The sequence below is a fragment of the Oryctolagus cuniculus genome, chromosome X (genome assembly GCF_051225735.1).
Source record: "Oryctolagus cuniculus isolate XC-2025 breed Fujian yellow rabbit chromosome X, ASM5122573v1, whole genome shotgun sequence".
Lineage (NCBI taxonomy): Eukaryota > Metazoa > Chordata > Mammalia > Lagomorpha > Leporidae > Oryctolagus > Oryctolagus cuniculus.
In genome coordinates this window covers 85183139-85470662 of record NC_142888.1, presented here as the reverse complement: position 1 = coordinate 85470662, position 287524 = coordinate 85183139, and the positions used below count along the sequence as shown (strand labels likewise).

At 47.2% G+C, this 287524-nt stretch overlaps 2 protein-coding genes, 1 long non-coding RNA gene and 2 pseudogenes across 15 annotated transcripts; 4 read left to right on the top strand and 1 right to left on the bottom strand.

Moving 5' to 3' along the window:
- Positions 1-76043: 76043 nt before the first annotated feature.
- LOC149119691 (small ribosomal subunit protein uS10 pseudogene) lies at positions 76044-76175 on the top strand (annotated as a pseudogene).
- A 5691-nt stretch (positions 76176-81866) lies between these two features.
- FRMPD3 (FERM and PDZ domain containing 3) lies at positions 81867-189609 on the top strand. Of its 13 annotated transcripts, XM_070067468.2 has the most exons (17): positions 81868-82419; positions 90425-90612; positions 104756-104872; positions 122417-122571; positions 125584-125686; positions 128960-129005; positions 143449-143553; positions 147276-147383; positions 150069-150200; positions 151946-152065; positions 156119-156255; positions 156586-156712; positions 158798-158887; positions 161334-161513; positions 171993-172137; positions 183363-184184; positions 185699-189609. In XM_070067468.2, the coding sequence occupies exons 2-17, from the start codon at positions 90533-90535 to the stop codon at positions 188755-188757; spliced, it is 5526 nt and encodes a 1841-aa protein (XP_069923569.1). In that variant the 5' UTR covers positions 81868-82419; positions 90425-90532; the 3' UTR covers positions 188758-189609. The 13 variants fall into 13 exon arrangements, with proteins under 13 accessions (XP_069923575.1, XP_069923569.1, XP_089179864.1 ...); XM_070067474.2 differs by lacking the exon at positions 183363-184184 and having other exon boundaries at positions 81867-82419; XM_089323738.1 differs by lacking the exon at positions 90425-90612.
- Positions 189610-217514: 27905 nt separating this feature from the next.
- PRPS1 (phosphoribosyl pyrophosphate synthetase 1) lies at positions 217515-241125 on the top strand. Its single transcript, XM_002720170.6, has 7 exons — positions 217515-217753; positions 230515-230698; positions 231722-231820; positions 233281-233405; positions 235998-236171; positions 238831-238990; positions 240059-241125. Exons 1-7 carry the CDS (start codon positions 217632-217634, stop codon positions 240149-240151), a joined length of 957 nt encoding a protein of 318 aa, XP_002720216.1. The 5' UTR covers positions 217515-217631; the 3' UTR covers positions 240152-241125.
- Positions 241126-270807: 29682 nt separating this feature from the next.
- LOC100356140 (small ribosomal subunit protein uS15 pseudogene) lies at positions 270808-271412 on the bottom strand (annotated as a pseudogene).
- Positions 271413-273394: 1982 nt separating this feature from the next.
- LOC138847742 (uncharacterized) lies at positions 273395-275047 on the top strand. Its single transcript, XR_011385695.2, has 2 exons — positions 273395-273532; positions 274308-275047. It is a non-coding gene; the product is annotated as an uncharacterized LOC138847742 (long non-coding RNA).
- Positions 275048-287524: the final 12477 nt, after the last annotated feature.

Below are 287524 nucleotides of genomic sequence, written 5' to 3'. Positions count from 1 at the left end.
ACTAAGCTGATCTTCTGTATATTAAGATAATCGAAAATGAATCTTGATGTGAATGGAAGGGGAGAGGGAGTGGGAAAGGAGAGGGTTGTGGGTGGGAGGGACAGTATGGGGGGGAAGCCATTGTAATCCATAAATCGTACTTTGGAAATTTATATTCATTAAATAAAAGTAAAAAAAAAAAACAAAAACAAAGGTAATAAAGTAATATTTTGCCTTTTTTAAAAAAATTGTAAAAAAAATGAGGAAGTGGTCAGCAATATAAAATATTGCTGGGAAGTCAAGCAAGTTGAAGACATACAATTTTTCTTTAGATTTAACGACATGAGAGACAATTGATCATCTTTTTCAAAACTGTTCTGAGAAGTTTTGCAGGACAGAAGTCCATATTACAATGATTTGAAGAATGAGTGGAAAGTGAGCAAATACTGGCAGTGTGTATAGAAAATTCAAGAAGTTGACTGTGATTAAGGAGGAGTAAAGAGATATGGGGCAGTTAGATTAAAGTATATGCAAGGCTGTGGTATTTGTTTCTTTGCTTGTTTTTGCAAATTTTAATTGAAGTATGATATACATACAGAAATGCACAAATCAAGTTTATAACTTGTTGAACTTCTGTAAAATGAATATATCAGTGCAAACAGCCTCAAAAAAAAAACACCTCAGAAGTCTCCTGGTGATCCATTTCAGTAACTAGTCTCTGCAAAGGTAACTGCTATCCTAACTTCTAACACGATGGAGTAATTTTTCTTATTTTTGAACTCTCATGCAGTCATCTAGTACACACTGTTTTGTGTTTGGCTTCTATTACTCAGCATTGCTTGTGCACTCTACTCATATGTTGTAATAGGTGTGCATTCAGTCTCATTTCAATATATTACTCCATTGTTTTATCCATTCTACTGTTGAAGAAATTAGGGCAGTTTCCACTTTGGGACCATTACAGGTAATAGCATATTCTTGTATATTCTTGTATAGGTCCTTTTTAAAATTCTCAAATGAACTTCAATATGTTTCTAACAACTCACTTTTCAGAAGGCTCTTCAAACTTTTAAAACACAACTTTATAAAGCACACACACACAATTTTAAAAAAGAAAAGACCATCCTATGATCTGACTCTACAAAATTAACTTATGAATCTTGGAGAGATTTATTAAGATTCTAAACATCCATGAAATGTATCTCATTATTCTTCTGTAGATTTGAATGTCACAATGAGGAAGTTGCTCTAAAACTAATCCCGTCTGTAAATATTCAGATGATTTTCCAATTTTAAGTACTCCATGGGCCCATTTATGGCCACATTCCTTAAATGCTTGCTACAATATAAGCCAACAGTTAAGTACTGGACAGAAATTTTTATTTTCAGGGCCTATGTGGTTAGGTAACAAATCAAATTCAAATATTCTAAGATTTTTGTATTGAGTTAAATTTATGTAACAGAAAATTAACCATTTTAAAGTTAAATTCAGAGGTAAACATTTAGCCTACTGGGTAAGACACCTGTCTTCCACACCAGAGTGCCTGGGTTCAAGTCCCAGCTCCACTTCTTTTTTTTTTACTTAAAAACTTTTTACTTTAAGTGTACGAACTTCATGCTTTTCATATATACAAATTTAGGAACATAGTGATTCTTCTCACCCTTCTTCCTCCTCCCTCTCTTATTCCCATTCTTGTTTTTTACAAAGGTCTATTTTCAATTAACTTTACACACATAAAATTAACCCTACACTAAGTAAAGAGTTCAATAAATAGTATGAAAAAAACACTATTCCTCAACCATCAATACAAGGGCTGATCAAAATCCTCCCATCTCAAAGTGTCAATTTCACTTCTACAAATTACCTTTTGGGTACTCTACCACAGATCAGAGAGAACATATGGTATTTGTCTTTTTCGGACTGGCTTATTTCACTAAATGTAATAGTTTCCATTTGCATACATATTGTTGAAAATGACAACATTTCATTTTTACTGCTGTGTAGTATTCCATGGTGTACATATACCATAATTTCTTTATCCAGTCTTCAGTTGATGGACATCTGGGTTGATTCCATATCTTAGCTATTGTGAATTGAGCTGTAATAAACATGGGGTATCAATAACTCTTTCATAATTCTGGTTTCATTTCCTTTGGGTAAATTCCCAGGAGTGTGATGGCTGGGTCATATGGTAGGTCTATATTCAGATTTCTGTGGTATCTCCATACTGTCTTCCACAGTGGCTGTTCATTTTTGAAATATAGCTTAACATTTTTGAAATTCATACACACATTACAGCCTGTATCATACTTCATTCCTTTTATGGCTGAATAACATACCACTGTATGAATGTATCACAATTTGTTTATCCCATACATCCATTGACAGACATATGGGCTGTTTCCACTTTTTTGATATTGTGAATAGTGCTGCTCTGAACATGAGAGTACATGTATTTGTTTGAGTACTTTCTTTCAGTTCTTTTTGGTATATACCTAGGAACAGAACTGCAGGATCACATGGAAATTCTGTGTTCAAATTTTGGAGAGAGCACTGAAATGTTTTGTACATTGGCTGAACCACTTTTCATGTCCACTAGTACTGCACGGAATGTTCTGCAATTTAAGTGGGTTTTCCCACTACTCTCCAACATTAGTTTTCTGTTTTATAGCCTACAGTAGCCATCCTAGTGAGTGTAGAAACCTCATTGTAGTTTTTATTGGAGTTTCCTACTGACTAAAGATGTGGAGTATCTCTTCATGTCCTTGCTGGTCATTTGTATATCTTCTCTAGAAAAATGGAGCTTCAAATTCTTCTCTTATTTATAAATCAGGTTGTTGGTTTTTTGTATTGAGTTGTAAGAGCTCTTTGTATTTTTTGGACACTAGGCATCTTCACCACTGCTCCAAGTTTCCACCCTAGCACTTGACTTTCTAACCACTATGCCACTCCTTTATTATCAACCTTTAAGACTTTAGCCTCCGTACAAAACAAACAAACAAACAAACAAACAAAAAAAAAACTATATCACCAAAACTAAAAAAAAAAAAATTCTACAATTTAAGCCAGTTTATTCCCTGTATTCTCTTTGGTTAGGCTAGAAAACAAACCATTGGTTTTTATTATTAAAAAATTCACGTACTTGATGCACATTTAACCATGTTATCAGGTTATTTAATATTTTTTTTGGTTAGTGTTATTTCCCAAAGCCTTTTGTGCTACTCTGCCCTGAACTTGTACATGCACAGTAGATGTCTCAAGGCTATGAAGTCCAACATACTGTCCTAAATACAGGTGAAGTCACAGAAGAATCTGAGCAACTGTTGATTATGAAAGTGGATGCAATATTTTAAAGCTAGAAGTGACATGGAAATATCAAACCTATTTGAAATGTTCAAGTTGAAATGTTCAAATTAACAGTAGTGTTGAGAGACAAGAGAGTAAAAATGCATATAATAATGATTTAATCCACATGTATGAGTCAATCATATCTAGTAGGTAGGTGGCATTAGAAGTAGGTAGAAACAAGATGGTAAAAACTAGGAAGAAAAATCAACAATAAAAATGTGTGTCAATTCAAAGTTCAGATGAACTATAAGCAAATCAATTTGTGTTTCAAAATAATGAGATTTATGAAAAAGTTACAAAAATAGTACAGAGAATTCCTCCGTACTATTTGCCTAGCTTCCCCAATGTTAACATCTTATATACTTAATATGATACTATAGATATCAGGCCATTAATATTGAAAAAATACTAACGACTGATTTACAATCCTCATTTGAATTTTTCCAATTGTCCCTCTAATATTCTTTTCCAGTCCAGGATCCAATTGCTCCTTAGTCTCCTTCAATCCATGACCAGTTACTCAGTGTTTGTTTTTTATGACTGTAGAAGGTTGAATAATGACCCTCTCAGATGTCCATGTTCTAAACCCTGGAACTGGTGAGTAGCAACTTACATGGCAAAAGGAACTTTGAAACTATGAATACCTTAAGGGTCTTGAGATGAAGTGATCTCCCTGGAGTGCACAGGTGAGCCCAGTGGAATCACAAGGAACCTCAATGAGGGGGAGCTGGCAGGACAGGGAGGTAGTAGGAAGCAGGGTGATTGAGCAGTGTGGGGAAGGCGTCATGAACCAAGGAATGCAGACAGCCTTGATAACCTGAAAATTTTATTTTTTTACCTTTCAAATTTGTATTTGGCAAGCGGCCTGGAATTCATTTCTATGTATGGTATAAAGAAAGGTTGACAAATATTTCAGTCTGTATGGATAACCAAGTGATTTTTTATTGAAAAACTCCATTTATTGAAAAGACTGTCATTCCCTCCTCTGAACTACAATGTCACCTTTGACATAAATATATATGTGGATTTGTTTTTGTATTCTGTTTCATTGGTCTACTTGTTTATCCTTGGTGTCTAAACCACAGTATCTTAACAGTAATTAGATGAAGCTTGGTTTCTGGTACTGTGCTTTGTTTTGTCCTTCTTCAAGATTGTCTTAGCTACTCTTGGCTCTTTGTGTTTCCATATAAATTTTAGAAGTACTTTGTCAATTACCACAAATGGAAAAATCCTGCTGGGATTTGATTAAGATTGTATTTAATCTATAAATCAAATCAGCAAGAATTGACATTTTTACAATGAAATTTACAATCTATCCATTTATTTAAGTCTTGTTTACTTCTTGCAAAGTGTTTTAGAACTTTCTATTTAGAAACTTTGCATGCTTTTCCTAGTTTTACTCTTAGATATTGGTTGTTTTCCAATATTATTTTGTTTTTGTTTTGTAGCCTGCTTTTAGCTTTTAATAAATCCTCTCAAGAAAGCAGATATTTTGTAGATTTACCTCCCATAATGGAAAATAGAAGAAAAGTGACAAAGGAGAGTATTTTACAATTATTAGATGAATTAGAATGTGACTACAAAGATAATAGCACTCTAAACTCTGACAATAGTGAAACCGACTGTGTAAGAGAGATCTCAGACTATTAGTCGTCAGTGAAGATATACCCTAGGTGAATTTTGTCAAACTTGAAAGTTGATGAGTGGACAAAATATTTATAAAGACAAAAACAAAACAAAAGGTTCACTTGTGCACACACAAAAGAAATGACAGCCATTTAATAGGAAGAAAAATTTCAAGGAATGTTTTGTGACAAGGACCTAAACCATCCCTTTTTGCTAAAAGTCCATGCTGACTGCATTCTATATTGCTTACGGTGTCTTTGTGCCAAAATTTATTTCATACAAATTATTCATTATATTAAAATCTTTTCTAAAAATTGTATGAAGTTCTGTGTCACTGTGCCTTATTCTTACTTCCATAGATCATTTGTACAATAACTTAAAAATATAAACATTGAAAAGGATATATTAGATCCAGATGGTAAATAGCGATGAGTACTTTTGTGACATATTGAAGGTTATAAGGTGTGTTGTTATTGGCTGCTTAGTAATCATTTTCTCCTTAGTGTGGATGACACTGGAGATACACAAATTGTTTTTTGTTGTTGTTGTTGTTGTTGTTTTTGAGTAATTCTGTCACTAGATAGAAATTTAAGCCAATTTGTTTTATTTTGTTTTTGAGATTTAAAGATTGCTTTTTTAAAAAGTTAGCTTTCAGGAGTCAGCGTTGTGGCATAGTGAGTTAAGCCGCTGCCTGAGACCCCGGCATCCAATATGGGTGCCAGTTCAAGTCCCAGCTGCTCCATGTCCCATCCAGCTCTCTGCTATGGCCTCGGAAAGCACTGGAAGATTTCTCTTCCATGTGGGAGACCCAGAAGAAGCTCCTGTATCCTGGCTCTGGACTGGCCCAGCTCCGGCCATTGTGACCATTTGGGGAGTGAACCAACAGATAGATTCTCTCTCTCTCTCTCTCTCTGTGTGTGTGTGTGTGTGTAAAACTCTGCCTTTCAAATCAATCAAACTTCTTTTTTAAATAAAGGTTGACTTTCCGGGTGGGCATTTGGCCTGGCAGTCAAGGGTGTCTGCATAGCATATCGGAGTGCCTGACTTCAATACCTGGTTCAAGCTGCCTGCTTCTGAGGACCCTGAAAGGCAATGATAATGACCCAACTGATTGGTTTCTTGCCACCTATATGGGAGACCTGTATTGAGCTCTCAGCTCCTGGCTTCAACCCTGGCCCAGCTGGGACACTAGAGCCATTTGGAAAGTGGACTAGCAGATGAGAGCCCATGCTCCCTATCTACCTCTTCCTTAATCTGTCTCCCAAATGTATACACATGAATAGGTAATTTTTTAAAATTTTGGATTAAATTTAGAGGTACACAAAATATAGCGAATATAGTAGAGTTCTCATATACATCATATATGATTTCCTCTATTGATTATATCTTACATTTATGCTGTGACTTTGTCAAAACTAAGAAAGTGGCCTTTGGGAAGTATCTGTTCAAATTCTTCACCCATCTTCTCAATTGAGTGGTTTTATTATTGAGTTATAAGTGTTCTTTATATAGTCTGGATAAAAGTTCTTTATCTAACTTACATATTGCAAATATTTTCTCCTGGTCTATGGCTTGCTTTTTCATTCTTTTAATGGTTATCTAGAAGGGGAAGTTTGATGGGGTTGGCACTGTGGTACAGCAGGTTAAGCAGACTTTTGCAGTGCCGGCATCCCATATAGGTGATTATTCGAGTTCTGGCTGCTCCACTTCCGATCCAGCTCCTTGCTAATGTGCCTGGGAATGCAGCAAAAGATGGCCCAGTGCTTGGGCCTCTGCATTCACATAGGACACCTGGAGGAGGCTCCTGGCTCCTGGCTTCAGCCTGGCCAGTGCTGGCTATTGCAGCCATTTGGGGAGTGAACCAGTGGATAGGATTTCTCTCTCTAATCTCTCCCTCTCTCTGTAACTCTGACTTTCAAATAAATAAATCTTTTTTTTGCATTTTGATAGAATCCAACTTACTCATTTTTATTTTATTATTCATGTTTTTGTGTTCTAAGAAGCTTTTGGTTACAAGGTCAAAAAGATTTTCTTCTATTCTTTTTCTTCTAGAAGTTTTATAATATTAGATTTTGTTTAGATCTATGATCCATTTTTTTTGGACAGGCAGAGTGGACAGTGAGAGAGAGAGAGAAAGAGAGAGAGAGAAAGGTCTTCCTTTGCCATTGGTTCACCCTCCAATGGCCGCCGCGGCCCGCGCGCTGCAGCCGGCACACCGCGCTGATCCGATGGCAGGAGCCAGCTACTTATCCTGGTCTCCCATGGGGTGCAGGGCCCAAGCACTTGGGCTATCCTCCACTGCACTCCCGGGCCACAGCAGAGAGCTGGCCTGGAAGAGGGGCCACTGGGGCAGAATCCAGCACCCCGACCAGGACTAGAACCCGGTGTGCTGGCGCCGCAAGGCGGAGGATTAGACTAGTGAGCCACGGCGCCGGCTTCTATGATCCATTTTAACTTAATTTTTATATGGTTTGAAGTAATAGCGGAGGTTCAATTTTTTCATTAAGATATCTAGTTGTTACAGAATTTGTTAAAAAGAATATACTTTCCTTATTACACTACTGTTGTACATTTGTCAAAAATAAGTTGAACATTCATGTACATATATACATATCACTTACATATGTTGAAGTTACATATATCATATTTTGGTATGTATTGAACATATGTATGAACTATTCTGTTCTACTAATTTATATGTCTATCCATACCATGCTGTAAGATAGCATACTTTAAGAGTAAGGTTTAAAATCAGGTAATGTAAATACTCCAATTTTGCTCTTTTAAAAAATCATTATTTATATTCTAGGCCCTTAGAAATTTTATATAAATTTTAGAATGCCATCAATTTCTACAAAAAATAATCTAGGGATAAGATTGTGATTGTATTGAATTCATAGATCCATTTGCTGAGAATGCATATATTGTAGAATACAATTTATTTTTTAAGGATTTATTTATTTATTTGAAAGGCAGAGTTACAGAGAGGCAGAGGCAGCTGCAGAGAGAGAGAAAAAGAGAGACAGAGAGAGGGAGGTCTTCCATCCTCTGGTTCACTTCCCAAATTGCTGCAATGGCCGAAGCTGGGCCGATCCAAAGCCAGGAGCCTGGTGCTTCCTCTGATCTCCCATGCGGGTGCAGGGGCCCAAGAACCTGGGCCATCTTCCACTGCTTTCCCAGGCAAAAGCAGAGAGCTGGATTGGAAATGGAGCATCTGGGACTTGAATCAGCACACATATGGGATGCCAGCGCCACAGGTGGAGGCTTTACCCATTATGCCACAGTGCCAGCCCATACAACTGATTTTTATATACAGACTGTATGCCATGCAACATTGACAAAGTAATGTCTTTTGCAGAGGAAGTAGCTTTTTTTGCAGAAGAAATACAGGGAGTAAAGTAGAAGCTATTCCGTCAAGTGATTTGAAGAGAGATATACAACAGTTAGTTGAAGGTTGTGTGAGTCTGAGGTATTTTTTTATTAGCTAGACAGTTTTCTTTGTGTTTCATTTCATTAACAGGAAAGTTTTAAGCATGTTAAAAAGCTTAAAGACCTAGTAAAGAAGGAATATTTCAACACAGAGAAGACAAAATACCGTGCAAAAAATCTCAGTAGTTTAAGAAAGTTGCTAGGACTTCGCTCTATAAAACATCTCCCCCAATACCCACCCACGTATGTATGCACATCCTACTCCCCACAGTAGTTATGTTACAGCTATTGTTTTAATTGATACTCACTGTTTACATTATGACTATGTTAATATCTTTCACTTCTGAGTCAGTAAATATATATTATGATTATATTTCCTTTCTTCTTCATCCCTTTTTCTCACTACAATAAGTTTCTCACCCTGTTGGCAGATAACATGATCCTATATATAGGGGAACCAAAATATTCCACTAAGATACTATTGGAACTGATAAAAGATTTTGGTAAAGTTTCAGGATGTAAAATCAATGCCCCAAAATCAATAGCCTTTATATACACAAACAATGCCATGGCTGAGAAAGAACTTGTAAGATCATTCCTGTTCACAATAGCTACAAAAAAATTAAATATCTTGGAATAAATTTAACCAAGGTGATGAAAGATCTCTTCAATGAAAATTGTAAAAACATTAAAGAAATAAATAGAAAATACAAAAAAGGTAAAATCTTCCATGTTCGTGGGTTGGAGGAATTAATATCATCAAAATGTCTATACTACCAAAAGCAACTACAAATTCAATGTGATCACAAAATGCTAACAACATTGTTCTCAGATCTAGAAAAAATGATGCTAAGATTCATATGGAAACACAGGAGACCTCAAATAGCTAAAGCAATCATATATAACAAAAACAAAGCTGGAAGCATCACAATACCAGATTTCAAGACATACTATAGGGCAGTTATAATCAAAACTGCCTGGTTCTGTTACAAAAACAGATGGATAGGCCAATGGAACAGAATAGAAACACCAAAAATCAATCCAAGCATCTACAACCAACTTATCTTTGACAAACAAGCTAAAAACAATCCCTGGAGAAAGGACAGTCTCTTCAACAAATGGTACTGGAAAAATACGATCTCCATGTGCAGAAGTATGAAATATCTTATACAAAAATCAACTAAAAGTGAATCAAGGAACTAAATCTATGACCTGATACATCAAATTACTTAGAGGAAAACATTGGGAAAACTCTGCAAGACAATGGCATAGGAAAAGACTTGTTGGCAAAGACCCCAGAAGGACAGGCAATTAAAGCAAAAATAGAGAAATGGGATTACATCAAAATAAGAAGCTTCTGCAATGCAAAGGAAAGACTCAACAAAGTGAAAAGGCAACTGACAGAGTGCGATAAAATATTTTCAAACTATGCAACCGATGAAGGATTAATATCCAGAAAATATAAATAGCTCAAGGAACTCAACTACAAAACAAACAATACAGTCAAGAAATGGGCAAATGATGTGAACAGGCATTTTCAAAGGATGAAATTCAAATGGCTAACAGGCACATGAAAAAATGCTCAGGATCACTAGCCATCAGTGAAATGCAAATAAAAACCACAATGAGGCTTCACCTCACCCCAGTTAGAATGGCTATCATCCAAAAAATAAAAAAAAATACTGGTGAGAATGTGAGTAAAAAGGTACCCAGATCTGTTGATGGGAACAGAAGGTAGTACAACTATTATGGAAGACAGTGTGGCAATTATTCAGAGATCTGAAATAGATACATCATATGGCTCAGCCATCCCACTCCTGGGAATTTAATCAAAGGAAATGAAGTCAGCATACAAAAGAGTTACTTGTTTTTTTTTTTTAATTTTTTGACAGGCAGAGTTAAATAGTGAGAGACAGAGAGAAAGGTCTCCCTTTTTCCGTTGGTTCACCCCTAAAGTGGCCACCATGGCTGGCACATTGCAGCTGGCGTGCTGTGCTGATCTGAAGCCAGGAGCCAGGTGCTTCCTCCTGGTCTCCCATGCGGGTACAGGGCCCAAGGACCTGGGCCATCTTCCACTGCACTCCCGGGCCACAGCAGAGAGCTGGACTGGAAGAGGAGCAACCGGGACAGAATCCGGTGCCCTGACCAGGACTAGAACCCGGGGTACCAGTGCCGCCGGTGGAGGATTAGCCTATTGAGCCACAGCACCGGCCAACAAAAGAGTTATTTTTATCCCATGTTTATTACAGCTGAATTCACAATAGCTAAGATATGGATTCAACCCAGATGTTGATCAACTGATGACCAGATAAAGAAAATGTGGAATTAATATACTGTGATATACTACTCAGCCATAAAAAAGAATGAAATCCTGTCTTGCAACTAAATGGATACAGCTAGAAGCCATTATGCTTAGTGAAACCAGTGTCAAAAAGACAAATATTATATGTTTTCTCTCATATGTGGCAGTTAATATAGAATACACAAAAAGTGTATAGGAATGAAATTATCACTTTGGGATATGATTGTCATTTTTGGCCCATGTCTATACTCCTGTGAAACTGTGGTCTTCCTACTTTTTATTTGTTGAATATTGTGATTAGTGGTGAGGTGAATTAAACCTGTGAATATAGAGTTGGTTAAAACTGTGTCCTTCCAAAAACTTGTGAAGAGAAGGTAGGGGCGGGGGGAGGGAAGGGGACTGGGGGGAGCAGGGGAGTGAGGGAAGGGTGGTTGTCTTCTTGGAAATATACCTACAGAATGCATAAAATCTGTTCTCTTTTATATTAATAAAATTTTTAAGTGCTGCTTTTCTATCTATGTTCCTTAAATTCCTCTTTTCTCAAAATACTCTTTTTTACACAAAGACATCTGGCATTCTGTCAATTTCCTTTTTCAATGGAGACATCTATCCTACAAACCTCTCTCCATCTTCCTGCTCCACTGTGGACTAATGGCCCTCTGGGTCCACTGCACAGCTCTCATCTCAGCACTTCTTTCCTTCCCTTTTATGACAGAGCTCCTGTGTCCTGGGTCTCAAATGTTCCTGTATCTTTTTTTTTACTATTATTTATTTGACAGAGTTAGACAGTGAAAGAGACAGAGAGAAAGGTCTTCCTTCCATTGGTTCACCCCCCAAATGGCCGCTACGGCCGTCTCGCTGCGCCGATCCGAAGCCAGGAGCCAGGTGCTTCCTCCTGGTCTCCCATGCGGGTGCAGTGCCCAAGCACTTGGGCCATCCTCCTCTGCCTTCTCCGGCCACAGCAGAGAGCTGGACTGAAGAGGAGCAACTGGGACTAGAACCAGCACCCATATGGGATGCCAGCACTGCAGGCAGAGGATTAACCAAGTGAGCCATGGCACCAGCCTGTTCCTGTATCTTGAAGAAAGACACAGGAGGGAAGTTTTCTTTGTTTTTTTTTTAAAGATTTGTTTATTTTATTTGAAAGTCAGAGTTACACACACACACACACACACACAGAGAGAGAGAGACAGAGAGACAGAGAGACAGAGAGACAGAGAGGGAGGTCTTCCATCTGCTGGTTCACTTCCCAATTGACCACAATTGCCAGAGCTGCCCCAATCTGAAGCCAGGAGCCAGGAGCTTCCTCCGGGTCTCCCACATGGGTGCAGGGATCAAAGGACTTGGGCCATCTTCCACTGCTGGATTGGAAGTGGAGCAGCCGGGACTGCAACCAGTGCCCATATATGGGATGCCAGCACTGCAGGCAATGGCTTTACCCATTACACCACAGTACCAGCCTCAGGAAGTAAGTTTTCTTAGCCAATACATATTTCATTATTTATTTATTCTAGCTTAAATCTTGATTCATAGTTTGCTAGTTATAAAATTCTTATTTGTGTGTAATTTCCTTTAGAATTTTGAAAGCATTTTTCTATTGTTTTCTAACTTCCAGTGTGTCTGCTGAAAATTCTGATGACTTTCTAGTTCCCCAATACTTTGTATATAACATGGTAATTTTTTCTTTCTGAAAGCTTATAATATCTACTTTTAGCCCTAGTGTTCTGAATTTTCATGACAATTTGCCATAATCTCTTTTTGCTAATTGAGCTTAGCACTTGTTGGGCCCTCACAATCTCATGTTCTTTACTAATGGGAAATTTACACTATTTCCTTTATAATTTACCATCACCCATTCCATCCTCTCTCTTCCTAAAATTCCTAGTGATTGAATTTTGGCCTTCTGGATAGATTCTCTCATTTTTCTTACATTTTCTATTCAATTTTCCCTAACTATCTTTTTTGCTTTTCTCTCTGTGTAACAGTTTTTATCACACAACTCTTCCAGTGATTTTTAAAAACCCAGGTGTACTATTTTTAGTTGCCAATAGCTCTTTCTTGTTTTGTATTCCTTTTTTTTACCATGATCCCATTTCTATTTCCTGGATGAAATATCTTTCTAAGTATATTAATTATTGAATTTTTAATGTTTTCTGTTCTGTGCATTGTCTCTGTTTTCTTCGAGTTTACTTTGTATGTGGATGTGTGATTTCTTTCACATAAGGATTTCATATGTTGACATTGTCACTTCTCCAATAAGATGCCAGGAATCCTCCAGATCAGCCACAGAACTTCTATTTTAAAATATGCACAAATTTCAGTTGTCACCAGTCCCCAAACAGCACAGCTCAAATTTCAGTTACCATGGTATGTTAACTGTGAGCAATGGTGTGAAGTGCAAACTTTGATGCTAATTCTTCAACTTACAAATCACTATGGAAATATTAAATGTGCATCCACACCATGTCACTTCTTTCAAAGTCTGTTGGTGATTGGTCACTGTGCAGCTCTTATTTAGTTCATGCACAGATCACAAAGCATATGATAATGATGTCTTGCCTCCTTGTCTCCCAGTGATAAATTCACATGACATTTTAGCAAAAATGGTTAATCGAAAGAGGGAACTGGCTAACAATGATAAAAGGAAAGCAAGGAAATGAAAAGTTAAACATGCTGAAAGTGAAATTGGATTTGATTTGAAAATGGAGACAGCAAAGAAAGGTAGATGAGGCCTGCGTGAAGCCTTGGCATTAACAATATAGAAAAGTTCAAAGAATATGAAAAAACAACAAAGTAAAGTTGCATCAACATCTTTTAGTTTAAATTGCACTAGGAACATAAATCTGCTTATAGTTGAAATTGAATGTTTACTTCTAGTTTGGACTGAAGAGTAATAAAAAACAAAATCCCAATCAGTTTGGCTAGTGTTCAGGCCAAAGCATTAAAGTTATTTCCAGCAATGGCTGCTTTCATCATTTCAGAAGGCTTCATGCATTGACTAATATTCATCTACCTGTTGAGGCTCCTAGCACAGATGAGGATACTTCTGAAAAAGTTGCACTCAGAGTCTAAGGCTTAGTTAAGGCAGGTGACTTTGATTATCATCTCATGTTGATGAAACAGTCTTTTTTGAAAGGGATCCCCATCAATAACTTATATAACAAAAAATGCAGGGTCACCAGTTACCATAAAGGAGTGATTGCAGATATGTAGCTAGAGAAAGTCAGTGAAGATGAACGATCACCACAAATAAGGAAAGTGGTTGTGACAAAAAAAAAAATGAGGACATCCCAGAGGAGATGATGCTGAGAAAAAAAAAAAAACAATGTAACTCTCAGAGATATTTCACAAGATTCAAAGTACAAAAGATGAAATGTTGAAAACTGATGCAAACTTAGAAAGGTGTTTGACAGTTTCCATGAGAAGGTGTAGAAAAGATGCTGGCTTTGTATTGTAAATTATACTATAAGAAGAAGGGAAGCACTGTCCTAACTAACTCTTATATTTGAAAAGAAACATTTTAATCCTCAACACTCCTAATGTTTTAGGTTGCAGTGTACTAAATTAATATTAATTTTACTGTTTTATCATTGCCATATATATTTATATCTGTCAGTAAGAGAGTTTTTAATGTTTTGACAAAAACATTATAAATGTAATGGAACACTTACAATTTTCCCCATTGATTACTTTGTATGGTTCCAGTGTGCAATGGTCATTTTTATGGCCCTGCACTACTGTGAAAAAAAATGATTGCCAATATCTTGTAGATACTTTCATTGGGCCATTCAGTTTCTCTGGACAGTAAGACTTCAATTCTTTGCCTGGTGACTGTATATTTATCTGATAACATTCTTGGAGCTGAGAGGCACAAGAGCTACAGGGATCTCACTACTGGATATGTGGACTTTTGCTTAATTCCACTGTCCATTTTCTCATGGTACCAGTGTCTGGTTTGGTTTCTCCAAGGAATAAATCTGTCTCCAACCAGGATGGGAGAAGAGACTTGGATATACCTTCCTTATTGAGGCTTTCAGTCAAACACCCTCTTTTCAACTCCACTGTTTCTGCACTCCAATCTTACTCCAATTCCTGATTCTGGAATTCTGGAATTAAATGGGCTCGTTTCTCATTGTTGTTATCTCTTGTATAGAGTTGGTGTTCCACCTTTTCAGCTCTGCTAACTCCTGTATCTGCTTTCCATCTTTCAAAAATGTGTCCACATCTGCTGTCCTCAGTGGTTTCCTTTTCTGCTCTCCTTGTTCTGTTGGGTTTATACCTTTTTAAAAAATGACTTTATACCCATTTAAATGAGATTTATGAAGACATAGGTCTTTAATGGACTATAACTGACTGGAATGCTCTATTGTCATAAATTTATAGTAACCCTAGTCTACTTTACTTTGTAGACATTTTGGCAGTCCTTAGGTGCTTGAGTCAAGGCATCAAAAAAGTAGATAATTGAGTTCATCTAAAATTACAGTTTTACCAGACAGATACAGCAAAAATTCAGAGGAACAAGTAGTGTGGGACAGTGGAAAGATGTTGAAATGATGAATCATGTAATCTTGGATGAATAATAATGGAAGAAAGGAGAGAACTAACAGACAAAATTAAATTGAGGGATCAGTATACTGATATTCCTGAGTAAGTTCAAGAATGTCATAGTGGGAATGACTGAATAATCAAGGAAAGGAGGAACTCAAACACTGGTTGTTGAGACTGAGCTTTCATGTGTGACTGAGATGGTACTGAGAATGAAATAATTTGAGGGATCAAAAAACTGAGAGGCCACTTGAATGAGTTTTCCACGTAGATCCTGAAGTCGCATCGGAGAATGAGTGAAGTTCATCCAACTTGAAGGCAGTGGTCTTGTTGGAGAACAATGTTAATCAGAAGAAGAGGAAGAACAAGGAGGAGAGGAAGAATCTGTTTCAGTTAGGAATTGGCTCTACTTATCCTGAGACAAAAGCCAAAATAACCATGGTTTCAACAACATAGATTATTTCTCTCTCATGTAAACGTCAGTCTCATGGTGCTTCTGTCCCATGATGTCTTCATGGATCCAGACTACTTCCAGCTCAATGTTCTTCCATTTCTATGGTATAGACCTTGTCTTCGTGGTCCAAACGGCTGGTCTAGTGCATCAGGCAGCACATCTGCATTCTAAGCAGTAGGATGAATGGACTTTTTTTAATTTTTATTTTTAGACAGGCAGAGTTAGACAGTGAGAGAGAGAGACAGAGAGAAAGGTCTTCCTTCCGTTGGTTCACCCCCCAAATGGCTGCTACAGTCAGTATGCTGCGCCGATCCGAAGCCAGGAGCCAGGGGCTTCCTCCTGGTCTCCCATGCGGGTGCGGGGCCCAAGCACTTGGGCCATCCTCCACTGCACTCCCTGGGCCACAGCAGAGAGCTGGCCTGGAAGAGGGGCAACCGGGGCAGAATCCGGTGCCCCAACCGGGACTAGAACCCAGGGTGCTGGCGCCGCAGGTGGAGGATTGGCCTATTGAGCCATGGTGCCGGCCTGGATGAATGGACTTTTAAAGAAGAAAGAAAGGACATGGGCATCTTTCCTTTTTTTAAGATTTATTTTATTTGTTTGAAAGTCAGAGTTACACAGATAGAGGAGAGGCAGAGAGAGAGAGAGAGAGAGAGAGAGAGAGAGAGGTCTTCCATCCGCTGGTTCACTGCCCAGATGGCAGCAACAGTCAGAATTGAGCTGATCCGAAGCTTAAGCCAGGAGCCAGGAACTTCTGTTGGGTCTCCCACATGGGTGCAGGGGCACAAGGCCTTGGGCCATCTTCCACTGCTTTTCCATGCCATAGCAGAGAGCTGGATCAGAAGAGGAGCTTCTGGGACTAGAACCAGCGCCCATATGGGATGCTGGCACTTCAGGCCAGGGTGTTAACCTGCTGTGCCACAGCACTGGCCTCATGGGCAGCTTTCTTAAAGAAGATTCCTGCCAGGTGACACATCACTTCTGCTTCTATCCCTCTGGCCTGAATTTGATGTACCACTGGCTTACACCCCAGGGACACTTCTATCTAGAAATGAAGCCAGAGATTAGAGTGTTTGTTTTTCTGGAAAGCCACGTGCCCAGCTAAAATTTCTATTATGGTGGAAAAATAGGAGAACAGATATGGGGAGGGGAATGCAACCAACCAGCTCTGCCAGAGCCATAGAAATCAGGTCTTACGGGAAAGTTAGAATAAAGGGTTGTCAACTGAAGAACATTCCCACAATCAATATTTTGTTTCTTTTTGGTAAAAAGGATTTTATTTATTTATTTGACAGAGTGACACTGAGAGAGAGAGAGAGAGAGAGAGAGAGAGAGAGAGAGAGAGAGGTCTTCCATCCACTGGTTCACTCCCCAGTTGGCTGCAACGGCTGGAGCTGGGCCAGTCCGAAGCCAGGAGCCAGCAGCTTCTTCCGGGTCACTTGGGCCATCTTATGCTGCTTTCCCAGGCCACAGCAGAGAGCTGGATCAGAAGAGGAGCAGCTAGGACTAAAACCGACGCCCATATCAGATGTTGGAGCCGCAGACAGAGGATTAACCTACTGTGACAAAGCACTGCCCCTAATACTTTATGTTTCAATTTTGTCTCACTTCCTCTTAAAAAAAAGCTGAACAAGTCCTTGATATTCCTTAACAGAAACGTTAGCAGGAACTCAGATATGCTGAATTAAGTAATTAGCTCTTTAAATCTATCAAGAGGTTTGTGAGCTTTCGCTCTCTTAAATAATAAGGGCTACTGTGGTAGGCTATAAAGTGGCTCCCTGAGAGATATCCACATCCTAATCTCTGGAACATCTAAATGTTACCTTAGATGGCACCAAGGGAAGGTCTTTGTTCATGTGATCAAATTGAGAGTCTGGACATGGGAAGGTTATGCCGCCTCTTCATCATCCCTTTAGTGAAGGAGGGAGTGCTGCCCTAGGTTTCTGACACGGGACAGATGTGCTTGACGGCAGTTTATCAGTTAGTTCCATCAACAGCCCAGAGGAGGATACTGTGTGCCATGCAGGGTCACACAGGGGTTGCACTTGGGAATAGAGTAAACCAGAAGAGACGGTGGAAGGCAGGCTTTATAGTAACAGGATAATGGGGTGCTCCCTGGTTCTGGTGGGAGGATGCAGGGGGTTTTTAACTTCACAGGCAGGCAGGGAGAGGAAACCCATTAGTTTGAGGACAGGGTGGAGTGTAGCTGGTCCAGCTGATAGGGAGATTATCTGGGTGGAGAACTGTTCCCACAGGATGAGGGACACACCAGGGAAGAACAGAGGAAATCACAGTTAGGACTTTAAAGCCCTGTGAGGCTCAAAGATGTCAAAGCAATCCATGAAATTTTAGGTTTTACACTACAGGAGGTTGTACTAGGTTATCTGGGTAAACCCTGAATGTACTCACATGTATCCTTGTAAGGATAACAGAAGGTTAGACTTCTGGATAGAAGAGAAAGCAATATGATCACAGAGGCAGAGACTGAAGTGATGTATCCACAAACCAAGGAATGCTGGCAACCACCAGAAACTGGAAGAGACAAGAAATTGATTCACTTCCCCGGGAATGAGGCCCTGTGAACATCTTGATTTCAGCTCAGTGAAACTGATTTTGGACTTGCGGCCTCCATAACTGTAAAACAATACATTTGTGATGTTTTAAGCCACAAAGTTTGTGATAATTTATTGCAGAATCTGAATACAGCTACCAACCATGATGTATTTACTACACATCAGAGAGTGTGCTAATTCTTTTATATGCATTAGCTCATTTAATCTTCACACAAGCCCAAAGAGATATATCCTATTATTAATCTCATTTTACAGGTAGAGAAACTGAGGTTTGGAAATGATAAACAACTTGCCTAATGTCACACACTACTTGATGGTAGATTGGGGAAGCCACCCCAAATTTACATGGTCCTAGAGCTCATGTTCTTAACCACTACGCAATGTTGCAATTAGAATATCTAGTTTCAGAGCCTTTAGAAAGGCTCCCCAAAGAAATGGAGAACAGACCTGGAAATTATCAGAAGTAGAGGAGAGGGAAGTCATACAAAATACCAGGGTGTGCACAAGCTCTCCAGGGGCATAGACTGACAAAACAATGTTCACTTACCGAGTGTCTACCATGTGGTTGGCACTCTAATAGGTGTTGTGGAGACAGAGATAATCAATGACTGAACTTCGCTTTCTAGAAACCCTTTTATCATCTCTATCCCAGAATGAACCAAAAGCATCTTCCTTGGGTAACACTGGCCAGAGACACTGTCCCATCCCCCTTCTGAGGGCCAGCTCAAGCTTTATGCACCCCCAAAACCAGCCACCCAGCCAGTACCTCAAATTACTCAAGACTCCCAATCAAGCGGGGTCGGAATCAAATACTTATCACTCTCCAGCATCTACTAAAACTTTGAATGATCCCAGGCCTCCAGGAGGCCCTTTTCCATGGGCCCTGCTCTGTAGGATTGCTCCTGCTTTGGAAAGAAGTTTGGTGAACACAGTGTGCTTGGAAACTCTCTGATAGACAAGACATGTCAGCCATTTAGAGGAAAGTGCTGTTCTTCACAGCTCGTCCTGCAACACTGCTTTCTGAACGCCTATACTTCATCCCTTGCTGCCTTTGTCCACACATTCATTAGTTTTCACTGATGAAACCAATCAAGTTGGAATAGATGAATATAGCCATGGGTATGCATGAGCTTGGTCAATTTCCCAGTATGTAGACTGTCTTATGATAAAGCTTTCATGAATACATTGCACTGCAAAAGCAGGAACTGCATACAAATTGACCTTATACCATCTTCAAAGATCTTCCCTGAGGACTTTCTAAGCACAAATGCAATGGAAGCAATCACAAAGGGAAAACATAGATAGATGTGACAAAGTCGAAATCAAAAACGTTCGTGCATTAAAAAAGCATAGACATTACTTGTGGGCAAGTAAATTGCAACAACTTTCATGGAGGGCAATCTGGTATCTGTATTAAAAGCCTTTCAGACATGCTTACTGTGTCACCCAGGAATTCCACAGCTAAGAATTTATCCAAAGGAAATACACATATATGGGGACCAAAGATTTTGCTATGAGGATATTTATCTCAGCTTAATTATAACAGTAAAAGGTTGGAAGCAATATAAATTTCCCATAATAGTAGAGGGCTGATACATTGAAAGGGTAGAATACAAGGGGTCTTCAAAAAGTTGATGGAAAAATGTGTTATGAAAAAAATGCATGGATTTCAAAAATTACTTGTGCCTAAATAAACTTGTCATTAAATTCCATGTTTTCACAGACATTTTGAAGTACTCTCATAAAATGCAGCATTAAAAATCATGTTTTTAAACAACATTTAATGTCAGGAAATGCTCAAGACATAACTATATAAGTAAGTAAAGATAAAAATCCATAGTTTTTAATTTAAAATGTATGTATTTATTATCTTTGAAACACTGATTGAGTATCTACTATGTGCTGGGTAGAGTAATACATTCTGGAGTTATAGCAATGGGCAAAACAGACAGTCGTTGCCCTCATGGAGGAAAAGATACTGGAAGGAAATACACCAAAATCCAAATGACCAAAGCAACCTCTCTCTGAGTGAGATATAGGATAATTTTGATATTTTTCCTGATATCTCTCTACATTTTCCCAATTTATATAATGCTTTCTTAGACAGAAAGAGTTATTTAAAAAAATCTTCCTTCAAGGAGTGGGTGTTGTGGTGCAGAGGGTTAAGTTACCACTTGGGACACTCACAGCCCATATCAGAGTGCCTAGGATCAAATCCTCCCTCTGCTTCCAATCCAGCTTCCTGTTAATATGCCTGGGAGGTAGTAGATGATGGACCGACACACTTGAGTTCCTGCCATTCATTATCCATGTGGGAGATCCAGATGGAGTTCCTGGCTCCTGGTCTCAGCTTAGCCCAGCTCCAGATGTCTTGGGCATTTGGGAAGTGAACCAGTGGATGGAATATATCTCTGTCTACCTCTCTATCTACCTCTCTATCTATCTATGATCATCGTCATCTCTATATCTATCTCCCTCTATCACTCTGTCACTCTGCATTTCAAATAAATCCTTTTAAAAAATCTTTCTTCATCTTTCTTCAAATTGAAGCCAACTACTGGGCCCTTGTTGAAACCTAATATATAAAAAGCTTCTTAGATTTAATGAACTCTTGATGAGTTGGACCACTTCCATGACTGTCCATTCATTTGATTCTCCCAAAGATCCTGTGCAGATAGGTAGGGCAGGGATGATCATGTCCACTGTGTGAATAGAGAGACTGGGGTAGAGAAAGCAAGTATTGGTGCTAGACGATACAGTGGGTTTGGGATACAATATTGGCCCTAAAGCTAAGTTTGCGGGGCTCTCTTAGCTCTACTGAGTTATCCTGACGATGTTGGGAAAAAAAGAGATCTCCCAAGGCCTTGATACAAATTCTTTTCGAGACATTTCCCCTACCCCCTCTAGGCCCTGTTGTCTTTTCCTCTTTTTCCAAGTGACTGGACACTGTGGAACTCTCAAATAAGCAAGAAGAATAACTAAGTCATTTTGCCTTTAGCCTCCCCAAAATTTAGACTCCTAGAATCCCAGAAGGGAAAGCATCTTGGAAAGCATTCCGGACTCCTCTCCAAGTTGAGAGAATTGCCTTGAAGGCCTGCCTGATCCTGATCTGCCTGTCGGTCAGTTTCGGGTACCCCTCTTTTTCATCTCCTCCTACAGCTTTTGATAAACTTGCTAGATGGCTGTTTGATTGAATAAACAAATTAGACCTAATGTCTTCTGGCTGGTAATGGACTCAAGCCTGAATAGCAAATGCTCATGGTATTTGCATTTTAACTCTGAAGACACCAGACCCAAAGTGTCTGTGGGATTTTGGGAAGTACAGTGTGTGCTACCTAGGGACATATCTCTGGGTGGGATCACACTTTGGCAGCTCTGCTGAAGATTTTACCAAACCTAAGCAAGCTACCTACTCCGACCGCATACATGATCAGCTCCGTCCGGAGGGATTTGGCTCCACTGGAGGGGAGGACTGAGGAAAAAAGCATGCAGAGGCTGGTCCTTCTGACCCCTGTTGACGGGTTCTCTAGGTGCAGCTAAGCGCAATGTTCACTATTGCTCAGGGAGAAATGAGAAAGCTAAACGAATGAGAAAGGGAATGAGTTGCTAGTGGGAAGATCTCCAACCCTTCTGAAAGAAACACAAATCTAATTTGTATTCATTTGCCTCCTGGTTCCAGCCTCCATCCTCCCTTAGCTTCCTTGGGTCAGTGGCAAATCTGAACCAGCTTCAAGGCCAGCTTCCTGGCCTTGATTCTGATCTCTAAGCCTGCTGCTGCTGCTGCTGCTGCTGCTGCTGCTGCTCCTGCTGCTGCTGCTGCTGCTGCTCCTACTGCTGCTCCTACTGCTGCTGCTGCTGCTGCCGCCAGCGCCGCCACTGCTTGGGCTGCAGCTCCTGCAGACTTCCCTCTATCCATCAGCATGGCTGACTCCCCTGTTTGCTGCAAGGGAAAATTGAGATTTTGTTGCTGTGGTTCTGCTTCACTGCTTCCATGTCAGGGCTTGTCCCCGTGGGGAGTGCAACTCTTCCCCCCGCCCCCTTCCACCACCACCCCCATGGCTTTTCCCAAAACCTAAAGCTGTTTTCCTGCAACATCATTTCCCAAACAAACAAAAAAAAAATCTAAGACTCAGACCAGGCCTGACCTGATAACAGTTGCAGTTGTCAGCTGCCTGGCATGGTTTCCAATAATATCAGAAAAGATTCCCTTTCCAAATTTCTATTCCTCAGTTGCATGTCATGGTAACAGCAACAATAACAATAATAATATTTATGTATTAGCCCTTTGTTACTTTAAAATCACCAAGAGGAGCTTCTTGGGAAAGAAAAGGTTTATTTCAGCTTCTAGCTTGGAGTTTACAGTTCAGGGTTGGGTGTCCACATAGTCTAGCATCTGCAGTGCCTGATCATGGTAGGTGCAGAGGAACAACCACAGGGTAATCCAGGAAGGAGAGAGCAAATAGCTAGGCAGAACTTGAACTCTAATAAACCAACCCTTTGATGAGACCCACCCTCCAAGGGCACACGGCCAGACCCACCTCTCAGAAGCCACAATTAAATCAAGTCTCCACCCTTACCCCATCAACTGTTAAGACATCAGATTTTAAATATCCACGTGAGTTTTGGGGAGACAAATCCTTCTCAACCCATGGTAATAAATAAACAATCAAACATATACTGGGCACCAGGCTAAGCAATTTATGCACATACATCATTTAATCCTCAAAAAAAGCCTACATAATAGGCACCACTATTATCCCCATTGTACATATTTTCAGTTCACGATGGTAGACTGAGCATGAACGGTTAAGTCCTCTCCCTCCAGAGATCTTATTAAAATAATAGCACATGCATAAACCCACCACACCAAAGAGAACTGGAGGGGGCCATTAGTCGCTGAGAAATTTAAATAAATTTCTAAAGTCATACAGCATCTGGAGGAGTGCTAAGTGATAAAGCAGAGTGGAGCAAACAATCACAAACTCTGCTAAGGAGCTCGATATCGCTGCAACAGAAATAAGAGAAGTGGGGGTGACAGCAATGCAATTAAATAAAGGCTTATACAGAAAAGAATTCATCCCCATCCCCTACATGGAGACGACCCAGAAGCCAAATATTTACTGGCCAGCCTAAAACAAAGGGTTTCTTATTACAGAAATTGCATAAACTGTCTAGAGAGAATTCAGGCAGCTAGGTGTCTTAGAATTAGACCTTTGACAGTTTGGTGTTTAGGCCCTACCACCACCTTCTGCAAAAATATTAAGAAATAACTCCCCTCTCGTTGTCCTTAAGTAAAATCTGCCCATTGTCAAGGTCTGCTCAAATATACCCTGCTCCCTGTCGGATTCTCTATTTTAAAAGATGAACAGGAAACAAAAGAACATTATACATGTGAGGAAAGGCTGGAACATTAAAAAGAAATCACAAGGTACATGAGGCAAACAAAGTTAATCCAAAAAAAAAAAAAAAAAAAAAAAAAAAAAAAAAAATCCAAGGAACTCGAATCAGTGTTAACTAAAATTCCAAAGTAGAATCTATGGAAAAATTTGAGAATGTATTACATCTGGAAAACAAGCATGGAATGCTCTAAAAAATAAGAACGAAGAACACAATTGAGATTTTTGCTAGACTTCTCGATGCAAACATCTGCATATTGCTGATTTTTAAATCATGCAAAAATATTACTTCTTTGAAATAAGTTCTTTTAGTTGCTAAAAATTATGAACTCTTGGAAATAAAAAAATATGATTGACAGAGTATGAAAGTCATACAAGGTGCATAAATTTTTTAGTGTTAGCATAACAAATTACCACAAGCTTAGCGACTTAAACAACCCACATTTGTTACCTCACAGCTTCTGTAGGTCAGAAGTCTAAGCACAGGGTCCCTGCTCAGAGTCTCGCTGGCTGCAATGAAGTCATCCCCGAGATGCATTCTCATCTAAACCTCTAAGTCCTTTTCCAAGGTCATTCAGGTTGTTGGCAGAACTTAGTTCCTTAAAGTTATTAGAATGAGACCCTCGGCAAGTGCAAGCTGCCGCTGTCCTTAGGCAGTTCACAGCATGGATCATTTCTTATTCAAGGCCAGTAGGAGCATCTCTCTGCCTTCCGTATCGGACTCCTAGATTTCCTTTAAAGAGCTTACTGATTAAGTCAGTCCTACCTAAGATAATATCCCTTTCCCTTAACTTAAATTAATTTGGACCTTAATGACATTTACAAAAACCTTTTCTTCTTTGCTGTATAATTATGGGAGCAACATCCCATCATATTCACAAGTCCTACCCACACTCAAGGGGAAAGGACTTATACAGGCCAGGTCCAGGAGCAGGAATCTTGGGAACCATTTTATAATTCAACCTACTACAGAAGATAGGAAGATAAAGGTAAGAAAATCTCCCACAATGAAAAAAAAAGAAATAGAAATAAGGGAGGAAAGAAAATCAATAAAGAAGAGAAATTCAAGAGGCTGGTGTTGTGGCACAGTGGATTAAGCCTCTGCATGCAATGCTAGCATCCCATATCAGAATGCAGATTCTAGTCCCAGCTACTCTGCTTCCAATCCAGTTTCCTGTGATGCTCCTGGGAAGTCACTGGAAGATGGCACAAGTTCTTGGGCCCCTGCCACCTGCGTGGGAGACCCAGAAGAAATTCCAGGCTCCTGGTTTCAGCCTGGCCCAGTCCCTGGTCACTGTGGCTGTTTTGGGAGTGAACCCACAGGTGGAAGTTCTTTCTCTCTGTCTCTTCCTCTCTGTCATTCTGCCTTTCAAACAACTAAGAGTAAATCATAAGAGGAAGAAGAAGGGGAAGAAGGAGAAGGAGGAGGAGGAGGAGGAGGAGGAGGAGGAGGAGAAGAAGAAGAAGAAGAAGAAGAAGAAGAAGAAGAAGAAGAAGAAGAAGAAGAAGAAGAAGAAGAAGAAGAGAGGAGGAGAAGGAGAAGAAGAAGAAGAGAGGAGGAGGTGGAGGAGGAGAGGAGGAGGAGGAGGGAAGTCAAGAGGATCAATGCCTAATATCCAATATTAGCAATTCCAAAAAGAAGGAAGCAATAAGGTAAAATTTCCCAAACTGAATGAATTATTTTCCAAAGCCACATCTCCATCCATATGCAAGGTTTACGTGCTGAATATTACAGCACGCTGATGAAAAAAAATCAAATATAAACAAATGGAGAGACATATCGTATCCATAAACTAGAAGACTCAACATGGTTAAAATGTCAGTTCTCCAAAATTGGTCTATAGATTTAATACAATGTCTGTCAAAATCCTAGGAAATTTCTTATACATATATAGACAAGTTTATTCTAAAATTAATATAGAAAGACAGGGAATTAGAAAATCCAAGACAATATTTAAGCAAAAAGAATACAACTGGAGGAATCACACTGAATGATTTCAAGAGTCATAGAAAGCTAGTTAATGAAGACTCTGTAATATTGGTTAAGGAATAGGCACAGAGATATGCTGAAGAGATATGTAGAAGGAGATCTTCTGAGAAAGATATTTTGACAAAGGCACAACTGAGTGGAGAAAACATAGTCTTTTCAACAAATTATTGAAACAGTTGGACATTCACACTTAAAAAAAAAAGGAACCTTAACCTTAATCACATACCTCATATAAAAATAAATTCAGAGTGGGTATTAGATCTAAATGTAAAACCTAAAACTATAAAACATTTAGAAGAAGATATAAGAGAAAATCTTTGTGACCTTGGGTTAGGCAGTTTTTAGCACCAAAAACTTGGTCCATAAGAGAGAAAAAATGGTAAATTGGACTTCATAAAAGTGAGCAACTTTTTCTCTGTGAGAGAAACTGTTAAGAGAACTAAAAGACCAGCTGGGAGAAAAGACTATATCACATATCAGACAAAGGACTTGTATCCAGGATATATTAAAAGCTATAACAACTCGGGGCCAGCACTGTGGCATAGTGGGTAGACACCGCTTACAGGGCTGGCATCCTATATGGGTGCTGGTTCGAATCACGGCTGCTCCACTTTCAATCCAAGTCTCCACTGTGGCCTGGGAATGCAGTAGAAGATAGCCCAAGTGCTTGGGCCCCTGCACCCATGTGGGAGACCTAGAAGAAGCTCCTGGCTTCAGATTGGCCCGGCTCTAACCTTTGTGGTCAATTGCGGGTGAACCAGCAGATGGAAGACCTCTCTCTCCCTCTCTCTCTCTGCCTCTCCTTCTCTATGTAACTCTAACTTTCAAATAAAATAAATAAATCTTTTTTTAAAAAAAGCTGTACCCTTGTCCTGACTGTTGATGTACAATGTAATACTTTATCCCTTTTAGTAATTTTTTTTGTTCTAGTACTATTGGTTGAACTCTGTAATTAACACACAATTATTCTTAGGTGTTTAAATTTTAACTGAAAAGTGATCCCTGTTAAATATAAGAGTGGGAATAAGAGAGGGAGGAGATGTACAATTTGGGACATGCTCAATCGGACTTGCTCCAAATGGTGGAGTTAGAAATGTGCCAGGGGATTTCAATTCAATCCCATCAAGGTGGCATGTATCAACACCATCTCACTAGTCCAAGTGATCAATTTCAGTTCACAGTTGATCACACTGATAGGTCTAAGAGTCAAAGGGATCACACAAACAAGACTAGTGTCTGCTAATACTAACTGATAGAATCAAAAAGGAAGAGAACAATCCATCATGGGAAGCGGGATACACAGCAGACTCATAGAATGGCAGATGTCCTAAATAGCACTCTGGCCTCAGAATCAGCCCTTAAGGCATGCGGATCTGGCTGAAGAGCCCAGGAGAGTATTTTAGGCATGGAAAGCCAAGACACCCTGGAAAAAAAAAAAAAGAAGACCTAAATGGAAGATCTCTGCAAGTGAGATCCCAGTGGAAAGAACGGGGCCATCAAAGAAGGAGGTACCTTTCTCTGAAGGGAGTAGAGAACTTCCACTTTGACTATGACCCTGCTGGAATAAGATCGAAGTCGGCAAACTCAAAAGGCTTCCATAGCCTTGGCAACTCATGACTAGAGCCTAGGGAGATTACTGACGCCATAAACAAGAGTGTCAAATTGTTAAGTCAACAACAGGAGTCATTGTGTACTTACTTCTCATGTGGGATCTGTCCTTAATGTGTTGTCCAATGTGAAGTAATACTATAACTAGTACTGAAACAGTATTTTACACTTTGTGTTTCTGTGTGGGTGCAAACTGATGAAATCTCTACTTAATATATACTGAATTGATCTTCTGTATATAAAGATAATTGAAAATGAATCTTGATGTGAATGGAGTGGGAGAGGGAGCGGGAGATGGGAGGGGTTTGAGTGGGAGGGAGATTTTTGGGGGGGGGAAGACATTGTAATCCATTAACTGTACTTTGGAAATTTATATTTACTAAATAAAAGTTAAAAAAAATTTTAAAAAGCTGTAACAACCCAATCATAAAGCTTGTTGAAACAAATCAAGTTTTAAAAATGAGTAAAAAAACTTTGAACAGAGTTGCTTTACAAAATAAGATATAAAAATGGCTTCTAGACACATACAGTTAGTCATGCAGGAAATGAGAATGAAACTTCAATAATATTTCTCTACATAACCACTGGTAATTAAAATAAAAATATAATGTCAATATCAAATTTGGGCAAGGATATGGAGTAACTAGAACTCTGATTCACTGCTGGCGGGTTTTTAAAACGGGATGATCACTTTGGTGAGCACCTTGGCAGTGTCTTATCAAGCTAAACATATACCTCCCGTATGATTCAGGCTTTCTACTCTTAGAGACATAGGAAGAACTGGCGACACAGAAACTCAAACACGAATGTTCCTAAGCAGTTTTATTTACAATTGTCAAATATTGGAAACAACCCAAATGTCCCTTGTTCACTTTTATAGTGAACAAATAAACAAGCTGTGGTATATCCATGTCATGTAATCCTACTCAGAAATTTAAAGAATTGGCTATTGATCCATGCAACAATGTGGATGAATTTCACAAATAGTATGATGTGTGGAAGAAGTCAGACACAAAAGTGTCATGCCACATGATTCCAGTGGCACAAAATTCTGATCGATAGTGATGGAAAGCAGATCAGTGGTTGTCTGGGGATGGGATAGAGGAGAGGGTGATTTATGAAGGGGCTTGAGTAAACTGAATATGTCCAAAGTCTTCTTTCTGATGTACTATATATACTTTACAGAAACAGGAAGTAGAAGGGAAGAAGAAGTGGAGGGACAGTCATGGACTTGAACAGTCACAACGGATAAAAATAGGCAGTCAAAAGATACCATCCGGGGGCCGGCACCATGGCTCACTTGGTTAATCCTCTGCCTGCGGCACCAGAATCCCATATGGGCGCCAGGTTCTAGTCCCGGTTGCTCCTCTTTCAGTCCAGCTCTCTGCTGTGGCCCGGGAAGGCAGTGGAGGATGGCCCAAGTACTTGGACCCTGCACCTGTATGGGAGACCAGGAAGAAGAACCTGGCTCCTGGCTTTGGATCGGTGCAGCATGCCAGCTGTAGTGGCCATTTGGGGGGGTGAACCCATGGAGGGAAGACCTTTCTCTCTCTCTCTCTCTCATTGTCTGTAACTCTACCTGTCAAATAAATAAATAAAAAATCTTTTTTAAAAAAAGATACCATCCGTAGTTGATGTGATAATATATAAGGGTATAGTATATAAGTATATCTACAAGATATATTTTGGATATTATTCAATGTTGCAAATGTAATCCATAGGAGAACAGTAATACTTCCTAAGCATATTGGGGCATGAAGGAGTGGAAGTGGAGGAGGTAGGTGCAAGGTGAGAGGGCTCGTCTAGCACCTGCCTTCATAACTCTCTTGTTCTAGGGAGGCAATACTTTCAGGATTTCAGCCTGGTCTACTGGGTGCCTGAGCCTGCTTCTAGCACGTTCCTGGGGCCAGATGAGTTGTCCATAGGCAACTGAAGTCACTCTGAACCTTTCTGGAATGAGTAAGTAGGACAGCTTTGTTTGATCCTTTTTGAACACATGTTGTATGTAACTCAATTTTTGGCTCCTCCTCAGGGGACTTCCAGGTCAACTGAAAAATGGCAGGGGCTTCGGGGTTTTCTGGAAGAATTTACTGATCTTCTCCCTTCAAAATACCATTCTTTTGCTCTAGCCTTGAGTATAGTGGGCATGTCTACGCCAAATTATGAGGTTTGTATATGTTATAACTGGTCTTGGAGGCAGGTCCCTTTGGCCCAGAGTATAGCCAATAGGCTGTCACTCTAAAAGCAGATGAAAGACAGGCCCTCCTATTTTTGGTGGGAGGTCAGTAAAGGACAGTTAAAGAAAAAGAAAGGGTAGTCATAGGTCTCTGAGAGCCCTGGAAGGCAGAGGGTTGCTCAAGGAAAGTTCAGCGTGGACCAGACTAAAGGAACAGTCTTTTATGAGACTTGGATAGTGGCCAGGAACAGGCTGGTGTGAATCAACAATGCAGAATCAGGAAATCCCTGAGAAAGACAAAACTGGACTTTAGGTCTCGTTGTCAGCAATGATTTATAAAACGTGCTCGGTCCTTGGAAAATCGTTTTGTATTGACAAAGGCATGGTAGCAGTTGTTTGTTTTGACTGTGAGGAGGTGTCCAGGCAGAATAGAAGGTGCCATGCTCCTGAGCCTGTGTTTCCAGGAAGGAGGTTCAAGTGGCTCAGAGGGAGGCTTTGATGCCAATTTCCTTACCTTCAGCAAATTAGCAATGCCCCCAAGGCTGCCTTGGCCCGCTGAAACCTGCTGCAGCGCAGCCGTGACTGAAATCTCCCTTTGCAACTTGAGACTCGGAAATCATTCCAAAGCAAGTACTAACTAGGAAATAGTGAAAGTCTAGATCTGAACCCTTAGGTCATCTTCCATATGCTCTAACACAGAAGTGGACCTCAATGTATTTGAATGAATGGATGGCTGAAGGGAGTAGAGAATGAAAGAGAAAGGAATAGATGGGAAGGGAAGAGAAGGAGTAAAACAGGAAATCAGGGGCTGGTGCTGTGGCGTAGCAGGTAAAGCTGCCGCCTGCAGTGTCAGCATCCCATATGAACACTGGTTCGAGTCCCAGCTGCTCCACTTCCGATCCTGCTCTCTGCTATGGCCTGAGAAAGCAGTAGAAGATGGCCCAAGTCCTTGGGCCCCTGCACCCGCATGGGAGACCTGGAAGAAGCTCCTAGCTCCTGGCTTCAGATTAGCGCAGTTCTGGCCCTTGTGGCCATCTGGAGAGTGAACCAGGGGATAGGAGACTCTCTCTCTCTCTCTCTCTCTCTCTCTCTCTATCTATCTCTCTCTCTCTGCCTCTGCCTCTCTGTAACTCTGCATTTCAAATAAATACATATTTAAAAAAAAAAAACAGGAAATCATCCTTCCTTCCATTCAGCCTTGCTCATATCGGTATGGTTACATTTCTGTCCTCAGTGTACAGCCCTCTCGGCTAAACTGGGCACAGCTGACCGGAGACATTCTCCCTTCCAGACTCTTAATTGCACAGCTTCCTGGCTTGTCTCCTAACTTGTGCTTTCTCATTCTGCTTTGCTGACTCCTTTTCCTCCATTCATCTTCTAAATGTTTGAGGTGTTTTAGGCTCAATTCTTTTAAAAAAAAAAAAAAAGATTTGTTTATTTGAAAGGCAGAGTTACTGAGAGAGAGACAGAGAGAAAAATCTTCCATCCACTGGTTTATTCCCCAAATGGCTGCAATGGCTGGAGTTGGGTTGATTTGAAGCCAGGAGCCAGCAGTTTCCTCTGGGTCTCCCACGCGGGTGCAGGAGCCCAAGGACTTGGGCCATTTTCTGCTGTTTTTCCAGGCACATTAGCAGAGAGTTGGATTGGAAGTGGAGCAGCCAGGACTCAAAACGGTGCCCATATGGGATGCCAGCACTACAGGTGGCAGGGTTACCGTCTACGCCCCAGAACCGGCCTCCAGGCTCAATTCTAAGATGGTTTTTCACTCTCTTCCAAGGTAATTGTATCCATTCCATAGCTATAAATACCACTAATAAGATGAACACCCCTAAATTTACATTTCTAGCTCTCATCTCCTCTTTGAGCTCCAAACTTATGACATACCTGCATAAAGTGTACAGTTGGACTGAGTTTGAATCCTGGATCCATCATTACTTTGTGACCTTGAGTGATCTGTTTTGACTTTTTGCCTCAGTCTCTTCTTATATAAAGTGAACTGATTATAATACTTGGCCTCACAAGGTTATTGTGAGAATTAAATGATATGTGTGAAGCAGTTGGGGAAGTATTTTGGTACATAGGAAGCACTGATCAATATTAGATAATGATGATGATTATGACATGTGGCTATAGAGCATCGCCTCTTATTTTTTTTCCTTTATTTTCATTTTTGTTTGAAAGGCAAAGAGATATAGAAAGACAGAGCTCTTCCATCTGCTTGTTCACTGCCCAAATGCTGGCAACAGCCAGCACTGGGCTGGGTTGAACCCAGGCGACTGGAACTCCATCCAATTTCCCATGTAGGTGGCAGGGACCCAGGTGCATTTGTAAGAAGCTGGAATCAGGAGTGCAGCTGGGACTCAAATCTTCGCAACTCTGATATGGGATGACAGCATCCTAACCTCGCACCAAATGCCTTCCCCATGGCTTCTCCTCATGTATGTCTCATAAGCATCAGACTTAACGTGGTAAAAAACTCTTGATTTCTATGGCCCAAATCACTCTTCTCATACTTTTCCTGAGGAAGTAGCACCGCCAATCACCCAGTTGTTCAGGAAAACCCAAGTGTCATCATTTATGTCACCTTTTGACCTCACTGTCAGTACCCAATCCATCAGTAAGACTTGTTGAACTCCCAAATATATTGTCTTTTTTTTTTTTTTTGACAGGCAGAGTGGACAGTGAGAGAGAGAGAGAGAGAGAGAGAGAAAGGTCTTCCTTTTGCCGTTGGTTCACCCTCCAATGGCACCACGCTGATCCGATGGCAGGAGCCAGGTACTTATCCTGGTCTCCCATGGGGTACAGGGCCCAAGTACTTGGGCCATCCTCCACTGCACTCCCAGGCCACAGCAGAGAGCTGGCCTGGAAGAGGGGCAACCGGGACAGAATCCGGCGCCCCGACTGGGACTAGAACCAGGTGTGCCGGCGCCGCTAGGTGGAGGATTAGCCTATTGAACCGTGGCGCCGGCCAAATATATTGTCTTCTGTCTCCACTGCTGCCATCTTAGCCTAAGCCAGCATCATCTCTCACAAGATGATCTATTTAAACCAGTTATTCAGCTCAGCCAATAATCTATTTAAATCAGTTATTCAGATCACATCACTTCCCTGCTTCAAAGTGTTCAATGGCTTTTTGTGAATTTAGAGGAGAATTCAAACCCTCACAACAGCTGGTAAGGACCGCGAGGATCTGGCCAGATCTGGCCTCATTCTCCAAATTAATCGCTACCTTCACTGCCATTCTTTAGGTCCCGTAGTTCCACTCAGCTAGTTCAGGCCTCAGGGCATTTGCACTAGCTCTCTCTTCTACCTAGAATATCCTTCCCCTAGATTCTCACGCAACTGGCTCCTTTTATCATTCAGAATTCTGGCTAATATCACTTCCTTAGAGAAGTATTTCTTGACTACTTACTAATAACTTCCCCATCACTGTTTTATTTTCTTCATAGTGCTTATCACTATCTGAAAATATTTTATTCATCTGTTGATTATATTTTGCTTTTCCTTCTCTTCTAAAATGTAAGCTCCGTGACAGCAGGAATCTTGTTGATCTTTTTCACCTTTGCATCATCCCCAGTGCCTAAGAACATCACAGGGTTGAAGGATTGTCTTTCTTTAAATTGTGGTAAAATATACGTAATAGAAAAATCACAACTGTTACAGTTCAGGAGCATTAAGTACATCCAAGTTGTTCTGCAACAGTCACCATCACCCGCCTCCAGAACTCTTTTCTTGTGAAACTGAAATCCTGTACCCATTAAACAGCAACCCCCCATCCTCCCCCCACCCCACCTCCTCAGCCCTTGGCAGCCACCATTCTACTCTTTGTCCTGGAATTTGACTACTCTAGCTACCTCATATCAATGGAATCATACAATATTTGTCATCGTGTGACTGGCTTTCTGAATTAACATGTTTTAAGGTTCATGCAAGTCTCAGACTGTCCTTCCTTTTGAAGGCTGAAAAAATATTTCACGGTATAAATGAGATACTGGTTTTTTTCCACCTTTCCACTATTGGGAATAATGCTGCTACGAATATAGGTGTACAGATATCTGTTTGAAACCCTACTTTCTGTCTTTTAAGTATCCCAAAATGAAATCACTACCTCATATGTTAATTGTAAGTTTAGGTTTTTGAGGTCATGGGGTATACTGTGGTTTTTAAGACTGTGATGAAAAGATAAGTCACACATAGTCACTTGAAAGCATGCCTGAAGATTATGCAGAAAACCATCAAAGGTGATCCCTGTTTATTTGCTAAATGGTGAAATTTCTGGGCTTCGGCATCAGATGAGCCTGTGCTTGAATCCCGGCTTTGCCACTTACTTGCTGATGACCTTAAGGCAAGTAATTTTGCTTCTCTGTGCCCCGGCTTTCTCATCTGTAGTCAAGAATAGACACACTTCATTGAGTTGTTAAAAGTTATTTTAAATAAAGGTTTATCTCTTTTTATTTGAAAGGAAGAATTTCAGAGAGAGAGAGAGACAGAGACAGAGAGAGAGATATCTTCCATCCACTGAATCCCCAATGCCTGCAACTGCCTGATCTAGGCCAAGCTGAAGCCAAGAGCCAGGAGCCAGGAGCCTCTTCCGGGTCTCCCACGTGGGTGCAGGGGCCCAAGGACTTGGGCCATCTTCTACTGCTTTCCCAGGCCATAACAGGGAGCTGGATCAGAAGTGGAGCAGCCGGATCTCGAACCGGCATCCACATGGGTTGCTGGCACTGCAGGTGGTAGCTTTACCCACTACATCACAACACCAGCCCTTTTTAAAAAGTTTTTTTTAATATTTTATTCATTTATTTGAAAGGTAGAGTTACAGACAGAGAGAAGGAGAGACAGAGGGAAAGGTCTTCCATCCTCTGGTTCACTCCCCAAATGGCCACAATGGCTAGAGCTGTGCTGATCCGAAACCAGGAGCCAGGAGCTTCTTCTGGGTCTTGCACGCGTATGTAGGGGCCCAAGGGCTTGGGGCCATCTCCCATTGCTTTTCCAGACCATAGCAGAGAGCTGGATTGGAAGAGGAGCACTCGGGACTAGAACACAGCGCCCATACGGGATGCCGGCGCTGTAGGCGGAGGATTAACCTACTGCACCAGAGCGCCGGCCCCTTAAAGGGTTTTTGCTTTTTTAAAAAAAAGATTTATTTATTTATTTGAAAAGCATAGTTACAGGTAGGCAGAAGCAGAAAGAGAGAGAGAGAGAGAGAGAGAGAGGTCTTCCATCTGTTGGTTCACTGCCCAGATGGCCGTAACGACCAGAGCTGAGCTGATTCGAAGACAGGAGCCAGGAGCTTCGTCTGGGTCTCCCACGCAGGTGGCAAGGGCCCAAGGACTTGAACCATCTTCCACTGGTTTCCCAGGCCATAGCAGAGAGCCAGATTGGAAGTGTAGCAGTGGGGACTCGAACCGGTGCCCATATGGGATGCTGGTGCTGCAGGCGGCATCTTTACCCGCTATGCCACAGTGCCGGTCTCCCCTTAAAAGTTTTTAATGAGACCTTTGCTATAACTTACATGCTGCACAGTGCCTGGGACCTGGTAAAAACTCAATCAATATTAGCTTTCATTCCCCAACCAACCAATAGTGTGGGCCTTCTCCCGCTAGACCATCCCTACCTTCTGCTTACAGAGATTTTCGAGGTCAGGCTGAAGTGGTTGTATTTGAGAAAGTTTACGGGCCTTCAAGCCTCAAGAGTGAATAGATGCCTGAATGTGGTCCTTCTGGCACACAGAGAGGTTCTTCCTCCCCTAAGGACACCTTCCCACCCACCCACCCTCTTTGAACCCCAAAAATCTTTCTCTATCTTGGAACAATCACTTTGTTCTTGGCCCTGCTTCTACCCTTCCAGAGTTAAGGATCTCCTAATGTCTTGCTAGGCAAATGAGATGTTTTGGTAAATTATAAGAAAGGACATTTACACATGTTTTTCAGTGTCGTTTAATCTCAGAGAACAGGAAGTGAAAAGGACAGGTGTCTGGCTCAGCAGCAGACACTGAGCACCCAGAGGAGGGAGGGTCGTAGGAAAGACAAATTCCTCTGACATCCCAGTTTTCTCTTGGCCGCCTCCAAGTGATTAATTTCAGAAAGCCTGAAGAGGGTCCAAGCAAGAACCATCAAAATGATTAATAAAAGGAAGAAGCTACAGAAGGGTGCTAGCAGCTTCTAGGGATTGACAAGAAAGGGGAGTGGGGTGGGGCTGGAGTCGGGGAGCCCCTGGAGGCTGTAAACTAAGCCTCCACCAGAGTCCACAGAGCTGCACGTAGGCTGGGCCCAGCTCCCTCCATCCACCAAGCATCCAACGAGAGGCCCAGCCCTGGGCTAGGTATTGTGGGAGATGAAGATGCATAAGGCTTGGCCTATGCTCACAGACGTAGACAGTCAGGGCTATACCCACAAAAGGACGAATGACACCCCAAGCCAGGACTGCAAGCGCTGCGACAAGGCACTGTCAGTGATAGGTGCCAAATGACTGGTGCAGTGAGCAGTGTTTGGCCTTCCTAGGGGGAAGGGATCTTCCTAGCAAGTGACGGTGGGCATAGGGGGAGGCACAGAGGTGGCTGGGCTGAGTGGATGGAGGACAAAGCAGTCCCAGGGAAGCAGCAAGACCAAAATGCAAACATAGAATATGGACAAGGAAGACTGGGGAGCCGTGCCTAGCTGGAGTGAGAATTCTCAGAAAGAGTAGCACAAGAAGTGGACACCAGCAGAGCAGTCTGGATCGTGCGCTGCAGGTGGTAGACAGTCACTGAAGGCTTCTGAGCAGGAGACTACCAGGGTGCCAGCCATGCTTTGTCAAGGTCCACGTGTCTAAACAGCAGGCCTGGGGGAGGTAGGTAGACCAGGCCTAAGACTGCCACCCTTAAGAAACCTCCTTCTTGGGGCCAGCGCTGTGCTGGCAACCCATATGGGTGCCAGTTCAAGTCCCGGCTGCTGCTCTTCTGATCCAGCTCTCTGCGATGGCCTGGGATAGCAGTAGAAGATGGATCAAGTGCTTGGGGCCCTGCACCCATGTGGGAGACCCAGAAGAAACCCCTGGCTCCTGGTTTCGACCTGATCCAGCCCTGGCCATTGCAGCCATTTGGGGAGTGAACTAGCAGATTGAAGACTTCTATCTCTTTCTGCCTCTGCCTCTCTGTAACTTTGCCTTTTTAATTAATTAATTAATTTTTAAAGAAAGAAAGAAAAGAAACCTCCCTCCACTGCAGTCTCTGAATGGGCTCAAGCAGCCCCAGACAGAGGCCAAGCCTCAACTGGCAAAGCCACCTGGGGCCCAACCATGTCTCTCAAAGACACAGTCTGGACTCCCCAGCCAGAAACCACAGCCTCAGCTCCCCTGGACCTACCTAGACCACGGATCCGGTCATCATTCAGAGCACATCTCGGCAAGCTGAGGCCTGCACCAAGGACAGGTTCTGGGCAGATGATATCTTTGTTATAAATAGAGAATTTGACTCCAGGTGGGAAATTCAATTTGTGGGAGCAGATGAAATCTTCTGAAACCATGATCTGATTTCCCGAGCCAATGTCCTTTGGTCTTAATGAACAAGAGAAGGAGATAAAGAAAAGAAGAAGCTATAATTGGGCCTTCCTCCTAATTAGGAGGCTTCTTGGATTACCAGGAACTTGATTGCAGTGCTTTATGAATGATTCCCATTTCTGAGCCGTGGCTTTTGAGGCACAGAATGCCACTAAACATCAATGCCGCATTTCAGAATGGTTGCAAAGTGCTTTTCCACTCTTGTTATTCATTAGCAGTCTCTGCCTCCTACCTGCTCTCCCCTCCCTCTCCTTCCCTCCTGCCAATCCTGCCATGATCCTGGTGAGGCTGATGCACATTGAAAAGATGAGAATGTGCAGAGAGGAGGGCTAACCAACTGACTCCAGGTCAAGCAGCAAGTTACTGACAGTCCAGTGGTGAGACTGGTCTAGCCAGAACTTTCTGGAGCTTATTGCTTTAGCCCACTGAGACATACAAGCCAGCACTCACTTTTCCTAAGGCTGATTTTTGTTTCTTCACTGTCTAGTGAATGTCAGCCACAGGGAGAGAAACTGGGGTCCAGAAAAGACAAAGTGAAGAAGAGAAAATTAGTGACAGACAAAAAAAGTGAATGGGAGAAGCCAGTCTGATCCCTCTAGCTCTAGTGTTTCTGAGCGCTGGTGGAGCAGGTGATCCAGGAATCAGTCACCTCTTAGCCGTGTGAACCTGGGGAGAGTCTTCAGCCAATCTCAGCCTCAACTTCTTCATTTATGAAATGGAGATTATAGCTGCCCTACTTGCTTGACCGTGTTATTGTGAAGATTAAACTAAACTGTAAACTCGCGGACACAGGTAAGGGATTATCCAGGTGGACCAGGAATGGCTCCCATACCTTCAGACTCCTCTGATGCCTGCCTCCCCATGGAACATCCCCATTATTAATTGTGCTTTTGGAGAGAGAGAGAGGGAGAGAGGTTAGTTTTAGATAAAATGCAAACTGTGGAGATGAACTCATTGGCCCGTTAGCATTCCATCAAGAATTCATTCCTCAGATTGGTGGGAGATGCCCAGGGCTTTGGAGAGAAGTGGGTTTAACACCCTTGCTTCCTCAGTCTTTGAAGGGACATTTGTCTCTGCAAGGTGGCGTTTTCCCTCCCCAAAGCTCCAAGCACACCCCCTTTGGTTCTGCACCCCTTCGTAAAGCACTGCACAGCACTTGGATTCCCCTTCATGTTTCTCTCCAGGACATGAGGCACAGAGCAGCTAAGCAAAGTGTTCATAAGCACACAGTGGCCCACCCAAGAGTGGAACCCTACTGGAGCACCCCAGTCCTCTGCTCTCCAGCCTAGATACACATGCAGTTGTCATTCAGCCAGCTTCTCCTCTCCAAATTTCTCCCCTCCACCCACCCTGACCAGACGGAAGTGAGGAGGACCGTAGAATGCATTTGCTAGAGTGCTATCCTAAGCACACGCCCAGACTCCCTTGCAGTGAAGAGCTGCACGGGTGGCAACAGCAGCAGGCAAGCACTTGGCACCTGACAGGCTCCGGCAGCATCGATTTAAATTGGTGTTTTGCTTCCTAACTCCAGGAGGGCAAACATGCCTAAGATGCCAGCAGGAGGGAGAGCAGGAAGGCATACAAGGAAGTGATGGGCGATTCCCCAGAGTCTGTCAATTCAGCTTCCACTCCAAGGGCTTCCTGAGCCACTGGCCTCTCTGTGGGGCTCCCTCTGCGGGAGGGAAGTGGGTGGGAGGAGGCATGGGGAGGCGGCAGCTCAGAAGCTCTCTCTAGAGACAGACTTTGGAAAAAAGAAGCAGAAGACAAAAAGGAAGCTCCAGGATGGGGCCAGGGCTGGTGAGGAGATGGCCCCCACAAGGTCCTCTTAGTCCTGGCTCCCAAGGCTGGCAGAGAAGCATTCAGGGCTGCTTGGGCTGCAGGCACCATCCAGACCCAGGGGCCTTGGTAAATACAGAATCCAGGACCTTGGGGGGTGGGGGGCAGGAATCAAGCTGTTCACAGCTACGCAGGTGATTGTGATGCAACTGGGTCAAGGCCCATAGCTGGGGAAACACTGCAAGAGAGCTCTTGTACCCCATTCCACTGCACCCCAAGACAACATCCCTGGCCAGTGTCTCATTCCCTCACAGCTCTGCCCTCAGAGAGGTGACAGGCAATCTGATAGATTTATTCAGGCGAGTGCATTAATGGGCGCTAATGACTTAATGTGCTGTCCACTCCAGATAACATGTGCAATTTACCGGGACCTTCTGGAGACTGGGCCTTAACCCAAAGGAGAATTTCTGGCACACACAGCTGGAGGGCAGGTGAATCTGAGTAAGGGGAAGGCTGGCATCACACCAAGTACATGGCTGTCCACAACCTCTGCGACCTGGGGGCTGTGGCCGGCTTTGCTGTGAGTCCTACACGGGAAATGGAGCCTGGCAAGAAGACAGGCTTCCCCCATCACACCCCTGCACCCCAACTCTCCAAACTTTTCTGTTCATGCTTTGTGTTCCTCACTGTCTTCCACAGAGAGGGGCAGTGGAAAGGTGAGCGAGTTCTGGGATAACACCCTAATACAGCGTTTCACAAATGGGGTTCTGCACCCCCCATGGAATACACAAAACCACCGGATAAACACAATGCTTCTTTCTAGAGCTTCAACTTCTGCAAGGATTTTAAAGCCAGGCAGTACTTCCATGGTAAATCAAACTCCAGCATACTACGGTGTAGCATGTGAAAATCCACACGTGTTTTCAAAATGAAACGTGAGACTCTGGAGATATTTTATGCTTTTGTCCACTGGGGCCATGATCATCACATTCTCATTATTCTGTGGTTTAGAGATTCTGTTTTTGTGTGTTTGCTTGCTTGCTTGTTTGAAAGATTGAGAAGCTTTGCCAATTACCATCTGTATTTACCTGAGTATGGGGTGGTTTATCAGATTATCTAAGATTAGGACTAAGGATGGATACATTTTGAAGGGGGCAGGGTCTGACTTCCGAAAACAACAAAAGCCTGAGTAACTATCAAGGAGCGGGTGTTCCAAGAGGACCCAGGAAGAGAGGGGCTTACTGAGGGGATGTGTGCCTGACTGGATAGGAAGGAAATCCAGTACAGGTTGAGTATGCCTTATGTGAAACACTTGGGAGCAGAAGTATTTCAGGTTTCGAAGTTTCTTGGATTTTGGAATATTTGCATGAACTTTACCAGTTGAACACTCCCTAACTTGAACTTCTAAAATGTTCCAGATTTCAGATTTTCAGATTCTGAATGTTCAACCTCTGCTTAAAATGGGCAGAAGCAAGGAAGCTGAAGAATTGAAAAAGCCCTCTGCCAGCAGGACCAAAGGCACCAGGCTTTATCAATGCATCAGTACTTCAAAGAGTTAATGGAAAAATGGAATTAAAAGAAAAGTTTATTTGGGGACAAAAAAACATTTGAAATTCATGCATAGTTTTTTTTCCATAATAAGCATTTTTCATGAACTTTTTGAAGACCCTCTCCTACAAATAATGTCTGCCTGAGTTTAAGAGGAGCCAGGGACCAAAAGACCCCGTTCTGGTTTCTGGGGTGCCACAGTAGGAGGAAGCCTAGTTCTGATGCGAGGATCCCCCCTCCAATGATGGAGCACCTCCCCGGCAAGTTGTAGGGGTGGTGACTACTGACTGGGAAGCTGGGAGCCATGGAACTAGCAGGCTGTGGGCTCTGCTCAGCAGCTGCATTTGAAGGGGAGAGGATGCCTGGCCATTTGTAGTCCCTGAGCCCAGACTTGTACCATCCCTGGCTCTGTAGTTTCTCCCAGCCCTCAGCAGCTGGGAAGCTAGTTTGCAAAGAGCCACTAAAAAGCCCTCTTAGCATAATCGGCCTCCCTCTCCTTAGTGACAAACCTCTTGAAATGGTCCTTTCCTTGCCCATTTTCCTCTGGCATTCTCTCTGTTACCCAGCTCTCTTGCTAGCTCCCAGTCTCCCCAGCAGCTCTCTAGCTCAGAAGGTTCCTGTCCCTTTTTTCCTTCTACCTACCCACCCTGTCCCAAACACCAAGGCCCTGGTTGGCCCTCCATGCTCTAGGATGGGCATGTGTCTTGCTAAAAGACAAGATGGGGAATAAAGGGTTGAGGGGCTGAAAAACTAGCTAAGAGGTTTCCTCTTCGAGCTCTCTAATGACGTCATCAGTAGACTACCCCAGGTAGGAACTGCTTAGCCACCTAACGTGTCTCCTTGGTGCCTCAGAAAGAAGTGCTTCATGGTTGGTGACACCCTGTTCTTTCCATAGGTGCTAAGGGATGGGTGGGCGGCCCCAAACAGAAGCAGGCCACTTAGTAATGTTTCAGTGGAAAAGGCTAGCAGCCTGTCTCTGCTGTATACTCTCAATCGCAGGCTTGGAGTCACTATCACTCTGTAGTCAAACACACACGAGTTCAAATCCTGGATTAAGTCCTACTAGCTGTGAGACCGTGTGGAAACTAGGTAGCCTCTCTGAGCCTTTGGTTGCCTTTAAAACAAGGATAATGATAAGACCTAGCCTTTTGGGTTTATTGTGAGGATTAACGTGATAATGTATGCAAAATGCCAACCCAGCGCCTGGCCCATAATAAGTGCTCAATAAAAGTTAGCGAGAATAATGAGTATTACTATTCTTTGTGGTTAGAATTTAGGATACCACTACTTACCGCTACATGAATCTTGACTCTCTTGTGGTGATTATGAAATGAATGAATAGGCCGGTGCCGCGGCTCACTAGGCTGATCCTCTGCCTGTAGCGCTGGCACTCCAGGTTCTAGTCCCAGTTGGGGTGCCGGATTCTGTCCCGGTTGCTCCTCTTCCAGTCCAGCTCTCTGCTGTGGCCGGGGAAGGCAGTGGAGGATGGCCCAAGTGCTTGGGCCCTGTACCCGCATGGGAGACCAGGAGGAGGCACCTGGCTCCTGGCTTCAGATAGGTGCAGTGTGCTGGCCATAGCAGCCATTTGAGGGGTGAACCAACGGAAGGAAGACCTTTCTCTCTGTCTCTCTCTCTCACTGTCTTACTCTGCCTGTCAAAAAATATATATATATATAAACTCTCACGGCTGTCTGGAGGTCCTAAGAGGAGAATGGAACTCGTTGTATCTCCTGGGATGACAAACCATCCTCCTTTTGCTAGGAGCATTAGCAGAGGCCCTTGTTGGCAGTGAGTGACTACCAGCCCATAACTGGTAGTCAGTATTGCTGTTATTACTGCAAGCCAAGTGGGCTCTTTGTCCATTTATCCCCGGATTCTCAGCTAATGGTGCATTGGTTACTTGGTTGCTAAAGTGCTGATTACACACCAAGGTGCTGGTGAAGCTGAGCTGCCTCCATCCACTCTCAGTGTGCAGGGGAGAAAAATAGTGCCACTTATTAGCTTCGTCTCAATGTATTGATTCCAATAGGAAATAGACTTCTGGCTGGACTGTCTTCATTTGTCATCCCATTGTCATGCAATTTGAAGAGACTGAACTCTTGCCCTTCCTCAGTGAATTCCAGTGCACCTGGATCGAGGGCCCCAGCGCTCCCAGCAAGTGTTTATTTTGGCTGCCTTTAGCACAAGGTTAAGAATGTTTAGGAGCCTTCATCACACCTTCTCTGAATCCCACTTCTGACCTTTCCTCTTTCATTTCTGTTGGGCACACAGCTTGCCATCATCAACAACAAAACCCTGCCTACATGAATCACTCAGGGGACAATCTTCTCCTTGGAGGCAAAACCAACCGGTACGCACACAGGCTTGAGAACCTACTCTGACCAAAGATGGCAAACAGTGAGGTTGGAAATCAGCAGACTAAAACCACAATGGACAGCTGTTCAGCAGATGACTGGGAGCTAGACTGGTTTTGAGAAGGAACCATAGCTACCATTTGCTAGGACCTGGTACAACCACTACCTCATTTAACGCCCCCAATAATTCTAGGTGCTAGAATCTGCCATCACCCCACAGGTAAGGGGCGGAGAAGATAAGCGACTGGTAAGAAGCAGGTTCTAAAAGCCACACGAGTCATCATTATCCCAAACTGGATAGTGCCTCCCTGGGAACGCAGTAGCCCTCCTGCACACATCTGCCTGGTGGCAGAGTGCTTCCTCGTACTGTCTCTCTCCCTTCACCACCTGCCTTTACTTGTGTTTCCCATACAGCAGACCGGAGCCTGGGCATCTGCTGTGAGTCGAGCATCCTAGAACGCCCTTGTTTCGCTTGCTAACCTGTAAGTTTCATTGTAAGAACTGAAACAAATCCAACTTGTGGGTATGTGTGTTATTAATAAAGACTGAAGTGGGTCAGGATCAGGAGACCCTCAAGGAGATCCTATCTCCTGAGACCACCCCCTTGGAAAGCAGCAAGTAGTAGCATTCATACTGCTCAGCCGGTTCCTGGCTCTTGCTCTCTAGTCCCGGGGGACAGGAAGCCAACTCTTTCCTGCTCCCGTTCACCTCTCTCCTTTGCAAAGGTTGGAATTCAAGTCTGAGGCCATTGTCTGGCTAGACATATTTTTTTTTTGCACTAGCTCAGTGCGTGCGTGGCCCCACACGTGACTGTGTGTGCCCATACCTGCGTATGTTGGGCTCCTCCGAACATCTTTCTGTGTGTGGGTCTGCCTGGGTGTTTGCCAGCAATGTTGTGTGCTTCTCTCCCTGCATGTCTTGGCTTGCACTCGCCACCAGCTTTTAATAAGTCCATCTGCTTATTTTCCCGGCCTAAGCTACCTTCATCCAGATGCAGGGAATTTCCATCCTTTTTATTTTTTTTTTTGTTTGTTTTTCAAGGTATGGAGTGCCAAGAAGGAAGCAAAAAGTGTGCTCAGTGGATGGATGGCCAAATCTGCTCGTCAGCTACTCCGCTGCTGATCCCAGCTGCAGGAAGCCACAGAGCCCTGCACACGGCTCTCCTCTGTATCCTGGAAATCCCACACAGACTCTTGCCCCACAACTACCAGTAGCCCTCTAACCTCTTCTGAGGCTTTCCCCAATGCCTAAATAGAACTGGAGGGGAGGAGGAGAGCCCCACTGGAATGAGCTCCTTTTTGCAAAAAGCCTCCCTTCCGGAATCCAGGAGCTCATAGAGGGTAGAGGAGGGCCGACTTTTCACACGAGAACACGAGAGCTCCCAAGGACGCAACTACCTCTCCAACATGCATGGACACTGGGAAATTCACCGTGCAGTTGGCATCACATAAGCTCCGCTGCTCCCTCTGGCTTTTCTCTTCTCTGGCCTCGACATCTGCTTCCTAGATCCACTGGCCAGCTTCCGGCCCCTCTAGGTCCTTACTGAGGCTGCCCCTTGCTGGGGAGGAAGAGTGGCCCTCTTTCTTGATGCTCAAAACTCCTCCCCAGGGGTCTGGAGCCTGCTGGGAGACCAGGAGCCTCTCTTGGACCTCAGCTGCTACATGTTTAGTATTCAGAGAGTGTCTAAAAAACGTCCTGAGATCATTCATCAGGCACTGTGCTGTGTGCCTAGCTGCTCTCCTTCAGGGTGTGTGTGTATCTGAGCGTGCACGTGTATACGTATGTGGCCAGGACCCTCTCTCCGTCCATCTGCTGGTGAACACCCCCCACCCCCACACACAGACACCTTAACCTCCTTCCCTTCTCACCAAACCAACCTCTTGCTCTAAGCAGACTTCTGTCTGCTGCTGATCGCGCCCTCCCTGAGGTGGGCTCCTGGGCTGGGCCTGGGCTCTAAGCCGCTCACGCTCCACTGCTGGGGCGAGAGGCGCTGCGAGCAGGAGCCTGAGCTGAAACTCAAGGTGCCTGTGGATGTTGGCACTGGTGACCAGGAGGGGAGCTGCAGGGAGGGCATCCCCAGCAGCAAAGGAACAAACAAGGGGCAAGGGGCGGAAGGCAAGGTCAGGGGCCAATGAGGGGAGTTCCCGAAGCCAGCTTTCCCTATGCCCCTTCTTCTCCGCAGCTCACTCACCCACCCACCACCCCCACTTTCCCCGGTTCACTTTGGAAATTGCCTTGCCTTTTAGCTGCCAGCAGTTCCCGGCAGAGCCCAACTGGCACGGTCAGGTTCAAGAAGTGAGGCAGCGCCTGGCTGGGTGCTGGGTTGTTGGATTGTGTCTTGGGAGATTCTTTCCCCCAATTGTCAATTGCGTGTTTATTTTTAGTGTTGACCCCAGCCAGGAGCTGCGCCTTTAAGCCGCTTTCCCATTCGGGGAAACCGACGCCAGCACTCGAGGGTCGGGAGGCGCCGGAGAGGCCCCTCATTCTGCACTCCCCCCTTTCCTCCCCTCCCCTCCCCCGCCCCCTCTCCCCTCCCCTCCTCGCTGTCCGGCAGCCTCGCCGCCATCCGTCACCTCGCAGCCTGCCGCACTCCTGGAGCGAGAGAGCGACGAGCGAGCCACGGCGATGGTGCCGCCCGCGGCGCAGCCATGGAGCCCGCCCGAGGAGCCCGCGCGCGCCGCTGCCAGCCTGCCCGCAGCCCGCCGCCTGCGCGCCAGCTCCCCGCGTCCCGGGCCAGCTGCTGCCGCCCGGCCAACCTCTGCCCGCCCCGCCGCCCGGCGCCACTGAGCCCCACGCCCGTGCCGGGCTCGGGGGCACGAGTGCCCTAGTCCCGCCGCCGCCGCCGCCGCGCCGCCGAGAAAGAGAAGGAGGAGGAGGAGGAGGAGGAGGAGGAGGAAGGTAAGAAGCGCGCTGCTTTCAGGGGGGCGCGCCCGCAATCTCAGCCTGGCCAGGGGTGGCTCGAGGCGGGAGCGTGGGCGCCCCCGGGAGTCGGGGACAGGGTGGGGGCGCCGAGCGTCGGGCCGCCCGGAGTTTGGGCAGCCGGGAGAGTGGTCGGCTGCGAGCCCCCTGCCCCGGTGCGTCGCCGGCTTGGCGGGCTCCCCTTGGCTGCTGGGGGTGCAGGGTGAGGAGCCAAGCGCAGAGGAGTGCGGGGCGTTCATTATGGAGCCTTTGTGTGCGCGCCGGGGCTGTGGGCACAGTTGGGAGAGCCCAGGAGACGCGGGGCCTGGCTGCTGGGAGGTGGCTACTTAGCTGGGGTGTCCGACAAAGCCTGAGTCCCCGGGCTGCCAGAAACAGCCGTGTGAAGCATGTGCGTGGTTCCCGGGGCCATGTTCACAAGCGGACACGGACGCGCACACACACACACACACACACACACCGCCGCACCACATACCCCGCGCTCAGCCACAGTCACCCCCATCCAAAGACGAAACACGTACATACACACAGGGAAAGCTACATTTGCTCCCTAATAAAGCAGTCACCCAAACATATATACAGCTACATGCATCACCCCCCTCCCAGCACAGCTAAAAAACACGTACACACACACACACACACACACACACTTCTACTCCCTAGCCTGCTGCTTTGGAGCTTGGAGAGTGTGTATGTGAGTGTGTGTGTTTTCCCGTAGCATACCTGCGAAACTACATGAGAACTGCACATTACTGCAGATCCAGTACCTGCTGCTGCCCCTACCACACACACATGCAGCCCCCCGTCTCTCCCCCACCACAAGCTACTGTAGACGCCTCCACCAGGGCCTTAAGAACTCCATTCTGGCAAAAAGCGAGCCCAACTCTTGTAGTCGTGACCTCTCCACAGCCAAGCTCCTGCGCACACACGCACCGACACCACTGCAGGGGCAAATGCCTGCCACTTTCCCCCAGAAGCAGGTGGTACCCCCATCCTCGCAGCTACCGCTAAAACAAAACAAAACAAAAACCAAAAAATCCTTGATGGCCGCAAACGCTAATCCCACCCGGTCCGCTCCCTCCCCTTGGCATCTTGGTCCAGCTGCAGAGCAGGAGAGTCCACCGGGTGGTCTCGGCATCCTGCAGCTATTGCGGAGGGCGGGGCAGGCTCTGGACTGCCGCCCATTAGAGAAACTGCTATAAGAGCAAAGCTCCCTTGGGGGCGCCCTTCTCGCAATGGAGGGTAGGGGACTCTATGCTGACTCAGAGCAAAGCGCTGAGGGAGTTTTCCCAGCTGGAGACTAGGGCCCCGGGTAGTGTGGCAATTTAACCACCGGTGCCCTCAGCTGGGAGCTACTGCCTGTCCCTCCCCCTCCCTGCCCATCAAGCTCACCGCAGGAGAAGCAGGGGGAACCCGGTGCCTAGCTTGTTGGGAGCCCAGAGAGGTTTCCCGGGAAGCCTTTGCTGTTTTCACTGAGCAAAGGGCTCTCAGCTCTGCGCTGGGAGACCTCAAACGAGACTTGGCCATGCCCAGGCAGGCATCCTGCAGCTACCCAATTTCATGGCCTGTTTTTAATTTTTATTTATTTATATATTTAGTCGTGTAAGGGGATCAATTCAACCTGAGCAGCTTGGCGTGGTGAAACAAGACGTAACGTATGTGCGGAGGGGAAAGCAAAGGCTAGTGGATTTGACTAGTTTAAGTAGAGACAGACTGTAGCCTTTGGCAAAATCGTGACAGATATGGCTTCGAAGACGTCAGATCCCCTTCCCTCCTCCTGCCCCTCCCCTCAGCTGCTCAAGGCTCCTCTGGGTCCCCTCCCCCTCCCCCTTAGACATTAGGCAAGGCTTTGCTCCCAGCTTCCTTGAGTCTGATGACACAATCCCTGCCCAGGCCAAGGTGTTAATAGCTGGGGGTAGTTTACTGCCTGCACCTTGCAGGTAATATTTACATTCTTAAAGGAGGCAGAGAGTAGCTCTGTTGGTAGGCCCTTCAGGCACCTGTGGCAGCAGGCTCCCAACGGAGGTGCAGAGACAGCATCCTCTTTGTACTGACCCTGTCTGGCCCCAGTTGTGCCTGAAGTACCTGTGGAAGTGGGATGTGGGGAAGTGGGATGTAGTTGTGGAGGGCTTGGAGGCCCATAGAGAGAAAGTTGAAATTGATTTGAGAGGCAATTGGGAGCCACTGCAGGATTCTGAGAAGGGAGGGGGCTATGGTTTAAGCAGGAGAGAAACACTCATTGCTGCCTGTGGAGAGGTCCTCCCCTCTGTCTCACCAGCACCCACCACCACAATTGCCTTATGAGTACGGGCAGAAGCCCCCTCTCCGCCGAGAGGCAAGGCTGCCCAGAGTAGGGTGGTGAGCATTTCAGGCCCCTGGCTCTGAGCACCCCCAAACGGAGTCGTCCTCCAGAGTGACCGGGCTATCGGCCTGAAGCCAGCAAGTGCTCCATTAAACATAAGCCAGCAATGCTGTTGGTACTGTGCCTTTGGACAGTTCAATGGAGCTTCAGTCTCTGGTAAGTGCTACAGTCCGAGGCTTGCGAGATCTGAACTGTAGGGCTTTATTAGGGTTCTTTGCCACCAACCATATCTTTCAGGAGCGGGAGTAAGTTGAAAAAGTGCAGCCAGAAAGCCCTAGAATTGCAGATGACAGCCTCATGCTGGGCAAGAGGTTGGAGGTAGGGGTGGGGTAGGTTTAGGGGAGGCATTGGGCCAGCTCTGCCCCACTGCAGTAATCCTCACTTCAGCCCTTGGAGGGAGCCTGGGTGAATGGAAGTGCCTGGTACCCATCCACACCCCCCTCGCTTCATATAAGTGGGTGGGTTCCATGGCCAGCCTCTGGCAAGGAACCATGAGAAGAGGAGCCTCTGGGCTCATTGAAGCCATAAACATATATATCCATACACATACAAGCACAAATGACACAGACACACTACACACACACACACACACACACACACACCTGGAGAAAATTGTGGGAAGTGAGTCTCATGCTAATCAGCTTGGCTTCTGCCAGTTCACGCCTTCATATAACCTCTGGCAATCACTTCTAGGCGGGCTAGGATGTTACCCATTGATACTGGGCCCTGGGAGTGCGGGGTGGGGGTGGGGAGACCATTAGCTTGGATAGATCCCTGGGAGGAAGGCACAGCCAAGTCAGCTTCAGCTCCTGGGCCAGCCTTAAAGCCATTAGCATTCACAGCAGAAAACTCGGATCTGGCTCTTCTCTCAAGGACTTCTGTTTTCCTTCTTACCATAAATTCAAAAAGAAAACATTCTCTTGCGTTATCAGCAGCCTGCACGAAGGACTCTCAGACTGGGCTGGACCTTGAAGTCCTCTGAGAAATCCAAGGACTGGGGGCAAAGGGGTAGGGTAGGGAGAAAACAGGGAGAAACGCACCGGCTCCCCACCCTTCCAGTTTCCCCTCAGCTGAGCTGCTAAGGAAAGATCAGTGATCTTAGGGTTCTGTGATATTTCCCCACCCATGACAGGCAGTGCCCCCTTTTCCGAGACCAGGGACACCAGTCCTTACAAGGGGACGTTGACAGCCCAGTGGCACACTAACACCTAATCTCAGGTAATCAGGAAATGAGCCTGGCAGTCAGAGTACGTACAAGACATGGGAGTAGTGAGGGGGTGAACAGTAAGGGAGAGCGAGCCTACCTGGATATGAGTGGAGCAAGTGTGCCTGTTTGTGTGTTTGTGTGAATACACATGAGAATGAGCAAGCATGGACACATTAGCAGGTTTCCCTTTATGCATGTCATAGCTAATGACCTTCCTCTGAGCCTCAAAGCTCTCTTTGGCATTAGCCAGGCTAACTAGCCATCCCTAGCTTTTTGAAAAAAAATATTTTATTTATGTATTTGAAAGTCAGAGTTCAGAGAGGGAGAGAAAGACAGAGAGAGAGAGAGATATCTTCCATTCATTGGTTCACTCCCAAAATGGCTGCAATAGCAGGGACCAAAGCCAGGAGCCAGGAGCCTCATCTGGGTCACCCATGTTGGTGCAAGGGCCCAAGCCCTGGGGCCATCTTCCACTGGTTTCCCAGGCACATTAGCAGGGAGCTGGATTGGAAGTGGAGCAGCCGGGACATGACCTGGCACCCACATGGGATGCCAGCATCACAGGCAGGGGCCTTACCTGCTACGCCACAGCGCCGGCTCCCATCCCTAACTTTGGAAAGCACTGTCTGCCTGGTTGTATTATTTGGGTCTGCTTCCACTTAAGTGAGCCCTCTTTTTTCTCTTTTTCATTAGCCCCTCTTCCTACCCCTCAAATCTGGATACTGTCTGGCTCCTCTTGTTTTCTCCTTTTATTATGGGCAAGGGCACACAGCCGGGCATGGCTTTCCCTCTCACCTCCTTCCTGGTCTTTCCCACTTCTCTAGCCCAGACTCAACCCTGCAGGATCCGGAGCTTCAGGCCTCACTTTCCAGCCACTTGCTAAACATTTCCCCTTGGATGGTCTGCCGTCATTTTACACTCAACACTGACAAACTCATTTCATTATCTCAAAAAGATGGCTTGCTCTCCTGACCTCTCGGTTACCACAAGCCTCTAGTCTTTCACACTAGAAACCTCAGAACCAGCCCTGACACTTGCCCCAGCCCACCCTGCCCCTGCCAACACCCATGTCCACACTGCATTTGTCTCCTTCCTTTCCAACTCACAGTGCACATATTTGCCAGATTCATATTCTGAAATATCCTTTCTGGGGTAGACATTTGACCTAGAGCTGAAGACGCCAGTTGGGACACTTGCATCCCATATCAGAGTGCCTAGGCTTGACTTCCAGCTCCATTTCTGATTTCAGCCTCCTGAAAATGCACACCTGGGAGGCAGCAGGTAATGGCTCAAGTAGTTGGTCCCTGCCACCCACCCAAGTGGAAGACCTGGATTGCATTCCCAGCTCCAAATTTTGGCCCCCAGTACAATGCTGGCCATTGTGAGCATTTGAGGAGTGAACCAGTGAATGGGGGCTGTCTGCCTCTCTGTTGTTAACCTCTCAAAGATAAAGAAATAAATACCCATTTTTTCCCATTGTACAACTATTAAGTATCCTTGGAGAGTGACACCTGAATGCCTGTGGGATGAATTTCATCTTTCTTATCCTGGCATTCAAAGCCCTGCATAACTAGGGCTAGCCCTAATGTGTTATTCCAACCTTATTTCCCATTCTTTGTCCACATCATTGAGTCTCAAATTTTACTATGTTTCAGAATACTCGTGGGAACATGTTATAATGAAGATTCCTGGGTGCCAACTCCTAGGCTTCTGATTCAGTAGGTCTAGGAGCTGGAGTTCAGAAATAAGCATTTTTTTAAATTTTCATTTTATTTGAAAAACAAAGAGACAGACAGAGAGATCTTCCATCCACTAATTCACTCACCAATTGCCTGCAATAGCCAAGTCTGGGCTAAGATGAAGCCAGGAGCCAGAACTCAGTCTGGGTCTCCCACATGGTTGGCAGGGACTCAAGTAGGAGAGCCATGATCTGCTGCCTCCCAGGATGCACACTATCAGGAAACTGGAACAGAAGCAGAGTAGCTGGGATACCATCCAAGCACTCTGAATATATAAGATGTTGGTGTCCCAGGTGGTGATTTAACCACTGTACCAAACACCCACCCTTGGGAATAAGCATTTTAACAAGCTTTCCCTAGTGATTCTGATACACTTGGTGTACATGAGAAACAGCCCCACGCAGACCCGCAACTTTCCTCGAGAGCTCCTAAATGTGTCTTTTGTTTATGACACTCCACCCACCAGGAGTGCCCTCTCTTTCTTGCCTATGTTCCCCACCTGTCCAATACCACTATTCATATCTTTCAATTCTACGTTCAAGTTCACCTCTGTGAAGTCTTCTCTGTTCATTCTATGCTTAAGTGATCTCTGCCTCTGGCACTTGCTATCTCTAAAATGCATCTGGCAAATACATCACTGGGGCACTCCAGTAGTACTGCTCTAATCATTAATTCCTATATTCCTCACATACTAATATAATTTGTCAACATGAATACCTTACAGACACGATATATTCAAGGAAGGAAAGAATCTGGTGTTTTTCATCTTTTGTTTAAATCCCCATAGCACACAACACTTTACACATAGCAGGTGCTGAATAAATATTTGTGGAGTTGAACACATGTTGGTTCATATTAGACATGATCCTATCACACTTCCTCTTGCACATTAGCTTGGATACCTATTATGTGCAAGGCACTGTGCTAATCATTGTGAAGAATATAAAGTTCATGGAAAAATGGAATTCAAAGATAAATTTATTTTGGTGCAAAAATTTTTGAAATCCTTACATATTGTTCCGTTACATGCATTTTCTGTGAGCTTTTTGCAGACCCCTTGTAAATTCCTGCATCGGTCACACCATTTTGTCCCTAACACCTCCCCATGCTTCACTTAAAAATGGGCATTCCTCACAGAACCACAGTGCCATTAGGATATCTAATAAAAGTAACAATAATGCTTTGTGTTATCCATTACCCAGTCAGTAATCAAATGTCCTCAATTTTCTCAAAACATGTTTTACAGTTGGCTTGCTTGAATCAGGATTCAGAAAAGTTCCACCTATTACATTGGTTGTTCTGTCCCTTAAAAGCCCTTTTCGCCGGCGCCGCGGCTCACTAGGCTAATCCTCCGCCTAGCGGCGCCGGCACACCGGGTTCTAGTCCCGGTCGGGGCGCCGGATTCTGTCCCGGTTGCCCCTCTTCCAGGCCAGCTCTCTGCTGTGGCCAGGGAGTGCAGTGGAGGATGGCCCAGGTGCTTGGGCCCTGCACCCCATGGGAGACCAGGAAAAGCACCTGGCTCCTGGCTCCTGCCATCGGATCAGCGCAGTGCGCCAGCCGCAGCGCGCAGGCCGCGGCGGCCATTGGAGGGTGAACCAACGGCAAAGGAAGACCTTTCTCTCTCTCTCTCTCTCTCACTGTCCACTCTGCCTGTCAAAAAATTTAAAAAAAAAAAGCCCTTTTCAACAGCCTCCTCTTTTTGACTTATTAAGAGATATCAGCTGGTTGTTCTGCACAGTGCTCCACATTCTGGTTTGTGTTCGGTTATTCTGCTGTGTCCTCTTATTGTCATTTAGCTTGTTCTGCTATCCCTACTATTTCTTGTAAAGAGAAGTTAACTCTGGACTTGATTCAGTTCAAGCTCATTCCTTGCCACTACCACCACCTCCACCGCTCCCTGCCCCCGCTGGCAGATTGATTAAAAGCAGGTCAGTCTGGAGGCAGAAGACCGGATAGGAGGCTGTTATCATAGCTGGACGGGGATTGAAAGGAGTTGAGTGAGGTAGGAGAAACCTGACTTACTTACCCATTGGATGAGTGGGGTGAGGAAGGAGCAAGATCAAACATGATTGCGAGACTTTGAGCCTGCATCATGGGGAGCATAAAGATGCCATCATGTGTGAAGGATGGGTTTTTAATGAGAGCAGCAGGAATCAGGGTTAGATTAAAAGAGGAACTTTCTCACAGTAAGAAGCCATCTGCTCTGTTTTTTCCAGATAGCACTATCTTTCCCAGAAAGTTTTTGATTAGTGCTATAGCCAGATATTTGTGTCCACCAGAAAAAAAAAAAACAATTAGAAAGTGACTGCTTATTTTCCATCAGTTGTCCAATAATTAAATGTCCAAGCCAGAGCCTGGACAGGAAGGATAATATGTACACCTCCGGATGAACAGAAAGTGGTGCTGGTACCCTCCTTGCAGACCAGCCTATTGTCCCACATCACCATGGGTTTCTGTGGTCTTGGGCTTGAGTGAAGCAGTGGATGCCAGCGCTTAGGATTCCTGTAGACCGAGCCAGTGAACATAGCTCAAGACTCGAGGCTTCCCTTAGGGTCCTCTGACATCGCCCTTCCATATCCACTTTCCAAAATGAAGCTATGTGAATCTTCAGTGGACCATGGCAACAGTGTTGCTTTCAAGCTTCACACCTCCAGTAGCCCTGGGATATTTCCTGGGCTCTGAGAAAGTGTCTAAATTATTTAGGCACTGGAGCTGGCATTATGCCACAGTGGGTTAAGCTGCTGCCTGCGATGCCCACATGCCATATCAGAGTGCTGATTCGAGTTGGCTATTCTGCTTCCCATCCAACTTCCTGCTAATGCACCTGGGAAAGCAGTAGAAGATGGCCTATGTACTTGGACCCCTGCACCCATGTGGGAGACATGGATAGAGCTCCTGGTTCTGGCTTCAGCCTGACCCAGCCTTGGCTGTTGTGGCCATTTGAGGAATGAACCAGCAGACGGGTGATCTCTCTCTCTCTCTCTCTCTCATTCTGTCACATATTTTCAAACAAATAAAATAAATCTTTTTAAAAAATATTCTTCAGTCACCTTGGTAAGAACTTGCTTAGGCTGTTGAATTGGATCAGGTGAGAGCTGCTCTCAGCTCCATCCTATCATATCCTCATTCATAAAACCTTTTCTCCCTCTTCAGCTCCTCCCTCCCTGCTCTGTCTTTTATAGCATAGGTTTATATTCATTCTCTCTCTTTCTCTCTCTCTCTCTCCATCAAACGCTGGCCCCTGTAGCCCATTGTGTCTCAAATTGATCACTTAAGCAGCATTATTGATCACCCAGAAAATCTTAGGAGGTGGGAGTGTCCTGAAAGCTGGGATCTGACAGCAGATTGGCTGCCCTGGCCTCTCTGGACAGCCTCACCTTCTCTTCTGCCTGGCACATCTTTTGCGAAACGGGGGGAGGGGGGGTTGGACATGGGAGATCCTCAGAAAGTCTTAATTTTCAGCCTTCAGCCTTCTTTCGTTTTAGAGTTAAGGCGTGGGAACAGGAGCCCACTGTGCACTCCTGTACTCATATTGTGGTGAAAAAGAGAAAGCAAAGTCCCTGCTCTAAATAATTTAACAGAAGCACAATACTAATTTTTTAAGGATTTATTTTTATTTGAAGGTCAGAGTTACACACAGAGAGGAGAGGTAGAGATAGAGAGAGAGAGAGAGAGAGAGAGAGGGAGAGAGAGGTCTTCCATCCGATGGTTCACTCCCCAGTTTGCTGCGATGACCTAAGCTGAGCCGACCTGAATCCAAGAGCCAGGAGCTTCCTCCTGGTCTCCCACGCGGGTGCAGGGGCCCAGGGCCTTGGGCCATCTTCCACTGCTTTTCCAAGCCGTAGCAGAGAGCTGGATCGGAAGTGGAGGAGCCAGGACTGGAACCAGCACCCATATGGGATGCCGGCACCGCATACAGTGGCTTTACCCGCTACACCATAGCACCGGCCCCAGAAATATAGTACTTATGTGAAGCAGCTAAGAATAATGCAAAATGGCAAGCACTTAGATATCATTTGCTCTAAACTCTAAGCACCACTGAGGTTCATGGCACAGAGAGAATGAAGAGAATGGGCTGGATTGGAGGAAGATAACTTCTCAGAAGAGGTTAAACTCGAATTTGGTTTTGAATGATGTGTAATGTTGAGATTGTTGATTAGAAAAAGGGGCAGGCTCCCAATATAGGGAACAGGTAGAGGTGGAGATGGTCAGGGTGTGATCAAGAAAGGATGCCTACGTAGAGGAGATGGTGGATGTGGAGGCATTGTGGAGAAGAATGATTGGCTGGGTAAGGCGTAGCCAGATTTGGAGGCCCTTTGACGTTGGAATGTGGAGTTCGGGTTTGGAGAGATCCTGGAGGGCTGTTGGGCAACTATGCACAATGTTTATGATGGTTAGTCATGGAATAGGAAGCAAAATTGGAATTAGCAAAGACTTGAGACTAGCTTGTAGGATACTACAGCGATCCAAGTGAGAAGTGATTAGGGAGATGATAGTGGACATAGAAAGGAGAGTAAAATGCAATAGGCCCTTAAGGCATTGGCATGGCTGGTTAAAGCACCAAGTAACTTCTCTTAACTTGTTATTGTCTCACTCCCTATTCTTAGCTTCAATATTTCCAGACCCCAGGACCTTCAGGTGACAGTTTCACTAGAGCTAAGATGGCAGTGGGTTAATCTGTAAGTCATCCCAAGAAAAGTAGATTTGCACAGGAGCCTTCAGTATTCTGATTGGGAAGAGTGAACAATTAGTAAACCCGGCTGTAGAATCTAGTTGAAATGGCAGCTAAGCTGGGGTGTGGAGTACTACATCCCCCAGTAGAGAGGCTGGAGGCAGGAGCTGCCTGTGTCTGGTCTCTTGCAAACTCCCGAGACGTATGAGAGCTGCTGAGAGTGAGGAGACACCTTTCAACTTGCCTGGTAACATCAACTTGAAAACTCCTCTGAGCACCTGGAAATCATCCCAAAGGAGGTCACACCTGTGCCGGGGTAGAGCCAGCGCAACCACAGCACTTTGATGCCAGCTGGAGCCCTGGTGCACCAGCTGGTATGGAGAACTGAGTGCAGAGTCCACAGGTAGGTGGGAGGTGACAGTGGAGGCCTCTGCCTGCTCACTTGCTGCCCCAGTAGGTCTCCCTTCTGCTAGCCAGGTGTCTCGCCAAGTCCCCTAGCCCTCAGTCAGAGGCAAGAGAATTGCAGCTTAAGCAGTATTGTGAGATGTTTGCTGCCTTTTATTCGTTCTTCTTTTGGGTGGATGCCTGTGAAAAATGGATGAATGAAGCAGATCTGCCCAGACTGTGGGCTCCTAACCGCCAAGGGGGCTCTCCTCTGGGGGGGCAGACCACCCAAATAGACCTCTCTTTATTTCTGATCCATACCCACTGGGGAAACAGAAGAACAGATGGCTAGACTGGGAGATGTACACACACGTGCATGGGTGCACGTGCTCGCACGCGTGCGCTCGCACACATACACGCACACACACACACACACACACACACACTGCGTAAGTCTGTCAACCAGCAGCCTCTAGCTCTTCCCTGCTGAAGATTTCTGTTTTGATTTCCTTTCAGTATTCTGGTTGCTGATTTGCAGTAGGGGTGATGGTTGGGAGGAGGGTGGCTAAGAAGTGGGCAAGTGTCCAGCATGGAAAATGCTTAGGCAGGTGGGGGACTGGGAGGAGGGAATACAAGTCGCTGCCTCGGGTGGCTGTCATAGTCACTACTCATCTACTGGAAAAGTGCACTGAACATGGAGGGAAGAGGCCATGGCAGCAACAACTGGCTTAGAAGTCAAACAGGTAAGTGTCAAGGTCTCTCCGTCTGGAAATCCTGCTGCCATTTGCATTCACTGTTTCCCAGGTTTTGGCTGTGAGCTAGACATTTTTTTTTTCCTTCAGCAGTTGTCCTCTTTATTGTCCCACTTGTAACCTAGACCTGAGCAAGTCAGTTTTAGAGGCTTTGCCAGTTCACATAGGGGAAAACTAAGGGCCCCAGGTGATTTTTTTTTTTTTGCATGAAACTTGCCTCCAGTTCTGCAGCAAGATGGCCAAAAGTCAGGATCTTGCTCATCAGAGCTGAGACTCTGAAAAGCAGCCTGCTCATAGGGCTGGTGAGGGTGCTGTATGTCGCACTGGCTCCATTACTGCCATCAGGGAAATCGCAGAGAATGCAGATATGATTAATAAAGCGAGTGTTGTTCCATATTCATCTCATCACCTACAGTGGAGCTGTAATCTTTCTAATATGTAGGGAAATCGCTCACTGACAGAGAAAAAGGAGGGGGATCTTTAGACAGTCCCACCAGCCTGCGCCTGTCACACAGTTTAGACACCTGTCACCTACAAAGTCCTAATCAGAATTGGCTATTGGGGCTGCCTTTTTCCTCCCTCCGCTTCCCCCTCAGAGGTTTCCATAGTTAGTCTAAATATAGCTTGTCCTGCTTTGGAATTCTAGCTGATTGCTGGAAATGATCAAGCCTGCCCTTTGACCCGAGCTCCAGTTCCATTTTATCATTACCTGTAAGGGCATCTTCTCTTTGGAGTTTACCATCATTTGAAATGTGCCACGACGACGAAAACCAAACTCAGCATCTCCTCTAACCTCACTCTCCACGCTGTTCTCCAGCCTCTGCCCCTCTTCCCATATCTCTATCAATGACCCTATCGCTCTTGCCATAGCCCAGGGGGTGGGTCCTGCAATCAGTCACCCTCACCACGCTCCAGTTGGACACCAGCATGTCTTGGCTCGACTCTCACAGGTGCCTCATGAATCCACACCTTCTGGACCGTTCCCACTGGCGGCGGCATAAGCCAAGCTCTCATAACCCCATGCCTGGATTACTGCAGCAGCCTCCTAACTGGTCCCTCCGCGTTCTGCACTCAGCCTCCCCCTCCCTATCAAGTGATCCTTCAACGCTGCTGCCAAAGGAATCTCCTTAAAACATCTGTCATCGTGTCACTCCCTGCTCAAGAGCCTGTAACAGTGCTCTTTTGCTGACTGTATCAAATAGAAGCTTCTTTCCCAGGTATTTGAGACCTGTCTTCCACAACAGCTGGGATTCCACTATGTGTGGGTGTGTGTGTGTGTGTGTGTGTGTGTATAGTGTAAGAGGGGACTTTGAAAAGTTTGTGGAAGTGGATAAGCTTATTTGGGTACAATTTTTTTAAAATCTGCGAGCAGTTTTTTTTATACTATGCATTTCCATGAACTTTTTGAAGATGCCTCATATATACAAACACATATATATACAAACATATAAATCAAAATATATTAAAAATTACCTCTGCCCCACTTCTTGCTGACCGCATACCCCCAGTCTGCCTCCTCTCCCTGCTCCACGGTACTCAGCTTCTCCTACTCCTCTGTCTGCAGACATCTGCCTGCTGTTCCCCCAGCCTGCACTGGCCCCCTTTTCTCCACTTCTGCAAAAGCTTTTCCATTGCATCCTCTACCTAGAACACGAGTCCAGCCTCTGCTGTGAAGCTTTTCCTAATGACTCCAACCCGTACTGGCTACCCCTCCTTTCTTATTTTTAAGCTTTATTTATTTATTTGAAAGTCAGAGTTAGAAAAAGAGGAGAGAGAAAGAGAGAGAGAGAGAGAGAGAGAGAGATCTTCCATCCACTGATTGACTTCCCAGATGGCCACAATAGCTGGGGCTTGGCCAGGCCAAAGCCAGGGGCTTCTTCTGGGTCTCCCACGTGGGTACAGGGGCCCAAGCACTTGGGCCATCTTCCACTGCTTTCCCAGGTTATTAACAGGGAGCTGGATTGGAAGTGGAGCAGCCATATGGGATGCTGGCACTGCAGATAGACGTTTAACCTGCTGCACCAACAGTGCCAGGCCCTACCCCTCCTTTCTAAATTATATTTTCTCTGATTATGAAAGTAGTATCTATGCACGCTGGAATACTTCACTTATACCTAAAACGATAGATGGGGAGAAAAGAACTCCTGATTCCTCCTTCCTTTTGGGAACCTGAATGACCTTTCTACCACAGTTCAGCACTCGATTCCACCCTCACATTTCACCTTTGACTTTCTGCACATTCCCCTTCGTCCCCAGCTCGGGAGTCAGCCTTTCTGGGGCCACTTTCATTTATGTGTCTTCCAGGGCAGAGCCAGATACACATCACAGGAGCTCAACGAACACAAGTTAGTGGGTAGAGGGGGAGATGAACTGTACATCATTCAGGCTGTAGCTTCCCTCACCCTGTCCCCCCACCACCACAATACACACACCGTGGCCAAGGAGAGGGGGGCACATGCTTGAGTCTCTGTGTCCCACGCAGCCCTGGCTCTGCTGTTTCCTCTTCCAGGTGAGGAACGATGCACCTGCAGAGAGGAGCACGCACAATGAGAGAGGGCTGAGAGTCCCAAGATCCATGATGCCCTGGAAGTCTGCTGCCTAGAACAGGGCTCCTCTGTGGTGCTGGTCTTTTAAACTCTTTAGGAAGCCCCTGACTTTGGGGCTGAGAACTTTAATTAACCCTAGTGGTCACAATGAGCTTTTCCCAACACATGGGCATTCACTGGCAAAAATCTACAGTTGCCCCTTTGGTCCACCATAGTAAATGGTAAGCTTATCCTGAGCTGCAAGGCCCATGTACTGTCCTTCTCTTTTCCATCTTACTAAGGTATCTCTCATGGTTTCTGTAGTCAACCCCTTTATGCTTAGCCAAGCCAGCCAATGTGCCATGTCCTCAAAAACTCACTTGCAGAGTTCTTTGCTGCCTGCCCTCGCTGACCTCATCCCCAGGCTCAGCTCAGCCTCGTCATTGTACTGTAAGTACTGTCTCCTTCTCTCCACCACTGAGGTTCATGACTCCCATTAACAAGTTCCACCATTGACCTCAGACTCAGCCTGCAATCTTCTGGGTACCTGTGTAATCATTCTGTTTTAAAATATTAATATGTGCTTGCTATTGTATTATTATATCAAAGTATTCCCCGGCTATTTCCTATCTGGGTTCTATAAACAGCATTAGGCAAAGTGTACACTCTGGAATCAGCATTACCCCTTACTGTATTTCATGGGTTTGAAGACATATTTTTAACATTTCTGAAACTTAAATGCTTCTTAAAATGTAGGGTGCATTGTAGTTTAATTGGCAGCAGCTTTTTCATTCTTAGGGAAACGTGTAAAAATATTGCTTCTTAGCAGTTGAGGAAGTGAGTGAAATGCACTACTCAGTTGCTTAACCTCTGTGTGGCCCGGTCCCTTCATCTGCAGAATACTTGCGATAGAGGGTTGTTGTGAGGATTCAAAGATAATATTTATATCCCACTTAGCACAGATCCACACTTTGGTGGAGACTCAATAAATGTTAGCCATTGTAATTCTCCAACTGTATAAACTATAAACCCCTCAAGGGCAGGGACATGATTTTCCTCTTCTAGCAGATGGTCTGATGTGGAGGGTGGAAAAAGCTTCCCTTTCCAAAAATATCTCCTTTGCTAGTCTGCCAAACAGCTGAAATTTCGCCATTAATCACTCCTTGGAGTTAAGGCATTATCTCCAGAAGACCTCTGTTAAAATGCAAATATGTCACTTGGGAAGGTAGCACATTAATTCATTAGCATTCATGATCCCATTAGTTCAGATTAGTTTATCAGATTAACTAGCTGTTGCCAAGTGAACCCCCCAAGAGCCTGGTAAGGGGGCTGGTAAAATGTGATGACTTAAGGTGGGAGCAAAGTGAGGGGCCGCCTCCAATCTGCTCTTGCCTTTTGGGGCGTGTGTGTTGGTAAGGTTGTGCCTGTGGTCTGTGATAATCTAGGAGGGGTCTCAATGACATAGAAGCACAGGAGAAGTGAAGTTACAAAGGCTATAGACCTCAGAGATCATCTAGCTGTCCACTGCCTCCCTCCAAGTTTTAACTCCTATCAGTGGAACACAGCCTCCTCCACTAGTCCACTCTATTGTTGAGAAACTCAAATCAGAATACTTTTTGATGTCAAGCTGAAAGTAGTCTCCCTGCCCCCCCTCTGGAAGCCCCTTTAAAATATCTGGATATACCTATCACACCTCATTAAGTCTGTGTGTCTTTAAAGCATTTGGTCTATTTATTTGTTTGAAAGGCAGAGAGGCACAGAGTGAGTGAGAGAGAAAGAGAGAGAGAGAGAGGGAGGGAGGAAGAGAGTGAGAAAGAGAGGGAGAGAGAGAGAGAGAGGCAGAGAGAGCTCCCATCTCTTGGTTCACTCCCCCAAATGTATGCAACAGCCAGAGTGGGCCATACCAAAGCCACAAACTCAACCCCAGGTCTCCCACATGAGTGACAGGAATCCAAGTATTTGTGCCACCACCTGCTACCTCCCAAAGTCTGCATTAGCAGGAAGCTGGAATCAAGGATGGAGGCAGGACTTGAACCCAGGCACTCCCATATAGGATGCAGGCATCCCAGCTGGCATCTTAACCACTCATGTCAAGTGTCCACCCTGTTTGTCTTTTGACTTGTATTTCATTTAGAGCTAAATGTACCCAGTTTTTTTAGTGTTTCCTTTTGTGATATGGTGCCACAGCTGAGCTTCTTATCCTGGAGGCCCATGAACCTCCTGAAATTCGTTGTATAACGGTAGCTGTAGTACTTACGTGTCTTACCTCAAGGGTCATCGCTGTTAACAGTGGTCTATTACCTGGAAAAGTTTCTAGCCTATTGACTTGAGAGCATATTAATCACATTCTTTTGGCAAGCCTCCAGTTTGTGAGACTGTCTCTTAGGGATCCTTTCCAAAACTGGGCGCAGTGCTCCAGGCTGCTTGAACCAGCCCAGAGCACAATAGCCATGGTGCTTTTATTAGCAGCCCGATACTGCACACTGCTCACCTTTGGAGAGCTTTCAGTGTAATAGACGCGAACCTCTTATTGTCAGGTAGCCTGGCCTTCCCAGGATTGAGTCTCCTTCTTCCGGAGAGCGCCTCGTGCCCACCTCACTCGGCTCGCCAGGTTGAAGAGCACCTTTGCTATTTCGAGGGCAGCTAATAGAGGGCCTTCGTGAGGACCTGTTTGCTCAGGCCACTTGGTAGGCTAGCAGAGGAGCAGTGTGCCTGGACATAGCCCTCCAGTTCCCTCCAATTCCTCAGTTCTTTGTACTTTAAAGAAATGAATGATTCATGCCCCTATATGAGAGAAGCCAGAGAGGCAGCAGGCCCTGGGGGGCTTTTGAGAATGGAGCTGGGTAGGGGGAGGGGGACTGGTGGTGTCATTGGAGAACAAGGTCGCAAATGCCAAATGCATCAGCAAGGACTTGCTCTCAGACATGAGTGTGTCAACCTGAGAAAGAGACATTTCTCAGGGAGACAGGTTCCCCTCTATTCCCTCCGTACATCCCAGATGTAGCACAGAATAAAGTGAAGTATTAACGGTACATAGAACTGCATGGGTAAGAGCAAGCCAATTGGAAAGTGACAACTACCTATTGTGTGTGACATGAGACAGACAAAGCAGCAGGGTCATCTGGTCAATGCTGTGTCTCCTGTGGCCTGATGGCTGATCCAGTCTAAACATCACTGCCTTCCCTAACTGAAAGGGTGCCTGCTTTCCCAGCATTCCAGTTACTCCAGTTTAGGTATCAAGGACTGTTGTGAAAATGCAACTGATATCCAAGAGAGGAAATACATCAGCGGGAACACTATCCTGTGAGCTACTCTACCATAAAGAAATTTCTGTAGCCAAATACGTTTTAAAAATGCTGCTTAGGGCTGGTGCTGTAGCGCAGAGGGTTAAAGCACTGGCCTGCAGTGCCTGCATCCCATATGGGCGCCGGTTCGAGTCCCGGCTGCTCCACTTCTGATCCAACTCTCTGCTATGGCCTGGGATAGCAGTGGAAGATGGCCCAAGTCCTTGGGCCCCTGCACCCGTGTGGGAGACCCAGAAAAAGCTCCTGGCTTCGGATTGGCTCAGCTCTGGCCATTGCAGCCATTTGGGGAGTGAACCAACAGATGGAAGACTTCTCTATGTGTCTCTACCTCTCTCTGTAACTCTGCCTTTCAAATAAAATAAATCTTAAAAATAAAAAAAAATGCTGTGTATCCCTGTTAGAAGGTCACAGTGTATATTAGCCCATCCAAGGCTCTGAGAAGTCCTGCAGTAGAGAAAGGGGCTTACGTTGCTTAAGGCTTCCAGTATGCATTTGATCACAGATCACCATTGCTGTTTTATTCCTCCTCAGATAAGTCCTGTTAGCATCCACATAACAGCTTTGGAGAATGCAGCTTTCAGCCATGACCCATCATTTCAAGCCTGGATGCACAAATCAATACCCCCAAGATTCTGCACGAGCGAGACAGGGAGGGGTGGATTTTGTTGTGGGGAGGTTGTATAAGACTCTTGGGACACAGAGAAGCACTGAGAGTGTGGGAAAGGGGACCTCAAAATGGAGATGAGAACACGATGGGATGCTGAAGACCAGCTCCGCCCTCCTCCATTTTGCTCCTGGCCAGCCCTGGTCCAGGCGGTGATCTCAGCTCTGAACCAGCGGTGAACAGCGCATAGCAGCTTTGGCTGGGTATAGACCCTGCAGGACCATTTGTGGTCATTGGCTTCTCAGCTGGGACCTTTCCACTTTCATTCCTGGCCCTGCTGCTCTCCATTCCTCTCCCTGAGCCTCCGGCACATTTTCAATTTCCCCGGGTATGAGTCAATCCATTTCATCTGAGTCTTGTTCTTTCCTCTCCCCTTCCGTGGCGCCGAGGAAGCCTTTTGAGTTTGCTGCTGCCAAAGGGAAGAAGGAGAGGATGGGGTGGGAGAAAAGGCGAGGAAAAGAACACGGGGCATGAGGCAAGTCTGTATTTTCCCTGGGGCCTCGGAGAAGGAATGAGCCCTTCGGTAGCCATCCTTGGATCATGGGGGAGGTAGCATGGATGCGCCTGGAGGCAGGGAAAACCCCCACCTCTCACCCAGAGAGAATCAAGAAGGAGGTGATAGTTGGAAGGTCCGTGCGTGTCCATGCATACGCTTGTGTGTATGGAGGTACATGTGCAAGGTTGAATTTCTCCTCACTAGGAAAACCTCGGGGACACCTACACCTCTTCAGGGTTCTATCAGGATCATACAAGTGACTTGTCCTTCCGCGAGAAGGAATGCAGCCTCTGTAATGTACGAGGTTTCATCAATGAAACCCGTAAACCGCGGGAAGATGGGGCAGGGTCATTTCTTTCCACTCTTAGGTGCAGGAGTGTGAGTGTGTGTGGGGGGGGGGGGGGAGGCGAGGCACACAGTGCACACCTGCTGGGCTCTTGGGACTGAGCCCACCCCCTCTCCCCGCAGCCCGGAGCCGCAGCCAGGAAGGGTGTGCTGGTGCTGATAACCCCTCTAAGGTCTGATCACACCTAGTTTGAATGCCTCTAATACCAGTGACTCAACATCCGTCCACACTAGGCAGTTTATTCCACCGCCTAACTGCATTAAGGTTAGGAAATGGTTTCTGGTTTTTTTTTTCCCTTTTTTTCCCTCTCTCTCTCGATTCTATTTTTAGACGTGTAGAGTCCAGGCTTTTGCACATGCGCTCTCTTTCTCTCTCCCCTTTTCACTCTTCCACCCCAGGTGGAAGGTCACTGGGGCCTGCATGTTCTTAGCCAGACCCCCACAGTTTGCCTTGCAGCTCCTTAACGTCCTGACCACCTTGCAGTTTGGATACCCCGATGCCCTGCGCTGCTGCAGGATCAAGATTTCCTTTTCTGTGGCATGTATGGATCAGCTTTGGCTTTGGCCTGTCAGAGCGATTCTTCTGTTTTTCCTCTATCGACACTATGCCTTCTCTTCTGCTCTCTCTGCTCTCCAGAAAGCACATACAACCCGCGAGACTCCATCCCTCCCCCATCAGTCTTCCTCCAGATCACCCCTTTGGAAAGTTCAAGAATAGAACTGGGTGCAGTGAGAAAGGCTAACCTCCGTTCTACTTCTCCGTACCCTGGGCAACCGAGTAAGGCAGGGTAGTGTGGTGAAATGGATGAAGAAGCGGGCATGGGCAAGACATCCCACCGATTTTACTCCCCACGTACGGTCTCAGGATTTAGTAGATGCCATGTAAGACTGAAAACCATCACATGGGCTTGCCCTTGAGAAGCTTGGCCTCTAGTTAGGGAAAAACACACAAATGTACTTCCAGATGAAATTTTTTTTTCATTGAACTAGCAGATGTTTGTTGAGTTCCTCCTATGTGCCAGACAGTGTTCTAGGTGCTGAGAATACAGTGGTGAACTGGACAGACAAATCTTTGGCCTACTGAAGCATGCGTTTCCATGGGGACTCCTGTTAGAATGTCAACAATCAGAACCTGTACAGACAGGTGCTGGGAAGGAAGGAGACAGGGGGCTGTGGTGCAGAGAAACGGGGAGATACAGCAGCAAGGGCAGTCAGGAAAGGTTTCTCTGAAGAGATGGCATTTGAGCTAAGGATCAAATGGGCTGAGAACAGTCCATGTCATGTACTTTCGACTATGCGTGGCATCAGATTTCAGAGGCAAGAAGAATCATATGGGCAAAATGAATTGGGGAAGACTTTCAGGAAGAAATGAGGAGTGGCTGGGTGTGATGCACGGGATAGAGCCTTGCCAGCCCCCTTCACAGCATTGGCCTCGTTTTGGTGAACCTGGTAGACAGTTCCCTCCACGTGGTAGCTGAGTCGTAGTCGTCTCCTGGGAGTCTGAAATGGCCATTGCAAGAAGAAGGGTCTTCAGGATCTCTCCAGAGGATCTGACTATAAAACCATTTTGTGTGTCACATCTAGTGGTCTCTAAGAGACAGGTTTTCCAGATGGGACAAAACTCAGGAAGATGGTTTGTGGGGGTGGGGGTGGGGGTCAGAGGATTATTGCGGCTACAAGTAGAAGTTACAGGGTGGAGAATGGAGAAAGATTAGTAGGGAGGGTAGGGTTATAGTGAGGATCATGGAAAGGACTTTGGACTTTGAGAAACTGTTGTAGGTTTTTGAGCAAGGAAGGAAATAAAAAAGAAAGAAAGATCCTGATACTTCTTGGTAACCAAAATCTTTCTGATTCATGCCTCTGGACTCCCCTAAAGTAATTTTGTTAGTGACCGTGGGCACAAGTCCCAGCTCTGCCACTCTGAAACTGAACAAGTCTCTTAACTCCTGTGTGCCTCAGTGTCCTCCCTGTAGGATGCAGATATGAGGATTGAGTTATAATTGTAACCTTCTTGAAACAGTGTGTAATATTTATTAGTATTCTGTAAATTTAAGTTATCATTATCCAAGGAGGAAATTGGTATGGAGTGGGGGTGGGGTTACAGTCTAGATATTACCATGGCTTTTTTTTTTTGTCAAACTTTAATTAGTTGAAGATTCTAAGATGCTGTGAGCATTGCCTGAGCTCCAGACTCAGTGTAGACAAATTAAGTACGGACCCTCTGCCCCAATAATCATTTCCATTAGCCTTCCACCAGCATCTAAAATACCTACTTCTCTTTAGTGGCAAGCCGAAACCTTAAGCATTTTTAACTGAATTAAGGTATGCTTTTATCTGGAAGTAAAAAGAAACCGAACATTAGGTCACCATCGATTGTCACTTGGGAAAAAGCAGAACTTTGAAGAAATGGACCCAGGATGACATGAGTTATCTAACGCTGTGTAACAAATTATCCCCAAATTTTGCCATTTACAACAACAAACATTTGTCACCTTATAGTTCCTGTGCCTTAGGAGTCTGAGCGCAGCTTAGCTGGGTGATTCAAGGTCATTCACGAGGTTGCATTGAAGCTGTGGATCAGAGCTGTAGAGGCTGAAGATTCAATTGGGGCCAATGGATCTGCCTCCAAATGAACTCATTGTGATTGTTGGCAGGCTTTGGTTTCTCACAGGCCGTCGGACTGAGGGTTTCAATTCCTTGCTGTGCTATGTGGGCCTGTCTGTTAGGCGGCTTGCTTCCTTTCTTCCACCATGACGAGAGAGAGAGAGAGAGAGAGAGAGAGAGAGAGAGAAACTCCAGGCCATCCCAAGGCAGAAACCACAGTTTTTTTTATAACCTTATCTCAGCAATTACATCCCATCACTTCTGCTATATTCTGCTCATTAAGAGTGAATCAGGGGCCGGCGCTGTGGCGTTAATGCCCTGGCCTGAAGCACCAGCATCCCCTATTGGCACCGGTTCCAGTCCTGGCTGCTCCACTTCCCATCCAGCTCTCTGCTGTGGCCTGGGAAAGCAGTGGAAGATGGCCCAGGTCCTTGGGCCCCTGCACCCACATGGGAGACCCAGGGGAAGCTCCTGGCTCCTGGCTTCAGATCGGCACAGCTCTGGCAGTTGCGGCCAATGGTTATTGGATGGAAGACCTCTCTCTCTCTCTCCCTCTCTCTGCCTCTCCTCTCTCCGTGTAACTCTGACGTGCAAATAAATAAATAAATAACTCTTTTTTTAAAAAAAGAGTGGGCTGGTGCGGCGGCTCACTTGGCTAATCCTCCCCCTGCGGCGCCGGCACACCGGGTTCTAGTCCCGGTTGGGGCGCCGGATTCTGTCCCAGTTGCTCCTCTTCCAGTCCAGCTCTCTGCTGTGGCCCGGGAGTGCAGTGGAGGATGGCCCAGGTGCTTGGGCCCTGCATCCGCATGGGAGACCAGGAGGAGGCACCTGGCTCCTGGCTTCCGATTGGTGCAGTGTGCCGGCCGTGGTGGCCATTTGGGGAGTGAACCAACGGAATGGAAGACCTTTCTCTCTGTCTCTCTCTCTCTCTCTCTCACTGTCTAACTCTGCCTGTCAAAAAAAAGCGTGAATCACTAGGTGCAGGCCATGCTCAGGAGGAGGGGATATACAAGATGTGACTATCAGGAGCCAGGGATTATCAGGTCCATTTCAGGGGCTGCCTACCATAGAGAGCTAAGTGTTGATGGTAGGAGATTTTTATAAAGACCCTAGTGAAGTGGGAAATTGGAATCTCCTGGCTCCTGGGGGGCCAGCATGGTTACTGGACTTAGTGATAGCCAAAGATGTTGGGTGCCAATAGGGCAAAGAAAAGAACCAAAAAATATCTGGAAGGTGTTTGACCCACATTTGAAGTTACCAAAGGTCCTGGAACCCTCCTGGAATCCAAGCCCAAGTTTGTTGTGTGGAGCTATCACCTGCCCTTGTCCACAAAGGCCCAACCTTATGGGTGTAGCCAAGGGAAGAGGAGGGAACTGGGAGGAAGGCCCGGAAGCACAATGACAGGAGAAGCAGGAGAGGGAATGCAGGTTCAGCAACTGCATTTGTTTGCAGTTGGGAAAGTGGTTAATTTTAGCTTCACACAAGGGGCTGAAGCAGGAGGGTGTGTCATTTCTGCTGAGCTAGCCCTTGGCTGCCTCCCACAGGCCACTGCCTGGACGTCAGCTTCAAGCCGCTCCCGCTGCGTGCAGGGAGGTGAGCTTGGCTAATGGCAATGAAAGGCTGTGTGGGCACTGTTGGGCCTGATGGGTCTGAGGCCTTGGGAAAGGGGGCCCAGCCAGCTGTGGGGAGAACACTGTGGCAGGCCAGCAAGTGCCTCCTGGCACTTTCTTTTCCCCTTTCTCTCACACCTGCGCTCCCAATCCTGACTCTACCACTTGCTGCTTTTTGGGACCTAGGGCAAATCACTTCATTTCCTAGTGCCTCCACGTCCTCCTGTGCGAAACAGAGATAAATAGCCCCTAGCGCACAGGGCTGTCGTGATGAATCAGTAGGTAAAGCTGATAGCAGGAAGTGATAGCTGCTCTTTCTTACCCATGTCTGACTTGGTGCAGCCAACCCGAAAGAGGCAGATCTCTCCCAGTCCAGGTCCCCATTCCCAAACCAATCAGAAGAATCCCCAAGCCTAAGTCACCGAGTCTGAGTCCTCTCTTTCGATGAGGACTTCCCAAGGATTTACATGAGTTCAGCACTCGAATGATCTCGTTAGGTAAGAAGAAACTGAGACTCGGGGCACACTATAAATGGCCAAGCTGGGATGATAACTCAGATCTGTGATAGTCCCAAATCTGTCCTTTTCCTATCCAGTCCCGCAGCTGGTTGGTCCTGAACGTGATTTCAGGATGTTGATGAAGGGAGGTGGCGGTGTCAGAGGTTGGCTACAAAGGGAGAAGGCGTTCGGTCCAGATCATGCAACCTTTTGGCCTTGCAGTGCAGTCTGGAGTCCAGATTATATCCCAGATTTAGCCTTGCAATGAAGTTTCCGCTCCACATGACAGAGCCAGGAGTATGGGTTCTAGTTTGTGTATCAGCCCTCTCCCACCCTCACCCCCAACATACATACACACTTTTCTACCAAATGACCAATTCCTTCTGAGTCCAAGAAGCAGGGCAGGGAGTATGGGTGTGAGTCTTTGAGAGCTTATTCAAAATATGAGGCTGTGAGGGCACAGTCTTCCTTCCAGATTTACAAGTACCATGCCGTCTCATTACTATGGAGACCTGGGTCTCTCCATGCCTACCACAGTGCACCCTGACCTTACGGTTTAGGGAAGCCTCTCCTTTATCTCTCATAGTTGCTTGAAGCGAGGGGTTAAGGATGGAGAAGGTTCCAAAATTAGGGCTCGGTTTGGAGAGGGTGGTTAGGTGAGGAACATGCAGGTCTGAGAGGTGGACAGAGAATAAAGAAGAGGAAAACATACAAGGATTGATAACTAGGGTAAGAGAAAGGGAAGAGGGAGTGAAGGAAGGAGCAGTTTGAGTGACAAAGAATGGAGGAAATCTACGGAGGGCTAATCCATCAAGCATATTACAACTGTGGCTCCAGAACTATCACAGAGAAAGACCCTCAGGGCCATGATCTCATTGGTAGGCGGGTGTAGGAAACTTGTGTGGACGCTCCCTTGGCAGTGTCTGTCCCCTTGCAAGGGAGGGCAGATGATGCTAGGGATTAGTGGGGGAAGGTTGCTTCCTCTCTAAGCCACCCCTTGGCACCACTGTCACTAATGAATGACATTTACCATGTGCCTCCTCTGTGCCAGAGAAGATGAGCTTGAAGAAGACAAACAACAGAAAGTGAAGACGAGGAAACAAAGCCAAGGGGTCAAAGCTTGTAACAGGTTGAACTTCCCTGCCAGGGATGGCGACACAGGCTTTGTCTCCTGCTGCCCAAGGAGAACAGATTGTCTAACTGAAGGCCTGGTGAGAAGACAATGGCTGAATATTCCAGAATCTTATTTTACAGAACTGTCAGGCTCAGGCCCACCTCCGCCAACAGCATCGTGAGGTCTGAATTTAGAGGATACCACATATGTCTGAATATAAACACATGTATGTATGTATATGTGTATGTATCTATGGATGTGTGTGTGTGTGTGTGTGTTCATGGAAAGGAGCATTTTTCTCTGCTGGCATGCAGATGTATTATACATCCATGGCTAACACATATGATGTGTGTGAGAGAGATGGTGCTGTCCGTCTGGTGTCCAGGTGTGAGTGGGTCTTCCCTGGCCAGTGAAAGCCACCTTAACCACAGCTCTCTCCCCTCAATGAGCTACATTCAAGTGTCTGCTCTGCGCTGGGGAAGGGGGGCCCAGGCTGGGGATGTGTTTTTCTTTCCTGCGGTTCTTTTTTTCTCTGCCCAACCTTAGCCTGAGCTGCTATTTCCTCAACAACATCCAAAGAGGGAAGCAATCATTGGTTTGAAAAGAATCTCTGAGCCAATGAAATGTTAGCTCAGCTATTGTTTCCAGATGCCTAAAGGGGAATTATCCATTGATGGAGCAAAACCTGTGTTGACCAGAATATTTAAGAATGGGCAAATGATAACAGTTTTGTCCTGAATTGAGGGTTTTAATTTTGATTCTTTGTTGAAATTGTCTCTAGCGTACAGAATCTCTTTTTTGCCTCAGAATGTAAGGCCCAGAAATGGGTCCTGTGTTTGATGACTAGGGACCACCTGTTTTCTAAATATCAGCCCTAACGGCGGGGTGGGGGTGGGGGTGGGGCATTCAGCACAGTGGTTAAGCCATCTTTTGGTATGCCTGCATCCCATATTGGAGTGCCAGGCTCTGAATCCTGGCTCGCCTGTCCAGTCCAGCTTCCTTGTCTTGCCCTGGCAGGCATCAGGTGATGGCTGAAACAGACACTGCCACCTATGTGGGAGAACCAGGTTGAATTCCAGGCACCTGATTTCAGCCTAGCTCGGCCCTCCCTCTCTCTCTCTCTCTCTCTCTCTCCCCCCTTCAAATAAATAATAATCAAATAAATACAAATTACATAAATATAAGCCTTAATGTTTCGCTTCATAGAAAGGCAGTATGGTGTAGTGATCTGAACCTTGAGTGCCAGGAGTCAAACGATGTGGTGTCTACTTCCTGCCTTCCTGTGCAGTGCACACACATACTAGTAGGTGACTTGGGGCAGTAGCTCATCCTTGCTGAGCCAGCTGTCCTCATCTGTAAAATGGAGTAATGCTTTCTTTATAAGATAGTGAAAGAATTACTGAATGCAGACCATCCCTTGAAAATTATTTCAATTAGTTCCTCCTGCAGACTTACTTCATCATTTTGTGCCCCTTTCTCCAAACAGCTCAGTGAAGCCAAAAAAAAAAAAAAGTATATGAGTAGTTGATGGGTCCGAGAAATTGGATTTATTTTTTTGACTGACATTTTAGCATTTGTCCCATTTCTTCAACTAAAACATTAACCCCTGAGGAATACTCTGTCCACCCAAACCATTCTAGCCCCTTGGTCTCAGTTTTGTTGCAAGTACCTCACTGAGGCTTAGTCACGTTCGATAATCATGCCAGCGCCACTGCCTTTTGCCTTTGTCAGTCCACCCCGGGCCAAGCTGCCGGTTCAGAAAAGATCCTTGCTTTGCTATCTCTGGACCAGAACAGTGCCTGGCTTACAGTGAATGCTTAACAACTGGTAGCTGCTATTCCTGATGTCGTTATTCTTTGGGAGCTATCCAGAGACAGAGGAAGCCAGAAGAAATAAATACAGGGTTTCCAATTCCATTGTGATTGCAGAGTTGTAAGCAGAATCCTAGTGGGGGAATATTAGAGCTGGAGGAGACCTTACGGATGAGGAAACAAAGGTTGGACAGTCCTACACCAGGCCATGTGCGAGGGGCAAGTCTAACCACTCTCTCTTCTGAGTGAATAGAAGAAAAGAAGACAGAGAGGAAAAAGCTGAAGTTTGTGGGCTCAGCTCAATCATTACACCCGACCCTTTCGCACTAGCCCATGAATGGGGATTACTTCACTGGGTTATACTGAGGTTTTAGGATAGAGGAGGGCCTGGGGCCTTGCTAGAGCCAAAGCAGGGCTGAGTGAGGTTCCCCACCAGAGGCCATCTGGCCGGGGCTAGGACAGGTGGTGGTAAGTGGCAGTGGGTATCTCCTTAAAGATATCCAGCCTCCTCCCCAATTTTGCCCGAGGGTACTGGAGGTATAGGGTGCTGGCCTTGCCTCAGGAAATCTCTTTGTGGCCTCAAGAGCCAGCTGGGTGCCCCAGGGCTGTTGACATCCTGGCTCAATGATTCTGCAGGCAGTGTTGAGCTGGGAATGACCAGAAGTACCTACTGCAGAGAGGACTGTGTGGTGAGAGCCAGGCAACCGTCTCACCCAGGATAGGACTGTCTCATAGAAATATTCCCATCTGGATAGTTCTAGAGAAGCGTGTCTGGGTAATGATAAACTATGAATTTTATGCATGAGCTGAACGTTGAAAAACCTCAGCCCCAAGCTCCCGACTAGCATCTGAGCCAAATCCCACTCGCACAGCATTTAATCAGCTTCCTGACAGATCCCAGTAAAAGGGAGATGAATTTATGAGATTGATTAGCTAATACCCAAGCGCTGTGCTTACTCCATGATCCAAGAGCACCAGGCCGGGGCCTCTAGACTTTCGGCTACTAAGATTCTGCAGCCGCTCCAAGGGCAGGTGGGCCTGGGGGGCTGCCCCCTGGTGAGGGGGACTGAGTTAAGCTGTCACTGCTCTCAGGCACACTCCCTAGCCCTGTGGTCTCCCCAGCCGAGAATGCATGTGGGCCTTGGGAAAGTTATTCTCATCTTGGCCCTCCACTCCCCATTATGGCCTCAGCGAGTTTATTGCTCATCTCCACCTTATGCCGAGGATGCCCTCTCATTGTCTCTGCCAACTCAAAATGTGCCAATCCTTCAAGGCCTACCTGGAGTGTCACCTCCTCTAGGGAGCTTTCCCTGATAATCGGAGTGGATGGTGAGCTTTCCCTTCTCTGAACTCCCAAAGCTCAGTATTGCCCAACCCACAGTTAATCACAGACTATGGTTAGAGCTCAACAAGAATGTAGCCAGTGCCATTCATCCGTGTTTGTAAATGCTACATTTATGTAACCACAGAAGCACTACATGCTCATTACAACAAGTGAAAACAATACAGAGTGGTTTCCAGAAGAAAGTAATCTCCCTCTCAAGTCGCTTACATATCCTATCCCTTCAGAACACCAGTAGCGCCAGTCTCTGCATTCCATCTCTGTGCTCAGAAGGCATGCATCTGTGCACAGCTCTTCATCCCACCCACATGGAAACAGGCCCAGAGAGGTGAGGTGACTCTTTTTTTTTTTTTTTTTTTTTTGACAGGCAGAGTGGACAGTGAGAGAGAGAGACAGAGAGAAAGGTCTTCCTTTGCCGTTGGTTCACCCTCCAATGGCCGCCGCGGCCTGCGCGCTGCGGCCGGCGCACCGCGCTGATCCGATGGCAGGAGCCAGGAGCCAGGTGCTTTTCCTGGTCTCCCATGGGGTGCAGGGCCCAAGCACCTGGGCCATCCTCCACTGCACTCCCTGGCCACAGCAGAGAGCTGGCCTGGAAGAGGGGCAACCTGGACAGAATCCGGTACCCCGACCGGGACTAGAACCTGGTGTGCCGGCGCCGCTAGGCGGAGGATTAGCCTAGTGAGCCGCGGCGCCGGCCGAGGTGACTCTTCTAAGATCACACAGCTGGCTGGCGGGTGACTGAGCTAGCAGTAGGACCCGGGTGCCCAGGCTCCCAGGTCCCAAGCCAGTACACTTGTGATGTAGTCGCCTCCTAAGAGTCTTGTCTCCTTAAGTGAATTGTAAACTCATTTGAGGGAAAAAGAAAAACAGGGAAGGAAAAATGTTCTTACATTTCCCACAACACCTAGCACAGTTTTGAGCATCTGGTCCAGGGTGTTTACTAAATGTTTGTCTCCTTGTTTTAAATCCTTTCTGAAACAAGGCACAGTATAAATAAAGAAAAAAGAAAATGTTTGACTCAGTGCCTGCTTTCGCTAGACTGTAAAGCTGAGCTATGCAATCATACAGAAATTGATTGTTAAGATGGCTGGGAGAACAGCAGCTGAAGACTCGAGTGATTGGTGAGTGTGTGTAGATTTCTGGAGGCAGTGGCAAATGTGCAGACGAATGAGCTCAAATGCCTGAGGGGCCTAAGCAAACAGAACCGAGAGCCTGGTTTCAGGGTAGGGTAGGGCAGTGCTGGGAGTGGGTAGTGAGGCCCCCTGGCATCCCACTAATAAGTTCGTTGGCATCTGTTGCTCCTCGCACCTCCAACCAAGTTAACTGCTGTCATCCTCTTGGTGCTGCTGAAAGCTGCCCTTGGCTATGGGCAACTATTTAATGGTTCAAGTCTGGAGAACCTGTTCTATGGCCTTTATACTCCTTTGTGGAGGTACAGTGCTGGGACTGGATTTATTTGATAGGTTCATTTATTGCTAATCAGTTGTTGAGGATAGAGGAGACCGGGCTGGAATTAAGGTCATTGCTTCCACCCAGAGGGATTGCCCCCTGTCTTAGGGGGCTAGATGGGGGGGGGGTAGAAAGCAGCCTCTGGCAGAACCCTCTGGAAAATCATAGACACTAATTGGATTTTCCAGCTGAAACAAACTTTTAAGATCATCTAATAAGATTATTAGTGCCTCACACTTATATAGCACTTCATAGTTTATGAAGTGACTATGTATGAGTCATTCCCCTTATTTTAGATGTAGAAGTCTTTATTGAAAAAGACCCTGCCAACTGGCTGGTAGATTATTGTTCATTTCTTCGGTGTATGAATGGTTTTACGGTTATGTGGAAATGTTCTAATTTTTCGGAGATGAGCAGTGAAATACTTAAGGGATGAAATAAATGCGTGTTGTTTCAAAGCTTAAAAATGGTATATCATTTTAAAAGCTGCAACTAGGGGCTGGGGTATGGAGAGTTATTGTTTAATGGGTCTAGAACTTCTGTTGGGACTGATGAAAGAGTTCTGGAGATGGGTGGCGCCGAAGAGTGCACAACATTGTGAGGGACCTAATGCCACTGAACTGTACACTGAAAAATGGTTATTGTCTTCCGTGTATTTTACCAGTCATATGCACATGCATGCGCACACACATGCACATGCATGGGGTCTTTAAAAACACACACTTTCCTTTTAATTCCACTTTCCCACAAAATTTTTGAAGTATCTATGAATGCGTGCATGTGTGTGTGTGTGTGTGTGTGTGTGTACACAAGAGGATACTTCAAAAGGTTTATGGAAAAGTGGAGTTCATAGGTAAGTTTACTTGGGTGCAGAAATTTTGAAATCCATGCTGTAGGGGATCAAACAGTTCATGGAGATGGATGTATTAAAAATGATGTGCAAGGCTGACGCTGTGGCGTAGTGAGTAAAGCCGCCGCCTGCAGTGCCTGCATCCCATATGGGCACCGGTTCGAGACCCGGCTGCTCCACTTCTGATCCATCTCACTTCTATGGCTTGGGAAAGCAGTAGAAGATGGCCCAAGCGCTTGGGCCCCTGCACCCACGTGGGAGACCCGGAAGAAGCTCCTGGCTTCTGGCTTCGGATCGGCACAGCTCTGGCAGTTGCAGCCATTGGGGAGTGAACCAATGGATGGAAGACCTCTCTCTCTCTCTCTCTCTCTCTCTGCCTCTCTGTAGTACTGCTTTTCAAATAATAAATAAATCTTTGTAAAAAATGATGCGCTGAGGAAGACGCAGTAGCGCTAGGTGCGTAGCATGTTTTTGCCCGCTTCTGCTCCTGACTCACTGCTGTTGGCTCTAGCCAAGGAACAAGTCGGTCAGGAAGCTGTGCAGCGGCCATGGCAGTTAAAGACAGCGGAATGACACCCGTGGAACCAGAGGGAGCCATTCACTGAATTAGGGTCACCTGACCAGACCTGGAGAATGTATGTGATGACTTGATCAGAGGAGCAAAGGAGAAGAATCTGGAAGTGAAAGGACCAGTTCAGATGCCTACCAAGACCCTGCAAATCACTACCAGGAAAACACCTGTGGGTTCTAAGACATGGGATAGGTTCCAGATGAGAATCCATAAGCTGCTCATTGACTTGCACAGTGCTTCTAAGCTGGTTAGGCAGATTACTCCCATCAGCGTTGAGCCAGGAGTAGAAGTTGAAGTCACCATTGCAGATGCCTAAGCCAACCAACTGTTTTAATAAATTGACTATCACTCGTTTAAAAAAATGGCGTATAGTTTTCAAAAATTTTTGGCACCAAAATAAACATCTTTTAATTCCATTTGCCATGAACTTTTTTTTTTATTTTTTTTTGACAGGCAGAGTGGACAGTGAGAGAGAGAGACAGAGAGAGAAAGGTCTTCCTTTGCCGTTGGTTCACCCTCCAATGGCCGCCGCTGCAGCCGGCGCACCGCGCTGATCCGATGGCAGGAGCCAGGATCCAGGTGCTTTTCCTGGTCTCCCATGGGGTGCAGGGCCCAAGCACCTGGGCCATCCTCCACTGCACTCCCTGGCCATAGCAGAGAGCTGGCCTGGAAGAGGGGCAACCGGGACAGAATCCGGCGCCCCGACCGGGACTAGAACCCGGTGTGCCGGCGCCGCAAGGTGGAGGATTAGCCTATTGAGCCACGGCGCCGGCCTGCCATGAACTTTTTAAAGTACTCCTAGAGAGAGAGAGAGAGAGAGAGAGAGAGCGAGAGCAAACGAGCAAGCGAGAGAGAGCGAGTGAGCTCACAGAAGTGGCAAACATTTGAAAAATTGTTGAGTATAGGTGACAGATAGAAAGGTAATTACTGTATTGGTCTTAAGGCCACTTGAGCAGCTCTGTATATTTGAAAGTATGCATCAGGAAATGTAAGGAATAAAACACACTCTTAATGTGGGTAGGCTTACGAAGAAATGCGTACTTGGCTATCTGTAGCGGCCAAAGATCTTACCAAAGGTAAGTTGCTGGGCCCAAGAGCATGTGGAATATTGGGGCACAATGATGGATATGAGGCAATGGGTGGTGGCTGTGTGACTGGGCCTTGTTGGTCTGTTGACCGGTAAGATGGAAGAGTTGTTCATTCTAGCTGATACTTGGTGACGGTGATAAGAAAAGTATTACGGGGAAGATACTCAGGTGGCAATGTAACACAGCTCACAGTTGGGGGGATCCCAAGGGATCTGTGTCACTTAGAGGCTGACTGTCCAATTTCTGCACACACCTCCTGCAGGCCATGGTGGTGCTTATGAGTCCTTCATGAGAACTAGAAGTTGCTGGAACCATTGTCAGTTCATGTAGGTTACCTCCATGTCACCCATCTGCACTTTCAAAACCTCATCAAACTGCTGGCTCTCTAACTCTCTGAAAGGTGACCCATAATGACTCTATGACCCGAGGTTTTTTAAGTGGAGATGTCAAATGCAGGACCTGTGACTTCAGCACCCAGCCCTGCCTCTGCGTGATCTGTTGGTCATTTGAGGCGTTATTGATGAAGGAGAAGGGGAGATTCTGACCCAGCGTGGGCCCCCTAGATGTTCTTGCCTGCAGCATGAAGGTGCCATCCATCTCACTGCTGGCAGGGCCTGAGGGTCAGTTCAGAACTCAACAAAGCGAGCCATTATGTTGAAGTCCAGCCCTCCAATCACATAACGAACTGTAATTTGTGGGGATCACTTTGTCCCTGCGATTGCTTTGCTAGACCTGCTCAGCATCAATCCCCTACCCGCTCCGGGGCCTCATCTGTCCTCAGCAGACAGAAAAGATTGTGACCCTCCCAGTGTACTTGGGAAAGGGACAGGAACTTAATTTGCATTTTCCCTTTGCCAGCATTTGCCTGGTGTCTACATTAATCACCATAAAGGATAAATGCCACTGAGAGAATGAAGCAGGGAGGGCTTGGGGGAGATACAGAGACCTAGTGCCTGAGCAAACAGTGGAGTCTAAGGGAAGGGGAGCTCTCACTTCATCTTCTGAATCTCTGCGACTTGAGCCTCTTGAAAATTAGATCTCCTTCCAAGTCATGGTTGATAGCCATTTTCCAAAGTAATTGAGTCTGGGTCTAAAAGAAATCGGGCTGTAAGCACGGGCTGATGCAATGGAGTTATAACCAAAAAGAATGCAGGTGGGAGATTGGATAGACCAGAATAGTCCAGGATATTAGCAATTACTTACTGGTTCCATTTCCTTTGCTTTGCACATAAATAGAGACTCAGTGCGGAGAAGGGACTTACCCAAGGCCACCTCACTAATTAGTCCAGGTGGAGCCCTGGACTCCTACTCCAGTCCCTCGTTATAAATCACAACACACATTGTGCTGACAAGGAAAACCTCCTGAGCTGGGAGTGCTTTTTCTCTCCAGCGCCTTTGCCAGGCGGCACTGATTGAAACCTAGTCTTGGAAATGGCTACCCTCCCCCCTCCCTGTCTTACCGCAGCGAGGTGGTCATGCTCTGGAGTCAGGCCAAGCTCCAGTAGGTCCTTGCTCTCTCTCCAGCCCGCTCCCCCTCCCTGTCCTTTGTCAGCAGAGGCTTACTGGAAAGGCCACTCTGCAATGAAGATAATGTCAGTGAAGTGCTTGTTAGTAGGTAGCCGCTGGCTCACTACAGGCCCGGCCATCTCCCTTGCTCCTACTCTGAGGCCCTTGATTTGTGTTGCACCTGGCCTACCTCCTATTACCCTTGACTCTGAGTGCAGGGGTTACTTGATTCTGCCCTGGGACTCATATTTTTCCTCACCTCAGCTTCCAGAGCCAGCGGATTCTCTGTTGGACTGCTAGAGAGGAGGAGCCAGGGAGCAAACCTTGGGGGAAGGAGCATTGTAGGATTTTCAGGGTCCCGGAATCTCTGAGCAGGAAGGGACCTGGCTCTGTCTCCATGGTGGACACAGAAAAATGGAGGATCACTGTCATGACAGCATAGCCTAATTTTTGGAGCAGAGCATAATGGAGTTTGCTTCAATAGGAGTGTGGGTACTGTTGGGCAGGGCTTGTGCAGAGGGGAGGCTAAGGGAGAGGTTGGAGGATACAGAAGATGCTCATTATTTTCACGATGGAGTAAAACTTAGTGCAGGGGGCCGGCGCCGCGGCTCAATAGGCTAATCCTCCGCCTTGTGGCGCCAGCACACCGGGTTCTAGTCCCGGTTGCCCCTCTTCCAGGCCAGCTCTCTGCTGTGGCCAGGGAGTGCAGTGGAGGATGGCCCAAGTGCTTGGGCCCTGCACCCCATGGGAGACCAGGAAAAGCACCTGGATCCTGCTTTCGGATCAGCACAGTGCGCTGGCAGCAGCACGCCAGCGGCGGCGGCCATTGGAGGGTGAACCAACGGCAAAGGAAGACCTTTCTCTCTGTCTCTCTCTCTCTCTCACTGTCCACTCTGCCTGTCAAAAAAAAAAAAAAAAACTTAGTGCAAAGGGTTGCAAAGCTGTTGATGGGCAGCTGTCCCTGTCTATACATTCAGTCCTATCCATGGTTTGAAACCCATGAGGATGAGGTGTGGGTAAGGCCTAATAGCTCCATCTCCCTGAGACTCCATATAGAGGAGAGGGGAGTTGTCTGCTGCATTCAGGGCTCCCACATACAGTTGTGCAGGCTGTGAACTGCATACATGTGCTTGGCCAAGGGGATGAGTAAGGAGTAGAAATCTAGTCCATGTTCTGCTTCCCAAATGGTGCACCCTGGCTCAGGGCTGATTCCACCTGGAAGAAGAGGTACATTTCCCATATTGTTCAAGGGCTTGTGCTCACCCAGGGAGGAGTAGCATCTTCTAAGCTTTTTGCACAAAAGGTACTGAGTAGACCACTGATGGCTCTGGGTGTGATCAGCCATGGGCTCCAGCACCCTGAGGAGAGCCAACCATGAGTTCCTAAGGCTGAGACCCTCGCCAGCCCTGTGCAGCCCTGGGACCCAGCCTGAGATTTGGTGCTCTTGCCGGCCGTCTTCTGAGCACAGGGCAGGCAATGCGGTGAGGCAGCTCGCTTGGGTCCTACGGCCCGTCCTCGTGACGAGTCCTAGATTTCTGAGCTCTCTCCACCCTGGATTTTCTGCCCTTGTGTTCTGCCCACCTGTTTGGCTCAGCCACCACATCTTGGATGCCCATGTCCTTCCTGGTTGAATGGTGCCAACTGTTTGTGTGAATCGTGACTCGGACTGCTGTGTCCCCTGTTTTCTCTGCCCTGCCCTCCCAGCTGCCCCTCTGTAATCAGCAGCCAGAACACATCCTGGGCCTGTCAGGTCTTAATGCAGGGGCTGGGTAGGGGTGGGGCTTGCCAAGCTCTCTGCTCTTGCTCCCTGTCTGTCTGTCTGGCGGCCTCTGGTGGTGCTTTTCACAGCGAAAGAGCACCTTCACCAGGGCTGTCAGCTTGAAAGCTTTGTCCTGTCCACCTGGTGCCACAACGAGATCCCACCAGATCCCCACGCATCCTCTCTGGGCTGCAGGGGAGGAGCTGGAGGGCCTGCGTGGTGTGAAGGGGTGGAGGGGCACGCCAGTCCTTGGGATCAGACCAGCTCCTTCTGGCTGTGTGCACCTCACCCCCCACCTGCCTGGCTGTACAGGGCGAAGGCTTCCAAATGAGCTCACTGGGCTCTCCCAGAGGCCAGCGGATTATGGTGCCAGATGGGCCTGAAGCAAACGGCCCAACGGAGTGCTGCTGGGGAGGAAGGGAGCCTCAGGTCAGGACCAGCACTGGGCAGGCCGGGGGCCTTGGAGGGGGGGGAGGCCAGAAGGAAGGAGCCGTGTTCTTTGTATTTCTCTGCTCTGACAGGAAGTCCATCATCTTCTCCACCTGAGCCCCTTCAAGTGCGGACCGGCTAAAGCCCTTGAATAAAGAATGTGAATGGAGCAGCTAAGCATTCTCCCGGACCGCCTCCTTCCTCCCTCCCCAAATCTCAGAGCTGGAAGGAGCCAGACAGTGGAAGAAGGGGCGGGGAAGGAAAGCAGAGGGCCTGCCATCAATCTCCTTCCCTGACAAGCTGCGTCATCACTGGCTCCAGCTGGCTCCCTTGGGGCAGGGGGCGGGGAGCTTGGTGTAGCTCTTACTGGGAAGAGCAGGGGGAAAAAAGAGACAATCAGGTACTGGGTCTCCGAGCCAGGACTTGGGCCAAGGCAAAAGGCCGAGGTGCCCATCTAGGGAGAGTCAGTAAGAGACAAGTCCAGGAACGCTGGGTCCTTTAGGAAATGTCTGGCCCAGGGCAAGTCCAAGTGTGAGTGGATACTGGACAGCCAGCCAGCTTCAGAGAGGCCAGCAGCGGTCTCTGTGCTGCCTGGGAGGACCACTGGGACCCCTAACAGCCCAGTCAGTCTCCCAGAGGCGGCTTCAAATCCCAGCAGTTGCCATGAGCTAATTGGGAAGCCTACAAATACGGTCATGCCAAGACAAGAGGCTTAGAAAGAGGAGGGAAGCAGAAATTCTGTTTGCTCTCAGTCAGAAATGTCTGCTTCCTGGTTCTTCTGAACTCTTCTTGGAAAGAACCACACACCCTGAAAGAATGTTCCAATTTAGTCACGCCAGTGGGCCAAGCCAACCACGTAATTTGGTAAGGGGGAAGGGATGGGGAAGGCGCTCCGGAGTGGAAGGGAGCTTCTCCATGCGTGGAGCTTGGGTTCCTCTGCTGGTGAGACAGTTCTTCAGAAAACTGCTCTTCGGCTGGGTGGGTTCTTCGCAGGGGCCCCACTGGAGGAATTTGTCAGTGGCGATTTTTTTTTCAGCAGATGGGACAGATAGGGGTAGGGGTGAGGTGGGGTCAGGGTGGGGGGAGGCTGAGGCATGGGACAGAGCTCCCAAACAAGCATCTCCCAGCTACTAAGAAGGAGCCTGGACCAAATTAAATGTTTTACTTCTGTTCGGATGGAGTGGCTTGTTGAAATTTTGTTCAAGCATGTTAGAAAATGCGTATGTTTCTGCCTGGGTTTAATTGGCTTACCAGGTTTTGAGAAAGCACCTCCGTCCTGTGTTCAATACGAAAAGTACCTGTGAAGTTCTGAGAAAGTTCAGGCAATTAACAAGTTTAATCCTGATGTAGAGTTTCCAGTCTGCTCGACTGCAGCTCCCGCCCTTGAGTAAATGACCCTGGGAAAAGGGAACTCGAGGCACCTGGAGCCCACGGCGGACCATGAGGCCTCACTCACTCTCATTCCCTTTAAACCAGGCCATCGTCCCCGTGCAAAGGGTAGGAGTAGAGGCGAGCAGGGGTCTAGAGGAAAGAGTACTGTTCCTTTGTGCTTGGTTCTATCCTGCTCAGTGGCTTACGCACTGAAGAGCAGCCATTCGTCACATTGAACTTCAGGAGCTGAGATGGGATGATCCACCCCTCAGACCTGGGCCTATGAAAAACCAGGGCTTTGGCACGTGCAACCTGCCATCCTCTGCCTTTGCCTTCTCTGGCTGCAGCTAAGCTGCTGCTACAGTGCTGACTCCTGCCTCGTCCATGATGGAGTGAACGTTGAGCAGGTGAGTTGCCCTGTGAAGCTAACTTCATTGAGAGCTGCTTCAAATGCTGGAGGGATAAGGAGCTAGGAGGGAGTGTGGAGGAGTGGGGAGGAAGATACTCATGATTGCATGAGGAAAGAGCCCTGGGAGGCTGAGGTAAGCCTGAACCTTTCCTGCATCCTGTTTCCAGTGACCCTGGAAGAATGGGTCCAGCTGTTCCAGAAACATATTTCTTAGACATAGATCTCCAGTAGGAAGCTTCATGGGTGTCTGCCCACACAGCAGTTACTTACATGGGGCGCCTTGACCCTCACAGGCCCCTCCCAGCCACGGAAAACTCTCCATGCTTTGCCATGACCCCTGAAAATGATTGCTTGGAGCCAAGGCATTGTCTTCCAAAGGCCCTTGTTAAAAAGTACATTTTTTATTTTGTCTTGGAAAAAGGTCTTCATCTACCAGAATCATTGGCTTTTACCTGTCAAAGAGCAGGGTCAGAAGTAAATGAAATCCAGGGCAGAGAATGTTGATGGGAAGGGAAGAGGGAGGTTTGCAGCACAATGGGCTAGTTCAGTTGGGAGTCATTGCTTGTACAGGGAGGGAGAAGCAGACAGCTGAGAAGGAACTCAGAGATGAATGGCATCAGTTATCCCTATAATCTGGATAGCCACGTGGTCTCCCCTGCCCGTCAGGAGATAAGAGTCCTTCAGAATCCATATGCTTCTAGATTTCTGCCTCTGCAGACAGGGCCTCTCTTCTCCTTGTCCCCCACAGCGGTTGCCTGGCACAGTCGGGGCGCTCTCCGAACACGTTGCTACCAGGCCCCACACAAGCCTGATTCTAGCCTCATCTCAGGGGATGCCCTGGGGGCACTTCTGGTTTTCAAAGGCTTCCCCAAATGATTCTAAAGTGCAGCCAGTTAGGAAGTGCTGGTTTACACCGTGCACCTGTTGCATCTTTTCATGTCGACCAAAATGTGGAGCCTCACGCTCTTCCTTAAATCCACACAAATAACCATTCACCCAAGGGAATGTGTATGTTGAAAAAAGGCTTTGGGGAGCCAGAGGACTTGTCTCACAGCAGCATAAGCAAGTGACAGTTTTAAAGTAGGAATCGTGGGCCTAAGAAGTCCCTTGGTCATTTTCTCAGGCGAGTTCCAGTCTTCCATCCTGTTCCTCACTTTTCCTTTTTCCTCCATCTACTCCTCTCCGCTCTGCCCACCTCACAACCCTAAAGTCTTGTTCAATGATACCACACAATGTTAAACTCTCTCCTCCCTTTCCCTGGCTCCTTCCTACTCATGCCATCAAGTCCAGCAGCTTATTAAACTCTTTTCCTAAAGACAGAATCCAAGAAGGATTCTGGTACCAGCTGGTGAGACTGACATTTCACCCCAGATCCACATGGCTTTGACAAGGACCCCAAATGTCCTCGTCATTATATCTCCATTGGCTCTGAGAACCGTCACAGATGTATGCGCTGCTATTTTCATACAAAGAAGCAGGGCCCAGATCTTGCAAGGGAGGACTAAGTTGGCAAAGCATTTCAAGAGTGATCCTCTGTGTATCCACTTGAGGGAGTCTTGGTGTCCCTGTAGGTAGCTGTCTAGTCCTTATGGCTATTATTCAAATTTTGACCATTTGCAGACTGACAGAATTTGAAATGAAGAGAAAAACACCCTGATTTGTGACCTGGAAGATGTACAGATATCATTACTACAACAATATTTTGATAGAGAATATGAATATTTATTGTACACTCTCCTATGCCAACCATTGGATATGATGGTGTCTGAAACCTGTGTGCATGGCATAGTGTAGTAGGTTTTATTTTTTTAACTCCTCTTCTTTTTTAAATTATTATTTCCCCATAGTTTAAAAAAATTGAGGGAAGACAGAGACTCAACCCCTGATTCACTCCCCAGATGCCAACAACAGCAGGGACTGGGCCAGACCAAAGCCAGGAGCCATGAACTCAGTGTGGGTGGCAGGGAACGAACTACTTGAGCCATTATCACCTCCTGCCTCCCAGGATGCACATTAGCAGAAAGCTGGAATCGGAAGTGTGGACAGGTGCATGGTACGGCAACTAGCCTTTCCCAGGACTTTCCGTGATGCTCACAACTGGACAGTGAGGACGCCTCTGTCCCTTAAGCTTTCCTTCCCAGAGCTCTGTCAGGTTCTCAGAGGTTGGATCTCTAGCTAGCTGGTTAACAGCCATCAGTGTCTGTGGTGGACCAGGCACAGGCTTGCTATCTCACGTGCTTCATCTCATTGGGTCCTCACAATGGGGAGGCAGAGAGTCTGTATTATCGTCTGCATTTTACAACTGTGAAAACTGACCACCTACCATCAGGCTTTCTGACCCCAATGCCTTTCAAACCACACCACTACCTAATGCCAACCTCCAAGGCATGACTGAGAGAAAGCAAGCTCCTTCATCATCGGTAAACAACATCATTGTCATCACATAATCATATCAGCTATCATTTGTCAGGCACTTTCTTTGTACTAAGAACTGCACTGGGCCTGGCGCTGTGGTGTAGTGGGTTAAGCCACTACAGCTGCAGTGCCAGTATTCCATATGGGCGCTGGTTCAAATCTCGGCTATGCCACTTCTGATCCAGCTCCCAGCAAATGTGCCTTGGAAGGCAGTGGAAGATAGTACAAGTGTTTGGGCCTCTGCACCCACATGGGAAACCCAGAATAAGCTTCTAGCTCCTGGCTTCAGATTGGCCCAACTCCAGCCATTGCAGCCATTTGAGGAGTGAGCCAGCAGATGTCTTTTCTCTGTCTCTGTCTTCTCTCTGTGTCTCCCTCTCTCGTAACTCTGCCTTTTGAATAAATAAATAAATCTAAAAACTGCACTAAGGCTTTAATAAAGATAAATAATATGAATAGCAGTTAGTAGTAATTGAGTTTATATGTGTCAGGCACTGTCTTAAAAACTCTTACAAGGATTGCCCTAATCATTCTGCATCATATTGTACTGAAACAGACACTGTTCTTAGCCCTGTTTTAGAGAAGAGAAAACTGAGATTTAGACAGGCTAATTAACTCCCACGACCTCATGGCTAGTGAGTGGCAGGGCTGGGATGTGACCTCTGTGTGACTCTAGAACCTTACCTCCTCTGCTGTACTGCCTGTTACATGAGGGGTTCTGCCTGAAGAGAGATGTCCGTTTCTTCTTGCTACCCTTTTGGGAGAGCTGTTTGCGGCTGGTGTCTGGTCACTGGAGAGCTCTCTTGGACTGCTAACCAGGACCGGCTGGGGTGGCCAGGCAGCATGGGTGAGAGCAGATGCTCTCCTGATGAACTGACAACCCAAGCGCTTCCCATCTGACAGCCAGTGCCAGGAGAATAGGAAATCTGCCTAGAGACGGCCTCCTGGCCAAAGCATTTTTACAGCCAAACTTTGGGAAAATACAGTAGCCGAGACCTGTGTAGGCAGAGGCCAGGTAAACAAGATGACTCTTGCTGGTTTTTTTCCTTCTCCACATTCACAGGAGTAGGTTCTCTGCTTATTGTACCCACAGCATCTGCATACTAGCATCTTTTGCTGGTGCCACCCCCTTTGTCCTCCTCACCCCAGCTAACCTGAGTCCCTTAGTTCTGTCTCCTTTCGCTGTCATTTGCCCATCACTTCATTTCCTTCCTCTTTAGAAAATGCCAGCTCCTCTTCGCTCCAAATCTCTTCATTTTTCCCTGCTTCCATTTCAGCACAATCCACATTAAGGTTGTAAAGCACTATGGAAGGTAGTGAATAAGGCAGGATGGTAAATAGAGTTTTATGCTATTTTGCCATCGCTGAGCTGGGAGTCTTTCAAAACCAGTGGCAGTTCACAGCCCTGGCATACCTGTGTTTCTGCAGAGCTATTAACTAGCTGTACAGGAGGTCTGTGGCCATGACCCCAAAGGTACATTTCTCAGATCATTCAAAGTCACTCCAGGTGTGGTAGTATCAGCTTGACTAACATTTTCCAAATGGGCATCCATGGGACCTCGAATGCTAGGGCTGAATAGGTACCATGGGGAGAAAAAGATTTCTGGGTACAAACGACTTTGATAAATGCTGGATTAAATAAGTTAAACTCTACTGCAGGATTTAACAGAGCCCTTAATATACTAATAAGAACCAGGAATCTCCAAGAGGACCTTTACAGCGTTGCCATTCAGAGTGTGATCTGAGGATTGGCAGCACATTCATCACCTGGGAGCTTGCTGGAACTGCGAAATCTCAGGCCTCCCTCCTAGACTTTCCGAGGCAGAAGTGGCGTTGAAACAAGATCCTCAGGTGATTTGTGTGTGCATTCAATTCTGCAAAGCACGGACTTAGAGTACATGGCGTTTCTCAAACTTCTGCTCGCGGCATTTCATTACCAAGACTCTTATGGGACTCATGTTCCCTGAAACATACTTTGGGAAAATATGAGGGGGGGGGCAGTTCTTCAAAAAGTTCATGAAAAATACAAACTATGAAAAAACTATACATGGATTTCAAAGTATTTGACACCAAAATAAACTTACCTTTGAATTCCACTTTTCCCTAAACTTTAAAAAAAAAATACCCTCATTTCAAGACTAAAAAGGCCTTCCTATGAATTATTATTGTTTGGGAACTCCATGAAAAAACATTAGCTGAAGCAACATTTAGAAATTGGGAGGTTGATTGTTTGTATGTTACCGGAAGACTCGTTTGATGGAAGTTTCAATTCTTCTGAGTCTTGGGTTATCTGAAAATCTTCCCCATACCCCTTGTTCCCAATTAACTCATTTCCTGGGGCCTGTTTAAATCATGCCATGGCTGTTCTTTGTCTGTTCTCTGGCCCGGATCAACCTGTTCATTTCTTAAACTCAGCGACTTCTCCAGAGTACTAGAGCTCAGGATCCCAGCATCTAAAGAATGTTCCACAGTCCCCTGCTGTAGAACATTATAAAGGCAATTTTATAAGCTGGGCAACTTTTCAGTCCGGTGTGTTCCGTTCAGTTAAGCTGTCATTGTTTTTCTTTTAGGCCTTCAAGCTATTGTGCCAAACATCAGAATAACACTAGCTATTTTGTATTCACATCTTGCAACTCATTTGGGGGCATTGTTAATATTTTATAAGAAATTCTCATTTTTCCACTCGTATTTGTGATTTTCAAGTGTGTTGCTACATTGCATTCATAAACATGATTTTTATTAAGTCTCAGGGCCCCGGTTTTTCCCCCTCAGAGAAACACATCACCAATTTTATGTTAAAAGTTAAATAGGAAATCAGCTCTGATATGTGAAAATTTGATCTGCAAGACTTGTCCAGTATGGACCCATTCTGTGCAATCAGGTGCTGCTGGCCCTAACCCCTGTTTATGACACAGGCAAGGCTCTCAGCAAGGTCTCATGGAGGTTGTCATCAAGAACCTTCCTGGCTGGTGCCGTGGCTTACTAGGCTAATCCTCCACCTGCGGCGCCGGCACCTCGGGTTCTAGTCCCAGTTGGGATGCTGGATTCTGTCCCGGTTGCTCCTCTTCCAGTCCAGCTCTCTGCTGTGGCCCGGGAAGGCAGTGGAGGATGGCCCAAGTGCTTGGGCCCTGCACCCGCATGGGAGACCAGGAGGAAGCACCTGGCTCCTGGCTTTGGATTGGTGCAGTGCCAGCTGTAGTGGCCATTTGGGGGGTGAACCAACGGAAGGAAGACCTTTCTCTCTGTCTCTCTCACTGTCTAACTCTGCCTGTCAAAAATAAAAAAAGAACCTTCCTTCCCAGTGACCACTTTCTGTGGCGAGCCAGAATTGTTTGTTCAGAGTGAAGTGGAGGAGGTGAGATGAGCCAGCTGTTTAGTGCCTAGAGATGTGTGAAAGTAAGATCACTCTGTTAGACCTGTAGGACTGGAGGGCCCACCAACCCAGAGGTCACCTACTATGGGTTTAGAGCAGTGCAACTGACTCTCCCATACTCCAAACATGAGCAGAAATATCAGAATAAAGGGAAATGGGGTTATGAAAACACATCTTCACTTTGGACCACGAGATCCAAGATTTCATTCGAATTCCTCCTTTGTTCAGTGACACTGGCAATGCTGTGGTTCAGAGCCCCATTGGCTTAAATCTAAATGCAAACCCACCTGGGCAAGGGTAACCATTGTTGCTGGTGGCCTCTAACCCTTCCATGTATCAGCATCCATTTGTGATGCCAACTATTTAGGATGCACTAGTGGTTGTACTGGATTTTTTTCTTTCTTTCTGGTGACAATCCACAATTAGTATATTCAGAAATTTTCCTTGCAAGAAATCCACAGGCCTTTTAAAAGAGACTAAAAGCACACAGATTATTCTCTGTAATTTATGCCTGGGCTACCATTTCTTGAGCATTTTTCCTGTATGCCAGGCACTGGGCTTGGCACTTTACACGTGTTATCTCATTTAACCTTCACAATTACTCTTTACTTCCATTTTACAGATAATGAAATGGAGCCTCAGAGAAGTAGGTGACTTACTCAAAGCAACTCCCACAAGCCCCGATCTGTGGAACTCCCAAGTCATGCTCTCTGTTCCTCGGGCTGGGAGACTGGTTTGGATGCCAGAGAGCACTGCAGAGGCCCTGAGTTCTGAGGCGGCCGGTGGACTTCTACAGAAGCAAAAGGAAGGACTAGGGATTGAGGACTGGCAGGCGTGAATGGTTGTCTCATAATTTTAGCTACGGTTAGATCTGCAAGCAAGGCTAAGGTGTGCCTCATAGCCCGCTTGGAGATCTAGTAACAGATCTCACTCCTGATCTACCTCTACACACATAAGCATTCCCATATTCTTCCAGCAGTGCTGGCCTTCTGGACACTCCTTGGTCATCCCAGGTACACTCCACTTCGGGGCCTTTGTCCGTGCTACTCTTTGCGTATGCCCGACAGGCTCCTTCCCTGGACAGCAACGTGGCTCACGCCCTCTTTTCCTTCGGCTCTCTTTGCCCAGTTGTCACTTCCTCAGTAGGGCCCTCCCTGATCACCATCTTCAAAGTTGCAACTGCTTGTCTCCAAACCTGTATCCCCTTTTCTTGCTTTATTTCTCTCCAAAGCGCTTACTCTCTAAACTTTATAGCATTTTCCCTACTTATCTGTTTATTGTCTGTGTTTTCTCACTAGAATGCAAGCTCCACGAGACCGGGAGTTCTCATTTCTGTGTTCCCTGCCGTATCTTTGGTGTCTAGAATAGTATGTGACACATAGTAGGACCTCAGTACCCACTTGTGTAAGATGATTGAATATGCAGGTAGCTTTATATGTGGCTCCGCACCCCTCCCATATCTACTGAGCTGCACAGCATCGTTGAGATAAAATAGAAGGTGAGTGGGTGAGAGAATGTATAACCTTGTGAGTGAGGAGACATGGGCTGGGAGTACTCTGGGAACAAAATGCCCACGGTTCTCAACGTGGCTCGAGCCAAGAACCCACATTCATTCTGGATACCTCTTGACAGTGATCCTACTCTAGTGTCCACTGATTTACAAACACATAGTGACCACAAACTAATATGAATGCAATGATATTTTAAAATATACTTAGCCTAGTGGTTAAGATTGCCCACACCCCATAATGAAGCACCAAGGCTCAATTCTGAGCTCTGGCTTCTGACCCCAGCTTCTGCCAATGCAACCCTGGGAGGCAGTGGTGATGGCTTCAGTAATTGAGTGCCTGCCGCCTATGTGGGAGACCTGGATAGCAGTCCAAGCCCAGTTCTGTCTGTTGCCGGTATCTGGAGAATGAACCAGCAGATGGGAGGCTCTCTTTGTCTGTTACCTGTATGTCTTGCTCTCTCTTTCTGTCTCAAATAAATTTAAAAAGCAATAATAAAAATGAATGTGCATTCTGTTAATCATTAGGACATCTGCCTAGTATTTGGAAAGTAGTGATATAAACGTGTGTGAGATGTTTCACAATGGTGCTTTAATAACTGGTCTCTGACATTTCTTAGCCATGGTTTGATTTCTGGCACTGCCATTTATTGCCTGTGTGGTCTCGAGCAAGTTACTTAAACCTCTGCCTCGTGTCCTCATCTGCAGATGCGGGCTAATGATAGCACCGAGCTCACAGAGTTGTCAAGAAGATTCAATGAGATATTGTGTGTAGAGCTCATGTGAGGTGGCTGGCATGTAGCAAATTCTGCCCTAATGGGAGCTGCTATCATCTTCTTCTTTATCCTCATCATCCTCTTCAGTGATCATTTGCGTCCACACATAAATTCTTCCAGGTATGTGGATTTGCATCCCTATTGTAGTACCCTGTGGCCCCTGGAGTCCTGAGCTTTACAGACTGGGAGTCAGTGCAGCTGCACTAAGTGTTACTGGCAGTCAAACAAGATGGGTTGGAGCCTGGATGGACAGGGATGTGGGCATAATGAGAATGAGAAGGTAGACCAGAGAGAGAGAGTGGCCGTAGTTATCTTGGGATAATGGCTAGATACGCACATGCAGAGAGGAAGCCAGTAACTGTGCGGGAGGCCTTCCAACACTTTCAAACACTTTTAGCTTAAAGGTTGCTCAGGAAGACAGATAAAGATAGTTATTACTGAATAGCACTGATGTAAGTTCCAAGTGTTTTATCACCTCAGAGTGTTAGCTGTTCAGACGTGATGAGGTTGCTATGATCACCACTTTGGCTGGCCTGACCTTCCAGAAAGAATTCTGAGATCCAGGTGGTAGCCCATTAGCAGAAAGCTGGGTCTGAGTGACCTGAACAGGTTCTCAGCAGTTATTTTCCCACAAATGGAGACTTGACAAAGCTGTTCTATGGGGCTGCAGCTCAAAGGGCAGCCATCTGAGCCCTAGGGGGTGCTGAGCTGGGCAGCAGCAGTGGGTAGTCAGTGGGCAAGGATGCTCTCTCTGGCACTTTATTGCTGCGCCCTTTGGAACAGGAGGCATAAAGTGCATTAACCAGGGAGTTTGGTGAGCCCTGTTGGCTCAAGAGACCAAACAAGAAGCAGGTCAAGGATGGAGCTCAGTGTGGCAATGGGGGAGGAGTGGCCACCCCCTGAGGCTCCACATTATTAGACAGGAACTAGTCCTCCCATGGAGAGAGCACACAAGCTGTGCCCATAGGCTGATTGATTTGATGAGGGTGGTGAGTACATTCTGTGATTTTTGCTCAAAATGGGCAATAGAACCAATTAAACCTCACCTTCTGGGAACCCCAGCTTTTGGGTTAATTTTAGGAAGCTAATCTTTGTGGAAAAACAAAAGCTCTGGTGGCACTTGACAGTATGCCACAAGGAGACCGCTTCTTCTTGACCTTCAAGTAGAACGCCCAAACTCTTGTGTAAGTCAGGAACTTCGATTCCCAAACCAAGGACCTTCAAAAAGATAGTTCTGTCAGTCCCATGCAGATTGGCTGGGGGCCCTCTCCATTCCTCCTGGCCGCCTTGACTCCATTCTAATCGTGGTGCAGTGGACCATTTGTAACTGTCCAGTCCCTTTCTGGGCCTGATAGGGAGTTCTGCTCTGGGGCCTCATTTGCATACACAAATGCAGACTGGCATCTGTCAGCTTAGCACCTCAAGCCAAGGATCTGGAGCCGTGACGGGCAACCTTCTGGGCAAATACCCTGGATATTGGATTCAAAAAATGACAGTGTCAAATTGGGGCTAATTTGCATAGGCTTATCAGGTTAATTACTACAGTGTCTCCAGGAACTTAAAAATCCTTGAATTCTTATGCAACCAGAATGCTCAAAGTCTGTTGCTATGAAACTTGGAGTGTAAATTACCATGAATACCATTAATCTGTTCACTAGGAGGTTAATTTGCAATTTGTTGGCAAATCACATGTGGGTCTTATAGCAAGAATGTGGGTGGTGTTTTTGTGCCAAAGCGTGGCCCCTCCTGTGTTTCTGGATGTGTATTTGTGAGTGTGTGTGTGTGTGTGTGTGCATGCACACACACTCATGCATGCATCTGAGATTGGCACTGTGTGAGAACTCACATCCTGGGTTTTCTCACTGCTCCCTAGATCACGCCTGGCTCTTCCGGCACCCCCTGGGTCCTAGGGCATGTGTTCTCAGAGTTGGAGGACCACTGTGCAGAGCACTTCTTGGCCCAGTGTCAGCCAGCTTATGAAACATTAGCTCCTCCTGAGACAGGATCGCAAAGGTGTATGTTAATGCCTTAGAATCATCTGGCCTTTCGGAAAGATGCACTTTCCTGTAATGGCTCTCAAGTTGTTTTTGTATGCAGGCAGGCTACTCCTGGCAAAGGAACTTGGAACATCTCAAAGAAACAGGACAGAGAAGTTGCTGTGAGATAGGAGATGGTGACTGGGCCCACATTGGATGGGGGTGGGAGGAGGAAGACTTGAGAGAGCTGTGGGGCCCCTACACTCCTGTTAACAGAAGTGGCAGGGTTGGTGAGACAAATCTCATCCAGCTGTATTAACATGCTCTTCTACAAAAGACTGATGCTTAGAACAAATGGAGGAAGATCCCCTCTTGATTTAGGGGCCAAACTGTGGGGTATGACAGAAGGGATGTTGGAACCTACTCATCCAGAAATAGCTCCCTAACTAGCATCCCAGTGCTGGAAACCCCCCTTTGTTTGGAAGCATTGGAGATTCCAATACGTTGGCTGGAAAAAAAGACCAAGTGGCAGAGCAGGACCTGAAGGGGAATGGGCTAAGGGGGGATCCCTAGAAAATTCTCAATGCTTTGAAGGCACCCTGACAAGCCAGAGTATGGGAATCCTGTGGATCTGTTATAGCAGGAGGCTGTTCAAAGGAGTAGGGGCATACTGAGAGTTGGGAAAGACTCTGAAAGCAGTCACATCCATCTACCCTACAGGAGAGCCTTAGAGGAGGCTGGGGAGAGGCATAGAGGTTTACGATGCTGGTTTGAAGAACACAGATTTACGATGCCAGGTAGAACTAGGTTTAAGTCTGCTGAGAACAAGAGAGCCCCAGAAAAGAGGCTGCCACTGCTTCCTCTTGAACCCCTCTCTTCTCCACAGCACCTTCCTCCTTGTTCTTCAAAGAGCATTTACTGAGGACCCATTCCGTGCCAGGCTGTGGGGACACAGGGAACAAGACCTATGTCCCACCCTGCCCTCAGCGAACTTGCATGACTCACATTCCAGTAGAGGGTGGGCTTGTCAATCAGCTCTGTCTAGGGAAACGGAAGAGATTCAGAGAGGGATTCCAAGGTGACTCTTGGGCTGAGTCCGAAAAGATGAGTTGGAGGTTGTCAAGAAGACAGGGGTCAGAGGGCATTCTGGGTACAGAAACAGCGAGGGTAAAAGTATATATAAAAGTATGAAGGAGCCTGGAACGGTCCTTTTGAGAAAGGTGAGACTGCCTTCTCTCTATAGTAGAAAGCGCCATGTTCCTTAAAACATCACCTAGCACTTGCACAATTGGCGCAAAAGGAGACTGCCTCAGCATGAAGAAGCAGGGACCCACCATGGGGGTCATTGAATGCACCACAGTGTTGTCTAGATCAGGCCGAAGCTTTCAGAAAAAGCCATGTGTTAAAGGCCTGGAGGTGACAAAAGGGAAAGCAATGGGAAGAGTAATAATAATAGAAACAGCTCATCTTTGTGGAACATTCCTCTGTACCAGGGTACTTGACAATTTTCATAGAAATTTAAAGATGTTTATTATAGCACAATTTTGAAATCTATACATAGTTTTTTCAGAATATACATTTCCATAAGCGTTTTGAAGACCCTCATTTATACACACACACACACACACACACACACACACACACCCTGCTTCATTTTAGTTCCCATAATAAGCTTGTGAAGTAGACATGGTACTGTCCCTGTGCCAGTTTTCCAGATAAGGATCTGAAAGCTAGACTAGACAATTGGTCTTAGAAGGGATAATTCTGGGGGCCGGCACTGTGGCGTAGCAGGTAAAACTGGCACCTGCAGTGCCGGCATCCCATATGGGTGCCGGTTCCAGTCCCAGCTGCTCCTCTTCCAGCCCAGCTCTCTGCTAAAATGTGCCTGAGAAAGCAGTGGAAGATGGCCCAAGTACCTGGGCCTCTTCACCCACATAGGAGGCCCAAGAGAAGCTCCTGGCTCTTGGTTTTGGCCTAGCCCAGCCCTGGTCATTGCAGCCATTTGAGGAGTGAACCAACAGATGGAAGATCTCTATGTCTCACCCCTACACCTGGCCTCTCTATAACTCTGACTTTGAAATGAATAAAATTTTTAAAAAGAAGGGATAATTCTGTCATCTTCCACTGCTAGGGTCCTCTGGAGATCCATTCTTCCTTCTCAACTGCTGGCCTGCCTCCATGGTCCAGAGACCAACTCTAACCAGAGCCACCAAGGACCTTCCCAGACAGAGACTCCAGGAGGGCTGGCTCAGGATGGGAGTGCCCAGCTTTCCCTCTTCAAAAAGGCAGTTGGGGAAGGCACCAGCTAAGACACCTGTGTCCCATATTGGCATGCTTGGGTTTGATTCCTGTTTTCAGCTCCTAATTCCAGCTTGCTGCTAATGTTGACCCTGGGAGGCAGCAGGTGATGGCTCAAGTACTTGGGTCCCTGCTATCCAGTGTGAGATCTGGATTGAGTTTCAGATTCTCACTATTTTAGGCATTTGAGGATTGAACCAGACAGTGGGAGCTCACACTCCCTGTCTCTCTGTCTCTGTCTCTCTGCTTCTTTCTCTGCTTGTCTCTCTCTCTTCCTCCCCCAATAAAAAAAGGCAACAAAGGGGAGTGGAACGGCAGGATTATAAACCCAGATGCCTATGGGGGCTAGACCCAAATGTGTCAGTATACTCATTAGAAGATCAGATGTATGTCCAACAAACGTTCATTTTCTTTTTATTGTTATTTTAATTATAAAAAACAACACAACAGCACAAGTACAGTATTAAATGGCAACTGACCCTTGGTCCCATGATGACCGTAAGGACAGAGTGGTGGGGACTGGAGTGATCCAAGAGCCATCCAGAAGGGACTGTGCTACTGAGCTCCAGTTGGTTATTATTTGGTGGGCCCGTAAGGACCAAGGTTACCAGGTGGTATTTTTCAAGAGAAGCCATAAATCTAGATTCTTAGATGAAATTTGAGGATTTTAAAATGCAAATAGTAAATTTATTTATTTATTTAAAGACTTATTTGTATATTTGAAAATCAGAGTTACACAGAGAGAGGAGAGGCAGAGAGAGAGGTCTTCCATCCGATGATTCACTCCCCAATTGGCCACAACGGCTGGAGCTGAGCCAATCCGAAGCCAGGAGCCAGGAGCTTCCTCCAGGTCTCCCACGTGGGCGCAGGGGCTCAAGGGGTTAGGGCATCTTCTACTGCTTTCCCAGGCCATAGCAGAGAGCTGGATCAGAAGTGGAGCAGCCGGGTCTCAAGCAGGCGCCCATATGGGATGCTGGCACTGCAGGTGGCAGCTTTACCCACTACACCACAGCGCCAGCCCGAATAATTTAAATTTCAAATAATTTTAAATTATTTGAAAACACTGTGCAGGGGCCAGTATTGTGGTAGAGGGTTAAGCCACTGTCCGTGACACCAGTGTCCCATATGGGTGCCAGTTTGAGTCCTGGCTGCTCCACTTCTGATCCAGCTCCTTGCTAATGCATCTGGGGAAGCAGTGGAAGATGGTCCAAGTGCTTGAGCCCATGCTATCCACAGGGGAGAGTCAGATGGAGTTCCTGGCTCCTGAGTTTGGCCTGGCCCAGCCTTGGCCATTGTGGCCATTTGGGAGATGAACCAGTAGATGGAAGATCTCTCTCACTCTGTCTCTCCTTCTCTTTCTATAACTCTGCCTTTCAAATAAATAAATCTTTAAAAAGAAGAAGACAAGATACACAGACAGACAGACATGACTGTGCAGGCCAAATAAGACACCCTTTGCTTACTCCTAGGTGAGCTTGGGGCAAGTTACTTAACCTCTTGAGCCTCAGTTTCCTAATACATGAAATAGGGGTAACACCGATATCTAAGAGAGTGCTTATGAGAACTGAATGAGGTGATGTAACTGAAATGCCTGCCACATAGTATGTGACTAATACATGAGAGCTATTGAGATGATGATTATTCCTATTTCAGTCTCTTACCTGAGACTTTCGTTCCAGTTGGTTGACAGGAAAGTCTGTACCCTTCACCTTCAAACAGACCCTGTGCCTTCTTCAGGGTGGTTTAGCTCTACCATTGCAGGCAGCAGAAGATCATAAAGATGCGCTCACACAGCAGTTAGCAAGCACGTATATATGAGTGAGGTAGGAGCATTTCCTTCTTTATACCCCTTCATACGACAAAGGTGGTGCTGGCTGATTTACAAAGCCATTCTAGGCTGGGAGGACCTGAGAAGGCTTGCAGAATGATTTTCTTTGGGCAGCATGGAGGAAACTGAGGCAGGGAAGCTAGGCCATAGTTCACATCTACTCTACCTTCAGTTCCTAGTAGGGATGCCCAAGGTGTTTAAGAAAGCTCCTGGCTGCTCAAGCCGAGTCTCAGCTATTATTTTTACATCATCCCTTCAGGCAGTGGTTCTGACTCCTGGTTGCCCATGACAATTACCTGTGGAGTGGTTTTTGAAAACATCAATGCAGGGGTTAGGCATTTGGTTAAGATGCCATTTGGAGCCCCTGCATCCTATATCATAGAGCCTGGGATTGAGTCCCACCTCCCCTTGCAATGCAGCTAATGCACCTGGGAGGCAACAGATGATGGCCTAAGTACTTGGGTCCCTGCCAGCCAGGTGGAAGGCCCGGATTGAGTTCTGGGTTCCTGGACTTATTCTGGCCCAGTCCTGGCTGTTGCAGGCATTTGGGGAGTGAACCAGAGAGTCGATGATCTCTCTCCCCCCCGCCCCTCAAATGAAATGTGAATGAAAGAAAGAATGAATAAATAAATAAATAAATTTTAAAAATGTAGAACTGGATTCGTTGAATAACATTTTAATGATTTATTTATTTATTGGAAAGGCAAGGATGAGGCAGGGAGATCTTCCATATGCTGATTCAGTCCTCAAATGCCCACAACAGCCAAGGCTGGGTCAGGCCAAAGCTAGGAGCCAGGAACTCCATCTAGGTCTCTGAGATGCATGACAGGGGCCCGAGTACTTAAGCCAACTTCCAATGCCTTCCAGGCACATTTGCAGAAAGCTAGATTTGAAGCAGAGAAGCCAGGACCCCAACCATAATTTCAATATGGGATGCCAGTGTTGCAAGTGGCAGCTTATCCCACTGTGCCACAGCACTGGCCCCAAGAAATATTTTTTTAAAATCTGCACAGGGACCTGTCCCTTAGTTTTATGACCCCTGAAACAATCTTTTCTAAAAAGATTTATTTATTTGAAAGACAGAAAGAGAGAAAGAGCGAGCGAGTGAGTGAGCTTCTATCCACTGGTTCAGTCCCCAAATGGCTGCAATGTCCAGGAATGAGCCAGGCCAAAGCCAGGAATCAGGAACTTCATCCAGGTCTCCCACATGCGTGGCAAGGGCCCAAACACTTGGGCCATCTTCTGATGCCAGGCACATTAGCGGAGAGCTGGAGCGGAAGTGGAACAGCTGAGACTCAACAGGCCCGCATGTGGGATGCCAGCATTGGGGGCAGCAGCTTAAGGCGCTACATCACAGCACTGGCTCAGGCTACTACCCTTGACACAGTCATAAGCCAAACTGCACATGTGTGTGTGTGCATACACTTATTTTTCTGGGGGCCTCAAAGGGCTGTGGGGAGGATACATGGCATAAGCACATGGGGCACTGTGGGGAAAGGGCTGCAGCTCTAGGTTGCTTAGCCATCACACAGCAGGGACCCACGCAGACAGACCGTCTCACCTCCACAAGCCTCAGGGTCCTCACCCATCCCACTGGGCTCAATAATCACATCCTGTCGGTTTCCTCCAGTGCTTGTGAAGGTGTAGTGAAGTACTGCATCACATACCAGAAAGAGCTTTGCCAAAGCCCAGCCTCCGTCTGCACGAGGGAGGGCCCATTATTACAAGGTTAAGGAGGGTGTGGGTGGGGAGGCAACAGAGGCAGCAGGGAGCAGCCTTACACATTGAGAAAAGGCCACGGATGTTAACAAAGCAACTCGCAAATGAGAGCAAATTAATATGGGGCCCAGCAAGAACAGAACATTTGCACCACAGGAGCAAAGCACCCATTGGAGTAGCTGTGCCTTGCCAGGGAGAAAGGAGTAGAATAGCAGAGGAAGAAGAGAGAGGGGCGATGCTAGGGAGGCTTGCTCGGGCTGCGAGCAGAAGGGAAGGGGCTAGCCATGGAAGATGGAAAGGAAATGGGGGGGGGGGGTCAGGTACCCCAGGTGGTCCAGGAGATCAGGCAGGAGCACCTGACAGTCCTTAGGGGAGGGAAACAGTTGTGGGGGGGTGGGTAATGGTAGGGAGTGGCCCTCCAACTTCAACACGTTTGGACTCATCCTCTAGCAACTGGTCCACACCACAGGGCTTCCGCTGCTAACTGCAGAGCCAGTTACCTCCCACTGCCCACCCCTGCTGCCTTCTTTTTCTTCATTCTGTGAAACAACTCAGAGGCATGGAGGTGGGCAAACCCCAATTCAGGAAAGCCCTTGGCAAATCTTCATAGAGAAATGGCCCAGGAAGGAGGAGCTGCATTGGACCAGAGTGGAATCCTAGACTAGGACAGTGTTCAAAATCTTGTATGGCCTATATGGCAGGGGTCCTGACCAGTCACAATGAAGCGTCCCTAGAATTGGAGCAGTGTTCTGGGGGGCCCCTCCTGAGCCAAGTGTTAACCCATCAGTTGCTGTATTGGAAGAGGGAGAGTGCCAGGACAGTTGGTGACACTTGGAGGGGCTGGGAGCAGCAGCTATTTACCCATGATGAAGTGAGGGATATAAGATGAGGGCAAGTGAGATGCTGGTACGCATGCTCTGGAGGTGGGGGGGGGGTGATGTCAGCCCTGATCCTGAGGCACGTAGACTCAATCCTGGAGGGCATAGGGGACTCACAGGCACACAGACACTACTGGGAACCTGAGGAGTCCTGTCTGCCAGACGGGCAAGGGGGCCAATTCTGTCTTTGCTTCCATAGCAAAGGGTGGGCCAGACACTGGTTGCACTGTTGACTAGCAGCGCCAGCCCATGCCCATAGTGCTAACCCTTCGTCTCTGCCTACCTCCCCACCAGACACAGTGCCATGCCCCATGTCCTGGAATCAGGGCCCACTCTTGCAGAATATCGATCTGTTTCAGACCAGACAGCCTAGAATCTGACCTTAGTAAAGCAAGAAGGAACCCTGGAAATTAGCAAATGTAGTATTTTCTTTTTTAAAATGTTTATTAATATGAAGAGAACAGATTTTATGCATTCCATAGGTACAGTTCTAAGAAGACAACCACACTTTTCCCACTCCCCTGTCCCCATCCCCCTTCTCTTCATCAGTTTTTGCAAAACCATAATTTTAATCCACCCTATATTCACAGGCTTAATTCACCACTAATCATAATATTCAGCAAGTAAAAAGTAGGAAGACCACAGTTCCACAGGCATATAAACAAGAGCTGAAAACAATAATCATATCCCAAAATTTCTATTTCATTCCTATACATTTTTGTATTATATATTAGCTGCCACAGATCAAGGAAAACATATGATGTTTTGTCTTTTGAGACTGGCTTATTTCACTAAGCATAATGATTTCCAGTTGCATCCATTTTGTTGCAAAAGACAAGATTCCATACTTTTTTACAGCTGAGTAGTATTCCATAGTATATATACATCACATTTTCTTTATCTAGTCATCAGTTGATGGACATCTGGGTTGATTCCATATCTTAGCTATTGTGGTTTGAGCTGTAATAAACACAGGGGTAAAAAAAAATAACCACAGGGGTACAAATAAACTCTCACATGCTGATTTCATTCCATTTGAATAAATTCCCAGGAGTGGGATGGCTGGGTCATATGGTAGATCTATTTTTAGATTTCTGAGGAATCTTCATACTGTCTTCCATAATGATTGTACTAGTTTACATTCCCATCAACAGTGGATTAGGGTACCTTTATTTCAACTTTCTCACCAGTATTTATTGTTTTTTTGATCTTTGGATGATAGCCATTGTAATAGGGGTGAGTTGAAACCTCATTGCGGTTTTTATTTGCATTTCCCTGATGGCTAGTGATCCTGAGAGTTTTTTCATGTGTCTGTTGGCCATTTGTAATCTAGTGCTTTCTTTTGCAAATGGGGAAACTGAGGCCTAGGGCCATCCATCTAATTAGTTCGAGGCTGGGATGAGCAGCAAGATGTTCCTGCTCCCAGCCTGGTAGATTTTCTGAGCCTTCTTGCTGTTATCCCAAGTCTTCATTATGTTTGAGAGAAAATGCCAGAATATCCTCAGGGCCACCCTTACACATAGGTAAACATGATGTGATCAAATATGTCTCCACAATTGCCTGTCATTGTGCCTGAAATTTCACCCTTGGTGATTCATTCTTTCGGAGCTTGAAGCTTTCTGTTCTTTCAGGAGACTATAGACAAGGGATTTATTGACAATCACCAAGAAGAGGCTTTGTAAATTAGACCCAGGTTATACAGTTGAGGCAGAGTGGTGGCAGCTGGCCCAGAGAAGATCAGGCCAGGGTAGGCATGGGAACTCAGGGCAAGGGGGTGCCACCCTGATGGAGCAAGGAAGAAGTATTTGCTAAATCCACACACACAGCTGTCATTAAGCCCTGGCTTGGACATTCAGGAAGCTTTTCCCCTGGAGACCGTGCTCTGACCTGGGGGGCCTGATCCCTGCTGTGTGGCTCACGCCAGGGAGAAGAGGGCAGAAGTGTGGAGCATAGCATCAGGCTGACTAGGGCGGCCACCGGGGCACTTTATTAAGAGGAGCAGCCTAAGCAAGATGGATGTGACAAGGGGATCTATGAAGACGCTGAGAGGAGCTGCAGCCGCAAGAGGGATGGGCTCCAAGACTGCCAAGAGAGGCTGGGTGTGGAATCTGTCTATTCTGTACCTCGTGCAGAGACGCTGGCTTCAGGCACCCTGGCCCGAGGCCGAGGTGTTTGCTTGCTCCCTCTGACTTCCATTCTAGCACGGAGCTTGGCTGTGGCTCCCAGGTTCCTGAGCCGTGCCTGTTCTGCCATCATTTATAGCATTTGGACATCCAAAGGGTTTCAGGGTGACAGTCTGGTGGGAAGAAAGAAGGGAAGGAAGAAGGTGAGGGGCTCAGTCTAGAAACTTTTCCTCAATGTTTCCTTAGAGTCTGTGTTTCCTTGGGGTATCCGAGAATGCTTCTGGAAATTTGGAAACTTGTCTTGAAGCTGTGTTTGTAAGCACAGCACTCATAGTTCCTTATCTGTGAGGTCTGCATTTGCATTCGCAGATTCAACTGTGGATAGAAAATATTCACCCAAAATTGTGTCTATGCAGAACATGTCAATATTTCCTTGCCATTATTCCTGAAACAATACAGTAGTGCAACTACTTACCTAGCACTTACATTGTATGAGGTATCATAAGTAATCCAGAGATGATTTAACGTATACAGCAGGCTGTGCAGAGGTAATATGCAAATGCTATGCCATTTGACATAAGGCACTTGAGCATCCCTGAATTTTGGCGTCCATGATGGGTCCTAGAGCCAATTCCCCTCTAATACTGAGGGGCAATTATAATGTAGATTGTAGGCACACTTCTGGGGGCTTATGAGGATGAGCAGAGTAAGCTGAAGACACCCCCAAAAGTCTCCACTAGTACTATTGCAGATCTCAGCTAATCTGGGCAGAACACAGAACTCACAGTTTCTAATAAAATAAAGCATCCACCTTCATGGCCACCCTCTGCTATCTCACACAAGCCCCGTGCATCCTGGACGGGTGTTTCTGGGGGCCTCTGGTGGTTTCTACCCAGTCACCTGCAAGTCCTGGAGTTGAGTGGGCTTGGGTGAGAGGAGAAGGCTGCTATTGCTAGGAATTTGAAAACTGGAGCCAAGACTGTCCCGTTGATTCCATTGAAGTTGCCCCCGAAAAAAATCTCCCCGGCTTCAGGCCAGGTCATTACTAACCTGTGTGTCATGGGCACTGCTGAGGGAGAACAATATGTCACAGAGCAGAGACTCCTGCTCAGGAGCAGGCTCCGTGATTGGAGGAAGATGGAATTCAGTGCAATCAATTTGGGAGAGTCAGCCAGGATTTCTTTTAAGCTTTACTTCCCAGCAGCCCCCTTCCACCTGGGAGACAGACTAATCTCTGACATTTGTCTAGTGGCTTTATACTTTCCAAAGCTCCTGCACATCCATTATCTCCATGGAGCCTTGCAAAACACTCCCATGATGGAGGATGGGAAGGTGTTATTATCCCTGTTGGACCAACAAGAAATCTGAGGCCCTGAAAGGAGACATGACTCATCCAGGGTCACACCGCTATTTAATCAAAGAACTAGGACTTCAGGTGTGTTTCCTCACTTCCAGCCCTGTGATCTTCCCTGCCTCTCGTGGACTCCTCTTTCCCGCCCCCAAGAACTGGGGAGGTGCCCTGTACCCAGCACAATGCCTGGCACAAAGCAGGTGCAGACAGGTAAAGGGGAATCCTCAAAACGTTCATGCAACATGTGTGTTATGAAAAGACCAGGCACAGATGTAAAAAATGTTTTCCACCAACATCAACTTACTTTTTTGAATTCAGTGTTCCCACACACTTTTTTAAAAGATTTATTTTTTATTTATTTGAAGGAGAGTTACAGAGAGAGGTAGAAACAGAGAGAGAGGTCTTCCATCCAAGCACTTGGGCCATCCTGTACTGCTTTCCCAGGCCATAGCAGAGAGCTGGATCAGAAGAGGAGCAGCCGGGACTCTAACCAGCGTCCATATGGGATGCCGGTACTGCAGGCTGGGGCTTTAACCCACTGTACCACAATGCCCCCCCCCCACTTTATGAAGTCGCCTCCTGTCTGCTAAATGACTGCACAAGCAGAGGCACAGCAGGAAGGGACGCAACTTTTAAAACTGCTCTTCTTTTAACCAGAAGGAAATGCTGTGTTCCTTCATCATTTTGAAGTAAAGAGTTAAGAGGGCTTTCCCATCTCGCAGGTGTCACTGCCAAGGCCCAAAGATTAGGGTAGCTCCTATCGGGAAGTCTTGGGGCTTAATCTCCCAACAAGGCTGCCTTCTACTGCTTTTAAAAGGAGGAATGGGGGCCCACGCCATGGCTCACTTGGTTAATCCCCCGCCTGTGGCGCCGGCATCCCATATGGGCACCAGGTTCTAGACCCGGTTGCTCTTCTTCCTGTCCAGCTCTCTGCTGTGGGCCGGGAAGGCAGTGGAGGATGGCCCAAGTTCTTGGGCCCTGCACCCGTGTGGGAGACCAGGAAAAGCACCTGGCCACTGGCTTCTGGCTTCGGATCTGTGCAGCGCCAGCTGTAGCACCCATTTGGGGGGTGAACCAATGGAAGGAAGACCTTTCTCTCTGTCTCTCTCTCACTGTCCACTCTGCCTGTCAAAAAAAAAAAAAAAAAAGAGGAATGGAGCTGTGAGTCCTCATTACAGTAGCAGGAAGGGGTCGGGATCAACCTCAGGGAAAGGTATCCTCCCCATGTTGTCTCTGCAAGCCCCTCCTCTCCGCCCCCAGGGTGGTTCTTGAGAGGTCTACCATTCCAGGGATGCCCACTCGTGTGGTTTCCTGGATGGCCGCCTGAGCTGAGACTTCCTGCTTTTCCCACCTCCCGCAGGGCCTGGCACATAGTAGGTGTACAATAAACGCTAGATGAATGAACTGAGCAAAACATCCCTAGGCACTGCAGTCAGGATCCTGCTCCCCACCCCAGAGCCCCATCTCCACCTCCAGAAGCCAACTGACCTGGAGTTGCTACTCGTCCCCAGCCCGGTCAGAAAAATAGGGAAACAGGAGGTGGAGACATGGATATTCAAATGAGGCTTTGCAGCGGCACAAAGTGGCTTTCGTGGCCTGCAGCCCTGGTTTGAGATCCCGCAGGTTTCCCGTCTTGGCCCCACCACTTCGTAGTAGCTCTTGTACTGGGAGCTGTTTGCTTTGTGACTCTTGAGCCTCGGTTTTATTTTCTGGACGATGGCGAAGATGCGGGAATAAGAAAATGGATTCAAAGCACGGCAGCGGGCACTTCGTAAGCGCTCCCCAACAGGCAGCTGGATTATCAGCACACCTTGGTGCTTGGAGCCTCCCCTGCGCGGCTCGCCCGAGGGGCGCGTTTGCAGTGCGGAGGGGAGGGGTGGCGAGGAGTGCGCCCGCTGCCCAGGCAGCCAGCGCAGCGCGGGCGGCCAGGCGGGAAGGCAGCAGACGCCGCCGCCGTGTTTACCAGCTCCTTGGCCAGTTCGCCACCTTGGCCGCGGCTCTGGGGCCGAGCCAGGCGGCTCCTTCTTTAAGATTCTGATCACAGCAGGGGCTGGGTTTCTAAGGCGGGCGTGCTCTTTCTCTTCCTACAGAAGCCGCTGCCTCTACCGTCAGCGCTGGGCACAGCCAGAGGCAGCGCGACAGAGAGAAGGCAAGAGGGTTCCCGGGCCGGGCTGCCGCCCCGCTGTGGCCCGCAAAGGGCCCCGACAGTAAGTACCGCGCTCGCCTGGGAAAGAGCTAGAAATCAGGGCGCCTGGCCATGGGGTGGGGTGGAGTCTGTGGGAATAGGAGGTGGGTCGCTGAGTGCTAGGGTCCTCGCCAGCCTCTCACAGGGACTTGGTGGTGGCGCCGGCATGGGCCCCCTCTTCCTGGGTGTGTGGCGGCCTCAGAGGGACGGAGTTGCAGCGCGTCGGCAGCAGTGCATCCCTCTCCATCCGTCCTCCTGAGCCCTCAGCATTGGTTCGGGTCTGCAGACAGCGCACGGGTCTCCCCTCACGCCGCCGTCCAAGAGGAAATTAGGAGATGCGTGGGACTGGGGTTTCAGCCGCTGGAGGGAAAGTGGCAGCAGGTGCGGGAAGTTTTCCTGCCGAGGGTGGGGGTAGGGGGGCGGAGAGGGAGGAGGGAGAACGCGGGAAAACGGGACCAGCCACCATGGGAGCGGGACGACCCCTCCAGCTGCCCCCACCCCACCCCAGCTCGTTGCTCAGGGGCTCCAAGAAGCACTCCAGGTTTCTAACCGTCCCCTTCCACCCCTAATGCACGTCCATTTCCCGGGGCCAAAACCTGCTGGCTGATCTGCCCTCAAAGGACTTGTCAGCGTTCACAAAGCTCCGTGCGGCTGAGAATCAAGACCCCACCTAGAACGTGTTGCACTAAATGCAGAAGCGTTGGTCCATGGGACAGTGCAGGAGCACCTGCCACTTTTCTTGGGTTGGGAAATCCTCAGGAGGGAGGGGAAGCCCTGAGACCTTCTCAGACAATACCCGGATTTCTCCTGTGTTGTTCAATGCCCAGTCACTCATCTTACTGTGCACTGGGCATTGAGCTAAATTCCTGACCTACTAGTAAGAATTCATGTGCAGTAGGGACAGTAGCTCATTGTAAAACATTTTTGTGTGCCAGGCATAGTTCTAAGTGCTTGGCACACACATGATCTCATTTAATCTTCACAACAAACCTGCGATGCAGATATTAATAGTATTCCCATTTCACAGATGAGGAAATTGAGGCACAAAGAAGTCCTGGAACCCAAGGCTCCATAGCTAGGGAGAGGCAGAACTAGGATTTCAACTTTGGTGTATTTCAGCCTCCCAACGCATCACTGTTAACTATAGAAAGATGGTGAGAAAAAAAGTTGGCCTTAACCAAATAGTAAAATAGAGGTTGATTTCCCTTCAGCAAAGCTTATTTATTCTGTAGATCTGAAGTTAAGGCTGAGGTCCAAAGAGTTTTGAGTCAATTTTTAAGTCACCCCATTACATCCTGTGGAGAAAAGCAAACCGAGTGGGCCGTAACAAGCAGCAGATCCCATTAGTAGATTTCCAGTAGTAATTGCTAATAGTAATAATTGAGCACTTATTTTGCACCAGCACTTTCTGTATAGCTAGTCTTTATGTAGGTACTTTGAAAAAGGTTATGCCAAGGGCCCCATTTTACAGATGAGGGAACTGAGGTTCAAGAGGTTAAATAACAGGACTGCAAGCCACATCTTGCAACACTGACATCCCATATGAGTCCCAGCTGCTCTGCTTCTGATCCAGCTCCCTGCTAATGTGCAAGGAAAAGCAGCAGAAGATGGCCCAAGGGCTTGGGCCCCTGCCTCCCATGTGGGAGATCTGGGTGGAGTTGTCGGCTTCTGGTTATTACAACCATTTGTGGAATGAACCAACGAATGGAAGATTTGCTCTCTCTCTGTCTGCAAAAGAAGAAAGGGAAAGAGGGAGGGAGGGAGGGAGGGAGGGAGGGAAGGAAGAAAGTTAGTTACATAAGTTGCTGGAGTTGGGATTCTGCCCCGCTCCACCAACTCCAAAGCCCAGGTTGGATCCACCCTTTGGGAGATTTGTGCGGGATTTGCCTGCATCACAGTTCTCCCCCCCACTCCCTAACCAGTTTCCCAGAGCCTTTAACCTCTCCATTTCTCAGCCCCGCTCTGCACCAAGGGAGGAATTGTGCACGTTGGTGGAAAAGGGATTCCTAGTGGAGGAGCGTTCTGCGTGGATTTAGGTTTTGCTGTTGCACTACATAGCCATGCCTGGAACATCGATAAGTTCTGCTTTGGAAATTTTATTAATTAGACAAGTGTCTGGTCTGCTGACTTGGAGTCGTTAATCCGATATTATGGCTCCGTCTGAGTGCCTCTGTGAGGAGCTATTTTGTAAAAAGTTTTTAGAGCTGTATTTGGCATCTTGTTTCATGGCCAGGACTTCAGTAACAGCAATTATAGCCCAGCCAGGAGTACGATTTTTGCTGCCCCCTCCCCATGGCCCTGTGAGCTGAAACCTCCAAGTGGCCAGGTCCCTCTGTTGCTATTTAGCATCCGGTTCTGCCATTGGCCCCCTGTTAGCTGCCTTCACACGGAACCCCTCTTCAGTGCAGGCGTGACAAGGTGTGTGAGCTCCGTGCTTTGGATCTCCATGACTGTGGCTGGCCTCAGTGCATCTGCTGGTGGCTCTCCTTTGCTGCCTCCTCCCGTGAGGTGGTGCCTAAGACACGGGGCTGGGAAGCCCAGGGCCAGATTGTGTCCCTGGTTGCCTTTGAGGCCTCTGCATCATTTTGGAAGGCCACCAAAAAAAAAAAAAAAACACACAACGGAGTCATTGGGTAACATTGGTCATTAAATAAAGGTCCCCTTCAGTTTTTCCCTGTACTTCTTTCAGATTTCTTATAATTGCAGTGATTTAAATACCTAGGGGTTTCCCACTCTAAATCTTCCTAATTGTTCCTTTGCTGTCATGTTTGACATTCCTTTCCCCGGGAGTGTCCTTCTCCTCCTCACCTTCACCACTCAGCTGAGGGTGGGGGTGGGGGGGGAGATCTGCTGGGAGTCACAGTGCCCGGGAACTTGTTGTGATCTGTGCTCCCACAGCATTCTCTGCTGCCCCCTGTGGCGCCAGGTGACAAATGCCTTTCTCTTTATTTATGTACCTGCTTCCTTGGACTGCAGTCTCCCTGAGGGGAAGAGACGGGGCCTTATTTATCTGCGTGTCTCCAGAATCCAGCACCATACCTAGTGCGTAAGAAATATTCAGTAAGTTTTTGCTGCCTATTTGAAGCACTGAGAATGCTGTCTAAAAAGCTGATGGAGGGAGCCCCTGACTTTCAGCAAGAGACTGCTGTTTTTCCTCTTAAAAGAAGGGAGGTAGAACCAGACCTTGCAAGAGCCCTGGCTCTGTGAATTTCAATCACCGAAGAAGAAGAAGAAAAACAAGCCAACCCCCCCCCCCCCCCCAAGTACACTGTAATTCCACAACCCGGATGCTTGAGAAGAGCTTTTCTGGTTAATAGAATGTTTCTGGGTAACTGAGGGTTAGGCCGAAAAAATAATGTTGTTTTACCTTTTCTGGATTCTTTCTGAAATGCTTGGGTCTGCTTTTCTACCTTAGTGACTTGAGTCTGGGGTCCACAGTTGGATCTGTGTTGCCAAGTAGGGAGGCGGTGAGTTCGCAGCATTCCCTGTTTGCCCAAGTCTGCAATAGGGTAGCATGCATTCTCCTTCCCCATCCCCATGCCTTCCCACGCCCCTGCCCTTGCTGTACCAAAAGACAAGCCCAGAGGTTTGTGGTCTCACTGCCACTCACCTCCAGGAAACAGACTGAGTTTTCCCAACTAACAACAGGGGAGGTGCAAGGCTGACGCATGCCCTCTGAGCTAGTAACTCAGCAGGTGCTCTTGTCCATGGCTTTGATTCTTAGGTGGAAGCTTCCCACCCTCACTCCCCCTTTTCTGACCCCAATTTAGGTCAGACCTTGTTTTTCCTTCCTCCCTCTCAGCAGGAAGATGCAATTAGGGAGACTAAAAGATGTTGCATTGTTCTGAGGCTGTGGTTGCCATCTGTGGACCCCTCCATGATATGAGTTTACCAGGCCTCTGTTCACCTGCCCTCCTTCATCGAGTGGCTTCTTGGTCTGATTTCTACCCTGCCTCTGGGCTGTGCTCTAGATTAGATGGCTCAGAGATGGTGCACAGGAAGGAAGGAGTCAGGGATTGTTCCCTCCCAGGAAGTCCACCTGGGGCCTGCTGGGTCAAGGGTATGGGCATCAGATACCAACTGCCTCATCTGAGGCAAGACAGTGTAGGGAGATGGGCATCTAGGCAAAACTTCGGGCCTTTCTCTTTTGATGGAATTATTTTTAAGATTTATTTATTTGAAAAGCAGAGTAAAACAGAGGCAGAAGCAGAGAGAAAGAAAGAGATCTTCCATCCGCTGGTTCACTCCCCAAATGGCCACAACTGCCAGAGCTGGGCCAATCCAAAGCCAGGAGCCAGGGTCTCCCATGTTGATGCAGGGGCCCAAGGATTTAGACCATCTTCTATTGCTTTCCCAGATGCATTAGCAAGGAGCTGGATCAGAAGTGGAGCAGCCAGTATTCAAACAGGCGCCCATATGGAATGCAGGTGACAGCTTTAGCTGTTGCACCACAGCTCTGTGGGCCTTTTTCTTTCCACCTCTGACTTGATTGACCTGTCTGTCTCTGTCTCTGCAGAGCCAGACATGAGAGAGGGAGTGAGAGAAAGGCCTACTTGGTGTCTTCCTTGGGTCAGCTTACAGCTTCTTGCTTCCTAGCAAACGTCTCTGCCATTCAAGAGTCTTTGTGCCTCCTGCCACCATACCCCTTATTCCCTTCTATCTCTGTGCTGGCCTTTCCCACAGCACCCAGCTACAGGCCTCTTCTAGGGAAGCCTCACCCCACTGCTTCTGAAAACCAGCAGAAAGTGGACGAGAGCGAAGGAAATAGCTTCCAAGGCCCCTGCCAACTCTTGCACTCCCCAGGAGTTTGACTGGAGTCAGGGGACTTGTGCGTCCAGGGCTGGGGACCCAGGACATAGAGGCCTCCACCTCACAGAGAGGAGGCACAGCGCAGCTAGCCATCTGAACAGGCCCTTGATTGACTTTAGGAGGCTTTGCCCAGAGCCCTGTACAGCTGGCGCCTGCCAAGCAGCCCCCTGAGGTTGCTATTTGAGCCCGGGTCTTTGGCTGCTGGAGGCAGCTACTTGTTGGGAAGTTCCCAGAAGCTCCTGCCCACACCTGCTCCCTCTGTGTGCCCTCCAAGCTTTGTTTACAGTTCAGCCCTTGGCAAACGAAAGGCTGGAATCCAAGAGGAAAGAGAGAGAGTTGGGTGGCCAGGGCCCCCTCTCCCTGTTCAGCCTTCGGTGCCAGAGCTCTGTGGCCCAGCCTGGCCTTGGAGAGATGTGTGCACTGAGGAGGAGAATTCAGGCCTGCCGCTCCATTCATGCCAACTCCACTTTCCCCGTCATGACCATTCCCTGCCATATTCTGGAAATGTCTCCCCTTCCTGTGTGTGTTCCTCTTGATCGCCTTCTCTCTCCCAGCAAACAGCCAGCCTCGGGTGCCTGGGAAATGGGCCTGGGTCAGGAAAGTGTCTTGGGTTGCCTTGCTCAGGCTGTTTCTGATGTGCCATTTTCTGCTGCGTCCCCATCTGTGCGATGGGGCGGGCGCCATCATGCTCTCAGTATGGCATAATAGCAGTCCCATGTGCGGGAAAGCGTCATCACTGAGGTCCTCTACCAGAAGCCTCTCATTACCTTGTGGCCCTGAGCACAGCTCAGGGTGGATGGGGGCAGCTCAAGGATGTTTAAGAGAGCAATTGAGAACCTGGGGAGGGTCTCCAACAGCCACAGGCAACCAGAGTTGGATGCACAGCATCTGCAGGGTGCATGCCTTCCCCAAGCCTGTCCTTCCCCACCCCCTCTCCGAGGCCCTCCTCTGGCCCCCTTTCCTGCTCAGCTGCCCTCCCCTCTTGCTTGTCTTCCCCTTCATTCCTCATCCCCCACCCCCACCCCATGGCTCAATCAATCTCTATCTGTCTCTGCCTCCTTCAGAAATACTTGGTGTGGTGCGTGGAGGGTGGGGGCTGGAGTGCCCAGGGCTCTTTGGAGTGACATGACAACTCCTTCAAGCTCCCATGAATATTTCATTGCTCCAGTTCCCCCTCACTGACTCAGCCAGTGACAGGTGAGTGGGGGCTAAAATGCAAGGATCTCCCCACTAACTCCGCCACAGCTCAGTGGCAGCAACTTCAGACCTTGTGACCCACGGTGCCATATGGCATCAGCCTCACATCTGGCACGGTCCTCACATCTGTCACCAGGCTGGCAGCCCCAGCAGGGAGGGTTTAGGAGTGTGTCTGGGCCTATTAGACAACATGTCTGAATCTATTGAAAATGTAGCCCCTGTGGGAAGGGGGGCAGAGAGCAGGGGGCAGCTGCACAGAGGGTCCTCTGCAGCTGCCTCTCAGCATTATGGAACTGGTCTTTTGCAAGGTGACTCCAGACTCCCAGGTATTCGTGGAAGGATACATGACCTTGGTCTCCACCTTGCTCCCTTGTGACCCGCTAGAACAGGTGACAAGTGTCTCCATTCCAGCCCACTGGGGGAAAGCTACTGTTTGGACAACCAGAAAAAGAATGCAGACACCAGAAGGTTTTCAGAAGATGTCTGTTTAAGCTCAGTTCAACAGGGAGTTGTGGGGCCACGAAGAGCCAGCGGGAAACAAGGAGACAGCCCTAGGAAAGTAACCAAATCATCTGCCCAGAGACCCCAGAGTAGGAAGGACTATCAGAGGCCAGCCCGCCCATCCCCCTGCCTCTTGCCATTCTGAAAGGATAGTTGTCTACTTTAGAAAACCCTTCCTATGAAGGAACAGCTGTTGGATTTCCCACCTTCATACCCCTAAAAGGCCTGGAATCATTCCATCTCCCATTTCTGCATAGTTTATGACCCTCCTTGGACCTTTCTTTCCACGCCATTGTCTCCCTACCTATATCTATGCCCAGAGATGTTGAGGGATTTCTCCCACAGGCCACACTCCTCATCCAGAAACCTGACTTTCACGGGCTGACGCACAACCAATAGGGATTTTGATAATGAATTACATGGAATGGGTAGGGGATTCTCACCTGTATGCCTAAAAATCATTCCTGTGTACACATGGGTTCATTCAGAAAATATTTACTGAACACCTACTGTGTGCGAGGTGTCCTATTAGATGGTGGAGACACAATCTTAAACAAAGGAGACATAGTCCCTATTCTTAGGGGTTTATAGCCAAATAATCACATGAATGAATATATACTTACAAATTGTGATGATGCTCACGAAGGACTATGGGGGTTGAGATAGGTAGTTTTTTTTTTTTAATTTATTTGACAGGTAGAGTTACAGACAGTGAGAGAGAGAGAGAGAAAGGTCTTCCTTCCGTTGGTTCACCCCCCGAAATGGCCACTACGGCCGGCGCTGCGCCGATCCGAAGCCAGGAGCCAAGTGCCTCTTCCTGGTCTCCCATGTGGGTGCAGGGGCCCAAGCACTTGGGCCATCCTCCACTGCCTTCCCAGGCCACAGCAGAGAGCTGGACTGGAAGAGGAACAACCGGGACTAGAACCTGGTGCCCATATGGGATGCCGGTGCCGCAGGCAGAGGATTAACCAAGTGAGCCACGGCACTAGCCCCTTAAAAAAATATTTTCATTTTACTTGAAGTGGAGGTGCTCTATGGGACAGGCCAAAGCTGGGGGCTGGGAACTCAATCTGGGTCTCCCACACGGGTGACAAGGATTCAGGTACCTGACCCATCACCTGCTGCCTCCCAGGATGCATGTTAGCAGGAAGATGGGCTCAGCAGAGCAGCCAGGGCTGAAAGCCAGGCACTGGGATATGGTATACGACCATCCCTAAAGGCATCGTGATCACTGTGCCAAACACCCATCCCTTTGTTCCTTTTCTTAAGGTTGGCTAATTTCCATCAGCATGTTGCACGATTCTGGAGAGTTAGGAAGATTGATGACTTAAGGAAAGGAGTGAATGCCCGAAGGAGCAGAAGAATCCTTCCGAAGATGAGAAGAGGTTCTGCCAGAACATAAGTAAAGAGAGTTGCCTGTGAAAGAAGAAGAGAAGTGAGCTTCCTTTTTAATAGGAGGGAAGAAGAAAGCGTGGGGACAGAGATCCACAGGGTGCTGTGTGCATTTAGTGGTGGCAACATGAGGAGCTCTCACCAAATGCTTTTGTTTTCTTTGGTTTATTTGTTTAGTAATATATGGGATAAGGTCATCAGGTGAGACTTTTGGAGAGAAAATAAGGAGGGGAGAAAGATTGAGAAGAGAGGAGTAGCTGTGAGGTAGCCATGTTAAGAGAGTGAGAAAGTGATGGGCAGACAACATTGAGAGCCTATACAAGGTTTGACATTGTGAAGTTAAAGCGTAAGCCACCTATGCAGTTGTATATGCTTTGTCCAGCTGCCTTCAGCTGCTCTGATGCAGGCGTGGAGGACGCCTAGGGTTGAGTTCATCAAGAAGTGAGGCTTTGCAAGCCTAGGATAGCAGACGGACAGGAAGTAAGGGAGTTAAATGTATTTGCAAGAAAGAGAATGATCATAACTATAGACCAGGAATTCTAATCCGGACATGAAAGGCAGTAAAGATAAGAAGGAGCTTGAAAGAAAGTAAGAAAGTGAATAACTAAGAAAGTGTTTAGAGAAGGTCTCTCTCCAGGGGTGCCCTTTAAGCTAACACCTGAATGAGGGAGAGTCAGTTCTGCACCGAATAGGGAAAGAGATTTCCAGAAAAGGGGACTATCAAGTGGAAAGTGAATAGGATTTCTGCATGGGGAGCATTTGCAGAGGTAAGCTGACAGAGTAGATGGTGTAATAGAGATGAGGATGTTGGTGATGGAGATTTTAGGGGTGATACAATATCTGATGATGAACCAAAGTCTAAGTGGACAATGATAGAGTGAGTTAAGTGGAAGAAGCAGCTGGTAAGGGCCACCTTAACACCACGGGGATGTCGAATTTACCAGTAATGATATCAAGAATTCGAGTGGGCACAACAGTTACAAACAAATAAAAATAGCAAGTATTGGCCAGGATATTGAGAAATTGGAACTCTTGTGCACTGCTGGTAGGAATGTAAATGGTTCAACTGATGTGGAAACAGTATAGCCATTCCTCAAAACAAACAAGCAAACAAACATAGAGGAGTGGGCGATTGGCATAGCCTACATCCCATATTGGAGTGCCTCCATTCAAGTCCCAGCTCTGCTCTCAACTCAAGTAGTTGGGTCCTTATCACCCGTGACGGAGACTCTGATTGAGTTCATAGCTCCTGGCTTCACCCTGGGCCACTCCCTGCTATTGTGGGCATTTGAGGAATGAGCCAGTGGGTGAGATCACTCTCTCGCTCTCGCTCTCTCACTGTCTCTCTTAAACTGCCTTTCAAATAAAATGTGTACACTTAAAAAAATTAGGAGCTGGCATTTTGGCATAGCAGGTTAAGTCTCTGCTTGCAACACTGGGCACTGGTTTAAGACTGCTCCACTTCCAATCCAGCTCCAGAAGACGGCCCAAGTGTTGGGCCCCTGCACCCACATAGGAGACCCAGAAGAAGCTCCTGGATCCTAGCTTCAACATGGTCCAGCCCCAGTTGTGGCGGCCATTTGGGGACTGAGCCAGCAGATGAACGATCTCTCTCTCTCCTCTCTCCTCTCTTTCTGTCTTTCCTCCTCTCTCTGTAACTCTTTAAAATAAATAAATAAATAAAATCTTTAAAATTTTTTTCATGAGCCCGGCTTTGTGGCATAGTGGGTTAAACTATGGCCTACAACACTGGCATTCCATATGGGTGCCAATTGCATCCCAGCTGCGCTACCTCTGATCCAGCTCCCTGCTAATGCACCCGGGAAACTGGGAAGATGGCCCAAGTGCTTGCACCCCTGCACTTGCATGGGAGACCCAGATGAACCTCCTGGCTTCAGCATAGCCAAGCTCAGGCTGTTGTGTGGCCATTTGAGGAATGAACCAGCAGATGGAAGATTCTCTCTCTCTCTCTCTGCCCCATCCTACCTCCCTATCTGTAACTTTGCTTTTCAAATAAAATAAATACATCTTTTTTAAAGATGGAAAATTTATTATATTTTAGCAATAGAACTGCATCACATAGATCAGCCAACTCTAAATTTATTTAAAGATTTATTTATTTTTTTATTTGAAAGAGTCACAGAGAGGCAGAGGCAAGAGAGGTGGGGGGGGGGTCTTCCATCTGCTGGTTCACTCTGCAAATGGCTGCAGTGACCAGAGCTGTGCCAATCCAAATCCAGGAGCCAGGAGCTTCTTCCGGGTCTCCTACACAGGTGCAGAGACCCAAGGACTTGGGCCATCTTCTACTGCTTTCCCAGGCCATAGCAGAGAGCTGGATTGGAAGTGGAGCAGCCAGGACATGAACCAGAGCCCATATGGGATGCCAGCACTGCAGATGGCTGCTTTACTCAATATGCCACCTCGCCAGCCCCAAATAAATGTATCTTTAAAATCTTTTTTTAATTAAATATAGAATTACCATATGATCTGGCAGTTTCACTTCTGGGTATATACCCCAAATGAATAAAAAACACAAATTTTTGTAAAATATTCAGACCTGTGTTATTCACAATAACCCAAAAATATAAGCAACCTGCCCATTGAGAGATGGCTACAATGTAGTACATACAGGCAATGGAGCATTATTCAAACTTCAAAGGAAGGAAATTCTGTCAGATGCTACAATGTAGATGAGTCTTGCAGATAACCTGCTGGATGAAATAAACCAGACAGAAAAGGACAAATATTGTGTGATGCCTCCTATGAGATTATTACAGTGGTCAAATTCATAATAGCAGAAAGTAGAATGATGGTTGTCAGGGTCTGGGAGAGAGGAAATGGGGAGTTAATGTTTCATCAGTGCAGAGTTTCAGCTTGAGAAGATGACAAAATTCTGGAGATGAATGGTGGTGATGGTTGTGCAACAAAGTAAGTGTACTTCATACCACAGAACTGTACACTTAAAATTGTTTGAAATGGGAGGTTGCACAGGGTGGTAAGCTTCTGCTTGTGGTGCTAGCATCCCATATGGAAGTGTCTGTGTGAGTCTTGCTGCTCTGCTTCCAATCCAGCTTCCTGCTAATGATCCTGGGAAAGCAACAGAGGATGGCCCAAGTTTTGGGGTTCCTATCACCCATGTGGGAGACCCAGATGGAGTTCCTGGCTCCTGGCTTTGACCTGAGCCAGGCCTGGATATTGTGGCCATTTGGAGAGTTAACTAGCAAATGGAAGATCCCTCTCTGTCTCTATCACTCTCTGCCCTTCAAATAAATAAATAAATATTCATTTTAAAAAATGGGATGTGAGCATTGTGGTGCAGTGGGTTAAGCTACCACTTGGAATGCACACATCTCATATTGAAGTGCCTAGGATCGAGTCTCTCCTCAGCTTCCTGCTAATGTACACCCTGGAAGGAAGCAGGTGATGGCTCAAATGGTTGGGTCTTTGTCACCCACGTGGGAGACCTGGATTGAATTCCCAGTTTCCAGCTTTGACCTAGTCCACCATGGCTGTTGCAGATATTTGGTCACTCGTGAAGTAAATCAGCAGATTAAGATATCCCCCCCATCTAGTAAATAATAAAACACTTTTTAAAAAGTGGTTATAATGGTAACTGTTTGTATATTTGATCATGATCAAAAGGGTGGAGGGAAAGATCACATGTGACTAGGAACTAAAGTTTCCAGTGACTCTGGAGCCTACCCAGGAAGTCAGTAGGTAACAGTGAGGAAGGAGAAAGAGTGGTAAGAGGCAAGCAAGGCTCCTCCAAAGAATAGGACTTCTTACAGAGGAGGGAGAGTGGCCTGGAGGCAGCACTGCTAAGCACAGGGGTCAGCTACATCACCTGAAGGTCCTTCAGAGCTTAAGACTTGAGAGAGAGAAGACCAAGGACAAAACAAAAGAGCCAGCTTCCACTTGAGAGGGCTGGGGGTGGGGTGGGGTGGGTAGTGGTATCATGGAAGAATAACCAGGTCCCAGTGGGGAAAGAAGGTGAAGGGTGCTCGGAGAGAATAAATCGAGGCTGTAGGAGAGCTTGCTCCTGGCTGAGAGTTCCAGAAGGCACAATGCAAGGATTGGAATAGAGAAAGCTGGGATTAGAGTATGAACAGACCACAACAGTCCTCCCCATTCGTCCATGGTTTCACTTTCTGTGGTTTCTCTTACCTCTGGTCAGTTGTGGTCTGAAAAATTAAATAGAGAATTCCAGAAAGAACCAATTCATATATTTCAATTTTTTTGGCATCAAAACAAACTTATTTAATTTTATTTCCATGAACTTTTTGGAGTATGTATAGTGTCATTCAAATATATTTCACCTATGTGTATATGAGATGATATTTGATAGTATGTATAATTCTGGCCAGATACTGGGGGCCAATTCATACATTTTAAATAACTTCTGTTATTTGGTTAAATTTTTCTATTAAGGTCATTCAGTTGTTAATCTATACCTAATTTATAAATTAAACATTACCATAGGTATATTTGTTTGGATGGAAAAGCAGTCTATGTAGGGTTTGGTACTATGCCCAATTTTTGGCATTGGCAGCCTTGGATCAAGGAAGACTGCTATGTGGGGATGAGAGTGTGGGGATGAGAGATGATCAGAGTGAGTAGACAGCTTTCTGATGGTGATTGAACTTAATAGGAATGTGAACCCTAAGTGTGTACATGAGTCTCCCATAAGGAAGAATAGATGTAGAGACCTACAGGATGTTGCTGCTGGAGCTGTGGCCTTTGCTACATTATTTGCTGATGTGGTTGCTTTAAGGGAGGCTGCTGTTACCAAATAGTCCCCCCATAGCTGGCCTCATTGTCTTCTGGGAAACTGCTTCATCCACAGGTTTTAGGCAAAAATGGTGAAGTAAAGTAGACTCAGGTTCTCATTGTGGCACCACACAATGTTTAGAGGTGATTATCCTTTAGACGATGACTTAGTCTCTCTTCCCAAGTCTGATTCCTTGTCAATAAAATGTTGACAATCCTGCCTAGCTGATGGGGTGTTTGTGAGGATGGAATAAGGCAGTACGTGGAGCATAGTAAGTCTGCAATCAATGATAGCTGATACTATTCGTTGCCCACGCTGTCCTTTCTTCCAGCATCCCCTTGCCTTATGCCCAGCTGCCGCTTAGTCCTTAGATTGTCCTTGGACCCAACTCTTCCATAGGGCTAAACAGTGCCCCATCTTCCCGATCTTTTCTCTCCTGCAGTAAATCCAATTCAACCAGCATGTCCTTTGTTTGCAAGCATGTATGGGTCTGCATAAGGTTTGTATTTTAACTGGGGCCTTCAGTGCCATACTCAAATGGAATAAAAGTACCTCTCAGTCCTCCCACATGCCCGTGGCTCTGCCATGGCCTGAGAAGAGAGCATTCTTTCAGCTCTTGCTTCTCTGAGTATGCTCTGTGGAGCTGCAGCATGGGCACCACACTGGAATTTGTTAGACGCTCAGACCTTGCTCCAGACTTACTGCATCTGAATCATTTTATCATTACCCCCAGGTGATTCGTGTGCACACTACAGTTGGAGCATCACTGCTGAAGCAGGTAGCAGAAGTGGCAGGTGAGGGCTCGTTACAGGAAGCATGTCTTTTACCTAGTGGTCTGTGACCCAGCTCCTCACCAGAGGGCACCCACCGCGGCTACTTCCAATGCCCAGGGTTGGGGCTCCCAGCCCTGCTGCTAAGAGAACATGGCATCTCATGGTGCTAGCCCACCATGCTGGGTCTCTGGAGTTTCCAGAAGACTCAGACTCCTGTTACTGGAATCAGAGGGCTAATTGGCCCCACATGACTCCAAATCCTGCCAGTTGTGAGAGGAGTGACAAGACTCCCCAAGGAGCCAACCAAATGTAAAGAAAAAGGAGCCAAAGGCAAGGAGGGATGGAGCACTGAAAGCTGATGCCTGAAAATGTAGCTCTTCTATTTCTTTCTCCTCCTGCTGGGAGGAGAGCAGCAGCTTAGAACCATTCTGTCTCCTTCTCCATTCATTATGCTTTAGCCATGTCCTGCCGACCATCAGTCGTTGACATGCGCTCAAGCTATTGATCCTTCTTTGGATCCTAAATAATGCTCCCAGTAATAGGACCACCTCTACATTTGTGTGATATGTTTAACCTTCCTAAGTGCTCCTGTAGCTATGATCTCATTTCATTCTTCCAACACTGTGCAGCAAATGGGATCAGAGACAGGTCCATTATGATGTGGGCTGAGCATCCAGGCCAGTCCAGGACAAGAAGCGCTGCTGGCCATAGGATTGGGACAGTCTTGCGGTGGAGACTGGGGATAGCCAGAGCATCCAGGACCTGAGCAGGTACACATGGGAGATGCTGCTATGGCCCTGAGAGATTTGGCTCCAGCTGCGGCTTCACCTGCGTGTAGTTCTGCTCTGCTTGTCCTCCCTTTGAGGCTGGCATGGAGGAGGAGCAGTCACATAGCCTTTTGGGTGGGACAGTTAGAGGCTGTGAGGAGATAATGGAGATGAAAGTACCTTTTCTCAAATGAGGTAGCGGACGTAAAGCTGGAAAGAACCACGTGGAGCTAAAGTGTTCTTATCATTAGGCAGAAGAGAAAGGCTTGGCCTCTCTACCTGGTCACTGAATACAGCGGGCAAGCCCATGCTGGAGGAGGGAACACCCTTCGGGACTTGCTGTAGGAAGGAGACAGAATGAAGGCATTGTATGCTTTAGAGCAGACAAAAGCAGAAAACAGCAGGTCCCTGAGACAAAGTGGTGGGGGTTAGGGGACGCATAAGCTTGGGCTCCTTCATAATTGTGTTCAGGGTTGCCTTGTTGGAAGGGACCAGAAGCCAAACATCTTTCAAAGTCAAATTGGCTGTGTCCCCCTGGAGGGCCATCACGTGACCCATGGACAGCTGAGCTCCTGTCATCCATCACTGCTTGCCTTCAGAGTCACTCCCAAGTCTCCAGGCACTTAGCAAATTTCAGAGGGACTTAGCTGCAGACGCTGAAAGAGGCAAACCCCAGGAGAGAAGAGACAACTTGGATTTGGACTGTAGAACGGCCTTCTGGCCTGCAAGGGAGGTGTTTCTGCCCTGCCCCAAGATGCCTGGCAAGATCCAGGCAGCCTGAGGAAAGGGCTGTCCCTGGAGCTGAGGGAAGGATCCAGTTCGGGATGGTTACTCCTGCTCCGTTAGGGCCAGCCCAGGGAGACATGTCTGTGGTGGTGGAAGAACTCTCTGGGCCCCTTGGAGAAGGTGGGGCCAGAGCACAGACAGAGCTTCCACTGTTGTCTCTCTTCCCAAGTCTTCCTTTTCCTGGCCAGGCAGCACAGTCCCCACTTCCTCCGTGGAGCCTTCTCCAACTTGGCCATCCACTCCTCCAAACGTGCAAGTTGGCACTTAGCTCTAGACTTCAGCTACTGGTCTTAGCACTCTCTCTAGTGCAGGGCACACTGGCCTTTCATCCCTCAGCTGGACTACAAGCTCTTCGAGGGCAGGTTTCTGTGACTTGGGTCCTCCAGAGCTCTGGACCATCTACAGGCTTCGATAAATACTTGTTGATTGATTAACACGACTCAGAAGAATAAGGCAAAATACTTGTGCTGCAAAGGCTCTTGGTTTGTTGGTTCCCCTAGTTTCAGGACTGCCCGTTTCCCTCAGTATTGGTGATAAAGGCCTGGAGGAGACTGAAGTATACTCAGCCCCAGAGAAAGAAGAAGGGATGAGTCAGAGGCTGCCTTGGCCGTGGGAACCTGAGTGCAGGCCAATGTGGCCAGCTCTTCTGCAGCACACCTGCCGCTTCCTTGCCGGCCTTCCCACTCCCCATGCCACAGGCCACACAGCTAGACAGGCTATCATCATTCGGGCTGCGCTGGCTGGTGCCCATGACAGAAATGAGGAAGAGGCCCTTTGAGTGCAGGTGAAATCAAAAGGGAAACGGATGGCGGGAGGCAAAGGACTCATTTCAGAAACAGCCTCGCTGGGGAGGCAAGAGGAACAGCTGCAGGAGAGGGTTCTGTGGCTCCCTTCCTGCCACTCGGAGCAGGCATGAGAGAGGGGCCAGCCTGAGGTCACCTCGCAAAGTCTCTGTCCCAGGAAGGTACCTATTCAGGACATTGCAGCTTCCAAGTGACTGTCAGAGGAAAGTGACAATTAATCTTACCGGTGTGCGAGGCAAGGAGCCATTTTCCAAACTTGCCTATGAAGACTTAACCTCACCCTGGCATCCCCTTCTACCTTCCTAAGGGGTCTTAGGTCAACTTCAAGCCCACTTGGGTGTGGCCAGCATGCAGGAATTACAATCAAGTAACCGTGCTCTGCCTTCCTTCCCAGATCCCTGTAGGACAGAGACAATTCTGGGGTTCTTTTCCAATTCTCTTTCATGCAATGACAATAAATCTTCTCTCTTTTCTCCAATACATAGTCCTAAAGCTCCTCTCTACTGAATTCGTGTTTGTGTCTTGATAAACAACCTAGCTGCTTGAAACCTTTTGCTTCTGACCAGTTTAGTATTGTTGGTCAAAAATCGAGTCATTCTCTTGATGTCAAAACCTCCCACTTTTTTTCACAAATCTTATTCTGGTTTGATGAATTAGCTCCTAGCTGCCTCCATCTTGGTCTGAAAGCCCTGCCTGGGACCTTAATTTTAGAGACTATACTTGCTGAGGTGAGAGAACATATGCCCACCCGGCAGGCCTGAAAGCCTGGGGGTGCTATGGTGCCAAGTTAAGGATCTAAGGCTCTGGCCCCCTCTTTCCCACCTTCACCTGCCCTGCCTTTCTCTTGGGTCTTCCGTTCCCCTTTTTGATTCTTCCCTGTGCTCTCACAGACCCCCCAGTGCTCCTACACCCTTACCCCTCAGGGCTTTTCATTTGGATACTACACTCAGGCCTACACTTGCCTGAAGTGTTCCTCAGCCCAGCCCTTCATAGAGAACCTTTGGAACACTCTTGGGTAATTCCTAAGCTTCGGTAACTTAAGTTGTGGGCATCAGGAGAACAATCCGTAATCTCTCCCAGGTGTTAGAGCTGCAGTTTCTCTTCTGCCAACCCCTCTGGGTGTCAGGCCTGCAGATGCACCTCCCTTTCTGGCTGTAGGAGCCATTTCCCAAGTGTCCCAGTAAGTGAAGTGAGTTGGCATTATGTACAACTGTTTGAGGTAATGGTCTCAAACATTAGCACCTTTGTTTTTAGATGCCACCAGAAGTAGTTCATCTTTATATGTTGCCTACGAGACAGTAAAGATTACACAGGACTTCATGAAGGAACTCCCTCCCCACAGGCTGGAGAAAATTCACATTCCTTTGCCACTTACTTGCCTGTTTCCTGGCCTGTTCTCTCAAGGTGTTGGGCTCCCTTAGGGACTTAGTGGCCAATTCCCTGGGTGATACCAGTTACCTTCAGAATAGCACGTTCGCATTTAGCCTCCTTCTGGAGTTGGAATATCCTAGATAAGGAAGTCTGCCTCTAAAGTGTTTCTTCTGTTGACTGGAGCCCTAAAGACAATGGGCTTCTCCTTTCTACATTCCTCTTCCTCCAATCTGAAATGTGAGGCAGTCATCACCTCCATCAGTTGCAGAGGATGTTGGGAAGCTAAGCTGTGAACTCCCGGGTGCCATGGCCAGAACCCTAACAGATGTCCCTTCCAACTGCTTCTGCGGCTTAGTTCCCTTTGCATCTTGTTTTGCTCCCATCTTCCCCCTCCCCTAGTCATGTGATGCAGGAAGAGAGCGCAAATGATATGGAATGTGAGCAGCTGCCAGCAGAGACGCTGCGACATGTGACCATTCACCGGGACCCTATATATGGCTTTGGCTTCGTGGCTGGCAGTGAGAGGCCCGTGGTGGTTCGATCTGTGAGGCCAGGTAGGTGTCCCTCATAGCACCCCTCCCCAGCCCTGGCTCCTATCTCCTGATACCCACATAGCTGCCCAAGGAGCAGTTTGCAACTGTACCATGTTGCTGGAGAATTCAGGAAGAGCAGGTGAAGACTTGCCGACCAATCACTGTATGAGGAAGCTAGCCTTTCAAGAATGATAGATGCAAAGCATTGAGGCAGCTTTAAGTCCCAGACAGAGGCTGCAATTGATCATTTAATACAGTCTGGTCTTAATAAAGCTTCCCTTTGCCCTGAAAATTCATAGTAGAGCCACAATGCCTTGGATGAGAAATTACCTATCCAGTTCAATTCAACAAGTATTTATAGATTGCCTATCCTAAGCCCAGCAATGTTGTAGGAAAGTACAAGACACAGTTCCTGTCCTCAAGAATCTAACCGTCAGGCTATGGAGACTGGTGCATACTCATGTATGTCTCCTATGTACTTGCCATCACCTTGTTTAATCCTCACAGTCAAGCCTGCAAGGTAAGTCATACCATTCCAGTTTCACAAATGAGGGGATGGAGGCATAGAAGAAGAGCATGACTTGCCCAGGGTCACTCAGCTAAGAGGCACCTTGGCCTGTGTGATGCCGCCTGGGGTAGGTGGGGCTTGAATGGGAGGGACCATGTGGGATAGGCCTAGCAGAGGCTACCCCTGAGCTGTGAAATGCTGCCATCATGAATGAAATGAGAAAGGACAAAAAGCACTGTTTTGTTCTGAGTATTCTAGTCATTGATAGAAAAGACACAGAAAGGAGCTTTATTCTTGACTTGCTGGGCCTGAGGCTTTAGATGTTTACAACAGTTTCTCACTCAGTCAAGAGGAGCAGCCGGAGTACAAACTGGTCTTGCAGAAATTTGATGAATTTTGCAATCCTCAAAGGCAAAGAAAAAGATTTTTGTAAGCTGTCTCTTCAACTAGAGGGCACAGCAGTGATAAAAAAAAAAAAATTCAGCAGTACAGGAGTTCATGGCTGACCTAAGGCTCCTGATTCAGTCATGCAGTTTGAGTTTCTGATCAGAAATTGGATTTGTCCTGGGAAAAAGGGATGAGATAAATCTTAGTAACAGACCACCAGGAGAGCCTACTTTAACTTCAAAGCAAACAGAAAGTCCCCAGGCCCAGAGGGAGGTCAGCTGTGAAAGGCATAGGGAATGAAGAGGAAGGAATTGGAATGGGTGAAGAGAAGGAAAGCCCTGGGGCAAAAGCCCCGCAAAGCCATGGGTCTGCCGGGCACAGCCCTGCAAAGGCCTGGTGCTCATTCACCTTGCTGCATCTGGCCCTTGTGGCTCCTGCATGCAGAGGACTGCTTTGGTTCTATATTCGAAGTGGTTAGAAAAGACAAAGAGGGATCCTACAGAAGAATAGTTCTGGTTGAGCAAGCCAACAAACCAATCGTGAAAGCAGTAAGAGATGGCTGCTACCCCTGCTGTCAAAGGGCGAAGGCCCATGAAGGAGGTTGAATTCTATGAGGAAGGAATATCAAGTTCTGGGAGGAATCGAGGAAAAGGTGAAGGGAGGGAGATTAGGTAGGTAGGTAGGTAGGTAGGTAGATAGATAGATAGATAGATAGAGTGGGCTCCACATAAGAGTGGAAGTTTTGGAGGAAGTAAATAGAAGGCATGCAAAGAATTGAAGGAATTGTCCCTTGGAGGATAGAAGTACCATTTATCAAATTCTTGCCGACATCAAGCAACTATTTTAAGTACTATAATTCATCATTTCATTTATCCTCCCACCATTTTTGTGATGTATTGGTTACTATTATTTTCCCATTTTACAGATGAGATAAGGCAGACTGGGAATGATCAAGTGTCTCATCCAAGATCACAGATCCAAGATCTAGTGACTTGTAGACTCAAGAGTAGAACTCAGGTCTGTCTGGTTGCAAAGTGTGTACTATTCATCCCTGTGCTCTTAGCTCCTAAAGTCAGTGAGTGGTCAGTGGACTTGGCCTGGTGGGTTTCGGGCCACTCTGGTCAACTGGGGAATCCTGCTGCCTGTGTTGGCATAGCCATCCTCAGTGTGCAGACCCCAGGCTCCAGGGCCATTGAGCTGGGCTCAAGTGACATATTTGCTGGGTATGTTCCTGTTTTTGGAATTTGGGCAGCACACTTCATTAGAGAGAGTGAGCAGCTGGGATCTGGTCCTTCAAAGTGGACGCAAACAAGAGTCAAGGTTGATTTGAGAGTGGGGCATGTCATTAAATATTTCTGTCGAGCTGAGTCTTTGAAAAGCTTTCTCCAAGAAGACCTTTTGCTAATCAGAGCCAGCACAGCTTTGTGGTGCCCCTCTACCCCAGCCCTTCACCCAGCCAAGAAGGTATGGCCCTCAGACATGCCTCCTTGCTCACCCTCAGCCGTAGACATGGGAAAGAGAGAAAGTAAATTTCCAGGTGCCCAAGAGGCTGTACCTTGTTCCCCTCTTTTATTGGAGAGTAGCATCTCTCAGTGTTAAGAAGAAAGTTAAGCTCATTAGGTCTTTGAATACATCCCCATCTTCAGCATGCCTTAATCATTCAGACCAATAAGTATGAATCACGGTCAAGGAAGACAATGCCCCCATCCCACCCCCGGTTTCTCTGGTCATCAGTACCACTTCCAGCTGTCTGGAAGTCTTTTGCCTGTGCTTAAGCAGATCACTGCCGTGAAATGAAGTGTCTGTTCTTCTAGAGAACCAAGCCAGGAAAGCGCTTATGAACCTCGTCTGAGGATGAGGTCTGGGCTTAGGACCTTTTGCTACCGTCCCGCTCCCACCTGAAGGAGGCCTGCTCCGTTCTCTTCCTTCATTCCCCTGCCCTCCTCAGTCTGTCACAGGCAGCTGCAGTGGCAGCAGCAGAGCTCTGGTGACACCCCTACCCCACCCCTGCTCAGCCTGCGTCTTCTCCTGCAGGCCCCCGGGACCGCTTCGGCTCCCTCAGGCACTGCAACTCTTGCCCAGACGTGGGCTTTCAGCAAGAGCTCCAAGGCCTCACACCTCTCTCCTCTCCTCTGCAGGAGGCCCCTCTGAGGACAAGCTCCTGGCTGGTGACCAGATTGTGGCTATTAATGAGGAGGACGTGAGTGAAGCCCCCAGGGAGAGGTTCATAGAACTCATCAGGTAACAGGGGCCTCTTGGGCCTTGGCAGGAGCTGAGCAGTGTCCTCACCCCTTGTCCCACCAGTGGCTGTCCACCCTCACTCTGAGAGAGGAGCACTCCAATGCGGAGCAGCCCTAGTCAGAGCTCCCAGCTACCCAGAACGTGAGGGGCCAGGCAGCCAGGGTCACCAGGGGCCCTCACACACTCAGGCCTAGCCTTCTGCAGCCACGTTGGATAGACACAAAGAAGAGCTCCCTGCTAGAGCCTCATCTGCACCCCCCTCCTCCCAACTAATCTCCTCACCCAGGTTCCTTTGGCTTTGAGTTACTGTGCAGTGAATCAAGCCAAGTGATTGGCAAGAACCAAACCAGCAATTAAGAGAACACTCTGAGATAAGCACAGCACAAGCAAGACATTACTCCCACCTCCCCCACACACATACCTCAACCCCCGAGACGAAACACACACACACAGGAGTGGGAAGGCAGACTTCCTAGCCAGTGGGTTCAGGTAGGAACCCTGCTATTGTGGATTCTGCTCACAATGTTTGTGATCCTTAATCCCCTCCCAGATGGGAGCAGGTGAGAGAGAAAGGGAGTGCTAAGAGGGACCGCCACTGTCTGTACCTGGGGAATAATTGCGTTGCTTAGCCTGTCTCTTACCCTACACATGTCTCACATACACATATACCACATACCATACGTACTTCCCTCTCCTACACTCCACCACCATGTGCACATACTTTGCACACATTTTGTTGATAGCAAATGAGAAGCTTAGAGGCAAAGGACCTAATTTCCATGGGCTGACCTCACTTTGGAGACCTTGTCTGTCTCCCTCCAAATGGAACCATGTGTCCATGTTCTCTCAAGTCCTCTCTGTCTTGTGTGGTCTGGCTCCAACTCTTCCTGTAGCTCCTCCAAACCCTCTTAGAGTGTTTTCATGCTGCTCATCTTTCCGGGGCTCCCCAACGCCCAAGGGGCCCCCGGCCTCCTCCCTGACCTTCAAGGACAGACTTGGCCGTCTGGCTCTGACTGGCTTGGGAGGGGTTTGCAGCGCCCTCTGCCCCCCACCTCCAAAGTCCCGAGCAGGTCTTCCTTGACATGCTCCCCCTCAAGCCTCATACCTTGAAAAATGGTCTCTGATGACATATGTTTTATCTGTACTCCACGTCCAATTGTCCATGCATTCCCTATCCTCTGTCCTCTGCCCTTCACTCTCCACCCTGTGCCAATATGCAGCAGGTCATTTTCACTTGCATCACATCACGTTGGGGTTATTTCAACCTGACCCCTCAGAAATCACTATTTTTCCTTCTAGTTGATATCTTTGCACTTTAGCACATGGTAGCCTGATTTGGGGAGGAAGTCCAGAGCACCTTCACTTTCCAGAGTACACAATGCCCATGAGTCATTCACTCATTCATTCCATGAACATTTCTTATTGGGTGTTTACTGTGTGCCAGGTACCATTCTAAGCACTGAAGATAGAGCAGTGAGTAAGACTAAAGTCCCTGGCAGGGTGGAGCTTACATTCTAGTAAAAGGAGACATGCTATAAGCCGTAAGCATGTTAGATGAGTAACTTTACAGTATTTTAGAAGTTGATCCGTGTTAGTGAAGAACAGAAAGTAGATCTGAGTGAAGAGGATCAGGAGTGCTGGCCACAGGGGTGCCCAATATAACTTTAAACAGCGTGGCCAGTGATGGCCTTATTGAGAAAGATGATCTTTGAAGAAATGCTTGAAGGAGGTGAGGGTGCTGGAGAAAGAGAGAAGAGAGGGTGCAAAGGCACTAAGGCAGGGGAGTGTCTGGAATGGCTGCAGAACAGGGGAGAACAGTGTGACTGGAGAGGAGTAAGGAAGGAGGAGACTTATGGAAGATAGCTCCAGGTTGTGGAGAAGCTGGTAAGCCATCGTAAGGACTGGGCCATTCTTCTAAATGAAGTGGGAAGACATGGCAGGGGCTGCAGCAGACACGTCCAGATTACATTATGCCCCTCCGGGCTCGAGATAAAGGATTTTCCTTAGTATTTTCCCTGGAACACAGCTCCTTTCTCCTCCTGGGATCTTCCCAGACCCTGGAGCTGATTCACCCCTGGACTTTGCCTCACCAAATATGGAAAATGTTCAAAGTCCTTGAGGAGGAGGCCTTGGCATTTCTTGAATATCCAGAACCAAGGGCATCTTCACTCTGCTTCTTGAATGTTTTTGTTCTCATAAGCTTTTTTTTTTTTAAAAAAAAGATTTTATTATGTATTTGAAAGGCAGAGTTTTAAAGAGAGGTCTTCCATCCATCAGTCCACTCCCCAAAAGACTGCAATGGCTGGAGCTGGGCCAATCCAAAGCTAGGAGCCAGGAGATTCTTCTGGGTCTCCCATGTAGGTGCAGGGGCCCAAGCAGTTGGGCCATCGTCCACTGCTTTCCCAGGCCATCTTCAGGGAGCTGGATGGAAAGTGGAGCAGCCAGGACTCAAACCAGTGCCCATATGGGATGCTAGCACCGCAGGCAGTGGCTTTACCTGCTACACCAAAATGCCAGTCTCTCCCATAAGCCTTTGGGAGGGGCCAAATAAGGAGAAGAGAAAGCAAACTATTCCTAGTTCTTTCAGTTCTTTTAAAGGAGTGTGTATTCCTGGGAGAGACTTTTCATACCTCACAGCCTCTTTGATCATTGGCATAATTCTTGGCGGAAGAGTTTCAAATTCTTTATACTTTTGAACATTTGCTATCTGGAGAACTTGGCATCCATCTGTTGCTCCATGGCTTGCGTTTTTGGTCCCTCAATTAAAACAAATCTGCTAAGTGTGAGTCATGATGACCAAATGACCTCCTTTGGGTTTTTCTTTTGAATTTCTTCTCTTGCTTAAATACGAAATTGCCAATACTCATTGTACATGGTTCCCAGGACTCTGAATGTGTGCCCTTTGAGTTCCATAATTCAGGCCTTTAGTTTTCCTTGAGAACTTTTTAGTTTACAGGTAAAATTACTCCTAAGGTTTGGGGATTTCTACAGAGAGAATGCGAAAAAGAATATAAGAAGAAAGCGTGAAAAAATGAGAATCCCCGCGGCAATAGTAATACTTTCATCAGCTGCCTGTGTGAACCACCGTGGATGGTTTGTGTTGGCCACTACAAATGATGGGAGAGGAGGCATCCATGCAGATACTCATATTGCCCTCTGTCCTAATCCGTAATCCTGAATGCAGCCCAGGGGGAAATTCTGGGGTTGCTTCTTGTACCAGATGAATACTTTGTGTATGATACACTACTCTCCCGTTCCCTCTTTTCTTTGTAGGAGTGCTAAAGAATTCATCGTTCTTACAGTTCTGCACACTCATCAGGTGAGTGTCTGTCTTTGTATCTGCCCTTCTTCCTGAGAAGAGATGACCCCATGTTGGGAAGCAACAGCATGGGGTAGAGGGGGCAGGTGCAGAGACTAGGACCAATATGTGAGCCAAGGATTTAGGAGTGAACTTAATATCTTCTGAACATCATGTCTAGTCTCACATCCAAGGCTGACTTTTTTTTAAAACTTTTATTTAGTAAATATAAATTTCCAAAGTACAGTTTATGGATTACAATGGCTTTTCCCCCCCATAACTTCCCTCCCACCCGCAACCCTCCCATCTCCTGATCCCTCTCCCATTCCATTCACATCAAGATTAATTTTCAATTCTCTTTATATACAGAAGATCGATTTACTATATATTAAGTAAAGATTTCATCAGTTTACACCCACAGAACATAAAGTGTAAAATACTGTTTCAGTACTAATTATAACATTAATTCACATTGAACAACACATTAAGGACAGAGATCCTACATGAGGAGTAAGTACACAGTGACTCCTGTTGTTGACTTAACAATTTGACACTCTTGTTTATGGCGTCAGTAATCTCCCTAGGCTCTCGTCATGAGTTGCCAAGGCTATGGAAGCCTTTTGAGTTCGCCGACTTTGATCTTATTTAGACAAAGTCATAGTCAAAGTGGAAGTTCTCTCCTCCCTTCAGAGAAAGAGACCTCCTTCTTTGATGGCCCGTTCTTTCCACTGGGATCTCACTCGCAGAGATCTTTCATTTAGGTTTTTTTTTTTTTTGCTTTTTTTTTTTTTTTTTGCCAGAGTATCTTGGCTTTCCATGCAAGGCTGACTTTTTTATAAAAAAATATTTTATTTATTTGAAAGGCAGAGTGACAGAGGCAGAGACAGAGAGAAAGAGATCTTCCATCTGTTGGTTCACTCCTCAAATGGCCATATTTGCCAGGGTTGGGCCAGGCTGAAGCCACGGTCTCCCACATGGGGTTACAGGGGTCCAAGCACTTAAGCCATCTTCAGCTGCTTTCCCAGGCACATAAGCAGTGAGCTGGATCAGAAGTGGAGCAGCCTAGATTTTAAACTGGCACTCTGACATGGGATCTGGCATTGCAGGTGATGGCTTAACCTCCTGCACCACAACACCAGCCCAAGGCTGAGAATTTTGAAGGCCTGTCTGTGTAGAGCTGTGTTCTATCCTGTGCCCTTTGCTTTGTCCGCTTAAGCTGCCCACTGCCCCATTTCCAAATATATCTCGCATGTCTCTTTTACTGTGCCTCAGTAAAAATAAACTACCAGTCCAGGGTCCAACATCTATAGAGTTCTAGTATATGGTAAGTGCTAATCTTACTCATTCATCCATATAAGAACTTACTTAGTGAGTGATGTACAATATATGGGACTCAAAACTGTATAGAAGTTCAGTATAATGTTGCTGAAGGGTACATTTGGACAGATAGGATTATCTTTGTCCTAATGTAGACACTAACTGATCTTGTGACCTTGGACAAGTCAGTTCCATTTTTCTGAACCTGTTTCTTCATCTGTGAATACTATGTATAAATAGACCATTGTCTCCTAAGTGTGCATGATCATGATAGTTACCAGGACTACTTATTAAAAGTCAAATTCTCCAGGCTCTTCTCCTCAGGAGTGGGATTCAGAAAGTCTGGTGTCCATTGCTAGGTTACATTCTGCATCCCAGAAAATCATACTGTCTCCAAATGCACAAAGGCAGGTGCACTTGACCTCCAGCTTCCTTATCCCTTTCTAATGTCCCCCAGCCCTCCCCTGTACCCCAGCACTGATGTCCCATCCTCAGCCTCTAGTCACAGGAGAGATCATATCTGTTGGAGGTATGGGACATGAAATCAGGGTAGACTTCATGGAGAAGGCTACACCTGGGCTGGACCTTGAGGGGTGGGGCAGGATTTCCCATGGAGAGATGTAGGGAAAGATTATCCAGAGAGAGAGAGAATGTTTATGGGCACAGGTGCAGGACCTGGGCTCCCAAGTCAGGTGGATGGAGTTCTGGTCAAGCCTGACACTAACTTCCCCTTCCTGTGGCTCCCAGCCCTGTTCTGCATGTGTGTGAGCGTCACACACACACTTGCACACATATACAATTGCACATCCAAACTCAATCTGCTCACAGATGCATATACCCACATCCATGCTTATACTCACATCTGTACTCATACATCATATCCTCACACAGGAGATTCACATGCATGTATCCATACTAACATGTACACACATATGTTCCCACATATACACACTTGCACATATGCACATATACTCACACACATGCATTCTCATGTGCGCACACACAGACTAATACCTCCCAGGTCAGTAGGCCTTTTGCAGTTGCCATTCTCTGTCCCCTAGTAGACAAGCCTCCCTAGCCCTCGCTGTGAGTGTTACCAATACTCTCCTCCTCCAACCTTACCGCACGTGCACAGTTGCCTAGTGAACAGTGGGCAAGCACTTCCCACCTTTCAGTCTGCTACCTTGATAGTGGCCGCCAGTTCTCCCCAGAACACACATGTTATATAGTTAGAATGTACTCCTCTGGTCAGAGACTCATTGGGAGTTACTCTGTTAGTAAGGTCTCCTCAAATGTCCCTTCCTGAGGTGGCGTCTGCCTGCCCCTGGTTCCTGGTATTGCTGAATTCTTCATCACAGCTGAAATACTGTATTTTCAAAACCTTTTAGTTTTGAAGTAATTGTAGACTCACTGCAAGTTGCCAAAGTTAGTGCAGAGATAGCTCAGGTACCTTTACCCTGTTTTTCCCAGTATTAACATCTTACACGACTGTAGTGCAATCTCAAGGCCAAGAAATCAACAGTGATACACTGTGTGCACATAGCTCAATGTGGTTTTATTACCTGGGTAGGTTAATGTCCTTACCAAACAGTTGCTTACTGTTGTCCTTTTATAGCCACACCTACGTCCTCCCACCCCCACATCCCTGTCAACCACTCATCTGGTCCCCTTTTCGGTAATTTTATCATTTTAAGAATATTATACAAAGTGGATAATACAGTGTGGGGCCTTTGGGGATTGACTTTTTTCACTTAGCATAATGCCTTGCAGATTCTCCCAACTTGTGTGTATCAAGAATCTGTTCCATTTTATCGCTCAGTAGTATTCAGCAGTGTTTCATGATGTAGGTGTACCCATTTGTGTAATCATCCGCCCGTTGAAGGGCATCAAGGTTGTTTCCAGTTCATGGCTCTTGCAAGTAAGGCTTCTATAAACATTCATGTAGAGGTTTGTTGTGAGCATGGGTTTTCATTTCTCTGGAATAAATGCTTGTTGCTGTGTCACACAGTAAGTATATGTTTAGTTTATGAGGGAACCCCCAGACTGTTTTCCAGAGTGGCTTATCATCTAACATTACCATGAAAATATTATATTAATGTGCTTATTGTCTGTCTTCGTCATTTGCATGTCAGCTCCATGAGAGTTAGAACTCTGCTATAGCCCCAGAACTTGGACGAGCACCTGGCACAGAGTAGGTCCTAATAAACCCAGCTTCCAACGATCAAAACAACCTAAACTGAACTCAAGTAGCTACATTTATTTGCAGAGTGAAGATTCTAACACTCTCCCTCATTTCCCCCAAACTTCCCCATCTCAGTGCTCCCACTACTCCCTTGTTTCCCAGATCTGACGCCTCCTTATGTCTCATCTCTCCTTATGTCAGCCTGCTGTGGCCAGGATGCTTTTCCTTGTACATTTCTTAAGCCCTACTTCCCTGTGGACTTTTGTCCTTGTACTACTCAATATCTCTTCTAATATCTACAGGTTTCAAAGCATTTGTGGAAAATGTAATTAAAACATGGGTTTATTTTGGTGCAAAAACTTTTGAAGGGGGCAAGTGTTGTGGTGTAGCAGGTAAAGCCACTGCCTGTGATGCTGGCTTCCCACATGGGTGCTAGTTCCAGACCCGGATGCTCCACTTCTGATCCAGCTCCCTGTTAGTGTGCCTGGGAGGCAGTGGAAGATGGCCCAAGTCTTTGAACCCCTGTACCCATGTGGGAGTTCTGCAGGAAGCTCCTGACTCCTGGATTCATATTGGCCCGGCTCTGGCCATTTGGGGAGTGAACCAGCAGCTGAAAGATTCTCTCTCTCTCTCTCTCTCTCTCTCTCTCTCTCCGCCCTCCCCCCCTCCCCCCCCCTCTGTCTTTTCCTCTCTCTCTCTCTGTAACTCTGGCTTTCAAATAAATAAATAAAATCTTAAAAAACGTTTGACATCCAAGCAAAGGTTTTCCTGGTATGCATTTTCCATGAACTTTGTGAAGCCCCCTAGTACATGCCTGTTTCCTTTAAGACCTGGCTGGATATGCATGTCTTCCAAACAGCTTTGCCTGAGTAACTCCAATGAGAGTTTCTAATTCATTCATTCTTCCATCAAGCATTTATTGAATACCTAACCCTTCTGGGTACTCAAAAACTAGGAATGTCATAGTGCACAGGCTAGACATGATTCCTCTCCTCACAGAGCTTCCATTCTAGTTCCTGCGCTTTCTCAACACTTGGAGCATAGAAGTGGGTGGGCACAAACACACAGGAATGACAGTTGACATATTTAGCAAGTAGTACAGTGGGAGCCAAGCCATTAGCATGTAAGTCAATAACAGCACTGGAGCAGTTTTAGAGACCTCCTAATTATACCAAGTGTTAATCCTTTTGTTAATCTACATTTGTAAAGAGGTCTCAGGTGAGAGGTCAGGTGGCACACAGGAAGCTTAGAGCAGTGACTATTTACCAATCAGTGTGAAATGGGTATGGCCATACCAGTGCATCCTGACTGAATGGCACCCTTGTATACATATACAGTTGATGCCTCATTATTTTCAGATTTCATAGTTTGCTAATTTGCCTACTCCCTAAAATTTATGTGTAACCCCAGAAAATCAATACCCATAGCACTTCTCTGGTCATTTGCAGGCATGTGCAGAAGAGGAAAATTTTGAATTGCCCAACGCACCTGTTCCCAGTTGAGGTCAAGTAAGGCACAACTCTGCCGTCTTGTGTCAGCTCTCATACAGAGATGATCAGAGGAGGACACAGTAGGGGGCCAAAGCAGGGGAGGGCAACAAGCTCCAGCTCAGGGGCCAGTTGGACAGGGTTCAGGTCACAAGTCTGGCACCTGTGCATGGGGGGGGGGGGACTCAGGCAAACACAGACAATCCCTTCAATGAAACCCTAATTTTCTGATTCTGAAAACTCAGCCTGTAGCCAAAGAGCATAAATATCCACTCCTTATAGCCACCTACCCAGGGTGGGGGCAGAGGGGGAAGCCAGAACAATTAGAACCACTGCAGAAGAACTAGTTTTCCACGGAGCTTCTTGAGATATAGCACTTGGCAGATGGTAGGTACTAAACCATATTTGCTGAGTTAATGAACGAATTCACTATTAATCTTGGCAATCAATGAGTATCTTTTTTGCTGTGCCTACATGGTGCTTGGTAGTAGACATGGTAATATAAAATGCCAACTCTTCTTGTACATCCTGGTTGGGGAGGTGAGCTATAAGCAGTATGGATGAATAGGAAATCCAGGGAGGAGAATGGAGGATTGGGGAAGAATTTCGGAAAAAAGTGAAATTTGAATAGGGTTTTAAAGAAGAAATGGCATTTAGTTGGTCTCTAAAAGGGACACTGGGGGCCCTGAAGGGTGAAGATGGGGAAAGACAGCAGTGAGGTGTGTTCAGGGAGCACAGAACCGCCAGGTACAAGAGAAGTGATATTAGAGGTAGATGGGAAATGAGGATGGAGAGTCAAGTGTGGCTTGTGGAAGGCCTTGGAGGTCGGAAAGAGGGCCTGTTTGTCTCCAGGCAGTTCTATTTGCAGGAAGGAAGGCCTCCTGATAGGATAGCTCTCCATTGTCCTAGGCGCCTGCAGTGGTTGCTATGGGAATTGATTATACATAGACTCAGGTGTCAAAGACAGTGAGCCAGCAGAAAGACAAATCAGAAAGCAGTCAAAGCTGAGCTCCCCTCTTTCACAATTTTAAAAGTGGGGCTGCTGACCAGCCTCTGGTAACCACTATCCTAGTCTCCCTTCTGAGATCAACCTTTTTATATTATACAGTTAGATCAGGGGGCTAAGTTCTGGTTTTCTATTGCACAGTAGGGTGACTATAGTTAACAATAGTGTCTATTTCAAAACAGCTAGAAGGGAAGATTTTTGAAATAATGCAAGTTTGAGATGATGGATATGCTAATTATCCTGATCATTATATAATGTATACATGGAAGAGAAGATTTTTTTAAGATTTATTTATTTTGAAAAGCAGAGTTATACAGAGAAGGAGAGGGAGAGGGAGAGAGAGAGTGGTCTTCCATCAGCTGGTTCACTCCCCAGGTGGCTGCAATGGCCAGAGCTGCGCAGATCCGAAGCCAGGAGCTAGGAGCTTCTTCTGAGTCTCCCACGCGGGTGCAGGGGTCCAAGGACTTGGACTATCTTCTACTGTTTTCCCAAGCCATAGCAGAGAGCTGGATTGGAAGTGGAGCAGCCGGGACTCGAACCAGTGCGCATATGGGATGCCAGCACTGCAGGTGGCGGCTTTACCCGCTACACCACAGTTCCAGCCCCAAGAAGATTTTGAAGTAGTGGAAGTTTGAGATGATGGCTATGCTAATTAATCCTGATCATTATATAATGTATACATTGTATGGAAACATCACATTGTAACCCCATAAAATATACAATTATCACATATCAGTTAAAAACACAACTTAGAAAGTGGGGCCCTATCCTGCACTAAAATGTTTGGCTACATACATACTTGATTTTGGCCAAGATATGAGTGATCACAACACTGAATTCTGTACTAATAGAGCCACCAAATTAAAAAATGGTCAAAGAATCAGCAGCTGCTGAATTCATCCCTGAGGGAGAGGCAGGCTTTCTCTTCTATTCCTTATTCTACCTAGCTGCTGGCTTCATATTTGCTTCAGGGGGCTTGCAGTAGCCCCAGAGGTACTTAGCAATTCTAGTCCCGTGTTTCAAGCCAAAATTCATTTTAGCCAGAAAGAGTGTCTGTTGCAAAATGAGATTCCCAGCTGCTTGGAGAAAAAATAGAGCCAGTGAAGAGCTCAGATGTCCCAGCTTTAAGGTACTCAATTCATCTATGCTTAATGAGCTAGGGCATCTTCACCAGTCTAGATGCCTGGGCCTTACTCTCTCTGAGATTCTCACTTTCTAAGTCTGCTGGGGGCCTAGGCCTCTGTGTTGTCGCAGGCACTCCTCAGAGGTTCTTTCATCAGGCAGGTTGTAGAATCCGTGGGTTAGTGTGTACTAATGAATTGGTGTAGAGGTTGGCAAACTCCTGTAAAGAGCTGTGCGGTAAATATTTTGAGCTGTGCGGTCCATACATGATAGAACACAAGCAGACATAGGCAATGCATAAACAAAGATCATGGCTGTGTTCCAGAAAAATATTATTTGCAGAAAGAAGAATCTTGGTGGGCAAGATTTGGCCCAGACAGGCCTGTGATTTGCTGACCCCTGAATTGTGTTTGTTACCTGTCCTGGGTACCATATTTGCATTTTGACAAGGGCTTTCCCAGCTCTCAATATTTTAATTCAAAGGTGCAACCTTAGTATTAAGAATTTCAGGGGCAGGCGTTTTGACCTAGTGGTTATGAGGCCCACAATCCCACATTGGAGTACCTGGGTTCAATTTCAGCTTCCTGCTAATGCAGACAGGAAGCTCAAGTAATTGGGTACTGACCACTCATGTGGAAGACCTGTGTAATGGTCCCAGCTCCCAGCTTCAAGCCTCTGCCCAGCCCTAGCTGTTGCAGGCATTTGAGGAGTGAACCACCAGAAGTAAGCTTGCTGTGGGTGTGTGGGGGTGTGTGTGCGCGCGCGTGATTGTGTGGTGTCTTTCTCTGTCTGCCTCTCAAATACATTTAAAGGGTGAATTAAATTTTAAAAAGAACTTCAGTCTCTACAGCTGAGTTTTGAAGGTGGTTCAGGCCAGGGAAACCTTTGGGAGCCCCCCTCATATCACATTGCAAGGCAAGCCTCACCTGTGCCTAAGCATAAAGCTAGACATGACTTCGTGACATCTAGCAGAGACCAGCTGGCAATGAGTGAGTCACCATCAGCAAATGAGGCTGCAGGCCGAGAATAGGATGGAGTTTTAGAGACCAACAGGACAAGGGTCAATGAGGATTGAGGCATAAACAAACTGAAAATAGCTCTGAAACGGGCACCAAGAAATGATTATAAACCCTGAAAACATTGCCAATGTAACTTCCTCCTGGGTGGTTTTGCTCCTGTAAATATCTGAATCTTTTGTTGGTAGTGGTACAGACAAAAAAAAAATTCTAAGACAGGATCTAATCTTGTCTTTTTGGTAGGGTTAGCAAGGATGTCATCTCTTCCACTGTAGCTGAATACAAGGGGGCTTCAAAAATTTCATGAAAAAAAAGTGGAATGGATGGATAAGTTTATTTTGTTCCCAAACCATTTTGAATTCTTTATGTGGCTTTTTCATAATGCACATTTGCCATGTGCCATTTTAAGACCCTTCTATTCATTTGTTTGAATCTACTAACTAGCACCAAGGTAAAACCAGACCCAGTGGGTGAAAGATTAGGGATGGACTCCCAGCTGCAACCTGCAGTGGGCAAGCAATCACTAAGCCAAGGCTCAGGAAATCTGGGTTCTGGTGTCAGCTCTGCTACCCAATTATGTTGATACTTTGAACAGTATCCTCTTCCTGGACCTCCATTTCCCGTATGAAAACCAAGGGATTGGGAGCAGGGCAGGCATTTGGCACAGTGACTAAGATGCTGCTGGGGCACCCACATCCCAAATAAGAGCCTCTGGGCTTGAGTCCCAGCTCCAACGTCCGTTGCAGCTTCCTGCTCAGTGTGCACTGTGGTAGACAGCAGGTGATGGCTCCTGAACTTGAGTCCCTGCCTCCCATGAAAGAGACCTGCATTGAGTTCCTAGTTCCTGGCTTCAGCCTGGCTGGCTGTTGCCAGAATTTTGGAAGTCACCCATCAAAGATTCTCATTCTCTCTCTCTCTCTCTCTCTCTCTCTCTCTCTCATCTTTCTTTAAAATAAAGACTTTTTTTTTTGACAGGCAGAGTGGACAGTGAGAGAGAGAGACAGAGAGAAAGGTCTTCCTTTGCCGTTGGTTCACCCTCCAATGGCCGCCGCGGCCCGCGCGCTGCGGCCGGCGCACCGCGCTGATCCGATGGCAGGAGCCAGGAGCCAGGTGCTTCTCCTGGTCTCCCATGAGGTGCAGGGCCCAAGCACCTGGGCCATCCTCCACTGCACTCCCTGGCCACAGCAGAGAGCTGGCCTGGAAGAGGGGCAACCGGGACAGAATCCGGCGCCCCGACCGGGACTAGAACCCGGTGTGCCGGCGCCGCTAGGCGGAGGATTAGCCTAGTGAGCCACAGCGCCGGCCTCTTTAAAATAAAGACTTTTTTAAACAAAGGATGAATTTGCATAGTCCGTGGAGGTCTATGGAGAAGGCTTCTTGCACACTGTGCCGTGAAGGCATCTGATGGCAGATGGTCACAACGAAGGGAGAAGGGTGTCTGGCAGGTAGAATGAAGATTGCACCTGCCCTTGCATGTTTTGGGCACTTGGTGGAAATGTGGATGACTGTGGAGATGGAGTCAACGTTGCCTGAGTATAGCTGCAAATCTTTCCATCTTGCCCCTTCCCCTGACTCCTGCCCAGGATTTGAGCACCAGGCTGTGCAGCACATGAAGGCATTTATTGACTGCATGAGCAATCAATACTGTAATCACTTTGTGCAATGATCTCCAGCCCTGGATTTCCTTGTGCTGTATCATCTGCTGCCAATAAACTGTGCCCCCACCCCATGGCTCGGGATGAGAAACCTAAGGTTCCTGTAGCTCGGTGGTTCTTAGTCTTGGCTGCACTTTGAAATCATCAGAAGCTTTAAAGGAAACACTGATGCTTGAGCCTTGCCCCGGGGAACTGTAATGTAGTTGATATGGGGTGGGCCTGGGCCTCAGCACTTTTAGAGCTTCTCCAGTATCTCTGTTGTGTGCCGCCATCACCAAGGCCCACTGTGTGAGTTCCTGCTGGACTCGGGTGGCTGTTGGCAGTCTGACGTTGGTGGGGAATGAGATTGCTGGCTCTGACAGAGCAGAGCATTGAGACCAGGGCCCAAGACATGCTGGAGATGTTTGTTTCTCCTGAGTCTTTATTTTGAGGCCCTGCCCTCCTGTGGCTGATCTGGTAAATGAATGTCAACCACAGTGTACATGGCAGATGATAGCTTCATGTTCTTCCTTTTCCAACTGGCAGGGACTCTCAGGACCTTCACCCGAAAGAAGTCCTGACTGGCAGACTCACGGGCTCTATGGCAAGGCCCATAGGGCAGATGGCTTGCAGTAGCCTCAAACCAGATTCACCCTCTGCTCTTCTTCATCGAAGCAAGTGGCAACTCCATCCCTCCAGTCAACGCCTGTCTTTGTCTTACCACCCCCCCCATCCAATCCACCAGCAAATCATCTTGGTTCAATCTTCAGAATGTATCCAGAATTCACTCACTTTCTATCATTTCTACTATTAACTGTCCTAGCCCAAGTGTTCAGCATGTTATTTAGATCATCACAGCCATAAATACTGCAGTTAGAGACTTCAGAGTGATCTCCTTCCTCTTGGCATTGTCTGAATACTATCTGTTTTTCACAAAAGAGCCATCATTTAAAATGCACATCATACCCTGTCTGCTGAAAACCCTCCAGTAGAGTGGAATCCAGAGTTCTCACCCTGGCTGATCAGGCCCTTCCTGACCCAGCCTCCAGCTGCCTTTCTGAACACACTGCTTCCTGCTCCCCCTCCATCGCTCTGTGCCAACCATATTGCACTCCCTTCCTGTTCCTCGACACCCCAACCCTATGTTCACCCCAGAGCCTGTACTCTTCTTTCTGCCTGCCTATAAGCCTCTTTCTCCAGACGGTTTCATGGCTGTTTCCCCTCCACTTCCTGCATGTCTCTGCTTAAATTTCACCTTCTCAGATTGGTCTTCCCTAGTCATGCTGTCTAAAATAACACCCTCGCCATCCCACTTCTGGGTACATAGCCAAAGAAATTGAAATCAGTATGTAGAAGGAATATATGCACTCCCATGTTCATTGCAACACTATTTACAATAACCAAGATACAGAAGCAGCCTAAGTATCCATCAACAGATAAAGTAATGAACTTGTTGTAGGGGCCGGCACTGTGGTGCAGTGGGTTAAAGCCCTGGCCTGAAGCGCTGGCATCCCATATGGGCATCAGTTCAAGTCCTGGCTGCTCCTCTTCCTATCCAGCTCTCTGCTAAGCCTGAGAAAGCCGTAGAGGATGGCCCAAGTCCTTGGGCCCCTGCACCCATATAGGAGGCCTGGAAGAAGCTCCTGGCTCCTGGCTTCAGATCAGCTCAGCTCTGGCCATTGCAGTCATTTGGGGAGTGAACCAGTGGAATGGAAGACCTCTCTCTCTCTCTCTCTCTCTCTCTCTCTCTCCCCCCCTCCCTCTCCCTCTCCCTCTCCCTCCCTCCCTCCCTCTCTCTCTCTAGCTCTACCTCTCTCTGTAACTCTGTCTTTCAAATAAATAAAATAATTCTTTAAAAATAACTTGTGTAACATATGTATATTATACAATATATACTTATATGTATTATATGTATATGGAATGCTATTCAGCCTTTGAAAAAGGAAATTCAGTCGTTGGTAACTACATGGATGTCTGTTATGCTATGTGAAATAAGACAGGTACAGAAAGAAATACTGTATGATCTCACTTAGATGTGGAATCTTAAAAATTTGAAGTCACAGAAGTAGAGAGTAGAAGTAGAGAGTAGCATGGTAATCACCAGAGGCTAGGAGGAGCACAGGGCAGGGATGGAGAGATGCTGGTCACAGGACACAAAGTCCCAGTTAGACAGGAGGGAGAGGGTGTTAAGATCTATTGCTCAAGATGATGACTAGAGTTCATAAAAATGCATTGGATATTTCAAAATTGCTAAAATAACATCCCCACCATTGCCATCTTCACTCATCCTCCTGTGTAGCACCTTGGTGTGCTTTGCTTTTCCTCCTTATTCTCAGATGATGCTTTCCAGGATCCCCAGTGAATGCCTGAAACTGCAGGTTATACTGAACCCTATATATACCATGTTTTCCCTAGACATACATTCCTGTGATAGGGTTTATGTTAAATATGAGGCACAGTAAGAGATTAGCAATAGCTAAAATAAAATAAAACAATTATAACTATTTAACAAAAGTGACTTAAATTGAGGAGGGGATTTGGCGTAGAGGTTAAGTCACTACATGGAACACCTGCTTCCCATATTGCAGTACCTGGGTTTAAGTCTTGGCTCTGCTTCTTGTCCAGCTTCCTGCCGATGCCCACTCTGGGAAGCAATGGGTGATAGCTCAAGTACTCCCATGTGGGGCATCCAGATTGAATTCCAGGCTCCTGGCTTTGGTCTGGTGCAGCCGTGGCATTTGGGGAATGGACTAGCAGATGGAAGCTCTCTTTCTGTCTCTGTCTCTTTCTTTCTGCCTTTCAAATAGAAATGAATATATAAACTAATACATTGAAAATAAATAAAATTATGGTGCTAATAGCAGTAACTCTTATTAGAAAAAAAATAAAACTTACGGGTTGGGTGTTGAAATACAGCCAGGTAAGCTACTGCTTGGGACACCTTCATGCCATACCAGAGTGCTTAGAATAAAGTCCTGCTTCTCCTTCCAATCCAGCTTCCTGCTAACGTGTCCAGGAAGTTAGACGATGATGACTCAGATACTTGGGTTCCTGTCACCTACAAGGGACACCCAGTTGGAGTTCCTGGACCTTGTTTTCAGCTTGACCCAGCCCCACTGTTATGGGCTGGAGAGTGAACAGTCAGTCCATGAAAGACACCCCTTTGGCGCGCGCGCGCTCGCGCGCTCGCTCGCTCACTCTCTCTTTTCCTCTCTGTCACTCTGCCTTTCAAGTAAACAAATACAACATTTTTAAAAACCCTTATGAATTTCTTATTGCTGGACTTTTTCAATTTAATTTTTTAATCTTTTTATCTTGTTTAAAGATTTTATTTATTTATTTATTTATTTGAGAGCCAGAGCTACAGATAGGGAGAGGGAGAGACAGAGAAAAAGGTCTTCCATCCGTTGGTTCACTCACCAGATGGCCACAACAGCCAGAGCTGGGCTAATCCAAAGCCAGGAGCCAGGAGCTTCCTCCTGGTCTCCCACACGGGTGCAGGGGCCCAAGCACTTGGGTCATCTTCCATTGCTTCCCCAGGCCATAAGCAGAGAACTGGATCAGAAGAGGAGCAGCAGGGACAGAAGCTGAGGCCGATATGGGATGGCGGTGCTGCAGGTGGAAGCTTAGCCTACTATGCCACAGTGCTGGCCCCTCCATTTGATGTTTTAGACTGTGGGTAACTGAAACGGAAAAGCAAAGCTGTAGCTAAGGAAGAGCTACTAGAGTCCTTATTTACCACTTGAAGGCACTTGTTTATGATCTCTCTGTCCCTGCTGGGGCAGATGCTCCATAAGCCCAGGGTGTTTTGTGTGTCTTGTTCACCGCCATACCACTCATCATCTGAAATAGCACCTGGTGCATAGTAGGCCCTCCCTAAATTTGTCAAATGAATGAATAAATGCCCTCGAAGACATGAGGATGCCCGTCAGCGTGCCTTCTGCATTTCCTGGCTGCTGAGCTCTGTGGAGCTCGATAGGGGCGCTGGAACTCAAGTAGCCCACGGGAAGCATTACGTGCCAGTGTTTGCTCATCACACTTCCTACTCAATTGGTGGGAGAGTTTTCAAGAACTGGAGAACCTCACTGATTCTTCGGGTATTTCTTGTAGAATTGGATAAACAAAGTAATACAGAGCCCGGAACTAGAAAGCCAGGATAGCTGTGCTAAATGTCTCACATCTCTATTCCCAAATAGTATAAAACTGTGCATAAATCATTTTGGCGTGCTAGATCTCCTTTCTGCCACATCAAAAACAATATTTGTTATGAGCCTCCTTCCTAGGGGCAGGGCATGTCTGTGAGATGAATAAGATCATTTCTGTACGTCCTTTGGGGTGCTTGTGTTCAGATGTAATAAACATCATCTAGGTATAGCTCACATTAAGAAAACCGAACATATAAAAATTCAATGTATATTATTACTAAAGAATTCTTGCAAACTCCCCTAGGCCTGGAGAATTAATAACGGGAGTCAATTTACCCAAATCTGATTCATGCGCAGCTTTTTTGCAACACACCAATCGTAACAGGAGAGCACTTAGCATATCACCTTGCACCTAGTAGGTAATCAATGTTTATGTATTGACCCCTTAGTCACTAAGTGAGGTGCACCTATACTGGAGCCTGTTAACTCTGATATGACAAAAGCCATGTTTCCCCCAGAGATGGAGAACTCACCCACCCTCTGTTCTTCTTCCAGTCCCCCAAATCTGCCTTTATCAGTGCTGCGAAGAAGGCCCAGCTGAGGTCCCATCCTGTGAAAGTCCGATTTTCCGAGCAGGTGGCAGTTGGAGAAACAGATGCAGTAAGTGCAGCCTTGGCCGGAATCAGCTCTGCCGTCCCAGTCTCGCTCGGAGGCTCCTCATAGTAGATGGTGTCACGAAGGGGTTGCAGCGGGAGGGTGGAGAACGGAGTGTGTGGTGCACAGAGGCCCTGGGCACTGGGGGAGAAGGGAAATATGTTGATTCATTCAGGATCCTCTTGATGCTTAGAAAAAAATTTCTGTCTCTAGCACAATAGGTTACGCTCAGAGCAAGTGCACCAGAAACATTTTTTTGGCAACTTGAGAGAAGTGGGAAGGAAGTGATGGTTTTCTGAAGATTCAGGGGACAAGTGGCTGGGGAAATTGTAGCTCTCTTCACATGTAAGTGATACAGCACATCCACATCTTGACTGGAGAAGACTTTGCAGAGATGGGTGAAGCAGCCTGTGGGAAATGATACAGACTCAAGTTGCCAAGTTTTTATTAGGCACCTGCTGTGTTCCCAGCACCACGGGGGATGCAAAAAAATATCCCTGTCGCCTGCCACTGGATACCTCTCAGCGATGCTATAGGTTCAAGTGGTTCACACTGAGGCATTATAGAATCTATGGCTGGGTAGTAGGCATCCAAAAGAGCAAGTAATTGACAGCTCATGCCATGCAGCTGTCAGGCTGGGGGTGCTGGCCAGCCCACCAGCTTACCCTGGGCTTTGTGGGGATTCCGTGCAGTGAGCTGTCTACTCCAGATGTGCAGATGAGAAAGGGTAAGCAGAGCACAGAAAGATATGTGTTCATCAGTGATGGCTTCTGGCCCAGAGTCTCCCAGGAGTCTGCGGAAGGTGGTGATAGCTGCTGGGGGCGAGGGGTGGAGATAGCTGCAGCTAACAGGCACTGGCGTGCTTTTGTAGGCTGTGGCAGGCTAGGCTCATAAGGGGCCCTTGGCATTTATGTGCTCAAGCACAGCCGCCATTCTTGAGAGAGGACTGAGCAGGGAAACCAGAAGTATGTCTGTCGCTGCCATAGCTCTCTGAGGGAAGAAGGGACATGCAAATGTCTTCCATCTCCACGTCCTTGATTCTGTTCCTGGTATGAGGAAGGCTGGGAAGCCTAGGGCACTAATGGGTCCCACTAAGCAAGCTGCCTGAACAATTGGGGTCCATGTCCATCCTAACAGAAAGAAAAAATGAATAGAAGTGGGAGTTTGTGAGCGGAGAATTAAAAAGGGGTAGTATGGAGGAGTGAAGGGTGATAGCAGATAAGGGTGAAGCAGATCGCAAAGTCCAAGTCCCTGTGAGGACATTTGTGTCCTAAGCCCTTGGGAACCCAGAGGACATATGACTTGAATTTCAAAAGTATAAGCAGGTGCTTCCTCTCCCATCTCAACATTAGCAGAGTAATTAACGGAGGCCAAGCCATCCTGTGAAGAACTCTCACTCCTCCCTTCCCATCCTCCCCATCCCCCTTCTCGTTCCTTCTCGTCTTCATTTCCTTCATTCTCCCCTCTCTTCCTCTCCCTTCTAGCCTCCTTTCTCCACTCTCTCTCTCCACCATCCCTCTGCTCTGTATGCTTTTCAGCCAGGCCGCAGGCAGAATCAAGCCACCACTCCAATACAATCTGAATGCAAACAGCCCAGAGTAGCTAAGACGCACCTAGAGTTACTTCTCTCACTGTCTCCTGGACAGACCACCGGACATGGCATGAGGCCCTTGTCTAGGAGAGAGACATGAATCTTCCAACTCACCATGTTCAGGAAATCACCTCATGTCACAACAGCATCCCGGCTGCCGCTGCCGCTACCATAGACCCATAGCAGCCTCGCTGATTGGAACCTGGGGGACTCCAAGTCCAGGTGACTCCAGGCTGTCCTATCATCCCTTTCCCTCGGTGTTCCAAGGCTTTATTAAGCAGCCAGAGCAAAAATAAATCCTGTGGGCGTTCCTTGCCAGCTCTATTTTTAAGCAAAATCAATTAAGTAATTATCCAAGTCCAACCCAGGGCGCTAAATAAAACCTGCCACTGCTGAGCATCATCAGCCTGGGGATCAAAGACTTCTGGGCTTGCCAGGAACCAGCATCTCAGATCAGGGAGAGCCCAGGGAGTTCACACTTTTTCAACTTTCTATCCCGTTGCTTCCCTCTTTAGTTTCAGCACAGCCAAACTTGGCTCCTGACTCCCCACCACCAACAACCACATCCCATCCCAGGAGGACTTGCTCGATCCTGTTCCCAGGCAGTCCCTGGATGTAGATTGTTCTCTTCTGGCTTCTCTAAGAATTCTGACCTACTGACTCCCTCAAAATCAAAATCCAATTTGCCTTACCTAGGTAACCTTAGCCATTTTATACCTGTTGATTTGTCTGGGTTTTATAATGTTTGTGTATGCCAAGTCACTATAATAAGAGTATAAGACTGGGGTCAAGGTCTCATTTTTGCTGTAACCCTCCCAGGGGCTTAGCATGGTGCTGAGCATGGAGTATAGGCTCAATGGATGACCACTGAATTAAGGAATTTGTTTTTATATGCAGCTTCTGAGTTCTTATAGAGTGATAAACTTGGCCCCGGGAAGTGAATGGATTCTTCTACCACTGCTCATTCATCTTGTAGTCCTTTATTTAGTACCAACTATGTGCCTGGAAATCTGTTCCCACTGTTGTGACTTCAGAGATGAATAGGACATGGTCACTGGGCTCTGAATTCACTAATTGTGAAAAAGCAAATATTCTTCAAAAATACAAGAGCATTGGGAGTGTTTTGCACAAATTGTTGTAGGACTGAATGGGATTCAAGACCGGATCCAAGTATCTGCTGAGATTGAACCAAGGCTTTACAGAATATATATGTATCTGAGCTGAGTTTTGAAGGATGAATAGGAGTTTTCCAAGGAGGGAGAGAGCAAGGCAGAGGGACTAGCATTTATTTAATTAAAGATTTATTGATAACATGTACCAGTCTATAAATAAAGAAACCCCTGAGCCAGGAAACCTTTTGCTAAGGAGTTTATCACTTGTTCCAAAATGGGTCTTGCCAATGGTTCTCAACCAAGGTCAGTACTGCACACTCTCAGAGAGCTTTTGGAAGTGTCTGAGCATGTTTTGGGTCATCCCAATGATCTGTTGTGCTACCAGCATTTAGTGTCCAGCAGGGACGTGAGACAATTCCTCAGTAATGAAGAATTGTCAGAAGCATGGAGGCATGAAAGAGGCATGGGTACTGTGGGTATAAGGAATGGTAAGACATGACTCTGGAGAGGTAGGCAGGGGCCAGGTCAGAAAGGGCTGAGGGTGCCATGAGGGAGGGGAATGACACAGCAAAGGCATGGATGGGGAAGTGATCTCAACTTATAAATGGTGTGGTAGAAAGCATGTGTGGGGGCGGGGGTGGGGTGGGGCATTGTCAGGAGATAGGACCAGGTGAGTGAGGTGGGCTCCAAAGGAGACCTTCCACGCTCTTCAAGTGTGCATGGTGGGCTTGGATCTGCTCTAGGCTGAGCAGCTGTGAACCACGGCAGAAGGCATGTCCACTGAGGTGTCAAATGAAGAGGGAGCTTTCGATCTAGCCCAATGTCTTCTTGGGACACTTGGTTCTGGACTCCACATAACATTATTATTCACCTGCCTTTTCCGCTGTCTCTTTGTCCCCCCACACTTTTGGCTTCCTGTTCACCTTCACCTCCTCTTCCCTTCCCTCATCCTTTCCACACCCTCTCTGGTTCCCTCCTCCTTCTCATTGAGCCCCTCCCCTTGGCCTTTCCCTGCCTGTCCACAGAAAATGATGAAGAAAGAAGCTCTTCTCCTCATTCCCAACGTCTTGAAAGTTTTCTTGGAAAATGGGCAGATCAAGTCATTCACATTTGACGGCCGGACCACTGTCAAGGTACCTAGAATCTCCTCTCCCTGGTTAGCATTGCCCTCTCTAGAGTACACCAAGCTATTTGTCCTATGTTCCTCTGAGTCTGCCTGTAGCTGCTCACTACTGGAACAGGACCTTGGAGCCCCCAGTGCTTATGAACACAGCCTAGGAAAACACACAGCCCTCAGAGGAAGGGGATGGTGGAAACTTGCATTCCTGACTGTATTCTAGTAATTGTAAGACTTGATGTGTGCATGTTCGGACACATAGGTAGGCAGGCCTACCTGTGAGCTGCTTTGTGTTCCTGTGATGTGGAATCTTCAGGACTCCGGGCACCATGGGGTATGAGGATCATTAAACCATTTACAAAGCAAAAATGATTTATAGTGATATAAGAACACTTACACAAACTTACAGCAGACAGAAACAAACACAAGTGCCCGGGAGATTAATTTAGCCGTGCCTTGCTTTTTAAATAACAACCAGATCTCAAGCATTGAACCAAGATTTGGAAAGTCCAGCCACAGCCCCTTTGGCTATTCTTTTCACAGGAAGAGCAATTACTGAGACATGATTCTTAACAGCTCAGCCAAGCGTCAGAAAGTCCTAGTGATTCTCTTAGTTCCGAGGAGGACAGGTGATGATAACATTAACCCGTGGGTTCAGTCTGCTGTGGAACAGAAATATCTGTCCCTGCTTCTTCTGGACTCTCTCCAGAAAGAGAATGCCAGCCCTAGAATGGGTGACTTACTCTAACCAATGCTGCCTACTGTGCTGGGCAGCCTACCCAGAAAACCAACCTTGGCCAATAGGTATTCTGTGGTTCCTATACTTGGCGGCCAACACAACCCTAAATCCCTGGGCCAGGGAACTTTTGCCCACTAGGGGTCAGTACCCTACACTCTCAGGGAGCTCTAGGAAATGAATGAGTGTTTTGGGAGTCATCTCAATGATTTACCAAGTTACTGGTATTCAGTGTCTCAGAGTCAGAGATGCCAAGTGTTCTGTAGGGAGTAAGTAAGACAGTCCCTGAATGATGAACAATTGCCTTGCCCAAAGTTCCAATAGCACCGTGGTTGTGATACACTGTGCTGAAGCCATGTTGATGGAGCCAACAGTTTAGGTGAAAGGCTTAGGCCTAAGTGGGTTCCCCATGGGATCGAGGACCAAAATGACTCTTTAGAGTGCCATGAGATGGTCTCAGGCTAAGGGAGGGAGCACTGAAACTGAGCTCATCTACCCTAGGGATGGATGTCCAAATGGCCCTCCTCCAGATGTAGCTATCTCTTTGTGTTGGGATCCTCTTTGGTCTTTATTCATGGAATGGTGTGTCCACTGTAAATCCTGCCTCCACACTGGAGCATTTACTGCCCTCTCTTTCCCCCTTGGAAGCTTCTCCAAGCACTCTCCCACCTGACATCATCACCGCCATTATGGCTTCCAGGGAGCACCAGCCCTTCACAACAGCAATGTTCCCCTCTCTCATGATCTTTATACAGCCTTCAGGAAGGGGCCACTGGCTCTTCATGGGAGCTCTGACAGGCTGCCAAGCCACTTGTCCCAGAGAGGTACCTGGGTGAATTGACAGCCTGGCACAGGGGCCATTACACTTGTAACACCAGTTGGCAATCACTGGCTTGGCTGTCCACAATCCCAGTGCAGCTGAGCTGCAAAGAAAACCTCATCTGTCCCTGCCAGAGCTCCAGCGACACTGGCGCTTCTGTGACTACTTGGATAATACAAAGAGATCCTCTCAAGTACCCACCAGTTTCCAGCTGAACATCTGAATGGCTGAACATCTTTCAGCGTTCACAGAGGGGCTTGTTTGGCAGCCCTGGCTGTAAGAGAGCTTCACAATCTCAAGCCTGCTTCTTTCCAGCCTCTGGGGGCTGAGAGATGCTGCCTCCGTGAATGCAGGTGCTGGAGTCCGGTGCACAGATATGCAGAAGTCACAGCAAATGCATGGCAGAAGTCTCACAAGTGACACCCAGGCAGCCCCCTCCGACATGTTTCCAGACACCCAAATATTAAAAGTAGGGCAGCAGAGCAGATGGAGCACAGACGCACTCAGAGTTATGACTGTACACAAGACATGTGACATAGTTCCTCAGTGTGGACACATTTTTCAAGTTGCTAAATTGATCTTCTATGAAAGCCAGCCACAGTCAAAAATGAACATTCTGCCAGTAACTCAAGTCATTTGATTTAGATTCTGAATCTGGAAATAGTACACTTTTTAATCATATAAATGTATCTTTTGCTTTTGGTAATTTCTATGTAAAGAGTTGACAGACAAACCAAAGTGGACCTTCTGACTTCTGAGAGTGAGGCCACGACCAGCAGTGTCTGGCACTTAGTAAGAACTTAGGAAGTAATTTGCTGAATGGAAGGGGGAGGGGGAAGGGGAGGGAGAGGCAGGATTTCCAATTGCCCTATGCCTGGCCAGGCTAATTCAGAAACCCCTACCCCCATCCCCTGCACCTTTGGTGTTCCCCATGGCTCGGGCCTCTGAGCAGCACTCGGGATCATTTTACCCATCCTAAAGCACAGTGCTGAAGGCCAGTGTCTCCACCTTTTCTCCAGGGCTGTCTTTCTTGCTTTTCCATTCCGTGTCCACCACACACACACACACACACACACATGGTTAGTGCTTAGAGGGGCTCAGAGCCATAACAGAGCGCCATTTCAAGGCTCTTTTCTCTCTTATAGGATGTTATGGTGACATTACAGGACCGTCTTTCCCTGAGGTACATTGAGCACTTTGCTCTTGTCCTTGAGTACGCTGGGCCAGAGCAGAATCACAAGTTCCTGCTTCTGCAAGACAAGCAGCCCCTGGCTTATGTAAGTAACACCTCTATCCTGGCTGATGGCTTTGCATGTGGCCTCTGCTAGAGAAAAGAACCCAAAGTACTCCCTGCCTGGAAAATTCATAATGATATGCTCCGCCAGCTCCCAGAACGCACAGTTCTCACCCAAGATTGGTACTGCCCACCTCCAGAGGGCCTTTGGCAATACCCTTTGTGACCTAAGAAGGGCACAAAGATCATTAATCTTTAGTGAGAAGAGTGGGAGGTGGTGCTTTACTGCAGAGCATGCGGGATACTGAGTTGACAAGCAGTGGCACGTCTCCTAGAAACCCAACCTGCTAGGCTTTTCTTTTTCCTGAGAGCAAATTTGGCCTTTTCACGTGAAGGCTATACTGTAAGGTTGGGGGATGGGATCTTCTGAGAGTAGGACAAGCAGGAGCTGGGAATGGGCAAGTGGGGGCAGGGCCAAGAATAGGCAGCAAGTCACCCATATCCACTTTCAAGATAGAGTAGGGGAAAGTAGCTGATTGTCCTGATCTCTTGCAACGTGCAAAAAGGCTAGGGAAATGCAAGACTGCTGCATAGGATCTCACCAACAAGAAATATCAGAAAGTGCTAGAGAGGCAACCAGGAGCAGTCAGTATTACGCGGTGGGCTGGAAAAATGGTTGGAGAGGGAAATTTGGAAGAAACATCTTTAAAGAACCTATGTGGAAGCTGACCAAAAACCAAAATCAGACATACACCAAAAGGGATTTTTGGAAAGAAATATTCTTCGCATCTAGCTCTCAGCCAAATGCAATCCAGAGACTCAGAGGTGGAAAGGAAAGGTTGTGGGTGTCCTGTTCAAAGGGAGTCCGAAGTGCTCTCCGAGCCTCCAAGTAGTCTTTAAGTTGATTGGTCTCTTGTTCCAAATGGGATGTTGTACGTTTTTATTATGCAAAATGTTAAGTACATGCAACAGTAGAAGAAATATAATATAGTGAACCCTGTGAGCCAGTCCACGTTTCAATCCTTAGCAATATGTGACCAACTTGTTTCATTTTTTCATTGATACTTCCAAATTAAATTGCAAATTTCTGATTTGGCTTCTAATCAGAAACCAAATTCCACTTGAGGCTGAGCCCCTCTGCAGAGTAAAGGCCTAAGCCCCAAGGCAAGAAGAGTCTGAGAAACTTCCAGCTACCCTCTCTTCCTGCTTACTGTCTTAGGCCTTAGACCCAGTTGTCAATAAAGATCATATCCTGGATAAGCAATGAAAAGACACCAGTTACTTTGGGTCATAAGGACAGAAAGATCTGTCTCCTCATCACTTTCCATCAAGGGTACATTAGTCCCTCTTCATGGTGGAAGATATGTTCTAAGACCCCTAACAGGTGCCTGAAACCCCACATAGTACTGAGCCCTATCCATACTATGTTTTTTCCTCATCATATATAACTATGATAAAATGTATTTTATAAATTAGACACAATAAGAGATAAACAACAATACTAAATAATAAAATAGGACAATTACAATATATTGTAATAAAAGTGATTTAATGAATTCCTTATTTCTAATGCTTCCCATTTAATATTTTTGATCACAATTGATCTGTAGTAACTGAAACCACAGAAAGCAAAAGCATAAATAAGGGGGAACTACTATATATGCGTGGGCCAGAGCAGGGAATAACAACCTCACTCTGCCCAACGCCCCACCTTAAAGAGCCACACAGCTGGCTTCCCACAACCCCGGCCATTGATTCCATATCTTTTCTTCCCACCCTGGGATTCAGGTGGTGCAACGGACACACTACCATGGGATGAAATGCCTCTTCCGAATAAGCTTCTTTCCCAAAGACCCCGTGGAGCTGCTGCGTCGAGATCCTGCTGCTTTTGAGTACCTGTACATCCAGGTAAGGTCTGGCTTGGGGACACACAGACAGAAAGACCAGTGAGCAAACAGGCAGGCTATTCTGCCATCACGATGAAGTCAAAAGAACTACCCTGGCTACTACAGTTCCTGTGTGCATAAACTTAACAAGGGCAGGGTGCACTGTCCGTGAAGGCACCCAGGAAGCAGCTTGCCAAGTCTACATAGGAGAGAGACAGTGAAGGCTTCAGAGAGGAGGTGATAGATGCATGTGCTTAGCCACGAAGCATGAGTGAAAGTTTGCTCCGTAGAGAGATGGAGTGGAAGGGGCATGTTTAAGCACAGGGCCTTCCATTCACAAAATCATGGTGCCATGAAACAGCATAGCGTGATGAGAGAATGGTAAGTGATTTATCAGGGCTGGAGTATAGCATGTGAGGTAAAGAGCAGCAGGAAATGAAGTGGGACAGACAGGAACCAGGTGGTGAAGGACTTGGGAGCCTTTATGATTGCAGCCGGGAAATGGTCCTCAAAGTGCACTGCCTGAACCAGCAGCATCTTCATCAGGTGGAAACTTGTAGAGGTGCAAACACTTGGGCCTCAGCCCAGTCCTGCTGAATCAGAAACCCTGGCAATAGAGTCCAGTGTTTATGTTGTAATAAGTTCTCTAGAGGATTCTCACGCCTGAGGGCCACTGAGAACCACTGTTGAAGGAAAGTGATACTTGAACTAACTTGCACATTAGAATTATCTGGGAAGTTTTGGAAAAAATTCTCTGCCCCTACCAAGATTAATGAGGTAAAAATCTATTGGAGTGAGGTCCAAATTGTGGTACTTTTTAAATTCCTTAAATAATTTTTTAAAGATTTATTTCATTTATTTGAAAGACAGAGTTACAGAGAGAGGTAGAGACAGAGAGAGAGGTCTTCCATCCACTGCTTCACTCCCCAGATGGCCACAATGGCTGGAGCTGCACCGATCCGAAGCCAGGAGCCAGGAGCTTCCTCTGGGTCTCCCACGTGGGTGCAGGGGCCCAAGGACTTGGGCCATCTTCTACTGCTTTCCCAGGCCATAGCAGAGAGCTGGATCAGAAGAGGAGCAGCCAAGACTAGAACCGGCGCCCATATGGGATGCTGGCACTTCAAGCCAGGGCTTTAACCTGCTGTTGCACAGCGCCGGCTCCCCTTAAATGACTCTGATGTGCAACCAAAGTAAAGAAATTCTGTTGGAGAGTGGAGGCACAAAAAATGATGAAAGGAGAATGGCCTGGTCAGATGAGCAATTTGGAAACATCGCACAGTGCCAAGGAAGAATACCAGATAAGGAGCTGTGGCAGTTATCCAGAGGTGAAATGATGAGGATTGGAACAAAGGCCTTGATGGGGGAGGGGAATTCAAGAGAGATTGAAAAAGTAGAATCAATAAGCTTTGATTTGATGAGTGCCTTATAAAGGTGGTTTAATTCCCCAAGTTTGGGAATACAAGCGGTGGAATGTATTGGAGGTGATAATGAGCTCATTTGGGGATATATTGAGTTTCAGCTGCCCATAGGACATACAGAGAACTTGACGAGAGAAAACACTTCAAACTTTCTCCTGTCTCTAATGATGACATCTGAGGATGTGCTATGAGGCCTCATGGTTGTCCCTTCGGCCCCTTCTGACAACCTAGAATGTTTGGGAACATTTCTCAAACAGCCTCAGGTTCCTTCACCAATCCTCTGAGGCAGTGAGATGGGGTTGCTCTATGAATGTTTTCTTTTCTTTTTTTTTTTTTTTTTTTTTTTTTTTTGACAGGCAGAGTGGACAGTGAGAGAGACAGAGAGAAAGGTCTTCCTTTGCCGTTGGTTCACCCTCCAATGGCCGCCGCAGCCAGCGCGCTGCGGCCGGCGCACCGCGCTGATCCGATGGCAGGAGCCAGGTGCTTCTCCTGGTCTCCCATGAGGTGCAGGGCCCAAGCACTTGGGCCATCCTCCACTGCACTCCCTGGCCACAGCAGAGAGCTGGCCTGGAAGAGGGGCAACCGGGACAGAATCCGGCGCCCCGACCGGGACTAGAACCCCGTGTGCCACAAGCAGAGGATTAGCCTGTTGAGCCGCGGCGCCGGCCCTGAATGTTTTAAGTGTATTTCTGATTTGATTTGCCCTGAGGTTCTTCATGCAAGTTTCCAGGGATCGTCTTGGTTCTAATATTCTGGAATGTGGTGACAAGACCATGTCTCTCTCTCACTCCCCTTTGTAATATGGTCTTCGACTCTGCCCCTTCCTTTTTTTCTATAATAGACTTGCTGCACCCAGAGGGGAGAGGGGGCTCAGTCCTTCTTAGCAGCAGCTTTCCTCATGGCTGCCAGGACATTGCTCACCTCCTCTTGCTTCCTTTTGGCACAGATGTATGTACATGCCCATTTCTTGATGAACGTGAAGGCCCGTTTGGGGACCTTGAGCAGTGACGTGGCACAAAACCACATATCTCTCAGATCATGTCTTTAGGGGCTTTGTATACTTTGGTGAGGTACTTGCAGCAGTGGCTGTATCTTGGCTTGCTGTGCTGTGCTCTTGGTCACCTTATGGCTCGTGTTGAGGTCCATGCCATGGAGTAGCATAGAACCATGGCTGCAGAGAGCTATGTGGAGAGAAGGTGGAGGTGAGATCCAGCTCAATCCCTGGCACCCAGTACCTCACATGCAGGCTTTTTTTTTTTTTTTTGACAGGCAGAGTGGACAGTGAGAGAGATAGAGAGAAAGGTCTTCCTTTACCATTGGTTCACCCCCCAAAATGGCCGCTGCAGCTGGTGCGCTGTGGCTGGCGCACCATGCGGATCCGAAGCCAGGAGCCAGGTGCTTCTCCTGGTCTCCCATGGGGTGCAGGGCCCAAGCATTTGGGCCATCCTCCACTGCACTCCCGGGCCATAGCAGAGAGCTGGACTGGAAGAGGAGCAACCGGGACAGAATCCGGCACCCCGACCGGGACTAGAACCCGGGGTGCCGGCGCCGCAGGTGGAGGATTAGCCTAGTGAGCTGCGGCGCCGGCCTGTGCAGGCTTCTTTGGCCTGGCGGGCTATACCCAGCCATCTTCTGAGCTGTGCAGTAGCTCAGGAGTCTGAAGGGCCACAGATCCCAGCTGCCTCTTCATTCCTTTTTAACAGCTTTCCTGAGGTCTAATAGCCCCAAACAAACTCCACGTGTTTAAAGTGCACAGTATGATAAGTTTTAACATGTGTCTACTCATGGACCCATCAGCATGGTCAGAACATTTTTAACATATACAATACCCCCAAGAATTTTCTCAGGCCCCTTTGTAATCCATCACCCTTAGCCCCAGGCAACCGCTGACCTTCTTTCTATCACTACATAGTTTTCATTTTCTAGAACCATGGTTAAATTTTAATGATTTATTAGAGAGACTGAGAGAGCTCCCATCTTCTGGTTCACTCCCCAAATGCCCACAATGACTGGGGCCGGTCAGGCTGAAGCCAGGAACCAGGCACCCAATCCTGGTCCCCCACATAGGTGGCAGGAACCCAATGACTTGAGCCTTCATCAATGCCTCCCAGGGTCTGGGGTCAGAAGCCAGAAATAGGAATCAAACCAAGGAACTCTGAGATGGGTCCCATGCGTATTAACTGGCATCTTAACTGCTAGGCTAAATGCTTGCCCCTGTTTTTCAGAATTTATAAAACTGAAATCATAAATCATGCCATGCATACATTTATTTTGGTCTGGCTTATTTCAGTTAGCATAATGATTTTGAGATCCATCCATGTTGTTGCAGGACTCAAACCCAGGCACCTTGATATGGCATGAGGGTGTCCCAAGCAGCATCCCAGCCACCACACCATCATCTGTCACATCTCACTTGCAGTGAACAGAGAACTGCCCACTTGCAGCTTGCCAGTTTGCGTACCTGTCACCGAGAAGGCAACTGTCCAGTGGAAACTCCTCTGTTGTCCCTTCTCTGAGGGCAGCACTGTCCTCTTCCCCCTGCTCTGGCATGCCTTATTGATGCCCTGATTCTTTTCTGGGATATCAGGGAGTAGATCCAGGATGACGGGGAGGGAATGTCTCCTTGAACTGACAGCTTCGGCTTGCCTCTCTCACAGAGTCGGAATGATGTTATCCGAGAGCGCTTCGGAATGGACCCCAAGCCAGAGATGCTCTTGGGCCTCGCTGCCCTCCACATCTATATCACTGTCTCAGCCACGCGGCCTAGTCAGAAGATCTCTCTCAAGAACGTGGAGTGAGTTGTACTGGGACCCCTGGGGTGGGGGGAGGGGGGAATGACTGTGCAGGCAGAAGGTGCAACGGGTGAGCTACCCTGTGCTTTTCAGGAATGTAGGCATGGGAGTGAGAATAGGCATTCCTCACCCATACACCATGATGCCCTAGAGCTACAGCTTCCGCTAGGGAACTGTGGCCAATAGTGTTCTGATCTCATCCCTCTTTTTCCTTCCCTCTGATCCTGTTCCTCCACCTCTGTGTCTCAGGTTCAGTCAGTGTCTATCTCACTGTCTTCCTCTCTGTCCTCCTTTGTCTCTCACTAATCTCTTACATTTTTTTCCACTTTCAGGAAGGAGTGGGGCCTGGAACCCTTTCTTCCCCCCTCCCTCCTGCAGGGCATCAAGGAGAAGAACCTCCGAAAATCTCTCTCTCAGCAACTGAAGGCTCACCAAACCCATCCTTCCAGTGGCTCTAAGGTATCCAGCATAGGCCACTGGGCAGTGTGCCCAGGCATTGGTGGCCACAAGGGGCTCCTGGATGGTTTCCCAGCAGGCTCCGGACCTCTGGGAATTGCCTTCACTCTGACTCAGGTGCACATCCAGCTTGCCTTGGAGATGGGGGCAGTTACAGAGATGAGTCCCCCCTCCTCCACCCCAGCCTGAGCATCTCCCAGAGACAGCTCAGTAGCATGTGGCTGACAGCACTCAGGGTCCTCATAGCAAAGGGGCCAAGATGCAGGAGAAGATAATACTGTGGCCCTTTCACCAGTTAGTCAGTACTGATTGAGCACCTGTCATGTGGAAAGCACTGGACCTGGAGGAGGATACTTTTCCACGGAAATAACTTCTCCATACCTCACTAGCTTTCTAATCCATCAATCCTGTGACATGGAGTTCTGGGAGATAAAAACTTAAGGTTGGGGAGAAGCAAAGCTTGACCTAGAGAATGGGTCGCTGGATGTCATGTCCGGGTCTCAGGTCCCTGCTGCCTTCTCTTCCACCTTGTAGGGCACGCATCCCTTTGCCCTCCGAGGGCCTCCCACACCCTACCTCCCCAAGCCCCATAGGCCCTTCCTAGGCTTGCAAGACTCAGTCTGCTTGCACTTCCTGCCAATGAGACAGGAGGGTGGTGAGCTGCACTAGAATCAGCAGGCAGCTGTAGACCTGGGACACAGCCCCAATATATTCCACTCATTCCACATTCCTTGCATTACCAACTAGCTTCTCTGTTAAGATGCAAATTTCCCCAGAGAGTTAAGCCATTCCCACCTTGCTGTCCATATTTAATCAGACTGTTTTCTTCTCAGCTGAAAGCACCACCGCTCACCATCATCTCCTCAGCTAACATTTTTTTGAGGCACCCCAGTACTCGGGCTGAAGATGTAAAGATAAAGAAGGCTTGGTCTCTGTGAGGCACTGTCTAGCAGAAAAACACAGTCATCTCCCCCCCACACACACACACACATGAGTGCTCTGATGGAGGAGAGACACACGGGCCAGCCTGGGGGATGTGAGAAAGGCCAGGAGTCCATACATTTGATGCCAGAGCTGGATCATGAAGGACAGACAGATACATGTTTGTTGAGATGAGTCAGTGAGGGTGGGGAATTGGAGGAAGACTTTCCCAGGCTGCAAGATCCTGCTGTTTGTACAAAGACCCAGAGAATATGGTGTGAGAGTCCACAGTGTGAGGTATGAAATGCAAAGAGTTCCATCTTAGCAAGAATGTAGGGGGCTAGAGTAGGAGCAAGACGGGCCATAAAACTTGGCAGGAGCTGGTCTGAGGAGGGCCTTGTGTGCAGCAGGCAGGGACTGAACTTTATCCTGTAGGCAGTGGGAGCTATTGATGGGTTGAAGCAGGACACTGATGCAAGTAACCTTATATGATTGGAGAATGCTCCATGTAACTGTGTGTTCCATGTGTCAACCGAGGGAAAGTAGTATCAGTATGGAAGGTAACCTGGCTGTCACCCTGACATAGGTGGCAATGTCAAGTCAGTGACTATGGGGCTACAGAAGAGGTCTGGATAAGTTGGAGAGGGAGTTACCAGATAGAATCAAGATGATTTGGTGACTGGTGGCCCTCAGGTTTCTAACTCAATTGCCCAGAGGATGCTGATTGATAGAGAGCCAGAATGCCAGAGGAAGCATAGGCTTGGGGCTTATAGGTGCTCAGTATTAAAGGCATTGAATGGGACTTCGAGCTGGTGGTGGCCAGTATGGGTCTGAAGGCTCTCTGGAGAAAGGTATCGATTAGGAGAGTTGTTAGAGTCAGGTAGAAGTGTTGGAATTCACCCAAGAACAGAATGAGTAAGGTGGATGCTTCAGGAATGAGGATCAAGGGGTAGGAGAAGCCTTTAGGAAGGGGGACAGGATGCAGAGAAGAGCTGCCCAAGCTGGAACCCTCCTGCAGTTGTCCCCAGGGTCCGCTCACACCGCACAGTGCAGTGTGAGGACCAGAGCTTGTCCTAGGATGGCGCAGCTCCTCTCGGAGAATGCGAGTTTGCTTTCCCCATGCTGCTCGGGCTTCTCATATTCCATCTGTGTGCCTTGTTTCCACAGGGCTCTGCGATTCAGGCAAAGCTCCAGTATCTTCGAATTCTGAATGAACTTCCGACCTTCACAGGCGTTTTGTTCAACACTGTGGGCCTGGTCAGTGGGGCAGTGGTGGGGGAGGAGCCACGTGTTGGCATCTGTCCTTGGGTGGGGGGCAGGAGGAGCCAAAAGAGTCAGCCCTCTGTCTGTGCAGGTTCAACATCTGCAGACTCAGCAAGAGCAGGTGGGGAATATTCAAAGAAAGGAAACTGCTTGTGTACTGAACATGCACAGCCATTTTTTCTTGCCATTATTCTCTAAATAATACACCATAACAACTTTTAGCATAGCATTTGCATTGTGCTAGGTATTCTAAGTCATTTGGAGATGATTTTAAAAAACACAGGAGGGTGTGTGTGAGCTTCATGCAAATACTACATCATGTTTTTTAAAGATGTACTTATGTGGTGCTGGCATTGTGGCACAGTGGGTTAAGCTGCCGCTTGGCAGCACTGCATCTCATATTGGAGTGCCAGTTCAAGTCCTAGCTGCTCCAATTCTGATCCAGCTCTCCACTAATGCCTCCAGGAAAGCAGCAGAAGATGGCCCAAGTACTTGGGTCCTTGCCACCCACGTGGGAGAGCCAGATGGATTGAGATTTATTTTTGTATTTATTTGAAAGGCAAAGCAACGGAGAGAGAGAGAAGAGGGGAGGAAAAAGAAATATCTTCCATCTGCTGGCTCACTCCCCAAATGGCCACAACAACCAGGTCTGGGCCAGGCTGAGGCCAGGAGCCAGGAACTCCATCTGTGTCTCCCACATGGGTGCAGGGACCCAAGCATTTGGGCCATCCTCTGCTGCCTTCCCAGGCACTTCAGAAAGAAGCTGCATTGGAAGCGGAATAGCCAGGACTCGAACTAGTACTCTATTATGGGATGCCTGCGTTCCAAGTGGCAGCTCAACCTGCTGCACCACAACACTGGCCCCGCACTATGTCATGTTATATAAGGGACTTGAATATCCTCAGATTTCAGTATCCTTGGCCAGGGGCTGCAGTGGGAGAGGGTGTACTTCCAGGAGCCAGTACCCTGCAGATGCTGAGAGATGACTGTATTTGTTTCCCCCTTCCTCTCTTTAAGGGATCGGCAAACTTTTCTGGAAAGGGCTAGATAGCAAATATTTTAGGCATTTGTAGGAGGGCCATACGGATCTCTGTGGCAACTCTTCAGCCCTGCCGTATTAGCATGAAAGTAGCCAGAGACAATGCAGTAACAAACAGTCATGGCTGTGTGCCAATAACTATTTGTGGGCACAGAAATTTGAATTTCATGTAATTTTCACGTGTCACAAAAGATGATTCTTTTGGATTTTTTCCAACCATTTAAAAATGTAAAAACCATTCTTAGTCTGTGGGCCCTACAAAAACAGCTGGTCAGCCAGATGTGACCCACCAGCCACAGTCTGCCAACCCCTGCTGTATTCCATTGCCCTTCCACATACTCCCACAGCCCCTAACCCATACTTCCTGAGTCCTTATACTGCCCCCTGCCTGCCAGCACCTCCACTGCAGTACCGGTGCTCCAGGACCAGGCACAGCTGGCCCCACGGCTAAGACTGTGTCCCTTGCTAGTTTACCCTGGTGAAAAGAAATTCAAATCATCTTGCTGATTGGATCCAGGTGCTTGTCATGCCCTGGGGAGCTCACTGTCACACTAGCTTATCAAAGTGCCTGGAGGCAGAGTCCTGAGGCTCCTGGGGGTGATGCTAATGGCACAGAATGGACCTGCCAAGAGCTCAGGCCTGATCACTCCAAGGAACCTGTCAGGATGTCTTAGGGAATCCAATCCATCACGAAAAGAAAAAGAGTAGAGGTAGCTTACATACTGGGGACATGGAAAGCCCACTGGCAACTCCCTCCTCCCCCCTCCCCACATTCTGAAATCTCTCACCCACCCACCACTGCCAGAATTCCTATTGGCTATTCCTTTGGGTTAAGACCACTGTAGTGCCTGTAAAAAAACAAATCTCTTCTTTGGGATGGAGATCCTCATGAAGCCCCCCCCCCCCCCGGTCAAGGTCAAGCCTAAACCCCTTAGGCAGAGTTGTTCTGTCCATTTAGACTTTGGCACTGGGTGGGAAGTGCAAGTTTGAGTGGCTATTGGTAGGTAGGAGGAGGGTAAATCCCAGCCCTGAGATGTGGCCCAGTCAGGCAGAGTACTGGCTGGGGGCCTCGAATGGCCTGCTGCAATGGGTGGAAAGTGACTGGGGCTTGGTAGGGGTGGCTGTTCCAAAGGCACAAAAACAGACGTCACCTACGTCAGTTTTACCTGCTGTTGAGACTAAAGTGTCCATTTTAAATGATGATCTGTGTGCTTGTTATGGCCACAGGCGGGTCCCAGAGCATTTTCTCCTCAACATTGTCCTCCTCCCCTGGCACTGAGCCCCAGGGAATTCCAGACTCCCTCCCTGCAGAACCCAACCAATGCATGCTTTCTGTTTCCTCCTGCCTCTCCTGCTCTGCCCTTCTTTCTGTGAATGCTGGCTACCACGCGTGGGCACCAGGATGAGAAGCAATCAGCCACCACTCTCCTGGTGGGACCCCGGCACGGCATCAGCCATGTTATTGACCTCAAAACCAACCTCACCACTGTGCTGTCCGAGTTCAGCAAGATCAGCAAGATCCAGCTGTTCCGGGAGAACCAGGGCGTGGCCCGGGTGGAGACCAGCATCATGGATGCCAAGGTGAGCCCTGCGTCCAGGGGCTCTTTCTCTCTAGGAACAGGCCTCGGGAGCAGAGGGACAAGCAAGCTGGAGAGTTGGAGCCTAAGTGAGGTCAGGGATTCTAAAGCAGTTCAGACCTTTGGGCTTCTTGGGGCTTGTCTTTGGGCTTTCCTGTCCCTTCTCAACCCTCCGGGACATGCTGCTTTGGCTACATACTAGGGAATCTTCAAAAAGTTCCTGGAAAATATATATTAGGAAAAACTTGTACGTGTGTTTCAGAAGTTGGGGGACCAATGCAAGCTTATCTTTTAATTCCATTTCCCCTGAACTTTTTTTTTCTTTCTTTTTTTTTTTTTTTGACAGGCAGAGTGGAAAGTGAGAGAGAGAGAGACAGAGAGAAAGGTCTTCCTTTGCCGTTGGTTCACCCTCCAATGGCCGCCGCGGCCCGCGCGCTGCAGCCGGCGCACCGCGCTGATCCGATGGCAGGAGCCAGGAGCCAGGTGCTTTTCCTGGTCTCCCATGGGGTGCAGGGCCCAAGCACCTGGGCCATCCTCCACTGCACTCCTGGGCCACAGCAGAGGGCTGGCCTGGAAGAGGGGCAACCGGGACAGAATCCGGCGCCCCGACCGGGACTAGAACCCGGTGTGCCGGCGCCGCTAGGCGGAGGATTAGCCTAGTGAGCCGAGGCGCCCGCCCCCCTGAACTTTTGAAAGTGCATTTATAAGACCAGCTGGCACTTTGGGAAGGTTAGGGAGTGTCAGATCAACCCAAGAAAGTTCCTCAGCATGGGGCAGGAGAATTGGAGAGCGTGGAGCTACTCCGCAGCCGTTGCTTGCCCTCTCTCTCCCCCGTCATAGCGCACGTAGCAAATGATATTCCCAAGGCACCAGAGACCCTGGCCACTCCAGGCCCAGGCTGACTGCCCCAGAGGCTGAAGGGATGAATATCTTGGCTCATCACGACCTGTTCTGGCTACACAGCAGTTACGAAGCCCTGCCATAGGCAAACATGCTTTGAATCATGGAGGGATAGGGAGGTGTTGGGAGGCAGGGTGTGGACAGAACCAAGGGGGCCTGGGGAGACAAGGATCAGGCAGAGCCTTGTCCCCATTTCACCTCCCAGAGTCCAGCTCTTCCAGAACCTTAGAGCCTTTCCTGTCGAGCCTCTCCTTCCAGCTGGCAAGCAGCTGTGGCCTGTGCCGAGCCTGGCAGCTGCGGTCAGCCACCCCCTCTGCAGCTCTCCTGTTGGAACACAGTGACAGTGTGGGCGGAGGGCAGGCCTGCTCGCCAGCTAGCCAACTAGCAGAGGCTTAGAGGAGGTGCAACTTTCCTTTCTGAAAGGATTTCTCAGGGGTGGGCGTTGTTAACAGATTAAGAGGTGGAGTGTTTGCTCTTTCTAAAAGAGCGAATTATTTATTTTTGTATTTGGAAAATCCAGAAAGCTTTAATATGTTAATTTTCCACCTGTGACTCCCAGAATTCCCATTGGCTTAGGCGCTTGATTGGAGCTGATATTTGATTGGCTTGTGGCCACGTCTTCAACCAATGGTGGCTGCCCTCCTCAGATGTTGTTGGGTAAAAAGCCAAATGGACTGGTAGGGAAGGGGGAAGAAAAACCAGGCATGCAGGAGAGGTGTGGCTTCCTGAGAAATAAAAGCAATTTAAAAACAAAGAAACAGCTTTCCACCTGAGTCAGGGAGTGAGTCTCCACATTGGCTGTACTCTAGAATTTCCTTAAGAACTTTCAAAAATACAGATGTCTGGGTCCTATTCCCAGAGATTAGGATTTCATTGGTAGGGAGTGCAGCCTGGGCATGGGATCTGTTTATTTTTCCCAGTTCTCTAGGTGATTTTGTAGTGCAGGCAGTTAGAGTGTATAAGGTTGAGAGCAGAGATGTGGGGAAAAACAGGCCATGCAGGGCATTGGTGGACATTGCCTGAGTGAGGAATACTGTGCATATTTCTACGACTAAGACAGTCACGGTTGTGGGCAGGAGTGCTGCCCTAGAGGGGCTACATTCTTCCTGGGGAGACAAGACTTATAAAGCATACAACATGCTTTAAGAACACATCAGAATATATGTAGAGAGAACTCTGGGCTCAGACAGACCAGGTTCAAATCCCAGCTCTATGGCTTCCTTGCTGTGTGGCCTTGAGAAAGCATCCTAACCTCTGTGCACCCTGATTCCCTCAACTGCAAAGTGGAGCACTATCTTGAAAGGTTGTTGTTAGGATTCAATGAGAAAATGTCTGTAAGGTGTCTTAGCACACTATGTGGCACATAGTGTGTACTCAAATAATGAAACTTATTTTTTAAAGCAAAATATCAGTAAAGAAAAAGTAATGTGAAGAAATGTTTACAGATAAGCTTGTGTGGAACATGGAGCATCAAAACAGGAAGGAGTTAACTAGAACTGGCTTCCCACAAGAGTGTTTTAATCTGGATCTTGAAGTGATAGGCATGAATTACCAGAGAGAAGTGGGATGTGTTCAAAGGCAAGGAGCAAGCACAGAAATAAGCAAGCCATATGTGCAGGTCGATAAGCATAGTTGCTTGGCTGGAGAGGAGGATAATGAGAAAAGAGATCAGAGAGATTGGGGATGAGCAGAACAAGTTGCTTAAGAGCCTGAAAGGCCAGGCCAAGGGATTCAGATTCAGTGTGGTAGACTACAGGGAATCCACTGTCGGTCCTTGAGCAGGGGGTGACAGAGTGATGGCTGACTTGGACCTGGGAGCATGAGTGTGAAGCCCGGGAGGTGAGGAGAGGATGATTTAACTAGTCTAGGTGAGAAGTGGTGAGAGCTTCAGCTGGAGGTATGATAGTGGTAAGGAGAAAGAGCAGGTGTGAAACCTGCAGGGTCATTAAGATGTGAGTGCATATCCTCGCTCTCACACCTTTCTTGCACTGACGATGCACACATCTAGTTATACCTTCTCCTCCTATTGCCTACTGCCCGGATCCCAAGTGCACTGAAGGATAATGCCATTCGGACAGCTCTCTACCAAATTATGAGTAGGTGCATGAGGGAGACTATTATGGGATAGATGGAAGGTGTTGTAGATGAATGGAAGACACTAGGGTTATGTTTTGCAAGTGGGAAACAATGAATGGTTAGATGGTATGACTTCTCAGAGATACAAACATCAGATAGGGTATAGTGGGTTTCAAGTGTGCCCCTAAACTTTAAGCAGCTGATAAAATATATGTGAAAAACCACAGGAGCATTATCCACTTGATGTCAGAATATTTTTACTTTATAATACGATTTACCATGTACAGTGGGCAGAATAATGGCTTCCCAAAAATGCTTACGCCCTAATCCTCAGAACCTATGAATATGCTAAGTCATATGGGAGAGTGGTGGGCTGGGGATTAAGTTTGCAGATGGAATTAAGATCACTAATCATGTGACCTTAAAATGGGACGATTAGCCTAGACTATCCAGGTGAGCCCAATATATTGCAGAGTCCTTACAGGTGGGAGAGGAGGCAGAAGAGAAGTTAGGGATGTGATGTGAGAAGGACTCAGCCTGACCCTGCTGGCCTTGAAGATGGAGAGCAGGGTCAGGAGTGAAGGGGTCTGGGAAGCCTCCAGAAACTAGGAAAACCAAGGAAACCGATTCTACCCTAGATCCTCCAGCCTACACCTGAGGTTAGCCCAGTGAGCCTGGTGTCAGACTGCTGGCTTCCAGAACTTAAAGAGAATAGATGTATGTGTATTATTTAAACCACTATGTTTGCAGACACTTCTAATAGCGGCAACAGGAAATTGATACACCAGGCGATTCCTTCAGTAGCAAGTACTCATCCAATATACTGAAGATATGATTTGATGGCTACACATTCTGCTCCCACTCCACTTTTGTTTTTTACATAGAATCAGATGTACCTGTAATCAGAGCTGGCTACTGCCTTATGCATTATAAGCTCAAGTGCATGCCCCCATGGAATAGACCACGTAGCATTTATCTGTATCTCATAAATTGGCAGAGGCAAGATGGATGACATAGTGGTAGGAGGAAGAAACGAAGACTTGAAGGAAGAGAAAAAGATCAGAGGTTTCAATGTAATAGTTTAGTACGAACTTGCTGTTGCTAGGAAGCAAACTCAACACAATGTCAGATGCAAAGGTACTTTTTAAAGGAAAGGGGAAAAAATGGCTCCTTCCATCAAGATACTTCCTAACTTGTAGGAAAGCAATGCGCAAGTACATGGCAGAGGGCTGCTGTGGTGAGAAGCAGAAGCCAAGGACCAGGTCTTGGGGGGCCAAGGGCAGCCCTGGCTCCAGCGGCCATGGCACTGAGCTTGCTGGTGAGAGAAGCTCTTCTGGGGCAAGCAAGCGGACAAGAAGCAGTGCCCAATGAAGGCAAACCACAGCAGCACAACAGGGAGCTGGCCAGTGAGCTGCCCGGGGCAGTGCCTGGTCCTAATGGCCTGGGTGTGCTTCCTCGCAGACAGGCAGCCTTATAAAGCTGTCTGCAGTTAGGAAATAAAACCTTTTCCAATTCCCACGACAACAGCAAAATACATGCAAGACTGATAAAGGTACTGTAGGAGAAGTAGCAAGAGAAGGTTAGAGGAAGTCAAACCCTGGCTGGTGGATTAAGGAGAGTTTCCTGAAAGCAGTAGTACTTGTGCTGACTGAGAGGTGCCTCTGGGGAGGACTTGGGGGAACAGCAGTTGGGAGCTCCCTAGTGGAGCAAATGGCTTGCCTAGGCTCCATGGGATCCACCCATGGCATCTGCGGTGTGCAGGAGCCACCCCCACAGGTGCGTCAGAGCCGGTCAGTCCCTTTCCTCCCAACTCTGCCTTCCTGGACTTCACACTGCAGTGCTGGGAATATGTGCGCCAGGGCAATTAGCCAACGCTACAGCTCAGAACCTGAAAGGAGTGGCTGGGACACCTTTACTGGCCGCTGCATAGTGTACACGGAAGGAAGGCCGACTTTATTTCCTTAATAGGGAACATGGAAATTAGAAGCCAGATTTGGCTCTTTTTCCCCCCTAGAAATGCTGCTGTGGCCTGGGAATATTCTGGAATGGTCTGGTGAAAATAAGATTTTTCATTGACAGCAGTTCTCAGCTCTGACCACAAATGAGAATAATGAATAAAAATGTAGAAACCACCAGATGCCCATGCTCTTCCTCCTAAACCATTTCAATCAGAATTTCTGAGGGTGCAGCCCAGGGTGATTCCGAGGTGATTCTAATGTGCACTTGACCCAAGAAGCACTGCCTTAAGTGATGTTCTGCCTTCCCCCCAAATTGGCTGGCTATGCCCAATTAGCCTTTCCCTGTGCTGAAGAGGCAAGAACCCAAATGCACTGCCCCCCTAGGACTCAAAGACCGTTATCTCATACCCTTGTCCTCCAGGTCCCTGGATTCTCATCTGTTTCCTGTTGTCAGGGATGCTAGAGTGAGCCAAGGCTACCTCTGGGCACCCGGGAAGGAGATACAGCTGGAGCATGGCAAATTAATCCCTGCTGTACCTTCTCGCTGGCTCATGCCTCAAACTCTGTTCTCTTTATCTTATTTTTCCACTTGAAGATGACCTGAGCAGATTTAGTTACAGTTTTCACTCAGCTTACTGGTTCATATGGAGCGAACATGAGGTAGTGTTCCAATGTCTTTCTCCAAGAGACGGCAGTCTGGGACTGAGACACCACTGAGCCATTACCATACCCCATTATCACAGAAGCACATAAGGGGGAAAGGGAAACCATCAAAGGAAATATCCCAAAGGATCTCTTGTGGCCCAGTGTGTCTCCTATTCTCTGGCGTGAGCTTGATTGCTCTAGTGCTTTCTGTAGGGACAAGCATTACTTTACACATCACGGTCATTAAAATCCTATTTAAAAGGCCGGCGCCGCGGCTCACTAGGCTAATCCTCCGCCTAGCGGCGCCGGCACACCGGGTTCTAGTCCCGGTCGGGGCACCGGATTCTGTCCCGGTTGCCCCTCTTCCAGGCCAGCCCTCTGCTGTGGCCAGGGAGTGCAGTGGAGGATGGCCCAGGTGCTTGGGCCCTGCACCCCATGGGAGACCAGGAAAAGCACCTGGCTCCTGGCTCCTGCCATCGGATCAGCGCGGTGCACCGGCCGCAGCGCGCCGGCCGCGGCGGCCATTGGAGGGTGAACCAACGGCAAAGGAAGACCTTTCTCTCTGTCTCTCTCTCTCACTGTCCACTCTGCCTGTCAAAAAAAAAAAAATCCTATTTAAAAGAAAGTGGTCTTTAAGGTTTCTAAGAAACCTATCCAACCTCTTGGCTTGCCTACCTTGGATTTGATTTTCACCCCTGCTGGCAAAAAAGCCCTTGGGTGTTCTGTTTAGCAGTTGCGCTTGGCCTGTGCTGGGGCCCAGCTGGCTGTCTGAGGATGCTTAGAAGTAACTCTCAATGTGCTGTGTGTCTCATGCTGAACCACCCGGGGATGTGCTTGGCCCTCTCTGTGCGCAGGATTTTGCCTTTGTGCTCTTTTATTAGCAACATCAGCCTATGTGAAGGGTAAGAGGGGAGACTGAAATGAAGTCAGATAGTTATGTCAATCAGTCACGTAGTCACCTGACCTCCGGTCAGTAATTCTGCCCATTAGCCAACCAGGTAGCTAGCTAATAGTTGGAATGTGAAGCTCTGGGGGCATTCTGCCTGTCCTGAAGCCAGCTTGTCAGCTAGGGTACGAGTGAGTCAGACTGCCCTGCAGCCAGCCAGCACATCAGTCTATCCATCAGTCAGCCTGCCACTTAGCCTGTGCTTTGATCAAATGATCCCTCATTCTATTTGTCAGCCAATGCCATTTCCTCAAAGAGCTTTCTCCAGCTTCTGAAACCAAATTAGTCACATACAGACACATGCACACACACACACACTCCATTCCGGAACATTCTATGTGTTGCTAGCTCTCTGAACTTTGCCTTCACAGAGCTTGTCATACCTCACAGTCATTTCCATTGGTGTGATCATTTTGTTTATGTCTTATTTGCAGCCAGAGTATTAGCTCCATGAGGGCAGGAACTGGGTTGGCCCCATTCTGGGATGAATGGATGTGTCTCTCACATTGGTTGTGCTCTACATGCGGCATCTAGCTGGTTTGTAGCCACTTGCTGGGTGGACGAAGCAGGGCAGGAGAAGCATTCCAGCCAGAGGGAACAGCCTAGGATAAGGTATGAAAGTGTGGAAGAACATGATGAGCTGCAAATCGTGTGAATGAGCACAAGGTGATGGCCACTGAATGGAGGAGGACACAGGCAGAGGTAGAGATATGGTTGGAAATGTAGGCTGCGTCCAGGCCTTGAAGGGTTTTGTATACCACTGAAAGGCAGATGGAGTTTGTTCTTTGTTAAAAGATTTATTTATTTGGACACCAGAGTGACAGAAAAAGAAATGGAAAAGTAGAGAGACAGAGAGACGTTTTATCTGCTGATTCACTCCTCAGATGCCCACAACAGCCATGGCTGGACCGGGTCGAAGCCAAGAGCCAGGAACTCCATGGATCCAGGTCTCCCACGTGGGTGGCAGGGGCCATCTTCTGCTTTCCCAGGTGCATTAGCAGGGAACTAGATCAGAAGTAGTGCCCCTGAAACTCAGACCAGCAGTCTGATATGGGTTACCAGCATTGCAGGTAACAGCTTAACCCACTGTACCACAACGCTGGCCCCAATTTATTCTTTAGGTGATAAGCTCTACTGAAAGATTTCAAATGGCAGTGAGACTTGCACTTTCAAAAGACCCCGCAGTCAGGACCTTTGGGGTGAAGTGATTAAAGACTGGAGGCAGAGAGGCCAATCAAGAGAGCCCTGGAAGTGCTCAGCTTAATGTGTCCCAACATTTTCCAGGTCGTGTGAAAATGCTCCAATTTTCTGTAACAAAAAAAGAAGAGAGAGAGAGAGCCAAGACTACATACATACATAGATGAGGCAATTTGAGTCTGGCAACAGGACTCAGAGGCTGAGAGCTTCAGTGTCTCGGCACACTCGCCATCCATGTGACATACCTGGAGAGGTCTGGGTCTGCGAGGAAGATGATGAGGGCCTGCACTAAAGCAGTGGCAGTGAACGTAGCTGGCTGCAATGTGTATGAGTGCTCCCGAGGAAAGCTCAGTGAATGGCGGTAGCAGCACTCTGCACTGAAACCTCCGTGTATCCCTCTGCCATTGGTGCTCAGTAGTGAGGCAGGAAGGGGCATCTAACTCCCTCCAGCCCAGTTCTACCCCGTTGACCTTCACTTTGTTGTATATAGGCTGATCACTGTGTTGTGACTGCTAAGCAACCATTAATGGGAAGTGAGAACATACCCTGTGGCTTTCCTAATAATGCCTCAAAACTCTTCATGCTATCCCTTCCTTTAAAAAAAAGATTTATTTATTTATTTGAAATTTCTTTTATTTTTATTTATTTGAAAGACAGAGTTAGAGAGGTACAGACAGAGAGAGAGGTCTTCCCCAGATGGCCGCAATGGCCGGAGCTGCGCTGATCTGAAGCCAGGAGCCAGGAGCTTCCTCTGGGTCTCCCACGTGGGTGCAGGGGCCCGAGGACTTGGGCCATCCTCTACCGCTATCCCAGGCCATAGCAGAGAGCTGGGTCAGAAGAGAGCATCTGGGACTAGAACTGGCGCCCATATGGGATGTCGGTGCTTCAGGCCAGGGTGTTAACCCACTGCGCCACAGCGCCAGCCCCATTTATTTGAAAGTCAGAGTTACACACAGAGAGAAGGAGAGGCAGAGAGAGAGAGAGAGAGAGAGGTCTTCCATCCGTTAGTTCACTCCCCAATTGGCTGCAACAGCTGGAGCTGGGCTAATCAGAAGCCAGGAGCTAGAGACTTCTTCTGGATCTCCCACGTGGGTGCAGGGGCCCAAGGACTTGAGCCATCTTCTACTGCTTTCCCAGGCCACAGCAGAGAGCTGTATCATAAGCGGAACAGCCGGGACTCAAACCGGCTCCCATATAGGATGCCGGCACCGCAGGTGGCGGCTTTACCCGCTACGCCACAGCTCCGGCCCCATCTCTTCCTTTTCATTGAATTGGGCACTTACCCTCATGGGGCCTAATCACCTCTCTCCTAGACTGTTGCTGTAGCCCTCTTGGTGGTTAGAGAAAGGTCTTATTCCCTTTTCTTAATTCTTCTAATTCTTAATGGTTGGTCTGGGAACCCCAAAAGGTCATGGAGACCCACAGCCTCATGGGTCCCTCTTTAGCATGTCTTCAGTGGCCTTTATCTGGAAACACACTGCTCTATCCCAGGAGGAATCCCAGACTTCACTCTGACTGAAATTAATCAAGCTACACTTTTTTTAAAAAGATTTATTTATTTATTTATTTGAAAGGCAGAGAGAGAGAGGGAGAGAGAGAGGTCTTACATCCACTGGTTCACTCCCCAAATGGCCACAACAGCCGGAGCTGAGCTGATCTGAAGCCAGGAGCCTCCTACAGGTCTCCCATATGGATGCAGGGGCCCAAGAGCTTTGGCCATCTTCCACTGCTTTCCCATAGCAGAGAGCTGGTTCAAGTGGAGCAACCAGGACTCGAACCAGCAGCACCCATTTGGATGCCAGCACTGCAGGCAGCAGCTTTACCTATTACACCACAAAAAGCTCCACTTCTAGAATTATACATGTAATAGAGATATCAGGAAGTTTTCTTGAAAAGGTGCTTTTTTTTGTATATCATTGCTGATCCTCTGTTAATCCCAGGATAATTCTGATTTTAGGATTAGGAACAGAAATCAATAAACTCTGCTGTATTTACCAAAGTGAATTGAAAGCAACAATGGCCCTAATATGATATTTTCTATAAAAATAGATCCTGGTGGTCTAATAAATTTGGAGAACTTGGACTACTAAAGCTCTCCCCTTGAACTTTCACAGCTCATGTTAATATATTAAAAGATCCAAGCATTCTCATAGTAAAACCCTCTTCATACACTAACCCAGTGTCACAAACATATTTGACTAAGGAGTTCTTTTAAGAAGGGGAGAGCAGAACGATCTGAGCAGGGCTGCAGGGCAGAAAGACTTTGGCCCCCAAAAGACACGCTTAGGGCTCGATTCCATGGAGTGTCTTCTATGTCCCAGAATCTGTTCTGAGTGTTACCGGGGAATATAGTGAGCTGAACAATAGTTCTTGTACCTGAGGTACTTAGAGTCAAGGATGCTCCAGGTTTCCCTCAGTTTAGCTCAGTCTTCCAGTTTTACCCCTCCTCTCCCAGCTGCCTTGCACATCTGCTGAACTCTGAAAAACACAGATACAGCCACACAGCAGTCACAGGCTATTACCTAATTTTAGCCTTGGTCAGTAAAGGTGGTTCATTAAGTGTGTGGTTTAAAGTGAACCTTGTCCTGATACTTGCATTAAGAGTTTACTGCAAAGAAATTCCCACATCAGAAGAAACTATTTGTCAGGCCTGGATTTGAGGCTAAGAAAGTATGTCTCTGTAGCCATGCAAGTCACCAGCTTAGTGCGCCTGCCTCGCTCGGTCCTGGGTATTCATGTTTCTTTTCGTTTCCCCCTGCAGCCTCTGGTGCTGTTGATGGAGTGGCCAGAAGCCACCAATTTTGCCTGCCTGATTGCGGGGTACTGCCGCCTCCTGCTGGATTCCAGGAAGATGATCTTCTCCAGGCCTGCAAGCCAGCCTCTTCCGCCTCCAATGATCAAGGCAGGTAGGGCTCAGCCTCGGTTTTCGGTATGCCGGAAGCCCTTCAGACCCTGGAGGCATAGAGAGCTAGAGGGAGGAACTCTGCTGCCTTAATGCTCACCCCATGCTGATGTCTTCTGGTTTACCAGTAGCCGGCGCTGTGGCACTGCGTCCTACCTGGCGCATCCTAGTAGGAGAGACAGCTGGCTGTCACATGTGCCTTCTGCATAAAGGATGTCTGTGCCCACACATTGTGATTGACTCAGTGAATGAACGTAAGATAAAAATAGCAAACAAGCAATAAATAGAGCCAGTTATAGAATCGTGTTGAATCTAAGGCAGATCTTTGGAGACAATGGAGATATAGAGGAGATTCATGCATGTTTGGGCTTGGTGGAAGTGGGATTGAAAAATGAAAGGAAAATGTCTTGTGCTGGTGTTGTTCATCATAGCAGGGATTGAAAGAGCTGTCTGAAGTATGGAGCCTTTGAGGGCTGGGGTAGGAAGGCTGTGCAGGCCCAGAAGAAGGGTTTGGAGTTAGGAGGGGACAGTCATTAAAAAAACAAGTTCAAGTGCAGCCCCCAAACAGTAGGCTTCCCAGATGGACAGCTCAATGCTGCCATCCCTCAGAGCTATTTGAGTGATGGCACAAAGAGAAGAAGCCTTGGGGAAAATCAGCCCAGTCCAGGAACTGCTGTCTAGACAGAAGTGGAAGGAGAAAGAAGTGACCCAAAAAGCAGATACACCACGTACCAGTCCTTAAGTTTCACATAGATACTTTAAGGACTCCTCTGCAGCCCAGCTTCCAAACATCACAAGTGCAGCTGAGACTTAACACCCAGCAGTAGCCCTCTCCTCATGCTGCGCACTTGATCTACCTGTCCTTACCACTTGACTGTTTCTTCTCCCTTCTTCAAGGCTGCGTTGGTTTTCAGAGTGGGCACATCTGATCTAGATCTAGGTTTTGGAGAGTAGAAAAACACTCCTGCTGGATGAGCCAGCACGCAGAGGCTGTGTACCCCCTCCCACACATACATCCTCTCAACTCATTGTCTCCTCATCATGAACCAGCCCATCATGAGCATCATATGCCCAAGTTGACATCTCATAACATTGTCCACAGAAAGTAAGAGGGAAACGGTCAAACACAGATTTGGGAATGGATAGGCTCCTCCTAACCTAGAGAAGCAAAGAAACTGACCTGGAACAGGAAGAAACTAGGGGGTGAATTGCTGCACCTCTCCAGGTGAATAGCTCTGAAGGTGCAGTCATACTGGCAGACCTACAGATAGGCAAATTCTGGAAAATCCGATGTTAGCACTGTCAGTGTCACCTGTGAGCCTCCTCATTCTAATCTTGTCCTGGTAGACTCTGCCATTTACTGAGCAGGAGAGACAAGGAGAAAGGGAAAAGGGAAGGAGCATTCTGGCGCTTAGCCAAGGACCAGATGTGTCAGGGAGCATTGTTGGGGGATTTCCACTTTCTGAAAGCAGTGGGGGTGTGCTGTAGTCCTACCCTGCCTGACAAAGGGTTTCTGGCATTCAATCATCACTTTAGCCATTGCTGGCCCTCTGAGGGTAGTGGTACCAAGTGAGGAACATGAGCTTCCTGTGTCCCTGGAACCTCACTGAATATATTCCATGTTGCTTCCCTGCTGCTTTTGCATAGGCAAATCCGTTTCATTGGACTCTCTTGTAGCTAGATACGGCTTTAGAGCCACCCCGCCCCGCCCCGCACCACCCGATTCCTGAGAGTCCCATCGGGCCTACAGAGTGATGGAGGTTCAGACAGTCTCTAGCACAGGGCCCTCTACATGCATGCAGGAGTCAGATGAGCTACCGTGGGATCTCTGCTGCTTGTAGTGCTTCTTCTTGGGGTGGAAAAAAGTGGAAACCGGTAACTCAGGGGAAGAGGCAAGTAGAAAGCCTTTGCTCTTCCTTCCTTCTTCTCGCCAGAAAGATGAAAACTTGAACTTGGCATCCTCTCTCCAGGGACTTGGTTCGAGGCTTGGGCCCAGTTTGTTGGCTTTTTGGACTGCTAGATCCTGGATTGACAGCAACCACCTGGTACTCTTTGTGGGTGAGGTGGGGTGACCCGCATAGCACTGCCTCAGGTCAGAGCTGCCACCACTACCCCAGCAAGCTGCAGGGCTGCTGCGTGTATCTTCCCTCCTGGTTTCTAGGAAGGGTGGGGCACCACTGAGGAGAACTCAGTTCAGGTGACGGTGGAAGGACCATAGGTTCCTGGTCTTATAGACCTGGAGGACCAAAATCCAAAGTTGAAATCCGTTTCCTTCCTCAGCCCTCATATTCCTCCCAGGACAGCAGCCCCACTGCTGACTGATATTCTTCAGCAAAGGGAACCGTCATCCTCCCAACTTCAGACCAAAGCCCTAGCCTACTCGGGGCCTGGTGCCTCTGCAAAGGAGGAAGAGATGTATCTTCTTGTCCCACCGTGGCTGCTGGTGCAACTCGGCACTCAGCCTTAGACCCGGTAGTCTAAAGGATGCTGTTAAGTCGGCAACTGGCAAAGAGAAAGCATTACTCTCTTCCAGACACAGGAAGAAAAGAATGAGGAAGTGGTAAGGAAGGACTTTCCTCTTGGACTGTGTCAGCAGTTTCCACAGAGTAGGTGTTACACTTATTCGCTCACCAAGTATTTCTCAAGGACTTACAGTACAGCCACAAGTAACAGACATTGTCTTTTGTTTCCTAAAGAGTTATTATTATTTTTATTTGAAAAGCAGAGTTGATGGGGTGGAGGAGACACAGAGAAAGAGATCTTCCATTTTCTGGTTCACTCCCCAGATGGTCACAATGGCTGGGACCGGGCCAGGCTGAAACCAGGAGCCTGAAACTCCATCTGGGTCTCCCACGTGAGTGTCAGGGACCCAGGCAGTCAGACCATCTTCCAGGTACATTAGCATGGACCTGCATCATAAGTGGTACTTGAACCAGCATTCACATGGGATGCTGGTGTTGCAGGAGTCATCTTAACCTGCTGTGCCATGATGCCAGCCCCACAGACATTGCCTTGATGGCACTGCCTTCATGTAGTTTACAATCTGATGGGAGGAATACAGACATTATTAGATGGATCCTGGCAATACAGTAAGTACCTTTGCGATTATAGAGAGGACATTCAACAGATACAATAGAATAGCCCATAAGTTTGAAGGCTCAGAAAGGCTCTGAGTTTAAAGAAAAGCTCAAACAAATGCCAATTCTCCATCAGTACTGAGGTAGTTGGAAATTCAGAAGCACCTGCCGTCTCTCCCCACTTGAACCTCTCAGTGTCCTTGAAGAACTCAAGAAAACAAGACTTTGAGAACCCTAGTTGGGGCCTCAGTTGAAGGAATTCACTCTATATTTTCTACCATGGTTAGAAAATAGTTTGGTGTGGCGAATTCAATATTCTGGTTAATGATCATTGTATATTCCGTACATGGCTTACTAATTTTCATGTAGTTAAGACCCAGCAGTATACACAGAGCACTAAAGTCAGGCTTAACATAGTAGACTTTTTTCCTCTTTTTTGGTGATTCAGAAAGAATGAGAAATCTCTCAAGGCCTCTAGGTCATCATCACGAACAGCGATTGTTGGACTATACAGTAAAGCAGGGCCTAGCACTGGAATGCTGTTTGAATCAAGGTCATGCTGACTGTACAAGGTACTTCAAAAAGTTCATGAAAAATTGGATTAAATGATAAGCTTATTTTGGGTGCAAAAAATTTGACATCTGTATAAACAAGTAGTCTTTAAAAATGTGTGGAAAATGCATGTTATGAAACAACTATGCATGGATTTCAAAGTGATTTTGCAGCAAAATAAACTTACCTCTTTTTTAAGGTTTATTTATTTATTTGAGATGCAGAGTTACAGACAGTGAGAGGGAGCAATAAGAGAGAGAGGTCTTCCATCCCCTGGTTCACTCCCCAAATGGCTGGGTCAATCTGAAGCCAGGGGCCAGGAGCTTCTTCTGGGTCTCCAACGTGGGTTCAGGGGCACAAGCAGTCAGGACTGCTTTCCTAGGCCATTAGCTGGGAGCTGGATCAGAAGTGGAGCAGCCGGGACATGAACCCAGTGCCCATGTGGGATGCCAGCACCACAGGCAGAGGCTTAACCTTCTTTGCCACAGTGCTGGATGCAATAAACATATCTTTTCATTCCATTTTCTACGAACTTAAAGTCCCCTCATACATTTATATATGTAAAAACAAACTGTAATTATTTTAGAGCATAAGTCCAGTTGGATCCACTGTCTCATTCTTTGCAAGCATTTTTTTTCTTTCAATCATACTTTGGAGCGGCTGGTACAGAGGGACAGGCTAGGGCATCCCCTTAGGAAAGCTGATGAGCAGTTTACAACAGATTTGCAATCTGGGAGGCATGCTGTCCCAGCCATCAGCCCACTGCACCTGGCTTTCCTGGCATTTCTAATCTTCTGCCTAGAGGAGATTTGGGATTCTCAGGGCACATTCTCTCCTAAGATCTGGAAATCACAGTACCAGGTGGTGGTCAGGGCATCACCTGGCCTCCACAGTCTAGTGTTGGGAGATGTTTCCATCTTTCAGGAAGGGAAGCCAGCCTTACAAGTCCAGCCCTTGCCTGAGAGCAGTCGCCACCTGCTTGTTGACCATGCCCCTGGGAGCCACCTTCAGTGGCAGCTTATTACCAGGCAGGCTACCCTGATTGCTCAGCTGTCTCATAGGTAGTTAGCACCTGGTGCTTCCCCAGAACATGTGGACAATGCCTTGAAGTAGAGACATCATAATAGTCCATACTCCTGGCTTAGTGCTTCCTGGCAGGAATGGAAGTGTCGCTCCCCCTCTTCGTGGAGGAGCAACACAGGACCCTACGCTGTTCTTTCGTCTGCTCGGCCCTCCCCGGGTTTGCTGCTGGTTCTTCCCGGGTTGGCTACTATCCCTTCCACCTCCGTGGAAGGGCAGTTCCCCCTGGCCGCATTCCCCACTTCCGCAGGGGAGCGGCACACCGCCGGCCGGTTCTCTCGGGGGCTGCACGGGTTCCCTTAGATGTTCCCCATAGATGTTCCCGGTGCATGCCGTCTCTCTCCTCCTTTATAGTCCTCCTCCGCCAATCCTAACTCGGCTGCCCACACACCGAGTACGCTGCTCTCCTCCAATCAGGAGCAAGTCCTACAGTTTATTAGTTGAACTGGAGGCAGCTGTGCGGAAGCTGTTTACTTCTCTCCCAGCGCCATATTGTGGGAGAGCAGATGCATAGAATAAGTCTTAATTCGAGTAACCTAGTCTAGTCCGGATTGCTCCCCACATGGAAGGTCATAAGATACTATTCCCTCAATTGATCCAGGGCTCCCTAGATACAGCCAGTAATGCCTGAGCTGAACCCACTCAATGTAATACTATTGAATCTATAGTTAGAGCAACATGTATATAGTTAGGCAACATGGCCTATGGAAGACTGTAAGAGTTTAAGATCACAGGTTAGAGAGATTCTGATTCCAGTCCCAGCTTTGCTGTATCTTAGCTGTGTGGTCATGAGGACACTCCATAAACTGAATTTCAGTTTTGTCATCTATAAAATGAGTATAATACTACCTGCCTAATGAGACATTTAACAAGATTATGTGAGATAAACCACACGGAGTCCTTTCACAATGCAAAGCACATGTTTTACTTTGTATAAGAGTTGAGAGTTAATCATGTATCTAGCTCTGTGCTGTTGTTATTTCTTTTTTACTTATTTATTTGAAAAAGCAAAGTGACAGAGAGAGAGAGACAGAGAGAGCTCTTCCATCCATTGATTCACTCCCCAAGTGACCACAACAGCCAAGGCTGGGCCAGGCTGAAGCCAGGAGCCAGGATTTCCATCTGAGTCTCCCATGTGGGTGACAGGGCCCCAAGTACTTGGGGCATTTCTGCTGCCTTCCCAGGTGCATTAGCAGGGAGCTGGATGGAAACCAGAGTAGATAGGAGCCAGGACTCAAACTGGTACTCTGATATGGGATGTCAGCGTCTCAAGCAGCTGCTTAATTCACTGTGCCACAATGCTGGTCCCGTTTGGTCAGTTTTTAAATTGTACTGTTTGACCATAAATTTGACAGTTTATTTTTGGACTCTGAGGCCTCTTGCATTAATCTATATGTCTATCATTATGTCAGTACCACACAACCTTGATTATTACTGTTTCATACTAAGTTTTGAAATCAGGAAATATAAGTCTTCCTCCTTCATTCTTCTTCAAAATTGTTTTGGTTAGTCTGCGTCCCTTGCAATTTCATATGAAATTTGGTACTAGCTTGTAAACTACAAAATCAGCTGGAGATTTGATAAGGAATATGTTGAGTCTGTGGATCAGTTCGAGAAGTATTGCCATCTCAACAATATTAAGTCTCCCAACCCATGAGCGTACAATATCTTTCCATTTATTTAAATCTTCTTAATTTCTTTTAGATATTTTGTAGTTTTCAGTGTACAAGTCTTATTCTTGTTAAATTCATACCTAAGCGTTTTGTTCACTTTGATGCTATTATAAATAAAATTGTTTCCTAATTTCACTTTCAGATTGTTCATTGCTAGTGTATAAAATACATTTGATATTTGTGTATTGAACTGTATCCTGTGCTTGTCTATTAGTTCCTATAGTTTATTAGTGGATTCCTTGGAGTTTTCTAGCTACAAGGTCATGTCATCTGCAGATAGAGATGGTTTTACTTTTTCCTTTCCAATATGAATGTCTTAGATTTCATTTTATTTCCTAATTGCTCTTGCTATAATTTCCAGTGTTGAATCAAACTGATGAGAATAGCTATTCTATACATGGTGTTTCCTGATCTTGGGAGGAAGACCTTCAATCTTTCATGTATGATAATAGGTATGTCAGTATGATGTTAGCTAGGAGTTTTTAATAGATAAACATGATTGTGTTCAGGAAGATCCCTTTTAGTTCTAATTTGTTTAGTGTTTTATCATGAAAGAGTTTTGAGTTTTGTCAAATGTTTTTCTGCATCTATTGAGATAACCATGCAGTTTTTGTCCTGTCTTCTGTTAAAATCATTTACATTAGTTGATTTTGGGTGGTAAACCAAAAATTTACCCACTTGGTCATGGTGCATAACTTTTTTAAATATTGATTTTCTTATTTGCAAGGCAGAGTTAGAGAGAGAGAGAGAGAAATCATTCTTCCATCTGCTGTTTCACTCCCCAGATGGCTGCAATGGTGGGGCTGGGCCAGCCTTAAGCCAGCAGCTCCATCCTAGTCTCTGCCTTAGGTGCCAGGGGCCCAAGCATTTGGGTCGTCATTCACTGCTTTCCCAAGTGCATTAACAGGGAGTGGGATCAGAAGCAGAGCAGAATGGACTTGAACTGATGCTAATATGGGATGCTAGCATCAAAGGCGCTGGTTTAACCTGCTGCACCACAATGAGAGTCCCTGTATAATTTTTTAAAAAAATATCTATTTGAAAGGCAAAGTTACAAAGAGAGAGGAAGAAACAGACACAGAGAGAGAATCTTCCATCCACTGTCTCACCCCTCAAATGGCCACAACAACTGGAACTGGGCCAGTCCAAAGCCAGGAGCCAGGAGCTTCATCCAGGTCTCCCATGTGGGTGGCAGGAGCCCAGCTACTTGGGCCATCATCTACTGCCTTCCAAGCACATTATGCGGAAGCTAGTCTGGAAGTGGAACAGCCAGGACACAAACCGACATTCACATGGGATGCTGGCATTGCAAGCAGTGGTTTAACCTGTTGTACCACCTCTCTGGTCCCTAACTTTTTTTATAGGCTGCTGGATTCAGTTTGCTAGTATTTTGTTGAGGAACTTTATGCCTATATTCATAAGAGATAATGGTCTATAGTTTTCTTGTATGTCTTTGTCTGGTTTTGATATCAAGGTAATAGAGAGAGTTGAGAAGTGTTCTCTCTTCCATTTTTGGAAGGTTTGAGAAGAATTGATATAAATGCTTGTTGAGCATTTGGTAGAATACACCAGTGAAGCCATCTGGACCTTGGCTATTTTTTTTAATAGTGGGTACATGGGGGCTGTTAATTACTAATTCAGTTCCTTTTTCTGTTATTGGCCTATTCAGATTTTCTGTACTCCTGAATCAGTTCCTTTTTTAAGATTATTTATTTATTTGAGAGGTAGAGTTACAGATAGAGAGAGGAAGAGACAGAGAAAAAGGTCTTCCATCCACTGGTTCACTCCCCAAATGGCCATGACAGCCAGAGCTGGGCCAATCCAAAGTCAGGTGCCAGGAGATTCTTCCGGGTCTCCCATGCAGGTGCAGGGACCCAAGCACTTGGACCATCTTCTACTGCTTTCCCAGGCCATAGCAAGGAGCTAGATCAGAAGAAGAGCAGCTGGGACACAAACCAGAGCCCATACAGGATGTACCACAGGTGGAGGCCTAGCCTATTTTGCCACAGGGCCAGCTCTGAATCAGTTCAAGTAGGTTGTATATTTCTAAGAATTTGTTCATATCATCTAGCTTATCGAATTTGTTGGCACAAAAATTCATATTCCCTTATTCCATATTTGTGTAGTCAGTTGTGATGTCCCTTATTCATTCCTGATTTTAGTAATTGAGTTTTCTCTCTTTTGCTTAGTCTAGCTAAAGGTTTATTCATTTTTTAAAGATTTATTATTATTTATGTATTTATTTGAAAGTCAGAGTTACGCAGAGAGTGGAGAGGCAGAGAGAGAGAGAGAGAGAGAGAGATCTTCCATCCGCTGGTTCACTCCCCAGTTGGCCGCAACGGCCAGAGCTGCGCCGATCTGAAGCCAGGAGCCAGGAGCTTCCTCCTGGTCTCTCACGCAGATGCAGGGGCTCAAGGACTCGGGCCATCTTTTACTGCTTTCCCAGGCCATAGCAGAGAGCTGGATTAGAAGAGGAGCAGCTGGGTCTCGAACTGGCGCCCATATGGGATGTCGGTGCTTCAGGCCAGGGCGTTAACCCGCTGCACCACAGCGCCAGCCCCAGGTTTATTCATTTTGATATTTTCAAGGGACCAACTTTTTGCTTCATTGATTTCCTTTTTTTTTTCTGTCCTCTATACTATTTCTTTCCTTCTGCTTCCTTTGGGTTTAGTTCATACTTCTTTCTCTGATTTTTTTGGGTGGAAGTTTAGGTTATTTTGGTGAAATCTTTCTTCTTTTTTTAATTGAGGCATTTATAGCTCTAAATTTCTCTTCTAAGAATTTACCCTAGTTACATTCCGTAGATTTTTATATATTGTATCTTCATTTTCATTCATCTCAATATATTTTCCCATTTCTCTTGTGATTTATCCTTTAGTTCATTGGTTGTTTAGAAGTGCATTCATTTCCTCAAATTTGTGAATTTCCTAAACTTCCTTTTGTTGTTCATGTCTAATTTAAGTCCATTGTGCTCAGGAAACACACTTTGTGTGATTTTTATCCCTTTTAAATTTATTGTGGCTTGTTTTATGACCTAATATATGGTTTATCTAGAATAACGTTCCATGTGCATTTGAGCAAAATGGATGTTCTTCTGCCATTAGGTGGAGTGTTCCACGGACTTGTGTTAGCTCTAGTTGGTTTATAATATTGTTCAGGTCCTTCATTTCCCTGTTGATCTTCTGCTTAGTTGTTTTATCCACTATAGAAAGTGAGATGTTAAAGTCTATGACTTTTATTGTTGTATTGTCTATTTCTCCCTTCAATTCTGTCTGTTTTTGTTTTCGTATTTGGGGATGGGCCTCTGTTGTTAGAGGCCAGTGCTGTGTTTTTGCCATAGCTGTGAGCTCTAGTGAAAGGCAGTAATGGAACGTTGACTCTATCAAAGTGGAGTTAAAGTTCTTTTGAAGTCATGTTTGCCAGCATCATGACCACCAAGATGAGCTATAGGGTAATGGTTAAAACTGTGGGTTTGGGGGACTGGCATTGTGGTGCAGTGGGTTAAGCTGCTGCAATGCCAGCATCTCATATTGGAGTGCTGGTTTGAGTCCCAGCTGCTCTGCTGCTGATCCAGCTCCTTGATAATGTGCCTGGGAAGGCAGCTGAAGATGACCCAAATCCTTGAGCTCCCATGTCAGAGACTAGGATGAAGTTCCTGGCTCCTAGCTCCTGGCTCCTGGCTTCAGCCTGGGCCAGACCTGGTTCTTGCTGCTACTTGGGGAGTGAATCAGCAGATGGAAGATCCCTCTGTCACTCTGCCTTTCAAATAAATAAATAAATCTTAAAAAAAAAAAAAAAAAACATGGGTTCACACTTGTATTCAAGTTCGTACTGTCACTTCAGTCTTGGATCTGTTTCTTCCTCTCTGAAATGATGATAAAACCTACCTCATTGGGTTATTGTGATGATTAAATGAACCTAGGTTAGTGCTGAGAGCAAAGTGAATTGCCATTGTCTGAGTTTATTCTCAGATAACATGGGGAGGGTCTCCCAAAATACAGTAAGATAGAGAAGCAATTCAGAGATTAAGTATTTGCTATGCATGGTTCTCAGATGGACACACCTACCATCATTAAGAGCTGCTTATAAGAGGATTTGTGCCACGTGTCTGCATGGAAAGCAGGGCTGGCCCTGCACGAATCTAGAAAAGTGATAAGATTTGAAGAATTATCACTTCTCGTCTTTTGGCTAAGATCAAGTGTAGATTAGAAGAATTAGCAGACTGCTCCCTTACATGCAGAGCAGGCCCTGTCTCCAGTACTCCTGACACATTCAGATAGCCAGGATTGTACTAGGAAAGCCTATTCTTGTAGGGTGCCTCCATGGCCTTTCTCTTTGAAATGCAAACTCTTCGTCTTTGCATGTAGCCTGCTTGACGCTTTTGCACCGAAGCCTTAGCGACTTGTCAGATTTAGTTCCTTCGCCTAGAAGAGATCCAAGATCACTGAAGAGAAACAGAGCACTGGCAGCCGGAAAGGCTCTGAAAGGGGTGGGGGGACAGGAGCAGCGACCGTTCCAAAGGGGGCATAAAACAAGTCACACCTCTTTAAGTAGATTTACAGCTGACTTTCAGAGAAGGTACACCCGTGTAAGGCTCCAGCTGGGCCGAGATACCAAGGTGTTTGTCACACCTGACCACGTGCCTTCCCCCGGAGGCGGAAGCGATGGGGCCACCAGCAGCTCGGGCTGTTAGGTTCTCCTCCCTCGGCTCTCAAGGCCAGCTAGTAGTGCTTTCTCTTGGTCCCTGTCACCCAGCTGTGCTGCAGGGACAAGGGCCAGATGCCAAGGGAGCTCAGCCACAATCCTCAGCTCCAGGGCTCATCTGTTGATTCTCTTTCTGGGTTTAGATTACATGCACAGCGCCAACCGCCCTGTCACTGGGGGCCACCTGGGGAAAAAGGAGAGTAGTTATGTGGGCAGCGTGGGCACCAGCCCCAGGAAGTCGAGCCGCTGCACGCCCTCGCCTGCCGACTCTGAGCTTGTCAGCTTCTGCTACCTCCACATGCGGGAACAAAGGAAGGAGCCGGAAAGCCGGGCGGATGTCAACGAGAACTTAATGTTCTTCGAGGAGACCAGGCCCAGGACCAAGTCTGACCCCACATCCAAAAGCTCTGGCCAAGGTTACGAGGTGGTCCCTGATGACTTTGATGCAGCCAGCCTAGACCACGAGCCTTGTGCCAGCAGGGCCCGGTCTTACACCTTGGACAATTCCCTTGGGGCCGAAGCCCTGAATTTCTACTGTGACTCTTGCAAAGCCAAACTCCAAGAGCAGCTGGGCCCTCGCAAAGGTGGGAGGCCTGGCTCCTCTCGTGACAACATGGTAGACTTGATGTCCCTCCCACCACCTGGGAGTGAGGAAGAAGAGGAGGAGGAAGATGAGACAACTTCTCTGTTGCCTGCCATTGCTGCCCCACCCCCAGGTTTCCGAGACAACAGCTCTGATGAGGATGACCCCAAGCGCCGAGCTGTCCAGAGCCAGGAGCAGGGACGCCACCTGCGTGGGCTTCTGTACGATGAGATACCAGTGACATTGATTGACAGCGTGCAGACGCGGACAGTCCGAGATCATGCCCAGGAGCTGGATGATGCCTTGGTGTCCACTCTGCAGGCTCTGGAAGCCCTGGCTGCTTCAGAGGACGGACCGCACCCCCCACCCCCACAGACTGCAGGTAACAGGCCGTTCCTCCTCCCTCTTGCCTCCCCTTCCTTCTTCTGGCCAGGAAGGGCCAGCAGGTGACACTGCTTTCTCCCAAGCAGATCTCCAAGCCACTGTGGTGTGTCGGGCAGTGGATGGGCCTTAGGTAGTTCAGGTGGGGTCAACAGAGCAACGATGCTGTGGCAGAGGCTGGCTCTCAGCTCTAACTAGAGCACCAGCTCCCTCCATTCCTTGTCTTTGGAAATGTCTTGCAGATGGATCCCAGGGACTGGGGCCATGACAGCCACGGAGCCAGACAGGATGCAGCAGCAGAGGAAAATTGTGAGAGATATAGAAGACAGGCAAAGAACATCAGCATGCACATGATTGGAAGAAAAACAAAACAGCCAACTATCCGTCTAGTCACCTGGGATCAGGGAGCCAAGAGCCATCACTGCTCAGGGTTGAGGTCTTTATTCTGCCTAGGAGCATGGGTCAGATGCACCTGAATCGTGGTTTCTTCACTCACTGTCAGTGTGACCTTTGACAAGGCCCTTACTTCCTCTGAACCTCACTTGGGTCATCTTAAATGGGTTTGATAACAATAATCATGTCACAGAGGGTTCTGGTGAGGATTAAATGAGATCATTCCTGCAAAGCACTTCAGCGCTGCCTAGCACACAGTAAGGACTCAGAAAACTATTGTTAAGCATCACCTGCTAGGAGAACCATGCAACATGCATGCTCTTCCCTGCTCTAGACATACGTACATCCATCTGTCTCCTAGACAAATGCACATGTCACACATGTACCCATAGTCACACTTATGTACATCCGTGCGCATACATCTTTTCTAAAAAGGAGATCAGTAACCAGCATCAGCAAAGAAACAGGAAGGAAGGACTATGAGGAGGAGTGTGAGGGCAGGGGAAGTGTGGGCAGAGAGTTGAAGGGACTGGGGCTGGAAGCAGCCTGCCTTTTCTGCATGTGAGGGCGCCCTTGGTGTTGGGCAGCCCCCTTGTGTCAGGCCCCCAGGGCCGCCATTCCTCCTTGTTCAGCGTCTGGAGCTCCAAAGCACCAGCTGCTCCCAGGCTCAAGGCCCGAAAACAAGCTCCGCTTAAATGGCCTCAGCTGCAAGGACTCTGGGTGGGCCTGGCCAGATGAGGGGGGGACCTCTCTTTGCCAGCCCCTTCAGGACAATTAGCAAAAATTTCCTAGCTGTTGAATCTAAAAATAGCATTGATTAGCATGTTGGTTTGCATGTAATTTGCATGGTAATTCACCACCAAACTGTCCGGATCTTCTCTTTGCCTCTCTTGTTTTCTCTTTTGGATTCCAGCCTCTCATACCCTTTCTCCCAGCTTGCCTTTCTTTGTCCCTCCAGCCAACTCCTCCCACACTCAGCCCTGCACCTCCCTTGGGCCTGCCTGGCTTTCCCCAGCTTGAAAAAAGTGCTCACTGACCCTGGCCTCCAGGACGTCTCTGCCGCTGATTGGAAAGGCACTTGAAGTCAGTTCAGTGTAACAGGTGCCCTCCCTGTTCCTCCAGGTCTGATTGTGCTGGCCACAATTACTCCTGAATCCTCGCTGGACTCGGGCCATGAGACCAACTCTTCGGAGCTCACTGACATGTCGGAGATGATGTCGGCCATGAAGCAGCACCAGAACACCACCTACTTTCTGGCCCAGCACCTCAACAAGGAGAGCCTCCTTTCCCGCAAGGACCTGCCCTTCCGAATCCAGAGCTGTGCCGCCCAGGCCGTTCTCACGGCCCCTTACTCACTCGGACGCCCGGATCCCAACCCATCCCTGCAGCCAGCTGTCACGGGCCAGAGTCCCGGTCCCCCTGGCGCTCGGCGGAAGCTGCCCCAGTCAGAGGCCCAGGCGCAGGGAGAGCGAACATACTCCCTGGCGGTGCACCCCGCCCTGTCCCCGCAGCTAAGTGAGCAGAAGAATCTGAGCCTGCTGTCCCCAGTCCCTGAGGACCAAGGGCCTGGCCACGGTAGGGCGGGTTTGGAGATGTCCCGGAGGGCACCCACACCATCCCTCAGTGACGAGCAGGTCTCAGAGCTGAGGGAGAAACTGCCCAAGGAGCTCAGGTTGAGCCCCAAGCTTATCCTGGACCCCAAAGGCAGTGTGGCCCCAGCCATCATCTCAGCCGCCCTGCAACAGGTAGTTCACAGCAAGAGTCTGGCCAGCCCTGGCGGGGCCTTGGGAAACACCCCTAGCAGGGAGGAGAGAAGGCTGGAGGACAGCACAGGGAGGCCGGAGGTCAGCAGGGCAAGGGCAGACGTTGGCATGGGGAGTGGCAATGCCAATAAGAATCTGAAGTTCCACGTGAGCCCCAGCGCCGCAGAGGTCTCGCGCAGTTCCCAGCAGCAGCTTGGCCCGGAGGTGTCTCCCAGCGCCAGAGCACCCGCAGGCAGCCGGGCTGATGGCCCCCACCTCTCCCCGCCAGAAGACAGGATGCCTGTTCAGAGTTACCCTTCCAAAAGCTATCTTCTGCGAGCAAGTCGAGAATCGGTGGGCAAGCCAGCTGCAGGGGAGGGGGCGGGCAAGGGCGGGTCAGAGGGTACCAAGCCTGCCCTGCACAAACAGGGCACTGCCTCCAGCCAGGGTGACCGGGGGCAATTGGAGAGCACACCCAAAAGCAGCAAGCTCGAGGAGACCAGTCTGGTGCCCCAGGCTGGCTACCCCGTGGCTCTGCAGAGCCCCAGCTGCCAGCCGCGAAGCCACAGCCCCAGCTGCCAGCCCCGGGGTCCCAGCCCCAGCAGCCAGTCTCGAGGCCAGAGCCCCAGCTGCCAGCCTCGAGGCCAGAGCCCACTGAGGCCTCCGGCCGCCAGCCGGCAAGTGAGCACCATGCCCTCCAGGAAGCTTGAAACGACCCTGGACGGAGCCCACTCAGCCTCTGAAGGCCCCACAAAGCCCAAGTCATCCCGAGGTCCTTTCCGGCTCCGGAGTTTATTCTCTGCCACCTTCCCAACCCGCCAGAAGAAGGAGACGGACGAGCGGCAGGCCCAGCTGCAGAAGGTCAAGCAGTATGAGCTTGAGTTTCTCGAAGAACTCCTAAAGCCACCAAGCCAGGGGGAGCTGCCAGGCACTGAGTACCTGCAGCCACCAGCGCCTGGCCGCTGCAGTTGCCAGCTACGCAGCAGCCCCGTGCAGCAGGGACCTGGCATGTCCCGTGAGCAGAGGCGCAGCTGCGACTGCAAACGCATCTGCCGGGGTGGCCGGCCACAGGCCGCCCAGTTGCCAGTGCCTCCTGGCCTTCGGGGGAGGGAAAGGGACAGGGTCCCCCCGACCCAGAAGCAGCCGGAGGCTGGACCGGGCTTGAGCCTCAGCAGCCCCATCAACGTCCGGCGGATCCGCTCCACCAGCCTAGAATCCCGCGAGTGTCGATCGGACCCTGAGAGTGGCGTTTCATGCCTGACCACGTGTGCCTCAGGGGGCGAGTGTCTGGGAGCGCCCAACTACAGGAAACTGATGCGCCGCTACAGTATTAGTGAGCTGGACCAGGGTGACAGGGCCTCGCTGACCTCGGACGTGTACCCGCACCCACCGCTAGGCGCGCTGCCCAGGGAGGTCAAGGAGATAGAGGCAGGCCTCCCCCTGGGTGTGCCTCCCAAAAGCAAGCCTCTGGAGTCACCCACCCTGGGAGACCCCTCGTATGTCCAGGTTACCCCTGAGACCAAAGGCCCCAGACAGATGGCCGTGTTCTCACTGCCAGAGGAGGTGTACCGCAAGTCAGCCGAGCTGGACGAGGACAGCGAGAGCAGCAAGTGCTGCTCCATCCGCTACTGCTTCTACTACCGCAAGTGCGACATGGCCGACGACGCGAGTGACGGCAAAGACGAGCTCTCCTACTCCATTCCCATGAAGATTCTGCCCGGCATGAAGTTGGACGAGCAGGTGGTGCCTGTGGTGAGCAGGACCCTGCAGGTACTGGACGCTGCCACCTGCAGCAGCCCCGAGGCTGCTCGCACCCAGGAGATTGACCTTCGGGTGTCCACCTTCGAGGGGAGCCTGGCCAAGATCAACGCCCTGCGGGCCCATGCCTATGGCCTCCCCGACGGCTTCCTGGCTGCCCGCCTGGACACCAATGAGCTGCTGACGGTCCTGCGGCAGTGTGTGGCCAGCCCTGAGGCCCGCGCCCCCAAGCCCTATGTCTCACAGATCTCTGAGTACAAGCTCGAGCTAGCTCTCAAGTTCAAGGAGCTCCGGGCCTCCTGCCGCCGCGTGGCCAACGTGGACAAGAGCCCAACCCACATGCTCGCAGCCATCACAGGCAGCTTCCAGGTGCTGAGCAGTCTCATCGAGACCTTTGTGCGGCTGGTGTTCATCGTGCGCTCTGAGGCCCAGCGCCAAGAGCTGCTGGCCAAGGTGGAAGAAGTGGTGAGGAACTACACGTTCCTGCTGCGCGCGGCTGAGGAGTCCACAGCCCGGAACCTCAACCAGCAGCAGCAGCAGCAGCAACAGCAGCAGCAGCAGCAGCAGCAGCAGCAGGTGGCAGCTGCCACGGGGACAGCCACAGGGCACCCACCAGGCTCCCCATCTTCGGCGACTGTTATGAGCACATTCACCCGCTCCTTAAAAACCCTGATTAAGTAGGGCATCTGCCTAGGCCCAGCCCCCTCCCCAGGTTTGAGCTTTGTGGTCCTTGCATCTTGTGCTGAGTGTGTGTATCTGCTGGGCCAGTCAGGGTCCAAGAGCCCATCACTTTCCTGGGGAGGGAAAACTCCCTGGATTGAGGCTCTCTCTAAGGGCTGCAGGCCCAGCTGCCGCCCTGGGTGTTCTCAGCCCTTCTCTGGCCTCTGGGCGTCACTGTGAGGGCAAAGGCCCTTGGTCACCATGCCCACCACAGAGCTCTCTGTTTTCTCTCTTCTCCGGAGCTGAGAGATGACAGCAGTCTCACTTCCTGCTCTGTGCTGGGCGCCGGGAGTCAGGACCTGAGCTCTTGCTGGCATCTGCTCTCTCTGCAGGGAGCAGTGACAGTAGCATCAGGCCACAGCCCCGAGCCAGAGTGGGGTGGGGGCGGGGGGAGGCATGGGGCGCTCGGTCCAGATGTGCCCGCCCACCACCCTGGGCTCACACTCGCCTGGCAGGAGCCACCCCCAAGGGCCTGTGCCCGGGTGGGTCGTTGGCAGAAAAAAGCCCCTCCGCAGGCTGTCTGCAGCCAGCCCAATAGGCTGGCAGCCTCGGAACCCTCGCCCACCCACCCCGGGTCCAGTAGCTCCACACCAGCCATCCCCAAAGTGCCCTGCCCCTCACTGGTGGGCAGGGCAGCTCAGTCCACTAGGGAGCAAGCCTCTGGGATCAGCCCACTTGTTTTGGGTCCGGTACCTGGTGAAAATGTCTGCTCTGGGGATACCTAGTGCAGGCCTTGAGCCCGCCTGGCACAGCCCGGCCCAGCACAGGGGCTGTGGCTGCAGGGCGTGTGGCTCCCCTGTCAACATCTCTCTAGCAGACAGACTGTCCTTAGGAGTTTGACTTAGCTATGGATTGGGGTGGGGGGTGGGGGGGAGGGGGCACGGGGAGGGGGGTGGTGATGACTATATCTTAAACTTCTGGAAGCTAGCGTGATATGTTAATCCTGAGTATATGCTTTGGCTGTGTATTGACCCTGTGGATTTGTCTCTCTAAGAAAAGAAGCTGAGCGCCTTACCCGGTGCAATCCTGCACCTCTCTCTCCCTCTCCGGAGCCATCTGGAAGGGAAGTCACACTGGTTAGCATCCTCCTTACCACACATCTAGTGCCGCCGCCGCTGCCACCACTGCCGCCACCGCCGCCGCTGCCACCTCCACCTCCCCCACCACCCTCCCCCCACAACCTTCCTGGGAGTGAAGACACGGAGTCCCTACCAATTGCCCCCTTGTAGGGAACAAAGAAAGCCAATGTTTCTTCTGTATAGATTGCTTCTCGTCCGCCTCTCCGCATCTCCCTGTGTCGCTCGCCCTCATGCCCCGCCTCTTTCATCATTCCCTGAGAGGCCCATGGGACACCTCCCATTCTCACATGAGTTTTATAAAAATGTCCACTGTGCTTAACCCCTACCCATCCTTGGTAACCCCGAAGTGCAATAAAGCCCCCTCCCCCCACCGAGTGGTAAGTCCTGGCCAGGACGAGGGGGCTCTTTCTGCAAAGGCCAGCCCCCTCTTCCTTGCCTCTCCTCCCACAGGACCAAGTCGTTTCCTGGGCCAGAGATGCAGCCAGTGGGGAGCCCCTCCCCCACGACCACTGCCAGCCAGAATGCTGGCATGGTCTTCCTCTTCTCCCAACTTCTTGATCCTGCACCTTCGCCACTCGCACCCGCCTGTGTCATCCCACCGCCACCCTTCACCTCTCCCTTAGCCTCATGGAGAGGAAACATTTTCTAATGTCTGTATATAGTATATATACTACATAAAATATATAAATTATATATATATACTAATTTATGTCTTGTTTTTCAAACAAGAATGATTAAATCTATTCACCTGACTATCCCAATACGTCTTTGCGGTGCCTCTCTGTGTGTGTCTTTGTGTCCTTAAATTGTCGATTGGTCACTGCCCTTTGAGCACCCGCCCCCAGGCCTCTGCTCACAGGTACCTGGGCCCCAGTGGGTTATGAGAGCTAAGGACCAGGCTCCTACCAAGTCCCCAATGTACAAGCAATCTCCTTTGCGCCTCTTAGAAGCCTGCTGTTTGTCATGGGAGTTGGACATTGTCTAGTCCTTTCTCTTAACACTGGGTCCCCCTGGCCCACCTGGCCACCATGGCTGTTGGGGGTAGGCAAAAGCATAATGTGCTCCATGCCACATGCACCAATGGCCTGGGAGCTAGGAGACAGGGTTTCCAGCCAGCCCTCAGCTGGGATTGGGAAATGGGACCTTTCCCTCTGAAACACATCCGGTTGTCACCTGCCTACCTCATAGTGTAGTTAACAAATCCCTTGCAATCACCTCTGACAGTTTCTTGAGGAGAGAGTTGTTTGGTTAGAAAGGAAGCATCAGGACTCTAAGAAGAGCCTGTAGCTCTAGCTTTTCAGCAATTTTTCTAATGGTGAGAAGTTAGTTTTCCTGCTCTCATTTCCTTCTGGTAATCACAGATGCCCCCAGAGCCCCCCCCCCTTTCCTATGAGGCACCTTTGTGTCAAAGGTTCTCCCATATCCCATATGTGCGCCAGTTCGAGACTTGGCTGCTCCACTTCCTATCCAGCTCTCTGCTATGGCCTGGGAAAACAGTGCAAGATGGCCCAAGTCCTTGAGCCTCTACACCCGCGTGGGAGACCCAGAAGCTCCTAGCTTCAGATCAGCTCAGCTCTGGCTGTTGCAGCCATTTGGGGAGTTAACTAGCAAATGGGAGACCTCTCTCTCTTTCTTTCTCTCTCTCTCTCTCTCTGCCTCTGCCTCTCTGTAGCTCTCCCTTTCAAATAAATAAATCTTTTTTTAAAAAAAAAAAAGGTTTTCCCTGCTGTATATGAGCCCCACCATAATAAATTAGAAATAAAAATATCCCCCTTTGGGCAGTGATAGTCCCGTGAGCACAAGGCTTGCTCATTTCAGTTCTGTCCGGCCTCACTTGCCTTGTTGGCTAAGTCCACAAACCACACACTCATGTACACTGCCCTCGAGTCCTCACTTCCTCCCAAAGATAATCACAGACTTTACTCCTGCAAAGGTGGCGGCTAAAAAGTTTGGAATCAAAGCATTGAGCAGGAGCCAGCGTTTACACAGTTCAGTCTGGGCTGTTCTGCAGTGTTCCCCAGCACCAAACCAGAGCTCTGCTCTGCACATGGGAGGGAGCTCTGGGCAACAGCCTTAGGACTGCTGGCAGAGCTCTTCTGGCTCCTGCTCCCAGAGACACTGTCCCAGAACACCAAGGCTGGGATTCACTGGAAGTCAACGCCAATGTAGAGGGAAACTTGAAATTACCCAGCTGCACAGTCCAGAAACTTGGACTGCTGTGGCTCTGCACTAAGTACATTGGATGCTGCTTAAGGTCAGGAAGTGTTCCTATTGGGTTACATTCCCTAGGTACCCACTCACATGATACCTAGCACATAGTCTTCAACTAAATGTTCGTGGAGTGAATGAGTGTGGAATGCAAATGACTATCAGGAGAAAGTCCTTCCATGTTTCTACACCAGTGTAAAGGGTCCTGTGTCCTCTGGGGATAGCTAATCCAGGGTAGTTGGATGTAGCTAAGGCCACCAGGCACCCTCCTAGCAAATGCAGGAGGAGTCAGAACCACCGTCCCATGTCTCACTCAGCTGACTTTCATCAACTACTTTCCAAATGTTTCTAAAACTTCTGAGATGACTGAGGGTCTCCCATTATGTGGCCCCAGGGCTGGTCTCTACAATAGCCAGGAGGGCCAGGGGAGGCCACGTGCCCACTGGCATCTTCCTCGCCATCTTTGGCTTGAAGCCTATGCCCTCCAGCCCGCCCATGCAAATCCCCCAGAGTCAGACTCCCGCCTTTCTGACTTCAGCCAATTAAAGGAAAATGGGTTCAGCCTGTTTGGCATGGGCCCAAAATGCCAGTGGTGCTGGCGCCATTACATTATTTCAAGCTGTTGTCAAGGCACTTGCGGATAATAGGCAATTTGAACAGCAATGAACTGAAAGGACCTACCTCAGCGGGAATTTTTGCTGCCAAAGGGGCAGGGGAAAATCAACTACCAGCAATGGGGGGGGGGGGGGGGGCACAAAATCATGTCTTAGAATCAAAGTCCTCCAAACATCCAATAGGATGGGAGTAATAACAGCACCTGATTCCCATGCTGCAGTCTGGAAACCAGGCTGTGGATGTGAGTCTGGGGCAAGGAGGTCCTCCATAGAGCTGGGGGACATGAACGCTGAGGTTTCAGTCCTAGGCCGTGGAGAAATGTCTTGGACTCCCAAGTGAATGATTCTTTTGGATCCAGTGCCCTGACCTGGAAGCTATTGTTAGGTGGAAATGACAAAGGCTCACCTTTGCACAGATACAGGACTGCTGGGAGCACATCAGTATTGATTTCATTTTCTTTTTTTAAGATTTATTTATTTTGGGGGCTGGCACCGTGGCGTAGGAGGTAAAGCCGCCGCCTGCAGTGCTGGTATCCCATATGGGTGCTGGTTCGAGTCCCGGCTGCTCCACTTCCGATCCAGCTCTCTGCTATGGCCTGGGAAAGCAGTAGAAGATGGCCCAAGTCCTTGGGCCCCTGCACCCACTTGAGAGCCTGGAAGAATCTCCTGGCTCCTGGCTCCTGGCTCCTGGCTCCTGGCTCCTGGCTTTAGATCAGCACAGCTCCGGCCACTGTGGCCAATTGGGGGTAAACTAACGGATGAAAGATCTCTCTCTGTCTCCGTCTCTCTCTCTTTCCATCTTCTTCCCTCTCTGTGTAACTCTGACTTTAAAATAAATAAATAAATCCTTTTTTTTAAAAAATAAAGGTTATTTATTCCAAACACAGAAAGAAAGAGAGAGAGAGAGATCTTCCATCCACTGGTTCACTCTTCAAATGGCTGCAACGGCTGGGGCTGGACCAGGTGAAGCCAAGAGCCTGGAACTCCATCTGGGTCTCCTATGGGGTTGCAGGGGCCAAAGTACTTGGACCATATTTTTGCTGCTTTCCCAGGTGCATTAGCAGGGAGCTGGATTGATAGTGGAGCAGTCAGGGCTGGACCTGGGGCTCTGATATGGGATGGCAGCATCACAAGCTGTGACTTAACCCGCTGTGCTGCAAAGCCGGGTACTGCACGTCAGCATTTCTTGTCATTCCCTCCTGCACGAGCCCATGTACCCACATACCAAGTCCTTGGGCTGGTACCCATGTCCCAGCATCATGAGAACATGTTCTGATGACAGCACTGTTTTCAGCTGCAGGTTACAGACCCACCACTTAAGAATGGGTTCTGTTTTAGAGTCCCTGATTTCTTGTAATGCCCTGCCCTCTCAGTGTTGATCCCTTATTTTTTTTCCTCAAGTCTTTGGCTACAAATAATATGTTTCTGGACTATGTTGAAAACCTCTCGTAACACAGAAAACAATTATCCTTGTCCTTAAACAGGCAAAAAAAAAAAAAACACATACACACAACTGCATGTGTATACTTGCCATATGCTAGGTGAGCTGCTCAATACTGGGCATGCAAGGTCTCCTTTGATCTTCACAGCACTCTTCTGAGAGAGGCACCATGGTCACCGCCACTTCTCACAGGAGGAAAACAAAACCCAGACAGGTTACGCCACTAGCCCAAGGTCCCACGGCTGGCAAGTGGTTCACCAGTTTTCAACCCCAGGCCAAGCTTTCAACCAGAACACAAGAGTACTCAGCCCGGGTCCACCTTTGAAGCATTTTCTCTGGGAAACCAAGGCAGAGAGAGAGAGCCACACTCATGGGAACATGGTCTACAACAGTTACTGGGGGTGGGGGCGGGTGGAGTGGGAGACAGACAAGGCAGCCTGCGGGTAAGGACTGTGAAGCACAGAATACCGCCAGCCACCTGCCCCTTGATCTCTCTTTGCCAGTCTGTGCTTGTGCCACATGCCTCTTGGAGCCAGGTGTAAAGCAGTACATGTGCATGGAAATGTGTAGAAAGAGTCCTTTGTGTACACAAAGCACCCACTCCCGCTGGCCTCAAGCTCTACATGCAGTTCCCAGGTGGCTCCTCACCCCTCCCTTGCTGTGGGACCCACCCTCCCCCACTCTGCTCCTCAACCTGGAGTCTCAGTCTCCCGGGGTATGTGGCAGTGTGCCAGCAGACACACGAAGCTCACTCATGATGGCCGCCTGTACCACTGACACATGGGACTGTTTTTAGAAGTAAATATCGTCTGAGTGGCACATTAAATATCTTTATATTAAGAATACCATAATGAGGATTGCAAAAGGTACATGCTTTTTTTTTTAAGTACTTATCATTTCAAAGCCACTTGAGACTTGTGTCTGATACTTGGGGCTTCAGTCACCACACCCCACCCAGCTGGTGTCCAAGTCCACCCTCTTCATCTGCTAGACATGCTGTGATGGAGATGGTGGACACACTCAGGGTCTAGCAGATGAGCTAGCCAGTGGCAGAAGCCCCAAGGGGAGAACATCTGGGATGGACCTACTTTCATGGATCAGGACACAGATGGCAGTCAGGCACTTCCTCAAGGGTACGAGACCTGGGATGACAGAGTGCCCAGAAGGGATGGGGTGGCATTATCACAGCCACCTTCCTTCCCTGCCCCTGCCCTCCCCAGGGGTGCCTGTTTCACCCTTTCACCAGAAGGTCAGCCCCATCCCAGACAGGGGAACCGTGTCCTCTGCACCTGGAGAGGCCTTCATTCTCAATGAACAAGCACAGCTGGAAGGTGGTGGGCACTCAGCAGTGTGGCTCACCCCAGGATTGGGGCTCAGTTCTATTTTCAACCCAGCCACTGACTTGCTGTATGATGGGGTACAAGTCATTTCACCTCTTCGGACCTCTTCTCTAAAATGAAGATGACTGAGTCTTCAGCCTCCCTCTGCGGCTGTGAGGATTAATGAGGCAATGTTGAAAATGCAGCTATAAAAATCCTGAATCCTGCCTGTACAAGCCTAACAAGTGCAAATAGCACTGCCTCATTTGCAGCTGGGCTGCAGAAACGAATTAAGCTTGCATCAAGGGCTTAGAACTGGAAACCTGGCCAGCAGAGCTCTGGGGCTCTCTCCATCTCCTCCCAATAGCTATTCTCTCAGGCAAAGCTGTCTTGTGTCAGGTCCTCTCAAAAGGAACATTCACGACCTCCTCCTCCTCGGCCTTTCCACTGAAATCAGGAAAGCTGCTAGCTGGCTTGGCAGAGAACCCCTGCCCCCAGCACACAGAGGGAGCTGCACCCAAGGGCTTTCCATGGCCTTTGGCCAAGAGTTTGGCTTCTTTCCTTTTTTTTAACTTTTATTTAATAAATATAAATCTCCAAAGTACAACTTTTGGATTACAGTGGCTTCCCCCCCCCCATGACTTCCCTTCCACCCGCAACCCTCCCATCTCCCGCTCCCTCTCCCATTCCCTTCACATCAAGATTCATTTTCAATTATCTTTATATACAGAAGATCAATTTAGTATATATTAAGTAAAGATTTCAACAGTTTGCACCCACACAGTAACACAAAGTGTAAAGTACTGTTTGAGTACTAGTTATAGCATTAATTCACGTAGTACAACACATTAAGGACAGAGATCCTACATGGGGAGAAAGTGCACAGTGACTACTGTTGTTGATTTAACAATTGACACTCTTGTTTATGGCATCAGTAATCACCTGAGGCTCTTGTCATGAGTTGCCAAGGCTATGGAAGCCTTTTGAGTTTGCCAACTCCGATCTTATTTAGACAAGGCCATAGTCAAAGTGGAAGTTCTCTCCTCCCTTCAGAGAAAGGGACCTCCTTCTTTGATGACCCGTTCTTTCCACTGGGATTTCACTCACAGAGATCTTTCATTTAGGTCTCTTTTTTTGCCACAGTGTCTTGGCTTTCCACGCCTGAAATACTCTCCTGGGCTCTTCAGCCAGATCCGCATGCCTTAAGGGCTGATTCTGAGGCCAGAGTGCTGTTTAGGACATCTGCCATTCTATGAGTCTGCTGTGTATCCTGCTTCCCATGTTGGATCGTTCTCTCCTTTTTTAATTCTATCGGTTAGTATTAGCAGACACTAGTCTTGTTTATGTGATCCCTTTGACTCTTAATCCTATCATTATGATCAATTATGAACTGAAACTGATAACTTTGACTAGTGAGATGGCATTGGTACATGCCACCTGGATGGGATTCTGGCTTCTTTCTTTAATACTGTCCTTGGTAGAAGAAGCTATAATCAAATGAGTCATGAATTCCTTTTTAAAATATTTATTTATTTAAAAGGCAGAGAGAGAAAGAGAGAGAGCACATGTGCTCTTCCATCCACTGATTCACTCCCCAAATAGCTGCAAAGGCTAGGGTTGGGCAAGGCTAAAACTAGGAGTATGGGACTCCATCTGTGGGGCCCAAGCAGGAGTCCAAACACTTGGGCCATTTTCCACTGCTTTCTCAGACCTATTAGCAGAGAGCTGGTTGGGAAGCAGAGCAGCCGGCACTTAAACCCGCACTTGACATTGGATGCTGGCATTGCGGGCAGTGGTTTAATCCACTGTGCCACAATGCTAGCCCTGGAGGTATATATTTCTAATTTTCCCTCAGCAATTAAGCTTACCTAGTAGGAAAGTTTTTCTTTTTTAAGAATAATCATTTTTAACTTTATTGTAAGAAGATAAAATTTACTTAATAGAAATGCCTAATACAATACATTATTATTAACTGTAGGTCTCATGTTCTATATTAGATATTTAGGTTTGTTGGTCCTAAATATCCACTACTTTGTATCTTTTGACCTATATCTTCCCATTTCATCCCACCCTCCACCCCATAACCATTGTTGTATTCTCTCTATAATCAATCTCTCTCTCTCGACTCTCTCTCTTTCTCTCCTCTCTCTCTCACCTCTTTTTTTTAAAGATTTATTTATTTGAAAGTCAGAGTTACACAGAGAGAGGAGAGACAGAGAGAAAGAGAGAAAGAGAGAGAGAGAGAGAGAGAAAGAGAGAGAAAGGTCTTCCATCTGCTTGTTCACTCCCCAGATGGCCACAACAGCCGGAGCTGCGCTGATCCAAAGCCAGGAGCCAGGAGCTTCTTCTGGGTCTCCCACATGGGTGCAGGGGCCAAAGGACTTGGGCCATCTTCTACTGCTTTCCTTGGCCATAGCAGAAAGCTGGATTGGAAGTGGAGCAGCTGGGACTTGAACTGGTGCCCATATGGGATGCCAGCACTGCAGGTGGTGGCTTTTCCTGCTACGCCACAGCGCCGGCCCCTCTCACCTCTTTTAAAATGCTTCCTTTTTAAATATTTGGAATGCATCTTATGTATTTGTTTTTATTTAGTTGAAATGAGGAGGGGGATAGAAAGAAAGAGAGTAAGTGAGTAAGGCTTCCATTCACAGGTTTACTCCTCAAATGTCCACAACAGTCAGGGCTGGGCCTGACCAAAGCCAGGAGCCAGGAACTCCATCCAGGTCTCCTATGTGGGTAGCAGGGGCCCAAAGACTTAAGTTATTATCAGCTGCCTTAGCAAGAAGTGGGATTGTGCATTATCAGAAAGTGGGATTGCAAATAGAGGTGGGACTTCACTGCAGACACTTTTATACTGGGTGGGCACATCCCAAGTTTTGGCTTAACCCTCAATGCTACAATGACCACCCTAAATGTTTCTTCTATAGATTCCACATGTAAGTGAGATCATACAGCATTTGTCTTTCTGTGTCTGTCTTATTTTACTTAGCATAGTGTCTTTTAGGTGCTGTCACGTTGTAACAAATGGCATGATCTCATTTTTCATGGCTAAATAGTCCTTCATCACGTGTGAGTACCTAATTTTATTTATCCAGCCATCCCTCAATGGACATTTTTAGATTGTTTCCAAATCTTGGCTCCTGTGCCCAATGCTGCAATGAATGTGAGAGTGCAGATATCCTCATCAGATGGTGATTTCATCCCTTTTGGGCATATACCCAGAAGGGAGATTGCTGTGTCATAGGAGTAAAGGGCTTTAACTCAAAACTGTAAGTCAACTTTCCAGTGGCAGAGTCAAGTTTATCTACCATGCCCAGTGTTTAATTCCCATGCAACCAATGTCTGTCCTAGAAGTTCACCATTCCATGGCAACATGCCAAGGACAAAAGAAGAAATGATTTTAAAGACCCATGTGGCAGGGCCAACACAGTGGCACAGCAGGCTAGGCCACTGCCTGCAACACCAGTGTCCCATATCACAGTGCCAGTTGAAGTCCTAGCTGCTCTGTTTCTGATCAAGCTCCCTGCTAAGATGCCTGGGAAAACAGCAGAAGATGATGGCCCAAGTATTTGGGCCCCTGCTCCCATGTGGGAGACTTGGATGTAGTTCCAGGCTCTTGGCTTTGGCATTGCCCAGATCTGACTGTTGCAGCCATTTGGAGACTGAATCAATGGAAGGAAGAGTCTCTCTCTCGCTCTCTCGCTCTCTCGCTCTCTCACTCTCTTGCTCTCTCTCCCCCCTTCCTCTCTCCAATAAATAAATAAACCTTAAAAAAAGAAGGAGGAGGAAGAGAATGAGGAGAAGGAGAAGGAAAAGGAAAAGAAATGGAGTAGCTGGGGGTGATGGTGGCCAGGGGGAGAGGTAGGGGAGGGACCTGGCATTGTGATTTAGCCAGTAAAGCCGCTGCCGCCTGCAATGACAGCAATCTATATGGGCCCCAGTTCAAGTCCCAGCCGCTCCACTTCCCCAAGTTCTAGGACCCCTGACATCCATATAGAAGACCCAGAAGAAGCTCTTGGCTCCTGGCTTCAGCCTGACCCAGTCCTGGCTTTTGTGGGCAACTGGGGAGTGAACCAGCAGATGGAAGAACTCTCTGTGTGTAACTATGAGTTTTAAATAAATAAATAAAAATGTTTTAATAAAGGAGAAATACTGAGGCCAGCACTGTGGTATAATGGATAAAACTGCTGCCTGTGGCCAGCATCCCATAGGGGCACTGGTTATAGTCTCAGCTGCTCCACTTCCTATCCAGCTCCTTGCTGGTGTGCCTGGGAAAGCAATGAAGGATGGCCTAGATCTTTCTCTGTCTCTGTCTCTCTCTCTCTGTGTGTGTCTCTCTCTGTCTCTCTCTCTCTCTGTCTTTGTGACTGTGCCTTTCAAATAAATAAAAAAACTCTTTAAAAAAGTTAAGAGGGGTCGACACTGTGGCATAGAGGGTTAATCCTACACTTGCAGAGTCAGCATCCCATGTGGGCACCGGTTTGAGTCCTAGCTGCTCCACTTCCTATCCAGCCCCCTGCTAGTGCACCTGGGAAAGCAGCAAGAGGTGGTCCAATTAGGAGACTTGCAAGAGGTTCGTGATTCCTGGCTTTTGCCTGGCCCAGCTCCAGATATTACAGCCATTTGAGGAGTGAGCCAGTGGATGGAAGATTCTTCTCTCTGTCTCTCCCCTGTCTCTCTGTAATTCTGCCTTTCAAATGGATAAATAAATCTTTTGTAAAGAAAGAACAATAATATCTTAATTGCAATATACTGCATTTGTTGGTGCTATTTCATAGAGTGAACCAATAGCTCTGCAGAAAAATAAGAAACAAGAAAATTTTCAACTTCTTTGTGAAAACAAGAAAGGAAACAAAACAACTTCTTCCCTCCTAAGTGGATCCCCTCAGGTATTTTATTCAAAGTAATGAAAACCTGACTAATTCAACAAATGTCTTTGTAACAGACAGAAGATGAAAAAGCACAGACATCCAAAGGAGGAAACCATATGGCCACAGATGCAGAGACTGGAGTGAGGCAGCCAAGAAATGACACAACCATCAGAAACTAGAAAAGGGAAAGGATGGATTCTCCCCTGGAGCCACCTGAGGGAATGTGTCTGATTCTAGCTTGAGTTCAGACTTCCAGCCTCTAGGACTTTGGAAAAATAAACTTCTGCTATTGCTTTAAAATAAAAAGATTAAAATGGAGCTGAACAAATTCCCATGGCCTAGTGATGTCTTAGTCATCCTGTTGTAGCACAATATGGTACTCGTGCTTGTGGTGATACTGCTGTAAACTAACCTACTGTGCTGCCAGTTGTATAAAAATATAGCACACAATTTTATGCACAGTACATAATACTTGATAATGATAATAAATGACTATATTACCCATGCCTGTATTTACTACACAATACATGTATCATTATTTTATTTTAGAGTATATTGCTACTTTTCCAGAAAAAAAGGTTTATTATAAATGGTATGACATGTGATGTTGATACCAACCTTATGTATCTTGTTTAGTGATACCTCAACTGCATCAAGAGGCCACATTGAGTAATTGTACCATCTAGGTTTGTGTAGGTACACTCAATGATGCTTGCAGATCAATGACATTGCCTTATAGCACAATTGTCAGGATGTAGTTCTGTGACACGTGACTATAAATGCAATTCCTGCTTCCTAATATAGGCCAAAAGATGCTACATGGCCTTAACCACCAAAGTCAGAGGAAGTGGTAATTAAGCAAGACACTAAGGACAAGCAAATCTGGCACAGTGGGAAACTACAATGCCTCCGGGAACCTGAAAAAGACTACTCAAAGAAAATGGCCAGACTGTACTGGCTTCATTACCCATACCAGCTCCCTGCCAATACACACTCTGGGAGGCAAGAGTGATGACTCAAATTCTTGAGTCTCTGCCACTCACATGAGAGATATAGATTGCATTCCTGGCTCCTAGCTTCTGTCTGGCTCAACCCAGGTGAGTACAAGGATTTGAGGACTGAACAATGGATGGGAGCATTCTCCCGCTTATTCTCTCTTGTCAATTATTAAAAAAGGAGAGGAGAGGAGAGGAGAGGAGAGGAGAGGAGAGGAGAGGAGAGGAGAGGAGAGGAGATTGTCCCCTGTTGAAGAAAGGAAGAGACTTCTATTTGAAGTGCAGTTCCTGCAGCCCTAGGCCCAAGCTAAGTTGGCTCTAATGTGCTTCAAGCAACAGTCATATTTTAGAAACCAGAAGACCTGGTTCTCTTTGCAGTTCTTCTAAGAATTAGCCTGTGCGACCTTGAGCATTGACTTCCCTTCTCTGATGAGCAAGTCATTGTGATAGAAAATGAATGATTTGAACTAGTGTGTCTATTCACTTTTTTTTAAAAAAAGCAATTTTTCTAAACATTCTTTCTCCTAAGTATGTCTTATGCCCCAAAGAAACCTTTTATTTAAGGAATACAAACTTCATGCATTTCATAAATACAACTTTAGGAATACAGTGATTCTTCCCACCCACACTCCCTTCCCTCTTCCTCCTCCCTCTCCTATTCTTAGTCTTATTTCTACTATCATCTATTTCAATTAACTTTATACACAGAAGATTAACTCTATACTAAGAGCTCAACAAATTGTAGGAAAAAAAAAACTATTCCTCAACAGTTGAGACAAGGGCTGTTCAAAGTCATTGCATTTTGAAGTTAATTTCACAACTAACTGAGCACCAAAAAGGAAACCTGTTAAAGTGAAATGAACACTATGAGAAACGGTGACTTGATCAGCCCTCACCCTGATTGTTGATGAATAACTTAATATGTTATCCCTCTTAGTATTTTTTTTGTTTGTTCTACTTAATACTTTTGGTTGAATACTGTAATCAATACACAATTATTCTTAAGTGCTGAAACTTAACTGAAAAGTGATCACTGTTAAATATAAGAGTGGGAATAAGAGAGGGAAGAGATGTGCAATTCGGGACATGCTCAAGCTGACTTACCTCAAACGGCAGAGTTAGAAACATACCAGGGAATTCTAATTCAATCCCATCAAGGTGTCATGTACCAATGCCATCTCACTAGTCCCAGTGATCAATTTCTGTTCACAATTGATCATAATGATAGGACTAAGAACCAAAGAATCACATAAACAAGAATAGTGTCTGCAAATACTAGCTGATAGAATCAAAAAGGGAGAGAACGATCCAACATGGGAAGTGAGATACACAGCAGACCCATAGAATGGCAGATGTCCTAAACAGCATCCTGGCCTCAGAATCAGCCCTTAAGGCATGCGGATCCGGCTGAAAAACCCATGAGAGTATTTCAGGCATGGAAAGCCAAGACACTCTGGCAAAAACACACACACACACACACACACACACACACAAAACACACCTAAATGAAAGATCTCTGTGAGTGAAATCCCAGTGGAAAGAATGGGTCATCAAAGAAGGAGGTCCCTTTCCCTGAAAGGAGGAGAGAACTTCCACTTTGACCATGGCCTTGTCTGAATATGATCAGAGTCGGTGAACTCAGGGGGCTTCCATAGCCTTGGAAGCTCATGACAAGAGCCTAGGGTGATTACTGATGCCATAAACAAGAGTGTCAATTTGTTAAGTCAACAACAGGAGTCACTGTGCACTTACTCCTCATGTAGGATCTCTGTCCTTAGTGTGCTGTACATTGAGATTTAATGCTATAACTAGTACTCAAACAGTATTTTTCACTTTGTGTTTCTGTGTGGGAGCAAACTGTTGAAATCTTTACTTAATGTATGCTAAACTGATCTTCTGTATATAAAGAGAGTTGAAAATGAATCTTGATGTGAATGTAAGGGGAGAGGGAGTGGGAAAGGGGAGGGTTGTGGGTGGGAGGGACGTTATGGGGGGGAAGCCATTGTAATCCATAAGCTGTACTTTGGAAATTTATATTCATTAAATAAAAGTTTAAAAAAAAGCATTCTATTTTTTTAGAAATTTAATTAACTTTAAAGAAGAACTCAAGAATGATACACGTTTTGCAAGCACTTAGACATAACTAATAGCTTATGAGACATAAGAATATCCTCCACTTAATACAATAAAATGAAGTAAATCCTTGAGAACACATTTTACTATTAACTCTCACAATACAACTCTTTGAGGAAAGAGGTCCTGTGTGGGGAGTTCATGCATAGTGACTCTTGTTGTTAATTTAACAATTAACGCTCTTATGTATGACATCAATAATCACCCAACGCTTTTGATATGAGCTGCCTAGGCTATGGAAGGATTTTGAATCCACAAATTCTGTCAGTATTTAGACAAGGCCATAAGCAAAGTGGAAGTTCTGTCTTCCCTTCAGAGAAAAGTACCTCGTTCTTTGATGACCACTTTTTTCCACTGGAGTCTCACCCACAGGTCCCTCATGTAGGACATTGTTTGCCACAGTGTATTGGCTTTCAATGCCTGAAATGCTCTTGTGGGCTTTTCAGCCAGACCAGAATGCCTTAAGGGCTGATTCTGAGGTCCGAGTGCTATTTAAAGTGATTGTCATTCTATGAGTCTGCTGTGTGGAATTCTTCCCATGTTAGAGCATTCACTCCTTTTTAATTCTATCTATGATTATTACCAGACACTTTATCCTATTTATATGATCACTTTAACACTTAATCCTTAAAATTCTATTTTTTGCCACCCAGCTTAAGGGGATTTGGGGTTCCATGACAAACTTTTAAATTGTACCCTTAGAAGTAAGTCCATAGGAATGTATGCAGAATTATACGGCTTTATAGTTCAAACTTCATACACTTCACAATTAAAACTTTAGGAACATGGTGATGCTTCCTACCATGCCCACCCTCCCACCCACAATCTCACCCTCCTTCCTACTCCCACTCTTATTTTTTAAGATTTATTTTATTTATTATTTGAAAGGCAGAGTTACAGAGATGCAGAGGCAAAGAGTCTTCCATTCCCTGGTTCACTCCCCAAATGGCCATAACAGCTGGAACTGGGCTAATCCAAAGTCAGGAGCTAGGAGCTTCTTCCAGGTCTCCCACATGGGTGAAGGGGCCCAAGGACTTGGGCCATCTTCTACTGCTATCCCAGGCCATAGCAGAGAGCTGGATTGGAAGTAGAGCAGCCAGGACTCAAACTGGCCCCTATATGGGATGCTGGCATTGCAGGAGTATGCTTTACCCACTATGCCACAGTGTTGGCCCCATCTACTACTTTTTTTTTTTTGACAGGCAGAGTGGACAGTGAGAGAGAGAGACAGAGAGAAAGGTCTTCCTTTTGCCGTTGGTTCACCCTCCAATGGCCACCGCGGCCGGCGCGCTGCAGCCGGCGCACCGCGCTGATCCGATGGCAGGAGCCAGGAGCCAGGTGCTTCTCCTGGTCTCCCATGGGGTGCAGGGCCCAAGCACTTGGGCCATCCTCCACTGCACTCCCGGGCCACAGCAGAGAGCTGGCCTGGAAGAGGGGCAACCGGGACAGAATCCGGCTCCCCAACTGGGACTAGAACCCGGTGTGCCAGCGCCGCAAGGCGGAGGATTAGCCTAGTGAGCCGCGGCGCCGGCCCCCCATCTACTATTTTTTAAATTTATTTTCAATTAACTTTATGCACATATAATTAACTCCATGTTAAGTAAAGAATTCAACAAATAGTATGGAAAAAAATCTGTTCCTCAACAATCATGACAAGGGCTGTTCAAAGTCATTGCTTCTCAAAGTGTCAATTTCACTTCTACAATTGCCTTTTAGGTGCTCTATTAGTTATGGCAAGTCAGGCACAACATATGGTATTTGTCCCTTTGGGACTGGCTTATTTCACTAAGTATGATGTTTCCCAGTTGCATCCATTTTATTACAAATGACCGGATTTCATTTTTTTACCACTGTGTAGTATTCCATGGTGTACATATCTCATTATTTCTTTATCCGGTCTTCAGTTGATGGGCATTTGTATTGATTCCATGTCTTAGCTATGGTGAATTGAGCTGCAATAAGCATGGGGGGTACAGATAACTCTTTCATGTGCTAATTTCATTTCCTTTGAGTAAATTCCCAGGAGTGGGATGACTGAGTCATATGCTAGGTCTGTATTCAGATTTCTGAGGTATCTCCACACTGTCCTCCATAGTGGCTTTACCAGTTTGCATTCCCACAAACAGTAGATTAGGGTACCCTTATCCACACATCCTCGCCAGCATTTGTTGTTTGTTGATTTCTGTATGAAAGCCAACCTATCGCAGGTGAGGTGAAATCTCATTGTGGTTTTGATTTGCATTTTCCTGATTGATAATGATCCTGAGCATTTTTCCATGTGTCTATTGGCCATTTGAATTTCCTCTATTGAAAAATGCCTGTTTAAGTCTTTTGCCCATTTAATAACTGGGTGGTTTGTTTTGCTGTTGTTGAGTTTCTTGATCTCTTTATATATTCTAGTTATTAATCCTTTTTTAGTTGTATAGTTTGCAAATAATTTCTTCTATTCTATCAGTTGCCTCTTCACTTTGCTGGGTGTTTCTTTTGCAGTACAAAAGCTTCTCAATCTGATGTAATCCCATTTGTCAATTTTTGCCTTGATTGCCTGTGCCTCTGGGGTCTTTTGCAAGAACTCTTTGCCTATGCCAATGTCTTGCAGAGTTTACCTGATGTTCTCTAATAATTTGACGGCATTGGGTAGTAGATTATAGTAGATTGCCGTCTTTGATCCATTTTGAGTGGATTTTTGTGTAAGGTGTAAGGTAGGGGTTTTGCTTCATACTTCTGCATGTGGAGATCCTGTTTTCCTAGCACCATTTGTTGAAGAGACTGTCCTTGCCCCAGGATTGATTTTAGCTCCTTTGTCAAAGATAAGTTGGTTGTAGATGCTTGGGCTGATTTCTGGCACTTTATTCTGTTCCATTGGTCTATTCATCTGTTTCTGTACCAGTACCAGGCTGTTTTGATTATAACTGCCCTGTAGTATGTCTTGAAATCTGATATTGTGATGCTTTCAGCTTTGTTTTTGTTATATAAGATTGTTTTAGCTATTTGGGGTCTCCTATGTTTCCATATGAATTTCAGCATCATTTTTTCTATATCTTAGAAGAACGTCCTTTGGTATCACATTGAATCTGTAAATTGCTTTCTGTAGTATGGTCATTTTGATGATACTGATTCTTCTAATCCATGAATATGGAATATTTTTCTGCTGTTTTGTATCTTCTTCTATTTCTTTTATGTTTGTAATTCTTATCATAGAGATCTTTGACATCCTTAGTTAAATTTATTCCAAGGTATTTGATTTTTTTGTTAGCTATTGTGAATAGAATTGCTTCTAAAAGTTCTTTCTCAGCCATTCGCCTAAGCATTTTTAAACAAAGGCAAGTATTTCTAGCATCACTTAAATGTCCACCAGACAAGTAATCTAGAAGAATTCCCCAGTTTATGAAAGTTAAGTACTAGAATAAATCACAAAGCCCACTTGGCTCTGCTGTTTTCGTCTCCTCACCTTCTGTCAGGGGAAGCTGAATCCTTCTGTCTTTAAATCATTAGATGATTCTAGCTCCCTATGATACTGACCACATACAATAACATCTACACTCATAAGAAATAAACTCACAGGAACCCCAGGAGAGTGAAACATCTAAAAATTTCAGCCAAATCCTACCTAAGGTAAAATAAGCAAACTTTATGATATTAAATCTTCAAGAGTAGAAATCATTTCCAGATCAGCTTTTATGAATAAAACCAAAATTTATATATACAATGCCTTTGGTCTTTCAAGATACTCCTAAGTGGATACTTTGAAAAGCCATCAATAGTTACAATGTATCTTTGGTGTCAGTCCAAATTTTCAATTCAAATCCTTAAGTGATTCAAATGTATCCACTTTAGGGTGGGTGTTATGCTACGGAAGGTTAAACCATCCCTTGGGAGCTTATATCCCATATTGGAGTCCTGGCTCAATTCCTGGTTTATCAGCTTTGAATCCAGCAACCTGCTAATGTGCCTAGGTAACATCAGAAGAAAGCTCAAGTATTTGAGTTTCGGTCACCCACATGGGAGGCCTGGATGGAGTTTTTCACTCCTGGCTTCAGTCCAGCCCAGCCCTGGTTGTTGTGGTCATCTGGGGAGTGAACCAAATGACCTCTCTCCCTCCCCCTCCCCCTCCCCTCCCCTCCCCTCTCCCCTTCCCTCTCCCCCTCCCCCTCCCTCTCCCTTTTCCCCCCTCTCTGCCTTTCAAGTAAAACAATAAATAATTATTTTAGAATAAAATAAAGTGCATTGATTCTGGGGACTATGCTACGGACTGCAAGAGATATGGTGGCCTCTTCCCTCAGACAGCCTGCCTCCTCACTGAATGTAAAGTTGGGAGTCCATGACCCAATGGAAAGGCCAACCTCTGAGAGCTGCTGAGCTCAGTGTGGCCTGCAGCAGGTCCAGCCATCTCTACGGATATGATGGGCTTTGTGGTGGCCTTTGAAAGTTCTCTGGTGTGCTTACAAATTGGAGCTGTCTTCTCTTTGGCCTTGAACTGGGAGTTGGCTGAGAAGGCCCCAGAAGGATTATGGATGATGAGCAGGTGGCTCTAATCTCAGGAGGGAAACATTGAAATAGACACAGGTAGTACATAGAAAAGAGAAGGTTTCTCAAAAGAAATGTTAAGGCATGGAAAGCTAAAAAAAAGGGGGGGGGGAGTGCTAGAAGACCACAAGGAAGCCAAGCATGCTGGGATCACAACACAGGGCCCAGAAAAGGCAGAGCTTGCTACAACTGTCTCCTTTCAGCCCTGCAGTGAGGAGAAAGTGGGTTTCTCTCTGTGTGTCTGCTGTTATAATTAGCTATTTATTAGTCCGTCTGTAAAGCCTCTTGGGTACTGTGTTTTGTCCATAGTCATTGCACAAGAAATGCCTGCAGGAGTGACTGATTTTCTTTTTAAAAGATATTATTTATCTATTTGAAACTCAGAGTTACAGAGATAGAGGGAGAGAGATTGATCTTCCATCTGCTGGTTCACCCCCCAAATGGCCATAATGGCCAGGACTGGGCCAGGAAAAAGCAAAAAAGAACCAGGAGCTTCTTGCAGATCTCCCACATAGATGCAAGGGCCCAAGCACTTGGGCCATCTTCTTCTGCTTTGTCAGGCCATTAGCAGGGAGCTGGTCCAGGAGTGGAGCATCTGGGACTTGAACCGGTACCCATATGGGATTACCAGCATGACAGATGATGGCTTTTCACCCACCACACCACAACACCCAAGAAGTAGCTGAACAAAGAGACACATTTAGATTCTCCCGTAAAGTCTGAGATTTCAGAAAGAGGCAAACCAGACAAGTAGGGGCTGGCATTGTGGTTTAGCAGGTTAAGCCACTGTCTGGAATGCCAGCATCCCATATGACAGTCCGAGACCTGGTTACTTCACTTCGGATCCAGCTCCCTGTTAATGTGCCTAAGAAAGCAGTAGATCATGGTCCAAGTGCTTGGGCCCCTGCAACCACATAAGAAAGCTGGAAGAAGTTCCTGGCTTCTGGCTTCAGCCTAGCCCAGCCCAGGCACTGTGGCCATTTGGGGAGTGACCCAGATGTAAGGTCTCTCTCTTTCTCTGTCTCTCTCTTCCTCTCTGACTTTCAAATAAATAAGTATTTTTTTAAAAAACTCAAAATTCAGGGGCCGGTGCTGTGACACAGTGGGTTAACACCCTGGCCTGAAGTCCTGGCATCCCATATGGGCACTGGTTCTAGCCCCGGCTGCTCCACTTCCAATCCAGCTCTCTGCTATGGCCAGGGAAAGCAGTAGAAGATGGCCCAAGTCCTTGGGCCCGTACACCCACGTGGGAGACCCAGAAGAAGCTCCTGGCTCCTGGCTTCTGATCAGCACAGCTCCGGCTGTTGCAGCCAATTGGGGAGTGAACCATCGAATGGAAGACGTTTCTCTCTCTCTCTGCCTCTCCTCTCTCTGTGTAACTCTGACTTTCAAATAAAAATAAATAAATATTTAAAAAAAATAAAAATTCAGCCAATGATAGTTTCTGCAGATGGGAACTTGGGAAACAAATAGAGTGGATTGGGTTGTTGGGGTGGAGCTCCTATACTGGAATAATAGGAGAGACCACAAGCTTTCCCTCTGCCTCTCTTCTTTCTGGTTTGTCATGTGATCATTCCTCCATATAAAATCTGCCATTGCCAGCCGCCACCAGAAGGCCAGATTGATGGGGCTGCCCGATTTTGAACTGCGAACCTCCAAAACCATGATCCGAAATAAACCTTCCTTCCTAAGTAGCTCCTTTCAGGTATTTGTTATAGCGAAATAAGACACTTAGATTTGTGCTTGACTCAGGAGTTGGGAATCAGAGTTTAGTCACAGAGTTCTAGTTGCGTTTTTCACCTGAGCTCTCAACATACCCTTCCACATTCCACCTTTATCCCCCTCCATACACACACATTTGCCCACCCCTGGCCTTTGTTAAAGCTCTTCTTCATGTTTTCTGTTCTCAGTTTGGGGTCGTTGGTCTTACACATTTTCCAATTCTTACAGATCCTCTTAATTTGATTGTATTTCTCATGCCTCCATTATTTTTATATATAATAATTGCACAGTTATGGGAGTGCCACTTTCACAATGTTAACCTTATTTCTGTAAGTATCTGTTTTCTCTGCTAGAGAGAAATTGACTGTGTATTATTCATTTTCTGTATGTGCATCTTCCAGAAACACTAGCATATAGGCACTCAACACTTTTCTTTTGAATTATATCAAACTTAAAACATACCATGATGTAAATGTAACTCAGTACACATTTCTTACTTTTTTTAAGAAAAAAAGATTTCTTTATTTGAAAGAAGAGAGATATATTTTAAAATACATACATATATGACCGGCGCCATGGCTCAATAGGCTAATCCTCCACCTGCGGCATCGGCACCCCAGGTTCTAGCCCAGGTCGGGGCGCTGGATTCTGTCCTGGTTGCTCCTCTTCCAGTCCAGCTCTCTGCTGTGGCCCGGGAGTGCAGTGGAGGATGGCCCAAGTGCTTGGGCCCTGCACCCTATGGGAGACCAGGAGGAAGCACCAGGCTCCTGGCTTTGGATCAGTGCGGTGCGCCGGCCAAAGCGTGCCGGCCGCAGCAGCCATTGGGGGGTGAACCAACAGGAAAGGAAGGTGTTTCTCTCTGTCTCTCTCTTACTGTCCACTCTGCCTGTCAAAAAAACTACATACATATATATTATTTATTTGAAAGACAGTGTTACAGAGAGAGCTAGAGCCTGAGAGAGAGGTCTTCCATTTGCTAGTTCACTCCCCAAATGACTGCAAAGGCCAGAGCTGAGCTGATCTAAAGCCAGGAGCCAGGAGCTTCTTCCAGGTCTCCCATGGAGGTTCAGGGGCCCAAGGACTTGGGCCATCTTCCACTGCTTTCCCAGGCCATAGCACAGAGCTGTATCGGAAGAGGAGCAGCTGGGACTCAAATTAGTGCCCATATGGGATGCTGGCACTGCGGGCCAGGGCTTTAACCTGCTGTGCCACAGCACCAGCCCCGAGAGAGAGAGAGATCTTCCATTGGCTGGTTCACGCCCCAAAGGGCCACAATGGCCCAGGCTGTGCTAGGCAAAAGCCAGGAGGAACCAGGAGCTTCCTCTGCATTTCCCATGTGGGTGCAGGGGCCCAAGCACTTGGGCCATCTTCCAATGTTTTCTCAAGCTATTAGTAGCGATCTGAATTGAAATGGAGCAGCCAGGACTCAAACTGGCACCCACATGGGATGCCAGCAAAGCCCACATGGGATGCCACAGCATTAGCACCTCTTAACATTATTTATTTGAAAGACAGAGTTACAGAGAGAGGTAGAGGCAGAGAGAGAGAGAGGTCTTCCATCCACTGGTTCATGCCCCAAATGGCCACAATGGCTGGAGCTGGGCCCATCAGAAACCAGGAGCCAGGAGCTTCTGCGTTTTGGATGTGGGTGCAGGGGCCCAAGGACTTGGGCCACCCTCCACTGCTTTCCCAGGTGCATTAGTAGGGAGCCAGATTGGAAGTGGAGCAGCTGGGACTTGAACTGGCACCCATATGGGATGCCAGTGCTGTTCACTGGGACTATAACCCATTGCACCACAGCACTGGCCCCCTCCTCTTAACCTTTTTAAGGAGTTATTTATTGGGGACTGGCACTGTGGCATAGTAGACTAAGCTGGCATCGATTTGGGCCCTGGTTCATGTCCTAGCTGCTCCTCTTTCAATCCAGCTCCCTGCCAATGGCCTGGGAAAGCATTGGAGGATGACCCAAGTGCTTGGGCCCCTGCACCCACGTGGAAGAACCAGAGGAAGCTCGAGCTCCTGGCTTCAGATCAACCCAGCTCCGGCCCTTGCGGCCATTTGGGGAGTGAACCAGTGGATGGAAGACCTTTCTCTCTGTCTCTCTCTCTCTCTGTCTGTAACTCTGCCTCTCAAATCAATAAATAATAAAATCTTTTTTTAGGGGCCGGCACTGTGGCGTAGCAGGTAAAGCCGCCGCCTGCAGTTTCGGCATCCCATATGGGCGCTGGTTCAAGTCCCAGCTGCTCCACTTCCGATCCATCTCTCTGCTGTGGCCTGGGAAAGCAGTAGAAGATGGCCCAAGTCCTTGGGCCCCTGCACCCATGTTAGAGACCCGGAAGAAGCTCCTGGCTCCTGGCTTCGGATCAGCACAGCTCTGACTATTGCGGCCAGTTGGGGAGTGAACCAGCGGACAGGAGACCTCTCTCTCTCTCTCTCTGCCTCTCCTTCTCTCTCTGTGTAACTCTGCCTTGCAAATAAATAAATAAGTCTTAAAAAAAAATCTTAAAAAAAAAAAAGATTTAGGGTCTGGCACTGTGGCGCAGTAGGTTAATCCTCTGCCTGCGGCACCAGCATCCCATATGGCTGCCAGCTCTAGTCCCGGCTGCTCCACTTCCAATGCAGCTTTCTGCTATGGCCTGGGAAAGCAATAGAAGATGGCCCAAGTCCTTGGGCCCCTGCACCCGCGTGGGAGACCTGGAAGAAACTCCTGGCTCCTTGCTTTGGATCAGCGCAGCTCCGACCATTGTGGCCACTGGAGAGTGAACCAATGGACAGAAGACCTTTCTCTCTGTTTCTCCCTCTCACTGTCTGTAACTCTATCTCTCAAATAAATAAATAAAATAAAATCTTCAAAAAAACATTTATTTATTTGAAAGGCAGAGTCACAGAAAGACGGGGGCAGACAGAGTTTTTCTCGTCATTTGGTTCACTCCCTCACAGGGCTGTGTCAGGCAGATGCCAGGAGCCTAGAACTCCATCCAAGTCTCCCAAATGGGTGCAGGGGCCCAAGCACTTGGTCCACCCTCCACTGCTTTCGCAGGCACATTAGCAGGGAGCTGGACTGGAAGTGGAGCAGCTGAGACTTGAACCGGTTCCCATATGGAATGCTGGCACTGCAGGCAGCAGCTTAACCTACTGTAAAACACTGGCCCAGCACACTTTTCAAAACCTCACATCTTATGATCCTAATGCCAACTTCAAACACACATTGCTCGTATTTTTGATACTCTAATTTGCTCACTTTCATCCATCCCTAAATATCTGAACACATTTTGAAAAATGATTGTCACTCAAGTCTTTCAAGTTTCCCTTTTTTCCTCTTTCTTTTAAGATTTTTATTTATTTATTTGAGAGTTTGAGTTGCAGACAGTGAGAGGTAGAGACAGAGAGAAAGGTCTTCCGTCCGTTGGTTCACTCCTGAAATGGCCACAACGGCCGGAGCTGTGCTGATCCGAAGCCAGGAGCCAGGAGTTTCCTCCAGTCTCCCATACAGGTACAGGGCCCAATGAGTTGAGCAATCTTCCACTGCTTTCCCAGGCCATAGCAGAGAGCTGGATGGGAAGAGGAGCAGCCCGGACTAGGGATGCTGGCGCCACAGGCGGAGGATTAACCAACAGTGCCACGGTATGGCCCCTCAAGTTTCCCTTTGTATAGACATATCTTTGTATAGACATTGTCCAAGAAGGCCTATTTACCCCCAAACAGTAAAGTCTTACCACATACCCTGACTTTATTTACCTTTCTCCAGAGAAAAGAGGACAAAGATAACACCCATTTACAGTCTGGAATTAGCTGATAAGATTACTTAGCATTTGCCCTAATAGGATGCATAGTTTTAATACAATGAGTTCAGGGTTGTATGACCATTTATCTGGAGACAGGATCCATCATAAAATTCTCAAAGGAGTCCATGATCTCCTCCAAAAGACTGAGATCCACAATGTCCTCTCCCATTTCTTTTCTTAAACCTTTCAGGTACTGGCCCAACCAAGGACATTACTAACTTGTTCTTCCAAGCTTGTTTGCTGGCCTCCACTCTATTCTTCACCCTGCAGAGATACATTTACATGAAGCAGTTATGTTCATATTATGCTCTTTTTTTAAAAAAAAAAGAAACAATTTATTTGAGAGGTAGAATTATAGGCAGAGAGAGCGAGATCTTCCATCCACTGTTTCACTCCCAAAATGTTTGCAACGTCCAGAGCTGTGCTGATCCGAAGCCAGGAGCCAGGAGCCAGGAGCCAGGAGCCAGGAGCCAGGAACCTCTTCTGGGTCTCCCACGTGGGTGCAGGGGCCCAAGGACTTGGACCATCTTCTACTGCTTTCCCAGGCCATAGCAGAGAGCCGGATTGGAAGTAGAGCATCTGGGACACGAACCAGTGCTCATGTGGGATGGCAGCTTAGCCCCAGGAAGCGAATTCTTACTTGGTCTCTCTGCTTTCTATCTTGGCTCCTTTACTCTATTTTCAGTAGTTGGAGCATCCTTCTAAATTTTTTTAAAAAGATTTATTTATTTATTTATTTGAAAAGCAGAGTTAGAGAGGCAGACTAATATTCTGTCCACTGGTTCACTCCCCAAATGGACACAAAGGCTGAGTCTGTGCAGGGCTGAAAACCAGGAATTTGGACACGTTGGTCTCAGGGACCCAAGCACTTGGATCATCTTCTGCTGCTTTCCCAGGTGTATTAGCAGAGAGCTGGATAGGAAGTGGAGTAGCTGGGACTTGAATAGCTGCTTGCAGGCAGCTGCTTAATCTGCTGGGGCACCCCACTGTCCCCTGGGAGCACGCTTTTAAAAGGGAAGTCAGCCCAGGTCTTTTGCTGAAAAGCCTTAGCTAGTGAAAGTTAAATCCTTGAAATGGTCCTGCAGGATCGCTCCCTATAATCAGCTGCTCTTATCTCATTGACCTTAGGTTTCCTTACTTTCTCTTAGACAACTCCACCCTCAGGGCATAACATTCCCTCTGCATTGACACACCTTCCTCTCTGCCGCCACCGCCATCTCCCTAATCAGAAGCTTGCCCTTAGGGCCTGCACATTTGCTGCTCCGGCTGCTGGTTCCATCCACGTGGCTCGTTTTTTTTTTTTTTTTTTTTTTCCCTTTCAGGTTCTTCGCTCAAATGTTGCCTTCCCAGATAGGTCTTCTCTGAGCACCCTACTCCAAACTGCACTTTCCTCCATATATCCTGGCACGCTATCCCACTTCCTTGTCTACTTTCCTCCATAGCAAGTATCACCATTTAATATACTAGGTATTTTCTTTATTTACATTCTCTTTGTTCGAGAATGTAAACTTCATGAGAACAGAGGTTTTTGACTGCAGCTTGCTATATTCTCAGTGCCCAGAACAAGGCCTTGCATTTTTAAAAAATTAAATAAATATTTACTGAATGAGCAAATCCCTTGGGCCAAATATTTTGTAGCCCCCTAAATGCCTAGCAGACTGCCTTGTATGCAATAAAGCACTCAGTAAATATTTGATGAGTGACCTTTGGTGGAAGACTACTAACACTCTGTATACTTTCTTTTCCAGGTCTTCCTATACACATGGGCCTACATTCAATTTCTGGCTTGTAAGAGTATGACAAAAGGTCAGAAGGAAGAATTCTCCATGGACACCACTGACAATGACAGTAGCAGAAAGACAGGACAGTTTTGAACCTTTGTTTCTTAGACAAATCCCCAGTTCTCTCTGGGTCTTAGTTTCACCATATGGAAAATGAAGCAAGTAGAACAGATGATCTCTGAAGTCCTTTTTATTTTTATGGTTGTAGTTTTGAGCACTACACTTTAAAAAAAAATATTTATTTGAAAGGTAGTTACAGAGAGGCAGATATAGAAAGGTTTTCCAACCACTGGTTCACTCCCCAAATGGCCACAACGGCCAGAGCTGGGCTGATCTGAATCTAGGAGCCAGGAGCTTCTTCTGGGTCTCAAGCGTGGGTGCAGGGGCCCAAGGACTTGGTCTGTCTTCCACTGCTTTCCCAGGCCATAGCACAGAGCTGGATCAGAAGAGGAGCAGCCGGGACCTGAATCTGCGCCCACATGGGATGCCAGCACTGCAGGCAGCAGCTCTACCCACTATACTACAGAACCAGCCCCTACAGTTACTTTCAATTTTAAAATTGTACACTTTTTTCTTCTAACCCATGGTGAGAGTGATTCATTAAACTGTGGCCTAAGACTACAGGTTCACTTTGGTCCCGTTAAGAAATATCATCATAATGGTGTAAAAAGCCACATTAGTAACATGCAGGTGATGACACTGAGGTTCACATGAGGTAGACAGGCCTAAAAATCAAGATTTCCATCTCCTTCAGGAATCTTCAACTGAATTTTCATGGTATATCATATTTTCTTTCCTTTCCAAACGTTAGATAAATCAGAACTTCATCATCCATAGATCTTGGAAAATCTGTACTGTCTCAATTGTTTAAACATTCTTGGCCTTAGGGCATAGAAATAAAATGTGGGGCCAATATTGTGGCATAGCCAGTTGAGCCACCTCCTGTGAAGCCAGCGTCTTCCATATGAGCGCTAGTTGGAGTCTCAGCTTCTCTACTTCCAATCCAGCTCCCTATGGCAAGCACCTGGGAAAGCAGTGGAAGATGGCCTAAATGCTTGGGCTTCTGTCACCTATGTGGCAGACCCAGATGGAGCTCCCAGTCTCCTGGCTTTGGCCTGGCACAGCCCCAGCGGATGCAGCTGTTTGGGGAAGTGAACCAGTGAGTGGAAGATTCTCTGTTTCTTACTTTCACTGTAACTTTGCCTTTCTTATAAATAAATAAATCTTTAAAAATTGCAACTTTCTCTTGCAGTGTCTCTGGGTAATTCAGGTGGCATGTCTTCAGTCACTCCTCCTGCGACTTGTCTTCTGGCAAAGATGGCACTGTGTAGTTACAAAAGGTCAAACAAGTCCTTGAATATGCCTGTGTTATGGATGTCTCTCTGTGATGTTAAAGTGCTTTAGGGTCCGGCAATAGTGGATGGTGGATTAAGCCTATGCTTGGGATTCCTGCATCTTTTATGTGAGTGCAGGTGTGAGGCCTGGCTACTTCCCTCCCATCCAGCTCCTTGCTAATAATGTGCCTGGGAAGCAGTGAATAATTGCCCAAATAATTGAGTCCCTGCTACCCACGTGTGAAATGAGAATGGAGTTTCTGGCTCCTGGCTTCCACCTGGAGCAGTACTGGCTGTTGCAGACATTTGCGGAGTGAACTCGCAGATGAAAGATTCTTATTCTCATTCATTCTCTCTCTCTTTCTCTCTCTCTCTCTCTCCCCCTCCCTCCCTCCGTCTGTCTCTGTGTGCATGTTTCACTTTGCCTTTCAAGTAAATACATCTTTAGAAATAAAAGTTGCTTTAATTCAGCGCCATTCTTATAGACAAAAATTGTGTTCAGAAACGCCAAATCATGTGACTGCTATCCTGATAAACAGATTTTCTTTTATAGGAAACCGTAAATCAGAACCAGGCTTACTTTCTTGCTGTGATGAAGGGGTAGAAAAAGCAAGCGTGGCTGATTTCCCGTTTGCAGAAAGATCTGGTCCTATGCGTCACCAGCATCCCTCCACCCCCTCCCTTCACCCGCAGTCAAACGACTCCACGCTCTGCAGCCGGCTCGCCTAGACCGTCTCGCGCTCCCTGTAGTAGCCAATCAGAAAAGGAAGGGGAGGTAGGCAAGGGGGCAACGAGGACTCCGCCCCCTTCTCCCGATTAGCCAATCCGGGCTGGTGGTGTGGGGACTTTCCTGTAGGCCCCGCCTCCCTGGCGAGGGGTTATCTGGAGCCGCGCGCCAGGCGGGAATCTAAGATGGCGGAGTAGTAAAGCGAAGCGGTTAGCATTGAGTCTCTGGGCTGGCTAAAATTCCGATCTCCGCAGCAGCAGTGATCGCTAAGCGAAGCGTGCCTAGGGTCGCGGGCCAAGATGCCGAATATTAAGATCTTTAGCGGCAGCTCCCACCAGGACTTATCCCAGAAAATTGCTGACCGCCTGGGCCTGGAACTAGGCAAGGTGGTTACAAAAAAATTCAGCAACCAGGAGACCTGGTAAGGACGAAGTTGGGAACCCGATCGGACTTCACTTGGTGCGGGCGGCGTGGGGTAGGGGGATGGGGCCGCCGGGTGAGCTCTGAAAGACTGGGGGAGGGAGGAAACGGGTGCTCTGTGGCTGGCGGGGCGCGCTGGCTGTTTCCGTTATTTTGCCTCTCGCGGGAAGGTCACGTTCATTTCTTTCCGTACGGTGGGGTGGAGTCAAGATGGGGCATAAGGCGAAGCCGCTGGGTATGATAGCAAGGGAACGAGGATAGTGGCTCCCTAGAGCGACGGCAATGGACTGACGCTTAGTGTCGGCCGTGCGCAGACACGTGGCTTTGTCGATTTCGCTGTTGAGCTACCAAGTTGGATTGGATTCGATTCAGTATTTGGAATAGGTTGCGCCGGAGAACCGAACCTACCTCATTCTGAGTCTTCCTGTTTTGTTTTGTTTTCTACAATGTAAGAAGTAGCTTTTCCATTCCAAATTAGTGTATCGGTTCCGTTTGGTATTGAGGGAAACTGATAAGTGTGGCGGGCCCTAAAATATTTTTTTTGGTGCTGAGGACTTCCCTTAGATTGATAAGCGTTGGTTTTTCACGGCTTTCGATTCATCGAGTAATTAGAGCCACGCTGAAGTAAAATCTAATTGATCGGCTCTGCATCCTTAGTAGCCACTGGCTCAGCTTGAGTCATCCAGAAAGTCTCAGGGTACCTTAGTTCTGGAATCGGGTCGTTGACTTTCCTCATTGCGGCGAGTGGTACACAAAATACAAAAGCGCATTTTTCAGTAGTAGTCGATTCTGGACCTGTCTGCTTCCTTTAGTGCTATGTGGGGAACTTGGGAAACAATTTTATACCCGAGTACTAAGATGTTTGAGCACAGATCATGTGGAAGACCTGGTTTTTGGAAAGAACATAGGAACTCTAATTTCAGTTTTCGTTGTCTGGCCAGTAAAACTCTCTCCCCCTTGCTTCCACCCACTACCTGCATCACCCCACTATCTTAGAGATCATTTGGTTACCTGATTCTTTCAATGCCCCTCGTACTTAGTGTCGACTTTTCTGGTTATAATACCCAGGGTCTTGAGAAAGTTCAAGGAAAATGCGTATTATGAAAAACACTATGAATAAAAGATTTTTGTGCCCAAATAAACTTATATTTTAATGCCATTTACCAGGAAGTTTTTGAAGTATCCACATTAGGTGTACTTTGTGTTGTGTTGTCAGCCTATTGATCAAATCAGCGCTGCTCACGCGGATGCAGCCTTCTGTTAAGGGGACAGTTTTCACCAAATGCTCAAATTCGTGAAGATTACTTTGATCATATTGCTCGCTTTTTTTCTTTACACTGATATCCAAATGTAATTCATCTTAGGTTTTTTAGACCCATCCAGTAAAAGTAATGGATAGCTCCTTCCTGGGTTGTTTTGCCACTGATTGTAATGGAAATCGTGCAAACACAGATGCCATCAAGTAGCCAGGCAATGCCTTAGTTAAACGAGAATCACAAGCTGCTGGCTTTAGTTTGGACCACACCACTTTACTCACGGTTTTAATAAATAATACAAAAACAGGACTTGTGGCAATATAGTTAGAGAACAAGCATATTTCTTTCTTTTTTTTATTTTTTGACAGGCAGGGTTAGACAGTGAGAGAGAGAGAGAGAGAGAGAGAGGCAGAGAGAGAGTTATAGACAGAAAAGAAAAGAGAGAGGTCTTCCTTCCACTGGTTCACTCCCTTAAAGGCTGCCACCGCCGGCGCGCTGCGCCGATCTGAAGCCAGGAGCCGGGTGCTTCCTCCCGGTCTCCCATGCGGGTGCAGGGACCCAAACACTTGAGCCATCCTCCACTGCACTCCCGGGCCACAGCAGAGAGCTGGACTGGAAGAGGAGCAACCGGGACTAATACCCGGCGCCCCAACCGGGACTAGAACCCGGGGTGCCGGCGCCGCAGGCGGAGGATTAGCCAAGTGAGCCGCAGCGCCGGGACTAGAACCCGGGGTGCCGGCGCTTTAGGCGGAGGATTAGCCAAGTGAGCCGCGGCACCGGGACTAGAACCCGGGGTGCCGGCGCTGCAGGTGGAGGATTAGCCAAGTGAGCCGCGGCACCGGGACTAGAACCCGGGGTGCCGGCGCTTTAGGCGGAGGATTAGCCAAGTGAGCCGCGGCCCCGGCCGAGAACAAGCATATTTCATTTAGAGGTTTTCTTTGGCCCCAGTGGTTATTAACTCCTTTTCCAAAAATATGAAACTTCTCCTGTGTTGATCCTTCACCCCTCTGCATAATGCAGCACCCCACACTCAAGGCTGTATTGAGAGGGGAGGAGACCGATGGTGTTTTCTACTGTTTGATTTCAATTAAGTCCAACGTGGATAATTGCTGACTGGTTAGATTTCCTTGTTTCTGGCTTATTCATTAGCTTTTTGGTTCCTTGGATATTCAGAAATCTTCCTTGAACACAATCAGATGTGTATATTGTCAATGGAGCTTCCCTTGGAAGTCGATTTTGCCATAGTGCAGAAAGTAGAACTGCTCTCCCAGTAACTCTTGGGATCGAAAGGTTAAGGACAGGGCGACTCAGGGCTGTGGGTCATCAGATGGGGAACTGCAGAGCCCATTCTAAAATAAAAAAAAAAAAAACTTTGCTGTGGCAGACTCAGGGGTTGATGCTGTATTGCGTAGAGAAATGTTCCTTCTGAAATCAGGATCATCCTTGCCTTTTTGGTTATTGAGGAACCATTTATATTTACATGTGTACTGTATATGTGTATTTAGATATGCATACAGATGGAGATTAAAAAGGTATTGGAATCACAACCTGAGTTTGAGTCAGTAATATAGGAAAAGAGGTCTTCAAAAATTCATGGGAAATGTGTTATGAAAAAACTGGATTTCAAATTAATATTTCCACTGAAATAAGCATAATTTAATTTTTCCATGTGCTTTTTTGAGGTAACTTTGTATTTACCCATCATTATTGTAAGGATTAAATGAGATAAAAGTTCTTAGAATGTTGTCTAACACGTACTAAGTGGGGCAATAAATGTTGGCAAGAAGGGGTGTTAATGATATTGCAGAAAATGTGTAAAATAGACAAAAGAAAAAAGGCATCTTTCATAATTCTGCCATCCAACAGAGACAGAGAGGTCTTACATCCCTTGGTTCACTCTCCAAATGGCCACAACAGTAAGGGCTGGGATGAGGCCAGGTCAAAGCCAGGAGCCAGGAACTTACTCCATCCGGGGTCTCCCATGTGGGTGGCAGGGACATAAGTACTTGAGCCTCATCTGCCTCCTAGGGTGCACATCAGCAGGAAGCTGGATCAGAAGTAGAGGCAGGCACGGGATGTAGGCACTCCAAGTAGCAGCTAACCCTGCTATGCTGCAACACCCACCCCTCACTTAGCTTTTAATTTCAAGGCTTTCAGATATGCTAACATTTTTTTCTCTGTTCTTTTCAATATTGACTTAAAAATGGTTTTGTTTATTTGGTTATTCCTCTGTTGGCTGAGAGGGAAAGACAAACTTTCGTTGCCTAGGATTTTCCTAAGAACCTTAGCCTTTGGTTAGTTAATCCCATCTATTTTGTGCTTGCCAACATCTCTGGAGTCTGAGTTCTTGAGATTTTTTTTTAAAAGAATATCATCTGCCTTTTAGATTTACTTTTTCCTTTTTGTGATTCTTAACATTTAATGCCAATTGGATGTACTGATGTGCCTGATGCTAAAAGACAGGGAAAACTGAGGCTAGTTTTCTCACTCACTCAATAGATATAGCTGGTCCTCTGGCCTCTCCAAAACGACCGTGAGAATGATTGGCCCAAAGCCATTTGGAGAACATTCGTTTAACCAGAGGGAGAGAACTAGGAATGTTATCCTCTAAATTGCTGAATTTGGTCTTTCTGCCTAATAGACTGTATTATGAGCAAACAGATTTTAGACAAAACTGTTCTTTCATCAGTTACTACCATAACTTACCTGTTGGGCTTGGAGGAAACCATACAAATATTGTTTAGATTTTTATTGGATTCATTAAGCTATTTATTGACCAAGCTGTACAGGGTACTTCTAAAAGTCCATGGAAAATGGAACGAAAAGACATTTCTTTAGATGCTCAAAAAATTTTTTAAAGATTTTTTAAAAATTTATTTGAAAGGCAGAGCAACAGAAAAATAAAGGAATTCAAGAGTTAATTAGTTTTGTTTCTCTTCAAGGAACTAGCTCTTTGTTTTATTGATTTTTAAAAACATTTATTTATGTGAAAGGCAGGGTGACAGAAGAAAGGAGACAGGGAAGCGGGGGAAGAGATATAAGAGATAGAGATAGAGATAGAGGCTGGCGTCGCGGCTTGCTAGGCTAATCCTCCACCTGCGGCGCCGCCGGCACCCCGGGTCCTAGTCCCGGTCGGGGCTCCGGATTCTGTCCCAGTTGCCTCTCTTCCAGTCCAGCTCTCTGCTGTGGCCCGGGAGTGCAGTGGAGGATGGCCCAAGTGTTTGGGCCCTGCACCCCATGGGAGACCAGGATAAGTACCTGGCTCCTGCCATCGGATCAGCGCGGTGCGCCGGCCGCAGCGGCCACTGGAAGGTGAACCAACGGCGAAGGAAGACCTTTCTCTCTCTCTCTCTCTCTCACTGTCCACTTCGCCTGTCAAAAAAAAAAAAAAAAAAAAGAGAGAGAGAGATAGAGATCAAAGAGGAGTAACTAGGACTTGTCTGGAAGCAGCAGCTCAATCCCCTGTTATATTTCACCTCTTCATATATTGCCTGTCACTTAATATTTTAATTTAGTAATTATAATTTTGGTGAGTATTCATGCTAAAGATATAATGGTTTATATGCAACATTTACAACATTAGGGCATTCTGAGTTTGTGTGGTTACTCTTCCCAGTAAACTTTCTATGTTCTGGCATTATTTACCTGTTAGCATCCTCTCTTTCAGTTTGAAAAACTCCATTGTTTTTTATAATATAGGCTTCGTGATGATAAATTCTCTCAGCTTTGGTTTGTTTGGGAATGTCTGTCTCTTTCATAGCCTAAGGATAGCTTTGCTGGGTACAGTATCCTAGGCTAACAATTTTTTTCCTTTGCTACTATAAAAGTCTTATCCTCCCTCCTGGCCTGTAAAGTTTATGCTGAGATGTCTGTAGTCAGTCAAATTGGACCCCTTTGTATGATATTTGCTGCTTTTCTCTTGCAGCTTAACCCTAGAGAGCTTGACTATAATTCTCTTGGGTAGACTTGGTTGGGTTGAATCTAACAGGTGGCCTTTGATCTTCCTTGTATCTGGATAATTGTTTATCTAGATTTGGGGGAGTTTTCTCTCATTATCCCTTTGAATATGCTTTCTAACTATTTGGCATTCTCTTTTTTAAGAAAAAAATTATTTATTTATTTGAAAGTCAGAGTTACACAGAGATAGGGGGCAGAGAGAAAGAGAAAGAGAGAGGTCTTCCATCCACTGGTTCACTCCCCAGATGGCCACATGGGCCAGAGCTGCGCCAATCCAAAGCCAAGAGCCAGGAGCTTCTTCCGGGTCTCCCATGTGGGTGCAGGGACCCAAGCACTTAGGCCATCTTCCACTGCTTTCCCAGGCCATAGCAGAGAGAATGATCAGGAGTGGAGCAGCTGGGATTCAAACCAGCACCCATATGGGATGCTGGCACTGCAGGTGGCGGCTTTACATGTTATGCCATGGCATTAGCCCTTTGGCATTCTCAAAGCCCTCTTAATCCAGTAGCATGAATATTTGCCCTTTTTATGCTCTCCTATGTTTCCCGTAAGTTGTCTTCATTCCTATTGGTTCGGTTCTTTTTTCCCCTTCCACCTCTGTATTTTCAAACAGCCTGTTTTGGATTCTTTCTGATTCTTTCGTTTAACACATTCTTCTATCACTGTCTTCACTCAGTGTACTTTTTACTTGAAGACTTTCTGATTCATTTTAGTTACTTCCAATCCATCAAATTCCTCTGTTAGAATATTGAACCATTTCTCTTTTTCTTTTCTCTTAAATTCCATTGCGTTTCCTTAAAACAGCTATTTTGAAATTGTCACCTGAGCATTTGGAAATTTTAATTCCTAGATAGTTGGTTTCTGGAACCTTTGCTCTTTAAGTGAAGTCATGATTTCTCAGAAATTCTGAATGCTTGTTGGTGTATGTTGTCATCGGCAGGTTGAAGGACTAGTTAAGTAATCTGGCTTTCTTTGTGGCTGTCCTTCTAGAAATTCTCAGCAGTCTGCTTATTTTCTCTGGGCCTATGGATGCTCTTGCTATTTACTTCAGCACTAGATCACAACCTAAGTTGAGGCTTGCCCCAGGTCCACTGCTGATATGTTTTTACTGGTTCAGTCTTAAAATACTCCCCAAATTCAAATTTGTCCCAAATCTGCCATTGCTGTCTTGTGCAGTATGAAATGCGGACATATCTACAAAGGGAATCTGCTCAGTGCTGGCTTTGACTAGCCTGACACTGCGTCCTCTGATTCCTTGCTAACTGCCCAAGGTTGGGGGGGGGAGGTTTAGAGGCAGCCCCTCAAGCTGGAAAAGCACGCTGAGTGTGTCACACCTGGGTCTTGTATACTGGTGTAAGGATGATTGTGGTAAATGTCAAAACAAATCCATGTCATCAGAGTCGGAGCACAGGGCTCTCTGCCTGATACTAGAAGAAGTCCAGAGACTGTCCATGGACACTAACCTAGGGAGGGAAACTGTTAGCATCTGTCCAGCACTAGATCGTACCAGCATAGTACTGAGTCCCAAGACATAGTCCTGTGGGTTCTTGCTGACTGCCCAAGGTTGGAGAGAATGATAAAGTCTGACCTGCAGCTGGTCATACCTGGGTCTCACAGTCAAAGGGCCCCACAAAGTCCTGGGGGTGTCTGCGAGGCCTGCCCAAGGCAGATAGTGACACACTCTAGATCTCTGCATGATGCTGGGTGAGTCTGGAGGCTCAGTCTGTGAGCATTCTGTAAAAGGTACCATCCTAAGCTCCCTTCTCATGCCTCTTTTTGCAAGATTTTATTTATTTGAAAGACAGAGTTATAGAGAGAAAGAAGGAGAAAGAGAGGTCTTCCATCCACTGGTTCAGTCCTCAAATGGCTGCAACAGCCTGCACTAAGTCAGCCTGAAGCCAGAAACTGGGAGCTTCATCTGGATCTCCAGTGTGGGTGCAGGGGCCCAAAGGATTTGGGCCATCTTCCGCTGCTTTTCCCAGGCCATAGCTGTGACTCTTAAAACAAGGCAACAGGGGCCGGCACTGTGACAGAGCAGGTTAAAGATACCGCCCACAGCGCCTGCATCCCATGTGGGAGCGGGTTCGAGTCTCAGCTGCTCCAGCCATCATGGCCATTTGAGGAGTGAACTAGCAGATGGAAGATCTCTCTCTCTCTGCTTCTCTCTCTGCCTCTCTCTCTCTCTGTAGCTCCACCTTTCAAGTAAATAAATAAATCTGTAAGAAAAGAAAAGAAAACAATACAGTTGGGGCTAGCATTGTGGCGTGGTGGATAAAGCCACTGCCTGAGACATTGGCATCCCATATGAGTGCCAGTTCGAGTTCTGGCTGCTCCACTTCCAATCCAGCTTCCTAGTCATGGCCCAGGAAAAGCAGCAGAAGATGGCACAAGTGCTTGGGCCTCTGCCACCCATCTGGGATACCTGAATGAAGCTCCTGCCTCGTGGCTTTGGCATGGACCAGCGCTGGCCCTTTTAGCCAATCTGGGGAGTGAACTGGCAGATGAAAGATCTCTTTCTCTCAAAAATAAATAATCTTAAATAAATCTTAAAAAAAAAAAAACAGTGCAGCTAGCCTATATTCTTTGGACTGACCACAGAGGTACCATTGTTTTTAGATGCTTTTTTGAGGTCAGCTTTCTCTGTGGGCTGAGGTCATGGTTTACTCAAGTATGTACAAGGTATAATAATCTACTTTTTGTTAAAATTGAATTTTGAGATAATTGTGGATTTATATATAATTTTAAGAAATAACACAGAGATCTAGTATATCCGTTACCCAGTTTCCAGCCATAGTTTTTCTAAACTGTATTTTTTTTTTGCAAAATTATACTATGATGTAACAACCAGCATATTGACATTGATGTAGTCAAGATTAAATGGCCTGTCACCACAGAATCCTTTCTGTTGCCCTGTTGTAACCACATCCACCTTTTCTTTTGCTACACCTTTATTTTTATATTCCCTTTGTCTGGTTTTGGTATCTGAGTAACACCAGCTACATAAAATGAGTTGGAAAATCTCATTGTTTTCCTGTGAAAGACTATAGAAAATTGATGTTTTTTTAAAAAAGATTTATTTATTTATTTATTTATTTGAAAAACAGAGTGAGAGAGACAAAGAGATACCTTACATGAGCTTGTTCACTTCCCAAATGGTCACAATAGTCAGGGCTTGGCCAGGATAAAGCCAGGAACCCCATCCAGGTCTCCCATGTGGGTGGCAGGAGCCCAAGTACTTGGATCATCATCTGCTGCCTTCCCAGGTGCATCAGCAGAACATTGGATTGGAAACAGAGCCACTGGGACTCGAACTGGCACCCCTTTAAGCAGAAGCCTAAGCTGCTGTGCCTTAATGCTGGCCTCTTGTGTTGTCCAGTGAGACTGGTTTTGTTATTCTGTCTATATATTTATCAGTTTTACTAATTTCTCCTAATAACTAGCTTTTTGTTTCATTGACTTTTTTCTGTATGTTCCTGTTTTAAGTTTCATTGATTTCAGCTCTTAGGATTATTTTCTTCCATCTGATTGTTTGGGTTTATTTTGTTCTTTTTCTAGTCTCTTTTTAAAATTATTTATTTATTAATGTGAAAGGTAGAGCTTCAGATAGAGAGACAGACAGACAGACAGAGACAGAGAGAGAGAAAGAGAGATCTTCCATCTGCTGGTTCTATCCAAATGGCCGCACCGGTTGGAGCTTGCCAGGCCAAAGCCAGGAGCCAGAACTTCTTCCTTGTCTTCCACATGAGTGCAGGGACCCTTGGTCTTGGGCAATCTTTCACTGCTTTCCCAGGCCATTAGCAGGGAGTTGGATCAGAAGTGGCACCCATATAGAATGCCAGCATTGCAGGTGGCAGCTTTACCTGCTATGCCACAATACCAACTGCCTCTTGTCTCTTGATAGAAACTTAGGTTGTAGACTTGAGCAAGTAACCTACTTTTAACATAAGAATCCATAGTATAGGGGCTGGCGCTGTGGCATAGTGGGTAAAGCCGCCGCCTGCAGTGCTGACATCCCATATGGGCACCTGTTCGAGTCCCGGCTGCTCCACCTCCAAACCAGCTCTCTGTTATGGCCTCAGAAAGCAATAGAAGATGGCCGAAGTACTGGGGCCACTGCACCCACCTGGGAGACCGGGAAGCTTCTCTTGGCTCCTGGCTTCAGATCGACACAGCTCCAGCCATTGCAGCCATTTCGGGAGTGAACCAGAGGAAGGAAGACCTCTCTCTCTCTCTCTGCCTCTGCCTCTCTCTAACTCTGCTTTTCAAATAAAAAAAAATCTTTAAAAGAAAAAGAATCCGTAGTATAAAACATTTCTTGAATTCAGTGCCTGTGTTATCTTCAGATATCTTAAACTAATGATTTTTCTTTTATTTTGGCTTCCAGGAATCCATTTTATTTTGATGTTTATAAATTTTCATTTACTTAGTTGAGAGGCAGAGAAAGAAGAAAGAGCATTCTGGTCCACTTGCTGGTTGTATTCCCTTTATTAAGGCCCATAGCTGCAGAGCTGGGGCCCAAGTTGGGGCTGGAAACCCAATCCACATCTATGTGGGTGGCAAGAACCCAACCACTTGGGCCATCATCAGTGCTGCCTCCCAGGGTTTGCATTAATGGGAAACTGGAACCAGGAGCTAGAGACAAATATCAAACTCAGATACTCCATCAAATAATGGGACATGGGCATCTCAACCACTAGGTCAAGCACCTACCCTTATTTCCATTTGCTTTTATTTTTCTTGCTTTACAATACTAAGTAACCCCATTCTTCTTTAAAAACTATATATTTATTTAAATGGTAGAATTACAGAGATAGAAGGAGAGAGAACAGCTCTTCCTTCCATCTGCTGATTCAGTCCAAATGGCCACAATGACTGGGGCTGGACCAGGCTGGAGCCAGGAGCTTCATCCAGGTCTCCCACATGGTAAAGGGGCCCAAACACTTGGGCCATCTTCCATTGCTTTCTCAGTTGCATTAGCAGGGAGCTGGATTGAAGTGGAGCAGGTGAAATTGGAACCAGTGCCCATGTGGGATGCTGGCATCACAGCTGGTGTCTTAACTTGCTGTGCCACAACACTGCCCTCCACCATTCTTTTTTTAAAATATTTATTTGAGAGAGAGAGAGAGATCCTGCATCCACTGGTTCACTCCCCAAATGCTTTCAACAGACAGGGCTGGTCCAGGCTGAAGCCAGGAGTATGGAACTCTATCCAGGTCTCCCACATGGGTGGCAGGGACCCAAGCACTTGGGCCATCATCTGTTTCCCAGGATGTGCATTAGCAAGAAGCGGGATAGCCAGGACTCAAACCAGTGCTCTCATGGGTTATGGATGTCCTAAGAGGCAGCTTTAACCCACTGAGCCACAGTGCCATCCTCTAAATCCATTCTTTTTAAAAGGCAGAATCCCTTCAATAGCTACTTAGATTAGAAAGGAATAAATCAGTAATTATGTGCTATATCAGCTTCTTCTGGCAATAGAATTATTTCTGCTGGTTTTGACCTAAGTCCTTTTCCCAGTGCTCCTTGAAGTTCTTTGGGGAGAGAGTGGTAAGGTAAAAGTGATCGTGACAGGCATAGAACAGTAGGTGGTTCCTGAAGCCACACAGAAAATAGCGGGAAGAGTGAGAAAAAGTGCAGATCTTTTATTTAATAACTTCATTGCCTTTTCACTTGAACAAGTTTTTCTCTTCCTTGATAGGGGTTAGTTACCACCAATTTTGACGTACTCCTTGTTTTCTGTATACACACGCCTCACTTCACCTCACCTCACCTAAAGGATTGAGAAAATGGTGCTGCCTTGAGGTGTAACTGAGTTGATTTTTTAATAGGTTATAATTTTTGAGGGGTGAGGGGATAGGTGTTTAGCCTAGTAGTTAAGATGCCTGTATCCCATATTGGAGTACCTGGTTTTGATGCCGGGCTCCAGCTCCTGACTCTAACTTCCTACTGATGCAGACCCTCAGAGACAGTGGTCATGGTTGAAGTGGTTGATTCCCTACCATCACCATCCTTGAGGGTGCGACTAGTTGAAGTTTCTAGCTCCTGGCTTTGGTGTGGCCCAGCCCTGGCTCTTTTGGGCATTTGGGGAGTGAACCAGCAAATGGCAGATCTGTTTCTCTTTCTCTGCATCTCTACATCTTAAAAAAATAAAGTAGATCATAAGATTTTCTTGATAGGGGCCCAAGTATGGGTATTAAAACTTTCATTTTATGGTAAAATATAGCCCTATTCCCTAATTAGAATACATTTATATGGAGTTTTTTTTTGAAAGACAAGACGTTAGTTGGGCCAGAGTAGTTAGCTCAGAGTGAGGGCATGGCTGATGCTTGTTTCTTTCTCCCGTGTATTTCTCTGTAGTTCCACAGTGACTAACAATAGCACATTTACTCTATATCATGTGAATTGCCGGTATGCTAGACATGGTACTGTCTTACATAGGAGGCATCATGACAGAACAGTGGTGATTCACACCTTATGATATCTATTTCTTTTGCTGGGTATGAATTATGTAACTCACAGGTGGTGTGTCACATTTGTGCATATCTATATGATACAAGATATAGGCTCCTTAATGATGTTATGAGCCACTTATTTATAATTACTGTAATTTTTATTTATTTATTTATTTATTGAAAGTCAGAGTTACACAGAGAAAGAAGGAAAGGCAGAGAGAGGTCTTCTATCTGCTGGTTCACTCCTCAAATGGCCAAAATGGCTGGAGCTGCACCGACCTGAAGCCAGGAGCTTCTTCCAGGTCTCCCACACAGGTGCAGAGGCCCAAGGACTTGGGCCATCTTCTACTGCTTTCCCAAACTACAGCAGAAAGTTGGATTGGAAGTGGAGCAGCTGGAACTTGAACCTGTGTCCATATGGGATGCTGGCACTGCAGGCGGTAGCTTTACCCGCTGTGTCACAGCGCCAACCCCTATAAGTACTTTAGATTGGATAGTACTAACGTTATCTAATCTTCACATCATGTCACGTGTAGAAAATGCTAATTTTTGTATAGTGCACATGAGTAAAGTGAAACAAATGGTTCTGGTATAGACGTTCCTTCGGAGGATTTTCTGAAGTCTGAGGGGATCAGTAGCTGGAAGCCATTCACCACATGCTAGTGGGGAAGCGTGCTTTTTAGACCTTACCTTGTGTAGACATCTAGTGTAGTGCTAAAATCTTTTTTTAAAATAGATATATTTATTTACTTGAAAGAGTTACACAGAGAGAGAAGGAGAGGCAGAGAGAGAGAGAGGTCTTCTGTCTGCTGGTTCACTCCCCAGTTGGCCTCAACAGCCGGAGCTGTGCCAGTCTGAAACCAGGAGCCAGGAGCTTCTTCTGGGTACCCCACGCAGGTGCAGGGCCCCAAGGACTTGGGCCATCTTCCCACTGCTTTCCCAGGCCATAGCAGAGAGCTGGATCAGAAGTGGAGCAGCCGGGTCTTGAACTGGCACCCATATGGGATGCTGGCACTACAGGCGATGGCTTTACCTGCTGCACCACAGCGCTGGCCCCCCAAAACTCTTTTTTTAATGTTGTCCTTTGTCCATTGTAGTGTGGAAATCGGTGAAAGTGTACGTGGAGAGGATGTCTACATTGTTCAGAGTGGTTGTGGTGAAATCAACGACAACCTAATGGAGCTTCTCATCATGATTAATGCCTGCAAGATCGCTTCGGCTAGCCGGGTGACTGCAGTCATCCCGTGCTTCCCTTATGCCCGGCAGGATAAGAAGGATAAGGTGGGTGGGAATAAAATCTTTTTTTAAAAGATGTATTTGTTTATTTGAAAGGCAGAGAGAGACAGAGAGAGATCTTCCATCTGCTGGTTCACTCCCCAAATGGCCATAATGGCCGGGGCTGGGCCAGGCCAAAGTCAGGAGCCAGGAACTCCATCTAGGTCTATCGTGTGAGTGGCAGAGGTCCAAATACTTTGGCCATCTTCCGATGCTTTCCCAGGCATATTAGCAGAGAGCTGGATCAGAAGTGGAGCAGCCTGGACTCAAATCGTTGCTCATGGGATGCTGGCATCTCAGTTGACAGCTTAACCCACTGTTCCACAATGCTGGCCCCAGAATCTGTGTTAAACAGGGAAAGCAGAAACAACTTGCCTGAAGTCCCCACCCCCACCCCCCAAAATCTGTAGCCATCAGATACATAGTCGTAGGGTATTTTTAAATAGATATTACCCTATCTTCAAAATAGCAGACATAATTGGTTTATATAAAATAACACATTTATAGTCTGTTTTATTCAAGTCATACATATGTGATTTTCAGTTAGCTCACTGTTTTTTTAAAAAAGATTTATTTATATGAAAGACAGTTACACACAGAAATCTTCCATCTGCTGATTCACTCCTCAAATGCCCACAACATCCAAGACCGGACCAGGCTGAAACCAAGAGCCAGGAACTTCATCCTGGCCCCTGCCTGTGGGTGGCAGGAACCCAAGTACTTGGGGCCATCTTACACTGCTTTCCCGTGTACATTAGTGGGAAGCTGGATTTTAAGCAGAGTAGCTGGGACTCAAATGGGCTCCCATATAGGACGCTGGTGTCACAGGTGGTGACTTAACCCGCTAAGCCACAACACCAGTCCTGTTCTAGATTATAAGCTGTTCAAAGGCAGTGGTCATATCCGAATTTCTTGATAGTACAGTGTTTAAACATAGTAGGTACATGATAAATAAATGTTTCTTAAGCAAATGAATTGCTTTTTGATTTGGATTTTTGGTTTTCCTTTAATTTCCTCCCCTCCATCTAGAGCCGGGCTCCGATCTCAGCCAAGCTTGTTGCAAACATGCTATCCGTGGCAGGCGCCGATCACATCATCACCATGGACCTACATGCATCTCAAATTCAGGTATCAGTGGAAGCTAAGTACTGGGAGTTAGAAAGGTGGGGGGAGAGGATTGATAATCCTGAAGACTGCAGAGAAGCCAAAAATTGCCTCAGAACAGCCCAATAAACACCTTAAGCAAATTTTATAATCTTAGTTATTTGTGGTGGTTAGACAAGGAGGCAGTCTGGCACTACTGCGGAAGCATGGGCTTTGGGATCAGACCTTGTCTGAATATTGGCCTTATACTTAAGGTTTTGTAACCTTGGGCAGGTTATTATTACCTCTCTGAACACTTGTTTCATTATTGTGAATTTAAAATGGTATTAAATTTGTACTATAATGCCTGGTAGGGTAATGGTAAGTTCTCAATAAATGGGATATGTTATCTTTATTGCTCATGTTCAGAGTGTTAAATTGAGAGCCACAAATGTTGAAAACTACTTGCTAGTTTATGCTAGTTGCATAGTAAGGAGAGTGAAACACCACCTCTATTTTGTACTTTTAGAAGAGGTTTTCACATCATTATCACTTAGATTTGTGGCAATCCAGTGATTACATAGGACAGGGGATTTGTACCCATTTTATAGAATGAGAACAACTTAATCGAAAAATATAACTAATTTGTATTAACTAGAATTAAAACACAGACATCCTTCTAGTTATTCTTTATGACCATTTATTATGAATAGCTTCCATTAAGTTTATATACCCTAGCATCTCTCTAACCAATTCAGCAGTTAGCTTTTATGCCTGAACACATCAGACCAACATATAGAGGCATGGAACATGGTTTATTAGCCTATGAGTCTGCGGGTTACCCGGGCAGTTTTGGTGTTTTTTTTTTTGTTTGTTTGTTTGTTTGTTTTTTTGACATGCAGAGTTACACAGAGAGAAAGACAGAGAGAAAGGTCTTCCTTTTCCATTGGTTCACCCCCCAAAATGGCCGCCGCGGCTGGCGCACTGCGGCTGGTGCTCTGCGCTGAGCTGAAGCCAGGAGCCAGGTGCTTCCTCCTGGTCTCCCATGCGGGTGCAGGGTCCAAGCACTTGGGCCATCCTCCACTGCACTCCTGGGCCATAGCAGAGAGCTGGACAGGAAGAGGAGCAACCGGGAAGGAATCCGGCGCCCCAACTGGGACTAGAACCCGGGGTGCTGGCGCCGCAGGCAGAGGATTAGCCAAGTGAGTCATGGTGCCAGCCAACCCGGGCAGTTTTTATGATCTCGGCTGAACTTGGCTGTTCTTCACCAGGGCTTGCTTGTGTTCCTATGGTCACTTTGGGTTGGCTTTGCTGATCTTGCCTGGGGTCTCGCAGCCAAGATTCCAGAAGGCTGTTTTTACACTCTACATACTGAGCATGCCTTCCTATTAGTTTGAATGGCACAGTGAGATCTTCTCTGGGCAAGTTACTCCTTTCTTTGTGTTGGGATTTATAAATGGAAGAGGAGGAAAATGAAGCAGAACTGATTCAGCTTCCTCCTACAGGGCTTTTTTGATATCCCAGTCGATAATTTGTATGCCGAGCCAGCTGTCCTGAAGTGGATCAAGGAGAACATCTCAGAATGGAGGAACTGCACAATTGTCTCACCTGACGCCGGTGGAGCTAAGAGGTGTGATTGAGATGAGTATTGTTCCGAATGTACTAGAAAAAATCTTTCAGGCAATTATGTGTTAGTCCAGTTTTTCGTTATTATAACAAAACTGAATCTACCTGAATCAGCTTAGAAAGTTTGTTTAGCTACACTTTGGGAAGTTCAAGAGCAAATGGCATGGTGCAGGCTTTGGCTCTGATGAGGGATCCCTGACATCAAATGGTGGGGCATGTACCCAGAAAGGCTCACAGTGTGAGCCAGGAAATGGGGAGGGGGGCAAACTCTGACTATTAAAACCAACCTTCTTATGAGAACTGCCTTCCTGCATGTGCCTTGGTCACCTGTGGCTTTCCCGCCAGGCCCCATCTCCTAAACATGCCACTTCTCCCAGCAGTGCCACCCTGCCTACTGGGCCTTTGGGGGAGCATTCTACTTGTAAGCCATAGCAGCTATGTCAGAAAATAATTTAATTTTCCTTTTTCATCTGAGTGGCAGTTTTTGAGTATTTCAGAATGGATGTCCCAGGAGTTGGGACACGGATTGGATGTGGTTTTACTCACTCCTCTTTGACTGTCTGGAGTCGCTGCTTGGTGGGCAAGAACAAAAAGGCGCCCTAAATAGTCATGGTGTTTTGAGTGTGGCTATAAGCCACATTAGTAACTTGGCACTACAGAGCTAACACTGGTTATAAACCTAGTTAGAGAAGTAGGAAATTTGGCCATTCTAATGAATGGCTTACTAGCAGAAAAGTTTTACACACTTCTTATAATGCTGATGGTTACACCATTTCAATCCTTGGGATTTAAATATTATGCAAGAAAGAAAATACTAAAGCACAGACCTTGAAATCTCAGACCTTAAAATTTGAAACAACTGATTGCCAAGGATTTCCAGTTGTAGTGCTTTATAACTCGCATGGCACAGACTCCAGGCTCCTGATTTTGTTAGTGAATTACTTGCTAGTGTGCATTCAGAAGTTTGACACTTGTTCTTCCAGTTGTGGAAATGGAATGAAGAACTGCAAAACGCAGATGATTAGGAAAAACTAATTGAGAACTTTGTAAAGGCCATTCAACTCTTAATGTCTGCTTTCCATGACCCCTTGATTTCAATAACCTCAGCAGAAAACAGATAAGCTGTGAACTTGGGTTCTGTTTTCAGTCAGATGGTTGGTTTAGTGAGTCCCTCAGTAGTACTAGAATCAGCCTGAAAAACATCCCCCTACTGGCAGTTGTCATACTTGCCTTCATTTGTTGAGCATTATTTTATATATTGCCATGGGACTTAGAAAAGTCATGTTTGAAATAAGCAGAATTTTCTTTCCAAAGTTACACACAGGAAAACTGCTTTCAATAGATGATTTATTGCTACTTGATGATTTTTTCATTATAATTATCTGACAGTGATTGAGTATTTTCCAAATGAGTCCCTGTCACTTCTGTTTTGGCAGGGACTGGGGAGTAGGTAGAGAGCCCCATGCATTGTGATTTGCACAGTAGTAGTTCTCCACTCAAGGGATTAGGGAGCTACTTTTCTAGTTCTTTTTATGCTTTTTGATCTCTGAGTTTCCTGACCACTGAGTGTGGATAATTTGAAACTCTTGAACTAACTGATCATGCATCTGCCTCGGATAAGTAATCATTCCAAGCAGATTGGTCAGTATAACATTATGTACCTAAGCAGAGTAACAAGTAACAGTACATTTAGATCAAGGTACAAATGTCACCTAGGTTGTGGTTCAAACCTTATTAAGGTGGCAGGCTTTTCTGCTCTCCAGAAAAAAACCTCAAATGTGTGACTGGGGCCACAAGGGAAGTATGACATAATGCAATAGCTGGATCAGTGTTACCTTTAAAATCAAGACAAGACCCAAAGCACGGGCCTCTTCTTCACGCATGACGAGGATGACACAGGATAGCATGGAGGTACAGCCAGGGCAGCTCACTGTCGTTTATGCTGGGGGATTGATGCTTCAGTGACTTATGTGTGGCACATTATCACATTACATGTGTGGCATTTGTCTTCTGTGCCACTTCTTTGACTAGTTTGGCCTGAACAAGAAAAAAATAAAATTCTCTTTTCACTTGTGCTATCAAGTGAGACACAGTCTTTGGCTAGTTAATTGTCAAAGCTTTCTTTCTGGAATTTGTAAAAGGGACTCGCAGGCTTGGTGTCTAGGTACACTGGCAGTTGGATATTTTGTCACCATCACCAAGCGCAGCTAGGGAGGCATGGGTATTGGAATGTATTGGATATTGCCCCTCTGTCACCTCACATACCACACCTGTGGTCACAAGTGTACCTTAACAGGACTGTCTGTGCACTTCCATTTTTTGCTTGGATGTGTAGCACTTGTACATATTTATGGGGTATGGTGTGATACTTCGAGACATTATACAACAAATCAGCAAATCAGGATAATTAGCATTTCTGCCTCCTTATCATTTCTTTGTTAGGAGCTTTCAAGGCGCTCTCGTGCCAGTTCTTCAGAAAATAAATGATGGGGTATTGTGAACCGCAGTCACGCCCTGGTGCCGTGGAATGCCAGAACAGGTCCCTCCCATGGAACTGACATATGTTTGTAACTTTGAACCCCCCCTTGTTTTGCAGAGTGACCTCCATTGCAGATCGGTTGAATGTGGACTTTGCTTTGATTCACAAAGAGCGGAAGAAGGCCAACGAAGTGGACCGCATGGTGCTGGTGGGAGATGTGAAGGATCGAGTGGCCATCCTTGTAGATGACATGGCTGACACTTGCGGCACAATCTGCCATGCGGCTGACAAGTGAGTGCAGAGTGGTGGGGCTGAGGGTTAGAAGTGAAAAGTTAGCAAGTGCTGTCTGAATGCCCTTCAGCTTGCCAATTCTTTCTGAGGGGTTAAGTAGCTTTTGGAGATTTTCATCACTCTGGGCTTGAATTATAATACTTATAAATTGTGTTGTTTTTTATATGTTCTTAGTTTTGTTTAAATATTGATTAGACTATATAGAAGAATTTACCACTTTAACTATTTTTAAAGATCTATTTGAGGGGCCAGCACTGTGGTGTAGGGTAAAGCTGCCGCCTGCAGTGCTGGCATCCCATATGGGCACCGGTTCGAGTCCCAGCTGCTCTACTTCCAATTCAGCTCTTTGCTATGGCCTGGGAAAGCAGTAAAAGGTGGCCCAAGTCCTTGGGCTCCTGTACCCATATGGGAGACCTGGAAGAGGTTCCTGGCTCCTAGCTTCCGATCAGCACAGCTCTGGCCGTTGCAGCCATCTGGGGAGTGAACCAGCAGATGGAAGACCTCTTTTTCTCTCTGTCTCTGCTTCTCTCTGTGTATAACTCTGACTTTCAAACAAATAAATCTTTAAAAAAAATCTATTTGAGGGACTGGCACTGTGGCGTAGAAGGTTAATAAACCTCTGCCTGTAGTGCCAGCATCCCATATGGGTGCCAGTTTGAGTCCTGGGTGCTCCACCTTGATCCAGCTTCCTGCTAGAGTACCTGGGAAAAGCAGCGGAAGATGGGCCAAATGCTTGGGCCCCTGCACCCATGTGGGAGACCCGGAAGAAACTCCTGGCTTCTATCTGCCCCAGCCCCAGTCATTGTGGCCATTTGAGGAGTGAACCAGCAGATGGAAGATCAATCTTTCTCTGCCTTTTAAATAAATAAATAATTTGAAAAGCAGAGGGAGAGAGAAAGAGAGAGATCTTCCATTTGCTGGTTCACTTCCCAAATGCCCACAGCAGTAATGTCTAGGCCAAGCTGAAGCCAGGAACCAGGAACTCCAACCAAATCTCTTATTTGGGTGCAGGGGCCCAAGCAGTTGGGCCATCTTTCCCTGCTTTCCCAGGCACATGAGCAGGATTAGAAGCAGAGCAGATGGGATTCGAACTAGTGGTTCAGCATAAGATGCCGCACAGTGCCAGCCCCCATGTTAAATTGAATGATTCAGTGGCATTGAATTTCACAAACATTGTATAGCCATCACCACTCTTTCTAAAAGTGTTCTTAATTATCCTGATTACTTTGACAGTTTATTACAACAAGTTAAGGTGGAATTCCAGAGATCTGAACAAACAAAAAATGTACTGTATATGTGCAGGTACTTCAAAAAGTTCATGGAAATGGAATTAATAAGTTTATTTTGATGAAAAATTTTTAAAAATCTATCTTTAATTTTCTTTAATTTTTTGTGAACCTTTTGAAAGGCTTCTCATTTATGGATGTCAACATTTTTTACATCAAATAAACTATTGCTTATTTATTTGAAAGGCAGAGTTAGAGAGGGAGAGATAGAGATCTTCCATCTACTGGTTCAGTCCCCAAATGGCCACAATGGCCAGGGCTGGGCCAGACAGAAGCCAGGAGCCAAGAGCTTCTTCCAGGTATCCCATGTGGGTGCAGGGATATAAGCACTTGGGCCATCCTCTGCTGCTTTCCCAGGTGCATTAGCAGGAAGCTGGATCAGAAGTGGAGCAGCTGGGACTCAAACTGGTGCCCATATATGAGACTGGCATGACAGGCAGTGGCTTAACCCACTGACCACAGCGCTGGTCCCCAAATAAACTTTTAGACCAATTTCCAAGGACTTTTTTTTTAGATTTATTTATTTGACAGTCAGAGTTACACAGAGAGAGGAGAGGCAGAGAGAGAGAGAGAGAGAGAGAGAGAGAGAGAGAAAGGTCTTCCATCCACTGGTTCACTCCCCAATTAGCTGCAATGGCAGGAGCTGCGCTGATCTGAAGCCAGGAGCCAGGAGCTTCCGGGTCTCCCATGTGGATGCAGGGGCCCAGATACTTGGGCCATCATCTGCTGCTTTCCCAGGCGCATCAGCCAGGAGCTGGATCGAAAGTGGAGCAGACAGGGATTACGAACTGGTGCCCATATGGGGTGCCAACACTAGAGGCTACACTTTAACCTGCTACTCCACAGTGCCGGCCCCAGGATTTGCTACAGTTGATTAACTCCCTGAAATTCCAGTGGCTTAACATGGTGGTTTCTTTATTGTCCATGTCCCACATGTTCACACTGAACTTACTTTCTCTAATTAATAGTTGAGTGACCCAGACTTAAACATCATCAGGCCACATCTTTTTAACACGTGGCTTCCAAGACTGCCTCACAGTGAGATTTGTGCCCTCGTAAGAAAACACTGGAGGGCACTCTCCCCATGCTTGAGGACAAGAGGCGGTCATGTGGTGTGGGCACACAGCAAGGTAGCCGGCATCTACAAGCTGAGAAAAGAGGCCTCAGAATGGAATGTACTTTCTCTGCACCTTGGTTTTAGAATGCCAGCTTCCAGGACTGCAAACAATAATTATGATTCAAGCCACCTGCTCTGTGGTCTTTTTTTTTTTTTTTTTGACGGCAGCCCACACAGACTAATACACTCCTTCTCCCTTACTCACATTATTTTCTGACAAGTAAGATTAATCCAAATCAACTCTTTTTTTCTCTAGACTTCTCTCAGCTGGAGCCACCAGAGTTTATGCTATCTTAACTCACGGAATCTTTTCTGGTCCAGCCATTTCTCGCATAAACAATGCATGCTTTGAAGCAGTAGTAGTCACCAATACCATACCTCAAGAGGACAAGATGAAGCACTGCTCCAAAATACAGGTGAGCTCAAGACTCTGACAAAACAGGCCTTCACAGAGGGTCAAAAAGGTGTTTATGTTAGGCAGATTAGGTGTCTGGATTAAAACAATCACCTGTTTAAAAGTTCCGATTGCTAGACCTCACCACCTGTGGGGGATGGGAGATTCTATGCTTAACAAGTCCTCCTAGTGATTTGTTACACATTACAGTTTGCAAGTCCATGCTTTATAGGATGTCTTTGTCTTACTCTTAACCTCTCACCTCTTGTAGACATAATGTGATCCTTTAAGCTGATTGTATACTCCCTATGATTTTCGTGTTTCTCAGAGTATGCCCTTGATCTACAATTCTTGTTAAAATGTAGATTCCTTTGCTTCATCTATCTGAGCCCCTGGACCCAATATTTTAAAGTGAAGTAGTTCCCCAAGTAGTTATTAGACACTAAAGAACAAGGCCTTGCTCATGTATAGTAACCCGATAGCTTTCTGAAATTATATTTATGTATAGTTGGAGGATTATTGTCATTCAGAAGGAATTCTTTTTAAAAAGATTGATTTATATATTTAGTTGAAACAGAGAGAGAGAGAGAGAGAGATCTCTTCCATTCATTGCTGCACTCCCCAGATGACCACAACAGCCAGGGCTGGGCCAGACCAAAGCCTTGAACTTCATCTAGGTCTCCCACATGTCTACCTTCTGCTGCTTGGAAGATGGAGCAACCAGTGCCCATAGGGGAAGCCAGTGTGGTAGGTGGTGGCTTTACCCACTACACCACAGCACTGGCCTCTCAGAAGGAATTCTTTATCAGGTTCAACTCTCTTTCAATTCTTAAGGATTTCAAAATGGCAGCCCACCACCCTGTTGATGATTCCCAAGTGAGTTTTTCCTCTATTAGTGTCTTGATTGATTACCTAATGGTTAAGTTAAAAAGAATATTACAAGGAGTAGTTGAGCGCAGGTTCGGGAGGGGGAACTGCCTAGCGTGGCAGTTTTAGGAGGCAAGGCACCTGCTGTGCTCACCCTGCGTCCATGAATGTGCCAGCCATCTCTGCATGTGGTACTGACCTGCGGCCTTCCTTCCCTTTCTAGGTGATCGACATCTCCATGATCCTTGCTGAAGCCATCAGGAGAACACACAATGGAGAATCTGTTTCCTATCTGTTCAGCCATGTTCCTTTATAATAGTGTAACTTCTGAGGCTTTTTCAAAATAAAAACCCCCACCCCTTGTTTTGCCCTTGGTATTTGAAGACACCATCAGCGAAGACTCAGCTTGCTCCCAGCGTAGTTGTCTACATCCCATATCGGGTATATTAGAGCTTGTCCTAAAACGGGGGAAGACAGATTGAGATGACCTGCCAGGACTTCCCACCTGCCTCCTCTCACTCTGGCTCCCCTGATAAATTTGTTGTGAGCTTTTGCAGCCTTAAGTACAGCTCAGCTGCTGCAAGGGTTCAGACTTTTGAGGGCGTTATGCAGGGACCTTTGATGTGATGGCGGGTGCTCAGACTACTTTGCATGTGAATGTTTCAGGCTTGCTTTATGTCCAGAACAGTTAGCAACAAAGCCAACCCCTGTACAGGCTCTTCAAGGTGTATAAGAGCCCTGGGCAACCCTAAACCCAGCCTGGGAGCTGAGCAGCCTGTAAGGACAGAGCAGGCAGCTCAACTCAAGCAGCTGTTAGGTAGGATCCGAAGCAGGGCGGGATAGCCCAGTTCTGCAAATGCTTCTTGGGAGGAAGAAGCCTGACCCATCACCATCTTGCTTGACTGTGTAGCTTCAGTTCTATGTATCTGTTCCTTTTGGTTTTGGCTTTACCGTCAGCCATATTTTCCTTTCTCCTGGCCAAATATACTCTTGGGCCCAAGTGATCATTTTACCATGTCTTCTGGAAAGAAAACTTAAATTCCTTCTTTGTAACTGCTCACATTCAGATTAGATGATTTTGCCATAGTTTGATCTTCCTTAGCCTACTACCACTGTGGTCGTGGGTTTTAGGTGATATTGTAGTGCCTTTTGATTAATTTAAGTATTTAATTGTCATCTTCCTTCCTTGGATCTGTTTGGCCTCTCAAGTGACCCAAGATATCTGTTTAAAAGATTGATGTGATTATTGTCTCTTTTTAGATGAATTTAATAAAACGTCTGTATGTGTGCTATTTGGAGTCTGTATCATATCCATCTATATTGATCTCTTCTGCTAATGATTTGGTTCAGATATCTTCCTAACCAATGACACCTCCTACTTCCTTGTTTTCAAACTATTGTAGCTACATTAAGCCAAGAAAAAATATTAGCAGCACTTTTATTCATGCTAAAACTTTAAGACGTCCGGGGTTTCCTGCGAATGAGGTACAGCGCAATTCTTTCTGTACACTATGCATGAATTACAGGGAGGAGAGTTGTTTCTGTGATTTATTCATTTTGAACCAGTTTTGCCACATGATAGTTTCCCTCCATTCATCAGTTGTTGACGTAGGTTTGGCATTTAATTTCAGCTCTTCCAAATCAAAACGATTTTGAGAAGGTAAGCATGCAACACTTAAGAATGAATTATAATGCATTCCAGAACTTGAAGTGTTTCCTTGCACAGCATCCAACAAGGGTATTCTGTTCCTTTGGGAAGCTCTGTGCTTCTGGAGGTTAATGAAGAGTGTGCCTTGATTTTTGAAGCCTGAGCCTGCTTTTGTTTAGTTTGTTTTTGCTTTTGTTGGGAAATGGGATATCTACAATAAGCCTTTTGGCAAAAGTGATTAAGAGGGACTGAGGTAACTCAGGAAAGGAGTGCCTCTTGCCTTCTTTCATCTCACATCTTTGCTCTGGGTGAAGTACCAATGCCTTCACCTGCTGATTGCAATAGTTCCCCCTTTATCCACTGAGAATATGTTCCAGGACCCACAGTGGTTGCCTAAAATTGCAAATAATACCAAGCCCCATATATACTATCCTTTTCTCTTATCCACACATACCTATGATAAAGCTGAACTTAAAATGAAGCACAGAAGATTCATAAAACAGAATGATTATAATATTTTACAGTAAAATTCCCAGCCTCACTACTCCTGTGTCTTGGGACTGTTAGGCAAAGTAAGGGTTACTGCAACACTGGAAGAATGGATCTGGTAATTGCTGGGCAGGTAGCATACACTGGATTTGCTGGACAAAGGGATGGGTCCCGTCCTGGGCAGGGCACAGTACAATGGTGTGAGCATTCATTATGCTACTCAGAATAGCACACAATTTAAAACATGGATTATTTCCAGAAGTTTCCATTTACTTTCAGGCTGCAACTGAATAACAGACCATGTAAAATGAAACTGCAAATAAGGGAGGACTGTTATTTTTTAGATTTATTTATTTGAAAGGCAGAGTTGAGGGAGAGACAGATTCTCCACCTGCTGGCTCACTCCTCAAATAGCTGCAACAGTCAGAGCTAGGTCAGGCCAAAGCCAGCTATAGCTCCATCTGGGTCTCCCATGTGGGTGGCAGGAGCCCAAGCATTTAGACCATCTCCTGCTGCTTTCCCAGTGCATTAGCAGGGAGCTGGACTGGAAGTAGAGCAGCTGGGACTCAAATCAGTGCTCATGGGATCCTGGCATTGCAGGTGGCAGCTTAACCCACTGTGCCTCAATGCTGCCCCCAGGATACTCTCTTTGGCATAAGATCTCTACTGTGGGCCACTTGAGTAGCCCATTTTCTAGAATGGCCTTTTGAGGTCATTCAAGAAGCCCTCAGTCCCCATCTTTGGTCCCTGTGACAGCAGTGTCAGGAACACCGCTAGAGCCTTTTTTTTTTTTTTTTTACTCTATTGGGAGAGAGCCAGGTGTCAGGTGGCAAGCGGTTCCTGACTGGAACAATAGCAGGAGCACTCATGGTATTGCAGGAGGAGGAGGCAGCACCAAAGCTGCATGGAATTGCAGTGAGAGCACGGAACTGCCTGGAACAGGTGTGTGACTGCCTCTGAGCAAAAGGCGCCAGAACTGACCAGGTTCCGTTTCCCTGCCTCTTGCGTCCTTCCACGCTCAGAACCAGAGGAAAGGGGACAACCTGGGTGGAGCCAAAACTAATGCCTGTGTCAAAGATTTGTGTTGTCTCAAGTTGGGGCTGCTAGTCCCAGTCTGCTTCCTGGATCTAGACACAAGCAAGGGCATTCTGCTGAAAATGTTAGCTTGTACATTAATAGCATGTGACTCTTGACCATAGGCTTACCTGAATCATCAAAACGTGAAATTCCAAAGACAAACCATCTCTGCTGCCACCCACATGAGAGATCTAAATGGAGTTCTTGGCTCCCAAATTTGGCTTGGCCTGGCCCAGCCCATGCCATTCTAGTCATTTTTAGGGTGAATCAGTGGATGGAAGATCCTCTCTCCCCTGATAACTTTCAAATAATATAAATTTTAAAAACAAAAAAAGGGGGGCCAGTGTTGTGGCACGGCAGGTATAGCTGCTGCCTGCAGTGCCTGCATCCCAGGTGGGTGGCCAGTTCAAGTCCCGGCTGCTCCACTTCCGATCCAGTCTCTGTTATGGCCTGGGAAAGCAGTAGAAGATGGCCCAAGTCCTTGGGTCCCTGCACCCATGTGGGAGACCTGGAGGAGGTTCCTGGCTCCTGGCTTTGGATCGGCACCACTCTGGCCATTGTGGCCAACTGGCAGTGAACTAGTGGATAGAAGACCTCTCTGATTCTCTTTCTCTCTGTGTGTAACTCTGACTTTCAAACAAATAAATCTTAAAAACAAACAAACAAAAAACTACCAAATTTGTTCCAGAGTGACTGCCATTATACATTCCCAGCAATGTATGGGTATAAATGACCCAGTTTCTCCACATCTTCACCAGCATTTGATGCTGTCAGTATTTTATTTAGTCTAGCACATTCTGATAAGCGTGTGGTGATGTCTCATTGCGGTTTTATTTGCATTTCCCTAATGGGTAATGATGTTCAACATCCTTGCATATGCTTTTGTGGACATCCTTGGGTTCTCTTTGCTGCAGTGTCCAGTCCAGATTTGTATGGAATTTACTTAAGCCTTCTGTTCTAGCTGGCTTCCTCTGACAATGGTTCAACAAAGGAAGTGGGAGAAGGGACACCAACCCATTACTGCTTTTTGGGGTAGAAGTACAAGATCCCCAGAATCCTCCAATGACAACCAAATAGGGAGCCTCCTCGTTGCTGCTAGGTGGGAATGGGAGTTCTGGTCTCAACCAGGTCTCCACTGGTACCTCCTTGCTGGGAGGGGTAGGAGTCCCCCCCTGGCCTCCACTGACACCTTGGGGTGGAGAAGGGGGGCCTTGTTACTGCAGGGAGACAGTAAAGGTCAACTCCCCAGGCGATCTTCCGACAGCACCCCCAAGGTAGGGAAGGGTCCCCTTATTTCCCACCTGGTCTCCATTGACACTGCTGGAAAGGGGGCCTGGCTACCACCCAGTGAGACTCAAAGCCTCAGCTCCCTTCTAGGGCCTGTTCAACATTCACCTTGGCAGTGGCTGTGGGTGAGGTTTGTGGGTGCCCCCTTGCAGCCTGGCTGAGTTGAAGTTCATGCTCCTCACTCAGCCCTTGCTAGCGGGGTGGGGCACAGTTTCCCCTTTGATGTTCGGCCACAGTGGAGTGGGAAGCATCTAAAATCTTCCCTCTTCCTAGCTGCCACTTTCCTAGGCCTTTGCCTAAAGAGCAAGTTCTTTTGCAGGGATGTTTTATCTGCACCTGCCAGTATTTCTGTGTTCTTGGCTTCTTCAGCTCCAAATCTGGGAGCCCAAAGAGAACTCAGTGCCACGTCGTTGCTGGAGTCCTGAAACCTGTCCTTTCTACCCTGGAGTCTTCTCGGGGTTGTTTGTAATATGATGTCTCCAGTTTCGTTGTATTCAGCAGAAGGAATGGGCAAAAGTACTTCTACTCCCTCTTTCCGGAACTCTGCATGCCTTAAACACAGTCAAAAGTACACGATTCATAAGTTTATAGCTCAGTGAACTTTCACACACTGAACATACTAAGTACCCAGATCAAAGTCTGGAATATTTCCTGCCTCCTGAAAGTCCCTTCCTGCTCCCTTTCAGCCACCACTTTTACCAAAAAAAAAAAAAAGTTTATTTATTGAAAGAGTTACAGAGAGAGAGAAAGGTCTTCCATCCACGGTTCACTCCTTAGTTGGCTGCAACAGCCGAGGCTGCGCCAATCGGGTGCCAGGAGCCAAGAGATTCTTCCGGGTCTCCCACGTGGGTGCAGGGGCCTAAGCACTTGGGCCATCTAACTGTGCCTTCCCATGTGCAGGAGCTGGATGGAAAGTGGAGCAGCTGGGACTCAAACCGGTACTCATATGTGATGCTGGCGTTTCAGGCAGTGGGTTAATCTGCTGCACCACATCGCCAGCCCCAGCCATCACTCATTACCCAAAAATAACCATTGCCTTTGTGGTTTTGCCTAGCTGGCTTAGCACAAGGGCACCAACAGCTTGAGACCCGCTGAGTGGCTCAAAGCTTTTGCCAGACTGTGCGTGCATACACAGGCACACATGTGTAGGCAGGTGGAACCTTGCACATATCCATCCATCTGACCTCTTCACCTAGGCCCCTGGGCTTCGAAAGTTCTTCACAGACCTGGGTTCACGTTTGAGTTGCACTATTCCCCCAAAGTGCAGTTCAGTAGGTAAGAGGGCAGGATCTGGAGTCAAACCTGAGTTCAAATCCTAGCTGTACACCTCTTGGCTGTGTGATCTATAAAAGTGTAGAAACTGTGCACTCCAATGGTGAGAGGGGGAAAGGAAGCAACTCATGGGAAGTGCTTGGTGTGAGAGCCAGCCCTCCGTAAGTGGTAAGTCGTACCATTTTGATTACTGTTGGGACTGTTGTGGCTACTAAATGATACACATTGTGGAAAGTACCTGATAAGGTTCCTGACACTCAGTGAGTGTAAGCTTGTCTCCTTTCTTCCCTGCTGGGGGAGAGTAAGGAGTCAGGACCAATTCTCACTTGGCTGTCATGGGCTGCCAGGAGAAGGGGGTGGGGGAGCTTCCGTGGGGAGAGCAGCTGGACTGTGGCATCCTGCTGAGTACCTCCTGGGAGTTGCAGCAGCACCCACTCCCACCGCCTCCTTCGTGTCCCTACTCAGGACCTTCTCAGTGAAGGCCGCGTGAGCAGAAAGCAATGTTCAGGGGCCAGTGCTGTGGTACAGTGGGTTAGGCCTCTGCCTGCAGTGCCAGCATCCCATATGGGTGCCGGTTCGAGTCCCAGCTGCTCGTCTTCCAATCCAGCTCCCTGCTAATGCGTCTGAAAAAGCAGCGGAAGATGGCCCAATTCCTTGGGCCCCTGCATCTGCGTGGGAGACCTGAAAGAAGCTCCTGGCTCCTGGCTTCAGATCGGTGCAACTCCGACCGTTGTGGCCATCTGGACAGTGAACCAGCGGATGGAAGACCTTTCTCTCTCTTTGCCTCTACCTCTCTGTAACTCTGCCTTTCAAATAAATAATTTAAAAAGAGAAAGCAATGGTCATAGGAAAACCATGCTCCTTCCCATAAATTGCAGCCTTCTTGGATACTACTTTCTATACAATTTTCTATCAGAACAACAGAATAAATGCCCTGGAAGTTTCCAGGCTAGCACAGCCCCCATGTCGTACCCAGGCCCTTGTGAGTCCTTCCCTCTCTTGGGTAGATGATACTGGCTGCCATGCCCAAGGCTGCCTCGGTGAGTCCCACGGTGACTGCCAGTTTGGGAATCAAGAGCAGAAGCTTGTCAGTATATATCCAAAATGCAGTTTGAGAAAACATTTTTTATTTCCACATCGAGTCGCTGCACATTTCCATAAGAAGGAAAGGGTGTCTTGAAATTAAACAGTTCGAGGGCTTTACAGCTCCACAGGGGTTGGGGATCAGGGACTCTGATAATTGGATGTAATTTACGAACTCCTGATCCGCCTGGTTCCACTGCCTCTAGATTTATGGAGTTGCCCTTCTCTCTGCAGACAGCAGAGGGCCTCATTAGCTCAAACTCAATGTCACTGGCAAATATATGGGAAGAGAAGTTCGCCAAGGTTCTAGAAGCCCAGGAAAGTGTTGATTAACAGAAAGAGGCAAGAAAATTGGCTGGTCAGCTTAATTAAATCAAAAGCAGGTTTTCTAAGTTAATAGGAGTTGAGCAGACCTTTATTGTTCTATTCTTTGTGGTTGGAAATTCATCCAACATTTCCAAGTCCTTTTGGCTGCTTCAGCTGTTAATGGGGATCCTGGGCAGGGTTGCTGGACTTAGAAAATAAGCCTGAAGGCAGGCAGATAATAGCCCTGAACATTATATATTTAGAAAAATTAGACTCTGAAAGCTGGAAAGAGGATAACAGATCATCTGGGGACCTCGGCCTGAGGGACAACATGGCAGTGCCTTCCTTGTTTTTTCTTTTGGTTTCATCTGTCTCAGGCTGGGTGCTGGAGGGGCTGGTAACCCGGAAGCAACAGTAGACACAGAACAAAAAAGAAACCCTAACACAATCTGGCTGTCTTTAGGCAAAGGCCCAGGAAGGAGGCAGCCTTGCAAGGCATGCCTTTTTAGACAATAATGTTCTACTCCAGCAGAAAACATCCAGAGAAAACTGCTCCCAACTCACCCACGCCAGCAAGGACCGAGTGGGCAGCCTGGCCAGGCTATAAGGAGGTATCCCCCACACAACGCCCCCCCCCCCAAACACACACACCATCAGCTCTTAGAAAAGCCCATGGGGCCAGTGTTAAGCCACAACCTGCAGTGCCAACATCCCATATGGGCACCGGTTCAAGTTTAGTGTGGAGAGACACCTCCCACTGGGGAGACAGAGAGCAAACTGAACCCTAGTGCCAGGCCCACTGTGAAAAATTCAGGCTGGGTACTGTTCCCCACCCCCACCCCCTACTCTGGCCCATACCTGTGGACTGAGTATTAGCAGCCTCCACAGCTAGGCAGCTTCTGCCAACTGTCCCCTAACCGCCTGCAGAAAACAAAACTCGAGCCCCATAAATAGGAGCTGGCATTGTGGCACAGCGGGTAAAGCCGCCACTTATATCAGCATCCCCTATGGGTGCTGGTTCAAGTCCCAGCTGTTCCAATTCCAATCCAGCTCCCTGCTAATGTGCCTTGGAAAGCAGCAGAAGGTGGCTCAAATCCCTGGGCCCCTGCACTCACGTGGGAAACACAGAAGAAGCTCCTGGCTCTTGGCTTCAGCATGGCCCAGCCCTGGCCATTGTGGCCTTTTGGGGAGTAAACCAGCAGATGGAAGATCTCTCAACTCTGTGTCTCCCTCACTCTCTGTAACTCTGTCTTTCAAATAAATAAACCTTAGAAAAAGCCATGCAGTGAGCCAGCCACGGATTTTCATTGCCACCAGGAGGTCATGATGCCATGCAGTATTTGGGGCATGCTCATACGAAATAGTTGTTGTCTTTGCAAGATTCAAATTTAGCTAGTTCATCAGTAGATGAAAAACATCTTGTTATCAGGAAGCTTTGGTTCCAGCATCTTTTTCCATTTTTGTGTGATAATTTTCAATTGAGGTATTTGACCCTTAAACTCTGTTTTATATGTTTAAGTGAACTCTATTAAAATGTTTCAGAGTTACTCAGTAAAAAAAAAAAAATAGCTGGATAGTTTTTATCTGGGCACTTTAATGCTGGATATATTTTGGTTTTCTTTTTGAAAATATATTTATTTTATTTTAGGGACAGAGGCAGGGAGATGGAGAGAAAGAGAGAGTTCCCATCCCCCAAACACCTGCAACAGCAGAGCATAGGCCAGGCTGAAGCCAGGAACTGGGAACTCCATCCATGTCTCCCACATGAGTGGCGGCGACTCAAGTGTTTGAGCTACTGCCTGCTGCTTTCCAAGGCGCACCTGGCGGCGACTCAAGTGTTTGAGCTACTGCCTGCTGCTTTCCAAGGCGCACCTTAGCGGGAAACTGGGAATTGGTAGCTGCAGCAGAGACTTGAACCCAGGCATCTAGTATGGAAAGTGGGCATCCCACATGGCATCTTAACCACTGTGCCAAATGCCCACCCCTTGCATCTTGGTTTTCTGATTGAGGTCTGGCCAGCTGTCAGGATCGTGAGTCTGAACACCAATGGCCAACACTCCAAGCCCAGGAAAGGAGGTGGGGGAGGGGAGAGGATTTGAGGAAGCCAAGAGCTCTGCCCTCCTTGGACAACTGCTTGTGTCCCTCCCAGTTGCTCAGGCCCCCTCCAGATCCACTGAAGGAAGAAACCTCAGCAGTTTCAATCATGCGGCTTCTCCAAGGAAACGGATTTGCTTGTCCCTGGGGTAGATTTTGCAGGCAGGATTCTTGTGTGGATTAAATGAGATGATGTCAACGAAAGCTCTGTAGCATCCAGGAGTTGCTCAATAAATGTTTCTTTCTTTCCTTAAGCATCCAGGATAACTTTCAGACCTCCTCAGCCTGTGGCTCAAAGAAAAATCCCATTTTATCCTCTGAACCCTGAATTCCATTATTATGAGTGGTTTTCAAAAAGTTCAAGGAAAATGCATACTATGGAAAACTGGGTGTGAATTTCACCTATTTTTTGTTATCAAAGTGAACTTTTTCATAGATGTATTTATTCTATTTATTTGGAAGACAGAAATGAGAGAGAGACACAGACACAGACACACACCTGCAGTGACTGGCACTGGGCGAGGCCAAAGCCAGGAGCCAGGAACTCAATCCGGGTCTCCCCTGTGGGTGGCAGGGACCCAAGCACCTGAGCCATGCCTTGCTGCCTGCCAGAGTGTACACTAGCAGGAAGAAGCTGGAATCAGAAGCAGAGCAGGGGGGCCGGCGCTGTGGCACAGTGGCTAAAGCCACCCCCTGCAGTGCCAGCATCCCATATGGGCGCTGGTTCGAGTCCCAGCTGCTCCACTTCTGATCCAGCTCTCTGCTACGGCCTGGGAAAGCAGTAGAAGATGGCCAAGACCTTGGGCCCCTGCATCCGCATGGGAGACTTATAAGAGGCTCCTGGCTTCAGATTGGCACAGCTCCAGCTGTTGTGGCCATCTGGGGGAATGAACCAGCAGATGGAAGACCTCTCTCTCTCTCTCTCTCTCTCTGCCTCTCCTTCTCTCTCTGAGTAACTCTGACTTTCAAATAAATAAATAAATATTAAAAAAAAAAAAAAGAAGCAGAGCAGGGACTTGAACCTAGGCACTCTGCTATGGGATGTGGACACCCCAATCGGTGTCTTCACGCCTAACACCACATACCTGCCCTCAAAGTGAACTTTTGAGTCCCTTTTCCGTGAATGTTTCGGAAGCACTCTCAACGGGTTTGAAGTAGCTGATGCTGTTCTTGACAACAGAAGCGGTGGTGAACACAAACCCAGGCTGTATAAAATGGTATACCATGAAGAGGAAGTCACCCATCACAGGTCCTCGTCCTCTACTTCCTGTCTCCCCAGAGGCAAACCCCGGGAAGCAATGTTTTCTTCCAGAAGAGTCCCATGCATGCACATGCCTATATATAACCCTCTTTTTTCCCACCAATGGGAACTTAGCAGACACCCTGGCCTGTACCTTCACACGCTATTTTTAGCTTCTAATTGCCTGGCTGCAGTGGGATCCAGGCCGCGGGTCCTGAGGGTCTTAGGAAAAGCAGCCCTTTGAAACTTGTTGCTACCGCTGTTGTAAGGACGTCGTCAAGGATGTTGTTCATTGTATCGCGCGGCATCCTCTCCGAGGACCCTTGGGAGGAATTCCTGTCTGATCTGAGTGCTCAGAACCGTTGCCCTGCTGAGCAATGAGTTTGTTTTTTATCTCCTGGACATTGTGAATTGTCTAACAGCAAGGTTTCCCCTTTCCTGTTGGCTGCTAGAAAGCTGAGGCCCGAGCTTCGTGGGAGCAGAGGTTGTTACAGTATGCATCTGGAGACGCATGCTTGGCTGCACTCCGTGGCCACCTTCCTTGTTTTTCTCCCGTTAATGGATGCTTTTTGACATATTTTGTGCACCCTTTTAAGCTACCTGAAAGCATTTCTGAGAGAGGCTGGAGTTGGAATAATTCAGTAACTGCTTGGCTCTACTCACTACCTCCAGTATCTACCTACCCCTCCTTTAACCCCCATCACAGCCTTCCAGCACCTTCCTACTGCTCACCTCTAGCCTGCTTGGCAATTATTCTCCCCTGCAGCCTTTTATCTCAGCCGGCCCTCGTTCCTCTTGGGTCTTGGGGGGGGGGTGGTCTCTCCTGCTTGTCACTGCTCCCCATCCCTTTCCTCACCTCCATATGCATTGTGGGCAGCCTTTAGATACCTGCTCTGATCCTTCTAGGATTGAAAAACTCAGGCGCTTGACTACATGTTACCACTGGTCTCCATTCACCTGAGTTGCCAGCTTGTGGCCAGGCCTGCACTGAATACTGTGAATAGTGTGTGCTGCCTGCAGGGGGCTCTCTGGCTGCTGACCCTGTTTCCCACGTGTAGGGTTTAGACCCGGAGGGACCACAAGAGCCAAGAGACCTGTGGAAAAGATCACACAGGTACTTCAGAAAAAAAAAAAAAAAAACGGGTAATTTCAGGCACGCCATCTCTGCTCCTTGTGCCTTGGGTCATTTGGGTCTCTCACATGAGTAACGGGATCCAAACTACTTGGGCCATCATCTGCTGCCTTCCCAGGTGCATTAGCCGGGAGGTGGATCACAGGTGGAAGAGCCGGGACTTGAATCAGGAACTACAACAAACGGATGTGGATGTCTTAACCTGCTGTGCCACAACACCTGCCCCAAGGACCTGGTTTTCTAAACCATGAAGATAGAAAGTTAGGTTAGATGATCTCTTGGGAGAGCAAGATTTCATGGTTTTTGGTTCTACAAGAGTACTTCAAATAGTTCATGGAAAATTCATGGGATCAAAAAGTTCGTGGAATTAAAAGATAAAGTCAGAGGTGGGCATTTGGACAGTTAGCGCAGTGGCTAAGATGCTGTTTGAGACATCTGCATCCCACATGAGAATGCCTGGTTTTGAGTCCCAGCTCTGCCCCTGATTCAACTTTTCACTGCTGCACGCCCTGGGAGGCAGCAGATGATGGCTAAGGTATCTGGGTTCCTCCAGTGCAGGTGGGAGACACAGGTTGAGTTCCTGAACTAGGCCCAGCCATTGCAGGTATTAAGGGAGTAAACCAGTGGATGGAAGCTTGCACTCTGTCTCTTTCTGTTTGCCATATAAAAATAAATTAATAAAAAGGACAAGTTAATTTTGGTGCCAAAGAATGTTTGAAATGCATGCATAGTTGTTTTTTTCATATGTTGCATTTTCCATGAATCCTCATATGCTTGTCACTACTTCTTTAACGGCCTCTATCCATTTCCACCTGTGTATCCCCAGAGTTCCCAGCCTCTGTTAGGCGGGTTGCAGATCCAAGCAGTAGAGTTGGCAGTGCTCCTGCTGCAGGATGTGCTTATCTGCCCTTGGCTGCTGCAAGGTCTGCCTATACCAGGCTTGCTAAGAAATCACTTGTGCTACTTGAACACAGAAGTCAGGTTCCTGCAGTTGCTGATCTTCCAAACTGGCAAAGATGCATTATATATATATATATATATATATATATATATATATATATAAACTACAGTAATCCAAATTCAAGTTTAACATGGTGAGAAGTTCAAGGGAAACCCAGCTGAAAGGGCTGATAGAGCCAAAGCTTAGCTAGCTGCATTTTCCTTTGGATGTGCTGGTGGCCCCATTCATAGCAGAAAGTGCTCTGAGAGATGACTAGTGGCCTTTTTCCATGGAGTGGCTCATTTTGTTTTTGGATATTTCTTTTTCAAGAAATCTGAAGCCCTTCAAATGCGGCAACATTTCTGGAAGCACTCATAGCTTGATTTGAACAGTTCTTAGTGCATGGGTGCAGTAATGTACCAGTCCTGTTCAAACCCTTTAGATAGTAACCTCATTCTTCACAACAACCCAGTGAGCTTGGCACCATTACAACAAACACCTGGGTAGCCACCACCTGGATTTGTCTCATCCTTCTGCTCTCTAAACATTGGAGTGCCCCAGGGTTCAGTCCTCGGATCCCTTCCCTTGTCTACCTGCACTGAGTCCTTAGCTGATAACATTTGGTCTCATTGGTGAAGAGTCCCCACTCTAGCATCACTCCACATCTCCTCTTGAACTCCAGACTCAGATAACCAACCCTTTGCCAGGAATTTCCACTTGGATGTCTCACTGATATCCCAAACTGGTGTGGCCAAAACTGAACTCAGGTTTTTGCCCCCAATCAGATGTCTCTGCCTCAGGAAATAACACTCAACAAATGTCCTAAGCAGAAGCCTAAAAATCATCCTTGGTATATTTTCCCCCACCTCTCTCTCTATCCATGGCCAATTCTCGCCAGCTCTAATACCGAAACATAGCCTCATTGCTACCACTTCTACCACCTACTATAGCTTTCTCCCCAATCTAAACCACCATATGCTCTTTTTTTTTTTTGACAGGCAGAGTGGATAGTGAGAGAGAGAGACAGAGAGAAAGGTCTTCCTTTTGCCATTGGTTCACCCTCCAATGGCCACCACGGCTGGCGCACTGCGGCCGGCGCACCGCGCTGATCCAAAGCCAGGAGCCAGGTGCTTCTCCTGGTCTCCGATGGGGTACAGGGCCCAAGCACTTGGGCCATCCTCCACTGCCTTCCCAGGCCACAGCAGAGAGCTGGCCTGGAAGAGGGGCAACTGGGAAAGAATCCAGCGCCCCGACCGGGACTAGAACCCAGTGTGCCGGCGTCGCTAGGTGGAGGATTAGCCTATTGAGCCACGGCGCCGGCCCCCACCAAATGCTCTTTAACATTTTTCTTATTTATTTGAAAGGCAGAGCTATACTCCCCTACACACACACACACACACACTCACACAGAATGAGAGTGAGACAGAAAGATCTTCCACCTGCTGGTTCACTTCCCAAATATCTGCAATAGCCAAGTCTGTGCCAGGCCAAAGCCAGGAATCCAGAACTCAACTGGAGTCTTGCATGTGGGTGGTAGGGACACAACCACGTGAGCCATCACCTGCTGTCTCCCAGGTGCATTAACAGGAAGCTGGAATTGGCAGCAGAGCCAGGACTCAGACACGGGCACTCAAATATGGGATGCTGGCATCCCAAGGGAGCATCTTAACCACTGCACCAACTGTCCACCCCAAACATTTTTAAAAAGCCCTTCCCCATGCTCTGGGTGCTGCCTTTCTTGCCATCTCAACTCTAGCCACCCCATGCCTCTCTCCTGATGCTCCACCTCCAGCCAACCACCAGCACCTCCCTCAGGGCTCCCAGCCCTTTGAGCTCCCAGGGCACAAGCCTCCTGTTGTCTGGGGGCAATGCCCTGTCTTCCCTGCCCGTGGTTCTACAAACCGCTCTTTCTAGAAGCAACACGGAGTCAGCACGGCCTCTGGGAAGTCTCCCTGGATTGTTCTGCAAAGATTTGGGGGAGGGACCTTTTTTTTTTCCTTCAGATTCTCCCAGAGCACTCAGAGCATGGCATTACTGCACAGCCTGGGCACCTGGAGAGCCTCGACTGTCATCGGCTTATCTCTTTCTGCCACAGTGCCTGTTTGTACCAGGTGCCTATTAAACATTGCCACGATGGCCCCGCAGACTGAAGTGATGGTCCTGTTAATAGACTCCATTAATACAGTGCTTTAGCTAACAGGACAAACTAAATACAGCTATCTTCATTGATAAGCAGGAAATACACACTGAGCCTTCTTTCTTCTCTCTCAGCTTTTTTTTTAAAGATTTATTTATTTATTTGAAAGTCAGAGGTCAGAGTTACACAGAGAGAAGGAGAGGCAGAGAGAGAGAGGTCTTCCATCTGATGGTTCACTCCCCAATTGGCTGTAATGGCCGGAGCTGCACCAATCCAGAGCCAGGAGCTTCCTCCAGGGTCTTCCACTTGGGTGCAGGGGCCCAAGGGCTTGGGCCATCTTCTACTGCTTCCCCAGGCCATAGCAGAGAGCTGGATGGGAAGTGGAGCAGCCAGGACTAGAATCAGTGCCCATATGGGATGCCAGCACTTCAGGCCAGGGCGTTAACCCATTGCATCACAGTGCTGGCCCCTCTCAGCTTTAAGACGTAAACAATGCATTCCGTCTACAGCGGGTTCCTGGTAGAAGCTTCTCAAAGCCACCTGGGGTGGGCAGCTTTCCCAGGGACATTTGGCCTGCGCAGGAGCCTGCCAGCACCACCATGGCACAGTGGCTGCCATGTACTGGGCTGAGGAGTGAAGAGAACAGGCACTATGCTGTCAGTGTGTGCCCCTTGATACAAAGCTGGTTCACATGCGGCAGGCTCTGTGAGCCCTGGGCAGGCTGTCGACCCAGGGAAGGGGTGCTGGTGGAGACGGGACGGAAGTCTGTAAGTTCAATGACAACCTTCCCTGGAAAAAGCACTCAGGTGGCTCCCATGATCTTCTGATGGTTTTGGTCCAAGAGGTATTTACAAGTAACAGCTCCCGCTTGTTTAGTATTGACTATGCACCAGGCATTGGCTACATCATTTAATTCCTCCTAACTACTTGAGATTTTTTTTTAAATTATCTTTTTTTAAAGATTTATTTATTTATTTGAAAGCTGGAGTTAGAGAGAGAGAGGTCTTCCATCCGCTGGTTCACTCCCCAATTGGCCGCAATGGCTGGAGCTGCGCCGATCCAAAGCCAGGAGCCAGGAGCTTCCTCTGGGTCTCCCACATAGATGCAGGGGCCCAAGGACTTGGGTCATCTTCTACTGCTTTACCAGGCCATAGCAGAGAGCTGGATTGGAAGTGGAGCAGCCGGGTCTTGAACCGACGCCCATATGGGATGCCAGCACTTCAGGCCAGAGCGTTAACCCGCTGAGCCACAGCGCCGGCCCCCTTTTTTTTTTAAATTATCATCTGCCTTTTTACAGATGGAGAAACAGAGATGTGATGACGTTGAGCCCCTTAGCCAGGATTACACAAGGACTGAACTGTATTCAAACTCCGGTGGCCTGAATCCAGAACTTATGCCCTTAAACCATTGCACCACCCCCTCTCCCACTTGTTATACCAAGGCCATTTCAGTTTGGCTCCTAGTCCTTGGGAAGATGAAAAAGAGGACAACCCAAGACCGATGTGGTGTTCCATGGAAAAGGACGTGACCCTAGGTAGATGGGCGCAGAAACAGAGGAAATAAAACCCAGCATGGCTCAGGTCAGGAAGTGCTGGCGATCACTGGCGATGGGGGGTGGGGCAGCGAGGATTGAAGCAAGGTGCTTTTCCTACAGGTGCCTCGTGTGCCCAGAGACAAGGCAAGAGGGTCAGGCCACCAGGCTGCCTCAGGGAATGGGCCAACAGCTCCGACATGCACCATCCATCCTAGGGAGGGACCAAAAGCCTCGACAGCAGGGGTCTGCAGAGATATGGGTACACACACAGCGGCATTATTCACACTAGCCAAAAGGTGGACACTCTTACCCAAATGTCCATCAACAGGTGACTAGGTAAGCAAAATGCAATTCATAACGCGATGGAGTATTTTTCAGGCTGAGAAGGGAATGAAATGCCCACATGTGCTCCACCATGGTTGAACCCTGAGGACATTATTCTGGATGAAAGAAGCCAACTGTGAAAGAGCAAATGCTGCATGATTCCACCAATGTGAAGAACCTACAGCAGGCTACTTCTTCGACACAGAAAGTAGAGCAGCCGTTACCAGTGCCTGGAGAGTGGGAGAGTGCGTTGAGTTTTAGTTCTGCAAGATAAAGAGTTTTGGGGATGGATGACGGTGGTGTTTGCAGAACCAGGTGAATGTTCTTTGTATTTTTATAAGATTTATTTATTTATTTATTTCAAAGGCAGAGTTACAGAGAGGCAGAGGAAGAGAGAAAGAAGTCTTCCATCTGCTGGTTCACTCCTCAGATGGCTGCAACAGCAGGAGCTGCTCCGATCCAAAGCCAGGAGCCAGGAGCTTCCTCCAGGTCTCCCACTTGTGTGCAGGGGCCCAAAGACTTGGGCCATTTTCTACTGCTTTCCCAGGCTATTGCAGAGAGCTGGATCAGAAGTGAAGCAGCCTGGACTTGAGCCAGCACCCATATGGGATGCCGGCACTGCAGGCAGTGGCTTTACCCGCTACGCCACAGCGCCAGCCCCAAGATGAATGTTCTTAATGCCACTGAATTATACACTTAAAATGGTTAAGATGATAAAACACACATACACACACACACACACAGAAACAAGCCAGCAAACTAGCCCCAACAGCAGCCTTGGTCCGCTGTGCATGCAGCCCACCGGCAATGGTGGTGGGTTTTGAGGTCCAGGGACAGAAAAAGCCTCAGATGGCAGAAATTGGTCACTTGTACAGGAGCAGCAGTGAGTGGGAACTGCCTGAAGAGGGTGCAAAAGGTCTCTGGGACAGTGAGCTTCCTCACTCTCACCTCACCCCACCCCCCAACAGCCTTGCACATGCGCAGGCATACACCCTGTCCCACTCGGGAGCAGACACAGACCTGCCCAGCCAGAGCAATTAGGTGTGGCCTGACTCCCAGGGAGTCCTGGGGAATCCCTGTTACTGATGGGAGGTCACTTCTGCCTCTGGCAGCTTCTCACAGGCCCAAGGCAGTCTATTCCCCAGGGAATAGATGGATAAGGGGTGCTCTCCAGTCCTCAGGATTGTCCAAGGGGACAAACAAGGCAGTCCAGTCCAACAGCAGGCTCATGGGCTGAGGGGTGGCAGACTTGAGTTCACACCTGAATTCTCCCACTTGGTAGTGTGTGACGTTGGGTTCAGTATTTAACCCCTCTGTGCCTCAGTTTCCTTGTCGGTGAAATGTGGTTTTAACAGGACAGAGAGCCATCTCAAAGTAGTTGGGGAATCACATGACCTATGTAAAGTAGTTACAACAGTGCCTGCCTATGGTGGGTGCGGAACAAGTATAGGCCAGGAGTGCCTCGCAAAGCAGCTGTGATGATTACACAGGGAAGGGTGAAAGCACACAGGACCCGATGGGCCCTCAGTCGGTGGCGGCTAATGATGCCAAGCATAGCAATCAAGGGGCAGAGGCCTAGGAACCTGGCAGCCAGGGAACTGCCAGGGGAGCATGGACGTGCTGAGGTCCCTAGGGAAGGCAGTGAGAGCCAGTCCCTAGAGAGGAGCCTGGCAGCCCCTGCCAGGCCCTTGCTCTGTGGCTCAGGCAGCCATTCAGGAAGGCACGGGAAGGGAAGGGAAGACCTAGTAGTAGCCAGCCAGCCACACTGGCCCGGCAGGGGAGGGGAAGCCAGTGGCTCCACCTAGGAGTCTCCAGGGAGCAGCTGTACAGTAACAGCGTCTGTTTCGATTCCTCCCCGTTTGGTGTCTAAGCTTGTTTTTGTGGCTGAAGAGGAAAGGCATGGGCGGGGCTCCGCTGCACAGGACCAGGAACCACAAACCCGCCTCTAGAGTGAGGGTACAGAATGTACCCAGACTGCAAATCACACCCTTGTGGCTTGGGGAGGCCCCTGAGGCGGGGGGGGGGGGGGGGGGGGGGAGAGGGGTGGAGACTGTCACACTACATTGTTTGAGAGCCCTGTGCCTAGCAACCGCCTGGGATTCCCCACAGCTCAGACAATGGGATGTCCCAAGGGACCAAGACAGACTCTATATGTAGACCTTCATGCCAGAGGGTCCCCCAGGACCAAGGATCCTCTGATAGGAAGAGGGGACCAGGGGCCCCTGTTACCCACCTGGGACACGTTTAGGTCTAGAGCTTGCGTAGGAGAGCTTCCAGCCTAAGGCCGCCACAGGGGACACGCCCAGACACAGCCAGAGCCTCCTCCATTTCCAGCCAACGCAGAGAAAGAGATCCTGCCTCCCTCCACCTGTTACCACCATCCCCAGAGCACTGGAGGGAGGGAGCCAGATGGGTCCTCTGGGGAGGGCGGAGACACTTTCCTGCAGCCTGAAGTGACTGGAAAATCAGAAGGTTGGGAGGGGGCCAAACCCACAAGAGATAGAAGAACTTCCAGTTGGACGGGTTGGAGGAAGAAGGTCCTGCAAGACCAGGATGAACTTCAGCAGGGACACATGCAAGGGGTTCGTTAGCAACACAACTCAACAACCGTAATTCGGTTTGACACAAATAAACAAGCAAGACCGAGTGAAGGAGGGCGTTGACCACAAGCTGAATATGAATCCGGCTCAAAATAGAGCACGGCTCACTGACGAGGGCCACATTTTCCAAACCAAAGAGCAGGACACATATCTGACAAGGATGAGTGTACCTAGGCAGAAACACCCATGACTGTTTGAAATTGAGACTCTTCCCCAGCCGATGAAGGTTCTAGGCGGGCTGCAACCCTGCTCCATGCCAGTCTAATCTGCATCACAGAGCTACGTTCCAGAATCTGGGCGAAGATTGGTAATGTGGAGGCAGTGTGGTGAGATGTTGAGATGTCACTGACTGCGCGACATCAGGAAAGTGAGTTAGCCTCTCTGAGATCCACTTTCCTTGTCTTAAAGCTGAGATGAATAATATCTGCCAAGATATTATTGTCAAGATCCATGTCATTCAAATGGTACCAAGCACCAAGCACAAGGGTGCTTCAAAAAATTCATGGAGAATAGAATGAAAAGATAAGTTTAAAGTTGGAAATCTGTGCATAATCTTTTTAACATGCATATTTCATGAACTTTTAAAGGTGCTTCATATGCATGGATTTCAAAAAATTATTATTTTTTATTTGAAAGGGGGAGGGGGGGAGGGAGAGAGAGACAGAGAGAGAGAGAGACAGAGAGAGAGAAACCTCCCATCTTTCATCCACTGGTTCACTCCCCAATATGACCACAACAGCCATGGCTTGGCAAGGCTGAAGCCAGAAATCCAGAACTGCATCTGAGTCTCTCGTGTGGGTGGTAAGGAGCCCAAGCACTTGGGCCATCTTCCACTACCTTCCCAGGCACATTAGCAGGGAGCAGGATCAGAAGCAGAGCAGCTGGGGCTGGCGCTGCGGCTCGGCGGGTTAAAGCCCCAGCCTGCAGCGCCGGCATCCCATATGGGCACTGGTTCAGATCCCAGCTACTCCTCTTCCAGTCCAGCTCTCTGCTATGGCCTAGGAAAGCAGTGGAGGATGGCCCAAGTCCTGCACCTGCATAGAAGTCCAGGAGGAGGTCCCTGGCTCCCAGCTTCGGATCGGCTCAGCTCTGGCCATTGCGGTCATCTGGGGGGTGAACCAGCGGATGGAGGACCTTTCTCTCTCTCTGGCTCTACCTCTCTCTGGAACTCTTTCAAATAAATAAAATAAATCTTAAAAGAAAAAAAGTAGAAGCAGAGCAGCTGGAACTCTAACCAGCACTCCGATATGGGACGCTGGTGTCACGGGTGACAGCTTAACCTGCTGCGCCACAAGGCTGGCCCCCTCAAAAAAAATTTTGCACGCAGACAAATATATCTTTTCAGTCCATTTTCCCACAAACTTTCAGAAGTCCCCTCATACATAGCAGGTTCCCAATAAGCACATGGCTATCTGGAGAAAGAAGGAAGAAGATGTGAGAAGTCTCCAAGCAGTTGTTTCCCTCCCCCGTTCACGAAACCGGAGCAAGCAGAAAGAGACCCGCAGCTGGAGTAGAGGACTGTGGTGGGTGTGGGTAAGAATGCGGTGAGCAGCAGAAGTGCAGCCTGGCAGCTAACAGCTGAACCCAACCCTCAGGCCCGTTTTGTTTTGGCTTGAGCAGTGTTTCCCTCAAATTGGAATTAGTTGCCAAACCTTGTAAAACATGGAAGGGCTCACATAAAAAAAGATTTTCGGCTTCTCTTAAGAAAGCTGAAAATGTAGCTACTCCGGAGCTTTGTGTCCACAGACCAGTGACCAAGGGCAGGGAGCAAGGGCTACACTCCTTCCCAGGTCTCTCACCTGGCACTGCTCCGACAGCAACATTGTAGTTGCCAGTACCCAGAAAGGGCAGATGTGCAGACAGAAAATACAATGCTAACTGCCATTGGCTGGGGTGGGGGGCAGGGAGTGACTGGGCACGGGACGGAGGGTCTCTTTGTGGAGCGATGCAAATGGAACTAGATCGAGGTGGCAGTGGTACAAACTGGGAATGTATTACAAACCGCAGAAGCGTACACTTTAAAAGGGCGAATGTGCCAGCCTGTGAATTATATCTGGACAAAGCGGTGATTTTAAAAATGCAGCTGCTGATTCAGTAGGCTGGGGCTGGAGCTCAAGTTTCTGCATTTCTGACAAGTTCCCAGGTGTGGCCCACACTGCTGGGCCACAGGAGCAGCAGGCTCTCACCCAGCTGGCTTTCAACCTCTGCTGCGCATTATCACCACGTGCCTGGGTGCCCCGCCCTGGGGGACTCTGAGCTCAGTGGTGTGGAGTGAGGCTTGGGCATCAGGCATCATAAAAGCTCCCTGGGTGGTTTTCATTTGTGACCAGGTTTGAGAACCACTGTCTTACTCTCTGCCTCCCTGGGGGACAGGGGGCGGAGGAGTGGGGGTGGGGGGTGGGGCAGAGGCATTTGAGCCCTGCTCCTCTCCAAACCCCGAAGCTTGGCGCCAGGGTGCGCCACCCTGCCAGCCTGGCCACCTCCGCGCTGCCCACTGCCTCATCCCACTCTAGTTTTGGGTTCTGCAGCCAAATGTTCCCTCCTCCGCCTCCCTCCACCCCCGCCTGCCCCCCACCTCCCCTCTGCCTGCCAAGCCACTTGTCCCCTCCTTAGTGGAGCTTGCTTTGTTTTCTTGGGCGTTTTGCGTGAGGACATGTGTCTGAGGCGTTTGGAAGACCTAAAGGAACTCTCATCTTCCATGGTGCCTCTTGTCCCCACTCCAGTCACCCGGAACTCAAACTGGCTGGAGCCCCAGGCGGAGCAAAGCATCCTGCCCCGCCCTCGTCTGGCGGCCACATGGAGGCCCACATGCCCTCCCCGCTTCCCCAGCCAGCCGGCAGCCGCGTGGGGAGACATGTGCTGCCTGTCACCAGGGCGGGAGGCGGGGTGGGGGGAGGGGGGAAGCGGCAGGCAAGCGATGCTGATCCGCCCGGGCTTGGAAGCCGCCAAGGAACCAACCACAGTGGCTTTTAGGGTGGAACGAGGAGCACAGAGGGGAGGGGGAAGAGAGTGGGCGGGGGCAGGGGAGGAGATCTTGCAGCAAGGCTTACTGGGTAATTTATTATTGCGTGAGAGCGTCTTAGAGCGGCAGCCCGAGCAAGGTCCAGACACAGGCAAGTCATTCCAACTGAAAAGAGGTTATAACCACAAAAAGACAGAACATTTCGTTCTGAGTGGGAGGGAGATGGCTGGGCAAGGCCAATGGAAAGGCCCCGTAGCCAGCCTTGCTTTTAAAGGACTGATACCATTTCCCAGATGTTTGAAGCATAACATCTCTATTTTCCCCCCATCCACTACCTGTTTTCTTTGCAAAGCCAGCTTGAATGCAGTGATTCGTGTCCTCTTTTTTTTTTTTTTTCCAGCTGCTTGCTTGTCTCTTCCTAGAGATTGAAAAGGAGTTAATGAGGTTCTCCCTAGAAGGTGCAGTAAAAGCTGGGAAATGAAGCTGGTGTTAAATCCAGGGCTTGATTGCTCAAGTTTTCCTAATTGATTTAGCACCGGGGACACATTCACCCTGGCTCCTGATAACTCACGGGCTGAGAAGGGGCAAGCAAGGGCTGTTGGAGGCTTGGCGTCCGATGTGGAGACCTGCAAGAGAGCCATGCTCTGGGCTGGACTCACAGGGCTGCCAGGAGGGCTGCGTGGCAGAAGATCTGCACTCGGGGAGTTTCTGTTGCTTCCTTCCACCCGGGAGATCAGACAGTCTGCTAGGGAGGGAGCTGTAGTCCCTGGGACAGGCCAGCTTCAGACAGGATTGGGCTTGGACATACTCACAAAGCACAGTCCCTCAGCGGCTGCCACCCCGCACAGAAAAAGTGCTGATGAGACAGATTCAGCATCTCCTCTGCCCTGCCTGGCCTAGCTGGCTTGCTCTCTGCCCCCCCCCCCCCTTTGCCTTCTGCCTCTGGCTGCTTCTTCGACAATAGCACAAAAGAGAAAAGGCAAAAAGCGGAGTCAGAGGGGCTGGTGCTGTGGCGTATAGAGTAAAGCCCCAGTCTGCAGCACTGGCATCCCATATGGGTGCCGGTTCGACTCCCGGCTGCTCCACTTCCGATCCAGCTCTCTGCTATGACCTGGGAAAGCTGCAGAAGATGGTCCAAGTCCCTGGGCCCCTGCAGCCACATGAGAGACCTGGAAGAATCTCCTGGCTCCTGGGTTCAGATTGGCCCATCTGTGACGGTTGCGACCATCTAGGGAGTGAACCAGCAGATGGAAGACCTTCCTCTCTCTATCTCCCTCTCTCTGCCTCTGCCTCTCTGTAACTGTCTTTAAAATAAATAAATAAATCTTAAAAAAAAAGACAGGGGCCAGCACTGTGGCGTAGCAGGTAAAGCTACCACCTGCAGTGCTGGCATCCCATATGGGCACCAGTTTGAGTCCACCTGCTCCACTTCTGATCCATCTCTCTGCTATGGCCTGGGAAAGCAATAGAAGATGGTCTGAGTTCTTGGGCCCCTGTACCTTCCTGGGAGACCCGGAAGAAGCTCCTGGTTCTTGGCTTCAGATCGGTGCAGCTCTGGCCATTGCAGTCATTTGGGGAGTGAACCAGCGGATGGAAGGACCCCCCCCCCCACCGCACGCGCCTCTCCTTCTCTCTCTATGTAACTCTTTCACATAAATAAATACATCTTTTTTAAGAAAGGCAGAGACAGGGAGGGCAAGTGACTCTGAATTAGGTTGAGAAGCTCCGAGAGAACTGTTATCTGCGGAGCAGGGCCTGATGCCCTGAGATCCACAGAGAAAGATCCTTGGGGAGGGTTCTGTGGCCCAGCAATGGCGGCTTGAAGCTGGGGTGGGGGTGGGGGTGAGGGTGCTGAGCTGCTACCTTGGGCCAGAGAATCTGATGAGGGATGAAGGGAACTAAGAGGTGATGGGCATAAAAATCAACAAAGGCTAATTAGAACAGCTGTAATACATAATCTTATAATAGATCATAATAGCCAACATCTATCGAATGCTTACTAAGTATCAGAGACCAAGCTAAATCCTTCACATGCATAATCTCATTTCATCCTCCCAAGCACCCTTGTTATCACCAATTTATGCTTTGGTAGTAGAAATCCAGGTTCAGAGTGGTAAAATAACTTGTCCAAGGTCTGTAATTTGTAAAGAGAGAGTGAGGCCTACAGCTCCGAGCCAGCTACTTTCCAGCCACTGCCCTTAACCACTATAGAGACAGTCTCCCCAGTGACTGTGGCATAGGCTCAGAGGTTGCCACAAAAGGGAATGGCAGACACTGGTTTGCATTCTGGCTGCTCCACTTTCTATCCAGCTCCCTGCTAATGTGCCAGGGAAAGCAGTGGAAGATGGCCCAAGTGCTTGGGCCCCTGCCATCCATGTGGAAGACCTAGATGGAGTTCTAGGCTCCTGGCTTCTGCCTGGCCCAGTCTGGGCTGCTGTGGCCATTTGGAGAGTAAATCAGTGGATAGAATATCTCTCTCTCTCTCTCTCTCTCTCTCTGTAATTTTGCCCTTCAAGTAAATAAAATAAATCTTAAGAAAAAAAGAAGGAAGCAAGCTCTGCCTTCTTGGCTCCTGCATCCCCAAGGAGTGCTAGGCTTGCACTAGGAGAGTATTCTAGATGCTCCTGGCCAGCAGGGCTGAGTTGGGCCATCTCTTCCATCAGCTGTGTTGAAAGTCATCTCAGAAAGAGGCGGCACTATTTTGACACCTGTTGTTTTGTCCTATGCGGATCTTTCTGTATGGGTTTGCACAGGAGGTCCTTGGCGTGTTCTCTGGGTTTGCCTGGTCTCTGCCCTGGCAGGCAGGCCCTCCTGGCCAGGGACAGTGATTCACCCAGCCCAGAATGCTTGCATCTGCTTGGGAGGACACTGTGTGCTCTGGACTGGCGCCGGAGCCTGATGGAAAGGGAAGTGTGCAGGACTCAGTAGCCAGTTTGAAGCTTGGGAAACGTTTCGGCCGTGGCAGCTGCTCAGGCTCTTCCACCTAAGCTCTTCCAGCTCCTTCCCTGGGGGCAGCACAGGTAGCAGGGAAAAATCGCAGGCACAGGTAAAAGGGAAAAAATTGCAAGATGCTCGGCTCAGCCTCTCCTGGGAGCCTGCTCTCCCTCCAGACAACCTGTGCCTTGCTCTCCAAGGCATCCTTGTCTTTAAAGTGCTTCATCAGACGGGAGCTGGCTTGCTCTTGCATTCCACCCTTCTCTCTATGCCCACACACCCCTCTTGTCGGGACTCAGGCCCCCATCCCCTGTGCCCACAATCGCTGCCACAGCCTCCAGCCTTGCTCTCCCCAGCCAGCCATTCTCCTCACCACTTCCCGAGCCATCTTTCTAAAAGGCATACCCAATCCTGTCAGTCCTGAAGCCCTTCCATGGCTTCTCATTACCTCCAGGGCACAGGGTGAAACAGTATGGCTGGGCATTCAAGACTTCCACAGTGTGGCCCAACCTTGACCTCCGCTGCTGCTGGGATGCCAGGTAACATTCAGGGATGCTCAGAAATGTCTGAAATTTTAACTTGAAGTCTGTCCCTTGTATTTTTAGTCTCTCAACCCAGAAAGCCTATTCCAGCCACATGGCTATTCCTGCTGATACAACTTTAGACCCTTCTCTCTTGGATGAAGTTACTAAGTTTCTATTTTTCTTTTTAAGATTAATTAATTTATTTGAAAGGCAGAGTTACAGAGAGAGAAGGAGAGGCAGAGAGAGAGAGAGAGAGAGAGGTCTTCTGTCCGCTGGTTCACTCCCCAGATGGCCTCAACATCAGGAGCTGAGCCAATTCAAAACCAGGAGCTTCTTCTGGGTCTCCCACGCAGGTTCAGGGGTCCAAGGACTTGGGCCATCTTCTACTGCTTTCCCAGGCCATAGCAGAGAGCTGGATCAGAAGTGGAGCAGCCGGGACTCAAACCAGTGTCCATATGGGATGGCGGCACTGAAAGCGGCAGCTTTACCCACTTACACCACAGTGCAGGCCTCGAAGTTACTAAGTTTCCAAACTGATTTCTCAACCTCTTGTTCTCTGTCTCCTAAGTCATCATCTGTTCTGACCCAAGATGTCACTCAGGCCATTCTCTTGCCGCCATCCAAAAAGGTTGTGTACATTTCCCACTTCTGCCCAAGTCCTCCCTGCCCCCAAGTGCCTCCGTGTTGCTTTCTGGAAGCTCCCCAATACAAGTCACCCCACCCTGCTCATCCTGACTCTTGGCACAGTGCCACCCCCCCCACACACACACACAGACACAGCTCCACCTAATGTTTGATTATGTAATGTTTTGCTTTGCAGCCTGTTGATCTGTGGAGAGTCATAAGGGGAACTCACATGTGTGTGGAGGAATGTAATTAAAAGAGAAGGTGTTTTAAAAGATTTATTTATTTGAAAGTCAGAGTTACACAGAGAGAAGGAGAGGCAGAGAGAGAGAGAGAGAGAGAGAGAGACAGAGAGAGGTCTTCCATCTGCTGGTTCACTCCCTAACTGGCTGCAACAGCCAGAGCTGCGCTGATCCAAAGCCAGGAACCAGGAGCTTCTTCAGGGTCTCCCACACGGGTGCAGGGGCCCAAGGACTTGGGCCATCTTCTACTGCTTTCCCAGGCCATAGCAGAGAGCTGGATTGGAAGTGGCGCATCTAGGACACAAACTGGCGCTCATATGGGATTCTGGCATTGCAGGTGGTAGCCTTACCTTCTACGCCACAGCGCCAGCCCCGATAAGTTTGTTTCATTGCTAATGCTGCCTGGGAAAGCAGTAGAAGATAGTCCAAGTCCTTGGGCTCCTGCACCCATGTGGGAGACCCTTATGAAGCTCTTGGCTCCTGGCTTGGACCTGGCCAGCCCTGGCTGCTATGGCCATTTGGGGAGTGAGCCAGCAGTTGAAAGATTTCTCTCTCTCTCTCTCTCTCTCTTTCTCTTTCTCTTTCTCTTTCTTTCTCTTTCTCTTTCTCTCTCTGTAGCTATGACTTTCAAATAAATAAATCATTAAAAATTTGAAATATGCATAGCTTTTTATAATTCACATTTTCTATGAACTTTTCAAAGATCCTTTGTATCTTTTTTTTTCTTTATTATATTGTAAGTTCCAAGAAGCCAGGCACCTTGCCTCTTCCTTTTTATTTACTCCCTCCTCCCACCATCACATAGGAGGGCCTCAGTAAATGTAGGTTGGCTGATTAATGATTTATTGTGTCCCTCACAAGACTATGAGTTTAAGGGCTGTTCCAGGATCTATCCCAGATTAGGTGTTATAGAGGTGAAAAGCTAGAGTCTCTGCCCTCCAGGAACTCATGGTCTAGCCAGGATGTGTCCAGTGTACAGTGAATAGAGCATGTACAAATGCAATGTGCTTGCGGAAGTGGAAGACTCTGGGGGATAGGTAGTTGAAGACACAGAAATGTTGCCTGCTTAGGGAGAAGGGTAAGGCAGGTAGGAAAAGGAATTGCAGGTACAAATGCATGGAGGCAGGAAAGAGTACATGGTGTGTGTTAGGGAATGATAGGAAGTTCAAGAGCATGGTATGGTGTTTAGACGGTGAATGATGGGAAGCTCCTCAACGGTTTTAACTGGGTAGACTTTGACAATAAGAGAGGCAATCAAAGCCAAACACAAAGGACCACATGGTGTATGATTCCATTTATATGAAATGCACAGGAAAAACAGAGCAACTCCCTAGAGCTAGAAAGTACCTTAGTGATCGCCCGAGACTAGGTGTGGGAATAGAGAGTGACTGCTAAAGGTTATGAGACCTTTTTGAGACATGGGCATGTTTTTAAAAAATTGGATTGTGTGTGTGTGTGTATGTGTGTGTATTCTATTACCTATGAAAAATATTCAGTTTTACAAAAAAAGTACACTTAGAAGACCATTGGTATTTTCAGTTGAGTATCAGAATAGATATATGAACAGTAGCTGAAAGCCAGTAAGATGAATTTTGAAAGGGACAAAAATAACTTGTGATAGTTACACAATCTGTGAATATACTGGCAATCGCTGAATGGTACATGAAAATAGGTGAACTGTGTGGTATGCAAACTACACCTCCATGCAATGCTTGAAAAGTAAGAGACCATCAGATCAATCTGGTTGCAGCGTGCTATGCTGAGTGTGCGCAGAGCAGCGCTGAAACTTCTGTAGTGGTTGAGGCAAGAGTTATCAAGCTCTGGTGCTAAGGCAGGGACACAGGGACTGCAGAGAGGGTAGGAGGAGAGAAGTCTCAGAGGTCCACTCAGTGAGCATGGTTGGCAGAGGGAATGGAAAAGAGCTATGGAAGATGCACACTCTGCTCTTGGGTACCATAGATGAGCAGATAGTGGACCCACCAAAGTCCACAGTGTTTGATACGATGTGTGGCCCTCAGCACAAGTGTGTGGGAAGAACAGATGATTGAAGGAAAGAGTGAAGTATACTTACCTCCTGCTCTAATGGTCCCTCTCACCCATAGACTGTGCCTTTGGAGTCCAGTGTACATGTTGCCAGCACTGCCTGTTTGGATGCGTGGAGGAGCCTGGAGATTCTTCTGTTCCTGGGTTCACCCCCCCACCCAAGGAGATCCTTATCATGCTTGTTCCCTTCTGGTCCAGAAACCAACTGGGCACCCCGGAGATCCCTGGCTGGTGGTGGTGGGGCGCTTGGGAATGGACAGCCACCAAGGCTCTGAGGACTCTTGTGGTGGGCTTGGAACTCCTCTTAAGCTGTTAACATCCACCCTCACCTGGGCTCAGCCACTCACCACCAAAGCCATTCCCTCCTCCTACCCAGCCACCCTCCCATCAAGCAGTGATGCTATCAAAGATCTCAGGAGCCACTGTGGTCCTGGGCTTCTACTGAGGTTCTTTCTTGCATGAGCCAACTGCCAATCTACCTCTAAGCAAGCCTGTGAGCATGCTGTCTGGGTTACCCGCCTCAGAACCAGGCAGAGAGGAGTTTTGTTGAACATGCAGATGGATGGACTCCAGCCTGATGCCCTGCATCAGAATGGCCTGGGCTGGGAAGGAGGAAGGCCTAGATTCTGCATGTTTCAGAGGCTCCCTGGGTGCAGTCAGGTGAGCACTGCTCGGGTGGAGGGTGGCAATGTGCAGCAGGTGCCTGCTGTCCTGCCATCCGGCACACAGTCCTTAGTGGCCACCTGCCAGACAGAGCCCACTCCCACAACACAAACGTCCTTCCCTGATGCTCCTCTCTCCATCCCAAAACACACTCCTGCTCCGCCTCTAATCCGATTACCCCCTCCGACAACCTTCTGCCCCTCCTCCTTCCCCCACTACATTTCCACAGGACAATCAGTACTCAATTGCTCTTCCCTCTGTCCTCTTGGGCACTTGTCACAGTCTGATGCCTATAGGAATTGGTTGTTTACATGGGAGTTCTCGAAGTGCCCAGACCAAGTCTTGGAACACCAGTGCCTCTAAGACTAGCAGCATCAAGGTCAAGGCCAGGAAGACAGCAGGTGCCTAGCAGCTACTTGGGGAAAGTGAATCACTCATGAAGGGAGCAGGAGACCTCAACAACATAAACCAAAGCCTTTTGCATTGGCTTTAAGAATTACTGCATTCCAAGTCTTTTCCAAGGACAGATTTGTGCTCCCAGCTTGCCTGGGAGAGGAGAGGTCAACCACTGGTTTATAGTCTTAGCGATGTGGGAACACAATGATCTGCCATGGCCATAGCAGGCTAAAGAGCTGTGGATCTGGCACAGTGGACTGCCCAAGCTGGCAGGGTTTTTCATTCATCCATTCTTTCAATAAACCAATTTTTTTTAAAAAAGATTTATTCATTTATTTGAAAGGCAGAGTTAAGAGAGAGAGAGAGAGGGAGAGAGAGAATATGAATCAATCTTCCATCCATTGGTTTACTCCCCAAATGGCTAGAACAACCAGGGCTGGACCAGACCGAAGCCAGGAGCTTCATCTGGCCCCAAGTACTTGGGCCATCCTCCATTGCTTTTCCCAGGCCATTAGCAAGGAGCTGGTTCAGAAGTGGGGTAGCCAGGACTTGAATTGGCACTCATATAAGATACCGGTTTTGCAAGTGGTAGCTTTACCTGCTAAACCACAATGCCAGCCCCTCATTAAACCAATTTTTAGTGAGCTCCTCCTTTGTGCCAGACACTGCACAAGGTGCTAAAGACAAACCAGTGAACAATACAGACAGGTTTCCACCCCCAGAGAGTTCATAGTTTAGTGAGGGAGCTGGGTGTTAAATAATTACAGAGAGTAGTAACTGTGCTAAGTGCCATGAAGGCAAGTAAGTCAATGTCCAGTGAAGTTGTCTGTAGCGGAGGACTTGACTTAGGATTGGGGGAGAGAAGGGTGCTGTTCCAGGAGGATTTACTCCAGGAAGACCTTGAGCTGAGATCAAGGCATGAGCATGAACTAAAGAGGCAGGAAGTGGAGAGAGAGCATCCCAGGCTGAGGGTGGGAGTCCAAGGCAGTTTCTAGGCATGCGTATGGAATATGCAAGAAAGCAGTTGTGGCTGGAACATAGGAAGTAAGAGCATAATGGGCTCAGGTGTGAGAGGCAGGAGGTGAGACTCAGTTAGCTAGGGACCAGATTACATAAGGCCTTGTGGGTCAGGGCCGGTATTGTGGTGTAGTGGGAAAAACTGCTGTGTACAAAGCCAGCATCCGATATGGGTGCCGGTTTGAGTCTGGCTGCAGCATTTCCAATCCAGCTCCCTGCTATAGCCTGGGAAAACAGTAGAAGATGGCTCAAATGCTTAGGCCCCTGCACCCACGAGGGAGACCCAGAAGAAGCTCCTGGCTCCTGGCTTCAGCCTGGCCTAGCTCTGGTCGTTGCAGCCATTTGGGGAGTGAACTAGCAGATGGAAGACCTTGCTCGCTCTCTTTTCTCTCTCTTTCTAGCTCTTTCTTTTCTTTTTTTTTTTTTTTTTAGTTAAACAATGCTTTTATTGCTTGAGCACATAGACAAATTTATGCCACCAGGGCAGAGGCTGTGGATGACTCATATTTCCAATTCGTGGGGAGGACCCGCTTGGTTTTGTAGTATCGAGCCAACTGGTGAATTCGGCTCTCTCTCAGAATCAGGCAGAATTTAGCAGCTTAAGGTGCTTCTGAACAGCAACAGCTTTCTTAATTAAATAAGAGAGCCTCAGGAAGATCAAGAGCAAGTCCTTTGGACTTCAGGATCCCCAAGATTTTCTTGCCTGTCACAAAGCGCATCTGCGCCATGTGTGGGAGTCCCTCAGGATCACATCGATCTGTCAGGGAGTCAGGCCCTTTTCGGCCAGTTTGTAAACCTGCTCCTTCCGGTCATCGGACGGCAGCTTCAGCCAGGTGAGGATGCTTCTTGGCGATAGGGCAGAGCTGACTGGGACAGGCCCTTCCTGGGAGTGTGCATGTGACCCATGATGGCGGCGGATAGGGAGCAAAAAGAGCTTTCAAGTAAATAAAAAAAAATCTTTAAAAAAAACAGAAGGCCTTGTGGGTCATGGTAAGGAACTTGAACTTAAAGCAGAATAGGAGGATTTTAAGCTGGGAGGTGGTGCAATATAATTTTTAATTTTTTAAGATTTATTTCTTTATTTGAAATGCAGAGTTACAGAGAGGCAGAGGCAGGGAGAGAGAGAGATAGAGAGAGAGAGAGAGAGAGAGAGAGGTCTTCCATCTGATGGTTCACTCCCCAGCTGGCCAGAGCTTTGCAGATGCGAAGCAAAGAGCCAGGAGCTTCTTCTGGGTCTCCCATGCAGGTGCAGGGGCCCAAGGACTTGGGCCATCTTTTACTGCTTTCCTAGGCCATAGCAGAGAGCTGGATCAGAAGTGGAGCAGCCGGGACTTGAACCATTGCCCATTTGGAATGCCGGAGCTGCAGACAGCAGCTTTACCCGCTATGCCATAGTGTCGCTCCACCCCCTGTAATTTATGTTTTAAAGAGTCCCCTGACAATGGATAGAGAAGGGACAAGCATAGAAGCAGAGTGGCAAATCAGGAGTTTATGACGAGGATCTGGTCTAGGGTGGTAGTTGTAAGAGATCTAGTGAGAGTTCAACCAACACATTGTACAGAAGAGGAGACTGAGGCACACAAAAGGGAAGTGACTTGCCCAAGGTCATCCTGCTTCCTAATGCTATTTTCTCCTAAGAAGGAAGTCAGCAGAGAACCAGAGAAGGCTAGGCGGATTCTAGCAGGATGAATTCATTGTTGCATCATGGCAAATACGGGGTTCTGGGGGCTGATGCAGATGCTCAGAGTGGAAAGGGAAAGAAGCGACTCTGAGCTTTGTTATTATGGTGCTCTGTGCTTGCACTGTGTATGGGTGCGGTGCAGTCGGCATCAGCCTCAGTTCCGTATCCCAGCCCTGTTTAGTCTGGCTGTTGCTCAGACGGGAGCTAAGTCCTTCCAGGCCAGGTCTTTCCTGTCTCCATAGTATAACAAAGTGCTGAGCTGGGCAGGCCTCCCAGTGCACTCTGGGTCTCAGAGCAAGCAAGCAGAAACCTCATGTGGGGCCACGTGAGGTCAGGAGGGCGGGGTGCAAACGCCTGAGCTCACATGGGATTGGCTGCTCTTTGACACACCACTTGTGTGGCTGGCCAATCCCAGGAGCCGCAGCATCCTTGCTCCCTTCCCCCATTTGCTTGCCCTTGTAAAAGCCACAGAACTTCCCTCCACAAAGTGAGCTGCCGAGAGAAGTTCCTTCCCTCCTCCACCCCACACCCAGGCCAAAAGGCCTGGGGGAGAGGCGCCTTGCTCACAGGCAAGGGGGAATGAATGCTATGCGGCCGAAAGCTGGGAGCATTTGCTCTTCAGAAAAACTAGGTTGAGAACCAGTTAGGGAGAAATGACACCAAAGGCTTTGCTGAAATTGCCTGGGGTGCTGAGAATCATAAAAATAATCCTAGACAGGAAAATTCCTTATCTCACAGGCCTTAGCTTCAAGTCAGCATCGGTGCCCACTTACATGGGCACCAGCGAAACCGGCATGGCCATCTCCCCAGCGTGGGCTCCAGCCGGCCAGGCCTCACTTCGCTACCTACCCATCTGCTTTGGGAGGATGGTTCTTCAGATAAGAGAGTTACTGTGGTGGATTGCAAAGGGCCAAGCAATCTTTTCTAAACCTGGCTCTTTTGTTGATGGGTTGGCTATTCCCCCTCCAGGTCCATTCCCCATCTAAGGAAGTGAGAGGATCCAGAGAAATGCTCCCCCACACCACTGCTACTTGTTACATGCTGAGTGTGTAGTAGATACTATGCAGATACCGGGCTAAGCACTTTGCACTTCCTCTCTTGCTTAATACCCACAATAGCACCTGGGAAATAGGTGCTCTGATACTCATCTCCCTTAACATAGATTTTCCAGATGAGGAAACCACTGCTCAGAGGAGTTCAGAGACTTTCCCAGGAGCTCGCAATTAGCACATAGCAGAGACAGGATCGGCATTCGCAGCTCTCAGCTCGCACACGCCCCTCTCCTAACCGCTTTCTAACGCGCTGACTTTACAGACTTTGTGCTGTCCAAATTGCCGTAGGAGCCCTGACAAGCTGGGGCCGCCCACCAGAGAGGATGATCCCGTGGTCCCATTTTACAGTTGGAGCGCTGGCCTGAGATGCTCGCAGAAGCAAGCGGACACTTGGAGGTTTGTGAACTCCACTGTCATGAGAAGGCCACTTGCCATGACCTCCTGGCCATGATCTTCTGTCACGTGGGAGGTCCTGGGCACCCCGGGAGAAGCAGGAGGGCACCATCAGCTGGGGAAGTTGGCAAAAGGACCGCCTATGCTCCCCACTTCGGATCGGGGATCTCTGACAAATCCCGGGCGGGTTCTCAGTTCTGTACGCTAATGATATTAATGAGGGCAGGGGAGCCTAGTGAAAATTTAATAGGCAAGTATAAAAAATTTCACAGACTCTGTCTGCAGAAGTTCTTTTGAAGGTCCACACAAAGCCGCAAGGGCTGCTTGGAACTCTCCTTCCAAGGAAATTATTAACCTTCCTCATTTCTGGAGAACGATGCAATCTGTTTATAAAATGCCTAAATTAAAGGGAGACGATGCAGTTCAGTTGGGGGTTTTCCACCATAATTCATCTGAGGCTCTTGGTCAGGGAAATTTGAGCCTGGGGCCGACTGGGCTTCCTGACCACTTCCTGGTCCCAGGCTTCCTCCAACCCTGTGCCTCTAATAAGTTCAGGTTCTTTAGAGTTCAGCTCTACTTAACCCTTTGAAGTCTGGGTGGATAAATCACAGCTGAAATCCATGAACTAGGCAATGCACACTAGAGATTGGCCAATGAAGCAATTGTCCCAGCGTGGCTGCATCTATTGTGAGGCTCAAATGAGATAATATATGTGTGTGAGGCACTGTGTGATCCTTGGAGCACAGTAAATCACTTCTATTATTATTTTTCCCAATAGGATGGCTGTTGACTTACAAGATGGATTCCTGTTCTCATTAGGAGCCTTTGAACAAACCAAATTGGTACTTGTCAGGCCTGGAAAAATGTTAAACTTTCCTTGTACTTCCTCCTGTGTCCCTCAAGCTAATTGACACTTGTTCAAGGACCTTCTGATTGGCCTGTAGGCTTGTGAATTTGAACCAGCCTAATGTGCTTATTGTTTTCCTCAACAAAGAACAGGTAAGGCGGAAGACAGACAAGCGTTTCCAGTCATGTAGGGCCTGGTTTTGACTGTTGCTGTTCCGGAAATGTGAATGCTCAAGAGACAAGGTTGTGTGCTAATGCCTGAGACGCTCCAGATGCACTGGGATGGATCAGCTAAGACATGGACCCTGTTAGGGCCGGCGCCGTGGTGTAAGCAGGTAAAACTGCCACCTGCAGTGCTGCCATCCCACATGGGCACCGGTTCGAGTCCTGGCTGTTCCACTTCTGATCCAGCTCTCTGCTATGGCCTGGGAAAGTTGTAGGAGATGGCCCAAGTCCTTGGGCCCCTGCAACCACATGGGAGACCTGGAAGAAGCTCCTGGCTCCTGGCTTTGGATCGGCACAGCTCCAGCCGATGCGGCCATCTGGGGAATAAACCAGTGGATGGAAGACCTCTCTGTCTCTCTACCTCTGCCTGTCTGTAACTCTGCCTTTCAGATAAATAAATAAATCTTTTTAAAAACTAAAAAGAAAGTTAAAAAAAGAAAAAAGAAATGGACCCTGTTAATGTGCTGAGATAAACATCTTCCAAAAATGCCAGAGGTGACTTTCTTACAATGCTGGTGGAAAAGGCAATCAATTCAACCCTTACAGGGGAATGCGATAATATCACCCAAAACTAGGTATGCGTTTATCTTTGACTTAGCAATATCATTTCTAGGAATTTACCTGTCTGGAAGTTTCCAAATATGGAAATGCACAAGATTGCTCAATGCAGTGCTATGATTGTAAAATACTAGAAACTACTTAAATGTCCATACATCAAAGAGTAGCTGACTAGACTGAAGCAGAGCCACAGAGTGGAGTGTTATGCAGCTGTAAAAGAAAAATGAGGATATCCTCTACGAAACAATATAGAATGATTTCTGGGATATATTAATAATTACAACAAAATCCAGGTGCAAAAAATATGAGTCATTTCGTGTTAAGAAAGAAGGAGTAGGGCCGGCGCTGTGGCTCACTTGGTTAATCCTCTGCCTGCCGCTCTGGCATCCCATATGGGTGCAGGGTTCTAGTCCCAGTTGTTCCTCTTCCAGGCCAGCTCTCTGCTGTGGCCTGGGAGTGCAGTGGAGGATGGCCCAAGTGCTTGGGCCCTGCACCCGCATGGGAGACCAGGAAGAAGCACCTGGCTCCTGGCTTTGGATTGGCATAGCTCCAGCCATAGCAGCCATTTGGGGGGTGAACCAATGGAAGGAAGACCTTTTTCTCTGTCTCTCTCTCTCACTATCTATCTCTACCTGTCAAAAACAAAACAAAACAAAACAAAACAAAACAAAAAAAAAACAAAAAAAAGAAAGAAGGAGTAATTAAAGATTACTCTGCTCCCTTGTACAAAAAGAAACACAAGAAGCATAAATCAGAAGGTAATAGGGGCCCGTGCTGTGGTGTAACAGGTTGGGTCACCACCTGTAGTGCCGGCATGGGTGCTGGTTCGAGTCCTGGCTGCTCCACTTCTGATCCAGCTCTCTGCTATGGCCTGGGAAAGTAGTAAAAGATGGTCTAAGTGCTTGGGCCTCTGTGCCCATGTGGGAGACTCAGAAGAAGCTCCTGGCTCCTGGCTTTGGATCAGCACAGTTCTAGCAGTTATGGCCAACTGGGGAGTGAACCAGCAGATGGAAGACCTCCCTCCCTCTCTTTTCTCTCTCTCTCTCTCTCTGCCTCTCCCTCTCCCTCTCTGTAACTCTGACTTTCAAATAAATGAATAAATCTTTTTAAAAAAGAAGCTGATAGAACCAGGATGTGGAGGATAGCACATAATAGGTGCTCAATCGGCCTTTCTTCATGATTAATTACAGGACACAGTGGAGAGAATGGTTGATTCAACCTAGGAATATAATGAAAGATTTCCAGTGCTGTCTTTTTCTTTAAGATTTATTTATTGATTGATTGATTGATTTGAAAGGCAGAGTTACAGACAGAGAGAGAGGGAGGGAGAGACAGAGAGAAGTCTTCCATCCACTACTTTACTCCCCAAACAGCCACAATGGCAAGGGCTGGGCCAGGCCAAAGCTAGGAGCCAGGAGCTTCTTCCGGATCTCCCAAGTGAGTGCAGGGGCTCAAGCACTTGGGCCATCTTCCCCCTGCTTTCCCAGGCCATTAGCAGAGAGCTGGATTAGAAGAGGAGCAACCAGGACAGGCACTGGTGCCCATATGGGATGTCAGCACTGCAGGCTGTGGTTTAAACCACTCTGCCACAACACTGGCCCCTAAAACATATTTTTAAAAAGCAACCATGTTCTGGATGTATTCTGAAGGAAGAACCAGCAGAACAAACTAATGGATTGGATGTGGAAGAGAATGAAGGAGAAAAAGGAGTCTGGGATGATTGCCCAGACTTCTGGCTGAAGGGACGGGATATATGATGGAACTGTTCAGCAAGATGAGCCACAGGGAAGAAGGAGCAGGACTGGGGTGAGAGGTGATGAGGTCAATCTTTTTTTTTAAGATTTATTTTATGTATTTGAAAAGCAGAGTTACAGAGAGAGGGAGAGACAGGAAGACACAGAGAGAGAGAGATCTTCCATTTGCTGGTTCACTGTAACAGCTGGAGCTGCACTGATCCGAAGCCAGGAGCTTCTTCTGGGTCTCCCACGTGGGTTCAGGGGCCCAAGGACTTGGGCCATCCTCTACTGCTTTCTCAGGCCATAGCAGAGAGCTGGATCGGAAGTGGAGCAGCTGGGACTAGAACCCAAGCCCATACGGGATGCCGACACTGAGGCGACAGCTTTACCTGCTACTCCACAGTGCCAGCCCCCCTAAGTTTAATCTTGAAGGAGTTAAATGTGAGAGGTCAGTGGGACACATCCAGTGATTGATTATATATGGGTCTGAGGCTCAGGGGGAGATGTGGCAACATAGATGGAGATTGGGATGATGAGACTGGATGAAGCCAAATTGGGAGAAGTGTATGAACTGGAGTGAGAGGGGACGAGATCAAAGGACAGAGTTCTGGGGACCACAAACCTGTAAGAGGGGCAGGAGAGGATGACATCATGGAGGCAGCTGCAAAGGAATGGTAATAGACACGGGGGCAGGCTAGAAGTGAAGAGGATCAGGAAGGCTGAGGAGATGGGTGTCTCAAGGGGAGCGTGTTCATCGTGGCCAGGGCCGCAGCGAGAGAAGCTGCAGAGTGTCCTCTGGGTCTGGCATCGGCCAGATATTTGAGCAGATTCGGGAGTGCGCTGTGGACAGAAGTGAAACTGCAAGGACTGCAGAGTGAATGGGAAGCGAGGAAGTGGAGCCAGTGAAGGGAGGATCTTCTTCCAGTGTTTTGGGCTATCAAGGGAAGGAGAGAGGTGGGATGCAGTGGTAGGGGGAGGGAATGGGGAGAGGAGAAGAGGCTGAAATGGTAGAGGCCAGCTTGTATTATAAGAACAAGAAACAAAAAAAAAGAAAGAAAAGAAAAGAAACTATCAACTCCCAACTTGACTCTCACTGGGATTAAACATGACAATAGGTCTGATCTGATTTCATCATCATTAAAAAAAATCATCTATTATTTTTCACTTTATGTTTCTGTGTGGGAGCAAACTGTTGAAATCCTTACTTAATGTATACTAAGCTGATCTTCTGTATATTAAGATAATCGAAAATGAATCTTGATGTGAATGGAAGGGGAGAGGGAGTGGGAAAGGGGAGGGTTGTGGGTGGGAGGGACGGTATGGGGGGGAAGCCATAGTAATCCATTATTCGTACTTTGGAAACGTATATTCATTAAATAAAAGTTAAAAAAAAAAAAGAACAAGAAACAAGTGAATCCATTGCAGCCGCCAAGTCAATAGACAGGTAAGGCTAAAAATTCAGAGGAAGGAGGAATTAACCAGGAGAGCCAGTGGGGCATGGGAGGTGGGGCTTGCAGGCAGATAGAGCTCAAGGAGAGGGGATAGAGTTTAGCTGGAGAAGGGAGACCTCTCTTTGAAGGTCTTTGAAGGGTTACTTAGGAAAACATTTTCAGGGTGATGGAAGCAGTGAAGGTCAAATTCTTAGTGCCATGAATTGGAACTCTCTGCAGACATGGACAGTGCGGTATCATCATGCCTTAGTTCAAACAGGACCTTGAGTCTTGCACACAGGCATGTGGAGGGGACAGTGCTGGCAGATGCTGGTTCCTCACTGGGAAGTGCCAACAAATGCACTCTTAGAGATTCGAACACATGTTAATGGACATGGGAGCCTAAGGCATTAATCAAGGTAAAAAGTCTCCCTTAAAGCGAATACATGGGACCTTATGAATGGATTTGCTGATTGTTCTATCTTACTCTGGACTTTGACTAGGAGCACAGGGGCTGAGAGCAGGACAGGAAGAAAGGCCTAAGGTTCTGTTCCTGGTGCTTACCTCTGAGGTCGAGCCTCACCTTGAAGGTTCAGCCGGACTTGGGACAGAAGAAAGGTCTGAGTTTGGCGACAGCACTGATTTTTTTGTGAAGCAGAAGTCCCCTGATGACAGGTTTGCACAGCGAGGGAGAATGGGCCGGGCTAAGATGTTCTGTCCCTTTGCCAACAGCAGAACCTGCAAGCTCCTTCAGAAGAGCTCCTGCAAGGCGTTGTCTAACTGAAAACCAATGGGCTGACCCTTTCTCCCCGACAGTGTGAGACACATTGGACAGAGCGGCAAGAGAGCTGGTTTTGACGTAGGCTGTGCTACAATTTAGCTGTGTGGGCAAGTACCTTCTTACGAGGCCTCAGCTGCTCCATCTGCCACATGAGTGCAGTGGACAGATAATCTCTCAGGGACCTGAAACCCCAACTTTCTATGGTTTTTCAATTTCTATGGTTTTTAGCAATTTTATGTCTACAATAAAATTGACTAGAAAGTACCAAGAGTCACTATACATGGCCAGACCCCACACACGCATAGCCTTCCTGACTATCAAATATCCCACAGTAGAATGGTACATTTGTTTCAACTGATGACCCATATTATTACCCGAATTCCACAGTTGACATTAGCATTCACTTGTTTTTCTATGAGGGTGTTTCAAGTAGTACACGGGAAATGGCATTAAAAGATGCATATTTTGGGGCCAGTGCTGTGGCTTAGTGGGTAAGGCTGCCACCTGCAGTGACAGCGTCCCATATGGGCACCAGTTTGAGTCCCGGCTGCTCCATTTCTGATCCAGCTCTCTGCTATGGCCTGGGAAAGTAGTAAAAGATGGCCTAAGTGCTTGGGCCTCTGTGCCCATGTGGGAGACTCAGAAGAAGCTCCTGGCTCCTGGCTTTGGATCAGCACAGTTCTAGCAGTTATGGCCAATTGAGGGGTGAACCAGCAGATTGAAGATGTCTCTGTCTCTCTCTGTAACCCTGCCTTTCGAATAAATAGATAAATCTTTTAAAAAATTAAATAAAGTTGCATATTTTGGTGCTAAAAATTTTGAAACCCATTCACAATGTTTTCATCATATATATTTTCCTTGAACTTGTTGCAAACTCCTATATACATAGACGTCAAAAAAACTCCCCACCAATCTGTTATTTTGAAATTCCATTTTCCCACAGACTTTTTAAAGTCCCCTCCTCCATTCTATGTGTTGTGACAATGTATAATGACGTGTCTCCACCATTACAGGATCATACAGAGGAGTGGCACCGCCTTAAAAAAAATCTGTTCTCTGCCTGTTCACCCCTTCTAGCCTACTAACCTCTGGCACACTGATCATTTTCTGTCCCCATAGTTTTACCATTTCCAGAATGTCATATAGTTGGAGTCAGACAGCATGTAGCCTTTTTGGATTGGCTTTTTCCCCTTAGTCACACCCATTTAAGTTTCCTTCCTATGTCTTCATGCTTGATAGCTTATTTCTTTTTAGCACTGAAAATAATCCCATCATCTGAATGTACCACAGCTTGTCCATTCATCTAGTGATTGGAATCTTGGTTGCTTCCCGGTTTGGGCAATTATGAATAAAGCTGTTATGCACATCCAGGTGCCGGTTTTTGTGTGGATAGACATTTTCAAGTCACTTGGGTAAATCCCAAGAAACGTGATCGCTGCATCATATGGTAATAGGATGTTTCATTTTACAAAAATTGTCAAACCGTCTTCCAAAGCGTCTCTACCATTTTGCATTTCCACCAGCAATGAATGAGAGTTTCCATTGCTCCACATCCTTGCCAATATTTGGTGTTGTCAGTGTTCTGGATTTTAGCCATTCCAATAGATGTCTCATTGTTATTTTAATTTTCAATTCTCTAATGGGATATGATGTTGAGCATCTTTTCATATGCTTATTTTCCATCTGCATATTTTCTTTGGTGAGGTTTCCATCCAGGTCTTTTGCCCATATTTTAGTCAGGTTGTTCATTTTATTTTCTTTTTTAAAAGACTTATTTATTTATTTGAACAGGAGAGTTACAGAGAAGGGGAAAGATAGAGAGGGAGAGATCTTTCATCCGTTGGTTCACACCCAAATGGCCACAATGGTAGAGGCTGAGCCAGGCGGAAGACAGGAGCCAGGAGTTTCCTCCTGGTCTCCCACATGGGTGGCAGGGGCCTAAGTATTTGGGTCATCTTCTGCTGCCTTCTCAGGAGCATTAGCAGGAGCTGATGGGAAGTGGCACAGCCAGGATTTGAACCGGTTCCTATATGGATGCGGCACTGCAGGCAGAGCTTCCACTGTGCCACAAAGCCAGCCACTGTTCATTCTCTTATTGTTGAGTTTTTAAATTTTAATTTATTGTCTTTTTTTATTTACAAGGGGGAGAGAGAGAGAGAGAGAGAGAGAGAGAGAGAGAATCTTCCATCTGCCAGTTCACTCCCCAGATGCCTGCAACATCCAGGAGCCCAGAACGCCATCCTGGGCTCCCACAAGGACTGCAGGGACTCAAGTACTTGAGCCATCACTTGCTGCCTCGCAGGGCATGCCTTAGCAGGAATTTGGAGTCAGGATTCCTACCAGGGTCTCTGGTATAGGATGCAGGTGTCTCAGGTGGAGACTTAATCACTTTGCCAAATGCCAAGACTATTGTTGAATTGTAAGGGTGCTTTGTTATATTTTGGCTAGCAATTCTTTATCACATGGCCTTTGCAAACATTTTCTCTCAATGTGTGCTTTGTCTTCTCATTCTAGAGAGCATCTTTTGCAGAGCAGAGGTTTTCAATTTTAACGAAATCTGCCACATCAGCGATTGCTTTCATGGATTGCTCATTTGATGTTGTACATAAAACATCACCGTGCCCATGATCATCCAAATTTTTTCTATGTTATCTTCTATGAGTTTTATAGTTTTTCATTCTCCATTAGGTTTGTGATCTATTTGGATTTAATTTTTGTGAAAGGTGTGAGGGCTATGTCTTGATTCATTTTTTTTATGAGCGATTTCATGGTAAAAACTTTTCAGCAGTTTGAATCCATTAGTTAAATGCATAGACAGGCCTATTCTAGTTCTTCTGTGACTTTTGGCAGATTGCATCTTTCAAGGAATTGGCCCATTTCATCAGGGTTATCAAATTTGTGGGTTTAAGAGTTGTCCATAATATTCCTTTATTATCCTTTTAATGCCCATGACATCCGTAATAATAGTCCATCTTTCATTTCTGATGTTAGTAATTTGTGTTATCTTTTTTTCTTAGCCTGACTAGAAGCTTTTTTATTTTATTGGTCTTTTCAAAGAACTAGCTTTTGGTTTTGCTGATTTTCTCTATTGATTTCCTGCTTTCAATTTCATTGATTTCTACTCTAACTTTTATTATTTCCTTTTTTCTGCTTGGAATATAATTTGCTCTTCTTTTCCCAGCTTCCTAAGGTGAAAGCTTATGTTATTGATTTTTCTGGGTCTTTATTTTCTAATATATGCACTCAGTGCTATAAACTATCCTTGAAACACACTGCTTTTGCTGCATCCCAGAAGTTTTGATAAGGTGTATTTGCATTTTAATTTAGTTCAAATATTTTTAAATTTCTCTCAGGATTTATTATTTGTCCTATGTGCTGTTTAGCAATGTGGTCTTTAATTTCCAAATATTTGGTTTTTTTTTCTAGCTATCTTGATGTTATTGATTTCTAGCTTAATTCCATTGCGGGCCAAGAGCAGATGTTGTATGGTTCCTATTCCTTTAAATTTGTTAGAGTGTGTTTTATGGCCCTGAATGTGGTTAATCCAGGTGAGTGTTCCATGTCTGCTTGAGAAAAAATGTGCATTCTGCTGTTCTTGGGTGAAGCAGTGTATACATGTCAATTATATCCAGTTGATTGATGATGCTGTTGAGTTCAACTACATCCTTACTGGTTTTCTGCCTGCCAGATCTGTCCATTTCTGACAGGGGGTGGGGCATGTTGAAGTCTCCTACTACAAGGGTGGGTTCATCTATTTCTCACTGTAGTTCTATCGGTTTTTGCCTCAGTATTTTATGCTCTTTTGTTAGACATGTACACGTAAGGGATTGTTATATCTTATTCTAGTATTGACCCCTTTATTATGATGCAATGCCACTCTTTATCCCTGATAACTTTCCTTGCTCTGAGGTCTGTTCTGTCTGAAATTAATAAAGCTATTTCCACTTTCTTATTTTAAGATTTATTTATTTATTTGGAAGGCAGAGTTACAGACAGAGAGGGAGAGACAAAGAGGGAGGTCTTCCATCCCCTGATTCACTCCCCAAATGGCCTCAATGCCCAGAGCTGGGCCGATCCGAAGCCAGGAGCCAGGAGCTTCTTCTGGGTCTCCCTTATGGGTGTAAGAGCCCACGTACTTGGGCCATCTTCTGCTGTTTTCCTGGGGCCATTAGCAGGGAGCTGGATCTGAAGTGGAGCAGCCGGGACTTGAACCAGCACCCATACTGGATGCTGGCATCACAGGCAGAGGCTTAACCCCCTACCCACTATGCCACAGCACTGGCCTCTCCCATTTTCTTCTGATTAGTGTTATCGGCGTATATCTTTCTCCATTTCTTTACTTTTCATTAAGATGTGGCTACGTATTTGAATTATTTTAAAAGGATACAGTTATTTATTCATTTGAAAGGCCCAGTAACAGAAAGGGAGACAGAGATAGAGATAGAGATAGAGATAGAGATAGAGATAGAGATAGAGATAGAGAAAGAGTCTTCCATCATCTGCTGGTTCATTCCCCCAGACGGTCACAACAGTCGGGGCTGGGTCAGTTTAGAGCCAGGAGCTGCATCTGGGTCTCCCATATGGGTGACAGAGAGTCACCTGGCATTTGCTGCTTTCCAGGCAGAAGAACAGAATGCATTGAGCTATTTCAAAATGTTTACTTTTCTCTGCCTGCCAGCAGCAGAAGAGGTTTTTCTGATATTTGCTAGGAAAACTTGGTAGAGCTCCTGGGGGTAAAACTCACAAAAATGTGCCCTCACACAACTGTGTCTTCCTGGAGGTTTTAACTCCCAGGCTTGCGATTTGTTAACTGCGGTTCAGACTTTCTGACTGTGACATTGGGTTCCTGATGGTCTGCAAAGCTGGCAATCCTCCCTGTCTTACTCTCCAATCTAGGGGGGTAGTAATTTGCCCTTTGACCTCACTTCTCTGACACAGCTAAGAAGAGCTGTTGATTTTCCAGTTTTCTCAGCTCTTTACCTGTGGTTTGAACAGAGTGGTGACTTCCAACCTCCTTCCACGCTGGACCAGAAGCTAGAAGTCTCCCCAGGCCCGCATTTATTCACAGCTCGTTTCTCTTACTACACCATAACCTGTGCAGGGACAGGGTCCTTGTCTGTCTCATTCATCTTTTTTAAGTATATTTTTAATTTATTTACAAGGCAGAGTAGGAGAGAGAGAGAGAGAGAGAGATCGATCTTCCATCTGCTGGTTCACTCCCCAAATGCCTGAAATGACCTGAGATGGTCCAAGTTGAAGCCAGGAGCCAGGAGCTTCTTCCAGGTCTCCCACATGGGTGGCAGGGTCCCAAGCTCTTGGGCCATCTTCTGCTGCTTTCCCAGGCACATTTAGCAAGGAGCTGAATTGGAAGTGGAGCAGCCGGGTGTCGAACTGGTGCCCATGTGGGATGCCGGCACTGCAGGCAGAGGCTTAACCTGCTACGCCCCAACACCAGCCCTGTGTGTCATTCATCTTATAGCCTCAGTACCTAGTGCCAGGCTTGACACATGGTAGGTGCTCAGTATATGCCCAGTGAATACAGAAGATACTGGGAGCCAGAAGGCCCAGGCTGTGCAGTCTTGGGCAGGTTCCTTCCTCTCTCCCAGTCGCAGCTTCCTTACAATTTGGTGGTGTTCTTGTTTGTTTCTCTGCTGCTGCCTCACTGTCTCCCTTCCGTGGAATGTAATGTCTATGAGATCAGGAATCTCGTCTCTCCGTGATCCTGCACTTAACAGCTTCTACTTGCTAAATGAACAAGTGAATGGCTAACTGACTGACTGAATCTACAAGAGGAAAGGGTTCACCTTGGCCATTTCATGGCAGGGATTTCTGGTAACTTTCCCTTTCCTATACCCTAATGGGGTGCCTGTCTGAGCTGGTTTGAAGTACTCCTAGGACAGCTTAATGTCCTTCTAGGAGACAAACCCAAAACAGGGCATGTAAGTTAAAACGATCAGAAGTGTACGGAAAAGCAATGCACCAACCCTTGGAACTCAGCATTGCCTTTCATGTTGCCCGGGGCGGGGGGAACACAGGCCATGTTCCAACATGTGTGTGGGACGACAGTTTGAAGCTTGATGTTCAGCCCTGCAAAACCACATTGACTTATGTAACGTGACCCAATTCCTTGGTTTTGCAGAGGGGGGGGGGGGTGCCTGGGAGAGGAGAATGCAGTTATTTACCAGTTTCCTCCTAAGGGCAAAAAAACAGAATGTTCAGCATTCATGGGAGGGGCCCGAGTGGTGTTCTGCCTGAGTAAGTCTCGCTCACTGAATGGGCACAGTCAGGTGACACCCTCCCAGAGCTCTGCCTGGCATCACAATGGGTCCTGCCCGGAGGCAGGAACAAAGTTTTCTTTAAGTTTGGCAGTTTGTAACAATGTCCTAACTTGTAACTTCGCAGGCTCCGTTGGGGGGGGGGGATTGGAGATCATCAAGTGGTGGAAGAATTCAGCTGGGAGCCTCCAAGCCAGCATGCCCAGAGAGCCCTTCGCCTTTTGCTTTCAAGTCCTTGACACTGCCTGCCAGGCAGAGGCTGCCATGTTGACACCGATGCCTTCGGAGGGAGGAGAGACTTGCACAGAGCACTCGGGCCCTTGGGGGCACCCTGTCGTCCCGTTGTCTGTGCTGCTCTCTGCCAGGTGAGCAGCAAGGCTGAAGACTTGCCACGACTCCCGTGCTTCTGCATCTGCAGAACTGTGGCGGATGGGGTCATTTGACCCCTGCAAGAACATCTTTTAGCTTGGCAGGAAGCTACCTTCCCATGGAAGATACTGCCACCAGAAGAGCAGACACACACCCCACCCCATCCCCAACAGGCTGTCCGTCCTGAGTGAGCGTTGTAGAGTGGAAGACAGCGTGACATGGCTCTCCAGGCCATGGTTGTTTTTTTTTTTTTTTAAGATTTATTTATTTATTTGAAAGGCAGAGTTAGAGAGGGAGAGAGAGACAGAGACAGAGAGAGAATCTTCTATCTGCTGGTTCACTCCCCACATGGCCACAGTGGCTCGGGGGCTGGGCCAAGCTGAAGCCAGGAGCCAGGAGCTTCTTCCAGGTCTCCCATACGGGTTCAGGGGCCCAAGGACTTGGGCCATCTTCCCCTGCTTTCCCAGGCCACAGCAGAGAGCTGGATCGGAAATAGAGCAGCTGGGACTTGAATTGGCATCTATATGGGATGGAAGCACTGCAGGCAGTCGCTTAACCCACTATGCCAGAGCTGCACCTCTCCTCACCACCCTCACCCCGTTCTGTATGGATGTTTCTTTTAAAGACACTGAAAACGAAGGGACGAGCTGGCATTTTGATGTCAGATATTGGAACCAAACATCTTCACTTGAAACTGCCTATTCTGGGGATCACTAAGCCCTCTGTCTCCACAAAGGCGATTCGGAGGATAGACTGTGCTCCCAGTTTCTGGATTGCTCCGGTAAGAGGCTTCTTGGGTCACCATTCCAGAAAAACAATTCTGTAGCAGTGGCAGAGATGACCCTACCCCCAGGAGTCTGCTCTGCTAGCCGTGTCCCCAAGGCATAGGGTGGCACCTGGCAGCCAGCTCTGACACCTCGGAGTTGGCACATCTCCTTATGCAGAAAGTCAGTGGTCACAGACTTTTTCTAAGCTAATTTCTAAGCTTTCTTCTTGTTTCTCTGTTTCCCATCTCTCAATATATCCAAATGCCTGAAGAAACTGCTGCTTGCTGACACCCATGACTATTCTCTTCCTTAGTAATAAAAACTTGAATTTGCCTGAAGATGGCAGTGTGCTCAGTTAAAGAAAGCCTCCTCTCCTAGTGACAAGTTCTAGTCAATGAAATGTAAGCAGAACTGGTGTGAGACATTTATGGAAAGTTTTCTCAAAAGAGAGAATCCGTATTTCCTCTCCTCCCTCCTTTCTGCTGCCTAGATTGTGGATACAATGGCTGGAGCTTGAGCAATAATATCGTGCTGTGAGGCCATATGCTAAATATGATGGGCAACAAACTGAAAGCAATGTAGGGCTCTGATGACTTTATAGAGCCACTCTATCAATCCTGGACCACATACCTTCAGACTTCTCTTTTGGGAGAGGTAAATAAGCCATCTCTTTAAAGTTGCTGGTATTATTTTTTCTATTATTGTGGTCAGAGCCAATCCTAACTAATGCTATACCTCTGCCTAAAATGAGTCTGTGGCTTGACAAATAGCTCCATGTAATGGCCTAGAATGTTATGGGTTAAAATACAGATATGGGCAAAAGGAAGCATTTAGAATATCATATGGGGGGGGGGGTCAGTGCTGTGGTGAAGCAGGCTAAAGCTTTGGCCTGAAGCGCCGGCATCCATATGGGCACCGGTTTGAGTTCCGGTTATTCCACTTCTGATCCAGCTCTCTGCTATGGCCTGGGAAAGCAGTAGAAGATGGCCCAAGTCCTTGGGCCCCTGC

Coding starts and splice junctions, on each gene's coding strand:
- FRMPD3 (XM_070067468.2), top strand. CDS start 90,533: ATGGGAGCTGCTATCATCTTCTTCTTTATCCTCATCATCCTCTTCAGT. Junction 147,384..150,068: donor ACGGCCGGACCACTGTCAAG/GTACCTAGAATC, acceptor TCTCTCTTATAG/GATGTTATGGTGACATTACA. Junction 150,201..151,945: donor ACAAGCAGCCCCTGGCTTAT/GTAAGTAACACC, acceptor CCTGGGATTCAG/GTGGTGCAACGGACACACTA.
- PRPS1 (XM_002720170.6), top strand. CDS start 217,632: ATGCCGAATATTAAGATCTTTAGCGGCAGCTCCCACCAGGACTTATCC. Junction 230,699..231,721: donor GGCAGGATAAGAAGGATAAG/GTGGGTGGGAAT, acceptor CCCTCCATCTAG/AGCCGGGCTCCGATCTCAGC. Junction 236,172..238,830: donor ATCTGCCATGCGGCTGACAA/GTGAGTGCAGAG, acceptor TTTTTTCTCTAG/ACTTCTCTCAGCTGGAGCCA.